The sequence below is a fragment of the Papilio machaon genome, chromosome 12, assembly GCF_912999745.1.
Source record: "Papilio machaon chromosome 12, ilPapMach1.1, whole genome shotgun sequence".
NCBI classification, from domain to species: domain Eukaryota; kingdom Metazoa; phylum Arthropoda; class Insecta; order Lepidoptera; family Papilionidae; genus Papilio; species Papilio machaon.
The window spans coordinates 7,161,557-7,437,189 of NC_059997.1; the positions used below are offsets into that span (position 1 = coordinate 7,161,557).

The 275,633-nt window shown below is 34.4% G+C and overlaps 10 protein-coding genes, 1 long non-coding RNA gene and 1 other non-coding gene across 15 annotated transcripts; 6 read left to right on the forward strand and 6 right to left on the reverse strand.

The window, feature by feature from the left end:
* Positions 1 to 9,819: 9,819 nt before the first annotated feature.
* On the forward strand, positions 9,820 to 10,222 carry LOC123721495. The gene is made up of 2 exons (XR_006756253.1): positions 9,820 to 9,853; positions 10,144 to 10,222. It is a non-coding gene; the product is annotated as an uncharacterized LOC123721495 (long non-coding RNA).
* Positions 10,223 to 10,241: 19 nt separating this feature from the next.
* LOC123721527 lies at positions 10,242 to 11,253 on the forward strand. Its single transcript, XM_045680356.1, has 4 exons — positions 10,242 to 10,336; positions 10,522 to 10,702; positions 10,842 to 10,895; positions 11,147 to 11,253. The coding sequence occupies exons 1-4, from the start codon at positions 10,313 to 10,315 to the stop codon at positions 11,251 to 11,253; spliced, it is 366 nt and encodes a 121-aa protein (XP_045536312.1). The 5' UTR covers positions 10,242 to 10,312.
* Positions 11,254 to 19,383: 8,130 nt separating this feature from the next.
* On the forward strand, positions 19,384 to 28,673 carry LOC106710455. The gene is made up of 5 exons (XM_014502514.2): positions 19,384 to 19,621; positions 22,454 to 22,599; positions 27,030 to 27,123; positions 27,231 to 27,385; positions 28,125 to 28,673. Exons 1-5 carry the CDS (start codon positions 19,469 to 19,471, stop codon positions 28,414 to 28,416), a joined length of 840 nt encoding a protein of 279 aa, XP_014358000.1. The 5' UTR covers positions 19,384 to 19,468; the 3' UTR covers positions 28,417 to 28,673.
* Positions 28,674 to 29,467: 794 nt separating this feature from the next.
* Trnal-caa lies at positions 29,468 to 29,581 on the reverse strand. Its single transcript has 2 exons — positions 29,544 to 29,581; positions 29,468 to 29,512 (listed from the first exon to the last, which is right to left on the reverse strand). It is a non-coding gene; the product is annotated as a tRNA-Leu (tRNA).
* A 2,802-nt stretch (positions 29,582 to 32,383) lies between these two features.
* LOC106710437 (DNA topoisomerase 2) lies at positions 32,384 to 45,747 on the reverse strand. Its single transcript, XM_045680390.1, has 19 exons — positions 45,552 to 45,747; positions 44,847 to 45,081; positions 42,761 to 44,660; positions 42,442 to 42,581; positions 41,744 to 41,946; positions 40,868 to 41,016; positions 40,004 to 40,241; positions 39,429 to 39,586; positions 38,656 to 38,864; positions 38,285 to 38,422; positions 37,883 to 38,021; positions 37,239 to 37,362; positions 36,694 to 36,849; positions 36,464 to 36,610; positions 35,660 to 35,773; positions 34,707 to 34,878; positions 33,972 to 34,228; positions 33,264 to 33,421; positions 32,384 to 32,702 (listed from the first exon to the last, which is right to left on the reverse strand). Exons 1-18 carry the CDS (start codon positions 45,564 to 45,566, stop codon positions 33,275 to 33,277), a joined length of 4,641 nt encoding a protein of 1,546 aa, XP_045536346.1. The 5' UTR covers positions 45,567 to 45,747; the 3' UTR covers positions 32,384 to 32,702; positions 33,264 to 33,274.
* Positions 45,748 to 46,068: 321 nt separating this feature from the next.
* On the forward strand, positions 46,069 to 47,027 carry LOC106710448 (transmembrane protein 223). Its single transcript, XM_014502505.2, has 2 exons — positions 46,069 to 46,512; positions 46,707 to 47,027. Exons 1-2 carry the CDS (start codon positions 46,128 to 46,130, stop codon positions 46,997 to 46,999), a joined length of 678 nt encoding a protein of 225 aa, XP_014357991.2. The 5' UTR covers positions 46,069 to 46,127; the 3' UTR covers positions 47,000 to 47,027.
* A 2,578-nt stretch (positions 47,028 to 49,605) lies between these two features.
* LOC106710435 lies at positions 49,606 to 142,345 on the reverse strand. Its single transcript, XM_045680319.1, has 11 exons — positions 141,870 to 142,345; positions 120,243 to 121,014; positions 106,888 to 107,038; positions 102,828 to 102,972; positions 101,741 to 101,870; positions 74,889 to 75,051; positions 63,602 to 63,732; positions 53,427 to 53,621; positions 50,823 to 50,912; positions 50,430 to 50,524; positions 49,606 to 49,943 (listed from the first exon to the last, which is right to left on the reverse strand). The coding sequence occupies exons 2-11, from the start codon at positions 120,972 to 120,974 to the stop codon at positions 49,826 to 49,828; spliced, it is 1,950 nt and encodes a 649-aa protein (XP_045536275.1). The 5' UTR covers positions 120,975 to 121,014; positions 141,870 to 142,345; the 3' UTR covers positions 49,606 to 49,825.
* Positions 125,184 to 126,247, forward strand: LOC123721502. Its single transcript, XM_045680318.1, has one exon. It carries the CDS (start codon positions 125,186 to 125,188, stop codon positions 126,143 to 126,145), a length of 960 nt encoding a protein of 319 aa, XP_045536274.1. The 5' UTR covers positions 125,184 to 125,185; the 3' UTR covers positions 126,146 to 126,247.
* LOC123721500 (uncharacterized protein K02A2.6-like) lies at positions 131,230 to 135,486 on the reverse strand. The gene has a single exon (XM_045680316.1). It carries the CDS (start codon positions 135,484 to 135,486, stop codon positions 131,425 to 131,427), a length of 4,062 nt encoding a protein of 1,353 aa, XP_045536272.1. The 3' UTR covers positions 131,230 to 131,424.
* Positions 142,346 to 143,362: 1,017 nt separating the features above from the next.
* On the reverse strand, positions 143,363 to 150,666 carry LOC106710452 (activating transcription factor 7-interacting protein 1). 2 transcript variants are annotated; one of them, XM_014502509.2, is made up of 4 exons: positions 150,450 to 150,666; positions 145,363 to 146,730; positions 144,220 to 145,158; positions 143,363 to 144,134 (listed from the first exon to the last, which is right to left on the reverse strand). In XM_014502509.2, exons 1-4 carry the CDS (start codon positions 150,577 to 150,579, stop codon positions 143,665 to 143,667), a joined length of 2,907 nt encoding a protein of 968 aa, XP_014357995.2. In that variant the 5' UTR covers positions 150,580 to 150,666; the 3' UTR covers positions 143,363 to 143,664. The 2 variants fall into 2 exon arrangements, with proteins under 2 accessions (XP_014357995.2, XP_014357996.2); XM_014502510.2 differs by lacking the exon at positions 150,450 to 150,666 and adding an exon at positions 148,252 to 148,345.
* Positions 148,622 to 158,525, forward strand: LOC106710453 (transcription elongation factor, mitochondrial). 2 transcript variants are annotated; one of them, XM_014502511.2, is made up of 7 exons: positions 155,556 to 155,637; positions 155,715 to 155,854; positions 155,947 to 156,160; positions 157,006 to 157,158; positions 157,396 to 157,580; positions 158,025 to 158,093; positions 158,257 to 158,525. In XM_014502511.2, the coding sequence occupies exons 1-7, from the start codon at positions 155,605 to 155,607 to the stop codon at positions 158,516 to 158,518; spliced, it is 1,056 nt and encodes a 351-aa protein (XP_014357997.2). In that variant the 5' UTR covers positions 155,556 to 155,604; the 3' UTR covers positions 158,519 to 158,525. The 2 variants fall into 2 exon arrangements, with proteins under 2 accessions (XP_014357998.2, XP_014357997.2); XM_014502512.2 differs by lacking the exons at positions 155,556 to 155,637; positions 155,715 to 155,854 and adding an exon at positions 148,622 to 148,675.
* Positions 158,526 to 166,587: 8,062 nt separating this feature from the next.
* On the reverse strand, positions 166,588 to 209,722 carry LOC106710442 (zinc finger protein 774). 2 transcript variants are annotated; one of them, XM_014502496.2, is made up of 3 exons: positions 209,185 to 209,722; positions 167,907 to 168,758; positions 166,588 to 167,497 (listed from the first exon to the last, which is right to left on the reverse strand). In XM_014502496.2, exons 1-3 carry the CDS (start codon positions 209,267 to 209,269, stop codon positions 166,590 to 166,592), a joined length of 1,845 nt encoding a protein of 614 aa, XP_014357982.1. In that variant the 5' UTR covers positions 209,270 to 209,722; the 3' UTR covers positions 166,588 to 166,589. The 2 variants fall into 2 exon arrangements, with proteins under 2 accessions (XP_014357982.1, XP_014357981.1); XM_014502495.2 differs by having other exon boundaries at positions 167,823 to 168,758.
* Positions 209,723 to 275,633: the final 65,911 nt, after the last annotated feature.

Here is a 275,633-nt window from a genome sequence, read left to right on the forward strand (position 1 = left end):
CTTCTAAAAATATCCATCCATCCATCTACTGAAACATTCGCATTTATAATATTAGTAATTTATTCATGTTGTTCATATTAATAAAAACAAAAGTAACAAGGCCTGTGTTGTGACTATAACAAAGTATTTATTTGCCTCGTATAGTCAAACATGTCACTATGAGAGGCGCTGCTATCGCGGTTAAATTTGTCAGTAAATATGAAAAATCTTCATTGTCGTCTGTCGTCTTGTCTGACGTCGACGTCGTCTGTCGTCTGACTGACTGTCATTGTCAAAAGACGAAATCAATGTTCAATTTGTTCATAGTTTTTTACTGCATACTGCTGATATTATCATCGTAATATGAATAAAATACGTTAATTACTTCCGTATTTTATAGTTTGTGAAGTCAATAAATTATTGCAAAGATATATCGACTATGTTTTGTTTATTAAATATGTTTATTTTGAAAATACATATAGATAAAATCATGATTTTTTTTTAAAGAATTGAATCTACACAGTTGAGATTTTACTTATTGATATTTAACTTGTTTTTTGCATTTGTTGCATTCAAGATCTATACCTTTTAATCATATAATTTAGAAATGTATCCTTAAGGAAATAACGCCGTACTCTAGAATTTCTATTATTAAAAACACTTGTATAAAACATATTACGTCCCACTCATTTTCCAAAAAAAAAGTAGAGATAAGAATACATTTTTTTATGTGTTTTGCAGCAATGGAAACCCACGACTATAGTCACGATTTAATTCACTAGCTTCATTTAAAACACACCAATTTCAATGATTAGTTGCGGCAATAAAACCTGCCACAGCAATGTTGATTGGGACGTCGTTTGTTTTACAATTTTATCAGAAACAAAATTTGTATCCGCCATCTTGTTCGAATTATTCTTAATTTAAAATTCGTAACGTATCATCATTTCCTTAATAAAGAATATAAACAAATTACTTTATTAATTTATCATTTATTTAAAAAGTTACATGCAAATGGCAGCATTGATGGGTCTTAGAAAATACCTTTGTATGTTTAAAGACAGTCAACAATAAACTTTATGACTGAGATTATACGAACGTATTTACCTCTTTAAGTAAATTATAAAGAGTAAAGATTTATAAGAATGCAGCATGTTTAATATTTTTTTCAAGGATTATTGTAAAATTTTAATTTCCTTCTTCATATTACGACTAGCTCAGTATACCGCCGATGAGTTATATCTAATTTTATCAAAATATAATTTACTGTGAATTTCCACTGCCGCAGCGCATTTATAAAAGTACTGTATTCCCTTATGTCTTCTTTGAAATAACAGTAGTGAATACGCACGTTTATTTCATACCAAAGACTTGTAAACATCGTTGTCCGAAATGATTGGTAGCGGGTTTGTTTCCGACCCAATTCCGTGGCGTTGCGGACCGCGATCCGCGGGCGGTTTATCACAGCACCGTTATATCGTCTACAGTAACAGCTACAGAGTACGCTCCGTTTAACTCCGTTGTCTTCGCAGGTGGTTAAGCCCTTGCGATTTGAGGGCATTGCCCCAAAATACCTCGATTGGAGTTAGCGCAGAAATGGATAAGATTTATAGATAGTTTTCTTTCTATGAAACTAAAGTTTAAGAATATAACACTCGCTCACACATACAAACCATACATATTTATACCATGAGTATTGTTCTGTGTTTTTAATTATTATATTACCTACTACTATGTAATAAACAATGTGACGCAATTTGCTATGTTTGCATCTTAAATCTCTCTTCTCGTCTTTTAAGACAGAATTTTTTTAACTTAATAATTTGAACCAGGTTATCATTTGTTTTTTTTAACTCAACAATAAATCGATTGTTTATTTCTAGAACAATGTATACTCTTACATTAGTGATATGAAAATGTAGACTATTAGCAATTTCCCTGTACCATGAAAACGTTGACATCTACCAGGCAGCGACACGGTGCGATACATGGCTACCAATTAAACTGAGACACACCCGTACTACTAATGACATATTAGGACCCAAGGTATTCTGATACACGGCGAAGACTGGAGACATTGAATCGATTAATTAGAATAGCATCACACCAAAGTCCTTTCCTGTCCTTTCACTGTATGGCGAAAGATTTTGCTGGTAAAATATAACATTATTTTTCAGATAAGCCTTGATTTCAAAAAGATACATCAAAAGTACATTTTTAATAATAGGGGACAAATTAGCACACACGATTTACACATTTTTTAAAATTATATTTATATTATTTCGTACCGATTTCTCAGATTGAATGAAAGATCAAGTCTGTAACATAGAACAATTTGACCGGCTTTAAACATCATTAGATCATCCGCAACAACTCATTTCTCAAGTTGCAAGCAGTTACTTTATAAACATTGATCCAACAGTAATCGAATCTAGGAGCTGTAACTAACTTAGCTATCTGGAACACCCACCGCTGAGTCACGAGGGATCTGTTAGATCACTCGAAGTGGCCACCTGCGATGAACATCTCTACTCAGACAAATAAATTAAATTCATTTGTTACTTTAGTGATGTCAAATTTAATATCGATATATTAAATTATATAAATTATACACATACTGTGAATACATAACTAGACTTACTTGTAATATTTTGTATTTTACATTAAATATTCTAGGCTTTTTTGCTATCGCGGCGGAAATCTTCGAAAGATACCCTGCCTTCTGGAGAGAAGACAGGGTTATGTGAGGTTTCCGCAAGGTTCCGGGATCACCGAGGAACGAACTGGACACCTCAGCACTTAACTACACTAGACATTACTCTGCTAGTATAATAAGCTTAATAATTCAAATTGTTCTCAGTAAGAAAATCCATTAAAAAACAACCTTTTGTTGTCAATTTAAGTATCATATATGTTTAAATCATATTATACCCCTAAATAAACTCATGATATTTTAACAGAATTACTAATTGAACAAACTTTTATTGTTAAGATTAACTCTAGCACATTTTAGCTGATCCACATGATCCATTTTCAAATAGAGCCCAACTCAAACCTATTCGTGTACTGTCAATAAAACAGCACATAAACCTTTCAACAACTTGATATATAACATCTATCTGGTCTTATTAACAGCATTGCATTCGATAAATTCTAACAGACATCACTACAACTGTAACAGTTAATCCGGAAGATAACTTAACATCGACAATCTAAACTATCGATATGCTTTTATCTAGAACAATATCTCCCCTAAAGCCGTCTACAAAATATCTATCGTGGGTGTGTAATGATGAGAAATGATTAAGAGTTCACAAGTCAAAGAAGTAAAGTAGTAGGGTTCATCGAAGCCTGTAAAATCTTGTAAGAAGTCCAAATAAAAAACAATTTTTGGTTTCTTCAATCTAGAGCATATCGATAAATCTTGACAGCACTACGATTAAAAACAAAGAGTAGGTACCGTTGCTCCTGGCCATCATAAAACAACCCTCCGACTGTGTTGCCAGTCGATAATTATATTTCGTGCCATTACTAACGATGGGCTACTATCGATTTAAGATTACTGCCTCCAATACAAAGAAATAGCATTAAACTTTCAGTTTATATCGAAACAAATAGATAAATTGTTTAAATGTGCGAGAGAAAATATTTTGAGTCGTACAATATGAAAGTTAAACTAATAAATTTTATGAAAAATTATGAAATTAAAAATATTACCGTTGTTAATCTCATGGTTCATTTAAAAGTCGTGCTTGAAGAATAACATAAACTTTTCCTAATAATGAGTTCCGTAACTTGGTGTTCTAAGTAAACCTTAAACGCCTCTACGCTTTCATCTTATTCTATTAAAGTTGTTGAAGGTAATGACAAGTATAATGTAAGTTAAATATCGTTTAGTCCACTTTTAAGTTTCACGTGTAACATGTAAGTATTTCTTTACAGATAAACACTGCAGAACGGAAGATCCTAGTTCAGTTCGACAACTTAGGTACACTGCGCTGAAAATTAGGTAAGTAACTTTATTAATTAAAATTGGCTTTATATAAAAGTTTGTAAATAAGTAAATAATATATTAGCATTGTAGAATCTGAAGAAAAGAGAAGATCGGTATTTTGTTGTTAATTTAATTAAAAAAAGAGGTAATTTTAATACCAATGGGGCGCAACAAGTTTCTCCCTTTCGAGCTTCTTAAAACCCTCGTGGTTATATTAGTAACTTTTTAAGGTTAACAGTCATTACTTTATATTGACTAAAAATAGAGGAAAAACGTTCACTGTGCATGGTACCTTAAGTTAGACGGAATCGAGTGTCGATAAGTATCGTACAATCATCACTAAGTGCGGAGCACACCTGCTCCGAGCTACAGTTAGTCTTGCAAAGCTCTAACGCTTGCACTACTTCTCAACTGTGGGTCTATCACGAATTTTGTGGGACAGTTAGATGAACGTATTCATAACTTAATTGATAAAGTTTTTGAATGTGGTTTTTAGTGTACTCTACGCCCGGTAGGGGGCGCTGCACAAATTGTAATACAAATTTTCTCACGAATATTCGTGATAAGCCCTCTGTTATGCTGTATTCTCATTTTAAGTTTATTTTCACTCGTTTCAGTTTCTGCGAGCTAAAATCATTCATAAACATTAAAAAAATAAAAAATTTCGCCATATACATAATGTTATCAAAATTACATGGTTTTTAATATGTCTATATTAGTTTATTTCAATGTTTCTGTTATGGCATTATCAATAAATATAACACTATTAATTTTCTTGCGCTATAACAATTCGTGTAACTAAAACTAATTATTACTTAGCTCTCATTTATACGGATTCCATTCGCTGTTCAAATCGAAGTATAAATAGATAATTATAACTGCGAAGATCGCAGCAAAATATCGATAGATTTAATGGTTGTTGGGAAGTAATAGCATCAGTTCGGGCAGAGGGCAATGTCGATAAATCTGCGCGTTGCCGGCACATGCCTAGATCGCCGATAGTGCTAACAGGTACGATCGCATGCCTGTGCCATTGCACGCTCGTTAGCCGGCCTGTAAGGTCGCACGGCCACTTTGTCGTACGGCCTTCGCATATAAATTACTATTATGTGATAAATACGCAAACATAAATTATAAAAATACTAATAATTTTTTTTTTGGTAAAAAAAAGCGTCAAAAAATAGGTTCGTCTGACTTTCACTGATCATCATCAGCTCTGAGGTGCTCGGAGCCTACCCTAAGTTAGGGGTCAATAGGCCATAATCAACCACGCTGGCCCAGTGCGAGTTGATCGACTTCACACATATCATTGAACTTCTTCTCAGATATGTGCAGATTGCATCGCGATGTTTTCCTTCACCGTAAGAACGTCGGATAAATGTAAATATGTAAATCGAAAATATAAAAACACATTGGTACATGGCAGGATTCGAACCCAGGACCTGCAGATTGTAAGTCAAGTGCTTAACCCCTGAACCACCGACGCTCGTTTTCATTGATATTTAGAGTAATATCGAAACCGAATGCGTAAATTACAAAAATATTATTAGAGCTTATTCTAGCGTATTGTTTATTAATTACAAGAACAAGAAAAAGATCCATTGATCAAGAAGATTGAATACGATTTATAGATGGATAGTCACATAAAATCAATTTAAAATCTCAAGATGGTTACAAGTGCAACTGCAAAAGCATTTGAAACAGTTTTGATAAAAGACCATTATCCGGGTTTAAAGGCGTGCCGTTCGCAAAGTTTTACGGCATTGTAAATTGTTTGATATTGCTGCCATTGTCCGACGCGAGGGCGCCTTAACTTGTCACTTTTGACATTTATAGGCTTAGATAAGCTTACCAGTGTCCGCTCCAGTCGGAATTCAAAAAGCCAGATGCTAAGTATTAATGCAGCCGACGTCACAATTGTATTTAAGAGTTAAAACGGCTATTTTATTTGAAAAAGATCATATTAATGTCGGACTAACAATAAACTTGAACTGTGTTAGAGTTCACTGTAACATTTTTCGCAGTGGCTTGATTCTTTACGACGACCGCACAGAAGTGGCGTGAAGTATTTCCGTTGTCCGTAAAGCGTAGTGACAGAAGTAGAAAAAAAAACGACCAAGTAATAAAACATCGTATCAAGATATAATCGCTGACAATAAAATATTTGGCAACAGTAGCTTTAGTGCTATTTTTATAAAGATAATTGCAAACTCCTAGAACACTTTATAGTTCTTATGTTCTTGAACCGCCACAGTATATCCTCGCTAAAGGTCAGGTGGCGTATAAAAATGGAATTCTTTGAACTAGTTCATATTAAAGCTAAGCGTCCACAGTTCGGTATCTTAATGTACTTGGTATAGAATACAAAATAATATGTATTAAATGAAAGAGCTTGACTAGTAAAGTACATAGAACTATGAATAAAAAGGCATTAATTCTGTCTCCGTGTTACTTCAACCATAACGAGATAAAAACTGATAAATCTACACGTTTGGAGGAATAAGAGACTTCAGTTTTAACTGTACAGTTCAGTTAAAACAGTACTTGTACAGCTTACTTTAAGATTATATCATGTGGCTTGTCAATGTAGAAGCCTTTTAGAATATTCAAATAGTAAATACAATTGAATACGTGCAGACAGATACAGAAATTAGATTACGAAAAAGCCACCATAGAACTGACAAGGCGCGGCCACGGCTTCGCAATTACAAAATGGTCATGAACTTTATGTTTCATGAATTCCTGGTACATTGCTGCACTAGTTGTATAATAATTTACAATAATCCTTAGACATACAAGGATAAAACATATTTTTGTAGCAGTTTTTTTCGTAGAGAATGGTTGTATGGCAATATGTTACTATACAGGTATTTCTGCAGTGGAAACCCGATTGTAAAAACGTAATACAAAAACTACCTAGTTACTGAAATACTATGCCTTGATTTACTTCAGTAGTTAAAAGAGATAATGATTTTTAGAAGTGTCTTATTTACCTTATTGTCTTGTCTTATTTAACTTTCTCCTAACACATAGCCAGTAGCTGTAATCATAATAAACAGCCGGTAGTCCTCCTCGTGATAGCCTGGGGAAGTTTAACATTGTCAATACGTAACACGCATCGACAATTACTTTGTATTGCATCGTTTTCTATTCCTAATAATATACAACAAACAAATGAAAAAAAAACTGATAAACAAATTGGTTCAAATTTTGCTTGTGCTTTTGTAACGGCGGTACAGAACTTTAATTTCCTAACCAATTTAGTACAACCTTTTTTAAGACATTTCATATCTTTAGTACATTAACTGTTTCAAGAAAACTAAGTAATAATACATAGAAAATAGGCGGGGAAAATTCAATTACCTTTTAGTTTCACGGTAAAACATTGTAATTGTTATTTCTTAACAATAGTACATGCAATACTTCCCAACAATTATCAGTTCACGTATTGAAATCATTTACAATTTTGATAATATTCATACGCATCGATAACCAGAATATAATAGACCGTGTGTCTTTTGAATACTCATATCATCATCGTTCTACCTTCTTTGGTTTTGTAACAATTTTTTAAATGCTGTTGTTGTTAATGTTGCTTTGGATTTTGAACTTTATAATTATGAGGCTAGGGTTGTGTTTTGTTTTATTACTTGGCCTTTTAGAATTTGAACTCTATGTTCTTTTGTCATAGAGTCGTGTTTTGTTATATTTGTTAGTAAAATGATTGTGGTTTGTAAAAGAATGTGCAGCCAAGGTCGAAGAATCCGCAGATAGTCGTAACGTGCGCAACAAATCGGGCGTTGTCTATGTCACAACTAATTGTTTTGTTGTAACAACTTTAAATGTTTTTGTTTGTTGTTGCATACGTTTTAGTTCACGTTTTAGTTTCACGCTTTTTACCTACACTGGGGTATATCGAGATTTCAAGAAATTAACCTTTGGTCTCGACAGTCCAACTTTACGGAGGCATACCAATGCTGTGACCTTAGTTTACATTTTTACTATGTTTAGAAAATGTTCTATGTAAAAAAAAATGATAGGGCTTGTATTAACAATATCGAGTGGTCTTATGTATATAAGGGCCAAAGTAACAAGTAGATGGTTTTACTTTTTTGTTTTAAAAGCTACTTTAGTTTAGTTAACAACATGCACCAAACAAAATACACATTTACAGATGTAAATGTTATTTTTTGCTAAAGTAAAAGGCCTATACGGTCTATTTTCATATATGGTTGAAACTTTGAGAGCCTCTCCTGAAAAATTGTCAATTTGCTCATTGGACCTTATACGTAGGAGTCATCGATGTCTGTTATATAAAGCTCTTCGTTAAGAGATGGAAGGCACGTGTTTATGCGGCAATATAATCATATGGCATTGAGTTAACCGTTGCATCACTAGTGTTCTCCACCGGCCTTCCGCGTCAAATAACCACCCGCCAGGATTTAATGTCTACCTACTATCTGTTTCTCTCGTGCACGCAAACTACACTTACATACCAATTACAAGTTGCCTGAGGAAAGACGGAAAGAATGAAACATATCCAAAGACTTCTATCGTATCAATTTATTTATTAACCTTAATTATCTCCACGGTATTCAATAGACTTTAGTCAGATTCTAATTGGTATCCCTTAGTGTAAGGATAAGGTTCACCCTAAGTGACCGAGTGATCCGACATAAACTGTTATATTAAATGGCTTGTTTGAAACTTGCCTTTAAAGTTAAAAAGTATTAAAATTTTAATTAACTATAACAATGTAGAGTAAGCATATATCATTAATTCTGGTTAGCTCTATAGCTGTAGGCAATTACAAAATATCGATTTATCGACCTCCCAACTAGATTCCCGTTCGGCATAAAAGTCAGAAAGATGACATAATGTTGTCTGAAACATGTTGACTTTTAGAGCTCAGCAAAATGTTGTCTTTTCGATAACTTTTTGTCGATGTCATTTTAAAGCAATCTCAATGATAACTAAATGATGACTTTTCGAGGACATATTTTTTTAGCCGACTTCAAAAAGAAGGAGGTTATCAATTCGACTGAATTTTTTTTTTTTTATGTGTGTTACCGCGAATCTCCGCCCCTGGTGGTCCGATTTTGATAAAAATTATTTTAATCGAAAGGAAGTGCTTGCAGGTGGGTCCCATTTTTTTGTTTTTTTTTTTTTAAATAACTAGAAGACTAGTAGATTTTGAATAAGCTTCAAAATTTGTTGCGAAAATTAGGGACATTTTTGCTTTCAGCGTTTACGTAGGCTAAACTATAAGACCTACATCAAAATGACGTATGGCGAATTGTAGCTCTTTAAATGTGCTAAATAAAAGTCCGCGATAGCATATATCTATCTTTTATAGTTTTCTCACAATAACCATTTTTTTCTTTATGAAACATTAATTAAATTCTTGCCCTATTTCCGACGCTATTATTCAAGTTCAGTATTAACCCTTATGTAAATAAATATGTTCATTATCAAGAGAATTTAATGTAGATTATATTTGCCCTTGAAACTATATCATTCTGTCTAATAGTTTAGGAGATATCGTAAGAATAAAATTACGCGGAAACGAAAAATGCTACATCGCGTTACAATGAATAGCACAAATTTGCTTTCTGGGCTTATTGTTAATAAAACTTTTAAAAACCAACAGCGGCCATTTTGTTCTATACGGACCTCTCACTCATCCATTAAAGAGTGATTGTTGACAAGCGTGAATTGCATCGTAATTCGTTCGGCATTGCTAAGTGTTTTTATTCAATTATTACAACATAAACGTAATATTTTTGACTTAACATACTGGTTGAAAATATAATTAATAGTATTTGTGATTCTTATTATTCAGTTAGTTATCAAGAATTTAATTGCCGAACAAATAAACTTGTAAGTATGAATATAGGTTATAAACACATTTTTTCATATTTTATAACTAATTAAATTATTTAAAATTGTTGTAAGACGATGCTCGTCGCTATTTTAATTAAATGCAGTTTAAATATTTTACTTTTTAAAATATTTCTAACTTTAAACATTTGTATACAATTTTGTTCATTTAATTCATACATAATAAAAAAAAACTTATCAGCATCGTCTTTGTAAAAGTGTCTGATAAAATTTAGAATGCCCTAAAATTTAATGAATATTTTCAATTTCTGATTTGATATTTTTTTTAGGATTCAACACAAGATGTATTTCGTAGTTTTTTGGGATAAAACGTCTGCAATCGTACCTGCATCATGGGTAGATTCAGAATTCGAACTTTCAAGTGGCCGAAAACAAAAAATCCTACCTTACTAATTATTCGAGCTGATAACCCTAAAGATAATTGGATCACTTATAATTATGTTCAACTCTGCGGTCCATTTGGTAAAATTATTTATACTATACAGTAAAATATGTAGTTCGTTGATCAGGAATAATTGGTTATAATCTCTTCATGTATTTCTGTACTTTAACTTTCAAATATGGATATGCAAATATTTGCAGTATCTCACCCTTATATCAATAGTGAGATAATAATTAATTAAACTATCATTATTTTTTTATAACAGGCATATGACGAAGCGCGTGAATTCGAATTAGATGCCCTAAATCTGTCTACAAATGATGATGAAGGTTTTGCTGCTATTAAAACAAATAAAAAATTAGAAATGGTAGATAAAGGAAAAAGAAACTGCAATAAACCTTTACGCTCTTGTGATACAGAAGATGAATCGACGCCTATACAAAAAAGTAAGGATCATTAGTTTGAATTTAATTGTAAAATTTAAAATTGCATGAAAATTAAAAAGAAAAATGAATAGTATTTGTTTTACCTTTACCTAAAATTTTTTATATAATAATTCTAATATTAATTTTATTTCTTTTATAGAAACTAAAAGTAGAAAGAAGATAATATCATCGTCAAGTTCTTCTGATAATGAGGGTATGTAACAAATAAAGTTGTTCAATTATATATAACTAGCTTTTACCCGCGACTCCGTCCGCGCGTAATAAAAAATAGAAAATGGGGTAAAAATTATCCTATGTCCGTTTCCTGGTTCTAAGCTACCTGCCCACCAATTTTCAGTCAAATCGATTCAGCCGTTCTTGAGTTATAAATAGTATAACTAACACGTCTTTCTTTTATATATATAGATTATTTTGTTCCTTATTAATGAAACACTTTATTTTCAGATAGCGGAATAAATAGTATACCAATGCCACCTGCCACGTACGTGAGCCAAAAGGATCAGCAACTACCACCAACATTTAAAACTCCTATATCATTACTTGTGCCGTAAAAGTATTTGTAATTTTAATAATAAGATTATTTATATTGGTATGTAATATCGTTACTATTCATTGTGTTATCAAATAAACAATAATTAAACCTATTTTCTATGTCAATTTTAATTTTACACTAGCCTCTTAATTTTAACATAAAAACGTTAACTTTATGATCTCTAGAAAATGTTATCTTTCTGATATCTTTTTAATGATATCTAAAAGATGGCACTAGATGGCTCATAAGAGAGCTTTATGTTAACTTTATTTTAACTTTATGTTGACTTTTTGGTTATCATTTCTGATATCAGATCTTGAATAATGTTAACATTAAGAGAACTTTATGCTATCTTCTTGCCGAACGGGTTTCGATTATGTTAATCGATATTTAAATTTAATCGATTATGCGGCTTCTTAATTTTGTATTTCTTCAATTAAAGATAAATAATTTACTCTTTATACGCCTTTTAACCTTCCTTTTATGAATTATGAAAGAGCAATGCAACAAAAAGTTTTGAACCCAATCAGAAAGCAATATTATGATATTGTAACGAAGTATGTTTGTAAATGTCAAAGGCATAAGCTCTTAGACTTCCAAAAACTAGATACAACGCGACTTTTTAATTAAACACGTAAAATACTGTTTTAAATAAACATTTTATTTTAATTACTTTACCAAATCAGTTTGATTCGAGATGTTTAAAAGATAGTTCTTTCAAAACTGTTAAGTCCATTTAAAAATTCGAAGAACTGACTACTCACTACCGCTTTGAAAATTAAACATAAAAAAAAAACTTCTGGCTGGGAATCCAAGACCAGCGGCATTACAAAATCTAACAACGTTAACATAATAATGTATCATAACACGTTCGGGAACAAGAAAAAAGTGCATTAATTCGTTGTAAAGTAACACGATGATTAGAGGTCGGTGAGATCATGATGGATACAGTTAATTATAGATTGACGGCTCTTTGATTGCCTCTCACGGACGCTGCACGAAATGGGCTACCGAATTCATGAGGAACTGTATAATGTTAATGCTTCTGGATACGTAAAATTCCAATGTTAGACACGTCAGTAAACTCTAAATAGCTCAACGATCTTTTTAATATTTTACTCATAGGTTTATCTGGTAGTTGTAGAAATTTGGGGTAAACAAACACACGACAAGAAAATGCGCGGATCTTCGTTCTTCGACACGTAGGATAATGTTCTAAAGATACAGACCAGTACAAAAGGCAGTACTAAAATTAACATTATTAATCAAATTTCCCGTTTAATTCACGATTAACAATGGAAGCAGGAGGGTAATCGGCAGGAAGATTTTACCGTTAGTACAAATCAAGTGAAACCAAGCAGGAGTTTATGCAAGTTTAATACAAGCCACTATACGTCGGTGTTTCTAAAGGCCATTGTGGTGCATGCAACTAATTCATATTGAATCCAACTCCTTTGCAAAGTTACTCGAAATGTACCGTGCTTTTCCCATATATCTATACGTATAAAAGAAAGTCGTGTTAGTTACACTATTTATAACTCAAGATCGGTCGAACTGATTTAGCTGAGAATTCATGGGGAGGTAGCTTTTTATTCTGCGCGGACGGAGTCTCGGGTAAAAGCTAGTAACAGATATTTGAATACAGGGAATATTTTATTTAAACATCTGAGGCCATATTGAAATAGATTGGTGGCATTTTATGAATCTATATTTTAATGAAGTTACTAATTTTAACACACTAAATCTATTTTCGAATATAAGGTCCGTTCCGAGTTTTTTAGACATAATTAAGTATGTGGATCTCAAAAGTGTCTGACTGATCGTCATCACGTTTAATACTTTACACATAAAAAGTTGCACGCACAGATAATATTTAAATTAATATAAGTACCTTTAATTTCGAATAATCTCTTCACGCGTTTCAAAATCTAAATTAGATGGTGCGTTACAAAAAAGCTAAAACTTTAACGACGTAACAATGTTGTATGACTTCTGATCATGTTACAAATGCAATAAACAAATGTATTCTAACATCTTAATCTATTTTAGATTGATGTATGATATTTTGAGTTTTTTTTTTAATATTTTAAGGTGGCAAATGAGCTTACGGACACCTGAATTCGACCAACTAGCGAGTCAGCCACTGCCTATAGCAATCTGCAATTGCAGATTCCTTGTCTGCCTTTAACCAACGATGGAACACACAGAAATAGGATATTACACCTTCTTATGCGTTCCCTTTTCCACTAAATCCACTCCCCCTTCCCTTCCTAATAAGAAAAGGATGAGAAGGGAAATCGGACTAAAATTACGCCTACGATACGCAAGAGAGTAGCTTGACTCTTCGTAGAATTTGTTTTTAAAGACATGTTTTACAAGCGTTACACCAGTGGAAATCTACGTTAATGTATTTATAAACAGAAGTTTGTTGATAAATTGATATCATTTTGAAAATTATTTTCCGACAAATCTTACGGTACATTCTTTATTAACTAGATATAATATTTTTATAAATATTTTGTGAGTTAAACTAAAAAAATAAATTACATGAACTATGTTACAATATAATGTTTAAATACTAAATCACAAAATACGGTATTAAAGGAAGACAATGGATGGATAACAAAAACCTATTTAACCAGCTCGGAGGAAACCGCAGAGAAATCGTTAATTATATCAAGTTAACAAAAGCAATTGTTCATTAATATCACAATAGCACGATAGAAATCGATTAAATACCAAAGAATAATATAACAAACATAAATTTATAGATTTTATTGTTTAACTAATTAAAAAAACAATAAAGATATTCTCCCGTTTGGATTTAATATAACTTTTCGTTTTCATTAATAATACATGTACAAAAACATATTTTCCTCTGTCTAATTTCGTTGGAGAAAACAAAGTCGACGATTTCTTATACTTTTTTATACATGTTAGTAGGGTTGAAGGTCGCCAAACCTACTAGCCGGACAGCCCAGCCAGTTTGGACGGACATTTGGGTAGAAAGGTCGGACACCCTATATTATTTAGGATTTTGTCTCAGTTTTAATAGGTACACTCTCGTTTGGGAAATGTAAAAAGCCTAACAAAAGCCGGACAACCGTTTATTTTGGCCAGACACGCAATCAAAAAGCCTACCTATGTCCGGCTTTATCCGGACGCCTGGCAACACTACATGTAAGTAACGGTAACCTCTTAATACACGCAACCGATTGCATTGATGAACTTGTCAACAAAATAATTCGAACCCACGACCACATAATCTGATGTCTGTACTAACACTTTAGATGCTCTGATCTTATATCTACAATAAGAAAATCGCAATTTAATTCAATATAAAATCGTGAGGTAGAAACAATAGATGGTATTTGTAAAATACCATGAATGGTGAGTGGAGGTTGTGACCTAGGCTTTGGACCATAAAGCCTTACCACTTCGACGACAACAGAATGCTTATTCCTAAAATGGGAAACGAAGCTAAGACTATATCGAGGCGATAGTGTTTCGTTCAGAATAACTCATATAAAAAAATCTAATATTTGTATCCATCTTAAAAACATCCAAAATTGAATCGTACTGTAACATCCAGAATAAATAGTTAATATAAAAAACATACTATATTTGTTAATATGAAGATATTTAGGCAGGTTGGAATAACGTTTCTAAAGTTTTATAATTTTATATTAATAAAAAAAATACGGATTTAATAAGTATCATTAAAACGTGTTTAAACGAGTACAAAAACACTAAACAACAGCTTTACAGCAACATCAACAATGAGAATACGACTCTGGTGTTTACACTGAACTTGTTAACACAAATATGCAATTAAAATGGAAAGTCGTAAAACAAACGGCACAAAGAATGTAAAATGGCCCGGAGAATAGGAATAGTTTCACTATAACAGACTAATATAGACTTTAATACTTCGTGCTTAAAGTCGAAAATACCAAAGATTAGTGCAAATGTAATATCGGGCACTAAAGTGCTAAAATATTCAAGAGTTGAACAATCAATTGCAAAATAGAATTAGGCAAAACTGTCGAACAAGAGGCGATAAGCATGTTAATAAATTTATGGCTCCATACATGAAAACACGGTAAATATCTCATAGGGTCATTTTGGATCACACAGAAAATAATACAAAGAGCTTACAGCTAGGACGTGTGCCGAAATACATATATGACTCTGCCGTTAAAAATGAAGGACTTTCATTTGTTCCAAAAAAAGGATTTTGTTCAACATTATGAAACAAAGATAAAAATTATTTACTATTTATATTAGGTCCTTACATATGAAATTGGTGTTTTGTATGGGAGGAACAAAAAGTCGAATATTTTTTAATATAATATATTTAATTAATCAAAGTATGAACCATTATTTTCTATGTACTTTTGCCATCTCATAGGTAGTTCATTGATCCCTTTACTAAAAAAACCAGTCGGACGGGAATCAATAAAATCTTTGAAGGCGATTTTTACTGCCCCATCGGAGTTGAATTTTTTCCCTTGCAAGAAGTTATCCAAATTTCGAAAAAAATGGTAATCAGTTGGAGCAAGGGCTGGGGAGTACGGAGGATGTCTTAGACTTTCCAATTGAAGCTCTTCTAATTTAGTAGCCGTCTGTTGCGCAGTGTGTAGTCTAGCGTTGTCGTGAAGCAGCAGTGGCGTGGAGCGATTGACCAGCCTAGGTTGTTTAGCCGCTAGCTTTTCCATCATGGTTTGCAATTGCTGACAATAGACATCAGCCGTAATAGTCTGGCCAGATTTGAGAAAACTGTAATGAACAATACCGGCACTAGTCCACCAAACGCTTACAAGTAACTTTTTTGGGGTTAATTTTCGCTTGGGGCAGGATTTGGCTGGCTGGCCAGGATCCAACCAGTGCGCTGAGCGCTTCCGATTATCGTAAAGAACCCATTTTTCATCACAGGTAATGATTCGGTTTAAAATACCTTCATTATTGTGCCGGTTTAGTAATGTAACGCAACAGTCGATGCGCGTTTGCCGGTTTGCTTCAGTCAATTCGTGAGGTACCCACCTTTCAAGCTTTTTAATCTTCCCAATTTGCTTCAAGTGAATTAAAACAGTTTTATCACTAACATCGCAGCCTGCAGCTAAATCGGACGTGGTTTGCGATGGATCCGCTTCCACAATAGCCTTCAACTCTTCATTATCAACTTGAGTCTCAGGCCGTCCACGGGGCTTGTTCTGCAGATCGATATTTCCAGAACGAAAACGTTGGAACCAAAAACGAACTGTGTTTTCTTTTGCAACACGACCGCCATACACATCATTCACCCTTCGAGTCGTTTCCGCAGCACTAGTGCCACGGCGGAACTCGTACTCGTAAATAATGCGATATTTTAAGTTTTCCATTTTGTAAAATGAGTGACGCAAACAGAAAAAAACAGAAGAAAAAAAACAAATGAATGACGGTCATCGAACCACAAATACATGAGTCTATAGCTGTACAAATTTGAATTTGGAATTCCTTACCAAAGAGGAGAAATTCGTGATTAAAGTGGCCAGTACGAAAAACGCCAATTTCATATGTAAGGACCTAATATTACTAAGAACTGGAGATAATTTGTTGTTATTGTGGAAAGATGTAACATCAAAGAAATATTTACATATCTCTCGGGACTCTAACATACGGTTAACATAGTAAATTTAATTGTTCTTTGCTTTAACTAACTTAACTTTAAGTTTGCTAACTAATTTTCCATCATATAATTAAACACAAGAGATGTGCGCAATCACAAAAATCTATTTGTAAACTTACTAAGATTCATTTATTAAAACTAATTGACCCCCATCATCCTCTGGTGATATGTGATGACGTTTTAGACTACCCCTCTTCCCCTACATCTAAAACCATTTTTTTTTTTCAGAATATTAAAATAAATACCTCCCCTTCCCCAGTCGAGCCTCAATTAATGGACGATCGATAACAATAAGACCTTGAAATAAGATCTATCGGAATCATTACCTTACTATTACAAGTAATCGAATTATATTCGATACAATATCGATATACCTTGCGTCACTAATCGACGTTGGCAATCGACATGCTATTGTTTAATGAGTAACGCATTTTTAGCTTGTAATATAGTTCTGAAGTAAAAAGGAACTTATTGTAAAAGTCATAAGTACCAATATCATTTGTACAAAGTTCAAGGTGTTTTTATACTAGTCTTGTTATAAGTTATAAAAGTAATGTTCACAAATTTTGTATAATCGATTAAAATTTAACATTGATAAATATTTAAATTAACACATTCGAATGGCATGATAAAGATTTTTACTAATGGCACACTTTATTCCACAATATCTAAATAAATAAATAACTGCTTTATTGTCACACTTATATACACAAATATGTATATGCCTTGGTTCCTGAACTAGAGCAAAGCCATGTGATTCAGGAGCCAATACCTTCCCCCTAGAAAGAATTAGAATGTAAGAAAATATCTATGGTATTTTCTTCCATTCTAAAAGATATAAAGACGTGGGAACTTAAATTATTTACCCTCTACAACTCTACACAAAAGGTGATTGGACCTGTGCAAATCACAGTTACACAGAAGCCAGTCAAATAGAATAATTGTTATTCCATTAACGTTTGTGCTCACAATGCGCGAAAGTGCATCTTCATACATGACTTGTAAATTCCTTTTGTAAATAATATTCTTTTACTGTACCTTAATCGTATACAAATAAGGACTATTTTACCTTAATCGTTTATTCTCAATAATTCCTGTAACAACCCGGAAGGACTTTCGCTGACACTTGTGTTTGTTTTTGTGTTGAACAAGTACCGCTTTCTGTTATTTGAAACAATTTACAAAGAGTGAGCTATTCTCAACTTGTACTTGAAAAATAAAAAATGCATGTCTAACCGTAAAAAATCATATCTGTATAAAACATATCTTTATCCCTCTCATTATCGTTGCCAATATAGAGATAACAATATGTTTTAAACGGAGATTTTGGTCTCAAAAATCCACGACAAAACACTTCACTTTAAATTCAATGCTTCAACATTTCATTCGAACGTAATCCTTTTAAACATTCACTAATAAAAATCAAAATTCGTAGTAAGTGGATTGTCTAGCTGTAATATGCATAGGTTATTTATTTTTTACTGAGAGTTGATACTAAAAATTCTGAAAACATTAATCAACAACAGACTCTGATTTCAAATCCAAATGATACTTTCTTTATATTTAATAAAACATCTTATAAAACTAAGCTCTAAGAATTTTATCAGATCGACTTAAACAAATAGAATCGATCAAATCGAGTACTCGTTTAAAAATCAATCAAAAGCCATAGATAAAAAAAATCAATTAGCCGTTAACATTGTTGTTGCCGACTGTACCACTTCACATAAAATCGACAATGCGAGTTCTCACTATTGTTAAAAATAAAAGAAAACCCTGATGTGCCAGTCAAAGTTTTTATTCGATTCAATCACCTTCTGACCCGAATCGATTTAATTAAGGAATCGCAATCGATACTATTCGATTCAATTGGAATCGATAGTAAAATCTCTCGTGAAAATGGACCAGTGAAAGTACGCTTGTGAGATCACGATCAAGGATGATTCGAGTGAAAATCACAAATTACTTTGACGGATTCTGGGTCAGTAATGACTGACCATTGTAGGGGATAATTTTATTTGCAATGATACTTTGAAATGAAAAATACGACGCCTTCTTTACCGTAAACAGTTCAACAGTCTTTCGTATATTACAGTAAATAAAATATAAATTTCTAGACGAACTTTTTAACAATTTAATTACGATGTTAAACCAAAGTAAAAAGACTATTTTCAACTAGAGTTCAGATGTGTGATTTTACATAACAAAACATTCTTAAAATTTGAATAACCTATAAACTCTTCTTTACTATATCCATCTAATATAATCTAATTTTAGTGACTATTTATAACAATCAATAGTCAATTAGTTATTTTGCTCCACCTTCTTCAACAGAGATCACAGTATTGTACAATATTATCAACTGTAATTTGTGTACGCCGCTATCTGACCACATTACGACAAGGTAATTCGAAAAGGTTAAACGTTCTTAAATTCTTTGTTACAGATTTTATGCTGATACAAACAATATAATAAAGAAAATATGAAAACAAATAATATTATAATATAAAAAAATGCGACGCTAATATGAAAATATTCGTGAATATGGTTCAGTGATAAATCCAAGATGGCGCATAAAGTGAAGAGCAATCATTACGTGGCTACGCACAGGTCCGGAATGGACTCGCCCTCATCTGGCGGATACCTGCACAGGGGTTCGTCGAGGGATGAAAACGACAGCCATCGGGCACCCTCCGAGAGGACATTATCTGAATATACGGTAAGATTTTTTTTAATAAATAGTTCTTAAAATTTTCAGAAGTACCATTAAGTTATACATTTAATTTTTACATAATATACGAGTATCACTGGACGATAAGATTGATCTATTTTACTAGTTATTTTAACTCCAAGAAAGTATAAAAAACTTGAGAGGTGTCAAGGGACACCCGGATGGAACGAAGTTCCTTTCAATTAGTTAGTGAAGGAACCAATGTTTATTCTATGCATAAAAAAAACAAGTCTTCACAAGAATGAATTTTCGTTATATATTGTCACGTCGTTGCCATGGTGATATAGCAAAAAGTATCGTAACAACTTTTCGTAAGATTTTTTTCCATCTAGCCCCCTTTCACAACGCGCGATAAGGTACTTCGTTCCAAAATTAATTTCCAATTTCTATTCCGTTACTTAGCAATTTTTCCAACTAAATCCGTTCACAAAAGAAACATTATCACTATTTCTATATTTACAATGTAATTTTGTTACAATCTATTCCTATTTGTTGTACAAATAAAGTGAAACTTTTTATCCAAAACATCAAACGCCCAAGTAATTATATGTAAATAATACAGAGTACAATCTGAACAATACACCGCATTGTGCGTGTTAACAAGATTGGATATGCTCTGATTTGTAGCAACGTACGAATACTGACATGCGATGTTAAAAGTAGACATCTCATGCTAGTACGAAAATTATTCAAAACCGTCAGATGCTACAGTTTCCCATTAGAGTTATGGCATATTAACAAGAAAAGCGAGTCTTTTCAAACATAGTCAATTTAAATTTCAAAATTTTGTGATATTTTTTTAATTAAAAAATTGTTTTTGGAACGAAGTGCCTTATCGCGCGTTATGAAAGGGGGCTAGACGGAAAAAATTCTTACGAAAAGTTGTCACGACACTTTTTTAAGTATGTTAACGACGAATGAGCGCTACTTCACCATGGCAACGACGTGACAATATATAACGAAAATTCATAGAAATAAAATGTACTTCTTGTGAAGACTTAAGTTTTTGATTCATAGAATAAACATTGGTTCCTTCACTAATTAATCGAAAGGAACTTCGTTCCATCTGGGTGTCCCTTGACACCTCTCAAGTTTTTTTTGGATCAGATTGTGGTTCTTAGGTTTTACCTAAAGAATTTAAATCATGCTTGCAAAAGAAGAAAATATCGTATACTGAGAAACACCTCTGTATTTTTATGATTTTTTTTTAGAAATCTTAATATCGTATTACTTAACTAGATGACCTACCGTCAGGTCTCTGCTTCATCTATGTAATGTTTGCAAATCCGCTAACGCTTATGTCTTGTATCCGCTGTATATCGACGCCGGTGCTATCGACAAGGTTGACTTGTGACATTACAGTGCGCTCTGCAATTGTTCTTTTGTATAACATGATATTGTTAATTATAACAATGGAATGATTTATTGTTTTAGTGCATTTTAATATTAAAATAGACTAATCTAGACTTTGTAAGTTCATTCATTTGTTAATTCATAAGACTTAAGATGATATACTAATATCTTTAACCTTGTTATTTATACATTCTCTATTAAGCATGAATGGAATAGTAATCTTACTAATATTATAAATGTGAATGTTTGGATGGATGGATATTTGTTTGTTTGAAGGTATCTCCAGGACGGCTCAAAGGATCTTGATGAAATTTGGCATTGATGTAGATCATAGTCTGGAAGAACACGTAGGCTATATTATGTTTTTTAATTTAATTACGCGCGGACGGAGTCGCGGGCTACAGTTAGTGTAATATAAAAATAGCTATGGATTCTTTTTGTATTATTACACATTTTGTTTTCCTTTGTACATACCTTATTATTTCATACTTCATAATGTAGTGAACCTTTTAAATAATAATCTAATACAAGCAAGATCATTTCGACATAAATCAATATGCAAAATGTACGCAATAGGTTTTATTTCTGACACACCAACATGAGTTTGTAAGCTCATAGTTCATTTGTAGAAAATATAACATTCCATTTGATATTGATTGACGCCTGACTTTTATTACGGAGTTAACTGACAAGCTTATAGCGGATATCAATTTATATTATCTGTTACAGAGAAATTGTACTATTTAAATTCAAGAGCTAAATTATCTAGGGATAAATTAAAACATGTACATGGAGTTGTGTATGTATGTAGTTGGATAAAAACTCTTTCTTGTTTTTTTTCCTACAATTCTTAGGTGTCATCTTTTAGTTATATGCACTTTATGAAAAAAACGAAATATAGTATTTGGTAACCAGTTCGATGACGCTATTTTACCGCTGTCTCCTATATTTTGTTAGCAAAAATGTATGTTCTAAATACGATTAGTAATAACATTTATTTTATTCCATTCAAAAAATAATTTTAATATTAGTAACACGCTTTCTCTTGTAATATGCACCCTCGTACATTTCTCATATCAATCCTAAACAGATAAATCGAGTCTAATCTAATTATACGAGTACTATATTCGCATCGAATCATCATTTGGCAATCGAATCTTTTCTGTTTATTCGATTACAGTAATCAATTACGTGGTATTGAATTTCTCCTTTTTTTACTGATGCTTCACTTGTATTCGTATTTAGCCTTCTATTAGTTTAGTTGTGTAATACTTGCAGTTATATTCTTATATAAACGTATCTTTGATCGGAATTCTATTTAACATATCAACAATCATTATTTTTATTTGTTTGAAAATGAACCTTTATTGATCCTAATATCATAGATAGACAAAAATATATAGTATTAATTATTGTGTAATGATTCAATAAAATAATTGTCGTGAAAACTTTTTATTTATCTTCCAGACGATAGACGAGCGGACACGATCTCCCTCTGGCGGTGGTTCGGGAGAACATCGCAATGGCAGACGACACCAGACGGGCGGGTCTCCTCGTGCAGACTCCGATGTATATGTCACCAGCGCCGCCTATCGCCCGCCTTCTGAAATTAGGTAAAAGCAAAGCGAAATAAGTGCTCATTTCAACAAGAAAACGGATTAATTTTCTAATGCAATAGAAACTTAATTTATGTTTTAATTTATGTTTAAACGTCATAGTATCGGCAACCAAAACCTGTGATCCAAGAACATAATATGAACTGCTTTGTAAACAATGCAATCTTCGGCAAGGCATCTGCTGTTCCTTTAGTATTACGGATGTCCATTGACGATGGCGTTGATCACCTCGATGTTACAGCCACTCGATTGCCCCTCACTTATTAAAAAATAATTATAACAGATTTTATCTTCATCTTGTAATAGGTACTGAACGTCTGATCTGAAACATAGATCAATACGAGAAAATCCAAGACTTGTAGATGTTCTCCCGATTGAAATTCGCAAACATCGATTAAATATCTTAAAATAAACGTATCCGTCTACATCTGGCGTTTTCAATCGTCTAATTATTTCTTACATTATAACATTTCATTTATTCATTGCCATTCTCTAATATTTATTACATCCGACAGAACAGTATCGTAAAATAATTCGCGGAAGTCGTCAAATGTTTTTAATGTATACAAAAAAGAATATACACATAGATATGTTTTTTTAAAAGAAAAGCTACGTTTGAAATGTACTAAAGTTCTAACTGTCTATTATAAATTTATTTTTAGGCAGATATATTATATGTTACTTGTGTATTTGCTAGCTTATGTTTGCAGCAATGGCCATTAGAAATTCATAAACATATTACAAACGAAATAAATAGAACTTAACTGTGTTTACTTACTCGATGAGGTAAATTTTCTTTTCCTTTATATTATCATCATCATCAGCTCACTATATCTCCCCACTGAGGGGGGCTCCGAGGCTGCCCCAAGTTAGGGGTGACTAGGCCAAAGTTAACCACGCTGGTCAAGTGCGGGTTGACTTCACACATATCATTGAATTTCTTCGCAGGTTGCATCACGATGTTTTCCTTCACCGTAAGAACGTCGGATAAATGTACATATGTAAATCGAAAATCGAAAAACACATTTGGGGTACATAGCGGGATTCAAACCCAGAGCGATTGCAAGTCAAGTGCTTAACCCCTGAGCCACCGACATTATATATTTAGACCAAATATAAATACGAGGAACTACGAAAATATCAACTCGATAAATTTTTTATCCAATACCAACTTTACAATTCAGTTAAAAACGGTACCTAAAGTGAAATGTTTCTTCAAATGTTTTCCTTTTTTTTTACAATACATAAGTTGAAATTATAGTACGTTTAGATGTTCACGGTATTTAGTACAGTCGATTCATAAAGTAGTTCATGGTACATTGTACGGTACGGTACAGTTAGCGACAATAATCATAAAACCGAATGTGACTCCGCACCGCGCCGCAAGATGTCGCGGCACGGTATGTGAATACTGTCAATGATTGTTCCCACGCACAACGAGAAATATTGTGAAAATGTCACACTTTCGAACTCACAAACTGGCACAGAACTTAGATATAATCAAATAGATACGTAAATATATTTACCACCTTATTACTTTCACATTTAGTACCTAAATTAAATTAATCTTATATATATAATTCTCGTGTCACAGTTTTCGTTCCCGTACTCCTCCGAAACGGCTTGACCGAATCTCATGAAATTTTGTGAGCATATTCAGTAGGTCTGAGAATCGACCAACATCTATTTTTCATACCCCTTTTAAGATTTTTTTAACTGCGCGCGGACGGAGTCGCTGGCGACAGCTAGTTATTTCATAATAATAATTCAAGATTCAAAAATAATAAATTATTTCCTTGCATTACATTACATTGCAATACGACATCTCACCACTATTGCTTTATTCTTACTAGTCATACTAATATTATAAATGCGAATGTTTAGATGGATGTTTGTTTGAAGGTATCTACGGAACGGCTCAACGGATCTTGATGAAATATAGTCTGGAAGAACACAGGCTACTTATCAAGTTTTTTTAATTCCGTGCGGAGAGAGTCGCAGGCGACAGCTAGTGATTACATATCTTGTACTTATACTCTTATAGTACTTAATAATAGTAAAATCAAGTCTAGAAATTTATCAGGTCCGCATTCCGAAGAGGTTCGCGATGTAGGTGAACCGGTACAACCCTACCCCATTGTTCCCGTCCGAGATGCACCCAGTATAGTATATGCATATGCATATAGACATCGCAATTATTTCAGAAATGTATTTACAGTACATATTAAAACAAATAATAAATAAATGAGTAATGTTTTTCTTGCCCTTAAAAATTAAAGAGCAATTTAAACAGCAATTGCTTTAAATAACATTAGAATAATGTAATGATGTTTAATTAATAAAAATATCTTATTGCAAGAAAGAAATATATTTATTCCATATTTTAAAGCAAAAACATTCTCTAAAGACTACGAATATACAAAAATATTGATTGTTAAACTTGCTTCTTGTAAATTCATATAATGTTTACTCAGAACATGTTAAAAATCGTCTTATAAACAGTCGATATTAAATGGAACATCACTATTATAATGTCAATACAAAGTTAATTCGTTATGTAATGACAAAAAGTAGTGAAGTGACACTCGATTATCGATTGTTCTACCTAATGATGTAATTAGTTGGCAGATTTTTATTTCACAAAAACATTTTTACGTAAAAACATTAATAAATGTAAAAGTTGATTACTTGAGACGCCATTTCTTTAATAAAAATACAGTATGTTTTACTTTCCGCGATGGATAGATAAAAAAAAATTGTTCTTATTCTTGGAATTTTTATGATGTAAAAAATTTAGGTTCTAGGTTCTTTTTATACTTTATCTTTTTATACAAACTTAAACTATAGAGACGTGTGTAAATCAGTTCTGAATCGATTCAAAAGTTCAGGTCATAGACTTGAATCGCTGAGCTGCGGTTCAACATCTAAATTTGCAGCTCACAGCTCATCACGATATCCTATACCTATAACTATGTGAGGTGACAAGTGGCGAGCTGCCTGGTAACTTGTAATTCGTATAAATAACTATGTAGGTACAAATTGAACTGAGCTGCGAGTCGGTTCACTGATCTGCGTCACATAAGTGAACCGTGAGCTGATCTGCAGATCATCAATTTTACTTGACTTACCCATACCTACAAATTCATTGTAAAATGTTACCAACTTATCTTTTAATAGTTCACATTAAAATTGATCTGAACTACCGAAATGAATTTCATGCAAGAACTTTCTATTCAAGCGTCCTTGCCACCGTGACCATATTGCGTTCTGTTCGTTTCCATCACCGAAACATTTTTATAAACACATATCGTTATCCCTTTCATTCACTTAGAAGAAAATGAGATAACAGTATGCCTTGCTATGGTTGTTGCAGTAGAAATCCAATATTAGATGGAATTTGTTTCCCGATATTCCCATGCGTTTTTATAACTCGGATTTCATAATGCACCTTTGTTGATGCCGGCTGGAGCGAGTAATCTTGAATTATTAAGTTAAAGATTGTCTGGGATCTTAAGAAAGATTATGTTCACATTTATATTTTTTAACTGTAATTATTGCCCATAGCAGATAGAAGGAGGAGCTCGTAGTTCATAGCGCCTATGCGCTAATGGTCAATAACAATTATGTTAATCGAATCTAGTGTTGAGTCAAATAACCTAACGTCTACGCTCTCAAAACTATATTCTAACAATAAAACTTCGAGGAATAACTGAAACATCTTAATGTTAATGTCAATAGTTGTAAATTGTTCAAGGTTTTTATTTAATCTTTCTAGCTTTTACCCGTGACTTCAACCGCGCTAAATAAAAAATTAATTAAAAAATATTACTAAGTAGCCTATATGTTCTTCCGGACTATGTTCTTCATCTGTGCCAAATTTCATCGAGCCCTCAGCACCGCTTCGAACCGATTCACATCTATCTAAATTTTTAGGTTAAGAACTCGGATTTACTATTATCACTCGAAATTGTCCTTTCGAATTTGTTTATCATACACATAGTAAGGGACCTAAATTGTTCATTGGATCAAAATTTTATTCACCCTTTCACTAAACTATACAACTTATTTAAAACGTCTGTCACATGACTAAGCGATACGTGCCTCGTTAGGGTTTGTTTTTTATTGGACAAAAACTCTTCACGTCTATAATGACAGGTCCTTTAAGAGACTTTCTTTTCTTTTCTTTTCATGATTGAGATGATCAACCTTTAAATAGACAACTAATTTAAGTGCTGTCCTGTTGACGAGGCTTTTGTATATTTTTATCAACAATAAAAACTTTGACGGTTGTTTTATATAGGAGTAAGTGCTGTGAGAATTTAATTCTTATACCAGTAGTAGTTTTAAACAACATTTTTTTAAACAAGTTAATTATAAACGATTATAATCTATGAATTAAAAATATTCTGTATTTCTGCTTTCTCCAGTCGTCAGTCGCGTGCGCCTCGCAGCGTGTACTCGTACAGAAGCGCTGTGGCGCCATCTGTAGCATCCACACATCGCTCCAAAGTCTCCAGAAAGGTAAATAAAATATTTATTTATGTACATAACTGTTTTTATTGGATACAATCTTATAGACAATCGCTGTTATCTTACTACAAGATGATGCTGATTATAAATACTTGTAGGCGGGCGTGAAAGTGGAGACGATGGCAGCACCGAACCCGTTCTGTCCGAACGTGAAGGGCATGTGCTGCCTGATGCTTCTCCTCAATCTGGGTCTCATACTCGTCACCCTCGGCTTCGTCATCGTGCTGCAGTTCTTCGAACCGCTCTTTGTATGGTAAGTACTATATAAGTAAATTAAGAACAACGCCATCTATTTACATTACAAGGGTTTGTTTTGTTTGCTATAATAAATCACAAAGGCAAACGATGCAAAAAAAAATTAAAATTACTTGAAATTTTTGTTGCTATTTTATTATTGTAATAATTTCTTTTTAATTACTATCGCAATAGTAATTCGTGGGAACCGATTATGAGGATGTGGACTGCGCTTAATAACCTTTAACTGAGTAAACCGGGCCATCTGAGTATAGTAAAAAGCTAAACGATTCCGAAAATTGAGCAATCGCATCAGAACTAGAACGAAACGCGACTTTATCCGTTCTTTATCCGGCGTCACCGCGGAGCGTGAACGATTGTTCTCGGCCGTACATTAAAAATCAATTTGAATTTACAAAAAAATACATCTCGGCGACTCTACAACGGTACACGCAATTTGGTTGACAATGTGACATTCATGAACCATCGTTGGTTTTTCACAACTCCCGCCATTACAATTTTTTGGCGGTAATCAATTTTTTATTCAGTTTCCCGCCCACTTGACCTATCGTTTATCTCGTTAAAGGCCAGAGAACATTGTTATGTTCCATTTAAATTTATTAATAATCTTAAACGCGTAAACTGTATTTTACAGACGAATGTTACGTTTATGATGTGCGCAGCGTTTCGTGCTAAATTGATAACTCATAAAAAATTAAAAGGGCGTTGTTGTAATTATTTTAAATTTTGTTTTTCAGGATTCTTGGCATAGTGTTCTTGATATTCGGGTTCATCACCCTCGTCGGCAGTCTCATATACTGCGTGGTGCTCTGCAGAGAAAACCCATACCCAAGGTACCCTGACGACTTCTACTGGACCCACCACTGGTCCAAGACGATTGGACCTTCAGAAATACACTACAGCGCAAGTGAAAAGCCCTACAGGCAGAACGGACACAGCGACAGATATAATAAATACAACGGCAAATATTCCGATAAAGAAAGTGCTAAAGGTTATTCTGACAGAGAAAGCAAGTTAAGTAGGTACTGAATGCTTAACTTAGGTTATAAATACTGAGGTACTGTGCCGCATTTAAATCGCAATGTCGTCACAAATACCATTTAAATATGAATGTAAGTGAAAGAAGTTTTTAGGTTAGAATTCTTCAATGCATTTTTATTGTTTGGGAAATCTTTTTTTATTGAATTGAACGCCATCTTTCTTTTTATATGAAACAAAAGGGAAACTATTTCAAATACGTAGTTGTTAAGAGAAATTCACTTGGTAACTGATTTAACAACGATTTAATTCAATTTAAAAGTACAATGTAAATATTTGAAAAAATAATAAAAAATACATAACGTATTGTTGTAAAATATTAATTGTGTGACATGATGGATATAGCTTTACTAATACTAATAATGTTTGTTGTATTTACAAAGTAAATAGAATGAAATAAATTCAGAATTTACTGCGATTCAATAGCAATTATTGTTTATTTATATAATATTGATATTGTGGTTGCGCAACATCAGAGAGTGGACAGGAATTTCGAGTGCCGCCCAACTGTTTCGCTTCGAAAGAGATAAACAAAAATTTGGAAAACTGACCGCCAACCTTCGCTAGTCGGAGAGGCACATCAAGAAGATGTAATTTTAATGCAAGTTATAAAATATACATACTATGTTTCCGAAAATATTTATTTTCTCCTTCAATAAGTATTGTAAATAATGTTTTATAAATTCTTTACAAATAATCTTAATCTAGTTACAAGGAACGATTGCCATATTAAATTTATTTTTCTTTATTTAATTTGCTAGTAATGTTTAAATATTGTAGACGACTTCGACGCATTAATATCGGGAATAACATATTTAAATAACTATGTAAAATAATCTAGAACTTAAATTGAAGATAATCAATATTTTAATAAATAATTTTGTGTATTTTTGGTATTTTATTTTTGATTAATTTATTATTACTACATTTTGGGTTTTAGCAGAAACAAAACACATTAAAACAATTCCCATCCCTAAGATTCTGTTTGCAAAATCATAGACACCTCTTTTTTTCTTTTGTGTGATATAATGAGCAAAAAGTATGTCAGAAGTGGGATTCGAACCCACGCCCTCAGAGAGGACCAGAACGCCCAAACACCCGCTAAGCGGGCAAGTTGCCTTGAGTCTGGCGCCTTAGACCGCTCGGCCATCCTGACGATATTACATGTAGCTGAATTACTCTATCAATTATTAAATATACTTACACTCTCAGAAAAGTATGTTAAATTTAATAAAAAATAAATAAATAATACTTTATACATATCAAGATCTCTCTTTCACTTGCTTTTTACGTTTATTCTGAGCTATATATGTACGCAGCCGCAGTTTCTCGTAGAAATAGCAAATTGTGATCCATGTATGCCTAAGGACGCAGTTTAAATAGCCGTTAGGGCGATTTACTCCCAAGTAGGTAAAAACTAAAAGCCAAAACTTTAAGGCTTTATAACCTTGTGTGCCAACCACGTGAGTGAGAAAAGGCCAGGGAGATGATGTAGGGTGATTTAAAGTGCGCCCTAACTGATTTACGTTTTTTACGCGCATTTTCCTTGTAAACTGAGTACGACGCTTGCTATCAACAGATCATTTTCAAATCGTGAGCTCTAATACAAAGACCGTATGTTATATAACGACCAAGTTACTGACTAGTGAAACTGCACCTTAATACTTATAGTTTGTCTTGCTTACTTTAATAATTATATTGCTAAACACAAAATACAAATAGAAAATGTAGTGAGATAATGAAAGGAAGGTAAATAAAATGCATTATAATATCAAAATTTATATTAATATCAATTTATATACAAAATTCTTAACACATTGAACAATGTAATGTCGTTTCTTGTCTAATACTAATTGACACAAGTTGGTATAATTTCCAACTGCTTATAAAAAAATCAATGCAACTTTATGCATATAGATTATTTTCAAATCTCTAAAATTGTACTAAAATTTAATTTAATTTTGTTGTGGCAAATTCTAATAATTTCATGCGAAATTTAACTGAACATATCTTAAAATTTTGAGCTTTATTATTGATATACATAAAAATTAGTCTTTGCCACACAATTAACTATAATGGAATAATAGAAAATAAATTAAAAAGATATAAAAATACTGTTAGGAGATAGAAATAAAAAAACAAAGATAGGAAGAATACAAAAATGGATAGAAATATTTACCTTTTTGATAAAACACTCGATAGAAATTTTATTTTTAAATTTTAATAAGATCGTTCAAAAATATAGTGACATTTAAAATCAAGGCGGTCAAAATTCACAAGTTTAAATATAACGTAAACACAAACATTATTGTTTCTGTCTATCCAGAGAAAACACAGACACATCATTGTCTTCTATCCAGAGAGAGTTAGAGAGACGACATGTATTCGTACAAGTATTTCAACAGTGAAAACGCACAGTTACTTTAATAACTTCTATAACAAAATTATATTATTTCATTTCCGTAAGAAATTCCATTCTTTTTGTTGTACAGAAAAACTTTGCTCTAATATTTACTTTGCGTAAAACTTTCAAAAGACAAAATTCAAATGCTAAAATGATGAAGGCCTTTACAATTAGATGACAGTTAACGTTACCATGGCAACCATCAATCTTTGCTTTTATTGGCTTGTAATTTATGTCACTTTCTCGCATAACTATTTCAATTTACTACCACCACATCAAATGGAAGTAATTCCGTCTACAGTCTGATGAGTGTGGTACCGGAGGCTTAATTTTAGACCTCTTTCCCTTTCCATTATTTTCTTATTAGGAAAAGATGAGAAGAAGAAGTGGATTGGGCGGAAGATGGGACGCATTGGAAAGAGAAATATTCTCTTTCTGTGCGTCCCCTTCTCCGTTGATTAAAGGTAGGCAGCGTATCTGCATTTGCGATGTCCATGGGCAACGATCGCCTCGCTATTTCAGCGAATTCAGGTGGCCGTTTGCTCGTTTTTGCACACAAATTTATATATTGTTAAGTGAAAAAAAAAATCATGGTTAAAATTTATCAATATCTAAAGAATTTTTAACCGACTTCAAAAATGAAGAGTTTCTGAATTTGTCTGTTATTTTTTTTATAAAACAATCATAACAAAAAAAAATTTGAAAATCTTGTTTTATATGAAAATGTAGACAGATTAAGACAGAAAAAAAAAGGAAAAATTATTTAGAGAAAACATTAAGAAAATTGATACGAAAACAGAGATCTTTTATAATGTAGAAGTCAATTAAAATATATATAAATATATGTTTTGATAGTTCTAGAGATTATTGCATATTGCAAACTCTTCAACTTATTTATATAATAATGTTGAAGAGTTTGTTTGTACGCAATTTCAGCAACTACAAGTATTAAAAAATACTTTATTTTGCATTAAAAACACAATTACAGTCAAAATCTGTTATAACGACATCGAAGGGACTACTCATATTGAGTCGTAAAAACCGATAGTTGTAACTACCGGTGACAGGTATTAATAGGAAAGATATGTAATAACATTCAGCCAGGACCTTTGATTTTGGCCAATTTAACCGGTATGTTGTTCTAAACGATGTCGCCATAAACGGTTTTGACTGTATTAATAAAGGTTATAAACTATGCAAAAATTACTTTTTTATATATACTACAAAGTAACAAACGAGCAAGCGGCTAAATGAATTCGCCGAAATGGCGAAGCGACATCTGTCCATATACATTCGCAATTGCAGATGCATTCCCTACCCTCAATCTACGAAGGAGGAGACGCACAAAAAGAGAATATTTAACCTTCCTATGCATCTCCTCCATCAAATCCACCTCCACTTCCCATCCTTTCCTTATAGGAAAAGGGTGGGAAGGGAAAGAGAACTAAGATTAGTCCTCCAACACCACACTCATCAGACTGTAGGCGGAATTACTTCTACTTGACGCCTGTCTTCTGTGAGGTTGTGGTATTTCACCAGTCGAGCCGGCCTCATCAAATTCACCTCTCCTTCCCATTTATATGAATGTAATCACATAAAACAAATGTATGAAAATGTATGTTAATGTTACATGAATCCTATCCACCTTGAATTCGACTTAAGAAAAATTACATACTAAATAAATTAAAAATAATTAAAAATAACACAAATTGTCGCGTTATAATAATTAAAAACGAGATTACACTTCTCAACTATTCCATTGTAAAGTGACATTTAAAAAACTTCAATCATACAAAAATAAATTTAAAACATTAAGTTTCAATTCGTAATTATTTCTCGCCGCAAACATTTCCTCACTTATTAAAGTCATAATCTGCGAAATAAAAAAAAAACATCTTAATTATATAAATAATACCCATATTTTCATCTAAATATATCTAAATTTATATTGCAAAGATATTTTTATTCACATACTAGTTGTAGCCCGCGATTGCGTCCGCGAGGAATTAAAAAAAAACCTTAATTAGTAATCTATGTATTAGTAGGCTATATTAAAAAATATTTTTTTTTATTTTGCGCGTACAAATCTATATATATAAAAGAAAGTCGTGTTAGTTACACTATATATAACTCAAGAACGGCTGAATCGATTTGACTGAAAATTGGTGGGCAGGTAGCTTAGAACCAGGAAACGGACATACGATAATTTTTACCCCGTTTTCTATTTTTTATTCCGCGCGGACGGAGTCGCGGGTAGAAGCTAGTAATAGATAAATCACGAATTTATTTATTCTCAAAGTATGAAAAATCTACTTTAAAAGAACTGTACTGAATTACAGTTTAATTAGGAATCTTATAAACTATGAATCAATTACTTAGAAATCTACACTAAGGAGTTCATTAAGTATCAATTAAAGGTCTCTGTGTCAATTACCTGTATGTAATCTATTCGCTGTCATCACTAAAGTTGTATTTAGCTTGAGGTCTGGAGCGCGCTTTGCCTCGCGGCGCTGGACTGCTGGAGATATCCTCGTCTTCTGAATCACTATCAGCTTTCTTCTTTGCTTTCTTCTTAGGATTCGCCTTCTTATCCTGGAATTATTATAATATATATAAATCTACACATAATAAATAAATTGAAGTATCTGTATGTAATAACGAAAGTACGTAGCTGATAAGAAAAAACTATTTTTTTTTTAATTTTTGTCAAAACTAAAAAACTCAAAAAGATTTATATTTTTGTATGTATTGAATAAACTGAAAAATTACTGGCCTGATCTCAAAAAGATTTTTATTTAACGAAAAAACTAAAAAACTACTGGCCCGATCTCAAAAAGACTTGTATTTAACGAATAAACTAAAAAAACTACTGGCCCGATCTAAAAAAGAATTGTATTTTTTTATGTAACAGATAAACTAAAAAACTACTGGCTCGATGTCAAAAATTCTTTTGCCATTAGAAAGCTACAATATCAATCAGTAACATAGCATTTTACATAGTATTTTAAATGCTAATGGTTAAAGTAACACTTAAATGTAGATTAATTAATAACATTTACACTAAGCAACCATTAAACGACCATTTAATTTTTTTTCTGTTACGATAACTGTATTTTCCCTGACCATAAACAAGAAGAATTACCTTTTTAGTATCAAATATGCTATCATCATCACTATCCGCACTCAGCAGGACTTTGGCAGGTCTCTTCTTGGGCTTGTCTTCTTTCTTGTCCTTGCTGTTGGTGTTGAGCAACTTCCTCTTAGGTGCTGGCTTCTTCTTAGGAGGGGAGAGTGGAGCCTCCTCTTCCTCACTGGATAATATGGTGGTGGGCTCCGAGTGATGGTTGTTTGTTGGTTGATCTTTCTTTGTATCTTCTATTAATGAATCGAACAGACAATCTGGAAATTCATTTGATAATTTTACATTCCACTATCCATCAAGCATCTTTAGATTAATATAATACGAAATGTAAAAAAAAAAAATATTGTCATCCTTTGTCTATTGGCTTATACAAAACTAGCTATGACCTGCGAGTTTGTCCGCGAGAAATTAAAAAAAAAATCTAGTAATAAATATAGACTATAAGTGATAGTGTAGCTTTCCAACAGTACTAGTCTAGGTTTCACAGACTGATGACTTTTCAAATAGCTAGAATGTTATAAACATACTAGTTGCATCCTGCGACTCCGTCTGCACGGAATTAAAAGAATACTTATACCCTATGTGTTTTTCTAGACTATGTTATACATCTGTGCTAAATTTCATTGAGAACTGTTAAGTCATTCTGCAGATACCTTTTAACAAACATCCATCCATCCATTTAAACGTTCGCATTCATAACATAAGTAAGAAATAAGTTAAATAATGTATTTCTACCTGAATCCATTTCAGCAGGTTTCTTGTTAGCATTCTTCTTAACATTGAAGTCATCATCATCACTGAGAGACAGCGCGCGCGGCCTCTCCCCCTCAGAGTCCACCTTGTTGTCATGAAGTTCTAACTCCTCGTTAGACTCTGACTCCTCTGAACCGTCTTTGTATTTCTGAACCTGGAATAAAACGAAAGTATATTATATGAGTGGTCATTTCCTTATTATTATTGGTCAATAGTCAACTAAAACTAGAAAACTAAAAAAAGAAAGAAGTTATAAATCAACTAACTAAACAATATAAAATAATACAAAGTATGATTTACTGTGAAATTATGTAATATCCTTTTTATATCAATACCTTTTACCTTTTTATATATGACATTTTGTACAATTTTAATTGGAATCATTTCATATTTTCTACCAATTTTCGGTAGAACAATATAAAAATGACTGCTCTGTATTTTTATTGTGTTTACAAAGATTATCGGTTTATTAAAAGATCGACGCATCTGTAAATGCATATCAAGTATACGAAGAAGAAGAATCATAAAGATAACATAATGATTTGGAATAGCATAAACCAGAGCAATATGTATTAAATCTTAATATATATAAATCTCGTGTCACAATGTTTGTCCTCAATGGACTCCTAAACCACTTAATCGATTATAATAAAATTCGCACACCATGTGCAGTTCGATCCAACTTGAGAGATAGGATAGTTTAAATCTCATATTATAGTCGCAATTTTAATTTATTGCTAATTATTTGTCTGTTATTATTTGACAGTTACAATTATCTGTTAACTCCAAATGATTCTAACAGATGTCGATACCTTTCGACTGGGTTGAGTAAGTAATCAATAGATGGCGCTGCTATGGTAAATCTACGAACGTGTCATATAAGCTTATTAACTGCGCGCGGACGGAGTCGCGGGCGACAGCTAGTTTATGTATACCTTTGTGGCAGCTCTCCTGGCGCTGGCTCTCTCCCGTGGCGCAGGTTGCTCCACCATCTCCACATCTGACTCCGACATCTCGCCAGAACTGCTGCCGCTGAATGTCATCTTTTTCTATAAAATAAAACTAAATTTACTGAAGGGAAAATTTATTTAGCTATAGTAAAGCAAATTTTGTTAAGGTTACTCGGTTTAAGTCTGCTGGAATTGACTGTGGGAGTAAGAGGGAATTGACTGTGGGAGTAAGAGGGAATTGACTGTGGGAGTAAGAGGGAATTGACTGTAGGAGTAAGAGGGAATTGACTGTGGGAGTAAGAGGGAATTGACTGTGGGAGTAAGAGGGAATTGACTGTGGGAGTAAGAGGGAATTGACTGTGGGAGTAAGAGGGAATTGACTGTGGGAGTAAGAGGGAATTGACTGTGGGAGTAAGAGGGAATTGACTGTGGGAGTAAGAGTCAACTAAGAGTAAGAGATATATAGTAAAGGTGCCACCTACAAATCATACTAATTATACCAATGCGAATGTTTTCAATGAATGGATGGTTGGATGGTTGGATGGATGGATGGATGGATGGATGTTAGAAGGTATATCCGGAACGGTTAAATGGCTATTGATGAAATTTGTCACAAATGTAGGACATATTCTGAAAGAACACATAGGCTACTTATTAAGTTTTTTTCTTTTAATTCCACGCGGACGGAGTCACGGACGACAGCTAGTTTATTATAAACATTAAAAAAGTGCTGTCAAGCTACCTTATTTAATATGTTATTAATTTCGTTTAATTCAAGTTTCAACTAACCTTCTTAGGTTCCTTCTTGAATGTAAGTTTCGTCTGTTTTAGCCCATCCGTCTTCTCCGCCTTCTCCTTTTCTGGTTTCTCTTTCTTTACTCTTCCCTTTGGCTTCTTCTCTCCACTAGTGGGCGGGGTCACTCCCGTGGGATCGTCCTGGGAATTACATTAAAGAATATGTACAGATATTTCATATCCACACAAAGTCGCATGCAACTGCTAGTTTGTAATAAACTTACAGGATCATATTCCTTCTTGATTTCTTTCCTGGTCTTGGCCTTCTCCGCAGCCTGTATCCTCTTGATGAGGTCCTCTGATATCTTGGGCTCGATCCTCCTGCCGTTCTCTGATGGGATGATGTCGAACAGAGACTTCCTGTTCTTCTTGTTTGCAGCCTGGATATTTATGTATAATTAATAGTATATCGATAAATATATTGATAAGGTTCTTTTTGTTTTTTACTACAACTATATTAGTTTAATATTTAAACAAAAGGTTATATGTTTGCTGAAACGACTTTACTCATAAAGAGTATGTAAATTTACCAATTTTAAGACTTTCTAAGTTATATTATAATAGTTACCTTCTTTCTTTCCATCTGTACGATTGCAAAATAAAACACAAAGGTATTTAAAAAAAATCCTTCAAAAAAAATAATATATACTAAAATTGTCAATTTACACAACAGATTAAAAAAAATCCATAACAATTATACTTTTATTTCAAGATTTTTTTTATTTTCCTATTAAATTTCAAAACACAAAAAAATAATGTCAGAACTCACCATTGCCTTGGAGCTCTTCTTGTTTACGGTATTCTCTTCGTTCCTCTCTTTCTCCTCCACCTCCTCTAAACGTACGAGGAAAGCATCCAGATCCTCGCGCCACAACATCGCTGGAGTTTTAGCTCTAAAAAGTTAGATATTTATGAATAAAATATATTACACACAAAAAATAAACGTAAACTCGTATTATTTGATTAGGATTAAAGATTTACTCTCAAAAAAACAAACAAAACCCCACTTTACATGAAAACAATATCGCACACTATACATAATACAATATGGTCGCCGTTTTTGTTGTCAATTTACTTTTTACAACAATCTAAAATGTATAGAGCTAGTTAACTTGCAAAAGACTAATTAAAAAAGTCAGAGTAGTGAGACATATCATATTAATATTATAAATGTTTGGATGGATGGATTTTTGGATGTATATTTGCTACTAGGTATCTCCATAACAGCTTTATGGATCTCGATGAAATTTGGTATAAATGTAAAACACAATCTGGACGAACACATAGGCTACTTATGACCCTGGAAATGTGTACGGTTCCCATCGGATAAGTTTAACTTATATTTATTCGGTATGATTCAATACATGTTATTAATTTACACAAAGCTGGGGTATGTTGCTAGTGTATACTTACTTGAGGATCTCCAACTCGGAGAGTTTCTGGTCTCTTTGCTTCAGCAGATCATCTTTCTTCTCCTTGGTCAGCATCCACATCGACATACCCAGCAGGTAATTGAACTTTTTCACTTCTTTTAGTTGCTGGAATGCTTTTTCTGTCAAATTAAATAATTATTTGAAAACTAGCTTTTACCCGCGACTTCGTCCGCGCGGAATAAAAAAAATGCACACAAGATAAAAAAAGTTTCTATGTCCGTCTCCTAGTTCTAAGCTACCTCCCCATTTATTTTCAGCTAAATCAGTTCGACCGATCTTGAGTTATAAATAGTGCAACTAACACGACTTTCTTTTATATATATAGATGATGTCCAATATGGATGGAAGGCAAGGAGGTACTTAGGTAGGTAAGAACATTAACCTGGATCCACAGGCTTGCCCTTGTTATCCTCAGGTTCCACCTCCTCCTCAGACTCCTGCTCCTCCTCCTCCACAGTGTCCAACCCTTGCATCTTGCTGGCGCGCTTCTTCCAATCGGCAATCGGATCCGGTGCGTAGCCTTAAAATATAGAAAAATATGTAAGTAACTTTTTTCATCCTAAATTTCAGTCAAAATATTTGCTAAGATGCAGATTTATATGACGAGTTAGTAACCATGGGTTTGTGGGACCAAATTCCTCGTTTAAAACATTTTTATCCGTTTAATACAGAGATTTTGTTCTGAGAAACCAACAGTAAGTCAGTGACACAAAAAAATATCCATTATAAAAAAAACATATATAATAATCTCACCTCTTTTAATAAGTTCTTCAACCATAGCTTTTCTCTTTTTATTTTCAATAACGAGTCCTTTGTCACATTTCTCTAATATGAATCTCGCCTGGTTTGTAAGTTTGTCTGCTTCAGCCTGCAGCTGACCTTCCAGGAAGTCTTTACGTCTTGAATAATATCTTAGACGGAGATCGTAAAACTCGCGTAAAACTTCTTCTACTTTATCGTATCTATAAATTATAATTAAAATATTATATATAACTAATAAAGGAATTAAAAATAATTTCTATTTTAATTTTAACAAATTCTAAAACAATATTAATTTTTATTAATAAAAATTATTTAAAACTAAAACAGAAAAACTTTTCCCCCTTACCTTTATATAATTTATAGACAACTAGCTTTTACCCGCGACTCCGTCCGCGCGGAATAAAAAAAAAAAGAAAAGAAAACGGGGTAAAAATTATCCTATATCCGTTTCCTGGTTCTAAGCTACCTGCCCACCAATTTTCAGTCAAATCGATTGAGCCGTTCTTGAGTTATAAATAGTGTAACTAACACGACTTTCTTTTATATATAGACAATGTACGAAATTGTTTCTATTCTTTCGGAAACTTTTGTCTCCAACATCAAGAATTTCTTAGGAACAAATCCACATATTACTATCACAAACCATCTCCACACTCATCAGACGAAGTAATTATTTCCACTTCACGTCTGTCTTCTGTGTGTTCATGTTACTTATAAACAGTTATATCAACAGACTTTTACACACAATACATAAATATACTTACTTTTTTAAACAATTATTATGATCAAAGGCATTCATACAGGTCATAGAGATAGTGGTCTGAAGTTTGAATACTTTGTGAATGCCTTCCGCTTCCACCTCAGCCAGCTTGCCCGGTAACAAGGATACCACAAAACGCACCGTAGTATCTGTATTATATTCCTGTAATAGCAGAATACCACTGTTTAATAAAGATGGATTCTCTATTCTGTTATTTAGTAGAATACAGTACAATATTAGTACTACATTCCACTAAAATACGAAACAAAAATATATATCTAGAGAAACTTTTCATTAAAATAAAGCCATTTGAGTTTTCTTTTTTTTTTTGTTATAATATGCTTACAGATTGGAAGAATTTGTCAATAAAGGTGAGAATGCGTGAGAATTAAAATAATTCTAAATTAATAATATCTTTAGCATAGACGCATTAAATGGAAATAAGAAAATTAAAAATTAAACAGATCCATCACTGAAATTATTTCACCTTAAAAATGACATTATAAATATATTTTATCAAACAATTTTAGGTAAGAAGCAAACAATTTTATTTAATCAAATAAAAATTTCACAACTTACTCTGTACTCAGAGATGAGTGGTTTAACTTTCTCATTTCCCAGCATAGGTTCTAGTACATTCTCCTTGTAGTTCTGTGTCCAGGTGCCAACGGGTAATTCGGTGATCTCAATCTTCTCTCCGGGCAACACAGCCGCTTCACCAGAGATCACATACTTGTCACCGAAACTCTCGATTGTACCGCGGAAGTTTTTATACCAAGGATGCATCGTCGTCGGTTCCTCGCCGTCTAACATTCGCCTGGAAACATTTTAGACTAATTTAATAACGACTTCAATATATTTCAGTATAGTATTTAACAGTGGTAGATTCCGTAACAACAATATTTGTTGGATGCAGGAATGTACCAGCTCGACTGGTGAAATACCACAACCACACAGAAGACAGACGTCAAGTGGAAGTAATTCCAAGTACAGTCTGATGAGTGTGGTCTTGGAGGCTTAATTTTAGTGCTCTTTCGCGTCACACCCTATTCCTATTAGGAAAGGAGGGGAAGGGGAAGTGGATTTGGCAGAAGAGGGTAGGCATAGGAAGGGGAAATATCCTTTTACTGTGCGTCCCCTTCTCCATTAAAACTAATAATTAAAATGGTTAAATAAAGTAGCCAATAATACTCCAGCTTACATAAACTATCTCCAAGTTAAATTCTCGTCAAAAAAGATTGAAGTGCTTCGGACATTTTATATTTATCAATGGAACTAACTTAAACAAGGAAAACGCCAATAGCCTAATAGATAAGAGTATTGGCATGCAATCACATGGTCAATGGTTCAAATCCAATCATACGACTATTAGTTTAAAAAAATCCTCTACTATAAAAAAAAAAAACTAGCATTTAAAAATATAGAAATACATTCAAACAGTACCGTATATTAGCGACGATGTCCCTTGGATTGTAATTGGGTATCTTGGTAGACCAGCCTGTACCGATACCCTCAGCACCGTTCACCAGCACCATGGGAAGTATAGGCACATAGTGCACCGGCTCTATCTTCTGGTTATCTTCAAACTCGTGCTGGATACATAGAGATTTATTATTGAAATACATGAAATTAGTACAGTGAGCTTTAATAAGTGATATATATAAAAATGAATCCCTATATCCCTTGGTCACACCATCACATGGGTACGGCTGGACCCATTTCATTTTTTTTGCTGTGTTTGTTATTGTCAGAAGGTTCTCATGACAGAAAAAGTTTAAAAAATTTAGATGGATGGATGGATAATAATGTTTGTATGAAGTTATCTTCGGTAAGGCTTAATGGATCTTAATGAAATTTGGTATAGATATAAAACATAGTCTGTATAGGCTACATATTAAATTTTTTTTTAAATTCCTCGCAGACGAAGTCGCGGGCGACAGCTAGTAAGTGATAAAAATGGCACCGAACACGGTTTTTTTGTTAAATAAATAAGTTAACTTGAAACAATCCTTTAAGAGTCAACCTATTTGATGGTTTTGCGTTTGACCTAATGATTATGTTTTCTCATAGTCAATTTTTTACTTTACTAGCTTTTACCTGCGACTCCGTCCGCGCGGAATAAAAAACAGAAAACGGGGTAAAAATTATCCTATGTCCCTTTCCTGGTTCTAAGCTACCTGCCCACCAATTTTCAGTCAAATCGATTCAGCCGTTCTTGAGTTATAAATAGTGTAACTAACGCGACTTTCTTTTATATATATAAGATAGATTTTCAACTATAATTTGAATTTTTATGTATATTTACTAAGTTATACTCACAATAAGTAATGGATCATCATGCGGATGGAAGACGAGCCTGGTGAGGGGTGACATGAGAGTGAATATGTAACGGGGGCTGGCAGAGTCCTTGCCACCACAAAGTCGTGTACCAAACTGACCGCGCGGCTCCAGCAGGTTGATATTGTTGGAGCCGACGTAATTCTGCGCCAGGTTCACTATTGTCATAGCCAGCGACTGCTCACCTGAAAAATAAAAGTATTTTCAGTAAGAAACATAAAATCCTTGATGTTTCAAATGGAGGGGGGGGGGGAATTCTGTTTTTTTAACTACTACAATGAGGAAAGCAAAGTAAAGTTGCTTAAGTACACATTGGCTCTGTTCCGATGCATTCTTTTGGAGATCCAAGTACTCTCACCAGTTGCATGAGGATGGCCACCGAATGGGTTTTTGTGAGTCAATTCTCACATAATCCTGTCTTTCCCCCAGTAGGCAGGGTATTTTTGAAGATTACATCTCAAATATAAATAAATAAAAAACTACACATTGGGTCTATCTACCTTCATATTCGTATCTAAGATTTATACTATTTTTATCCGGCTCGAAGGACCAACTTTTTATTTTATTATTTAAATCACATTCAATACTACATAATGTTATTTTTACACTGGAACATAGTTATTATGTGTCACAGACAGGTGTCAACATATGTTGTGTCAACATTATGTGATATAACATACCATGATGGTAAGCAGAGTGCTCAGCGACGGAACCCGCCAGCTGCGCGACCTTGACCTCGCGTTTGTCGTTACGCTTTATGCACGTGAAGATCACCTTACGCTGGCCAGGCTTCAGCCCGTCCACCATGGACGGAATCGATCTGTAATTATTGAGTTTTTAATAATTACCGCACAGAATTATCATTCTATGCCTAAATTAGAGATAAATGACCCATTTTATTTTTATTTTTCTATAGTCTTTATAACTTAAGAAACTATTAATAGTCAAATGTGTCTTGTAAAATAAGGGTACTTTAATTTTAATATGTTAATAACTTACCTAACATTATCACCATTAGAAAAGAGAACCAGCTCTAAATTAATGAAGTCAGAATATGTTACAGCTTTTGTTTCTTTAGTGTACAAATATCTTTCCGATAAACCAATTTCCCTCCTCCTCTTAACTTCATCCATATGGTTTGTCAACCATTCCTTACGTTGATCTGCACCTTTCTTTGAGAACGCCAGCTCAATGTGGTGATCGTCAGTGGGTCCGCTATATCTAAACTTAATCCTATGCCTTTCCATATTCTGGAAATATTCTTTAGCCTCCTTGGATGTGGAGGTACCCAAACCTTTGTAGTATTTGATGTTGAACGTATGATGGTTCTCCGTTTCCCTTTTCCATTCTTCAAATTCTGGTAACGAATAGAAGGATATTTCTTTGTCCTTCTTTGTAGCTTTAACAATAGGAGTAATAAATTCCTCTAAGAACGGTAGTTTTAATAATTCAGGCCAATTATGATGAATGAAGTTGATTATAAGACCTTTGATATGTGATCCGTCTTGATCCTGATCGGCCATTATCATCACTTTACCGTACCTCAATGTTTTTAAATCATCAAGTGTGTTGTATTTCTTTTTGTACTGTAGACCGAGAATTTTGATCAGGTTGTTAATTTCAACGTTTTCCAAAACTTGTTTGTGTGATGCATCACGGACGTTCAACGGTTTACCCTTTAATGGGAAGACACCGTAATGATCTCTGCCAACTACACTGAGTCCCGATACAGCTAATGTTTTAGCTGAGTCTCCCTCGGTAAGAATTAGGGTACAAAGGTGAGAATTTTTGGTACCAGCGTCATTAGCATCTTCTAACTTCGGTATACCTTTCAATTTACTCTGCTTCTTACCTGACGCCTTCACTAGTTCCGTTTGTGCTTTGAATTTGGCCCACGTCAATACAGATTCAACCAAACCGGATTTGGTAACTGCATTAATAAATTTCTCAGAGAAATTACATTTCGAACCAAAGCTTTTCGCCTGGAGTGTCATGTTCTCCTTTGTTTGTGAATCAAAGGTTGGGTTAACAATAAGACAATTTATAAATACCCACATGTGATTTTTGACTTGGAAAGGCTTTATGTTCACACCCCCCTTATTTTTCTTTTTCAAAACTTCTAGAACATTTTTGACAACGCTATCGGCTACCGTGTCAACATGTTTACCTCCTTTCGTCGTTGCTATTGAGTTCACAAATGAAACTTGTTGGAAGCCCCTGTCGGAAAGTGTGAGTGCAACTTCCCAACGATCATTTACTTTTTCGTAAACTACTTTCAGTGGTTGCCCATTCTCGTCCTCTTTACCTTTAATATATAAATCTACATAATCCTTAAACTTATTTATTTTAAGTCTTTCTCCATTCAAATATACCTTTACTCCCTGCGATGAGGCAGCCACGTCATAAGCACGTCGCGACATCAACGCAACAATATCGTCCTCGAGTTTATCCATTTTAAACTTAGCTAAATCAGGGCTAAAAGTTACTTTAGTAAAATCATCATCTTTGCCAGCTTCCTTAACCTTTGGTTCGGAAGCCTTTGTCATATTACAACCCCAAGTTTGTTTAAAATGTTTCTTATATTGTCTAGATGCAGTTTCTACTGTAAACTTTGTTGAGAATATGTTACAAAGTTTTGCACCGTACCCATTCCTACCACCTGTTACTTTCTCTTCTTCATCATTGTAATTTGAAGATGTCAAAAGATGGCCAAAAATCATAGTTGGAACATACATTTTTTCATCTTTATGCATAACAACTGGAATACCACAACCATTGTTGTAAACTGATATAGTATTTTGCTCTTGGTTTATGTCAATTCTAATTACATCCATTTTTGAATCTCTCTGCTTATTGTCAGCAGCGTTCACCAAAATTTCATCATAAATTTTGTACAGACCTGTAAAATGCAATATCAAAAATTACCACAATTTTTTTTTTTCTTAAACTTCTTTTTCTTTATTCAGAAGCATGAATACTTTCAAACATTTTTTTTTTCATTATTTACACAACTGGCACAAAAGTAAAGAATACAGAACAGGTAGTAAAGAATTATCTATCACAAGATCTTACAATAGATACATACCTGGTACAAAAGTCAGTTCTTTCTGCACCATACATTCTTTTTCCTTGTCAAATACCCACATGGTCTCAGTTGCTCGTTCTACTGACCCAATGTATGTGTCAGGTCTAAGTAAGATATGTTCCAACTGAGATTTCTTTTGATATATCTTTTCTATTGTGCCTTTTTGACCCTTGGCCGGAGGCGCAGCCTCTGATGTGCCATTCTGGGTTGCACTTTGCATTTTGTTTATCATTGTCTACAAAAACAAATATAATTTTTAACAAACTTACTTATTTAAAATTTATTTAACTTCAACTAGTAAACTAACTTCAACTATGTCAACTTCAATTATTCTCGGATTCTAACTAATAAGTAAAATTAATTTCCTTATAAGGTATATGACCTTAAGTAGAATGTTAAGGACAACAAGCATTTCTAAAGAATTAAGTTTAGGATTATTATTTTGAATTATAATAATTCTGATGGAAATTTTTTATACAAATTTCAAATAAGTTAAAATCAAATTGTCACCTAATTATTCAATTACAGAGCAAAACGATCGTGCTAACCTATTTGACTATTTAAAAACTATACTATAAAGAATCTATAAGACATTTCTTAACGTGTATGCAAATAATAAGTATGAAATAAAAATTAATAGCATAACATAAAAAATAAACAATCAAAATGACCGTTGGCGACCAAAATGCCGCCAAGATATCTCACCCTTATATCAGCCATCTTGTGTTTTGTACATTTAACGCTTATACGATTAACGCTGCGCAAACTTTTTCCTAAAGTTATGATATTGCTAAAAACAATAATCCTGGCTTTTGCAAAACAACATTTTCGTTTTGGTAAGTATAAATTATCAACCGCAACGATTTAACGAATCTGATTGACAAAGACGCCGTGAATGGGTATAGACTCTATAGAGTTCGCCTGTTTTTCTCATAGAGTAAAGAAAACAAACAAGCTTCGATTTTTAAGATTGAAAAAACAAAAAAAATATAATCAATATTATGGTCTGTAAAGAGTGGTAGAATTCCTCAGAAATCTTATAATACATTTATAGTCATACAACAATCGCTCTTAAGAGCACTGATTCACATTGTATACTTTTCATTTGTTGCCAAAAACTACAGATGTCTAATCAGAGGCCACCATTAAGCACTCTTTGGTGTTCTCGTTACGTCATTATTAAACGTCAAATCATTGTTGTTAATTGTCAATGTCGCATTTTGAGGTTATGAATATAGAAAATAAAAAGTTTACATTAAGCTTAAGTGTTATAAAATAAGAATGTCGTTAATATCATTTGCTAGTACAATTTTAAAACGAAGCATTACTTTCCGCTCATTTCCTAGATGTAACAATTTAAGTCATGTAACACGGAATTCGTCTTATAGTTCAGTAACAACAAAAACTATTCATGATGTGAATACCAAAGTTGCAAGGGACGTTATATTATTTAAATATGAGAATCCGAAGTTTTTTAAATATATGAACGTGTTTGCTATCGTTCAGTATATGTTTTGGACATATCTTGGTATATTTGCGTTTAAATCTTTGAGGGATGCACCGGTTGACAAGTCAATGATTACAGACGAAACTCCTTGGTTTAGAAGAATAAACCTCGGTGAAAATAAGTACAGAAATACTTTAGGAGCTGTTGCTTTACTTATTGGTAATTATATTCAATATTTTCTCGTGTACTTTGTAATATCCAAAACATTTCTTCAGAAGTCGACAAGCAGGTGATAGTGATATTAGATAAAAAATGCACACTACACGATATATATATATTGTGGTCAAAATAATTTATATACTTCAAAATATTAAAAAAAAAAACAGAGATTAACTGGAACATAAAATTTTCAGGTACTGGATCATTGGGTATGGTTTGGATGTACACTTTGAAGTCAGTCAGATATTTGATACTAAACAAAGGTGGCCAGCATTTAACCTTTGTAACGTACGGTCCATTTGGTAAGAACCGCATGATGAAGGTACCCATAGAAAATGTCTGTTGCAAAGAGAACAGGACAATGGCCAAAGTTCAACTTCCGATTAAAGTGAAGAACACTATGATGCATTATATGTTGGACATGCGTGGAGAGTTTAAAAATCCCCTCTTGTTTGATAGCACTGCGGGATTGTCTAGGAAATGGTGATGAAGCAAATATACTATGAGTCTAAGCAATTGAAGAAAATTATGTCATATAAATCTGCATTATATGTGAATTATGTCCTAGATATTGTAAATAAATAGTAAGTTATTGATTTTAGTCCTTTTTTTTACAAATCATAATCAAGAACTTAATATTTTTTATAAAATATTGTGTAGCTTCCGTATGATTTTGGAGGTTAAATAAAAAGACAGTTCTGAGATTTATCCAAAAAAAAACTTTATTTATCTTTCATAATTATAGCAACGGATAATTATTTCATTTAAACACAAAATAAACAAGAACTGTAATCGATAACAAAAAAATAAATTTTATTTTCCTATATACAAGATCAACTTTGTTAGACACAAGCTCAAAATATTCAGATATTTAAAAAAAATCTTAATTAAATTTTCCCAACAAAACAAAGTGGTCAATATTTTTGAATTTATTTTGAACATTGAGATTCTACGTCAAATTATGTAGTAAACAATTTCATGTTGAATTATATTATTAAAGAGTTCATGTCTAACAAAAACGTAAAAGATCCAAAATCAATCACATGACATTAAGACGCTGTGTGAATTCAACATTACAGCGGACTTCCACTGCTGACATTTAAACAAAAACATACTGTGCTCATCATCTATGAAAAACCAGAGACAATACTGTTTTTGTATAAACATCTCCCTAGTTACCAAATGTTAGACAACTTAATAACGACATATTAACTTACATACTATGTTGCTACTAACAATTTTTTTTATTTAAGTCTACAAATGCTTTTAACTAGCTTGCTAAAACAAGCTAAGAAGGATCAACAGTGCATTTTGAACTCGGAACTGTACAAGTAAAATTTCAATGAAAATTTTCAGATATTAGCTTAAATCTAATTATCTCAAGAATTAAATGGAAATTTCAATTCAATTGTGATTTTAATTTTAAATAAAGTTAGCATTTTTAATCAAATCTTTTGAAACATTCACCGTTGGATTTCTGAAACCAAAATTCCTGTATAAAACATATTATTATCTATGTTTTGTCAAAGATTATGACGACGATATGTTTTATACAAAGATTATGGTCTCAGAAATCAAAGGTAAATCGAAAAATAGTTGAATTGTGGCAAATGTGAATAACGGCAGTTACAAGTTATAAAATTAAGTCAATGTATCAAGTTTTTCATATACTTTACATTGTCGTTATTTGCATTATCTAAACGGCCATTAACAGCAATGTCAATGGTATATATTATTCTCAATTATTAATAATCGATTCATGTTATTCCAAATAATCGATTAATTAAGAAAAATCGAGATATCGAGAATTTGCGTAAGAAAAAATTATGATTAAATAGAATTAGAATGGACTAAATTGAGATCATTTAGGTTATTTGTTTTTAGTGTTGTCAGCAACAAATTGCAATAATGTTGCCAGTTAAAAAAAATATTCAAAATAAAACTGGTGCACCATCAATCCCTATTATAATTAAGTACAGTATTAACCCTTATTTACAATAAATCATAAATATTAATGCACTAATAATAAATTACATCCTTAAAGCGCTGTGTTCACAGCACATGCTGATGAATTAACTTCCTAACAATAATCCAGCCATCACAGGTGAATGAAAAATAACATAAATATATCCGTCTCGCTCACACTGCATTGCAGTTACTTTACTTCGTATATATTTTCTTCTCTATATTATAATTTAAACAGTGACAGCAAAGTTTTAAAAGATACTGATTCCATATTTTATTTTTTCACACTCGCGTACTACGTATTTTTTTTAATAATCTATATTTAAAATAAAGGAATTAAATTATTTATAAACTTTTCAATCACTGTCCGAATTAAAAATTTATATGTTAAACTAAAAATATATTTAATCTGTATTCCTCGCGGTTTTTTTTTTTACAAAAATATACGATTATCAGAACCAATCCTCTTTACAAAATATATGACTAATATGAAGTACTTATTTAAGTTATTTAGAAGCTTTTTTTTTAAATCGTTAGTTTAAGAGTAACTAAACTTTCCTATTCAAAATTAAATAACTCATTCATTCATTAAAAATAAAAAGCTTTCTTGGCACTCGCCGCTCACTCTTCAGTCTCAAGTCTTGCCGTGAGTTTGTCGAAACAGGAGACAAAAACATAAGGTTATCCCTTTCTATCTCTTTAAAATGAAAAAGATAGCAATATATTTGTGCTCTATCTGCGATGCAAACACACAATTACGGAAAAAATCAGTCAACCATCTTTTAATTTCGCGATTATTTTTTTTATAATCTATGTAATATTTTTACTCTGTGATGTTTACTTGATTAGCGTCGTTTGTTTTAATGTCAAATTTACGATCATCCGGTAGTCTGGTATAGAGCGAAATTTTATTTTGTCTTTGATTGTAATATTTGTAAAGAATATTTTATTTAAAAAGGTCCATTTTATTTAAATTTAATCATTATTATACTTGTTTTAAGATAGTTCGATTAATTTTCATATATTTTGTTTTTGAACAGTTACATTCGAAAATCTGTTTTACCAAAACTGTTTTAAGTTGTTTTACCTTCATTTTTTTAAACAGCATTTCGAAGATGGTTTAAATCTAAACAGTAGTACAAACTTATGGCAACTGTTGAAAATCAACCGTAAACTTTAACAGACACATAAATTAAAATTAGACCTTATTATTAAACACACTGCATCCGTTTTCCTTTGACACATATATCGCGATGGCAATTTCACAAATAGGCTGAAAGCTGCACAAGTTTACTGAAGTGTTTCGATCAAATGTTAGTCTTTTGGACATTTAATATGTATTCGTACGTCAGTCGGAGATGTAGCGTGTAGCACGCGTTATCTCCTCGTCATCGTCGTCGCGCGCCGGACTGATGCTCTCTATTTCCTCAACTTCTTCCAGATTCTTCGTATTTGGATTGCACAGTCTAAAATTGAAATGCATTTATTCTTTTAGCTATTACACATTTTATATTGATTTGTTCTTTACCAGTCGTACATTGAAGTTTGTCTTAAAGTGGGTTTCTACTGAAGTAAAACTGCCATTCTTTTTATTAACTTTTGCAAAACAAAAGTACAGTTGAACTTGAATAAGCAATAAGAGACACTAAGGGATTGCGATATTTTTCTCACTTTAAGAGGTTTCTTTCTACCCGACTTTCTCGCTCACGGAGGTCGTCCTTCGAGAAAAAACAATACCTCTCGCTTAATAAGGTTTCAAGCTTATTCAGGTTTGACTGTATGTTACTAAAGTGTCACTGCTGAGTTCCAATAGAGTCACGAGTTCTATTTCCACTGGCGCGACCGCAACTGCTATAGAACGTTGCTTGTCGCTAAGTGGAAATAGACAGTAGTGTGTTTTTTTGAAAATTGGTGTAGCAATGTGTGGGGTGGTAATATGTGGTGGTCATCACCTGCACTTGCAGCAGACGATGCAGGGCGCAGCGAGCAGCAGTAGAGGGCTGGCCACCAGCAACAGCAGCCCGAAGCCCGCGAAAATCCCCACCACCTGCAAACACATTATTTATTAGTAACATTCAATGGTCTTTCCACTTTATATCGAAAATTGCGGCGGAAAATGTCTTCGTGCCTCATAATATGGAAAGAGAAAAAGAAATCTGCAAACAATACAAAACTCCACCTTATAAGTCTGCTCTCAAAAGTTGTAAAGTCCTAATTCTTAAGAATAATCCTGAATACGCACCTGATTTCAACAATGTTGGTGTATTGGGGCGTAACAGGATGCAGGGGAAAGTTGAGCAGTGCACTGATGGCCTTGAGACGCTAAGATATTGGAAAATGCTTACCTGAGCGCGATGCCAGAGCACGGAGGCGCGCGAGTGTCCCAGCTTGTTCTTGCAGGGGCCTTTGTCATAGTGACGCAGGAGGAAGTCGTCCTGCAACATCAGAACATTGCTAAATTAACATCTTACAGAAAATAACATAATTGACATAACATGCTTTTTTTATAAATCTATATTTTTATCTCTTGGCATTTGCCGCGATTTCGTGCGAAATTTGGCATAGATATTGAACATAATCTGGAAGAACACATAGGCTACTAAGTTTTTAGATCCACGCAGACGAAGTCGCGGGTGACAGCTAGTTTAGTGAAAAATATAGCTATGTCACTCGGGAATTGTGTCGCTTTCCTACAGAAATATTTTTTTCAAATCGGCTCATTAGTTTCGGAGCCTATTCAATTAAAACAAACAATCAAATATGTCTGGAAGATTATAAAATGGAATGCATTTAAAATGATTTTACATCGATTCGAAATTTATTTTTTACCGCGTATTAAAAAAATTATTGAAAGTATCCAAGGTTTTTTCCATGTACACTCAACATCACCCTGTAAAGTTATCAACAAGTTAAAAGGGAAATTTATTTATCATTCTGTCCCTAACAGTTTATAAAGTTTATATTGATCGCTTACGCAAGTGAATATGAAGGCACTTGAAAACACATAAACGAGAACATTACAGAGAACGCAAAGCGAAAAGCGACTGCATTCAGCATCGTTAAATCAAAGGCGCATTTGAACTCAAATGCGTGTCAAGGGAACTCGGGACTTTTTCATCGTCTAATTATAAACGCTAACATTGAATAGGATTTACGTCTTTTATTTTTTTTAATTGGATTTTATTTTGTGTAAATATTACTCGACCATCGATTTGTATTTATCTTCTAAGTGTTATAGAGGGGTACAGTCTCAGTGTCTGGTCTAGGTTGATAAGTAACAAATAGTGTTTTTCATATATCTATAAAAAAAAAACTTGTTACAATGACATCCAAATGACCGGCAATATTTAGTCGTCTTTATCAGCATTAGTATTTTATTTGCAACTAGCTAAAAAAAATGTCCTATGTACCCGTCGCCTAGTTTTTTTTTTTATATCATTAGAGCTCGTCTTCGCCAATTTTCAGCCAAATAGGATCAGTAGTTCTTGAGTTATAAATAATGTAACTAACACGACTTTCTTTTAAATATATAAATGATGGTCACCGTAGCGATGACCCGTCCCTGCGCCGGATTTAAAGAAAATACAAACAACAAAAAAAAAAACGGTTTTATTTGCGTTGCCGTACCGCGACCTCTTCAGACGCTCTTACGGCTTACACTCGCGTGCTACCTTACATGGATAAAGTTGTAGCATGTTTGCGAATCTATTAATAAAATACAATAAAGGCTGGAAAAGTACATCGTCGCGTTTTAAAATCGTACTTGTAATAACAGCAAGGTACTTTGCCCAAATAGTAATCAACAGTAATCAACTTTATATAATGCGAATGGTTGGATGGATGGATGTTTGTTAGAAGGTATTTCCTGAACGAATGCATAGGATCTTGATGAAGTTAGAAATAGAAGTAGAATTCAGTATAAAAGAGCACAAAGGCTCCTCATGATGCCGGAAATATGTGGAACTTGATAACTCCTCAATGGTTCAACACATCTTACTGAAATTTGGCACAGGTATACCACATAGTCTCCATTAACACATGAAAACTTTTCACTTTTTTTAGCTGCGAAGACAAAGTCGCGGGTAAAAACTATATTTTAGTATAAAGGTGAGAGGTGTAATAATTTCAGTTTTCACTCAAAGCTGGTCCCCAATCTCTCAAAGCCTATTTGACCTTATTCTATTTTTGATTTTGCCTTCTATGAAAATATCGACTTTTATCTGGCAATGTGCCAGGCTATCAATAAGCACTCTATAGGTTCTAATATATTTTATATCTAAATCGAAGTTTCGTCTATAATTTAGTGTGTAGTTGCTCGTAATATTAAACGGACATCACATTATTTACTTAGATTTTATGTTCAATGCTGAACAAACGAAAATAAATGTTACATAAATGATTTTATCTAATATTATAAATGCGAATGTTTAGATGGATGGATGGATATTTGTTTGACGATATCTCCAGAATGGCTCAACGGATCTTGATGTTTGGCACAGATGTAGATCATAGACTGGAAGAACACATAGGCTACTTATTATATTTTTTTTTATTCCGCACGGATGAAGTTGCGGGCGACAGCTGGTATTTAATAAATGTAAACTTAAATGATAATATTATAGACATTAGTGTACTAATTAATAATATTTACATTAAGATTCAAAGTTGAGATAACTATTAGAACAACAGTGGAATATCGTTGGAATTTTGGCGTCCCTATTTCCACGAGCAGGTTTACTGAGGGTATTATCTCGCGCTACCAGGCACGTTTACTTTGTCGGGTTAATCCGCCTATGACAGCGGAGACATTCAACCTAGAATGTAAAATAGACAGGGCCACATGAGTTAAACCGTAAACCTACATTTATGATAATAGTATAAGTAGGAAAATGTACCTCTCTATAAATCATTTAATTCTCTTTCAACAATAACATGTATGATATACTTACGTCGAGGGAAGCCAGACAGTACCAGCAGAAGACGTGCTTGCACCGTTTGCACATCATTTGGGCGCAACCCTCGTCCTTCTCAATGGGCACGCGACACATCGGGCACAGCTTGATGAGTTCCGACTCAGCTAGTAGCGGTGCGCCCGCGCCCGATGACGAAGCCGCCGCCGCCTCGCACGATAGTTCACCGTGCCACTGAAACAATAAAGACATCGAGTTATAGACATATAAATAAAACAACACGTTCAGTGATAATTGTTTTGTTAAAATCAACTAATGTGTTATATTAGGCTAGCTATAAACCAGTTTAACATTACACGTATGATACTGTTTGGAAGACTATAAAACGAATGACATCTCACAGTACAAAATTGATTAATCCGTTGAGGTTATCCAAATGTCTCCGCTCGAAAACTATTACATACTCTCTTATTAAGTGGAATACAACTGAACTGACAAGACAAGTCCGAATGAGAACAGATTTATCGACCTTGAATGGTTAAGTTTAAAGTCATCATCATCAGCTTACTATACGTCCCCACTGAGTGGCTCGGATCCTGCCACAAGTTAGGGGTGACTAGGCCATAGTCAACCACTCTGGCCAAGTGAGGGTTGGTTGACTATGGCCAATGTTTTCACGATGTTTTTGAACGATGTTTTCCTTCATCGTAAGAACGTCAGAAGTTTTAAGTAAAGTACCTTATTATATAAAATAAATCTATATAAAATAGAGCTAAACCACGAGCATTACAAAGCTATAATTAAGGTTAAAAGTTAATTGTTTTACAATAAAGATAATGTCAGCAATGATTATTATCATAATAAATCGGTACAAGTTATTACGCTAATATGCGTGAATGCTGATAGAGGTTGAACTATCATGATGACCTAACACTAAGATCTAGAAATAAATACCTATATATTCAAACTATAGATACAACAAAAATAACGTCATTTAATCGGTCTATCGTTAAACAAATGTTTTTAATCTATGTAGAAATGGAACAGTACCGATTCGGTCTCAGCATCGGAAGCATAATTTTAGTCCTCTTTCCCTTCCCACTTTTTTCGTATAAAGAAAGGATGGGAAGGGGAAATATTCTCTTTCTGTGCGATTAGAGATAGGCAACGCATCTGAAATTGTGCATATCTATGGGCAGCGGTCGCTTCGCTATTTAGGCGAATTCATGTAACCACTCGCTCGTTTACCACTTTACGATATAAAAAAAGAACAACGATATTTGTGTAGCCTGACCAAAAAACATTCTGCTACTAGATAATCTATCTATATATATAAAAGAAAGTCGTGTTAGTTACACTATTTATAACTCAAGAACGGCTGAATCGATTTGACTGAAAATTGGTGGGCAGGTAGCTTAGAACCAGGAAACGGACATAGGATATTTACCCCGTTTTCTATGTTTTTATTCCGCGTGGACGGAGTCACGGGTAAAAGCTTGTTTCGTATAAATAATCCTAATACATCTATGTTTCATTTCAGAACGAAATTGATCCATTATTTTCAAAAAAATTTACAATAAAACACATGTCATCAGAGTAATCATATTCATCTACTACATAGCAACAGACATGTTAACTTCTAGATTACACAAAAACAACTAAAAAGCCGTTCTTCTTATATCTAAAGAAACTATAATTCCATTGTAAATAAGTATCAAAGTTGTCTGTAAATACACGGAACTTGTGTATCTGTGGAGTCGAGCAGTGGATTGGAGCGTGTTGTTTGTAGATTGGGGAGACATCGCCGGAGGCCGCGGGCAAACATTACACTTGAATAAATATAAAATCGATGACAAACAAGTTATAATTTAAAGTAACTCATTTAAATATTACGAAAAAAAAATATCGTTTCTTTGTTCCGAAAAAAGTCAAAGCAAGTATATCTATCATCTATCTATCTCAAAGGCCGGCAACGCATCTGCGATTCCTCTGGTATTGCAAATTTCTATGGGCGTCGATGAACACCTTCGTGTTACCGCTGCTAATTTGCCCCCTTATAAAAAAAAACTATCATCTATCTATTGTTTATTAATTTTGGCAGAATGTTCAGATTTGGTTTGTAAGTGATCAGGATTTTATTTTTTATAGTATAAGGTAAGAAGCAAGCAGGTACCTTAATTCACAAAAATATCAAAGTAACCTCTGTCCATAGACATTCGCATTTATAGATTTGCCCACGTCGTTAATCGACAAAGGAAGGGCCGCGCTGAGAGGATATTTACCCTTTCTATGCATTCTCCTCCGCCAAATCCACCTCCTCTTAAATCCTCCTTGTAAGAAATAAGCGGGAAGGGGAAGGAGACCATCATTAGCCTCCTCGTCTTAATCAGACAAAACACGGAACTGGTTTCAAATCATGCCTGTCAACTATTAAATTAAAAACGATTTGTTTCCACTTTATTATTTTTATGTCATTATGACTTTTGATGTCATTTTGACTTTATCATTGTAAAATATTACCGGTTCATCTAGTTTATAACTTAATTCAGTCTATTATACTCGCTCGTTAGTTTCGTACAAACATCCTTGAAAACTATTGTTTAAATGGAGAGTTAGGAAAGTGCGACTAGCGACCGTAAATAACTTGCATTGTTTTAACTAATTGAATAGCGGTTACTAAAGTTATTGTTAACAACAAACAAGAACTCTCTTTACCGCAAACTTTACCTTCCATTATTCTGCGTGTCGCCGGCAAATCGCGTACACAGCCCATTTGTAATATGCCCCAAGATATCATCCAAAATTGAATAAAACGATGAGTTACATTTCGGTTACATTACGTCAATTTCTAAAGGTGATATTTCATTAGTACTTTCACGATCGATTGGTACTTGTCAATCAGCGACTATAACTTCACAGAAAATAACAGCGTCCAAATTGCCGAAACACAACACGTCACTATGTGAATTAACCGTGGGCAAATTTCAAACAGACGACATACACGATTTGTCGACAACACATACACGACGACTTACATTTCATGAAATTATAGTAATAACGATTATTGTAACTTAATTTTTTGACTTAACAACATAAATAATTCGCATGTATAATTTCATTTCACATATCATACACAATAAAATCTAAATTATGTACATATTTATAGAACCTAGATTTTTATAAATTAACTATGTAATATGTATTAAATGACGTAGATATTTACATAAATAAATTCATTTACGCTTCGATGCAAATTATGCGTATTCAATTTATGTTTCAAGGCAACACGCCTTGCGGATATTTAGCACGTCTAGATATAAAGCCAAAGCAAATACTATTGCAGACATTATTTTTAAGCATAGATATCAACCTAAGACAAAGTAAAAAAAAAATTTTGAGCAAATACCAAAATTGTGAGTTACGATTGTTTACGTAGGAAGTTAACGTTTCATTACATTGCATTAGGTTACATTTCGTATGCGCATTATATAAAAATGTTACAAACCATTGTAACATGATATAATCCAATGCAAAATTTCCTTCTTCCGCTTGCTTATTTGCCACTTTCTCTAATATCTGCAACTCAATTTGTATCAATCTAAAACTCAATTTGCCTTGTAGTACACACAGAAGGAATGTGGAAGTGAAATAGTATCCAAATAGGCTAGAGCGAGACGGATTTACGCATAAATGTTTCAGTATAATTCGAACTATCACCCGAAAGCACGCCTCCACCTCCAGAAGTGGAATACTTCCGCATAAAATCGTACCTCAGCATCCACATTCGTCTCCGTATTTATTTTTGCGAAGTTGCAACTGAGGTTTATTCACGTCGACTCACAATGCCGGAGATCGGTTCGTTATGACTCTGTTACATAAATACCTTTACTCTATACTTTTTTAGTAATTTTTTTTTAACATCCGCCTCCGCCTCACTTAACCTTCGCATAGTCGTGACACTGAACCTCCTTATCCACCTCCGGCAATAACACTAACGCTAATTATTTTAAGGGTCTATATCTAATTAGAAAGTCTAGATCCCTAAGTCTGCTATAAGTACTGATAGAAAATAACAATTCATCGCGGCTTTAGATAAGGTCGCTATCAGCCGTGACAAAGAATCACAGTTATCTTGATAAAAGATAAAAAATGTCACGTTTCTACTAAATATTAAATACTTTATTACTTATTAAGTTTTACAGTGCAATTTTAAAAGGAAATTTATCGCTTTAATTGTCGTACCCGTCTTGTTGTAGTACATAGCTAGATGGTTCTGTAGATAAATGCTATTCAGGTGACCGCTTGCTTTTTTGCCATCTTATGATATAAAAAAAATATATATAACATTGAATGAAATTACAATTAATTTTTTCATCGTATTTGTTTCCTTTATAAGGCCTGCTATAGACGTTGGCCGAGGCTTGTCAAGTGAAGACGAATACCAACGTAGGTATAGACAAAATATATTTTCATTGCTTGCTTTCACTCGGCGTCGCCCGCGCCAACATGTGCGCCAACTTCCCTGAGTGCCAACGTATATAAAGTTCATTTGACGTAGCTTATTTAGGTAACTTCGGAGCGGTGTCGGTTTTTCTGTACAAATAAAAGGTATTCGCGCAAACTTAGCCAGTGATGTCTACACGTTCTGCCGTGTACCAGTAGAAATTAATCACATGTCTAAATTGGTCACTTGCATTGGTGTTTGATAGACTTGAAAAACCTATAGATAGTAGCACTTGTCTTGTATTATTTGCCTTCACTCGGCAAGCTTCGGCCAACTTGTATGCATAAGTGGGCAAAATAGTAGGCAAGACAAAAATATATATCAATGAAAATAGATGGCTTGATAATAAAGAAATTTTAAGAGAACGTTCAAAATGTACTCGGTCTTATAAAGTAAATTTGAAAATCTGTCTCTATTTTGATGTAGAAAAAAGCATTTTTCCATGTGTGATAACACTTGGCAATCGTCATTATTATCGTTGTAGGATCTTGAACTTGTTTGCGCAGTTTAATTGTGTTTACTCAGCTCGTTACCACGCAAACACGATTCTAATGCCTCAATTTCATTCCGGTAATATTCGAGGTTGTATGAAGGATAAAACGAACATTATGTCATGTTTAAAAATGTATTATGCTATTCAAACTTTAAGACGAATCGTAATATCGCAACCGAGTCACTTATACAACTGTAAGTATCGGCTAGACCTAAGACCACCTGGTATGACACCATCTTTAGAAGAAATGGGCACGTATTATAGAGTCTCAATAAAGTTTGAATATTATAATACTAGTAGGTACATAAAAGTTCAGTAAATCCGGAATAAACGTAAAGTATTTGTCGTCTACTTAAACGTAGGTATATAATTTGATGTTCTTCTGTTATTCTGTTTCGGTCATGGATTGAAATCTAGTTTTCTTACTTGTTTCACTGTCAAGTTATGAGATCAAATAATAAAAAAAAATTATTAGTAAAAAAAAATAGTTAATTGTTCGCTCCATTATAGGTAACATATAAAAGTGTAATTACTTTTTGTAACGTGCTACCATTACAGCTCAGGTACCGCACGAATTCAATTTAAACAATTCGATAAGGTAAATGTGAATAAGTAATTATAATTACAATTGTGACCAACCGTGGGTTTCTGAGAACTAAATCTCCGTTTAAAACGTATTGTTGTCTCGGTTTTTTAAAAGATAATTACAGGGATGACGATATGTTTTATACAGAGATTATGTTCTTAGATTCCCATTATTTCTGCTAACGGCTTAGAAACCACGGACTTCCATTTGCTGATATTTAACTTTGATGTTACACTGCTTAGTTATATTAAAGTTTCTTAGCTGTGTAATGTTATCCTAATATTTCCGGCACTTGAACAAACAGTTCAGTAACGAACATACATTGTGTACGTGTGTACATGTGTACAGTTCACGTGTTTACATATGTACTTGTGTACAGTGTGTATGTAGGACGTCGGGCCGGGAGGCATTTGCGCGAGTGTCACTCGAATTCAGGAGCCCTGCGCGGCCATTGTTCCGCCTCGACCCAGTTGCACCGGCACAGTTCACCAAAGCTCAATAGGGTTGACACGCTGGATAAAAAATCAAAACAAGGACATTGAAAAATCCTATAACACTATTGAAAAACAAAAATCCTACTGACTGTCCCCATATGATACTGAGGGAAAGAATAAAAATCCAAAGACACCACTAATCAAAATTGGTTCAGAAGTTTAGGCTCACAATTAGATTAAAAACCCACATAAGAATGAAGTCGAATAAAAATGAAATGTATTGGACAACCAACTTGAAACTAGTATATCCTTGATGGAAGAGGTTCTTAAGATATTAAGTATTCTATTTTAATATTAATCCTTCATTTTAAAATAACTTAATAAACAAAGTAAAGTCATTACCTCTTTACAAGTTTTAAATCAATATTTATCATGTGCTTCGCGCAATAACGTAATTTTCCATTGCCTAGATAAATAGCAAAAAAAAACTATCAAGGTTAAAAAATAAAAATAAACGTTCAATTAAATGAGAATACTTCCTTAGCAACAAGAACACAAATTAACCAGAAGAACTGAAGAATTGAAAAAAACACAGATGTCAGACATTACAGTAAAAGTTGGCAGCCCTAATTTCAAGGCCTACGTTGTTTGTGCTATCCGAATAGAGTGCACTTTTCATATACAAACTACAGAGAGAACACAAAAGAGCACAGAGTAGCTACAGATAAGACAGATGTAGATAGATTTCTTTTCTTTGTGCTGTGCCGGTCCGGCGACCTTTGCTTACTTTGCTGTTTGCACAATCACAATAGGGGAGTATGGGGAAACTTGTTCATATAATTTTTTACTATTTGTACAATATAGTTTCAGTTTCCACTGTGTGTTCCACATGGCCTAGTTATGTTTGTTTTTCAACGATGAGAGAAATCTTACATTGTAAACTAACTAAATATTTTGACAACTTCACTGGAGAGGCTCTCAAAATTTCAACCATATAGGAAAAAATGCCGCATAGGCCCTTTTACTTTAGACAAAAAAACACGTTTACATTTGTAAATGTGTATTTATGTTTAGTGCATGTTGTTAACTAGACTAAGACGCAGCTTTTAACATAAAAATCAAAAATCATCAATTTGTTACTTTGGCTCTTATAAATACATAGGACCCATCGATTTACATTTGCGAAAGTAATTTTGAGCACTACCAAGTAATTAACATTGCTTTGGGAGTAAAAGGGATTTTAAGCGAGTCGATGTTTAACACAAACACAATAAATTAGGGTCAGAGACGGGCTATTTCGGGAATACAGTATTGTGACCTTTACGTTTACAGAGATTTATTTGTTTTCTTTTACGAAAATGGTATCATAAACTAAATGTTAACTATAAAATAGGATGTTTGTCACAAAAAATTGTTAAGAAAATTGGTATTGCTAGTTTTAACTTCACAACCTGATTGTTGTTTACATTTCCGGTAAAACATCGCAGTATTAATGATACAACATTAACATTTAAAATAATTACATTGTGCTGTAAACAAAATGAAACAAAATAAACATGTAAGCAAACAAAACAACTTGAATAAAATATTTTAATTTCATAATTTCATTAACGATATTATTAAATCAGTAAAGACAATGTAATTCATTTAAAGGGTGAAACACCCTATATACGCTTAAAAAAGCAATGTTTATAGTCTTGTTACACCAATACAAAAAAGTGCAAGACGTTATTAAATAGTTTGTCACTGTTGATTTGGTAATCTCAGAATATACCTATACATACTCCTTTGATAATTCTGACCTACTTGGCTTTTTATGTAGTATGTTTTAATTATTTTAAATAAGGAATGTCAGTATTATTTTCTTAAGATTGACGTATGTTATAATAAATTAATTCCGTTTATATTCTCAAATAAGTAAGATGTCTACTAATCAAAAATAACTGTTTAACTTTTATATACATATTTAATAATAATCTTGTATCAACTAAATTATATCCAATATGTTTGAGTTAGAATAAATATTTTCCGAATCAGTCTATAAGTGTATAATTGGTTTGAGAGTGATCCCATCATCAACATCCACCATTTCAAGAGGTTATGGGCCCAGAACGCTTCCACATCCACCGTTTCAAGAGGTTTTGGACCCAGCAATGCTGATATTTATATTTTTTGGAGCATTTTTCCTGTTTGGAGAGCAAGAATTACAGTTGCAAACAAATTTTTCAAGATGGAGGAAGAGTGACAGTTGCAAACAAATTAGTCAAAGATCCATCTACCATTTATTGACGGTGTTGAAAATGATGAATGCAGAGGCGGATGAAGTGATTTTTGAAGAAACGGTTGAAGAAGTGAAGAAGAGGTGACCATCGACGGTGTTGAAAAAGATGAGTGCAGCGGCGGATGACGTGTTTTGTGAAAAAATGGTTGAAGAAATGAAGATAGAATAGAGAGGGTTGCTGTTGATGTTGTTGAGTTGGTGTTGTTGAGCTGGTGTTGTTTAGTTGGTGTTGTTGAGCTGGTGTTGTTTAGTTGGTGTTGTTGAGCTGGTGTTGGTGAGTTGGTGTTGTTGAGTTGGTGTTGGTGAGTTGGTGTTGTTGAGTTGGTGTTGTTGAGTTGGTGTTGTTGAGTTGGTGTTGTTGAGTTGGTGTTGTTGAGTTGGTGTTGTTGAGTTGGTGTTGTTGAGTTGGTGTTGTTGAGTTGGTGTTGTTGAGTTGGTGTTGTTGAGTTGGTGTTGTTGAATTGGTGTTGTTGAGTTGGTGTTGTTGAGTTGTTGATGTTGTTGAGTTGTTGATGTTGGAGTTGTTGTTGATGTTGTTGTTGATGTTGTAGTTGTTGTTGATGTTGTAGTTGTTGTTGATGTTGTAGTTGTTGTTGATGTTGTAGTTGTTGTTGATGTTGTAGTTGTTGTTGATGTTGTAGTTGTTGTTGAGTTGTAGTTGTTGTTGAGTTGTAGTTGTTGTTGAGTTGTAGTTGTTGTTGAGTTGTAGTTGTTGTAGAGTTGTTGTTGTTGTTGTTGTTGGAGTTGTTGTTGTTGGAGTTGTTGTTGTTGTTGTTGGAGTTGTAGTTGTTGTTGTTGTTGGAGTTGTAGTTATTGTTGTTGTTGGAGTTGTAGTTGTTGTAGTTGTTGGAGTTGTAGTTGTTGTTGTTGTTGGAGTTGTAGTTGTTGTTGTTGTTGGAGTTGTAGTTGTTGGAGTTGTTGTTGTTGGAGTTGTTGTTGTTGGAGTTGTTGTTGTTGGTGTTGTTGTTGTTGTTGTTGGAGTTGTTGTTGGTAGTTTTTGTTGTTGTTGTTGGTTTTGTTGTTGGAGTTGTTGTTGTTGTTGGTGTTGTTGTTGTGTTGTTGTTGTTGTTGTTGTTGTTGTGTTGTTGTTGTTGTTGTTGCAGAAAGTGTTAGTGTAAGGGTTGTTGATGTTGATAATTTGGTGGAGTTAATAGATTCGGGCAGTGGAAGCGTGGGTGTGAATTGATTGAATTAATGTTATTGGAGGAAATTTCTATTCTGAATTTTTCATTTTTCTTTTGCTCAGTTTTGGACTTGTGGTTTGACTTTTAATACAAGGTCAAATATTTTATAGTCCAATATATATTTTAACGGAATTCAAATGAAATTTTTAAGAGAAACTTTTACAGAATTTTTAATATCTCCATCCTTTATAATTTATTGTGATTTTCTTGTGGTTTTAGAGTTTAAGAGTTTGTGGTTTTGTTGAGAGAATGTATTATTGTTTTTTATTATTGGTGTTTTGTTGATAACTTTAAATATTTGGGTTTTCTGTACTTGTCTGTTGTTATGATGTATATTCTGAGATTAAGGGGGTGTGTTGATTTGGTAATCTCAGAATATACCTATACATACTCCTTTGATAATTCTGACCTACTTGGCTTTTTATGTAGTATGTTTTAATTATTTTAAATAAGGAATGTCAGTATTATTTTCTTAAGATTGACGTATGTTATAATAAATTAATTCCGTTTATATTCTCAAATAAGTAAGATGTCTACTAATCAAAAATAACTGTTTAACTTTTATATACATATTTAATAATAATCTTGTATCAACTAAATTATATCCAATATGTTTGAGTTAGAATAAATATTTTCCGAATCAGTCTATAAGTGTATAATTGGTTTGAGAGTGATCCCATCATCAACATCCACCATTTCAAGAGTCACCCCTGCCTATAGTTTATCGCTTACCTCCTGGTTGCACTGCGAGCAGAATTCGTGCCGGCAGGTGGGACAGTGCGCGGGGCTGGCGGCCCGCACCGTCACCACAGTGTCACAGCCGGCGCGCGGGCAGAACGCGCGGCTAACGTCCATTGACACCTCTGCAACAAATACCAAAATTATCAACAATTTTATCGACACAAATTTTAGATGATCACCTAATTTATCAGTGGTAGATCCCGCAACAACAATATTTGTTGGATGCACGAATGGTCCGGCTAGACTGGTGCAATACCATGACCACACAGAAGACAGGCGTCAAGCGGAAGCATTGCCGTGTTTCGTCCGATGAATGTGATGCCAGAGGCCTAATTTTAGTCCACGTCCCCTTCCCGCCCTTTTAAGTTAAGGATGAGTAAGGGAAGTAGATTTGACGGAGGAGACGCATAGGAAGAAGATATATCCTCTTTCTATGCGTTCCCTACTCTGTCGATTGAAGGTAAGCAACGCATCTGCTATTGCGAATTTCTATGAGCAGCAGTCGCTTCGCTTTTTAGGCGTATTCAGATAACCGCTTGCTCGTTTGCCACCTTATGATATATAAAAAAAAGATGACCATGACGATTGTAAGTAATAATAAATATTTAAAATTTGTTTCAGTATTCGACCGTAAGATGCATGTAGTCAAAAGACGAAATAAGAAACACGTTGTTAATGGAAGTGCAATAGAGGACGAAGTCACGGCCGAGCGTTGCCTCAACTGCGTTGTCATCCGGTGGTTATCTAGTCTACAAGACATGTCTATGATTAACCGTACATTTATTGTCCACACTATTGAGTATCCATTTATTAGATGACAATAAAAATAACATTAGTTTATTTTTTATAATAATAAAGTATCAAGCTTAAGCTGAACGTCGTAAAAGTAAACATATTTACACTCTTCTAAAACTCATCTAATTTTCTAATTTCCAAATAGGAATTATTCCGTGAGCATAATTTAGCTGCAGTATCAAAATACTGCATCCCATTAACCCAATTGTACTCAATGCAGATTTCAGTTTTAGCATTAATCTCTCACATTGGGACTGCACCAATTTGGAGGATATTTGTTTTTTCATACATATTTCATAACAATTAAAATGTAACACAAGTAAAGACGGAACGAAAATGAAATTATGTTTTGTTTTAACATCGAATAACATAACAGTGGATTTTCACAGCGAAAATCCAGGATTTTCTAAAACAATGTGATGTACGATAATATGTTTTTATACAATTTAAGACAATGGAAACTTGAGGTAATAGATAACTTAAGTGGGTATCAAATAACTCACTGAACTTTGAACACTTTCGTTTACTGCGTGGGATAAACAATAATGTCGTCATCACTATAGACAATGGATTCTTCAACTTCTGTTTTAAAATGAAAATTTCCAACAATAACATTTAACATGGACGTCGTTAGCCGATGATATAGACTAGGTCTAGTTGGGGACAGCTAGCACTAATATTGACTTATTGGAAGTTTTTCATTTTAATTTATTCTACATTTTTCAAATGCCCCTCCCACACCCCATGGAAACGACAAAGATACGTACAGTTTAGACTTAATCTAGTATATTATTGGCACATACATTTAACTAAGACATTAGATTAGGCTGGTAAATAAGGTTTAAAGTTAAAAAGAGCTATTTATACCATTCGTAAGTTGTAAAAACAAAATACAAAGACGTAGTCATTACAATTTTCTTTAACTTTACAAAAACAGATGTCTCCTTTTAATAATCCTTATTTACATAAGATTCGTTTATATAAGAACGTGTAAATGTTTTTTCAATACTATTGCATGCTAATTGTACGTGATATAGCCGGTAAAGAGGTGGATGACCTTTAATGTAAATGCCTCCAAAGGAGATAACATGTAAAAAATTTAAACGTACAAAATAACTACATTAATTAATATATATTCATATCCGTACCTGTTATTCAAGTAACCCCAAACCAGTACGTAAAATTAATCATTAAAAATAATAAATCAGGAAACTTCACATTACTATCTTACGTGATAAAAAAAAAATGCAGAAAAATGTCTCGGTAATCAGGAAACGGAAGAACGTAGTCAAGATTTATAAGGCAAGTGTCCCATTATGAGGTCAACGTTGTATCGTTGTAATATTTTAACTTTTTCACTCTTGTTCTCACAAAATATGAGTGACAGTAGATAGGTCAATTGTCAAAGCGAAACGGAACCAAAGCGTAAATAGAAAGACATAATTACAAAGTGAAAATAGAGCTTGCTTGTTCATTTTCGCAATTACCAGCAGCTAAATGGTACGTTGAAACAAATCAAATTTACACCTTCATATCAAAATTGTTTTTTTTACAGAGTATGCTAAAGGTCTTTAAATTTAACTGAACATCTATGAAGTTAAAAGCTCTAAATAAATTCCATTTACTCCACTTTACTATGCTAGTGTACGTATATTTTTATTACAACAGCAGCTGATATATAGACCGTACAATTACTTTGATTTAACACTCTAATAAACAGCAAAGCGACGTGTCACCCTTCACGTAACTAGGTGACTCCCGTGCGGTTCACAGGGTTAATTACAACTATATGAATTCATACCTATAATATCCAAGTACTTAGAGTCAAATTTTGATCACTAATTGCCACGCTCCGGTTACCACGATATCGTGAGACTGACACAGGGAGTTGACATTCCCATAATTAAAAGTAATCTAATTAAACTCCTAATTAGTAATCATCTTGGTTTAAATTCGTTTGAATACTGAATTTCGTTTTTGGAAACTATCATTGTGCGAGGAAAGTACTCGAATTTAGTTTTTTACCATCCCATGTATTTACAGTCCACCTCCAGCTTATCAGAAAGGGGTAAGCAGTGGTCCTTAACCGCCATCTTAGAATGTCAATTTTAACAACTTTTTCCTCTTCTTCTTAGCTTAATAGTTGGCATTATGCGGAAGAAAATGAAAAATTAAACATTATTTTTTTACAGAACAACTTTGAATAAAAAAAACATAAACTTGGAAGAGTAAAAACGTCGCAATAAACGTTTTCACTAAAAAATTCTCTTTGTATATAAAGTGACGTCAACTTTGATACAATACGTCGGTCGTAAAGTATTTCACAAGTCGGAAATAGCGCGACGCTTTTATTTCTTTGAGTTGGGCATTTCCACTGCGTCAACTTTTTTTTCAAACATCACATAATGTTGATGAATTTATAATTATATCTCATAACTGGATGGAGTCAAAACAAAAATTATCATTCGAGTTTTACTTAGGGCGGTATTAAATGCACCGAAATCAACTTGTATGTGTGTAGATTAAACCTCGCCAATTTGAAGTCTATTGTCTCTGTCTACCCCACTGTGTTACGGACGTTAGTTTTGCTGTTGTTTTCTTTCTCTATGTAAATTAATTGACCGATATATTTTAACCAAACAATAAAAATCGCCACTAAAATTCATCTTACTAACCGTTGGTTTCTAAGACCAATCATATCTGTATAAAAGATATCGTCATCCCTGTCATTATCTCTGTCAAAACAGAGATAACAATATGTTTTAAACGGGGATTTTGATAAATTATTATGGCGATTTATCTTGGATATAAAATGTGTATAATCGATCTTGAATTATAATTTGTTATAATGGTATTCCACTGGCAGAACAACCGTACAGAAAAAGTTATCTCTACCATTTTCTTTGAGAAAGTAGAGACAATAATATGTTTTTGGACTGAAGTTTTGGCGATGGAAACGCACGGTTAGGTTACTAAACTGAACAGAAAAAGTGATTCAAGTACTACTTTATTATTAAATACCATACCTTTTTTTTTTTTTTTTTTTTTATAGTCTGGAAATGCATTTACGCACCCCCTACGCCGGGCTGTGCAATGGCGTAGGGGAGTGTGGGACTCGCCGGCCGCAGAAGGCGACCGGAATACCCACTAAAACCAGACTGCCCTCTCACGCGTTACGGCGGGGCCACGGGAACGCGTTAGCTTACTTCCGTGACCCCGCCTGCGTTTGGCCTCTACGGCCCTCAAAGTTTAAGTCGTGGGGAGAAGGGCAGCAGCGAATTGCCGCCTCCTTCTCCCCACTCTTCTCTGCCGGAGCGGGGGCGCTAGGGGATCCCCTTCGCGCTCCCGCTCCCTCTCCTCCTTCTGCAACATGACTGTTTCGCAGAAGGAGGAGACCGCGTTCCATGACCTCTCACTTCCCAACATGGCGCGTACAACGCCGGGAAGTGAGAGGTCGCCGCCAATCGCCGCCACTAGGGTGCGGCGCTCTTCTCTCCAGGCGCAGCACACTTCGAGTGTGTGCTGCGCCGTGTCCTCGTCGGCGCCGCACCCGTGGCAGCGCATCCTCTCCTCCCTTCCGATCCGACACAGGTACCGTCCAAAACAACCATGTCCGGACAGCACCTGTGTCAGTCGGAAGGTGAGGGAGCCGTGGCTCCTCCCACACCATTCCGGGAGCAGTGGGCGTATGGCCTCTATAGTGCGCACGCCGTATTTGGCGTGCGCTAGGCCTCTCGCCCACAGCTCCACGGTCGTCATTCTCCTCGCCTCCCGGGCGCGGGAGATCTCCTCTGGGGCCGGGGCTTCGCCCCGGGCTCTTTGTGTGGCCCGCGCCCAGTAGGCTTCAGCCAGCACTCCCGCCTCGATTTCCCACGGAGGGGTGCCGGCCAAAACGCAGGCCGCCGCGTGGCCTACCGTTCGGTAGGCCCGGCACGCACGCGCCGCAACAATGCGTTGCGGCCTGCGGAGGAGGGCCCTGTTCGGTGCATTGAGGGCGCGAGCCCATATCGGTGCACCGTACAGGGCCATACTTTTGACGACCGTGGTGTACAGCATCCTCGCATGTACACCCGGACCGCTGAGGTTAGGGAGGAGCCTCGCCAGGGCTGAGGCCGCGCCCACAAGCCGGGGGGTCAGCGCTCGGAAGTGGTCACCGAAGCGCCAACCCCCGTCGAGGACAAGACCCAAATATTTTATCCGGGCCTTGACCCCGACTTCCTCTCCGTTGACCCGGAGGGTGGCCCCCGCAGGAACCCTCCACCGAGGCCCTTTAAAACAGAGGGCCTCGGTTTTGCTGAGGGCCACTCGGAGGCTTAGTGCCTCGATCCTCCGGGTCAATAATGTGGCTCCGGCCTCAGCCCTTCTCACCAATCTACTCCACGTGGTGTCCCGGACGGCAACCAGCGTGTCATCTGCATAGCAGATGACCGCCATCCGAGACAGCACCTCTCCGCGGATGGCCCAGTCATATCCGATGTTCCACAGGAGGGGCCCTAGCACGGACCCCTGTGGAACACCGGTGGCCATCCGCCTCTCCTCTCGACCGGTTCTCCCCATGTAGGACACTACCCGCCCTTGCAGGTAGTGTCCCACGACTCTCCGCAGGTAGAGGGGCACTCCGTGATACCGGAGCGCCTCCTCTATTACCGCAAAGGGGAGGGAGCCGAAGGCATTGGCGATGTCCAGTGACACCGCCATGGCTCCCTGCCCCTTTTGGGCCGCTTCGTCGGTGAACTTCTTCAGGGCGGCCAGGGCGTCCAAGGTGGATCGTCCTGACCGGAACCCGAATTGGTTCACCGAAAGCTGCGGCCCATCCCTCGCTAGATGCTGGATGATCCGGGCAGCTATAACTCGCTCCAACAGCTTCCCGGCCTCATCCAGCATCACCAGCGGGCGGTATCCCGACGGAGAGTCCGCGGGGCGGCCTTCTTTCCTTATAAGGACCAGCCGCCCCTCCTTCCACACCTCAGGGAAGTGCCCCGCTGCCAGACAGTCGTCGAAGAGGCAGCGGAGGCGGTCCCCGAGGTGCTTTAACGCGATGGGGAGAACCTTCCCCGGAACCCCATCCGGTCCCGGGGCCTTCCGCGGGCCTTGGAGCCGGCGGGCCGCCCCTAGCATTTCGTCCTCTGTTATCAGAGGAGGATTAGGGGCGGCGTCGTCCTCGTCGTTGGCCCTCTGCTGCGTCATGCGCGGTGGCTCAAATGGGGGGCTGTCTGGGAATAGCCCCTCTACCACCGCGCTGAGGACGGCCGGCTCCATGGTCTCCGTGGGGGGCGCCGTTTTGAATTTGGCCCGTACCATTCGGTACGGGCGCCCCCACGGGTCCGCGTCCAGGGCCGCCAAGAACTCCGAGTATGCAGCGTCCTTGGCGGCCCCTATGGCGGCTTGGAGCGCCTTCTTGGCCGAACGCATTTCGGCCTGGAGGCGCTCCAGCTCGCCCGGCTCCCGGTGCCGACGTCTTCGGCACCGGGATAGAGCACGGCGAGCGGCGTTGCTGGTGGCACGCAGGGCCGCGAGGTCCCGCGACCACCAGTATACCCCCTCTCGGGGCACGAGGCGTCGAGCCCTAGGCATTGCTGCGTCGCAAATAGTCGTCAAGTCCCGACGGAACCTGGCAGCCCTTTCTCCGACCCCCAAGGATTGAGGGGGGTCGGAGGCCCACGCGGATACGATTGCAGCCTCCTCTGCCAGGTCTCCGTCGAGACGTGACAGCTGCCACCTAGGGAAGACGCCTCTGCCGCCCGCCGTGCGAGTTTGACGCCCAGGGGGCGCTGTGGAGACCCTAAACCTGATGTACAAGTGATCTGACAGGGTCTCCACATCCTCCAGGACGCGCCAACACGAGATGTGCGCGCCGATATTGGGGGTGGCGAACGTCACGTCAACGACCGAGCCACCCCGCGCGCGCACGCATGTGAAGGCGCTGCCCCGGTTCTCCGGGACCAGGCCGATAGTAAGAGCCCAGTCCCGAAGATGCGCCCCCTTGACGTCGGTGATGGGGGATCCCCAAGCCGCGCACTTAGCATTGAGGTCCCCCATCACAATGACCTGGGCTGGCAATGCCCTCCGCACAACCAGCTCCAGGCCATCCAGGAACCTCTCGAACTGTGAGAGGCTCCTGTTCGGGGAGAAGTAGACTCCGATGAGCACTACTTCTCCCCAGTTTGCCGCTACGTAACCCGCGCCCCTCTCCCTGAGAGAGAGGTGTTGCAGGCCCGTTGGCGGCACCACCATTCCGACCGAGCCCTCCGTGTCCCCGACCCAGTGTGGTTGGGAGGGGATGTGGTAGGGCTCGGCCACGACAGCAACGGCAATTCTCCACTCCGCCAGGGCCTGCATGAGCAGGTCCTGTGCGCGGGCGGAGTGGTTGGCGTTCGTCTGTAGGAACTCTGCATGCAGGTGTCTGGGCATTATGACACCTGCATGCGTTCCTCTTCAGGCTGCGGCTGCAGCCTGGGCGGCGATTGCGCTTGTGGCGCAGGGGGAGGGCCGATGATGCGGGCCTTCCCCCTCACAGTGGGGGGGGTGCATTTTGCTCCCCCCATTATATGTGCGTGCGGGCAGCCTGTCCTATTGCACACGGCGCAGTTGACAGGCGCCTCGCACGCAGCCCTCTTATGGCCCTCCTGGCCGCATCGGAAGCAGAGGCGACCATCCTCTGCCTCCGATGGGCATAGGGCCCGGGTGTGGCCCAGCTGCATACATTTGAAGCAGCGTAGCGGCCGGGCCCTCACCGCGGTGACGGTGGCCATGCACCATCCAATGGCCACCTTCCCTATCTGTGCGAGGGCCTTCGCCGCCGCTGCCGGACACCGCACCAGAGTGGAACCCCCACCCCAGAAGCTGGGCCTGATTAGGCCCACTTTGACCATATCGGGGTGGCAGCCGCCGGTTGACGCCAGTTTGGCTGCCACCTCTTCGCGCGTCGTCGTCTCGTCCAAACCGGAGACCCGGAGGTCTGCGAGTTTGGACGGACGCGCGATGTCCGCCCAGCCGCCGATGACTTTGACCAATTCGGCAGCCAGGCGGTCGGCCGTCTCTTCTGGGGTGGTCCCCCCTACCTCCATTAGCTTGGAGCCGGTCATACTAGTTCTGACTTTCACCGTCTCCAAGCCTAGGTCTCTGAGGCAGATCGCTGCCTTGGCCTTGGCCAAGACGTCGACGTATTTGGCCTCAGAGACCTGTCCTGCTTCGTTTGTGATCGTGACCCCCGGTTTGAGAGTGACGGTTATGGCCGCCGTTTTGGGGGCCACGATCTTTACAGTCTTGGGAGGGGGGGGAACCCGCTGCACTCTACCAGGGTGAACTGGTGCAGCGGGTGGGGTCCCGGCCGGAGCCTTCTTCTTCTTTTTCCGGGCCTTCCGGCCGACCACTTGGGACCACGGTATCTCATCGCCCCCGGTTTGAGGGGCGGGATTGGCGGTTCCGGCTTTGGCCTTTGCAGCCTTCCCTGCGCTCCCCTCTCCGCCAGCAGGTGGAGGGGGGGGAGGGGCGGCCGGTCTGGCTTTAGAGGCGATCTTCTTCTTGGGGACCGGTCTGGCTTTGGCCGCAGGGGCCTGGGCCGGTCGTGTCTCCACAATTTTTGAGGCACTGGTCGCCAGGTTGGGCCTGGTTACAGGGCGCGGCGGCGGCGGATGATGATTGTCCGCTTGGAGCGGTGGTCTGACCACCGGCTCAGGGGGGAGGCGCGTCTCCAAGTCTTGCAGGCGGGCGTTCACCATCCCGCCTACTGACTCTAAGAGTTCGCGCCTCATCTCTTCGAGAGCGCCCCTGAGAATTGTCTCCACCCCCTCCTGGGCTTGAGGAGCCTCCCTCGGAGTCGCTTCTGACCGCTTTTGCGACTCCGCGTATGCTTCTTTGAAAGCACGCAGCTCCGCGCGGATCAGCTCCAGCTCTCTAGCTAGTCTGGCATTCTCCGCGCGGAGCCGGCGTTGCTCCTCCTCGGGGGTGATCGCTCGCAGCTCCTCCACCGCTTCAATCACCTGTTGGGTGGCCCTGTTAATCTGGCCTCGCACTGTTCCCTTTATGTTTCCGCTCTTCTTAACCTCCCCCTGAATTGCGGAAACATTCAGGAGGGCTTTCGCAGCCAGTGCCTCTATGGTGGCAGCCTCCGGTTGCGCAGCCCTGGGCTCCGACAAGTCCCTGGGCAGGCATGGAGGCCGGTAGGGGAGGTCCGAGTCAACTGCTCCACTCTCCTCCCCCTCCGCTAAATAGGCTTTCGCCTCTTGCAGAAAACTGCTTTGGGCCCCCGGTCGTCTGGTACGGCCTCTTGTCGCTGTCGACACTTTTATGACCGGGCCCGCTACTTCCGCTTCTTTTAGCGCCCTCTTCTTCCCCTTGCTCTCTGTCCCAATTGGGGACTTGAGAGCAATTTTAGGGGCCGCGGAACTGCTGTTTTTCTTCCGCGCCGTGCTCGTGCTCGCCTTCCTTCCGTCAGGGAAGCCCTCCAGTGTGCTGTCCGAGTCAGAGGTTTCCGACATTGAGACTAGCTCCAAGTCGCTCTCCCTGTCATCCCCTACTCTTCCAGCCGTCGAATCCATATCACTTGCATCATTGTCCATTGTTAGCGCCGAGGTCATTGGTTGGCAGTCTTTGGCCCCCCCAGAATACGAGGGCCGGCCAGAGGTCAGAGTGACCTCTGGGAGGGATTCTCCGCTGGTGTAACCAGCGGTACCCTCCTGGGGTAATATCTTTTTAGAGCTTGCCATTGTCCATTGTGACCGGTGTTGTCGGACACCGGAAACCGCCTTTGTAATGCAGGGTGAGGTCCCCTAGCCATGAAGCGCGGCCTTGAAGGCCGCCATACTCCGACCGAAGTCCACTGCCTTTTAACGTGTTGCCGCACGCCCTCGCCGATGTTCCGCAGGCCTGCCCGGTATGATTAAATACCATACCTACAGATATAAGACCAATTAACATGGAGTATTGAATTTTCTTCTACAACATGCAAAGGCTTCTGTAACCTTATCTAAACTGAACGAAGGAAATCCCACAAACGTGAGCTCGAACGTAATTGATTAAAAATAAACAAACAGTTCAAAGAAAAAATACAGTTCGTATAAAAACAGATACGGAATTTCAATCGCAAAAATTGATATTTTAATTAAGTAAAAAAATATTCCGAGTTGAAAATATCTTTTAAATTATGAGACTGAACTTTATGACGAATCTTTAATTGCTAATCCACTTCGGAAATTCCTATCAGTTATTTTCTGAAATACTAAAAGTCAGATGATGGGAATTCCTTAACGATGAAAAATAAGAGCACCTAAAAAATTAAAAAATAAATTGTACTTTTTTTACATCATAAGATGGCAAACGAGCGAGCGGCCACCTAAATTCGACGAAGTAGCGAAGCAACCGCTGCCCATAGGCAACTGCAGATGCGCACACAATGAGAAAATTTCCCATTCCTATGCATCGCCTTCTCTGTCAAATCCACATTCCCTTCCCATCTTTTCCTTATAATAGGGTGGGAAGGGAAAGAGGACTAAAATTAGGCCTTCGGTGCCACACTTATCAGACGAAACGCGGCATTGCTTTCACTTGACTTCTGTGTGGTCGTGGTATTTCACCGACCAAGCCGGCCAATTCATGTTGTTGACGTCTACCACTGTTACACACTGTTACTGTAAATAAAACAACAAATATTGTTTAAAATAGTTGCATCATTTGACGTACTCTCTAGGTTTACCACAGGTGAGCCTTACAGTTAGTATCAACTGCCGAATGTATGTACAAGAATATTTTGCCTGGCATTCTCTTTGAAATAACAGAACCAATAATATGTTTCTACACAGGTATTATGTTGGAAAAACACAGTAAGACTGTCCATTGTTCTAAGATAAACATTTTTTTTAAATAGTGCAAAATATTTGTTATTTGAAGTTGGCACATGTTTGCAATAGCGCGGCGTGTGAACTGCTCAATTGCAACTGTTTCAAGTCGCAATTGTTCGCCGTTGCGAGAGGGAATCGTTCCTTTGTGGTTTCCATTTTATGTATTCGCTTTTATGAGTTTGTTTATTTTTGTAAGCAAATGTATAATTTCAAAGGAAAACAAAACTAAATGCTTGCAACATGCATATTGTTGCAACTTAAAGAAACAGTGATGATTTATTTACACTAGTATTTTAAATTAAATTTTTAATGGAATGTTGTAAAACAAACTTGGTATACCACGTTAAATGACCAATGGAGCACATTTAAAAAAGTAATGAGATTGAATATAGATGGCTACAAAGGTAGAAGAAGACCAACGAATGTATGGATGGACTGTGTAAGGGAGTGAATTCAGATATGACGGCTGGTAGAAATATATAGAAGAGTAGAGATATAGTACATACATACTGTGCCGACCCTTCGTAGGGATAAGGGCGAGTTAATGATGATGACCAAGGGAGCCCATTTAATGTTGATGAAACGGTATGATTAACGTAGAAAATAAATATATATTAATATAATAGTGTATTTAGCTAACTAACCATGGTTGAGTCGGAACCTGAGATGTTTCTGGACCAAGGAGTAGTCGAGGAGGGCGGAGATCTCGTCGATGAAGAGCGCTGCCCCCACGCGGCAGGATGCGTCTGGGCACGACACCTCGTACGCACCATTACACACCTCAAACTCCACGTACGCTTTCATACACTGAAACAAAAAAGAACTGGAATTATTTTCTCAGACAATAGGAAAAATGCAATCCCAAATATCGTCAAATGTTTTTCTATTACAAGATTATATTTAGAAATTTTACACGCCTAAATAATAACATAACTTTCTCTTTAAATTATTAAGTATTAAATTATTAAGACATTCCCTTGTAATGTAACTTTTATTGCCTTTCATTCTAATAGATTGTGTTAAGTAGATTTGTATGTTTCCAAAATGGAAATAAAACTACGTCAGATAAGACAAAATATAGCTGTTTATTGTCTTTAAATTTATGTGAACTTTCAACTAAAATTACAGTCTTAAAAAAGTGATAAAACTAACATTCAAAAACTTACATTATATGAGTTTGATTGTTTGTTCAGATATTATTTTATTACAAAACAAATGAAACAATTCTTTCAAAACGAAACCGGTTAAAACTTTCCATAACTTTCATACGGTTTAATTGTAAGTTACCGTAGGTTAAAGCTGAAAATGTCGGTATATATAAATGTATACTTAGGGTAGTTATAAGTAAAGTGAAAATAAATCAGTCTGGATCTGAAGGTCTTGGTTTTATTACGTGTTCCCTTGTTGACATGGCGCAGCCAGTAGGATACGAACCCACGCTCCCAAAGGGAATCTGATTTCTAGTCAGAAACCTTATAAAAACATGTCATCTTAGACATTTTCTTCGAGAAAAAGACATAGATATACAGTACTATATATTTCAAATACGAACCTTTAAATGAAATTATATCTAATCAAACTTAAGACCGAAGAGCAATATAATTTTCATCTCTATATAGGACTGAATCGAGTTTATTTCTCATCAACTCGGTAAAGTTTCATTTAAAAGAAATAGATGATAAATTAAAGGTGTAGTTTGCACCCTCAACTTTTCAAAGGGGGCGCAAACTACTCCTTTAATTAAAAACTAACAACCGTCTGCAAATACCGTATAAAATGTAATTAAATTTTACTGTAATAAAATCAACAAATGTTCACTGTATAAGCATGAAAGTTATAATATAGTTATAACTTTTATTTATCTTACTAAATATTATAAATGCGAATGTTTTGATGTTTGCTACAAAGTATCTCCAGAATGGCTGCATAAATCTCGATGAAATTTGGATAGATGTAGATCACAGTCTGGAAGAACACATAGGCTACTAAATAAGTTTTTTTTTTAATTCCGCGCGTACAGAGTCGCCGGCGACAGCTAGTTATTTAATAATACAAAAATGGAACTAAAAATATGAGTCAAATAATTGTTTTAATAAAGGAACTTTAGCATTTTACTATTACTATATTATTCAGTTTAACGTTGAGGTCTAGCGAGTAGTTTGTCTGGCCATGTGGCCAAAAATTAAAAGTCATCTTGTCATGTCTCATGTGTTGTTTTATATTTAGGTATATTTTCTAAAAGTACCAAAGCCTCTCGTCGGGCCAGATAAATTGCTGCTGTGAGAGCACAACTATTTAGTGTACATTTTGCATACTGAATCTACACTAAGGGCCTCCCTTAGTAAATAATTTAAAACTCAGAATATAGCGAGCGGTCTTTAGACAAAAAATCAAATTCTAGAAATTTAAAATTAATCTACATTTGCCTACATTGTCACGTTTACTATACGAACGAGAACTTGAACGTCACAATTTAATTAATTCTTGGCATAAAATATACTAAAGTGTCACAAGAGCGAAGGTCAAGTATTGGCCTAGAACTTTGATTACGTGCGTACAATTTTTAATATAATTCAATCGATTATTCAACAAAAGACGACCGAACCGGTCAAACGACCCTTTAAAAATGCTAAAGTATATTTTTTATATGAGAGAAGGGGTTAACAAGCGGCTGGAACACCGAGGTGATCAACGACGCCCATGGACATCCGCAACACTAGAGGAACTTCAGATGCGTTGCCGGTCTATAAGGAGACGGCAAGCTCGCTTCTTAAAAGACCTTAACCTACCTACCTATAACAGTGGTTGATCCCGCAACAACAATATTTGTTGGCGAACACAAAGAACAAAGGAATGAAGTGGAAGTAATTCCGCGATTCCGCCCGAGTGTGCGTGTCGGAGGCCTAATTTTAGTCCACGTTCTCTACCCACTATGATGTCTATGGGCAGCGATCGCTTTAGGCGTATTTAGGTAGCCGTTTACTCGTTTGCCACCTTATGATATAAAAAACCCTAAATCAGATTTGTGTTTGTATTGAAAGATATATCTGATGTCCTAAGATAAGATAAGATGTCCTAACAGTATATTATTTATTAACTTCTAAATTATAAAAAATATTCAGTATTTTTGGAAACAGAGTCAAAGAAATAACATCTCTTAGTTTATTCGCCTCGTCAAATAAAGTTATTGCATATTCTGGAAGCAATCTCGCGGAATAAAGAAGTAGCTATACATCATTCTGAAATATTAAGAACATGACTAAAGGCTCTGCTGTATTATAACAGATTGGAAATTCAAGTTTAATGTAAAGTCAGAATAAGGATAATAGACATGATTTATAGCAAGATAGTGTAATTTAACTAAAAATATTATACACTAGAGGTCGCCCGCGACTTTATCCAGAATCTATATATGTAAAAGAAAGTCGTGTTAGTTACACTATTTATAACTCAAGATCGGTCGAACTGATTTAGCTGAAAATTGATGGGGAGGTAGCCTAGAACTATGAGACGGACATAGGAACTTTTTTTTATCTTGTGTGCATTTTTTTTATTCCGCGCGGACGGAGTCGCGGGTAAAAGCTAGTTTAAAATAAAAGCAAATAGTTTTCAGTGAAAATCCTGTCAAAACAAAATCGACAGAGCCGTTCCGGAGATTACTAAGCACAAACGCGCCTTGCGCACTGACAGACAGACGTACAAACACACAAAAATTAAAAAAAATAATTTTTCGTTATAGATAAAGTAAATACGTTATTGATTCACGTATACGAAATATTATTTTTTTATTTCGATATTGCATACAGACACACCAATTTTATATGTGTATAGATTTATATAGGTATAGATTTTATCACGTTTAGTATGTCTAGTATCAGCACCGACTACTTTCTTGAAATATTTTCTCCAATTAAGAAACTAGTTGGTACCGATACTGGATTAACTTATCGTGAGTTAAGCCGTTTATAATTAGTTTACGAGAACCATTTCTTAGTACCAGAAATATATGTTAAAAATTGACAAATTAGTCAACTAAAAAGTAACCTAAGTTATAATTCATTGCTCTTTTTAGCGGAGCAAAGCTTGATTAAGTTGCTAGTATATCATTAAATGACAACTGCATTTATTTAATATAATCCACATATGAATATGTATTTTTTACATAATATATTTTGCGAGGTGACTATATACTAAGTTATATGATTGCCAATGTCTCGTTCACCTTGACTCTTGCAAATTATTGTTTACGTTTGAGTAATTAATAAATTGTCTATTATTAATTTTTAATTAATATTTACATAGACAATGTAATAATGATATGGAAATTAAAAATTAAAAAAGAAAATATATTCATTCATTTGCATTGATGTGATACTTATTCAACTTGCTTAAATTTATTTTAAACTAGCTGTAGTCCGCGACTACGTCCGCGCAAAATTAAAAAAAAAATATGTGTTCTTCCAGACTGTTCTACATCAGCGCCAAATATCATCAAGATCCGTTAACACGTTTCGGAGATACCTTCAAACAAACATCCATCCATCTAAACATTCGCATTTATAATATTAGTAAGATTAGAATTATTTACCGTGGATTTCTGAGACAAAAATTTCTGTATAAAAACATATCGTCATCGCTGTCATATATTTACGAAAAAACAGAGATAGCAATATGTTTTAACCGGAGATTTTGGCCTCAAAAACCCACAGTTATTTACAGTCTGACCTTAATCACAGTGAGGTATTTATATTTTGTTCTTATTAATTAGACATAATTACCAGAATATTCAAAAGTAAGAAATGGCAGTTTAAATATTTTGTTAACAATTTTTGAAGTACAGCCGATCATGGATAAGCTCTATAAGCGAGAGTCATTGTTTCGATGGACGACCTCAATAAGCGAGAAATTAGGATTACAGAGAAACTCTGTAAGGACTCTCTTGGACTCTTGCTTATTCAGGTTAAACTGTATTTCCAGACTTTCTATTTTCTTTTTTGCATAAATTTCCTTTTCTTGTCGATCTTTTTCCTCGCCCCTCAATTGTAATAGCATTTGTTACAAAATCATATCGGGCTTAGTACATCTTTGTAAACTCAAACATTTATCAGTTTTGCGATCGCAATAAATATTTCATTCCAATATTTATGTATATCATGATCAGAAATAGACTTACATTACGGAGATGTGTGCACTTGACATTTGTCTAAAGAAAGAAACGCGGTCTTGAGGAAAAAAAAAAACGAGTCGCGAGTCGATCTCGGAAATAGCTATTTTACGGCCAGTGTCACGGCGCTACGTACTGATTTAGAACGACGCTGTATAATTAGCGAACGCTTCGAAAGTGCGAGAAAAACGAAAAAAATATTGTCGTTTAACGGAATTAAGAATTCACAAATAAAACATTTGTTTTGATTCAAGTTTATTCATGTACATGTTCTAAAGAAGCTCATATACTAACCCAACACCATAACGTTGATACAAGAGTGACATACTTTTTTATACTTCAAGCATAAGTCAAAGTGACACTAAAATCAACCAGATCTTGGAGTAGGTCTAGCCTGCCCATATTAGACCACTTTAATTTTATTTTTGTAATTCTTTTCACTACTTTATCTGTCATCTTTTTTGTCGCATTTTAATCTTCATGATGTTTCAAAAACATTTTTTTATTATTCGATTCTTCGCTCCTTTTCGAATCCTTTTTACAGACAAAGTACCAGGACAACATGAACATAGAGAAGTATTGTTGATACCGGTTAGCAGGCGACAGGCGTGCGAATGCGAATGAACCGGTCCACGTAAAAGGCAAGCGAAAACTTGTACATTCAAAGGTGTGTGAAGTATAGGAACATATATTCGCATTAGTATGCTTTGCTAAAACCGCTCCAATGTTATGATCGCCTGGTACTTTGTGATGAAAATAACAGTTTAATAAGGCACCCAATAAAACGAATTTTTTATTTATATTATATTAACTTATACTTTAATATATTATACTAGCTGTCGCCCGCGACTCCGTACGCGCGCAGTTAAAAAAAAAATGAAAAATAGATGTTGGCCGATTCTCAGACCTACTGAATATGCTCACAAAATTTCATGAGAATCGGTCAAGCCGTTTCGGAGGAGTACGGGAACGAAAACTGTGACACGAGAATTTTATATATTAGATTAAAATGAAATTAAAAAGATGTGGTGACTAAAAATAATGATGTGTAAAACAAGTTTAATAAGTATGAAAGAGTCAGTATTTTTTCTGTACTTTGCATTTGAACAAAGTTAAGCAAAAAAAAAAAAATTTGAAAATAATCTTATATCATGTTTTTTTTTGCAAATTTAAGGATCGCCATTTCCATGGCGTTGTATAAAATTTCCATAATTCACGCAAATACGACACGACGACCATAAAGATGGTACTCTGCAAATAATCTACATGATTAGGTAACGATAGAGTGCATATGTGTGTAGCATAATTACGGACAGTCCGATATTAAATAACTTTAATAAACTAACTTATGACTACAACATTACCTACATATAGAAAATTAACCGTAATTTTCCTCGTGTATTAAGGCAATTCTATTTTTTGACTTTTTCCATAGAAGCAACCAGTTCCATTATTGGCTGGGATCCAAGAGGAAAATAGGCTTATTTTGTTATGTATGACCTGAATGTTAATTTCTCTGTTGTATAATAAGACGAACTCAATAATTTTATCTAGACAATAACTAAGAAGTACACAAGTAACATCTTACTAATATTATAAACTAGCTTTTACCCGCGACTCCGTCCGCGCGGAATAAAAAATAGAAAACGGGGTAAAAATTATCCTATGTCCGTTTCCTGGTTCTAAGCTACAATTTTCAGTCAAATCGATTCAGCCGTTCTTGAGTTATAAATAGTGTAACTAACACGACTTTCTTTTATATATATAGAAATAGATGCGAATGTTTAGATAGATGGATAGATGGATGGATTTTTGTTTGAAGGTATCTCCAGAACGGCTCAACGGAACTTGATTAAATTTGGTATGATTGTAAAACATAATCTGGAAGAAAACATAGGCTACTTATAAAGTTTTCTTAATGCCGCGCGGACAGAATTACGGGCGACAGCTAGTATATTCATGAAGATAATACACATTCTAGCAATGACTCGGCAAGTCTCTAATCGTAATAAAGTCCTATGTTTTATAAATTAATGGCCAACCTAAGTTTCACCAACAATTACGATACGGTAGCGTGATTTGTGTAGCTGTTACTTGATGACGTCAGTAATAGCGCATTGATTGTTTGGAATTATCTCAAAGCGATAGAAATTACTGTCGTTTTATTTATTACAAAAAAATGGTGCGCTTTCACAATAGATTTACACAATTATGCTAGTGGGAAATACTTTAAGAATTTAAAAATTTGCATCCAGTCAAAGGTGTCTATGTGTAATAATGAATACTGTCCTAATCTAATATATAAAATTCTCGTGTCACAGTTTTCGTTGCCATACTCCTCCGAAACGGCTTGATCGATTCTCATGAAATTTTGTGAGCATATTCATAGGTCTGAGAATCGGCCAACATCTATTTTTCATACCCCCCCCCATTATTTAACTGCGCGCGGACGGAGTCGCGGGCGACAGCTAGTAATATATAAATAATTTACTATCGACTTTTATAGAGAACTATGTAATTAAATGTCTGTGAGTATATGCTATATGGCATGCACGGCTATGCATTTGTCAAGTATGGCCAATTTTCTTCGTAATGTCCACTCATGATGAGTATCCACTTACTGCATTATCCACCTCATTATCAAATCAAACGATTGTGTCTTATTTAATAGCTAATACATACTTAGTATATTCTAGACAAAAATATTTAATTTAATACTAGCTACAGAACGGACATTACGAATTATTTCCCACAAATACTTTAACTGTGTTCTGCTACGAAACGGATTAAAAATTTTTAGACCAAAATCAGCTAGAAATATACAACTAACGTAAGTCATTGACCTGTTTGCATGTAAATGAAGCCAATATAAAATTGATCAGAATAAACTTAGAGAATAGATATAAGCAAGAAATAAAATTGGATTCTACATTTATGATCATAAATATATTTAAATTTAATAGAACATTCATCACAAACTTTATGATAAATCTGGGGGAAAGAAACTTTAAATCTTATAGTTTTACCTTCGCTTTTAAAAAAATAAATTCATACATTGGTTGGTATAAACGACTCACCGTTGGTTTCCGAAACTAAAATCTCTGTATAAAACATATCGTCATCCCTATTATTTACTTTGAAAAAACAGAAATAACAAATGATGTCTTAGAAACCCATGGTCAGAGTAACTACATCAAAATTTGTTTACCTCACGCAATGTTACGTTTCTTATTGAAGCATAATTTGGTAATGGCTAAAGGCCTATTGTCACGACAATTCAGCATTGAATTTTTAATATTTATGAAGCATACACGGCACCAACCTTGCATTATGTTTAAATATACATCTTACTAATATTATAACTGCGAATGTTAGAAGGTAACCGCAAAACAGCTCAACGGATCTCGATGAAATTTGGCATAGATGTAGATGATAGTCTAGAAGAAGACCTAGGTTGCTAATAAAGTTTTTTTTAATCCCCCACGGACGGAATCGCGGTAGACAGCTAAAGGGTCTTTCAACAAGGACGGGTCGATGTTAATAATCTGTGGCGGCCATTTTGTTTTGGCGGCATCTGTCAAATCTGTTTTTTCTTATTCAGTCACTGATGCCAAATCACCATGGTAAGTTACACGGTTGAGCAGCATGTGCAAATGATAAAACTTTATTATCATAATGAGTGTTCGTTAGTGCAAACGTTGCGCGCATTGCGCCCATTTTACGGCAGACGCGGTGGCCCTTCAAAGTCTACTCTCCAACGATTGGTGACCAAATTTGAGACGACCGGTTCGGTAAACAACCAACACCTTTACGTCAAAGGAACGCCAGATCGGCCGAGAACATCGCCGCTGTACGTGAGAGTGTTAGTATATTTATACTTACATCTCACAAATAAAGTCAAATTTTAAAATGTTGATATTTTAGATAATAACCATATGAAAGCTTATTGCCACGAATGCTTTAAAGGAGGTTATAATATGTATGTATGTAAATATCGTATATTTCCTTCAACAACTACCAATGATTGTAAAAAAAAGTACTGGCCTACAAATTGCTTCATTAAAAACAAATTCTACACTGTTATCACACACAGCAAACATTTTGATTCTTTATAAAACGTTCGTCTTATCAAATCACTAAGTGTCAGAATAACGAATCTCTTTAAATAATAAAGACCTCCAATGTAATGAGCAAGGTATATTTACAAAGGTATAGAGTCAATGTCAATGTACAAATATTTATAATGATTGTTTTTGAAGTATACAATTAAAATTATTGTAATAATTTTCCTGTTTATTGCGTACTTGTTTTTACAATGTTTCGTCGAATGCTTCGTTCAAAAACACATAAAGCACGTACTTCGAATTATAATGGCCTATTTTAAAAGTCCAATAGTCTGTTCGTATAGTAATGAGGGACTGGCAGGCACAAGACTTATAAACAACCTATTGTAATATTTATACAAGTCCCCATGTAAATGTATTCATTTTGCGTATAAACTATTACTATTACTGGGCGTTTTCATTGTTGAAACACTTGCATGAAACATGTTATCACCCCTCTCATTTTATTTGAAATTTTGTGAAAATCCTGATGTACTTTTTTTTTTGTAACTCCATGATAGTGCACAATAAAGTATATTTGTTTTATCACAAATGACTTTACTTCCAAACGAGTTCAGTATTTTATACAATAGACAACCGACATAAGTTTATGGCCTAAGATTTAACCTTTATAAAAAAACAATAACATAGTGTAAAAAAAAAAAACAAACAACTCATGGCAGTGATATCATTTAATACCGTAAAGAAACACATAATTAAAGTTTAATCTTATTAATGCTCGTTAGTAATTTTTTTTTTTCGTTTCTAGTTTATCATACCATCTTAGTAATTTAAACTTGTTCATATTTGTTAAGGCTAAACCTGTTTTTTATATAAATATTTAAATAAGGATAATTACGTGATTATTATACTCTTATAGATTCGAATATTTTATTTTGGGAAATTAATTATCAATTTTATTTGATACGATAATATTTTATCCCAAATCGTATAATCAACATGCTAAATAATTTGTAAAAGACTGATTATTTTTGACGATGATATGGTCAAGGCTGCGGGAGTATACTGAGGGATACCGAAGACCGATTATCCTGGCGATCTTTGAGGTAGACCTACGCTTAGGCAGGCGGCATGTGACATAATGATGATGATGTTATTTTAGTGATTTTTAAGATTTTTTTTAACCTTTGCATTACCGTCAATGAATTAGGGAATAGGGTGCACGTATATCTCATACTTTTTGCATTACATAAACCAAATAAAGTTCAATTTATCATTACTACTCAATCCGATATACCAGGGTAACATGAAAGCGCATAGGTGCCAGGTGGGCGGCCCTCTGCGGTGGTACCGGCGGAGAAAAGAGCGCGCAAGTGTCTCGATACGTCTTAGACACTTGTATATTCATATTTTCGTCTTTATTCTTTTCAAAGTTAATGAGAAGGATATGTTAATACACTAGTCACGACGGTAAAACCCTACTGTTAAATTGCAAGCCGTCATGAAGTTTGCATACCACTGTACGAATGTAATGACATCACATCACGACCGACAGTCGAGAGCGTTCAGTTAAAGATTGTACGCTTCAGATGCTAATCACTTGCGAATATTCGCGACAAATTGATAAGTGGTGTGGTTGTTTATCCACCGCAACTAAGAAAAACAAATTGTTATTTACTTGTGTGCACATTTGTGTGATGTAATAATTATTGAATTTATATCTATACGATAGCTAAGATCATTAAAATAAACGAGAAATGTCAGACAAAAAACAACGCAACGGTAAAAAAATTAGGAAAGAATAAGTATAGTCGAATAAACATATCTGGCGTGAGGCGCTACTGTCGCGGTTACTTCTGTCGGATCGTCCGATGTCGGCACCGACTAGTTTCGAACCCGTCGGAGGCCCATCTTCAGGGCGAATGTTTACTTGAAAACTTCGCGGTCGCGTGTCTCCCAGTGCGGTCGCATTTAAAACATTCTATAAAATCCTATAATAATCTAAATGACATATAAAAGAAGAAAAAGCAAAATCAATTAATCTATAAAAGAAATGTTTAGAAGAATACTAGCTGTCGCCCGCGACTCCGTCCGCGCGCATTTAAAAAATGGGGGGGGGGGGGTTATGAAAAATAGATGTTGGCCGATTCTCAGACCTACTGAATATGCTCACAAAATTTCATGAGAATCGGTCAAGCCGTTTCGGAGGAGTACGGGAACGAAAACTGTGACACGAGAATTTTTAATAGATCTTAAATCCACATTTACATTCACACATACATCAAAAGAAAAAAGGACTATCGTAGAACGTTGTTTATTTATAGCTATCCTGACACTATCAAAGAAAGCTCATGTATGAAGTAATTCCCGTGCGCAAGTTGTTTGGAGCCTTCATTTTTCGTATTCACATGTACAAGTCAAAACAATTTGTATTCTATACTTAAGTATAATTCACATATATATAAATTGTTACTTGTTACTAAATAAGGAAATCGAATGAAGCAGACGTGACAGGAATTCGAGCTGTTATATCAGACTCAGTCTATTAATCGACCTAAAAACTTCCTAAATAAGGATATTATCATTCAAATCACATCATTAAAACGTGATAGATACGATAAAAAAAAATATTTTTACTATACGGTAAGTTTCCACTGTCGAAAGACATGTGCAAAAACATATCATCCCTCTAACAATGTTGCCATCAAATTTTATGTACTGTAGTTGTTTTGAAATACTTAATTCTTTTTCTGGACATAAGTTACGATATACTCTTATAAACCTCTACCTTTAATAAACTCTTATCCCAAAGAGTTTTTTTCCATTACATTCAACAAAAAATCTAGTTCTTTTTGGGATACATTGTTTAAAAATTAATGTATCCATTCTCGTGCAAAAAGTAAAGAACAAGTAAATAAAATATGAAGCAACCCAACGGATATTCAAGCGTTTGGAAAGATATTGATAACACTTTTTTATTAATGTTATTCTAAAAGTAACCCAAGGGGACAATTTTATGCGAATAATAAAGTAAATCCTATGTTTTTGTTTTTATTTACTGACGTAGACGTGTTAAGGAAAGAATTTAAAAATACATAAGTTTCGATTGCTCAACTTTTGATAACAAAATATACAGACTATTTGACTTGCTTATCACGTCTGTTTAGCATTGAATACATTTGTCTGGACGTCACCAGAACACCTGGTATTTTAATATTAAAAAATATACAATGTTTAAATAATAGTGCTCTCTTTATTTCGATTAAAATTACTGGCATTACAATTTTTTATTTATGAGTAGGTCTCAGAGTCGTTAAGGTTCTCGTAGATTTGGTATTAAAAATCTAGATTTAGGGACTTTCTGCGAACAATTAATTACATTGCATGTGGGATTTAATACATTAAATTCCACATTTAAAAACCAGTTTTATTAACTGACATCATAATACGTAATAAGAGGCATCCAATAGGCTAAATTATTCTAGTGGCTGACTTATTCGCTTCCTGTTTATGTCAGTCATCTTAGGGTCAATAACACTGAGTAACGGATCTAGGGTCTATTCTATAAACTGCCCTTTGAAGAGATCAAAGTGAGGGCTGTTAGTGGCTTTTTGTTTATACTTACTAGTCTTACTAATATTATAAATGCGAATGTCTAGATGGATGTTGGTTTGAAGGTAGAACATAGTCTGGAAGAACACATAGGCTTATTATGTTTTTTTTAATTCCGCGCGAACAGAGTCGCGAGCAACAGCTAGTTGTTAATAAATGGATTCGACTTTAATTTCAAACTTCCTGTTCTTTTTAATTACCTATTCCAATTAATTAACACTCCCAGTTAACTAATCTCTTAAAATATAATTTCGGTGTTCGGGCCCTGACAAGCCATGACTTTAATGAAATAATTAAATTAGAGCTTATGAGTTAAGCGAGTCACGCCACTCACAAACTGTCGCTAAGCACAATACACGTGTACATTCTAATTAGATAACAAATATAATGAATAAACTGAACTGAATAAAAAAAAAAACTTATCATGGTCTAGTCTAGTATGATACACTATAGATAGTACAACTAAAATTGGCACGTTACTGGGACGACACCGACAGATATAACATGCAACAACTTTCTGAACTTATGGTTGATAAGTGACACGTGGATAATCGGAAAGACTAATTTTGACAAAATCATTTGATACTGTGTCCACGGTAGGTATATCTTGCAGGTTCACCCGTCAAAATCCCGCACCATGGAAATGCATACATAGTTAACACGTGAAAATTTCCATTGAACTAACTTTACAAAGACTTTTAATTATCAATATAGGTAAGCACTATCTATCCGACATTATAAAGTTACATCATTTAAATGTGTAATAGACTCAATGTGTCAGAGCGCGCGATAATCGTTACATGTGGCACAAGCCGAGATAATTGCGGTCTCAATTAACACCGACGACTCGAGCCGACGGAAAAACAACCGGGCCAATAACATTAATATTAATACAAGACATGTTCACACAAAAGAGGCACAAAAAAACTATACATTATGCTGGGCCTACTAAACCAATTGTCCGATTTTGAGATGTGAGGTGTCCTTCTGTTAATATAATCGTCATGATGACAGATGAGAAATGTATATATGATTCATTTAAATACCGATTTAAAGTATTTTTTGTAATAGTTAAAAACAGAATTAGACATATAGAAAAATTATTTAGATTAAAAAATACGTAGAAGTGTGGATCGATCGCAATTTTGCTGATCAACAATTCCTTGAATTCCAGCGAATGTCTAGACTTCTTTATCAATTACGTAGAAATTGTTATCCCACGTCTACATTCCAGACAAGGTTCTTAATGTAGGCGATAACACCCTGTCGTGGGCGTTCAAGATCTTCAGGCATTACAATAGCGTAGACTTGTCGTAGACAAATTATAATTAGATAGTCTGAAGAAATATAATTTAATTAAGTAAAACAATTGGGTCTGAATATAATTATTTCTATTGCTGTTTTTATTCCGCAACAGTTCACTATTTTTATTCATATAAACAAAATTAAAAAAGACAATCTAAAGATTCGAGATTTCAGCATAAGCTTTAGGAAACATTGATATGTTATTAAAAATACAATATGTGAACGATTTTATTGTGTTTAATACGATAGATGTAGTAGAAAAACTAAGAGACTAGAAAAAAATAAAACAAGAGCAAATATAAAACAATAGAATTTCTCACACAATAGTATCAAGGAATAGAAACCGTTCAAGATCGACATATGAGAGATTTATAATACACATAATTCATTGCTCTTAATAATAGAGTTAATAATATCCAATTGTTTTGTGAAACTATAAACACAGGCAATGTAGTACGAGCTATTGATTAACTCGACAACATAATTGTTTGCAACAATGAACACAAACAATTATTCTATTCAGGTCAATTCGCTGGGCGCCTTGGGAAATTGCACTGGAATACAATTTGTTAAAGAAAAGTAAAACTTTTATAAAATTGTAGCGTAGTGGTTATAATTGGCTACTGGAAAATAATAATTGATCCTTTCTCAATTCTTTTATAGCACTGTACTTTATTGGAACGAAGTTCCTTATCGCGCGTTGTGAAAGGGGGCTAGACGGAAAAAATTCTTACGAAAAGTTGTCACGACACTTTTCGCTACTTCACCATGGCAACGACGTGACAATATATAACGAAAATTCATAGAAATAAAATGTACTTCTTGTGAAGACTTAAGTTTTTTATTCATAGAATAAACATTGGTTCCTTCACTAATAATTAATAGAAAGGAACTTCGTTCCATCCGGGTGTCCTTTGACACCTCTCAAGTTTTATATATAACTAGCTTTAACCCGCGACTCCGTGCTCCGTGCGTCCGTGCGCAATAAAAAATAGAAAACGGGGTAAAAATTATCCTATGTCCTATCCCTGGTTCTAAGCTACCTGCCCACCAATTTTCAGTCAAATCGATTCAGCCGTTCTTGAGTTATAAATGGTGTAACTAACACGACTTTCTTTTATATATATAGATATATAGATTAATAAAATTGAAGTGTTCGTTTATAATACAGAAATAAAAAAATCGCGAAAAATATAAATTTTAATATTTTTGTCTGGCTATTTGAATATTTTGAAAATTTTACCGTACACTAGGGACACCTGTGATTTCAGGTATGAGGAGAAGGGTTGTCTTAAACAAATTATCATCAAGGGCGAGGGGGTTAAAGAAGTTGTTTAAAAATATCACGTGACAAATGGCCGACCCTAAAGTTTTAAAGTTTTAATCTTTTAAAAGTCAAATCAGATTGTAAAAAAACCTATTTAATAATATTTTTTCGAGGAAAATTAAAGACCTTTTTGGATTTTTTACTCTACGACCCTTAGGAGCCGAGGAGAACGTGAGGTCAGACCAGAATTATCATAGTAAAGATGCTTAAAAATCAACTTTTTTTACGATTTCTTCCCGATAACTTAAATGCCAAATTTCTGAAGAAGTAAAGTGTTAATTAAATTATCACAAAACCCGCAGTCTGTGAGAACCATTGTTAACAATACAATTAAATTAACAAAGTTATTGATACGTGAATTGTATTAAACTTGACCATTGTTAAATGTCCGATTAATTAAGACATCGTAGCAATTATATTTACTGAGCAATTACTTTTTTTTTTTTGCGTAAAGAGGCACTTACAATGTTCTATGTATCTCTTGTAATTTAATGCATTAATGATTTAGCAATTGCTTTAATTAAATTAAAAGCGTGCGATTTTTTTTTATTTAAAGAAAAATTTCAAATATTCTCATGTAGAAATCTCATATAAAAAGGTTGCAGCCTTGTATTTTGTATCAGAATATTCTATCTGCAATACCGAAGCATTCTCTTTGGCCGTATTTAAAGCTGTGTGAATAATTAATTTTATTTAACAAACAAGCAAAGCGTGTCTCAAATATGCAAAAACGTCATAACTGCGAGAAAAAGTAAAACTCACTTATTACTATTATAAATACGAATGTTTAGATGGATGGATGGATGGATGGATGTTTGTTTGAAGGTATCTCCAGAACGGCCTTGGTGAAATTTAGCACAAATGTAGAACATAGTCTGGAAGAAGACATAGGCTACTTATAAAGTTATTGTTTTAATTCCGCGCGGACGGAGTCGCGGGCAACTGCTAGTATAGTACATATTCTTAGTTTCAATCTTATAGACCTAAAATATAATATTTACACAAATAATTTTCTTGAAATCTGTACTTTTTTGAGCTATTAAAACTTATAAACCATTTAAGATACATTTAATATTTAATTAGTTTGGTTTAGATAAAACATCTCGGAACACCACCAAACAGTCGGCCAGCCAGATACAGCTGGCGAGACACCGTAGTGCAAGACCTGCGTGAGTTAGAAGCGATCGACTAGCAAGAGACGGCGCAGGACAAGCGTTGTTGGTGATCTTTCATGTCGGAGGCCGAGACCCACTTAGGGTCGCCAGCGTATTAATACACTATAGTATTTAATTATACTTATTTAACTTTAATAAATCTTCAAGCACACATTAAATTAACATTTATTAAGTCCCTGAACATAGAGGCAACTTTTTATTGATAAATTCAATTAACTTAATAACTATAACAAGTCGTTCTCAAATTATAAAAAAAAAAACACAGTCAGAAATCATGAGCCGACTACACCAATTAAACCCTCAATATAAATATCAGTTTAAATTAAAGTAGCAAAAACTTAACTGGTTTAAATGAGTATATAATTATGAGTACAAATTAAGTATCACCATATTTAATTTTGTTAAAATAAAAAATAAAAATTCTTTTTTATCCACCGCATAACTACTAACTAACTACTCGTGAGAAAGATATTTTTTTTTATTGCTAAAGGTGGCAAACGAGCAAGCGTTAACTTGAATTTGCTAAAATGAAGTGACCGTTGCCCACAGACATTCGCATTTGCTGATGTGTTGCTTACGTTTAAGCGACTGGGAAACACAAAATTAGAATATTTCCCCTTCCCGTGCGTCCACACCTCTGTCAAATACACCTCTCCTTTCTATTCCATCCTGATAAGAAAAGAATGGGAAGGAGATGAGGATTAAAATTAGATTTCCGGTACACGAACTCATCAAGCGAAACGCGGAATTATTTCCACTTCACGAATGTCTTCTGTGTCGTGGTATTACACCCAGCCCATTCTTACTTAAGATATTGCGGGCTCTACAACTGTTAAAATTGAAAATTTTGGTCAAAATTTTAAAATAGAATTTGGTTTAGAATTGATAATATAAGTGTAATACGATCATGCGAATTATGTTGCGGGCGACAACTAGTCCGTAATAACATTTGATCCATTAAAAGTATATTGCTGCAGGTGTTAGATTGAGCTGAGATGGTGCAGGACCGAAAGGAGGTCAATATTATTGAAGGCTAATCCCCAATTTCGGTCGAAACGCCACTCTAGCATCGAATAATATTTTATGTCAAGCTGGAATTTCTAAAGAAATAAAATAAATTCGAATAATCCGATTAAATTGAAGAAATGATCAAGTAATTTTAAGAGCTCTACACTAACGCCACCTAGTGTAATGATATAGGAAAGTATATTAACAAATAACATAGTTCTATCTTATCGTGACTTGCCAACTTTCGCGGTAGCTTATCACATAGAAGGATTTCACTTGGTGCTATTCCCTCAATTGCCATTACCTATATATGTATTAGTAAATTAACATTCCATGTCGCTTCAAGTGATATACCCGTAATTACATCCTTTTTATACAATAAGGGGGAAACGAACAGCCTGATTCTTAATGTTGAATGATTACCGGAGCCCATAGTCATCCGTAACACGAAAGCACCGTTTGGCCACTTTTCAGTCGGTACTAAGAAATGAAATTTTTATTTTTATTTTTTGTTAATCAACATTATAAATAAACTAGCTGTCGCCCGCGACACCGTCTGCGCGGAATTAAATAAGTAGCTTTTGTGTTCTTCCAGATTATGTTCTACATCTGTGCCAAATTTCAACAAGATCCGTTAAGCCTTTTCAGAGATACATTCAAACAAACATCCATCCATCCATTCATCTAAACATTAGCATTTATATTAGTCAGATATAGTAAGTATCACGTAAAATAAATGCGATATAGAGAGCTACAAGAAGGAAAGGTCAAACAAAACATCCATCCATTCATCTAAACATTTGCATTTATATTAGTCAGATATAGTAAGTATCACGTAAAATAAATGCGATATAGAGAGCTACAAGAAGGAAAGGTAACTCGTAAACAACACGGGTACACGTCGATGCTGACACAGTTTCAGTGCGATGCACCGCTGAAACGACCTGACCCTTTGCAAGCCCCTGGCGGCGATGGAGCTACACCTACAACTGGGATATGCCGGGACCTAGGCTACATTCGCATTTTTTATTGAACCTCATGTTTGTGATAAAAATATACAATAAGATAAAATTGTTCATTATTTTTGTATTTAGACACAACTTTGTAATACATAATGAAAGAAACAGGGTAAATCTAAAGGTTAAGTACAAAGTCTGCTTTATGCGGTCCGTTTCAACTTTTTTTTAAAATAAAATATTAATAGAGTATTATTAATTTTTTAACATTTCTTGTAACAATCCCAACAAAACTCTAGTTAAAGCTAGGATAAGGTTCACAACAATTGCTTGGCTTAAATTGAACTCCCGTCCACGAAGTCGAAGGCAGAATACGAGAAGAAGAAACAACATAGAAGCACGCAAACATTGGACAACACCGGACGAAAAAAACATAGGAAAAAAACTTCCAGTCGTACAAATAAATCAGGGCCAACGACATGATATAAGGCTGTTTGATTCCTCCATAAGCAAAGTGTTGTTAAAAACAAACGTAAATGCAGGAACTATAAATAGACCATAAACAATTCATGATCTATTCACTACTTATGTATGGATGTAGGACAATACGATGTTTTATCTGCATATTCTACTAAATTCTATGAAAAGCATGGACCTACTTTTCTTTTGTTACTAACATTAGTTACCTAAGAATTTAATGTTATAAAAACTCTGTATAGAATATATCGTCATCCATGTCATTAACTTCAACATTTTAAACAGTGATTTTGGTCTCAGAACCCAACGATAACTCACTCAAATAAATGATTGCGAATTTACCTGAAAGTCAAGGGTAAAATGATAAATGTAAATTCTTACTCAAAACACCAGTACAGAAACATATAGTTATCTCTGTTCTTTCAAATACAATGAAAGAGATGGGAATATTTTTGTAAATGTCTTATGTTTCAAATATTTACAACTTCGCTGCTAATCTGCACTAAAAATAAATGAAAACCTAAACCATATTATATATTTTTTAAGATCCTAATACCGGTTATAATAAACGGAGCTTAAATAAAAATAAAATTTATTGGTGTACATGCAACTAACAATCGTTTGCGTTAAATAAATAAAATTGCAGATGTCCATGGGCGTCGATGAACACCTTGGTGTTCCCGCTGCTCGTTTGCCCCCTACTCTTATAAAAAAAAAAAAAATAACAAAAATGTTTTTCTTTTTCTTTTTTGTGTTGTATATCCAGTATAATTAGTGTCCTTAATTTTTAATTATAGTACTGAAGTTTAAAGTTTAGTATGTATTTATTTTGTGTGTTAATTGTATTGTAAGTATTATAATGTCGTTGAATGGATTAAATGTCTCATTATTAAGTGGTTTTAAAAATTTATACAACAAAAAAAAATATTATTGTTATTATTAAATAAAAACAGAGTTACTTCCTTAATGTATACGGACTTAAGGTAGAAAGATAAATGGCAAGGTACACAAATGCGCGCTCACGGCCGGGTCGAGTAAGATCCCTTTTCCGCTAACCAATTTGCCTTGCTACTGATTTTTCTAAGAATCAGCCAGTGAAGTCTCCGCCAGTCCACAAGCAGGTTCTCAGATAAATTGCGCATGGTTGTAGTAGCACAGCTAGTCGCGTTAGTGGATAAGGGTTCTTAGTATGTTCGGGTCATGTAGCCATGGCTCGACCTACATACAGACCAATGCACCCGGCGCTACTCTATGACCTGCCACGCCTCAACCACCGAGAGCTTCCATTTCAAATTTTATAATGACTTTAAAGTGTAGGAACAAGTGTGCTGGAAATAAACGGCGCTTTAATTTAATTGTAGACGGTTAAAAGTTTTAAACTTTCATTTTTAAGCATGCTACGTAGATATAAAACTACTAGTAGACGTCCGCGACTGCGTTTGCGCGGAAATAAAAAAAAACTTAATAAGTAGCCAATGTGTTCTTCCAGACTATGTTCTGTGCCAAATTTTATCAATATCCGTTGAGACGGTCCGGAGTTATCTTCTATCAAACATCCATCTATCTAAATATTCGCATTTATAATATTAGTAATTAGTAGTTAGTGAGATGGAAAGATTAATCGACCCTACCAACAAAAAAAGCTGTTTATTTTCATTATAGCTAATTGTTTAAAAATATCTATTTATTTAGCCTCGGTCGAAATTACGACTGATCCACGTTGAGTCGCAAAAAATAAAAGAACGAATGTTTATAAATTTTCAAATGCAAAAAATTCTAAATAACAACTTAGTATTTACAAATAATTTTACGTGACGATACAACAATTTATATTCAAGCTTTATTGTTAAAAATCTACTAGTATTCTAGTTATTTAAAAAAAAAAATGGGACGCATCTGCAAGCACTTCCTTTCGATTAAAATATTTTTTATCAAAATCGGACCACCAGGGGCGAAGCATCGCGGTAACACACATAAAAAATACAGTCGAATTGATAACCTCCTTCTTTTTGAAGTCGGCCAAAAAGTGCTAAAGAGGTATATATTTTTTTACTTTACGACGCATTTGTACACAATACATCAATGTAGACCGACTTTAATCCTCTTAAACATGTCCAATATAGGCTTTCCCGAGTTATACGTTTGCCGTTTGACTATAAGCCTGATATATTTTAAAATTGCAACACTTACTAATAGGGGCTGCCAGTAATCGGAATGTAAATAATGTCTTAGTACCTGTAACAATATTAAAAATTATTAATTACAAATATTAAAAAAAAAACACTTCTCATGTAAAAATAATGCGTGTACATTCTAATAAATCATACCTACTACAATATTATAAATTCGAATGTTCTTTTGAAGGTATCTCCAGAACGGCTTAACGGATGTCGATGTAATTTGACATAGATGCAGATCATAAGTTTGGAAGAATACACTTAATTCCACGCAGACAGAGGTGCGGGCGACAGCTAGTATGCTTATAAATAGGGATGTTTTAATAGATCTCTGAAAAAAAAACAACAGAAAATGACATAAAATAATCAGACACGACACGACCGTGAACATAAAATTTTACTGTCAGAAAAGTGTCTCGTCTCGAATATATATATTTTTTTTCGATATTACATACAAACATTCCAATTTTATTAATGTGTACAGATATATAGACTACATAATTACGTTTGAAGTTGTTTAAACTGTTATTTCCATTCAAATAAATATTAAGACTAGCGATTGCGCACGATTTCGTCAATGCAAATTAAAAAAAAAAAAAGAAAATATAGGTAAGTCCACACCGCACACATCAGCTATCTTACAGTAAAAGTCCCATCAAAATCGGTTAATCCGTTTCGGAGATCATCCGGAACAAACGCGGATTTGCGTACGGACAGACAGACATAAATAAAAAAAATTGTGTATTCATTATAAACAACGCAAATACAGTATGTTCGGGTTACATACAGACACTCTTATTTTATTAATAGTTTAGATATAGATTATATAACGTACAAATGACTATATAAAGGAATAAGGTTTCAATTAGTGGGACATGACCGATAAAAACCGATGGGAAACTTAACTAAAAGCTGATTTTCAAAAGAATATTTTAAATTGAAGTTCACGTGTTAATCAACACAAAAAACATCGTACGAGGAAATGCACTTTAAACAACAAAGCAACGAATTATATTCTTCCTTTAAATGGAATGATGCAAAAACATTGAAATTGGCCACCGCCATGGTTTTGTGCTTAACCTTAACGCCATATAAGTCCGTAATTGCGACTAATTTCCGTAATTACTGAGTTATTCACGAGAAAAGTGTCAGGATAGTTGTAAAGTAGTCTTAATTTCTCAAGAAATACGTAATTTTTATATCTACCTAACATAGCTAGGGAAAGAAGGAAAAGTGATGGGTTTGGTTGAATGTCCCCTACATTTGGCAAAGGGTAAAGTTCTTTTCTGTACATCCCGTCCACTGTCCATTAAAAGGTACACAACATATCTGCAAGCTTTGCACCTGCATGTCTATACGCAGCGGTCTCTTCGCTCTTTTAGCCAAAGACAGTGACCGCTTGCTTATTTTCTACCTTCTTAATTTAAAAGTGTTTAAAGTAAGGTAGCGGAGCGTTGCTCAGGGGTTAAGCACTTGACTTGCAGGTCCTGGGTTCAATGTGTTTTTCGTTTTACATATGCGCATCCGCATATATGTGTGGATTCCCGGGTGAAAAAGATGACGACGCGACTCGCCACCACTTCCATTTCGCATATACAGTTGAAGCATAAGCGAGAAACCTCTATAAGCAAGAGTCATTGTCCGATCTCGACAGACGACTTCCATAAGCAACAAACTAGGGTAAAAGACCTTATATAAAATAATAATTTAACAAAATAATTCAATGACATTGGCCTCTATTGGAAATTTATTCACGAAGACCAGGCGAGGGTCTGTTTAATTCCACTGTACATATTCATGGACATTTAAATATTATGATAATGGAAAACATAACCTTGGTAAGTTTTAATAAATTCAAAAGTAACGAATATTTCAAATGTAAATAGTAATTAATAATTTAAAAATAATAAGACAGTTCATACAAATTTGCATTTGAAAGTTTCAAAGGTAAGGTTATTAAGATTTGTAATTACTGTTTATTTGCTAAATTAGGCATAGATTGCAAAGAAAGCAATGTGATTAATATTATAAATGCAAATGTTTAGATGGATGTTTCTTTAAAGGTATCTCCGGAACAGCTCAACGGATCTTGATGAAATTTGGCACAGATGTAGAACATAGTCTGGAAGAACACATAGGATACTTATATTTTTTTAATTACGCGCTGACGAAGTCGCGGGCGACAGCTAGTTTAAATATAAAGTATAAATTACTGTATAGAGTCATAAATTAATGTATATGTAAAAATCAGGTAGAATTCAGATCACACATTAGAGATAAGACAAAAAACTCCATGGTCACTTATATTAGTATTTAATTAAATTACGAAATACATTCAAACATAATAAAAGAAGAATGGAGATTTTAATGACCCAGTCCTGGCCAGTCATAAAAACATTATTACTAAAGTTTTTTAAATGAAAAAAACAACCACAATATCACATAGTGCTTATATATAATTAAAGTATATTTAAGAATCATGGCCGTTCAAAGAAATCGTTATTTGAAATAGGCCGTAGTAAAACAGCGTAGGTTACAAAAACTTTCTAAACAAACGTAAATGCATATTTCTAATCATCGATAAATCATATTTACTTATCTATCTGACTAACATTTAGCGGCTGATAGCTGAGGTGTTATTTATGTTGTAAAGGTCGCGATGTCAAATCCAGGGAAGTTGATACGTTGAGAAAGTTTTACAATTTGTCTATAGATCATATTGATGCCTAATAAATATGAAAAATGACGAAAATAAAACAAACCTTTTCATTCTAACACCGACTTAATTTAAAAAGGGAAGGAAATTAAACCGATTTTCGTTACAAAATTTTTAAAAAGTATTATTAAAAATGTAAACGGTCGAATTTGAATAAGCGAGAATATAAAGGACCACCGTATTTGTCTCACTTATAGAGGTTGTTTAATAAATATTAAACACTAGCTTTTACCCGCGACTCCGTCCGCGCGGAATAAAAAATAGAAAACGGGGTAAAAATTATCCTATGTCCTTTTCCTGGTTCTAAGCTACCTGCCCACCAATTTTCAGTCAAATCGATTCAGCCGTTCTTGAGTTATAAATGGTGTAACTAACACAACTTTCTTTTATATATATAGATTTAAATATTAAAATGGCAACTTAGCTAGGAGCTATTTTTATTTATTTATTTTTTTGTTATTGCAACACTTGCCTTATAAAATTTAATTTTCATGCATGTCATTTTTTTGTTCTATCTTAAAATAAATATTAATTAATATGTCATTTTTATTGTACAGAGGTAATCCGAATTTCTCGCTTATGGAGGTAGTCTCTCATGACTCTCGCTAATAGAGGTTTCTCGCTTATATCGACGGTATAACAGTTTTGTGGCTGTAAGGAATTAAACAACATACGTTAACATGAAAAACAAAACTAAATATGATAAAAGATATCTTTTCATATAGTAAAGCAATAAATCTCACCACATCTATAGAGCGTACTTGAAATACAACGGCCTCGAATAAAACGCATTTAGATTAGTCTTATTGGGGTGAAGTAATAACGATACTCACAACAACTCTGAGTCATTGAATTGCCTATCAGATGGACAGGCATCGACAATACTAATGCGAAGAATAACATAGCATGAAAATGTACCTTTACAATTCTTAGTTTATATATGACTTTTTTAATGTTTCAGCAATGGAAATCAATTGCAAACACAAATTGGTTTTATAAATGTCTCTGCTGGAAATTTTACTGTCTAAGAAAGTAATAATCTAGATAAACCCAGGACTACTATCAAAGCCTAAACGTACACAAGCTTAATATTTTATTCACTGGATAGCTTAGGCGGTGAACGACCTCTAGACGTTACTCCCACAAGATGGAGTCCAGACTCCTGTAGAACTGCCGTCGGCAATGCATTTTAATGCCTCATTGTTATTTGCGAAATTCTGTCCAAACTTTTGTTTCATTGTACCGTTGTTATTTTTTTTATTTATTCGTTCACGCAACCCATTTGACAAATGCGGGTATTGTTAGCAAAAAGCATTTTGCTTACAAACACTTGGTAAAAGCAATGTAAAGTAGACGTGTTTTCAATTTTAACAACAGAAACGACCAATTGCTGACTGAGCCGCTAAATTAAATTTTCAATAACAATAAAAAAGCAATACGAAAGGATTCTTGAGATAATAGGCAAAACGAGATTAACAATATATCTCGAAAATACTGGCTAATGCAAAGAAATAAAATAAAAATGAAAAAAAAAAGTTCTCCTTTGGGATATGTTGAACTTTTAAATAGTCGATTTACCTCGCAATTATTGTCTAGTCTTAAAATATTTTATAATTATATTGACATATGAATAGCGACAGTGAAAAATATCGTTGATCTTGAATAATAAACCATTAAATACGAAACACGCTCCGCAAGACGTGAAATTAATTAAACAGGTTTAAACACGGCCGAATGGTAATAAAATTATTGGCGGTAGGATCTTGTTAAATTGTAATTTATAAGTAAATTATTATTTTTAATAATTTAAAAAAAGAATGTTTCGAATCCCTTTCAATCTTAAATTAACCTTGATCTTATAATTACAAGGTCTAATTTACTTTTAATTTCATCGATCGCGTTATCTTGAATGCACAATCACGTTTTACATAGCAGTGGGCCTAGCACGAATATTAGTGACATCGTCAACGACAAAATTTGTATTGAAATTTGTGAATCACCGTAAAATACAACAAAAATCTCATAATAATTGTGACATAATTGACGATGACGATACGAAGACGATTGTCACATATATTCGTGCTAGACCCACTGATGCTCGCACATTAATAATCGAAAATAACTCGTTTTAAAGAATCAAGATCTATAGATATATTTATTATCGATACCATGACGTCTATCGACTAGTTTACCAAATATTAAAAAAAAAATACAAAATTATTATAGACTAGTTGGTCGCCCGCGACTCCGTCCGCGCGGAATTAAAAAAAAATACGTAGCCTATGTGTTCTTCCAGACTATGATCTACATCTATGCCAAATACCATCGAGATCCGTTGAGTCGTTCCGGAGATAACTTCAAACAAACATCAATCCATCCAAACATTCGCATTTATATATATAAAAGAAAGTTGTGTTAGTTACACCATTTATAACTCAAGAACGGCTGAATCGATTTGACTGAAAATTGGTGGGCAGGTAGCTTAGAACCAGGAAACGGACATAGGATAATTTTTGCCGCGTTTTCTATTTTTTATTCCGCGCGGACGGAGTCGCGGGTAAAAGCTAGTTTATAATATTAGTAAGATTGTCAAAAATTTTGGCGGGATTTATCTTTATCCTTGTAAAGCGTAATTTAAAAATGATTAATTAATTAGACCGTTCTTATTGCAGTACAAATTAATGACATAAACGTAATTTGAAAATCCTATTCTTAAGTTTATAACATTTACATTTATTAACTACGTTATCTATAATCGTATGGGGAGTGGAGGAAGAAGAAGGTTGTTTTTTAAAAGTTTAATTAAAGTCAATGTGTGTCGGTGTCAACATCCATTAATTAACCTTTGTGCCGTGCGACTGAGCACTTGTCTGTCTACTCGCTGCCTCCACCCGCGCTTCTGTCAAATTGAACGTAATTGGGATAACGTTGATTTAACAAACGTGTAAGATTACATTAATTACTGCCTTTGTTAAGTATTTGAATGATTACACATTTTGAGTCCAAAGTTAAATGCCGATCGATATTAGTGAAAGATTTAAACGCTCTTCCTTTCCCTCTCGTTCCTACATTCTTCGTTACCTACGTACGTACATTCATGATATGAACTGTCTTTCGTTACAGACAAAGCAAGGCACTTACTGGCTTCCTGCTTGTTCAAACTTTACCCCCTATTAGGTTAATTACATCTCACTAATATTATAAATGCGAAAGATGGATGTATGGATGTTTGTTAGAAAGTATATTCAAAAGGGTTCAACGGATCTAGATTAAATTAGACACAGACGTAGTACATAGTCTGGAAGAATACGCGGGGCTACTCACTAAGAGGTTTAAATTCCGCGCGGACAAAGTCGAGGGTAAAAGATAGTTTATTACACTATGAAAAGTTTTGAACACACTCTGTGTTTATTGTCAAAATACTCTAACAAAGAACATATTATAATCATCAATTAGAGATAATGTCATCGTACTTCAGCGGTAACATTTAAACATAGACTTTAATGAGACGTTACCTTTGTGCAGAAGGAGCACCCGCAGCCCTGGATGACGGTGACCTTGTCCGGTGGCGTGTCCTCCAGGCACAGCTTGCAGTTGACGGGCGCGGCCGGCACGAACCCGCCCCCGGCGCCGTCCAGAGAGTACCTTCAATAAGTTAACGATTAATTCATGGAAACTTTCACATATAGTGGGAAAAGGAGAGTGATTATTGACCGGAATTGAATATAGTGTGGACCGACAGATAAGCTGACATAAAACTTTAATTTTACATATGTATTTTTACGAGATTAAAGCTCATAGCTTAACTTAGATAGCCGGGGAATTCCGCGTGTAGGTGCTAGTACAGAAGCTACAGACGTTTTGTAATTGCGGTCATTGGGGTTAACCGCTAACGCAATGTCTATTCAGTTTATGAACCTGGCTGCAGATTGCAGATAGCAATAAAAAAAGAAATTACGAGCTAATATGTGATAAGGTTTGTTGGTAAACTTTACAACTAATTTGTCGAAAGAAACGGTCCTTCTTTCAAGGATGTTATTCTAATCTAGCCTACCTAGACTATATAGATAATGGGAGGAGTGTCGCAGACATCACTTCCTAGTTCAAAAACCAAGTTTTTTTTTATATTACAAGGTGACAAACGAGTAAGCGACTACATGAATTCGCCAAAATGGCGAAGCGACCGCTGACAATAGACATTCGCAATTGCAGATGCGTCTCCTACCCCCAATCGAAGAAGGGGGAGACGCACAAAAAGAGAATATTTAACCTTCCTATGCATCTTCTCCTCCATCAAATCCACCTCCCCTTCCCATCTTTTCCTTATAGAAAAGAGTGGGAAGGGAAACAGGACTAAGATTAGGCCTCCGGCACCACACTCGTCAGACGAAACGCGGAATTACTTCCATTTCACGCCTGTCTTCTAAGTGGTCGTGGTATTTCACCGGGCGAGCCGGCCAATTCGTGCAACAGATGTTGTTGTTACTGGCGTCTAAGTTTGTCACAATGTTGTAGAAATTACAGTAACAATTATGCGCGGCCAGTGTCATGGCTTAGTGGAAAAGAGTTTTTACATATGTACTGCTATCTTGTTCACAATACCTGGATCCTCCAGCGCCGGCGAGCGATAACAGCGAGGAGCATCGGGAGCAGACGGAGGGCGCTCGCAAGCGGTTATGCGCGCGCATCGGCTCGCCGACCCGCTCGCGCTCGCTCAATGCAAGAACAGTCGAACATTTACGAAGACCTGCAACAAAAGACCAATACATGTAATTGGTAACCTATTTCTCCAATGACATTTCACGAACAATGTCTGAATTGCCATTTACACGGCCGCAACTCCTCAATGAATAAGTCGTGAGTTCGAAAGTGTCCGAAAGGAGTCCAAGTGTGATGTTGGTCCGGTCACTCATTTATAGAAAAGCTATTTCTAAAGCTAACATTTCTTTCTTTAAATCGATGAGTAATTTATAACGATGATTAGATCTTTCAAACAATATAAGAATACATATACAGAATACAATATAAGGTACATCTATAACAAGATAAGAAACAATTTCTTATCTTGTTATAGATGTACCTAATTAAAATGTGGTTAAAAATTCTCTTGAACCCTGACTTACGTAATAAGGATATTTTTACTCTCTGTTTACACTAGAAATGGGAAACTTCTCCAACGTACTCTAGCCGGTATGTCAGTAATAAATCCACAGCAATTTAGTATGCAAACAACATTGCCTATTCAAACGCATTACGCGTGCAATAACACTAGGAGAATTTCAATTACAATAAGTATGCGATAAACTGCTATGATAACAACGGTGCCAGGATGTCTACGTAAATTTCCAATAGTTTCTTATTTACCGCAGGTTTCTGAGACAGTTTCGTTATCCCTGTAGTTAATAAAACAGAGGTAGCAATATCTTTAAAAGGGATTTTTCGTCTCAGGAACCACGATTAGAAGTTTTTGTACGTATTTTGTGATAGGACAATGTTTTAGAATGCTGTAAAAGTTTTAAAACTGTTAAAAGTAATTAAAGATAAATTAATCAAAATTGCGCAAAACAATTGAAATACAAATCACCTGCCAAAGTAAACGACCATTGTAGAGGTCGATTCAGACAAAATAATAAATGATACGTATTAATTTTTTTTATTACAAGAATAGATGTACCAATAAAAATAAAATTTCCACATAAACTTTTCAAAGACACAATAAATCAATACTGAAAGATGTAACGTTGAACTGAGCAATAATATTGTATGTCCGAGTGAGGACAGAGGCGCCGAGGTAAATCACCACCTTGGCCCGATTCAGGCACATTAATAACACTGATAAAACAATAGCCAATATATTTAAATGCTATCATTAATTGACGCGCAATTTACGAAATTCCTGGGACAAGTTTATTGAATTACAACCAATGACAATAAAGTTCACAAACTCTGAGATAAAAAGCTAAAAACCCAGTCAGAACACGTTTGAAAAAAATGTTTAGAGCAGCGCAATATTTTTTAAGAGTTGACACTATCTTAAAGCACAATGTTACTGTGACATTAAAGTTAATATAGAAAATCAAACTTACGTAAATTCCTTAATGTGAAAAATTTCAGCACAAATTCATTTTTAGCCGACTTCAAAAAGAAGGAGGTTATCAATTCGACTGTATTTTTTTTTTTTTTTTTTTTTTTTATGTGTGTTACCGCGAAACTCGGCCCCTGGTGGTCCGATTTTGATAAAAATTATTTTAATCGAAAGGAAGTGCTTGCAGGTGGGTCCCATTTTTTTGTTTTTTTTTTTAAATAACAAGAAGACTAGTAGATTTTGAATATAGCTTCAAAATTTGTTGCGGAAATTAGGGACATTTTTGCTTTCAGCGCTTACGTAGGCTAAACTATAGGACCTACATAAAAATGATGCATGGCGAATTGTAGCTCTTTAAATGTGCTAAATAAAAGTCAGCGATAGCATATATCTATCTTTTATAGTTTTCTCACAATAACCATTTTTTTCTTTAGAAACATTAATTAAATTCATGCCCTATTTCCGACGCTATTATTCAAGTTCAGTATTAACCCTTATGTAAATAAATATGTTCATTATCAAGAGAATTAAATGTAGATTATATTTGCAATTGAAACTATATCATTCTGTCTAATAGTTTAGGAGATATCGTAAGAATAAAATTACGCGGAAACGAAAAATGCTACATCGCGTTACAATGAATAGCACAAATTTGCTTTCTGGGCTTACGTAGGTCAAACTATATGACCTACATTAAAATGATGTATCGAGTAATTATAGATCCTTAAATTTGCTAAATAAAAGTCTCAGGTGGCATATATCTATCATCTATGGATGTCTCACAAAAACCATGTTATTATGAACAAACTTCGATTAAATTGCACACGAAAAACAGCGTCGTAAGCTTACGGCGCTATTATATTATATTCGATATGAATCCTTATCCAAATAAATATGTTTGATGGCTAGAGTATTAAATGCAGATTACATTAGCCTTTAAACTATGTAATTCTGATCAATGGTTTGGAAGATATTAAATTATTAAAAACTACGCGCATTCGAAAAATGCTACTGCGGCGCGCGGCTGGACAAAATTAAAGGCACGCTACGATGTATTAGTTCGTTAATTTTCAATTTGTATACCGATTTTGATAATTATTTCATTGTTTAAAGGATAAGTGGTTATCTGGTGTATTCTAAATTAGTTTTTGAATTGAAGTACACACATATTAAATAGGAAAGTCCTTTTCTTTATTTGTCTTATTTATGTCCTTATACGTATTAAGGAAATTTGTAATTAAACTTCAAATTCACTAAAAATTGAGAAATAAAACAAACATTTTAAGAAAAAAAAATAGCCGACTTCAAAACAAAAAAAACTATCTCAAACAAAATGCGCTCAAAAGTAACTTAAAAAAAACAATTTCAAACAAAATGCACTCAAAAGTAACGTAAAAAAACAATTTCAAACAAAATTCACTCAAAAGTAACATAAAATAACAATTTCAAACAAAATGCATTCAAAAGTACCATAAAAAACAATCTCAAACAAAATACACTAAAAAGAAACAAAATAATGTCATGAAAACCTCTTTCTTTCTTTCTTCTCTCTTTCAAAAACCCTCTAAACTCTAAAGAAAGTTCTCTTCTTTCTTGTAACATGTCTATATTGTATAATTATTGTTATTTTGGAGTCGGTTTCGGCCTAAGTAGGGACATAAACGTAAGTATGTCTAATACATCTCAAATATAAAATGTCACCTATTTACTTCGGCCGACACCGACTGCGAAATAACAATAATTATACAATATAGACATGTTACAAGAAAGAAGAGAACTTTCTTTAGAGTTTAGAGGGTTTTTGAAAGAGAGAAGAAAGAAAGAAAGAGGTTTTCATGACATTATTTTGTTTCTTTTTAGTGTATTTTGTTTGAGATTGTTTTTTATGGTACTTTTGAATGCATTTTGTTTGAAATTGTTATTTTATGTTACTTTTTGACAAAAGCATTCCACAGCATTGAAAAATACTAGAAAATTCTGTCATTCATTTTATTCTAACTGCATAAACAGGACAACAATGTTTAACACTTTTTTAAACATATTAAAAAAATGTCTTCGTATATCAAAACACAGATATCGATCACCTAATAGGAAGCAACAATGCTACATTCGCAATTGTATCCAGACTATAATTAGCATATCTGTACATGCGAATCTTGGTCGTGGCATCGCCTTTGTCGTTGAAGTTAATAATAGACCATAACAATTGAAGATGAATGGAGATCGGGTCAACGAGATAGATACACGTGTACTCGCGCTTTAAAAATAAACCAAGATTAAGATAGACTTCGTGATATTTACATTTGAAACGTTTATTTCTAGAAGTTTGTGGTATATCTATATCTATGGCAAACTTGACCAAGATGGCAGGCATTGAAATTGCAAGTCACTCAGATGAACAAGAGCAACCTTCAACCGCAAACAAATAAAGATATTACGCAAGCCAACTTAAAAAAAATCTATTTTCTACACAAAAATGCTTTTGTTTTTTATTATTAGCTTGAAAATAAAAGCCTTATGGTCGCTATGCTTTAAGTCCCTTCAAAAAAAGTATAATAAAAAAGCTCATGGTATTACCTTCAAGCAGTGGCTGGGGTTGTGAGAGCACGGAGTCGCGTGAGGCGGCACGGCGCACCGGCCTGGCTGGCCGAGCAAGGGACTTGAGTCCACTGCTCAATAGCAACTCGAGCGCGCGTCGTCCGCCCGGGCCCGTCGCGCCTGCTCCCATCTGTATAACAATAAACTGATTATTACTTATATCCTTGTAAACGACTAAAATTATGCGTAGGTATGTATGTTAGTAGAACAAGAGGCAGAAGTAGACAAAAGAGTGATGATGTTGACATATAGAAATCCGTTATCTATGTCCGAGTTTGTAAAGTATGACGGGCTTGAAGGGAGAAATATACAATAAGGCATAAATTAGATATATTTAGCAAAAGATATTCCGTACGAATATTTCACCCATTCCTTCAAAAAAATTATAGTACCTACCTACAAACCAATAATCGATGTGCTTTTTTAAAATGGTAGCTCACTGGAACTATAAATACGGCATCATAAATAATAAGATATTATAAAATACTAGCCGTCCCCCGCGACTCCGTCCGCGCGCAGTTAAAAAAAACTAAATGGGGGGGGGGGGGTTATGAAAAATAAATGTTGGCCGATTCTCAGACCTACTGAATATGCTCACAAAATTTCATGAGAATCGGTCAAACCGTTTCGGAGGAGTACGGGAACGAAAACTGTGACACGAGAATTTTATATATTAGATATTACATAACTTGCAAACGTCAGAAAAAACAATCAAACAATAACCAAGTAATAGACATATCACATCATTACACATCTTTAACATAATCCAATTACTTCACTATAAAGGTATTAATAACCAATCAACGTAATTGTGGTTAATTAATATCAAACAACGATTATTTCAGACATTTTTTTTAAATAGGTTCAATATTGAATTACCATTTATAGTGAGATATCGTATTAGTAAATACTGCACTATATAATTACGCATATACCATACCTATATCATCGTTATTGTCACCTTGACAACATATCAAATAATTAATTGTATCTCTTTAGATCAGTCGTTTTCCAAACGTCTTAAACATTTCTAACAGAAACGAAAAGACACTAACTGCAGTCCAAAAATACTATTACACAATGTTTAGTTAGTGTTTTCACTCTTTCACCAATGATTGATATTACTGATGTCAACGGTTATATATCTCATCATAAATATGTATCACTATTATGCTTTTGGTATAAGTACTTCATTATTTATTGGAAAAGATCACATTTCGCAAGCCTGCGCATAATAATGTTTCAATAACCATGATTTGTCAAAAATTCCCGCCGCTAGAGTCACGGTTTGAGGTGTGCTTCAGCTAAAATGTATTTGAACTGTCTAAGTGTTTTATGATAAGGCCCTTAGCTTTTCTAAATCCAGAACAAATGGCCTTTATATAAACATACCAGCTGACATTGTACACTGACAATGTTGTAAAAAACTTAATCCGAATTTATCAACTACTAGCTTTTAACCGCGACTCCGTCCGCGCGGAATAAAAAAAAAAAAAAGAAAACGGGGAAAAAATTATCCTATGTCCGTTTCCTGGTTCTAAGCTACCTGCCCACCAATTTTCAGTCAAATCGATTCAGCCGTTCTTGAGTTATAAATGGTGTAACTAACACAACTTTCTTTTATATATATAGATTTCGACTAACGAAATTAATAATCGAAACGTAAAATAAATCCATAAATTATTTTAATTATTTACGAAACGGACAGTACTAATTACGTACAATTAAAAAACCGTGAATTAGCAAAAATATTTCAAGATCGAATATTGAATTCGGGTATAAAGATACGCTCACTCTGTTACACAATCATCCGCAGTACAAAACATCTCAAATGTTTATTGTGTAATCGTAACAAGGTCAAGACATTCAAAGCCAACAAAAATAATATTTCTTTCAAAAGATTAGAGGCAGCGATCTATCAAATATATTTACAATCAGATAAAGAAAACATAAACATTATTTTGACTCATTAGAAGTCATCCCAATGAAGCATTTAAAACTAGACAGTGTTTCAATTACATTTTAGTTTAAACATATGTAAACATTTTCACCAGAAATCATGATTATGTGCAGGCTTTCAAAATTTGACCTTGATAAATAAATAACAAAGTACATACTCATACTGATAATGGCAGCAATTTTAGCGAAACATATTTAAGAGTAAAACATAATTTATAAACACTTCGACGTCCATTTAATCACAGGCGGTCAAATATTTTAAATACGTTTTTAATTAAATAGTGTCTAACTAAATTTTTTTTAAGTAATAGAGTAATTTGAACGCATATATAACGTTGTATAACAAACCGTCAACATATCCAATATCTTCAATGTGGGCTTTCATTGCCGAAACACTTAGTTACAATTCGATTGTTTAAGACAATGTAACAAGATAATAATTGAAATCAAAAGTATAACCAAATTATAACTTACATTCACAAAAATATGATCACTTCCTTGTACGCAAAACATACTTATTTATAAAGCAGTGAAAGAACAAAAACAGTACCCAATAAGAATGTATTCAGGCTACATAGGACACGCTAAACGCAAATTCTAACAAAGTATACTTATTTTAACAGCAACTAGTTAGTATCCCACTCGAGAAGCGACTGCCTTGTACGAACACTTTGTATGGAGAATGACGTAAATACAATAAACATTTTAGTGATGTGTAAGTCATACAAAATTGATTGTAACGTTAGGAATCTTACTAATAAAATGTAACAAACAATCGTTTGTTCCTCTAAAGAACAATCCCGTTTGTTATTTCGAATCAGAAATTCTACAACGATAATAATTGGTTAAGAATGTATAGAATTGAATGTATTAATATGTATTAGACATTCTACTGTTTAAAAGCAGACGCACACTAAACAGACGTTTGCCTAAACTGTGGTAACAAAAATAATCATAATCGTAAAAACCTTCCAATCCAAAAATTTTGCTACAGCTACGACATCTTTATCTAATACTAGCTGTCGCCCGCGAATTATAGGTATCCTAATAAGTAGCCTATGTGTTCTTCCAGTCTATGATCTATATCTATGCCAAATTTTATGGAGATCCGTTGAGCCATTCTGGAGATACCTTCAAACAAACAAACATCCATCCATCCAATCATTCGCATTTATAATATTAGTAAGAGGAAAGATTTTTCTCATTAAACATTAAAAATAAATATTACTTACAACAGAGATAATATTAAACCTCGTGTTTAAATACAGTAGAACCTGCTTAATACGATTTTACGCATAACACGTCATTTTACATGAGTTACTCTAACTTGAGACAAGTTTTCATATATTTACAACAACAATAATAAAAACAGAACTCACGCCTCTAACCCAGAGTAATAGACAGAGGCCACGGACCTCCATTTGGCACACAGATCGGTATTTCATCGATCTGGCTGATAAAAGTCCGCCTGGGATGGCACCGACGCACACTACCTCTCACATTAGCGCCATAAATTACCTTAGTTTTCATAAATTTCTTAACGCTTAATATGACTCATCATCATCATCTCCCTGGCCTTTTCTCACTCACGTCGGTTCGGCGCACAAGGTTTTATAAAACTTAGAGTTTTAGCTTAAGTTTTTACGGCCGGACGCCTGCCTTAGCCCTACATGAAAGGAATTTCTTAAAATTAAATATAATATAAACTAAATAATTAGCTTAATACGATTCATCATACCGTTTAATACGACAATAGGCGAAACTAGTATTAACTCTTGTGGCAGTTTTGGAACTGATCATAGTCTATCCATAATGCAAGGAATCACGTAAAATTACTCAAAGCTTACAAATCACTGATTTCAACGTTTCATATGGGCATATAGATCGTTTTTAATCGCCACAGCATTGTCATTCTGTTGACAAGAGTAATGTACAATCAACAATGCCTCAAACCAATTTCGTAATACGTTTGTACAGTTTTTTTTCATACAATTTAATTTTACTGTGAGCGTGCACGTTGTTCGTCGTTCCCAGGCAGGTCTGAATACGAATTCATTGGCAATAACGTGACCATGTTATGCAAACAGTACTCCACAACCGATAGCGTCTTGCGCAACAAGAGAACGACATTGAATGAGTACCAATTAATTGGATTTAGAATCCTTACGTGGAGATTTTGTTATACAATAGTTAAACTATAAACTTTGATAGTTCGAACTTAATTTTAGTTATTAAATTCATTGCGCGACCACGACTGCCATTGAAATAACTCACGCGGCTAGTCGCTTAGTGGAAAAGAGTTTTTATTCTTAGACTACAAAAGTCGTTCAAGGATTTATCTCAAAGATCCTTTAGAAGAAGGATTTATATAAAAGTTTCCACTCGGTCCCGATATATACCAGTTATGTAGTAAACAGCATTTAAATCAAAATAAAATCATTAAGCTGGCAAAAAAGCAAACAGCCACTTGAATGTGCCTAATTGACGAAACGACCCCTGCCCATAGACATCCGCAATAGCAGGTGCGTTGCCTACCTTTAATAGACAGAAGAAGTGACGCACAGAAAGAAGAATATCCACTTTCTATGCTTCCCCTCCTAAGAAAAATCTACTCCACCTTCAAATCCCATCCTTATGAGAAAAGGGGAAGGGAAAGGGTACTAAAATTAGGCCTACGTCACGCTAACTCATCAGACGAAACGCGAAATTGCTTCCACTTAATGCCTGTCTCCTGTGTGGTCGGTCGGTTAGTCGGCCGGTCAATTCGTGCAACTTATGTTGTTGTTGCCGGCGTCTACCACTGTTATATTATTTTAAAACGTTTTAAGAAACGAGACAATTGAGAACAGTGTAAAGTATAAATTATCCTTCTTCAAATATATTCACATTTTAAATTCACACCAGACACCCATCGAGATTTCCATTTTACAAGGATGTGGCAGGAAAACGTGACAACTCTTAACATTCATAAATGCAATCTTACATTTCCATACTTTTCGTGTCATTTAGATCACCTTCTGGAACGAAACGTCAATCATTTACATATAACACGTAGGTATTCGATTTGAATACGACGTTATATACAATAACAAGCTATTGTTCGCGACTCTGTCTGCGCGGAGTTAAAAAAAAGCTGAAATATGTAGCCTATGTGTTCTTCCAGACTATATTCTACATCTGTGCCAAATTTCACCTAGATCCATTGAGCTGTTCCAGAGATACCTTCAAACATCCATCCATTCATCTAAACTTTCGCATTTATAATATTAGTAAGATAGGTAAGAAGATATCAGTTGTTTGTTTGCCATCTTCTATAAAAAAGGAACCAAAACAAAACAAGAATAATGGATGCATTTAATTATCCGCATAATAAATTGTGTGTCGAAATAACGCAGCGTTATGGCGCGGACACGTGAGGCACGTGCGCAGACGTCACGCGGCACAACGTGAAGGCGGTTGGGCACTACCACTCGTGTTACTTGTTTTGCCATCAATATGTCAGCGGCAAAAATTTAAGATGACTTCGATCTTTCCACCGAATTTCCTGATAAAGCGTATTTTTCATGTAATGTTTCTAAATCATTTTGTAATAGGATTGCTGAAGCCTATCTAAGAAAGGCTATAAAAATTGTTAGAACTTAAACGAGGGTTATTAGCTCAATTAATTTTCAAAAACAATTATCACCAATAGAGAGTAACTAACATAAATAAGATACCAAAGTAGGGTTGCCTATCTTTACCACGGAAGTGTCAGGGTTGCCAGTCACATAAAAATCTTACAGGCTCTAAATAATCCTATAATGTTAATTTTACATTAGAGGTTTAGTTAGTACCGATGTACATATAAGTGATGGACGTGTCAACGGCCAATTTCGATTTCGTTTACTCGACCTAAACTCTTAGGTCATTGAACCGAACAGATAAATTTTCTTTACACAAATGTTCTATACTAGAATTATATGGAAGACAAATTTGATCGTTTGTTTGCATTGAATAGGCTCCGAAAGTACTGAACCGATTTGAAAAATGTTTGTATTGTTGGGTTGCTAAATATCCGGGTGGCATAGGCTATATTTATTACTAGATTTTTTTTAATTCCACGCAGACGAAGTTGCGGACAACTGCTAGCAGTTAATAGGCGAGATCCGTTGTAAATATCTTGAAAGAAGTTACTCAACTAATCTAAAACAGTCCTGTTGTGTTATTTTCCTGAATACGTCATTTTATAATTTTTGTATTAAGTAAATTACTTATTAAGAGATGATTATTGATATTTTGTTTTGTTAATATGTTTGACGATTTAAATGAACAAAAAACTGATCATTTCCTTATCCTAAATTATTAGTAATATTTTTTTTTTCTTTACACGATAAGTTTTCTATCAATTCAAAGTCAGTTAAATAATCAACCTGTGATAATTTAACATGTTTTAATATCTTTTAATTAGCCTTAATACAACTAAGGCCCTTCGTACACAAAGCAATGCGTCGCCGATATTTCTATTTGTCATCGCCAAAGACAGTTGTTCGCAACTCGTTTGTCTAGATCGTCGTGAGAAAATTCGCTGAAATTTTCAAGATGGCGGTGCAAATACAGTTGACATGTAGTCGCTATGCCTGTACTGACCGAATAGGCAACTCGCGTTGTCGATTCAACGTTGTGTACGGAGCGATACTGGCGACGCAACCATACAACATTAATTTCGACGATTTTCATTGCCTTATGTACGAAGGGTCTAAGAGTAATTTATTAAAAGTTTTAAAAATAACACTATTACTAATGACTTCCCAGTGCCATTCTTTGGGTTATAATAAAATGTTGACATTTAGATATTCTTTTAACAAAAGACCAAATGGTTACCGGTCTTATGATCTCAGTTGTAGGTTTGTTTATTCGATTGTAACAAGTTTTTATATTTACATCCTAATGATCACAACCAAGGGATCACAGTTTTAAGATTTGTTCTATTTATGTTGATTGTTATTTATTTTTGGTCTTATTTACAGTGATAGGAGAGTATTTTTAGTATTCTTTTAGTGTTTTATATACTACTAGCTGTCGCCCGCGACACCGTCCACGCATAATTAAAAAAAAATTATTAGTAGCCCATGTGTTCTTCCAGACTATGTTCTACATCTGTGCCAAATTTCATCAAGATCCGTTCAGACGTTTCAGAGATACCTTCAAACATCCATCCATCCATCGCATTTATAATACTAGGATACTATAATTATCTTTTAATTTATTTAACATCAAGTAGGGCTGGCGAGTGGCAGGCGGTCGTAAAAATTAAGCCAACCCAGGTTTATAAAAATTGTTGCATCGACCACACTTGAGTGGGTTAAGGATTGGATTATGATGCTGTAACCCCTGTCATTCTACTAAAAATAGCTGAAATCCATGTTTATCGAAAGTTGACAGCCCTAATTGATATCCCGTTTTAATCTAGTTGTGACGTCACGGGCGGTTGCTACGCGGAATGTGATTTAGATATCCATACTGAAGGCAAAAACTCAAGATCAAAGTCTAATTCTGGTCTCGTCAATTTTAAATTTTACAACAGTGAATATTGAAGTTTTGTGAAGAATGCTACTACGACGGATTTCCCTACCGTTAGTCGGGCAAAAAGTGATACTCGATTTAACGAGCAAAAACGTTAGAATTATAAGTAAAACATTGTACAATATTTCCACTATTACGTCACAGTCGCGTGGTCAAAGTATGTTGGGATCGTCGGTCATATCGGAAGGTCACAGTGCCAATAAGAAACTAAATTCTACTCTATGGCTACTAGTAAGTGATACTCGAAGTAAATAATGTTTATTTTAATACTACTAGTCTGAAGGACCACTTAGACTATTAATTAAGTTTTTTTATATTTCCGCGCCGAGGACTCCCGGGCGACATAAATGTTGACATGTTGTTGATGTTAAATCTTATGTAGTTTTATTCCTTAATATTGAAATTAACTCTGTCTCTTACTAAAAAAGGCAAGTTATTAAATAAATATATTCTGTACTTATATTACTATACTAGCACAACGTTGTCTGTACTTTAATTGGTACATTTGCATCTCATTTCAAAACTGTTCAGTGCGGAATTAATAATTCTGCCAAAGAAGTGGCATACTACGACCAAGACCTTTGCCTTTTTTGTTAAGTAAAAATATAGATGAGAAAAGAGAAAATCGCGCGGGAAGAGTTAACATTGTGACGTAATAATTATAAGTTGTATGGCATTTTTATGAAAATACTAGCTGTCGCCCGCAACTCCGTCCGCGCGCAGTAAAAAAAATGAAAAATAGATGTTGGCCGATTTTCAGACCTACTGAATATGCTCACAACATTTCATGAGAATCAGTCAAGCCGTTTCGGAGGAGTACGGTGACGAAAACTGTGACACGAGAATTTTATATATTAGAAGATGTCTATAGTTTAATGTTAGTATTTAACAACGAATAAAAATCATTGTTGGCTGGTGTGCTGTTGTTTTCAATTTATACAAATACAATGTGAACTTTGTACTTGGATTGACTTTGTAAACATGTAATAATATTGCAAAAGTCCGATACAAAACACTCATACGATACACTATTGACCTCTTTATTAACTTATACGATATGTGACTGAAGCCGTTTAACATTTTTATACAGGTACCCACACTTTACATTTAAATTTACCAATCTCACTGACCTATATAAATGGACTGGGGCTATAAAATGTAGTATTTTGTGCCTATTTGATTTGCAAAATTTTGGCGCTAAACTGATAATGAATAGATATAGAATAGATAGAATGAACTGTCACGGAATATCAACAGGCGGGTTTAAATCTGAACGAAGCGAAAGCTGTCATTTCTAAGCATTTGCCTATCTATTTATAGAGATCAGTGATCAATCTCCACAATAAACATTACGAGATCTCTGAAAAATGTATACGTCGATAAGGTTATCAAAAACAATAGACAAAAAACCTAAATTATGGTAAACAACAAAATTACATTTACATAAATTTAAATATACATTTCCAGAATTCGTTCCTTTAGTAATAATAAAACTAATAACCAGAGTGAATAATGTAAATCAAATTGATTTAGAAACAAAAATGATTGAAGAAAAAATAATTTCGAGATCAGTAGTCCATCGTTTCTGGGATCTGGCATCTGGGATTTTTATCACCAGAACAAATTTATGTCACAAACATTTCTGTTTTTAATTTAAACGATTCTTAGTATCCTGTCATCTGTCACTAACGAAATTAGTATTTAAAATGCGTTATTTATCTGTACACTAAAACCTATCGAACAACAACAACCGTTTGAACCAATGGGTATTTGGTATTAAGCGATAAGATTGTAAGTCCTTACCCTTGTGCGTCGAACTTCATTCGGCATAATTGAAACAATGTCTATTGATAATAATCCGAACTTGCGTCACACTGCACTATCTGATAACACGGGTCACACGCGCTTGATGTCATAGCAAACACGTCCATTCCCGTCGGACACGCAGCGACTAATGACGAAAATGCACAAAACAACAATGCTTGGGTAGTGGGGAACACGAAAGTATTCCCGGCGTAACACAAAAACTGGTGGAGTATCACGGCCGAGTGGCGATATGGCGATTCCGTGTCCGTCTTCCGTGCCAATATCGGTACAAGCGGCGATTCACCGAACGATATGCTCCAATGAACGCCACTTTAGCGCCGTATTTCCTTACATTTGCGAACGTACAATGAACAGGAGTGCACTAGCTAAATTATTTCCGCACTTAAGTTTATATGAGTTATAATTCCAGTGAACAACATATGTACCAACATAAATCGTTATCTCCGTTTTTTAAAGAGAACAACAAGGATGGCAATATAACAATAAAACATACGAATGATTGGTAGTTGAAACACACGTCAACCAAAATTAACAATGATTCATTTTTAACTATCAACGGGCAACTTCAGTGACAAAATTAAAAATTATAATTTAAATAGAATCTTAAGAGCGAAGAAACTAATACAGACCTATCGACCGTTAATGTGTTGATTGTACAAAACGAACGAGTTAATTAAAATTTAATATCTCAGTCGATAACAAAGGAGAATTTCATTATCTATATTTGTCTGTCGCAATTACATCCTGTTTACAATTGATTGATTTTCATTGGTAAGGTCGCCGGAGATAGCACCCAAGGTTACGTTTAATTAAAAAGCTACAACGCATAAGGGATATTAAAAAACAAACAAAAAAAACAATTTGTTAATTGTCATGGATCGCATTTTTTATTAATATAATACTAGAATCTATTCTAAACTAGCTTTTTCCCGCGACTCCGTCCGCGCGGAATAAAAAAAAATAGAAAACGGGGTAAAAAATATCCTATGTCCGTTTCCTGGTTCTAAGCTACCTGCCTACCAATTTTCAGTCAAATCGATTCAGTCGTTCTTGAGTTATAAATGGTGTAACTAACACAACTTTCTTTTATATATATAGATAGATAAAGATAAAAAAAAAACCTGATCAAATGATTTATCAAAGGATTCCTGAAATTCCAGTGCACTGTAACTATGCATGCTGCAAAAGTTTTTGTAAATATTCAAGTAAAAGAAAATATCAACGACTAACTATCACGACTCCATTCGCACGGAATTAAAAAAAAACCTTAATAAGTAGCCTGTACGTTCTTCCACACTATGTTCTACATCTATGCCAAATTTCATCAAAATCCGTTGAGCTGTTCCGGAGATACATTCTTACATCTATCCATCCATCTAAACTTTCGCATTTACATTATTAGTAAAAGTAAGATTAAAATATAGAATAAAGAGCAATGTGACAAACAACAGTTAAGTTTCCTTTGTTTTACTGCTTTCGCATTGTTAAGAGAAAAAAAAAACAATTAGTCACTGCGACCCTCGAATACATTATGACCTCTTACAAGTTACTGAACTCTACGCCTTGTACACACGCACAGTAACATTATAATTGTATGTGATTTCACTACAATTGGTAATTGTTAAAATAAAAATAAAATCACAATTTCTGTAAGGTTCTGGCTCATGAACTAGTTAGTAACTTTGTTTCAAAAAAGAGACCTCTTGCTTATTAATTTATGGTCCTATAATCTATATATATATAAAAGAAGGTCGTGTTAGTTACACTATTTATAACTCAAAATCGGTCGAACTGATTTAGCTGAAAATTAATTGGGAGGTAGCTTAGAACTAGGAGACAGACATAGGAACTTTTTTATCTTGTGTGCATTTTTTTTATTCCGCGCGGACGGAGTCGCGGGTAAAAGCTAGTTTGTTATATATTTGAAAAAATACAATTTAAATTAAAAAAATACCTAATAACAAAATAACAATTTTTACTTTGTATCGACATTTAAGAGCTGGTTGAAATATTATAACAATGTTTTTTATTTTTAAAATTCTATAAAGTGCTTTAACATCAAGCTACAGCTAATAAAAAAAGCCTAACTACTCTTTGTCAATACGACAAAGATTAAAAATGGTGTATCACCTTTTAAAGTCGGTCAAGGCAAATCATAATCAAAGACAGACAAAATTGATGTGAGAATATTAAGTAATTATACTCTTCGTGAGGTAACACTATGATAGTAATTATTCATGGGTAAAAAATTTGTACAAAAATAAAACCTTAGTTTGGATTATCCAAGATACCAAAATGAACGATGATCAATATTTAATCGAGAACTTTCCTTATAAACAAGAAATACAAGGCAACTACAACAAAAGGATAACAGAGACGATTATGTTTAGAATATTTTACCTAACACATCTTACTTCTTACTAATCTTACTTAATATTATAAATGCGAATGTTAAGATGGACGGATGGATGTTTGTTTGAAGGTATCTCCGGAACTACTCAACAGATCTTGATGAAATTTGGCATAGATGTAGAACAAAATCTGGAAGAAAACATAAGTTACTAGTAAAGTTTTTTTTTATTCCGCACAATTTTTTTTTCTTGTTTTAATATAGAATCTATCTGAATAGACTACGTCCAGATGATGCAAAGATGCTATCTAATGCCATTAAGATGTTTTTACTACGTAACTTTTTAAGCGTTATTAATTACTAAGGGATAAAAACACTAACAAACAATAACAAAAGATTCTTACCTCAAAATATAAACATCACTGTCGTTAACAAGTACGAAAATCAAATATGAGGCATATCCATAAATATAGACCATCAATTAATAATTCAGTCTCTTTGTCAAGGACGTTGAATTGAAAATCCTACGACTTAGAAGCCGTAAATGGCCTTTACCTTGACCATGAGTACTTATTATGAACTATGTTTTACGCGTTCCATATTTCTATTATAGTTTATATATGTTGACGACTATCTTACTGATATTATAAATGCGGAAGTTTGGATGGATGGATGGATGGATATTTTTAGAAGGTATCTCCGAAATGACTTAACGGTTCTTGATGAAATATAAGCACAGATGTAGAACATAACTTGGAAAAAGTTTATTTATTAAGATTTTTCAGCTACTATCATAAAAATATAATTATTCCATTCGCATTAAGCAATACTTCCTAGATTCTACATGGATATTTCTATTTGTGGTAGAAGTACAAGATTGAACACAACCTTCCCCCTTTATGTTCAACTACCACGCTTGATACCAAAATCCCCGCTTCACCTCCCCTACTAATAAAAGCCCTAGTTAATGCGGCCGGGACCTTATACAATAAAACTAAATTAAATAAAATAAAACAGGTTTTAATTACCATTTACGCCCATATCACATAAAATGACGTCATGGAAATATAAAGACTTGTCAACAGCTCATAAAACCAGATAAAAACATATAATTATCTGAACAAAAGCGACAATGTTCAGGTTTCCTTACTTCAAAGGTGACAATACCAAATATGGCTAAGAAGCTGCAGTCTTGATCATTGACTTTAAAACATCGATTTTTCACAGTAGTCGTAATTTTTTTTATACCGAACGATGCATATTTTTATTTTGTTTACTTTAGTACGATTACTACGACTATGGACTATGACGTCATATTTAAATCTAGATCGTTTTTTTTTAATTTATCTGGTTTCTGGTTTTGATAACAACTCTAACGATATCTAGAAGTTTTTGATCAACGTTAATGACGTCAAGTATTATAGAAAAGTAAGATGAAATTCGAGGCAACAATAGTGGTATTTCATGATGGATCGGTGTGTATGATGGATCGAATACAGCACAATATCTGTAAAATTTACTAACCATAGTAAATGAGGTCAAGATTATATCCTCAGAAATAGTTTTTCCCCGCTGTCAATAAATTGTATTATCTGAAAAAGAGGAAATTGACATATCTTATATCTAGGACCCTTACCTTATCGCCATCTGTCGGCAGAGTCCCGTATCCATACCAGCTCCTGGCCGGCCTCAGTCTGGGCTCCTCTTTCGGCGACAACAATCCACTACCCCACTTAACAACGCCTTCCGCAACGGCCGCCACTCCAGGAGTCTTCGGACTCCCATTAGGGGATTTCTGAGAGGGCACGCTCTTCTCCGCGACTGGTGGTAAAGTTGGTCGAGCACATCCCGACCTTCTCTCGTATATTCTTTTACATGAATCATCAGAATCTGTCTCCAACAGACCTTTCTTATCGCTACCTCGCTTAACTTCTGCTGTCCTTTTTAAGTCTTCTTGCCGCTGGGTCCATTTTGGATCGGATTCTTTTCGTTTCGCACTATCGTTCGACTCCTGTCTACTGAGCAACGCTTTCTTTAGACTCTCGCTGGAGTCTTGTTTGGTGACAGACTTTTTGTCGGCCTCCTTTGCTGCTTTCTTGTCATCTTTCGTAAGCAGAGCACGTTTTAAGCTATCAGTGGAATCTTGCTTGTGGATGATTTTTCGAGGGCATTCTGTGTTTAGGGAGTCGGTTGTTTTAGATATGAGCAGCTTTGGGTAGTCGTATGGGGCGTGTTCATTGGGCGGATTGAGCTCTAGCGAGCGCCTGTTCTTCCGCTTATCGGCGGGGGCGATTTGTGCCTTAACGGGAAGCAGGCGACGCGGCAGCAGGCTGCGATGGTCAGCGAGCGGCGACTCCGGTCGCAGCATGATGAGCGGCGATCACGAACTGCCGCAGTATTAAACACTCCTGAAACAATATTAGACTTAGGTTAGACTCATTGCATAGTAAATACGAAAATAAACAAAAAGGAGAAAACCGTCATAATAACATAACGTCAATAAACATGACTATGCTGAATAATATAGAAAATGCGGTCTACATTTTTAAGTACATCGTTTGATAATGAAATTAATTTGACGAATCTCGTAACAGGATAATGATGCTGTGTCTTTTAAATTAGTTTAAACTAAAAGAGCGATGCTTTTTTTTAACAAAATAAGCGAAAATAATAAAAAAATATTTTATCAAATACATCTGCCATAATATACCATTGTTGACTTTGGCATTGAAAGATAACAATTATTGACAATCAGATGATATTTGCTTTTGCATATGATGTGCAGATTATTAGATTTCATAGAAAAATGGTTAATTTTCCCTTACTGGGCTAGGTAATAACTGTTTATATGAAAGTAATAAATTAATTATTAACGGTTTAAATTATGTATGATCATCCAGTGACGGCACCGACTAGTTTCGGACTCTTTAAACACTCGCCTGAAGATTGACTCTTGTCGGCTCCGATACTAGTCGGTGCCGTCACCGGACAAATATACGTGAGTTTAGCCGTTAATAATTAATTTATTACAATGTTTCACGAAAGTTTAAACAACACATAACAACGTTAATTCAAATTTTAAAAAGCGATAAAAGATTTCCATTCATATTGAAAACGATGAGTCATTGTCTAATGAATGGCTAAATGCTTATGTATGCTCAATTGAACGCGGCCAGGTCTTACAATTACGGCGTTGTGTTTATGCATTGCCGAAGAAATGCTAAGCCGAAAATAATCGAGCAAGTAAATCAACACCGCCCACTCTCGGTCTGCGCTTTCATACACAATTTAATGCCCTAGGGCTGTCAACATTACTATATCATGTAATTTTTTTTTTTTCATTAAGTTGTTAGTATTTTTTTTGGTATAAATATTGAGCCAGATAAATGTAAAACAGATATATATACATATACAAATATATAGTTATCCCTTTTATTCGTTTGATGAAACATATACATAGTAATATGTTTTGGTACACGTGTTGCGGCAATGAAAACTCACGATTGGTTAATCACAGGATACAAATTAAATAAAAATAGTAGAATATAAAAAGTACGATTAACAATTATTATTTGTTTTTATTTTTTAGTTTCTTGTTCATCAACCCTATTAATCTTTACCTGTACGGTATGAATGGAGTAACATTACGCCTCCTACGGGATCTAATGACGTCAAAGTTATTCCTGTTTGACATATACATGGGGGCTTTAGACGAAGATCCTTATCCATTGAGTCAAGTACAAGTAAATGCCAAATGTGAAACTACGCTATTTGATGACGCTTGGTAAAATGAACTTTATTGAAAGACAAAATTTAAAATTTTGCACCATTTTCTTCCCGAGGACGGGACGCATAGGAAGGGGAAATTTATTCGTTCAAAGCAAAGTGTGACAGCAACCTAATACCACATTGTCAATGCGAAAAAAGGATCACAAGATTGTTGCACTGTAGCTGGTTTGATTTTTTTTCTTTTGTGGCATATTTTTTGACAGTACTAACCGTAATAGCAAAGCCTCTGTCACCAGCCAGATATTCTTGTTTGACTATAAGTTAATTTAGGTCATTGATCTCAGGATTCCAAATGCAAATTACAAATACAAATTGCGACTTACCACAAAGGTTAATACTCTGTCGCCACAACACTTAAATATTACTTATAATTCATTTAGGACTCATGTTTCCAAGAAAAAAAAAAACAAAGTTGTTTGAATTACAAATGCATATTTGTTCACACAACCCAAAATGGGCAAATGCATATAAGTCAATGAGCATTACGTGCAAATTATACTAAAAATATTGTTGTGACTATTTTAACAAGTTTCTGATAAATCATTCCATTATAGCAGATCCGATAATGACGTCCAATTACATATATTTATACTATATACTATATATTATATACTAAATGCTATTTTTATTATTCTGATCAAGTTAGCGAGTTGCGACTCGTTTTTATACAATAAGCAGGTAAACGCTCAAGCGATCTTAAAATAAATTTTAACAAACCTTTTCATGCACATATTAAATTTATTAACAAGAAAAGATAAGAACGATAGAATGTTTTATACAAATTTTCATTGCTCTTTTGTTATCAAAATACGAAATAGAAAACAACTTTGTGGAATTTAATTTCCCAGAAAATCAAAACAACATTTGCAAAAATTTCAATTACATTGAAGCCCTCAAAGAATCACCAAACATTTCATCTGCCTCCTTTCTTATTATGCTTCAATATCCTTGAGAAGGTTGTGCGTAGGGTAGCCATGATTTTTCTGCATAAATCAGGACACCTGATTCTAATTCAATCAACATTTGTAATTAAATCTTATAGATGTGTGACGCGAAGTCTTATTTTTTCCGAATCACGTTTACTAGTTTATAGACCAACAAAAACATATTGCAGTTTTTGACATTGAAAAAAGCACCTACAAGTTTTGGGGGTTACCAACCAATAAGCAAGAATTTCCTAATTTCTTCCTATAATTGTTCACATTGTAACTCCAAGCAAGTGATTTGCAACTAATGTTTGCTAGAAGGTCCGGAATGTCTCAACAGGTCTTGATGAAATTTTGCATAGATGTAGAACATGGTCTAGGAACACAGCTACTTATTAACTTTTTTTTTAAATTCCGCTCGGATGATAGGATATTAGGGCTTCACAAGAACACTAGACCTAGTAACGCATACTAATCAATCTTATTGTACATTCAATCAACATATACAGTCTACATGTCACATATCAAGTTATATCGAGATATATAATTAAAATTCTTTACTTGCCGCTACAATAACAATCTGTGAGTCATTCGAGATAATGTTCTAAGTAAGTATACAACTCTATCCATTGTACAACATAGGTTAAATACATATATCAAAATATACATTTTGCTTTTGAGAAATATTTAACATTTCAGTTTACATAACTGTTCATTTCTATGTTGTAAAAGTATTCACAGAATATTTCAATGTTTTACTCTCGATATCCGCTACTCTGTCTCCGCGGAATAAAAAAAATGAGCCTATGTGTTCTTCCAGAATTTGTTCGGTTTCAGCTCTAAACTTTCGCATTTATAATATTAGTATTATAAGAGGAAAGATTGTTAACATTTATCTCGAAGCTGTGACACTGTTTACTTAGGTCGAAGTTTTGGATTTGAGTGTACAATAAGAACAGGTTATGCAACATAGCACAATGATTGAATGACCCATGACTTCGATGTTGTAATGTCACATGGTAACAACTGACAACTTTCACATGAAGCACAATACAATGTACCTTAGCTAATTATAATACGCAATATTGTATTGCTTTTCAGTCAACAGAAGTTAGGCAAGATTAACACGTTAAATACCATGCTGTTTAATTCCTTCATGCTTTTTAGTTCCTACGAATAAGGGCCAATGTGCAAATTGACAACTTTACAGGAGAGGCTCTCAAAGTTTAAACCATATAGGAAAATAGGCCGCATAGGCTGTTTTACTTTAGCAAAAAAAACATGTTTACACATGTAAATGTGTATATTGTTTAGTGCATATTATTAACTAAACTAAGAGGTAGCTTTTAAAATAAAAAAGTAAAAATAATCAATTTGTTACTTTGGCCCTTACTCACACAATAAGGACCCATCGATATCTTTAATTTAATTTATGAATCATTGATAAATAATAAAGCATATTTTTTAAATAGAGAGAGACTACCGTCCGACCGTCAGTGACAGCGGTTTACCGGAAAATATTTTGCGTAAAAAAAATAGTAAACAAGTGTTTTTCATTGTAAATTATACCGAGAAGTGAAGTTTAGTGTGATATCGATAATTGTTATTGTTATCCAAAAACTATACGCTCGATTTAACCACTTAAGTGCTTGTTATACGTGCGGGAACATTTCTTAGTCTACCGTACCTCTCCGATATAATTTTAATTTCTGATTAAGTGCAATTAAACCGTAGTGGCTACGTAATATTTTTGTAAAATAGTTATTAGTGGTCAAAGAATAAAAGTGTCCGCCTAAATTTCTAAAGAAATAAAACATTTTATTATTATATACGAAATATAAAGTAGCGCCATCTCTTGTCTGCAATGCCGAAGTGCCGTGCGTGTGGTAAATATACGGCTAACGCTGATTGTATACGATGTGCCAAGTGTACAAATGTGTATCACCGCGGCTGCAGCGGCGTACCCGCCGGGTCTACTACCCTAGGGTTCGCTTGCCCGAGCTGTAAGGCTAAACCCACGGATGATATCTCAGCGGAAAGCTCCAGCCCCGGTGAAGAGGTAATAGTCCCCGGAAAGGGCAAGGCTGATCATACCCGTATGCTTTTCGAACTCATCCAAGAGGTGAAGGGTCTTAGAACCGACCTGAAAGATACAAGAAATGAGATAAAACAGTTCAAGGAGGATCTACAAGCGTGCTGCAGTCGAATAAGTTCAATCGAGGAAAAGGTTCACGAGGTTGAAAAAAAACTCGAGACAAAAACATTCGCCAATGATCACCTCGAGAGTACGGTAGCCGACCTGAGGTTGCAATTGAATGAACGTGACCAAGAGTTGCTGTTAAACGATATCGAAATAGCTGGACTGCCAGAGGAGAGGAGCGAGAACGCCCTTCATCTCGCCAGCGTTGTCGCTGTAAAGCTTGGGCTAACACTGGAGGAGCGCGACATCGTGCACGCGGAACGGCGGGGAGCCGTGCGGCGCAACCGTGGCGAGGGCGAGGGCGCGTCGCAGCAGCCGCGACCGCTGGTCGTACGGCTGGCACGCCGCGCGCAGCGCGACGCCATGCTGCGCGCCGCACGTGTCCGCCGCGGCCTCTCCACTGCTGACATGAACCTCGCTGGAACGGTCAGGAAAGTTTACGTCAACGAACACCTCACGCGCAACAAACGGCAACTGTTCGGTAAGACCCGCGAGGCTGCTTCCCGTGCACAATGGAGGTACGTGTGGACAAAAGGTGGACAGGTATTTACAAGGAAGGATGATGGTAAGGTCGTAGAACGCATTCGCACCGAAGGAGATATAAACAAAATTTTTGGTCAATAATTAGTTTGGCTATAAGCAACGCTATAATAAATTATAATATCACAACACGTATCTCTTATAAATTATCAGGCATTTATTACATTTATTTTATACATTTATTCAAAACTAGTAGTTATTACTCATTATTCAGATACGTAGATTATATTAGGCTTACAATAAATTTATTTTTTCTTATATACTATTTCAATTTTCTTTTTAATTATCATTTTTTTAAACTGATTAGTCTGCGTGCCGCCGATTTAATCATAATTAATTTTTGCCTATTCCTTGCTAAATTTTTCACCAAGTATACATTGGTCTTACATTTTACTAATAAGTTATATTTTATTTTACTTTTGTTTCACAACTCTTTACTACGGTGCAATATTATAATAGTAATATTAAACAACGTAAGCGCCGACGATCCATATGTAATTATTCATGCATCTATACGTTTTAATTTGCAAAGGCCATATATTGATTGTTATTGTTGCATTGTGGAGAAATGTTATACTAACCACCACAAAGTTAACCTAACTAATCTATGTGAAGACGATTTATTCAAAATCAAATTTCTTTCATATAATGTGTATATTGCTAATGTTGTCTTTATTTTGGTCTCGCTGTTATGTTATAGTTTGTGTTATTGTGGCAATGCAGTCCGGTGGGGTCTTTGTTGTGTTTTCATTGTTCATTTGAAGTACTATCTATATAAGTACTTAAATAAATATGTAAGTGAGCGAACAACTTTATTATTTTATGATACTAGTCTAATTGGAATTATGAACGATATTTTTTTTTAAATTATTTTTAGGTATAGTTTTATTGTTTTTCTCGTTTATCTTTTACCATTTTACATTAAATTTGAGCAAATGTATCAGCCGGCCTTAAGTCATCTTTAAAGCTCGGTTTTCTCAACGTCGGCTCACTGAACACCTACTGTGAAGATTTTGTTGCGGTCGTGGAGCGCCATGCTATAGATGTTATGGCAGTGGGCGAGACGTGGCTACGTGCGGGCGAGGAGGGCAGCGCCCCGCGCCCCGCCGGCTACCGGTTGCTGCACGCGTCGCGCCCGCGCGCTGTGCGCGGAGGCCGGGGTGGGGGGGTTGGTTTTTACATAAAGCGCGGTATCAACGCTCACGTCTTTGCTCACCCCGTCGAACCATCGCTCATTTTCGTAGAACAAATGTGGCTAACGCTTAAGATGAACAACAAGATGCTTGCTATCGGTACCGCATACCGCCCACCGTGGCTTGACGTCGATTCATTTTTTGACGCAGTCACCATTTCGATAAACTCACTAGCGTTTTGTGACAGTATCATATTGCTTGGAGATTTTAACATTGATATGCTCCGTCCTAATGATGCGAAAGTTAACAAATTCAATACATTTTTAAACTGTTTGGACTTAGTGCAATTGGTAGCGTCCCCGACACACTTCACGGATCATAGCCAAACTCTTATAGATGTTATCTGTACTAATATCAGAGTAAGGCATATTGAGATAGAACCGGTCGCCCCCCTGAGCAATCACGCCTTGTTAACTTGCGAACTACTAAGCGAAAAGTCGAAAATACATGCGAAAAAAATTAATTACAGACCTCTTAAAGACATACCCTTGCAAGAACTTGATTTATTTTTAGATTCTGTAAATTGGGAAAAAATAGTCCTTACTCCGGACGTAGATCATAAGGTATGTCTCTTCAATTCCTACGTCACGTCTGTTTTTGATATATTCGCCCCAACGAAGACTTGTGTGTTTAGAGAACAAAACCAGCCGTGGATAACCAATACAATTAAAATAATGATGAGACTTCGGAATGCGGCCCATAAACGTTATTTGAAAACAAAGTTAGAATCACATAAAACATATTATAAAACCTTGAAAACCTTAGTTACCCACTCCATACACAATGAAAAAACGGCATATTTCAATCACAACGTTAATAATAATATTAAAAGACCAAAATTATTATGGCACAATTTAAAGTCGACTGTGCTGCCACCGAGGCAAGATACTTATTTACCTTCGCATTTGACAGACCCCGATAAAATTAATAAACATTTTTTAAACTTGCCTGGGCATCCATGTATTGATCAATCGTACCTGAACTATTTCGACGCAAATCGCTACGCTATTGGTGCATCCTTTTCCCTTCAACCTGTCAATGAGCTGATGATTTCCAAAATTATCACTAACCTTAAGTCGAATGCACTTGGCATTGACGGTATTTCACTTAAAATGTTACTTATGACATTGCCACACTCCCTTAAAGCAATAGTTTCCATCGTTAATTGTTCAATAACAACATCCACCTTTCCAAAACTCTGGAAAACCGCCCTAATCCGACCTTTACCCAAAAAACCCAACCCGCAAGAATTTAAAGATCTTCGTCCAATTAGTGTACTGCCGTGTATATCAAAAATTGTAGAAAAAGTAGTTTGGTTTCAACTTACAGAATATCTAGAAAATAACAATATACTACCTGAACTCCAATCTGGGTTTAGGAAAGGCCATAGTACAACCACGGCTCTCTTGGATGTTAGTGACAACATTATCACTGCTCAGGATAACGGAATGTGTACAATCTTGGTGCTTCTAGATTTTTCAAGGGCCTTTGATTGTATAGACTTATCCCTGCTTCTATCTAAAATGGCCTTTTATGGATTCGATCCAGATACGGTCAGTTGGTTCCAAAGCTTCCTCACTGGCCGTAGTCAGTGCGTCGAAATAGTGCAGGAAGAGGGTCGGACGCAGCGTTCTGCTTATAGTACCCTTGAAAGAGGTGCACCTCAGGGAACAATCCTCTCTCCTCTTCTTTTTACTTTATATACAACAGACATAGTTAAGTGCATACGAAATTGTAAATATCACCTATACGCTGACGATCTACAAATTTATATTTCATTTAAAGCCACCGAATGGGCCTCCACCATACGATCACTTAACGAAGACCTTGAGAGAATACAGAACTGGTCCCAAAACAACTGCCTCGTCCTCAATCCCGCTAAGACTAAATATATCGTTTTTGGATCTAAGTATCAGTTAAATAGTGTACCTACAGACTGTCAGGTTAAGTTAGGGTCCGAGAGCATCGAGCGTGTTTACGAAGCCAGAAGCTTAGGATTGTACCTTGATCCAAACCTGCGCTATGAAAAGTATATTTCCGGAGTCATTAGGAGCTGCTTCTATAGGTTAAAAGTGCTGTACAAAGTTCGGAAATACCTCAATGAACAACTTCGCATACAACTGGTTGAATCGCTGGTACTGTCTAAACTGAATTATGCTGATACAGTGTACGGCCCTTGTTTATACGCTAAGACCGGAAAGTTAATTCAGAGGGTACAAAATGCATGCGCCCGGTTTTGTTTTTCTATACCGCCTAGAAGTCACGTTACGCCCTTTTTAAATGAGCACAATATTCTAAAAATCGAATATCGCAGAAAACTACACTTGGCGTGTCTACTTTTTCAGGTTATAAAGTCGCAGGCCCCTAAATATCTGTTCTCTAAACTAAAGTGGTCAAAAGGTAGATGCGCTGAGCGAAAGCAGCGGTTCCTGCAGCTCAGCACGCAGCGACACAAATCTACGGCGTTCCGAGGTAGTTTCCGCTACGCTGCTACCCGGTGCTGGAATAACATTCCGCCGCCAGTCAAGAGCGCGCAAACAAAATTAACTTTTAAAAATAAATTTAAATGCTTTCTCATGGAGATACAAAAAAGTAAATAACAATAACTTATTCATTAAAATGCGGATAACTAAATTACGAGTACTTATTGTAGAACCTCCATCGAATCTCTTTTTTTATTTTTTTTTTGCTTCCAATTTTTATTATGATAAATGGAAATACATTTTTTTTTATTTACGTTACTATATTATTATTATTATTTTTTTATTATTATTATTTTATTTAGCAGTATTAGCAGATGTACATACTATCATGATTATAGGTTGGTCTCGGAATTTATCCTAAAAACATTAGACTGCTCTTTAAATTGTAAAGGAATATTTATACTTCACTTATTTTATCACCTGCTGTAACTGACGTGCTGCGGAGTTCAAGGCTTTTGCAGAATATCAGTGTTTCTGCCCCCATGGCAAAGAAACATACAGCTGAGCAAAGGCCCTATCTGTTCTGCATTGCAACGCTTAGTTATAATTTGTTTATTATTATTTTTAGTTTTTTTTTATGTACATTACTTTTCGTGTCCTTAGTTTTAATTATATTAGTGATCTTTAGGTTTTATTTTCTTTTAATGTTTAATTGTATTATAAGTGTTGTAATGTCTTTGAACGGATTAAATGTCTTATTATTATTATTATTATTATTAAATCATATTCATCACGTTCTTATGATTACCGTAATTACTAAATAATGCAAAATAGAAATAATAAAATTTAAATTCTTAACCGTTCAGTGATGAAATTTAACATACATTTTTTCACTTTTCGCTGAACAAAAGTTATTAGCATAATGCAAATATTTAAAGATATGTATTATTACCGTTTTACAACGGTAAATTAACGGTAAAATTTTTAAAACCATGCATATTTGACTTCAAAGTATTTTGCGCGCGACTTTTACTTATTTGTATGACCATGTACTTAACTTCCTGGCAATAAATAACACATACTGGATAACAGTCAATACAAAACATATTTTTTATTAATTCTTACAACATTGTATTAAAAATTAGAAAACTTTCACAACTCTAATACTGTTTATTGTACGCAATTTTCCGCTCTATTTTTCAATTCTTATTGTTAGTTGCTCATCGACTTTATTTCTTTATATTTAAAATATATATTGTACAAAAATTGTAACCATATTTAGACCTATTTCCCGAAGCGAATTTTTACATACATTTAAGCACAAACCGAAAAATGGGCATCAAATGAAGAGGCTTGACGAGCAGATTATGATACATAATGAAAAATCCGAAATGGCCAAGTCACAAAATGGCGGAAAACATTTTTTTATGTAGGTACAACAGCCACATCGTGAGTATTAAAAGAAAAGATTTGACTATTAGAATAGCATTTTAATAGAAAAATGGTCTATGGGTGTTACGTATTGGGAGTAATGAAACGATTGCTTGCTTAGCGCAGACTGTTTATTCAAATCGCTGTCACATTAGCGGCGGGCGCAGCCGCCAGTTCGGAAACACGCGCAGGGCAAGCGCATACACAACATCCCTCCCCCTTTAGATGTGACATAACATTTAACCCTAAACTCTGAGAAAGACAATACAATTATACAACTTTTATATACAGTAGCTTATTACTAACACAATTATATTCATTGACTATCCAACTCTAAACAATCGGACGGCGCAGGGCGCCTTACCCCTCGAGTTACAGTCACATTGGGATGGTTGATAGGAGGTGTGACCGGAAGCGAGCATGCTTCCTCACCTCCCCCCTCAGATAGGCCCCTATCACTATCCTGTGCGACTCCTGGCATTCCTGAGGATGTTAACGATATTGGCATACTATCAACAACCTCATCAAAATCATCAACATCCCACGTGTTTAAGTTCTTATTAGTATAGTCGGCTTTGCATAACCATAATTGATTTTTGTGTTTTTTTAGTGTAGCTAAAGTTTCATTATCTTGTATTACGTACAATACTTTGCCCAGTCGCCGTAACACAATACCCTTATGCCAGGTGAACTTATTTTTACCACTAAATTTTTTGTATAGCACATGTTCACCAGGGGAAAAGGAAGATTTATTTTTCCCACCATGGGCTGTGATTTGCGACTGCTGCCTAACCTCAACAAAATCGGCAAGGGCGCCGAACGAGGGCGACGGCTCTCTGGGATTAATTAAATCCAACCGCGATTTAAGTTTACGCCCGTACACCAGTTCTGCTGGGGATAGACCTGTGGTGGAGTGAATTGAATTTCGATAGTCAAACAGAAACTTGAGGAGACGTAACTTACATTCCTTCACTGTACGACTAGACATAACGCTACTTTTGATGCCTTTTTTCACAACCTTTACCATACTTTCCGCTTGACCATTGCTGGCTGGATGGTATGCCGGTGTAGTCAAGTGCTTGATTCCATTTCCTAAGCAGAACCTTGAGAACTCTTGCGAGGCAAAGGAGGGTCCGTTGTCGCTCACAATCGTGTTCGGTATCCCATAACGCGCAATGTATTCGTAAAACCGTTCGATTACTGCATTCGACGTTGTGTTTGCGTTCATGTCGTATACCTCAACCCATTTGGTATACGAGTCTACGACGACCAAATACGACCGACCGTTTAACGGCCCTAAGAAGTCGATGTGCACCCTGTGAAACGGCTGAGGAGGAAACTTCCACGGCGCAAGCTTAGCACGCGGCGGTGACGGCCTCAGCCGGGTGCACACCTCACAGGACCCGATTAAATTTTCAATAGCGTCGTCAACGCCCGGAAACCAAAATCTGGATCTCGCTTCAGCCTTGGTTTTAACTATCCCTAAATGGGACGTATGCAATTCGTTCATTACCTTTTTACGTAATGAACTTGGAATGATTACTTTATGGCCCCTCATTAAGCATCCATTTTCTACCGATAGCTGATTTCGACATAAAAAGTACGGCTTCAACTTTAAATCTGCTACTTTATGTGGCCAGCCGTTTAGAACATAATTCACAACGCGGGATAATATTACGTCTTTGGATGTTTCATGACGTAATTCGCTTACGGTAATAGGCAACGTTCCGTCCACCACGAAGCAAACATATGCGGCCCTATCGCACAGCGCCGCGGCGGCGTCTGCGCACGACGCGCGCCCCGCCTTCGTGGTCACCGCGCCGCGCTCCCCCGCCCCCGCCAAGCTCGCGCGGGAAAGATAGTCCGCGCTGTTATCGGCGCTGCGAACATATTCTATAACGTAATTATACGCGCTTAAAAACATCGCGTAACGTTGCAGCCTATTTGCTGACACTTCTGGAATACCCTTATGTGGACCGAAGATGGAGATCAAAGGCTTGTGATCGGTTCGTAAGACGAAAGGGTCCGATCGACCGTATAAGTACTGGTGAAACCGACGCACACCGAATATAATCGCAGTCGCTTCCTTTTGTATTTGCGAGTATCTATGCTCGGCGGGCGTGAGTGTGCGCGACGCGTACGCAACCGGCCGCTCCGTGCCGTCTTTCCCCACTTGTGACAAAATCGCCCCGAGACCGGTGGGGGATGCGTCGACCGTTAGAATAAGTTTGGCGCTTTGATCAAAATGTGCCAAAACCGAATCCGACGCTAGACACTTTTTTATAGATGAGAAAGCGTCCGAGTGAATTTTTGTCCACTTCCAGTTACTATTCTTTTTTAACAATTCGTACAATGGACTTAACATCATTGATGCACCGGGTACAAAATTTCTATAATAGTTTGCTAGCCCTAAAAACGATTGCAACTGACTCACATTACTTGGCCTAGGTGCGTTTAGTATGGCTTTAACTTTTTCCGGCGATTTTTTAAGACCATTTTTGTTAATTACATAACCTAAATAACTGATCTCGTCTTTAAAAAATTCGCACTTTTCCTTTTGAAGTGTTAACCCCGCGTCTTCGAGCCTCTGCAATACGGAACTTAGTCGCGTCAAGTGCTCCTCCCTATTACGACCTGTAATCAAAATATCGTCGAGGAGACACAATACCCCGTCTAAGCCCGACAACACGGTCTCCATGGCGCGCTGAAAAATCGCCGGAGCTGAGGACAGACCGAATACGAGCCGTGTGTACTGATAAAGTCCACGGTGCGTGTTGATGCACGTCAGCTTCTGTGAGTCCTCGTCGAGACACAGCTGATTGTACGCGCTGGACAAGTCTAGCTTCGTAAACTGTTCGCCGCCGTGCAGCTTCGAGAACAACTCATTGACAGTCGGCAAGGGAAACTGCTCGACGACTAGCTGCTTGTTAATACTAACCGAGTAGTCGGCGCATATTCTTACGGAGCCGTTCCTTTTTAGGACTGGCACGATGGGGGACGCATATTCGGAATGGTCAACAGGTTTCAGGACACCTAGGTCGACTAGCCTATTTAACTCGTCTGTAACCTTTTCCCTGAGAGCGAAAGCAATGGGTCGCGCTTTAAAGAACGTCGGCTTCGAATTTTCTTTCAAAAATAATTTTATTTTATACTTTTTAAAACAACCCAAATTGTCGGAAAATGTTTTATAAAAACGAGTCTGAAGCTGTTCTATCGAGAGCGGTGACCCACAATATTTTACTGGAGCTAGTTCTAAGTGGAACTTCGAGATAAAATCCCTGCCGAGAAGTGCCGGGCCCCCGCCACGTACCACGTATACGTCTATAGCGCGAGTGACCCCACCGAACGACATTTGTGACTCACGCATAACACCTAAACAGTGTATTCTTTGGCCCGTGTAACTCATTAACTTTTTATTCGAAGGCGACAATGACACATGAAAATGCCGTTTAAAAGTAATCTCGGAAATAACCGTTACAGCGGACCCGCTGTCAATTTCAAATTTTAAAGTGACCCCATTTAAATTAACAGACTCCACCATAGGTTCACCCCTGAAAGATCGGATATTATACAACTCACCGCCGTCGTCGTTCTCGCCCTTCCCGCTCGTCACAGCTGACGTCAGATTCACCTTCTTGCACATGCGTCGGAGGTGACCCTTTTGATTACATTTTTTGCACGTATTATTAATGAAACGACACTCTGGCGACCTGTGGTTAAAATAACCACACACGGAACACTGCACTTTTCCCGACTTTCTCTCACTCACTTCTTGTTCACATTTGTTCGACTGTCCGATTTTACATAGCACTTCTGTATGCGCGGTAACGACACCGCTCGAGACTGCTCCCGTCCGCGCGCATCTGATGTTCTCGGCCTGCTCCACCGCCCTTGCCAGGGTCAGGCTACTCAGATCCTCGGCGAAGATCGCTTCTTTTTCGAGTCCCGGTAGCATCCCCACTATGAACCGGTCGCGGAGTACTTCTTCTAGGCTGCTAAAGTTGCAATTAGCCGTGAGTCCCCGTAGTCGAGCCGCCCATTGCGTAAATGACTCCGCGGGTTGCTGCACTGCTGCGTAAAATTTGTGCCGTTCGCCGAAACCGACGCGTTTCGGCGTGAAATGAGCATCCAGGAGATCTAGAATATCTTCGTAGGGCACCTCATGGAGTTCCTTGGGCAGCGCTAGATCTGCTGCCAACTTGTATGTGCCCTCAGTGAGCGCACTAAGCAGTATAGCTCGTCGTTTAACTCCCGTCGCATCGGTTATATGGTTTACGTCGTTCGCGATAAACCACTGCGTTATGCGACTTCTATACGTTTTCCACGTTTGTTCACTGTGATTAAAACACGATAAAACACCAAAATGCATTGCAGACATTTTGGGTTTCATTTATTCAAAAGTGGGTATTTCACGCACTCGTCGCCACTGTTACGTATTGGGAGTAATGAAACGATTGCTTGCTTAGCGCAGACTGTTTATTCAAATCGCTGTCACATTAGCGGCGGGCGCAGCCGCCAGTTCGGAAACACGCGCAGGGCAAGCGCATACACAACAATGGGCTTAAAAAATATTTTAATATTACTTCTTCGGAATTTAATAACAAAATATGTACAAAAATAACCGTGAGTTCGCACTGCCGAAAGATTCGTTTAAAAATGTTACTGCGTTTCAAGAAGAATGGAAGGGATGACATTTCGTGCTAGTGTTTCTGCAGTCGAAGTCCGCTATATAATATTAATAGCTCTTGCTCGCGACTTCTTCTGCGCGAAATTAAATAAAACTTAATAAGTAGCCTATATGTTCTTCCAGACAATGTTCTACTACTAATATGCCAAATTTCATCAAGATACGTTGAGCCTTTCCAGATATACCTTCAGACAAATATCCATCCATACATCTAAACTTTCGTATTTATAATATTAGTAAGATAGAAGAGAATATATATGTTTTTTATAACCGATTGTCATAATCGCAATCATATCTTGATAAGATTAATTACCAAGAGACAAAGACTTATTCAATTGAAAAAAGATTTTATCTCAAGGGCATTTAGTGGTAACAAATTTATATTAAATAACTTTGGATTTCATCAAAAAACATGCAGAAAAAAAGTTATAAATATTCAACTGTTGGTACCGAAATTACCAAGTCGTACAATTAAAAAAAAACTTTTAAATAATTTAAAATACCCATCATTAACTTCGGATCTTACCATTATGAAGTTAAAATGTTGTGATCGTCTCCTTTACCCGCCTGCAAATAAAAAGGTTTACCTTAATGTGGCTCTAAATTTATTAAATCCATTAGCATTTTAACAATCAGGTTTTCTTATGACGAGGGCTGACAGAGACTGATCAGATATATTTGAATAAATTTCTGTTTTTACGTAGCCGACTACTGCGAAAGGATTATTGTAAATTAATCGCTAAACTAGCTGTCGCCTACTCTGTCCACGCGGCATTAAAAAAACTTTATAAGTAACCTAATGTTCTTCCAGACAATGTTCTACAACTGTACCAAATTTCATCAAGATCCGTTGAGCCGTTCTGGAGATACCCTCAAACAAACATCCATCCATCCATTTAAACATTCGCATTAATAATAGAAAATGAAAGTATAAATGGAGAACTACATTTTATTTGGCAGAATTACTTGAAAATTAAGATAATATTGTTACAACAAATAATGTTAATGACTCTCTTGTAATTTTTCAATTAGAGTCTAATAGTGATTTTTGAGACTGTTGCATGCGAAGTTACGGGTAACAGCTAGTGTAAAATAAAACATGAATATTTCTTAAAGCGAACGCAAAGACGCGAAATTGCTGTGAAACTTTAATACGATCCGAGTGCTGGAAAGACTTTCGTCGGAATTTTATTTTTCTCCCGAGGTTAACCTCATTTCTGCAAAAAGCTGGATGGCAGACAGCTGCCACGTTTATAACCTTTCTTATTTATGTTTTTTTTTATCGGGCATAAGTTAAATCACGTATATATCCGCATACTTTTATAAGTGCTTCAAATTGCAAAATTTTCCTGAAAATGAAATTTTTTGAACCTCTTATACCAAGCATTTTAAGATTTCTGCATTTATTATTATCACAGTAGTGAGACATTTTTAAATATGACATGATACTAAAACATTATATTTCAAGTGAGTATAAACGTGGGTTTCCACTGCATACACACACATAACATATTCGCACACCTTTCATTTTTTAATAAACCGAGATAACTACGTATACATTTATATACAGTTTCGGCAGTGAAAACCAACGATAAAAACCACTGTATACATTACTGGCACACTATCCAATTTGCGTTCTAAATAGCGGTTCCCACTAACGAAAACGATGTGAAATAAAAATCGCAGACAGCACCATTAGTCGATTGGTCTCATGGCGAGCGTTGACCGATTCCATACTATACTTAACATTTTCACCCACATTCGAATCTGTACAACTACATTAAATTTATGAGTTCGTTGTTACTGTTTCCCCTCATTTGGATTTCAATTATTTTTATTATGTTGTACTAGCTGACGCCCGCAACTGCGTCCGCGCGCAATTAAAAAAATACTAAATATTGTATACAATAAAAAACACATATTTTTTACATTGATAAATTATAAAATTAGAATAAATCAGCAAGGAGAGAATGTGTTTACTCTTAGATGTTATAGAACACTTATATTTTAAGATATTGCATACTAAATAAACGATCGATCGAAGTTTCGCCCAATTCGGAAAACCCGGTTCGATACCCGGGCGGGGATATACATTGTTGCATAACGTGGCGTAATATTTATTTAATTCAATTATCAATTATATTTATTTATTATTATTTAATATTTGTTTAATAATTTAATAATCAAATTGCTTTCGAATCACACTTTATCAAGACATCAAGAAAAAAATAGCAATTGCCTCTTTGTTTCTAATTGCTTTATCAGTGATCTACTTGTATTTTTCAATTATAAACGTATAAAAAAATAAATACAATACAAGTATAGTCCATCCACGATAACTCAGCATGAGTTATTAAATAGCAACCCTAACACATAAATGGATCGTAACACCCTTATTTAAAAAACGTTAACGTCATTTTTAACTCTCACGTCTAAATGCGTCTAATAAATAATTAAACACGTTTGAGAACTTAGAGCAAGCTATTCGCCGCATATTTAAAAAATTAATTTGTAATCTTACTAATATTATAAATGCGAATGTTTAGATGGATTGATGTTTATTAGAAGGTATCTCCAGAACGGTTGAACGGATCTCGCAGACATTTGGCACAGGTATAGACTATGGAGTCTGGAAGAGCACATAAGCTACTGTTTAAGTTTATTCTTTAATTCCGCGCGGACGGAGCCTCGGGCGTCTGCTAGTATTTGACAAATTATTTTACAGTGTGGTTTGGCGTTGATTTTAAGTATTGTCGTGTGAAAGTTTTACAATTTCTTACTGTTCAAAAATTGCAGTTATCGTGGTTTGACTGTATCGCTGGCGATTTGCAATCAACATACCTGTTTATGAATACATGTCATAAATCACATATCACTCGTAATTAAATCTATTTACATATTTATATATCTGCATTTTTTATCTTTATATTCACTTAAATTATGAAATTGATTTTATGTTTATTTTTTCCTTACACACATTAAATACATAGTATTTTTTTGCTAAAATTTCTACTTATTTTATAACTTTGTTTTCTATTTACGAAGGGTAGACAAAAGCACAAATTAATTTGATAGTAATTTGAGTTCTCCCTCTTGGGAATTATACTATATCCTTTAATTATAGTCTTAACACATTCTAGCAAAGGAAAAAACTGCATTTACCTATGAACCTAACCTTTACTTACTATATTAAATAATTAAATATATAACATTAACTTATATACACAATCTTATTTTAGAGGACGTTTTGGCGAGGAAACAAATCGTGCATTGTCATCAGTTAGTCGACACGGTGCCTCAGTTGGCGAGCGTCTGCAAAGATAAAGGTCGACCGTAGTTAAATATAAAATGAATAACGCAATGTTTGTTGTTCTCTACCTGTCATAATAATGCAGAAAAGGTTCGGTTAATATCGACATTTTAAACCAATTTCGACCGATCCCTTAAACAACCCAACTGATTAGATCTTAAAATGTTAAGTCATTTTCTTACTGGGTACGAAAAAGTATACATTTAAAAAGCTATAAATTTAAGTTATAATTTTATTAATAATAACAAAGTATCACAGCATTTGAAGTCGTAAACTTAATCTTAGGTTGGGCGAAAGTGGTCAGGAGTTGGCGCTATCGGAGTGAAAGTGAGCATCGGAAAGTCGCGGCCCCTCTCCACTGGCTAGCTTTACGTGTCCTTAGCGCTTCCTCTTGGACCAGTTGTGCTTTGTCCCCCTTTAACATCATACATGTAAGTGAGATGTAGAACAATAACATCCAAACATATTTATTTTCTCGTAAATGGAAAATTTTCACAAAAACTTCGGTGTAAATAGAATCAGCCTTGACCTATTTAAAAATCTATCAAAACGGAACTCTTGAAACGTCAATTAAGTTATCTTAAACACGACTGCCGATGGATGGCAAATAAATCAATAGGAAAAAACAAATTAATTAAATCTGGTGTGCTTGCATACAAAAAACGGCCAAGTGCGAGTCGGACTAGCGCATCGAGTGTTCCGTACAAACTTGGAAATATATAAGTAAAATGTACGGTATTCGCAATTTTTCCTTTATCTGTACTATAAGACGTTGATTCGTACCAAATTTCAAGATTCTGAGTTCACGGAAAGTACTCTGTAGGTTCTGATTCACTTGCGTGTGCCGAAAATCTGCGGAAATATGCGGCATATATGGCTGTATCTTTTCACTGAGTCGGCTTAAAAGTTTGATTTTTTTTCACAACTGTAAGAGACAGTAGACATGAGTATTTGATATAAATTCCAGCTTAATACCTCCACGCGTTCTGGAGAAATACGGTTTTGACAGACAGAAGGACGGACGAGAAAGTGATATGCTATAAGGGTTCCAATATTTCCTCTTGATGTATGGAACCCTAAAAATATCTAGAATATATTATTCAATTACAAAGAGTGGTTCTCTACAACTTCTTGTATCAAGGTAAACGGAATGAAATTAGGAAAAACTGGGGAACCTAACAAAATTTTGGCTATTCCTAAAAATTAATAAATTATAGTCTTTATTATTACTTTTGTTTGAGGATGAGATTATGTCTACTGAAAACAACCTTTTTAAAAAGTAACAAAGCAATGCTCATTCCAGTTGTAAGCACTACACCAAAAATATATTTGGGTACACACAAATTAATTAGAAATGAGAAATTATATTTACACACATTAATGGCTGATAATTTCATTTATTGTCTATTGATTTATTCTGAAATGTTTCAAGGTTAGAATTCAAGATACAAACATATATATTTTTAAAAAGTCTGTGATTAAAGCCTTGTAAAGGTAAAATTATTTAGATAAGTTTGTTACAATTTGTTATTTACATTAATTTCTAGTACATGTGTGTGGTATTAGGTATACATTTTTATGTATTTTTCTAGTCCAAGATTTTAGTTTTTTCACTGTGCATTACTTTCTCATGGTTGATATTTCCGAAATAAATGCAAGTCAACATTTTCATTTATCATTTTACTAGCTATTGCAACTCTATCCGCGCGGAATTAAAAAATCGTGTGTATTCGTCCAGACTATGCATGTGTGCCATATTTCAAGATCCCTCGAGCCATTTCGGAGATACCTTCAAACAAACATCCATCCATCCATCTAACATTAGCATTTATAATATTAGTAAGATAAAAATATAGAAAAACTCTGAGAAATAGAAGACTGGAGGCCGCTGCAAGATGTTTGTTGCAAATTTATCATTTATAAATATAATTAAATAACACAATTGACACCCAACAAGGCTAGTTTATCTATATATAACAATAAATATCAAAGTGTCAGCTATTTGTTTTACTATTAGAGATAATGACATACATAATTACTGATAACTGGTTTAAGTGAATGCAGATAACATTTTTGTTTGTCAATGTTATTAACAATTAATGTCATCACATTTTAAATAATTGACTTGTGTGCAATATATGTAATAGAAGCTTTTGCCTGCGACACTGTCCATGCGGAATAAAAAAACTCAATAAGTAGTCTATGTGTACCGTTGAGCTATACCAGAGATACCTACAAACAAACATCCATTCATCTTGAAGCTTACATCATCATCATCATCATCTGAGGCGCTACAGCCTCGGTTGGGCCTGGGCCTGGTCAAGTAAATTCCAAGCTTACATAGTTAATTAAAATGAAGAGTTACAAAAGAGTAGCATCTATATGAGATGTCAGCAACATCAGATAAACCAGTTTCAAATAAATAAAAAATGTATAAAGATGGACAATAGGAGTAGTAATTGTGGTCCTTGCATATTCTATTTATGTAAATTATTTATCAATGTAAGATGTTATTACATTTATGATTTTCGTTGTAGTCAACAGTCATTTAAGAATAAAAATTTATGTACTGAGGTTAATAGAGTTGAATCTAAAGATTTCAAATACATTAAATTTGCTATTATGGACAATTTTTTTTTTACAAATTGTATAGAAAAGTATATATGTCATTTTTACTAATTCATTAATCACAAATTGTTTTACTAGTATTTTTAAGACAGAAATTCTAAAGAAAAAAGTTGTTCGTAATCCGATTAACACTCACCAGCCGAAAGACAGCTCCGGAGAAACACGTATAAAGCATCAGCATGGCTCGAAATCGAAACACAAAACGACAGCGATATCACAATTTACATTCACATACAATCGAGTCGATACCAATGACCACGTTCACAAAACACGTAATATTATCACACCGTAAATAGATTACCCAAATATGGCAGTAAACAATGACCAGCCAACAACAGAATACAATAAAGCAAACGTTTTTCACCAATAGTACACAAATAAGACACCGTGGTAACTACTTGCGAAACGATAATGTTGTCAATCTACGTCAAATTAAAGATATTGTTTTGCTATAAAACAAATTTCGTTTCAATATAATACCAGTAGGTTAGATTATCAAACATTTTTATTACGAAAAAGAGTATTCACTACAATATTAAGTTGTGCCCTAAAAGAGCAATTCGCAATATGACGAACTAAACACGATCCATCTTAACACGAATCAACAGAAAACTGGAACTGGATCTGGAATCTAGACGGAGTTGCCAACAAAAAAATACTGCATTAAAATGACATAACGATTGACAGCTCAAGTGATACCAATTAAAAATTTCCCAGAGCTATATTTAAATTTTTTATCATCATTTCTTTCTTTCTTAAAATTGGTATAAACAAATAACAGCTTGTATAACGCGACAAGGCAACAAATTACATTCCGATACGGACTCATGGCAATGTTTTGACATTGACAGGTCGCTGACAAGTTTCAAGGGTTACCAGTGAACAAAAATTTTATAAGTTCTTTCACAAGTCATCGATGCTGCAACTCCAAGCAATTTAAATTGATACATTCAAACACATTAGCAAATTAAGCTACATGTCGGCACGACACGATTATGCGTGATATTTAATTAAATTTCGAAATTATGAAAACGGCACCTTAAACCGTAAACCGCTGTCAAGATGATATTGTTAGAGGGTCGGGGGGGTATAGGTCACATGTTTTCGAACAATATACTTTGTATTTATATTCTTATTCCGTAGACGTCACGGATTCAGCGTAGACTAGGAATAACTATATTTCAGCCTTTTTGGACTAGAATGAATCAAACTTTTCATTCCACGTAGGAAATTATACTGCATCAATGCACATTGCTCTGTCATTGTAGAAAAATATACACAGAGGCGATTACTGCAGGTGTTTTTTTCGAACCACGTTTTTGTGACATAAGTATAATTTATTTTTAAACGCAAACTAGAAGGTAACATATACTAGTTCAGGGACAAGGTCAACAAAAAATATTACATACACATTTTTGGAAAAGTAATATTTTTTAGTCTTTATCTCTGTAAAAATGTGGAGTAAAAAATTACAACAATATATAATTATTCATTTCATGTATATTTTTTTAGATCCAATAAAAGGTTAAAAAAAGAACTAAGGAACATCAAATTATGCTAAGATTTAAGACTAATTGATGAACATGCTAAAATCAAATATTAAATTTACAATAACAACACTGAGTACGTACTTAATATTATATTTACAAGCAAATGATGTGTCTATGACCTTCGCTTTTTAAAAATTAAAACAATCATCAGCAAAAGATTATTTCATCCAAATAATTGTTTTTAGATGCGATAAGTTAAAATTTTTCGCAAATGGTGTGACCATCATAGCTGTCGTTAGAAGTATCCTTGCCATTGCAAAAAATACTGTCAATAAATAACTTTACAAACTACTGTAAATTGCTGATGCGATACATATTTCTATTATTCTGTCCGAGTAGATATTGTGCTTCTATTAAAAGCAATTCTCAAATTAATCAGTCTCACATTTTGTTAAGGAGAAGTATACTAGCCGGCAAACTGAATGGCCCAAATCGGGATTTTATATCAATAGCTCTAACAGCAAAATAATATTTAAACCCTGCCAAGAATTGGGTTAGTGTACAAGCCATAGGCAAGGGAAGAGCTTTAACGTCGCCGATTTTCTTCCATAACGCCGTACTTGGGGGGCAATTCGTCTCCTGATAAGCAAATAGTTGATAGCTAGTAATTTCTTCATAACTATCTTCTTGATATCCATCAATTTTCCATGAGATCACAATTCCATTTTCAACCTTTGATAGTTTTAAGTCCGGTGCCGGTGGCAATGCTTTCCAACTCGTAGGTTGATATTGTTTGACAACGTCAGGTAATGGTGCAGGATGTCTACCTGCGGACACTGGTCGGTTCATTCTTATGGTATTTGGTTGCACTTTATTTACATTATTGTTTGCTGGCATTCTCGGCCTTAGTCCTGGAAAAAATAAATAAATTTTATAGAATTGAATTTTTTTTTTATTTAAGACATGCAAAAAAAAATCAATTTTAGTATAACTAACCTGGACTTGGTGGAACCGTTTTTAACACAACAGCCTGCCCCGGTCTAACATTCTGTGATTGTGGACCACTTATTGGAATGTACACTTTCCTGGGACTAGTCATTGCTGGTGTAAATTGAGGTCTCTGAGGTGGTAATAAATTCTGTGCCGGTACCAATCTCACACCTGGGGCGGGTGAAATCTTTGCAGTTAACTTCAGGGGAGGCTCATCATCTGTCAAGTCTACTGTTACTGATTGCACTCTAGATCTTTTTTCCGGCTTTAGTACAGGAGGTGAATTTCTTACACCATTTACTAAAGGTGGAACCTGTGGAGACTTTCCAGGATCGGCGATGTTGGAAATTGCAGCGGGGCTAGTTTTGTTATTAGCATTAGCGGCAGGGACTAGTCTTGGGACTGGAATAGGCTGATTTTTAGTCTTGTGTAATTTTTGAATACTAGAGTTACGGTTTGTTTTATCTACATGCGAAGGTTCAGTTGGTAATACACTTGAATTATTCATTTGTAGATTTTTCCTTTTTGCATTGGATTTGTCTGTCATCAGTACTTGCATACCTACTGAGCGAGTTATTTTCAAAGGAGTTACTGCAGTACCTGAGGACTTTTTTTGTTCTTCTTGTACTGATTTCAATACTACTTGTAGATCTCTATTTTGTTTAGATAACAAATTAGTCTTCTTTTTAAATTCCTCAATAGTAGCCGCCATTGTTTTAAGCTGAACTTTTAAATCTCCTAAATTACTCCTATCCAGAACGCTTTCCAAAATTTTCATACTACAAAAATCTTCCAAGTCTTCTCGTGTCATATCTGATAACGTTTTCTTGCAACTGTTTAGGAAGTTTAACGACAACAAAGGTTTTGAGGAATTGATTTCTTTTACGTTATTCGTTTGGCTGTCTAATTTGTTATTATCTAAATTGTACACAACTTCTTCAGAACCTGAAACGAAAAAAAAGGATCTCTATTACTTATTATATGACGTAAAACAAAACAATGCGAAAAATAAGTATTTTTCAAAATATATTGCACATAGCAAAATGTGAAATATAAAAGAGCAACACCAATTCAAACATATTTTTTTTCTAGGTTAAAAGAAAATCCTCATATGTGAATCGGATAACAAGAAGAATGTACAAAACCAACCTGTTTCTTGTTTTTCATCTATTACTTCATCTTTTTTTACTTGGCTTAGAGCAGCGTTCTCATCACACGTTTCCGGAATTACTTCGTCTGTCTGAATACTAGTAGTTTTTGCATCTTCTTTAACACTCGTCTCCTCATCTATTAACATAACATCATCATCATCTACAAGACTAATACATTGTTTGTCAACTTTAGATGTTTCATTAGTAGAAGTGTCCCCGTGACGCTCTTCTTCATCATCAGAGAGTAAATCTAAAATATTTGTTAATTTAGATATCAGTGATGATTCTTTTTTTTCTTCAATTAATTTGCCCTCTACCTCTTCGTTATTATCCTTGCCATTGTGCGTCTTAGTTTCATTTATTTTTTCAACTTCTTTTTCAATTTTTCTACTTTTAGTGTCAGTTTCAGCTGAGGCTACACTTTCTGGCGTTATTTCACTTTCTTTTGTACTATTGTCCGGCTTAGGACTCTTTTGTAAAGTAGAATCAGTTACACTTTCTGATTCTATAACTTTACAATCATCGTTGTCTATTTTTGGTGAGATTAGGGAATAAGTATTTTCTGATTTAGATACAGTTACGTCTTCAAGGGATTGCTCCTTTTTTTCATCGCCTTTATTAGGAACTTGATCAATAACACTGTCAGGAATTGAACTTTCACTATCCATGTTTTTTATATCATTATTTGTTTGCTCGCCCTCATTTTGTTCACTAATCTCATTTCCCTTTAGTGTAATCTTATTGTGTATTTTACTATCATTAGTTGTGTTTTCGTGATCTTGAGTGTTTATATTTTCATCACCGTTTATTTGATTTATCATTCCAGGTTTTGGAATAACGTTTGATTGTTGTTCACTTTCAACGTTGTCTAACTTTTCAGTTACATCAGTTTCCATTACATTTTCTTCCTCATCTGAATTATGATTACTTAATTCATATTGCGACTCTGATTCTTGATGTTGAGATATTGGGTTATCATTATTAACAATATCCTCAGGTTTACTATGTTCATTTGTACTATTTTTAGGGCTATAACTTTTCTCAAAATCATCAATCGAAGTTTCCTCAGATGTGGTTTTTCCAATTTCTTCACTTTCTACAGAACTTGCTGTGTCGTCTTTATGTGCAATTTTGTCATTACATTGTAAATTTTGTAACTTATGATTGTTTTCTGCGGTATCACTTGTATTGTCTTTTACAATATCGCTGCTATTTTTGATATCGTCAGAAAAAGTTTCATTCCCATTGCTAATGATCACTTCTTTAATTGATGACATTTTAAATTCTATGTCTATAGGAGCTCCAGTATCAACAGTTAATTGCATTGTATGATATTTTGTAATCACATCTCTAATATTTGATTTATCTGAAATTAACAAAAAACATTGATTAAAGTGCAAGTCGGCGATTTTCAAAAGCTAAAACCAGTTTCAAAAACCCTGGTTGCAATATCCTTAAAGCGTTGATAATATGAATTTTATTGTAAACATTGTAAATGTAAAGCATCTCTTAAAACCACACAAGTAGACAAGTAAAATCATCAACACACTTTTCCGTGCATTTTGATCCTAGCAGCTTCTAGCTATTTACACGTATATTATGTATAGATCCAATTTATTGCAATTATGGTAACATGTGTCAAATTTCTTAGTGTCAAAAGATAATATTACCATGGCAACCGGTTTTATAAGGTTATATTATAACCTAGATTTTTGAGTCCCTGAGAAACAATTTATTTTTAGGTCAATATATAGCCCAAACACTTTTCTGAACTCGGACCTCAAACAATGTGAATGGTAAAAATTTCATGATAATTGGCTAACAATTTATAATTTGCATTAAAAATTAAGTTAAAAAAAATCATAGGTGCCAAAATATTTAAGATTTAAATTAACGTCCGGGTTATCAACATTTTATTTTTTCAAAATGCTTGGTTGTTGTGGAAATTAGAAAAATTAGATATTCTTTTATCTGAACTCAGTAATTCGAAACCGACGCTTATCATAATTAAACCTCCGTTGATTCATATTTTTGAACATGGCAATCGTAATAACTCAAAAACACAACGCTCAAAAATTCTGCAATTTCATAAGAAATTTACTAAAGACAAATCTTGAAATAAATCATAAATTAAAAAAACTGCGAATTATCCGTAGTCACAACAAATAAATAACAAAAATAAAGCGAATTGTCACAAGTTAAATTAGTGAGAAATATAAAGAAAGCAAATACAAATGTCAAGTAACAGCGGCTAAAACAAAATGGCCGCCGGAACGGTTATAGAGTTGAATGCCGGAATAAATTTTCATCGGCGTACAGCTGTACCGCTGGACGGTGAAGAGAACGCGGTGACTCCGCGGCGGAATGGACTACTAAATTCGCATCGTGTCGGACGCGGGGCTGTTAGCGGGAGAGCGAAAGAGATAGACACATGTGCAGAGTATTACGTCTTCAACAGAGGTGAAGGTGGAAACCAGTGCAAAGCGTTATCGAACGACAGTAATAAAGAACAGACCAAAAGACAAACAAGTACGGTTATGATGAAGACCATTGGCAACATATTGCACATTTTCAATTGTTTTTTTCAAGATTCCATGAATCTCAACCATGAAATCGGCGTAGGGATATAACAAAAAATAATAATAGGTAAGTACAAGTCATGTACTTAAAATTGACATGACATAAATGTTGTTATATGTCATAATAAACCAAAAAGAAATGCGATGTCTAATTTACCCCTAAAAAATGTACATGTAAACATTCTAACACAAAAGGACAAAATTCATAAAAGTATCATAAAAAACCCAAAAAAAAAACAATTGCCAAATTATAGCTAAAAAACAATTCACTATTTTTACACGAAAGCTACTTATTTCAAAATACCTACCTATTAATTATTGAAAAGAGAATCCAGAAGTAAAAGAGTGATTAAGAAGTTACAACTTCTCACGGTACAAGCGGTCAGAGTCACGGTTGTAACAGCACTGACATAAGCAGAACGAGTGAGAAGAAAATGGCGGACGAGTGAACGTGACGAAACGAGCCATGTTGGAATAGAGTAACTAAAATTGAGAGAGTTCATTGGCGAACACGTTGTCGTGCGTATTTAGGAGAGAACAAGACCGGTTATGTCAACGGCGGTGTGTGAGAAAGGGATGGAGCTTACGTAAAATATGTTTTGTTGCGTCGGGTCTGATACGTTCATTGCTCTGCGCATAATACGAACTAAAGTACATCATGTAGCATCAGATTACGGCAGCAGTCTCATTCTCCTGCGTTCTACTCTTGTAATAGTTTTTAATGAAAGCAAGGTATGGCAAATTAACTTATAATTTATTAACGTCTTAACTACTCTTCTGTATTATGAGAATTGATAATTTAAATGAAGTAATAAAAATATTGACTTTTGTTATTAAAAAATCGAAAGCATCTTCACAACATAAGAAGTTTTTAGATAGAAAATTAGATTTGATTTTTATATGTCGGTTATGGAATTTTTGCGACGTTGCCAGTTCTACGCGAGTCGCCTTTTGAGTCGAGTAGGCCGCTGACACTGACATGTTGCCGACTTTACCCGAACTCAGCCGACCACGGTCGGAAAGCCGAGCAAAGCGGACGTGTTACTGGCTATTCTACGTCATGATGATGTCGAAAATAGACTGATGTATGATATTAGGATCTATCAAAGACCTGGCAGACCTGTGAACACATTGACTTTAATCTAGAAAATGTGGTAACGTCATTCCACATCGATCCAATTCTATAATATGGAAACAGAACAAAAATAGAATGGAAAATAAAAGAAAAGCCTATAAGACATCACATCGAAAAAATATTCATGGATGTGAAAAGTATTAGAGATGACAAAAATTTACCATCTCCACTCTCCACTCAACAGCAAAAAATTTGAAACTGGAGTTGTAACCTTTCCACGAATTTAACGTTTGAGTTTGACTAGTTTTTCGGACAAAAATAAAATTAGTTCCAAAATTTTATCGATCAAATTTAGATCCTTGATAAAAATAAACTATGAGATATTTTATAAAGTATTCATTTAATCATAGAAACAGAGAAAAAAGTCACAATGTGACCGAATGACGTAAATGTCCAACGAAACAATATGGCGCCCGGACAATATGAATATGAGAATTTTATCACAGAATTAAAAAGACAGCGAGATCTTCTTTCCGAATTCGGTTTAGATTCTAAATGAAGGCGTTAATTCGATACTATTTAGATCCTTCTTTCTATCCTTAATACTATTATCACGTTGTATATAATTATTAATTCATTAATATGTAGGTAGTTAACATGGAATTATTTGTAGGCGTATAAGCAGATTTAGTAAGCGCATTATGTACGTTGTAAAAACTAAAATACTTCTCATTTCGGTGATGAACATAGGTAACTCAATGGGAGAAGTTTAGTAGTGCGGCTCAATACTGCAACAGTGTTTGATAAAACTAACCTATAGACGCGCGTACACACACAAGCTCGTATGCAATAAACACAAGGCCACACATAGCTCAAGTGTATTTAATGCTATGCGACAAACACACTGACTCCTTTTTATTTGTTAGTTCGATGTCAAAAGTGCTTCAGAATTTAATTTAACTGATAAATTGCAATATTTGTACCAATTAGCGTGTTTTAAGCTATAAAATTAATTCATAATAATAATAATAACAGCAATGCCGCTTTACTATCAAAATGCGACGTTGCCATACTGATGCGCTGTATGAGGAGCAACCCACACATATACAAAGCACATTTACATACATACATTTGAAAGTTGATTATTTGAGATATCTTTTCAAAGTCTAAATTATCTCCTATGACTATGTAAATTACAACTATGACAAATTGTTTGAAATTACAATCACATATCTAGTTTTTTCCGAGTGAGACAGTAAAATCAATCAGATAAGGTCCACTGACGAAGATGTTATCAATGATGATGAATATAACTATCAACGATGATGAAGGAAACATAGTTAATGTGTAGGTTGTTGGTGTGGGTAGGATGAAAATAATAAATATAAAAGAAACGAAAGGATACATTAAGATAAATTAATCAAATCTTACCAATATGGCGACACTGGAGTTCTGGAAGTGAATTATGATTTTGCAGCGTAGACCGCAAAGAAGCTGCTCTAACTGGAGTGAATAATCGAATGTAGTCGACGCAAAACCTGGTCGTATCGTGCAGCGCCATTTTGTCGTAGCTTCTTCCACGAGTTGAAGCGAGATGGCGATATTACTCTTCCCACTAGCAGCGTCAGACTAACTGCCGCGGTTCTTTCTTAACTTCCTCTGTACTCTTCTTTCGTACTGATTAATAAGTTGTTGAATTACCTACTGGTAATTTTAATACAACTGCGCAAAAGCATAATAGCAATTATTATAAATGAGCAGTATTACTAAAATATATTTTGATGTGACCTGATTTAACGGTTTATTCGATGTTTAAGTATTTTAATTAGGAATTAATTCTGACGAAGGGCTTGTTCTATTTTTTCTCGGAATGTTTCGACAGTGGACTCCTGTTGAGAATTGCATGAAACAAAAACAGCTGTCGCTTCATTGGGGCCGCTTCAACAATCTCAAGAGGAAATGGAAGTCAACTGGTGACTTAGTTTTGCGTTATATTATATCAGAGGTCTTGATTACTTTTTTGCTTATCTACGACTTCCATCAAACAAGCTGACAAAATTTATGAGGGATCTAACTCTCCCACACAAATTTTATTGTGAAATTATGGTGTTCATATCTTATAACCTAAAATTTCTACCTGTATAATGTATATGGGTCATTCCAAGTCAAATCGACAAATTTTTTACCTGACCCCCTTTGATTTCGCTGAAAATTTTCTATCTTTTTCTACCCCCCGAAAGTTATTTTTCAGAATTTTTTCAATTTTTTTCCCCGACAAAAAGTTATGAATTTTTGAAAAAAACCGCTCTTATTTTTAAATTGCCAGAACTTTTTCAAAAATTGACCGTTTGGGAACTTTTTTTTTTTTTCAAAATTTTTGTTTTTAAATGTAGTTTCCGAATAAAAATGAAAATTTTCAAAATATCAGATTTTTGAAATATTATAGTTTTTTGGAAAAACCGTAATTTTCTCAAACTCCGACCGCTTTTTTTTGCTCTAAAAATACGTCAACTAAATCTGCAATGATCCCCGTTAATCAAAAGATGTGACGACAATCGCTTCTATTTTTTTTCTTGATTATAAAAAAAAAATTGTTGAATTTTTGCTGATTTTATATAACTTTGTTATGAATTTTTTTTTTATTTCCTCGTGAAACCTCAAAAGTTGAAAAATAAAATTTTATTGGAGAATTTCAAGTGATTATCGTCCAAGAAATTGTTATTTTTTTCAAAAAAGTAAATAAAAGGACTTTTCATACTCTTAAATAAATTCACCGTCTCTTAACATCATCAAATAAATTAAAAACCTTTTTTTGTATGTGTTCAAATTATATTATCTTTTATTTAACATAATACTTGATGTTTTGAGGTTTCACGAGGAAATAAAAAAAAATCATAACAAAGTTATATAAAATCAGCAAAAATTCAACAAAGTTTTTTTTATAATCAAGGAAAAAAAATAGAAGCGATTGCCGTCACATCTTTTGATTAACGGAGCTCATTGCAAAATTAGTTGAAGTATTTTTAGAGCAAAAAAAAAACGGTCGGACTTTGAGAAAATTACGGTTTTTTCAAAAAAACTAAAATATTTCATATATCTGGGATTCTGAATTTTTCATATTTTTTTTCGAAAACTACATTTAAAAACAAAAATTTTGAAAAAAAAAATTTCCCGAACGGTCAATTTTTGAAAAAGTTCTGGCAATTTAAAAATAAAAGAGCGGTTTTTTTCAAAAATTCATAACTTTTTTTGAGTTGGAAAAAAATTTGAAAAAATTTTGAAAAATAACTTTCGGGGGGTAGAAAAAGATAGAAAATTTTCAGCGAAATCAAAGGGGGTCAGGTAAAAAATTTGTCGATTTGACATGGAATGACCCATATTGTATGTACATGTATACTTACTATACTCTTGATATGATCGTATGTTAGTTTCGCTTCTTTTAAAGTGTTTCTTAAACTAACCGCGCGATGGCAGTGTTTCTAAATGTCAGATACCAATTACTATTTTTACTTGATGTTTTCTCTCAAAAAAGTTTTTTTTTTCCTTTTCCATCAGCGCAAACACTAGACATTTCATAACCAAAACTTATTTCTACTAGTCATGGAATGTACGTAAACATTTTAATTTCACAAAAAAATGTAAAGTTTTTGTTTTACATTTTAGTTCTAAATACATACCTTAAAGTCTTTTTTGAAAAGTGTGATGGAAGCATGCAAGAGGTTGACCTAATGTACCAACTACCATACCCATATTTAAATAGGAACATGTTATCTGTACAATTCATAAAATGGAATGTCTATAAGTAATATAAAAAAAAATAGATATTTCGCGATCATTACAAAATGATTTTACCAGTGGAACAGTGGAAACCCCATGCTTTTTTCTTCCGCTGTATGTTAATTTATCAATCTTGTAATTGATAATTACTCAGACTTTGCCTATATGTGTTTATATTTATATAGAATGGTTTACATAAAAAACCGTGAACTTGCTAGATGAAAATTACTTATATCAATGTTTTGCGAAAACAATGGTTTAATCCTCCCATTCTCTACGCTCCAGTTAGGGATGTTAACATTGAGTAAAAAAATCGATTTTTCGAAAATCGGTGTTTTACAGTTAGTGATAGAAATCGATTAGTCGATTAATCGATTTTCAAAGAAAAAATAATCGATTTTAATAGATTTTTTTTAAAGATCTTTAAAATTATAGGGAAACATAAAAACACAATAGATATTTCCTAAATACTTTTTGCCATAAAACATTTTATAGAATAAAATGAAATTCAGTAAATGTATTAAATCAAAACAACAAACTTATGGTTTTAAAAACGAAAATATTAGGTCCTTACATATGAAATTGGCGTTTTTCGTACTGGCTACTTTAATCACGAATTTCTCCTCTTTGGTAAGGAATTCCAAATTCAAATTTGTACAGCTATAGACTCATGTATTTGTGGTTCGATGACCGTCATTCATTTGTTTTTTTTCTTCTGTTTTTTTCTGTTTGCGTCACTCATTTTACAAAATGGAAAACTTAAAATATCGCATTATTTACGAGTACGAGTTCCGCCGTGGCACTAGTGCTGCGGAAACGACTCGAAGGGTGAATGATGTGTATGGCGGTCGTGTTGCAAAAGAAAACACAGTTCGTTTTTGGTTCCAACGTTTTCGTTCTGGAAATTTCGATCTGCAGAACAAGCTCCGTGGACGGACTGAGACTCAAGTTGATAATGAAGAGTTGAAAGCTATTGTGGAAGCGGATCCATCGCAAACCACGTCCGAGTTAGCTGCAGGCTGCGATGTTAGTGATAAAACTGTTTTAATTCACTTGAAGCAAATTGGGAAGATTAAAAAGCTTAAAAGGTGGGTACCTCACGAATTGACTGAAGGAAACCGGCAAACGCGCGTCGACTGTTGCGTTACATTACTAAACCGGCACAATAATGAAGGTATTTTAAACCGAATCATTACCTGTGATGAAAAATGGGTTCTTTACGATAATCGGAAGCGCACAGCGCAATGGTTGGATCCTGGCCAGCCAGCCAAATCCTGCCCCAAGCGAAAATTAACCTCAAAAAAGTTACTTGTAAGCGTTTGGTGGACTAGTGCCGGTATTGTTCATTACAGTTTTCTCAAATCTGGCCAGACTATTACGGCTGATGTCTATTGTCAGCAATTGCAAACCATGATGGAAAAGCTAGCGGCTAAACAACCTAGGCTGGACAATCGCTCCACGCCACTGCTGCTTCACGACAACGCTAGACCACACACTGCGCAACAGACGGCTACTAAATTAGAAGAGCTTCAATTGGAAAGTCTAAGACATCCTCCGTACTCCCCGGACCTTGCTCCAACAGATTACCATTTTTTTCGAAATTTGGATAACTTCTTGCAAGGGAAAAAATTCAACTCCGATGGGGCAGTCCAAATCGCCTTCAAAGATTTTATTGATTCCCGTCCGACTGGTTTTTTTAGTAAAGGGATCAATGAACTACCTATGAGATGGCAAAAGTGCATAGAAAATAATGGTTCATACTTTGATTAATTAAATAAATTATATTAAAAAATATTCGACTTTTTGTTCCTCCCATACAAAACGCCAATTTCATATGTAAGGACCTAATATAAAACAAATAATTTTCAAACATTCATTTAAACACAAAATAAAAATATCTATAGTCACAAATGTCATAAACTAGCTGTGATCGTGACTTCGTCCGCGTGAAACACTGTATTTCGGGTAGCATTTCATTTCAAAATTTCATCTCCTATTCCCTATTGTTATTTTGCTCCCTAGAGGGTAAAACTTTTATGAATTTTAAATGTCATATTTATTTATATCAAATTAACACACTAATAACCTACTTCTTTTTGAAGTCGGCTAAAAATAAGTTTCAAGCTTCTAACTATAAAATTCAAGATACTTCCATATAGTTTCTCATGCCATCTTTTAAACACTTGCAAACCCTTTTTTATTTAATTCAATTCTATTCTATTTCTATTTAAAAAGTAGCCTATGTCCTTTCTTCAGGCACTAGATCTAGACTATCTTTGTACCAAATTTAATTTAAATCGGTTCAGTAGTTTTAGCGTGAAAGCGAGACAGAGTTGTGTTCTCATTTAATTTAATATTAGAAAAAATAAGAATTAGATTATAAGTTATAACATATATTAAACTGACTCGTTTATCGTTCATTTACAACAATTTTTAATGAACTTGTTTATCGTATTATATGTCGCAGGGCGTGAAATATTTCATCGATAGCGCTTTTTGAAAAATCGAATAAATTGTATAATCGATTTTTAAAAAATCGATTTTTGTAAAAAATAATCGTTCCATAAATATAACAGTAAAAATAGTAAAAAACCGTAAAAAAATTATCGATTTTGAAAAAATCGAATACTTTTTCATCCCTAGCTCCAGACATTTGTCGTTGTCAGTTTGAAATTGTCAGATTGTCAGTGTAATAAATAAAGTGAAACTTTAATGTTGTTTAATTTAGGATTTATTTAATAGTAATAAAAAGCTATGTATATAAAAATTAAAATTACCTTCTGCTTAATGTAATAAAACTAAATGTGCCATGATGTTAAGCACAGTGAATAGGAAGTTTTTGGTTAGTTTTTAATTTCAATATATCGGTTTTGCATTATTAGTACTAAATGGATTGTAAAAGGAATCTGATTTTTTTAGATTTCGTGCTGTAAAACATATCGGAGTGTGTCCTCAACAAAATGTTTCTTGAGCCTAGAAACAAAAAACAAATATTCTGATAGTGAAAAATTGAAAATTCTACACACTGTTAACAATAGTGATTCAGAAAGTTTATCTAGGTACTAAAAAATTTAAATCAAATCGCTTTATGGAACTATTAGGTTTTGATTTCGGTTGTGTACAAAATTAAAGCTAATTTATTACATTGTAGGTATGATGTCGCTAAATCTAGGATAAGAAAACTATCTGAATGGATGAAAAAATATGGAAAACTAACTGACATATCTGAATTAGAGAATGTTGATGGTTTTACAGAAAAAACTGTAGAGAAATTCTACAAAAGTATTTTGGATGGACCAAAGAATGTAGTGAATAAAATAAAAGGCCAAATTTTACATCCAACTTTATCAGAAAGTGTTAGACAGGTAACTTGTTTACTCAAAATATTAATATATTAGCACCTTTACATACTGCTTATATTTTTTAATCTTACTAATATTATAAATATAACTGTTTGGATAATATCATGTAGATGAATGGATGTTTGTTAGAAGGTATCTCCAGAATGGCTGCATGGATCTTGCTGAAATTTGGTGTACATGTAGAACATAGCCTGAAAAAAAAATAGGGTTACTGATTAAGTTTTTTTTAATTCCGCACAAACAGAGTTGCATGCAGCCACTAATTATTGTTTTTGAGTGTAATTTTTTTTATACTATATTGCTCCACTAATATTACATCTCATAAAGAAATATGTATAACAATTTAAAATTTCAAAGATTTGTTAGAATTTTTTTTATCATAAGTATGCAATAACCATAGGTAGTATTCTGTTATAATACATGTGTTTTTTACAGTTAAATAATTTTAAATGTGGTTATTTATAAATTTTTAACTAATAATTCATAACAATAAGTATGTTCTTATTAATTGAAAATATTAGAAATAAAAAAAGAAAAAAAAAATTGTCAAGTAATTCAAAGAAGCTTAGATTCAATAAGTTTGTGTCGTTTCATTACAAAGCTTTTATGTCCACCTTCCAACTTAATCAGGTCAGCACCATATAATACATTGTCAGGGGATTTACACATGTATGCAACATTTCAGCTCAAGCAGTAATCAGGAAGTGTTTTAAATTTATTTTTTACAATAAGATGGTAGACATAAGGACAGGCGAAACTAATAAAAGCTTATAAGATTGCCTATACTTGATACTGTTTAGGGAAAAAATGTTTAAATATGTTCCATTCATCGTAGATATTGTTTTAAGAACTGCAGATCGGTGTTGTCAGTGTATGTGACTGTAAATTCAGTTTGTTGGACTCTAATTGACAAAGCAAATTATGAACTTCTCGAGTGGAAGTACCATGGCATTGTATATCCTGAGGGAAAGAGGCTACAGATCAACGAAATATTGGATATTGTAAGTTTAAAATTTGAAATTTGACCGAAAAATTTTCATCAAATATATGTTTTTTTTAAATTTGTGTCAAAATTAAATTCTATATTCTATGGAGTCTAGAAAACTTTTTTGTTGGTTCTAGTCTAGTCTATTTCTTTTGTCTAAGCTTTCATTTAAATAGAAGAAAGTGTTCATATACTTTTGTGATATATTGGAATTCTTATAAATGAATGAATGAATGAAGATATGTCATTTTAGGCATGGCAAATAACCACAAAGTTACCGGAAGCTGACATTTACGTAATGAAAGCAGAGTCAACTAGTCTCCGTGCTGCGGGCAGTGATCCTAACAATCCAAAAGTTCTTACTGTCAACTTGCAGAAGGCTCAAATGATTGCCATGATGATTGCTTTGATTAATACCAGGAATATTAATGTAAATAGGTAAGGTTGTTATACATCTATCTATATATATAAAAGAAAGTTGTGTTAGTTACACTATTTATAACTCAAGAACGGTTGAACTGATTTAGCTGAAAATTGATGGGCAGGTAGCTTAGAACTAGGAGACGGACATAGGAACTTTTTTTATCTTGTGTGCATTTTTTTTATTCCGCGCGGACGAAGTCGCGGGTAAAAGCTAGTATATGATAATTTTTATGTAATTTTAATGACATGTTTGCGAAATTTCTCTTCCAAGGAGCAAAAAATTATTGCTGTCATAATTACTGTGGGATATTTTAGCAATTGAAATCTTTCACTCTGTTTTAATTAAATAATTTTCTATTAGTAACTTAAACTGAAAAATATTTTAAATTTCAAGGAATAAGTAATAAGCAAATAAAAAAACCTTCGTGGCTAGAATCCTCAGAATCTGAATTCTTTCAGGGCTAATGGAGAGAATACGGATAAATTAAATCAGAAAATATATTTTCTGAGGTCAACATTGCCTTACAGGTAAATATTTTGAATATACTGCCATCTATTGGTATTTCTGTTAATTTAATAGAAATGATCATAGATGGCGCTTTGACATATAACAAATAGCTCGTTGTAGTTTCGCTTCAAAACCACAGATGTCGCTGTAACTAAAAGACGTAATGATTATTTTTTGTTAAAGATTGTATGGAACATTGGTGGGTAATGAAAGAGTGTCAACAGATCAAACAGTAGAAATGCTTTTGGAAGATGCGAAGAAAATTTGTCCCAACAATTCACACGTATACGTCGATGATAGTTTAATTTCGATGTTTCGTTCACAAAAAGAGTTACAAAAGGACATGTTGGGACATTCTTTATTATTAGCTTTGACATTTATGGACATATGTATTTATATGAACCAGAAGAGTATCGCTAAATTGTCAAAAAACGGAGAAAAATGATGGAAAAAATGTTCATTTAGAAATAGAAACTATAGATAAATAAAATTATTTTATTTCTTAGTTTTTTTTTTCATGAATCAACCTTTTAATGCAGGCATTAACACAATACTCCAACAAATATCTACCTTAAAAAGTCTAGTCAAAGTACATCCGTTTCCTAGATTACTTGAAATAAACGCGGACAACCGTACAAACAGATAGACAAAAATTTTAATCCTTGGTTTTTTTCGTTAAAAGAAACATAAATACAACATATGTACGGAGTTTGATTTCTTTTACGATAAATACAGACGCTCTTATTTTATCAATTGTACATATTACTGGTTCTTTAGTACTTCTAGTTCTACTTCATTAGCGCAGAAAAGAAGTAGCTCGTAATGATCCCGCGTCAGCTACTTTCCCTTCAAAGTCCTGTCAAAATCGGTCCTTTCGTTCCGGAGATGACCCGGAACAAGTTTGAATTTTCTTTCGATAAAACATACAGACACAGCAATTTTGTAAGATTAGATGATTTGTTAGGTTAATAGGCAGAATGGAGTGATGATCTGGTCAAGGTTGCGGGAGTATCCTGGATGCGGGTTGCACAGAACCGATCATCGTGACGATCTTTGGGGGAGGCCTATGCCCAGCAGTGGGTGTTAGGTGGCTGAGAAGAGAAAGAAGTAGATGATTCAGCTATTTGAAAATATACAATTTGCCGATTTCATGAGTTTATTTTTCGTATGAGAATTATAAATACATGGAAGAAAGTACAAGTGTTGAAATAAAACTGCTTTGTATTGCTTCAGTTGGACTAAAAAGTGTTTATTTGATAAAATACAACGAGCTTACTTTTTACAACATTTTAATTCTATTAATGACAAAAAAACAAACAAAACCCTTAATACAATAATAATAATATACATAAATACGATGGTATCAACTTCAAACGTATTATACGTAACTAATATAAATGCAAATCTAGGCAAGATCGTTACAATTCAAGAAAAAAAATATTTTTAAAGCAAAATAATAATAAAAAATTAAACATAATTATTTTTAAAAAGTTACAAGAAAAATCTAATGCAAAAATTCCCTAAAGATCACGCATACATTTTTGACCTAACCAAAGTCGAATTTTGTATTTAATACTGATATAATCATTTTGGAAGAACTAGAAAATATATTTACAATTTCTTTTTTTTTAATTTTTATTTATAAATGCCAACGATACAATTTTTCGCCTGGATCTGTGACCATTTCGCAACCAACTGCTTTTTTTCCCATTAAAAAATAAACATAACTCTATGGAAAACTGAAACGAAATCTGTTTTGAACTGTTGTGTGTAAAAAGTTCGATCTTGTATTCTGGGATTGTCTAAAATCAATTTTATATAGTCTATTTCGGTGTCTCTGCTTGTAAGAAAATATACTCTATTGTAACATGTGGACAGGAGCTGCCGAGAATCACTTCCAACAACTACAATTAGTCGAAAATAAAATTTTGCTGAGAAGTGGTTAAACACAACTAAATTTTACATAACCCGCTAATTTGATATTCGGGCTATCACCAAAATAGTAATAGGACCACATTTATTGCACGTGTTATAGTTAATAAGTTATAAAAGTTACTAACTTCAAAACAAATTTGTGCAAATCATCTAATGTTTGAATTTAAAATAATTGCTCACTTCTTAAAAACGGTACGACAAGCAATTGTTTCGGAGATCCATCTTTCGATAGTAAGACACATTTAAAATTTGTCTAATTTGTGTCTACTCCATCAAAATAAGAATGTTTTCAATGAAAACGAGTAATTCATTTGAAAAACGTGTTGTTAATTATGTATCTAAGTTACAGCAAATGGTCTCTCATGGAAGTATTCTCCGCAGCCCCGGTGAATAACTTTGTAGAAACCTAACAACATTGTAAAATTACCAGTCTATTGTCGTATATTACAATAAATATGTACAATTAATAATATAACAGCACCATTCCACTAAAACAAATGTCGGGGCGCAGCTACGTCGCCCACAAGGCTTCGTTGTAAAACAAAAATATCTTATATCACCGCTCTATTGTATAAAAATGTATTGTATATCTTGTAAAATGTGTATAACTATTGTACTATCCGGTATAAGTAAACTTTATCTGTCTCAAATAAGTATTGTAGCAAAAATAAGCTGAGCGGGCGACGCAACTGCACGCAACTGCAAACTGAAACGATGCCTTCAATAAAATCTGTAAAAAACTCAATCCAGACTACAAGATCATAAATCTAATATGTTTTATCATTTATAAAAAATTCAACAACTCTTATTTTATGTGGAACTGTTTCAACAAGTCTCTATTGTGATAAAAATTAATTCTTTTATCTCTGATACACATGACAGCGGTTGGCGAGCGTGGCAGTGTGTACATATTGCAGGTTATGTCTACTTTAAAAACAAAATAGGCCATATCTGTTGGCTACCAATTATTGAATTCACTAACACTATCACCTTAAAGAAAAATAAAATATATTACACAAAAATTGACGTCGAAATGACGCCTCGAGACGTGTATTGCACTCAGACTGCAGCATCTGCAGATTGTTAGATATTGCTTTTTAAAACATATATTTTATACACGGGTAAGATATGAAAAAACAAATAACTGAATATGGTATACAGATTATATATCATGCATAGATTATAAAACTACTGCAAAAATGGAAGACTTCAAAATAATTCGTAGCCAACGATCTAAAAAAAACTTAATCGTTTACTCTAAGCTCCATTATTTATGCATGGGTGAGTATTCACTCAAAATACATTACATACATACTTATCTTTATATAATTTGGAACCGTGAATCTTTCTGTCATATTCGGATATGTTATAACCAGAAATACTACGGTATTGTATACATACATAGGTTTGCTAAAGAGTTGAAAAAATGTATTATTAAAAAACGTTCGAAATAAATAATTCGACAATCGAGAGTGCGAGAAAAATTACATTTTGTTACAGTGCGGGTTACAACAGTTCGATTTAACCATGGGTTTCCACGGCTAAAACACTTAGCATTCAGAATTACGTGGTTACATACATTTTTCTACATTATAAATGTAGGTGCATCGACATTTTTGGTGTATTCGCATAAGTTCGCGTAACGCCTCCCTCTAGTAGTCACCTAACACGGTGACCAGGTATCTGCAAGCCGAGTACCATCAAGGTTACTTATATTCATGTTAATTTAGTTTCGTATTTTTTACATTCATCACATCTAAGAGGGCTGCTACACCCATTTAATACTGCCCATAGATAACATTATATTTTTGGACTTGTGTTTCAATTGTGAAAACCCATGGTAAACACATTTAATTAACAATACAAAAAGTTTAACGCCAAAATTCTACACACGCTTAATTTCTTATTAAATAATAAATTACCAGAAATGTTACTAATTTACAAAAAGATCGTATACCAAATTGAAATTTTATAATACATTCTATAGAGACAAACTGTTTAATATTACTTTTTATTTTTAATAATTTGATTTGCGAAGGTAACGAAAAAGTTAAAGTGACGAAAAAGAGAGTTTAACTTTGTCGCACACACCCTTACATATAAATTTATTAAAATAGTACATGGCGTCATTTCAGTACAAATATTCTTAATTTGCGGTATACATATGTAAATGATAAAACATTAATGATGTATAAAATTAGGGCTGCCACTATAATCCAATAAAATATCCTTTTTATTTATTTATTGCATCTTAAAATTGCAATTATCAATTATAATGGACTTTAATTCGAATAACGTATCGGTGTGTGATTATAAAATAATCATACTTAAATACAAATCATTTTATGAATGAAATATAAAGAATATTGAAAGACAGCCCTAAACAGTATTTCAATGTTGCCAGATTATGCCGCTAAGTAAAAATTGGAAAGTAAACTCATCTTAAACAAAAGAAGACCACGAATCAACTGATCAGTATATATTTCGAATGCCTTGAGATCATTAATAAATGCATATTTTTTAACATCCAAAAAGTAATTTGTATGATATCTTAACATTTCAAGTCATCAACTGTGAAAATAATTACAACAGCTTAACTAAAACATAAATTTCGCTACTAAACTTAGCAAAGATACGGAATAATTTTTTTTAAATTGTATTTTATACAATTGACATTCGATACAATTATTGTTATGCAAAGTATCTCACGATGCAATCTTATTCTCTCCTTTTTTATCGTAACAACTTAAAACAAAAATAAGTAGGTATATTAAATGTTTAGTGGTAATTAATAAAACGTTATGTAGCAATGCAAATGATATTATGTAATATATAGAAACTAATTGTACAATGTAGTGAAAATTTGTAGTTGAATTACTTTGGAATTTGATTCCATATATCCTTGTAAGCTGTATCAAGGTGAATCTTCAAAACATTCCTTCCCCTCGCAACGGTAAATAAAAATGGAAACAGAAATTGTGTGTAATTTTGTGATTGTTACGAGCCTATTGAAAGTGTTTGTTATAATTTAAAAGAAAACATGTGTAACACTGGGCCTTCTAACAAAAAAAAAAGTCTGGACGGCATGTTATAATTAATATATCTTGTTTCAATCTGATTGCAACGGGAAGCGGAAGAAATATGGTTACTTTTTTCACTACATAAAACTGTCTCCGAGAGTATTTCTACGATACTTAACGAGTAATGTTTAAAGAAAAGCAAAACCGTGCTCTCTAAATGTATTGTACAAAGAAACCTCATAAAATATGACGTATTAAACTAACACGAATAAAAGATAAAAAAAGGTTACAGTACACAAATAATTGAGCAAAACTTAACGAAACAATGAGCAAGGCAAGAACAGCCTGGGAAGATTAATTTTTATCAACCTAAAACACTTATTCCGATCAATGTGTTACGTTTATATTTGAAAGCAGAATAAGTACGCGCATTTTGATATTGCAACACTGCCTGTTTAATCTCTGATATGTACACTAACTCGCGGCGATTATGTCAGCGCATGTAATGCACCTCGAATAATTCGTACGCCTTGGGCCGTGTAAACTGACCCTCTCTCTCTACATGTCAAGTTTACACTCGCTGCTAACTTATAAAAAACCTGCTTTATAAGATTCAAGATAAGGTACCTAGCACGTTGCAGTACGATACTAAAATTTAAGACTAATTCACATTTATTTTTAATAATATTGTTTGTAATAAATGTATAAAATATCATCTGTAATCTCTGTATACTTAATCACCTTTGTTTATATTTAAAAATTAAATCCATTTGTATCGGTATAAAAATCTAATAAGTATAAATCTGAGGTTATTCGACGGCTATGGCACTGTATTGTATTTGTATTCAAACTTTCTTACAGGGGACACGCGCGCCGCTGCGGACTTTTTGTAAAACTATTTCATAAATTGTATAAAAATACTTATAACTATTATTGTTTAAGGCTGCTGTGTTGTGACTTATAAATAGGCAGGATACAATTTTATTTACTACTCGCATTTTATTCACTAGCTTCGTTTACATTAAAAGTATTTGTTTTATGGTCATAGATTAAACAAGACTTTGTGTAAGCGAGAGCAGTAATAAACTTGGCCCCTGATAGAAACAGAAATTTATTCTATTGTCTGTGGTATTCGTAGCGGCGCGCGCTCCCGCAGGAGGATCACATATAAGTGCTGTGGAGAATTCTAATCACGGAAGATAACATTCAATTTCCTTCGATAATGGTGTTTTTTTTGTTTGTAAACCTCCAAAAGTTTGATAGGAAACTTAATCGGAAAATAAACATGTTTACGGAGCTTGTCAGTTGTGATTCCAACGTGATCTTGCTGTACATACTCTATGGCGCCAATACAAACGTTGAGGTCGCTGTTTCCCGCCAAAAACAGATTACATTGTCAATCATAACTGATTCGCTATAATTTCTCATAACTGTCCAAAGAGTGATAATTTTCATTAAAAATAACAAATGGAACCTAATAAACATAATATTGCGTTATTCACTTTAAAAAGTGATAAATCATAAACATACTGGTATCCAACTGTGATGTGACTCCGCGTACTCCCACAACTTGCACACTATTACCTCTAATAGTTAATACGTAACAGTCCTTATGCGGTAGGAAAACGAAACCATCACAATAATATAATAAAATAAGCTTTATAAGTTGTCTATACATACAAACAGAGATGATAAAACGTTAAAAAGGTCCGCTGGAGCATCCCGATATTGTTTGTTGCAGTTTATAGTCCGAGCGACTCGCCGTAACTGATTCAACATACGAAACAAAGCTGATATATTTAATATATCTCCCTGTAAAAATTAAACCTGATATTTTGTAGTATGGCAACACCTATCTATCGAAAAATGCATGCGGTTGTAGACTTAACACCGTGGTACGTAAGGACTACAATTGAATGCAATTTTTAAAGATAGTACTCAGTGTTGTTATCCGTAAACATAGAAATTAACCCGATATCTAAATCTACCTGTATCTATTGTGGACGCGAATTGACCGAGGATGCCTCGTACAATATCGGAATACTCCAACAATGCGACAAATTCATATATATTTTTATTCTCCCTAAAGCTAATTTTATTTCGCGATGAATGATCGAATTGCTTGGTAATTCGAGATTTGATAATCTAAGCTAAAATTAAGCAAAAAGATTATTCTGACGCATCTCGGAAAAGCACGAGCGGTTAGCCGCCAGCCCCGCTCGCGTCACACGCGTACCCTTATTTTAGAATTCACTAATCTCACTCGTCATAATTATTTTACCAATCAGTCAAAAGAGCAAAGGCGACGGACTCAGTCAGCCTTACAAATAAATGCAAAATTTCGATTAATTTAGGAACGTTTTTTTTTTAATATGTTTGGCAATTTCGAGTCGACCTAATCATAATAAAAGAGAAACTTTATAAACTACGATGAAACAATTTCAATACATTCACACGACTCCAAAAGGATGCCCCAATCACATTTCGCCACGAAACACGAATTTTAACGCTAAATGAGCGACGCCTAACCTATCTAGCTATCACAGTCCTTTCTCAGTCTGACCCTTTCCAAGTAAATGCATTCCAAATTGTCGTATCGTCGGAAGAATGGTAACAACCTCATCTCGGTATACTCGGTACGAAGTGATAAACAAATGAAAAGTTACTACATTATTTGGCACCTACAGTGTTACAAATATATCTCAAAATAATCTCATATATTTCATTAAATGTAATTAAAATGTAACAGAACCTTTCATAAGTACTACAAAAAAATTGTCTTGATGGCAAAAGGTAACCTACGTTTTTGGTTTGCTTTTTTCTTCGACTGTTATCATCTTTCCTCACTTTCTTGATGTAATCGTCGGCCTAATTATGCATAAATTCATTTTATATTTTATCTTTACTTTTACGATATTTTGAGCATAATAAATTCAATCATCGCAACCCATGTTTGCCAGATTACATCTCTTAAAACACTTAAATAAAAATTAACTTAATACGTCTACAAAATATATGTATATATTTATTACAAATAGGCACAACGATGTACCGGAAACATTCATCGCGAAATACTGTTAAGTGGTAAAAGAGCAATTCTTACGTCTTTAGATTTCAACGAAGAGCTTTAAATTCTAATCTCTGGTTCGATCCGTCGCTGGATCCGCCGGCGACTCTCGCCCAGACACTAATTCTTACTTGGTAACTTAACATTACGGGGCGCAGTAACGAAGTCTTCACCAGTACACGCTGCGACGACGGTAACACTATTACATGACTCTCTCTACAGTCGCGACAGACTTGTTACAATCATTTATTTACAGACCGAAGCATTGTACAGCGATCCGATATTAATTTTTAGTTAATCTCGATAGTATCTATAAGCTCGCGTCGGCGAGTCGTATACTTTTATAAAGCCGTAATCGACGTTTTTGGGACGTTAGAGGCGCTAAAAGGTCCTACACTCTAGTTATAGAGGCGGTCGACGTAGAGGTCGTGGTGCGCGGGCGCGTGCGAGGGCGCGTGCGGGGCCGCGGGGTGCCAGCGCGGCGGGGGCGCGGGTCACTGCGCCGGCAAGCAGGCTCCCGGCGCGCCTGGCCCAAGCGTCGGCTTGAACTCTCCGCCCGTCGGGAACTGCTGGAAGGGCGGCGCGTAGCACTGCGGGAAGTACAGCTCCGGCTTCACCACAGCCGCCGCGGGGGGCAGCGGCCGCGGGGTCTTCGCGTCCGCACGCCTCGCCTTAGCGGCGTGCGGGTTCATGTGGTTGTCAATGTGCTTCTTGACTTCGGGCTCTGTTGCGAAACGCCGCCGGCAGTTGGGCATGGGACAGCAGAAGGGCCGGTCGCCCTGGTGCGTGCGCGTGTGCTGATCAAGGATCGCTTTCTGCCTAAAGTCTTTGCCGCACTGGGTACACTTGTACGGCTTCTCTCCCGTGTGGATACGTAAATGCTGGTTCAGTATCGTCCGTTGTCGGAAAAAGCGCGGGCAGTAGACGCAGCCGTACGGTTTCTCGTTGGTGTGGATGCGCAGATGTTGCGTTAGATGCGATTGCTGCCGGAAGCGCTTGCCGCATTCCGGGCAAGGATACGGCCTAGACTCTATGTGAATGCACCCGTGTTGCAACAACGTCGACTTCTGCTTGAATTCCTTTTGGCAGATAGGGCAGCGAACATACAATGGCATCGCACGACCTCCTAAAACGTCAGGCAACTTACCCCCCTTCAGGTATTGCAACGACAGACCCGAGCCGAATACGGCGTGATTGAGACCTTTTGTATCTTTGAAGTATGCCGGATATTGCGCCGTATCGCCCGGCGAGAAGCACGACCCGCGTTGCTCTCCGTTCTGGCCATCAGCATCGCCAAAAGTCGACTGAATCTCTTCCTTATTCTCATCCGGTGGATACGGAACGTCCTGCGGCCACAGAGTCGGTGTTGTTCCGTTCTTGAATATAAGGTGCGGAGAGACGTCTGCAAAAAATTTTATACATCGGTTAATGATATATATCCCGATAACAGTTTAGGCTAGACGACGAGTGGGTTAATCGAACTGGGGACGGTTACGGGAGCGTCCGGCGATCGGTTCCGCGTCTCGCGAGCGCTCCGCAGCGCGGGCGACATGGGACCGAGAATTTGATAGATAGACTGATAGGAAGGCCAATGGATGCGAGACCGAATCGAACGAGGTGAGGGCGGTAGGATCGCGCGCCCCGCTTGCAGCCCGGCGGCGAGCGGCAGGCTGCGAACGACGCGCGCGGGGAGCGGACCGGGGCATATATGTGTGAATATCGCTCGCCTTGGTGTGTGCGGACGTGCTGGTTCAGGATGGCCTTCTGGCGGAAATGTTTGCCGCACTCGCCGCACGTATAGGGCTTCTCACCGGAATGGATGCGCAGGTGCTGGTTGAGGATGGCGCGCTGCCGGAAGGAGCGCGGGCAGTACACGCACGCGTACGGCTTCTCGTTCGCGTGGATGCGGAGATGCTGCGTGAGGTGCGACTGCTGACGGAACCGCTTGCCGCACTCTGGACACCCGTACGGCCGAGAGTCCGTGTGGATGCGCTCGTGCTGCAGAAGCGTCGACTTCTGCTTGAAGTCCTTGCCGCACGTCAGGCATTTAAACAGGCGAAGTTCTGAGTTGGGATTATGTTTCCTCGGTTTCGGTTGCTCCGGCTGGACGATATCCGGCAGGTGGCGCAGCTCTGGCGCACCGTACTGATCGAGAGGGCTTTCCAAAGACAATACGCCACCATTTTGTTTGAGATAGTGTAGCGGAAAACCACCGGTGCCCAGCATGTGGCTCGTCGGTCTAGCTTCCTTGAAATACGGAGTGTATTGCTGCTGTAGGTCGGGTTGCACGAAGCACGGCCCGCGGTCTAGATGGTCCTGGTTCTGGGCCTGTGCTTGGTTCTGGAGTTGCTGGTCGACCTGCATGTGATCCGGCGAGGTCTGTTGTTGCTGCGCCTGTTGCTGGGCCTGCTGCTGCGCCTGCTGCTGTGCAAGCTGCTGCGCAGCGTCCTCGGCAGCGGCCGTGGGATCGGGGGGCGGTGGCGCCGGCGGGTAGGGCGATGGCGCGGGCGAAGCGAGCTGCGGTTCGGGCTGAGGCGAAGGCCCTCCGGGGCTCTGGTGCTGCATTGTCTGGTAGCCACCGTCGAGAACGCCTCCGCCCCACTGCGTGCCCGGTGGTGCACGTTCCACGCCATCTTTGTACAGCACGTATGGCGCTGTCGTATCTGGAAAGATGAGAAAAATACTTTTAAATTGGAATACAAGCCAAACATTAGGCATGATTGATAGACACGTAAGTCAGGTTACGTTATGTATTACACAAACTATGTCTGCGAACTGTACATTAAACGAAATTAAGTTTGGATACGCATCGACTGCTTAGTGGCATACGGCCTGTGGTTTGCGGGACGCGTTCCTCGGCGGTGGAACATGCAAGATAGAATCACGTAAACAATCACAAGGTCTCGCGATTAAACTCTCTGTAGAAGGAACTCGCAAAATGAGCGCAGTTTCTAATGATTCACTTTCCCGACGGTGTAGATAAATGATACCGGATAAAAACGCGGGAACATCAATTTTCTTCTCCCGCCCAAAGCGAAAATGCAAATGGCGGATGCAATATTGTCATTAAAGTTGTTAAGGCGAAATTGACAAAAACAAAATGAAGATGTAAAATCATTTTCAGACACCATTAAACACTAGAATTTTAGGCCAAATCGACGAGTGGTGAATAACATTTAAAAACTTTTTTATTTGATGCAATGCCTTATAACATGATGTTTTTAACGTTGCCATTTATTTACTATATGTGCATTTATTCCTCTTCAGTATTAACAAGAAAAATTACTTTTTCTGTTTGTTAGTATCCTCGTATTTTTTTTACGAGCCGAAACTACCGTTATATTTTTTCGGTTTGAAAAGCATGGTAACACTGAAAATGTTGTTAAACGTTTTATAATTTTGGCAGGAAAAGGCCGGTCACAGATAAAAAACGCATGTCGCTCAAAGACAGATGAGTAATGGAGGTGCGCCCTTGTTAACTCAACTCTTGTCAATGCTTCTGACAGCAATCGTGAACGGATAACGAGGCTGGCTATAAGGTGCGTTCATTTTTCGTTACAGACGACTTACGAAGTATAAGTTAATTAATAATAAAAACTAAAAAAGCATTATCGTTATTTAACCTTTGGCGTCAAAGAAAAACAATCTCAAATCAGTTGGTGTTAAATACAATTTGCGTATATTTAATTTAGAATTTTAGATCTCTTTACTGTATTGGTGGACCACTTTATCATGTAAACAAAACCTATTAAACGATATCCTTAGTTTTAAATTTAAATTTGGAACCGTTTTAACTTTTTTATTTAAAATACCATTGTTCATTGATACGGCTTTGTGGGTTCGTTAAAAAAAACTAGCTCCATTTATCTTGGTGGGGCGGGCATCATCGTTAATAACTTCCCAGAGATGTACTAAACCTCGATAAAATCGTGCTACTACACATTTATCTCGGCCACAATCGACTTGTCGATATCTTGATTCTTCATCGCGACTACACTATCTTTGGGTAGCCATATTTATTTAATAAAAATCCCCTTATTAAATTCTGTTATTTAGTAAAAATCTTATCTTACGATTGGAAATTCGTTGTTTTTTAAATTTTATAAGCCGAAGTCTTTAAGTCCTAAAAATAATAAATAATTAACCGTAACTGATTGTTGTTACAAAATAGCTTTTGTATAAGTATAAATCATCTTAATTTATTAGTCATTTTTAATAAAGCCAGACATTTATTTCTAGATTTAAACATGTTTTTTTTACATGTGGGCGGTGTTGGTGAGGTTCAAGTTTGGTCTGGTCTAAGCATTCTGGCTGAATACCTAAATACCGGTATTTTAATGTCAATTTATCTTTAATATGCAGTTATGATTGACGTGGGTTGTGTTGATATGTAAAAAAATGCCGTTCTGTTCATTTATATAATGAATTGTAAAATTAATTACTTGGATGTTTTAATTTGTGTTGGATAAGAAAAATTAATTCTATATTTTAATTGCAAATACAAGGAGTTGGCGCGAAAGTACATTGCGCGGGAAACATGAGTAAATGCGACTTTACATGAGACAAAGATTTATGTTCGAATAACATCTGTTTATAATCGTGCCTCCGGATAAATAATGCGGGAGGAAACACGTCCAAATGATTTCTTCTTGACGTCGAGGTTTTAATGACGTATACAGCGGGCTTAAATCTCGTATCGTCGGCCGGATGACTTCACATGTGCGGTGTCATTTCGAATTAACTTTTTTTTTGTCTTAACCCTTTTTAAATTATAGCGTTCGGATGACGTACGAAGCTATGGGAATGCGTTATCCCTTTTTCAAGTTCTTGGTCTAATACGTTACAGTTTCTTTTACCTCGCGTTTTGTTAGGACTACCAACGTTAACGCATGACGTTTCACATGGAGTAAGTTATGTTAAATAACAAGGAAATGCACATGCGCTTGATGTGAAAGTATTAAATTTTGTGACGGATTAATGAGTTTTATTTCTGGATAACAGATGGCGGTAAATTTGGTGAGAGAGCAATAAGTTCAACGTTCGAATGTAAAAGAAAAAAGTGTTGCATAAATCCTTACTAATATTATAAATGCGAAAGTAACTCTGTCTGTCTGTCTGTCTGTCTGTCTGTCTCGCTTTCACGCCAAAACTACTGAACCGATTTAAATGAAATTTGGTACACAGATAGTCTAGAGCCTGAGGATGGACATAGGCTATATTTTAACGCGAAAAAGGGGTTGTAAGGGGTTGAAAGTGGGGGTGAAAGTTTGTATGGAAGTGTCGCCTACTATTGTTTACTGAACCGATTTAAATGAAATTTGGTACACAGATATTCTAGAGCCTCGGAAAGAACATAGGCTACTTTTTAACGCGAAAACAGGGTTGTAAGGGGTTGAAAGTGGGGGTGGTAATTTGTATGGAAGTATTGTCATTTTAACAGTTAGAAGCTTGAAATTTCTTCCTAAGGCTGCTAATTTGATAGAAATAAATATGAAATTAAATTTTTGTAAAAATGTTACCCTCAAGGGTGCTAAATAACTATAGGGGATGAAATTTTGTTTGGCAATATATTCGGTTTTGGTGAATGTTTTGTTTAATATGCTTTGCTGTAACCCTTACCAATATTTAGTCTAGAGGCTGAGGAAAGACGTAGGCTACATTTTAACGCGAAAAAGGGGTTTGAAGGGGTTGAAAGTGGGGGTGAAAGTTTGTATGGAATTATCGTCATTTTTACAGGTAGAAGATTGAAACTTATTTTCAAGGCTGCTAATTTGATAAAGATAAATATAAAATTAAATTTTTGTAAAAATTTTACCCCAAAGGGTGCTAAATAACAATAGGGGATGAAATTTCGTTTGGCAATATGTGAGGTTTTGTTGAATGTTTTCTTTAATATGTTTTGCTATTACCCTTACCAATATTTAGTCTAGAGCCTGAGGAAGAACATAGGGCACATTTTAACGCGAAAAAGGGTTTGCAAGGGGTTGAACGTGGGGGTGTAAGTTTGTATGGAATTATCGTCATTTTTACAGTTGGAAGCTTGAAACTTATTTTTGAGGTTGCTAATTCTATGTATATATAAATATGAAATTAAATTTTTGTAAAATATTTACGCCCAAGGGTGCTAAATAACAATAGGGGATGAAATTTTGATTGGCAATATGCTCGGTTTTGGTGAATGTTTTGTTTAATATGTTTTGCTGTTATCCTTGCCAATATTTAGTCTAGAGCCTGAGGAAAGACGTAGGCTACATTTTAACGCGAAAAGGGGGTTGTAAGGGGTTGAAAGAGGGGGTGGAATATTGTATGGAAGTATCGACTTTTTTTACAGTTAGAAGCTTGAAACTTATTTTTGAGTCTGCTAATTTGATATAAAGAAATTAATATTCAATATTTGAAAAAAGTTTACTCTTAAGGGTGCTAAATAACAATTAGGGATGAAATTTTGTTTGGGAATATTTTAGATTTGTTTGGGAATATTTTAGATTTTGTTGAATGTTTTGTTCAATATGTTTTGCTGTTACCGTTATAAATATTTAGTTTAGAGCCCGAGAAAGGATAAAGACTACTTTACAATGCGAAAAAGGGTTTGTAAGGGGTTGAAAGTTAGGGTGGAAATTTGTATGAAAGTATCGTCATTTTTACAGTTAGAAGCTTGAAACTTATTTTTGAGGTTACTAATTCTATATAAATAAATAGGAAATTAAATTTTTGTAAAAATTTTGCCCCCAAGAGTGTTAAATAACAATAGGGGATGAAATTTTGTTAGGCAATATGTAAGGTTTTGGTGAATGTTTTGTTTAATATGTTTTGAACAAAGCCTACTTTTTAACGCGAAAAAAGGGTTATAAGAGGCTGAAAGTGAGGGTGGAAATTTGTATGGAAGTATCGTCATTTTTACAGTTAGAAGCTTTAAACTTATTTTTTAGGCTGCTGATTTGATATAAATAAATATGACATTTTAAATTTGTAAAACTTTTACCTTCAAGGTTGCAATGTAACAAAACGGAATAGGGGATGAATGTTTGTATGGGAAGAGGTTTTGTGAGTATTTTGTAAGTGTCATATTTTTTGGCATTTTTTTATAAGTTTAAGGAAAAACCACAACAACAACATAATTCACGACCCGTAACCCAGAGGGGTAGGCAGAGACCCAGGACCTACATTTGGCGCGGTCCGGGCACACCTCTTTCTATGTTCTTCTACATACATCAAAGCATAGCACGTTGGTTAAATAAAATAATTAGCCCAAAAAAAAATGCTACCCAAAATAGTATTTCACGCAGACGAAGTCGCGGGCACAGCTAGTAATTATTATAAAACATGAAGTAACTAAAATAAGAAAAAATCAATTTATTAGTCGAATAATGTTCTGTTACCCCAATTACTTCTGTTAACCATGATTTTCAAAAATACATAAGATAGTTATCTATATTATAAAGAGGAAATTTTTTATTGTTTGTTTGCATTGAATAGACTCCGAAACTACTCAATCGATTTGAAAAATTCTTTTACTGTTGTGAAGCTACACTATCCCCGGGTGATATAGGCTATATTTATTAGTAGATTTATTTTTTAAATTCCGCGAGGACGAAGTTTTGGGCTAATTCTTAAATAAATCTGATCTTCCTGTAGCTTCACAACTTTTACAATTATCAAAATATAGATTAATGAAGTTCGCGATTTTAAGAAAAACATTTGTATTAATTTACTTTGAAATCTAGGGTTTAGAAAGGACACTTAATTCATCATCATCATCATCAGCTCACTATACGTTTCCACCGAGGGGCTCGGAGCCTACCCATTGTTAGGGGTGACTAGGTCAACAGTGGTTAACTTCACAAATATCATCGAATTTCTCATCGAGTTATGTGCAGGTTGCACCACTATGTTTTCCTTCACCGTAAGACGTCGGAAATGTACATAATTAAATCGAAAACCACATTGGCACATGGCGGAATTCGAACCCAGAACCTGCAGATTGCAAGTCAAGTGCTTAACCCCTGAGCCACCGACGCTCTTACTTAATTAATTGCTTAGAATTGGGTTTTAAGGAACTTGTATAATTCATGAAACATCTAGGTATATATGAATATGATACTCTTGCATTATCTGTGGTAAATGGTATGTGTTTTTATGAATTTTTATTCATGATAATTATTAACTAGAAATAGAAAGGAAGAAGGAGGCTTGACTTCATTTAAAGCACGCTACGAGTTTACTAAATGTAAGGCAGTGAGACGAGGCGAGGGTTAATCGAGTAGTGGCTGGTTCGGCGTGCGCAGACGCAGCGCAAACTGGTCCTTCGAGTACGCCCCTTCCTGCAGGTACAGTCATGTTTCACTTGCCTATTTTACAATTTAAACATTTCCATATTGTTTTATCCGATTCGAAGCTCTTTCTAATAAATTTCAAAATAATTAAGTACCATACTCGTACATTAGAGAGTGGCTTTAATTTTTTTTTTTCTATTGTGAAGCTATTAATTTTAATTGTGTGTAAGAATTTGTCCCATTCGGTGTCGAGACCCTTGGTCCGTGGGGTCCTAGCGCTAGAAGGCTTTTTAAGGAAACAGCAAAAAGGTTAGTCGACATCACAGGAGACCGAAGAGCTGGCAGCTACTTCGGACAAAGAATTAGTCTAGCCATTCAAAGGGGGAACGCTACCAGTATCTTCGGAACTTTGCCTAAAGGGACACCTTTTAATGACATATTTTAGATTTTATGTATTATACTAGCTGTGCCCGCGACTTCGTCTGCGTGAAATACTATTTTGGGTAGCATTTTTTTTTGGGCTAATTATTTTATTTAACCAACGTGCTATGCTTTGATGTATGTAGAAGAACATAGAAAGAGGTGTGCCCGGACCGCGCCAAATGTAGGTCCTGGGTCTCTGCCTACCCCTCTGGGTTACGGGTCGTGAATTATGTTGTTGTTGTGGTTTTTCCTTAAACTTATAAAAAAATGCCAAAAAATATGACACTTACAAAATACTCACAAAACCTCTTCCCATACAAACATTCATCCCCTATTCCGTTTTGTTACATTGCAACCTTGAAGGTAAAAGTTTTACAAATTTAAAATGTCATATTTATTTATATCAAATCAGCAGCCTAAAAAATAAGTTTAAAGCTTCTAACTGTAAAAATGACGATACTTCCATACAAATTTCCACCCTCACTTTCAGCCTCTTATAACCCTTTTTTCGCGTTAAAAAGTAGGCTTTGTTCAAAACATATTAAACAAAACATTCACCAAAACCTTACATATTGCCTAACAAAATTTCATCCCCTATTGTTATTTAACACTCTTGGGGGCAAAATTTTTACAAAAATTTAATTTCCTATTTATTTATATAGAATTAGTAACCTCAAAAATAAGTTTCAAGCTTCTAACTGTAAAAATGACGATACTTTCATACAAATTTCCACCCTAACTTTCAACCCCTTACAAACCCTTTTTCGCATTGTAAAGTAGTCTTTATCCTTTCTCGGGCTCTAAACTAAATATTTATAACGGTAACAGCAAAACATATTGAACAAAACATTCAACAAAATCTAAAATATTCCCAAACAAATCTAAAATATTCCCAAACAAAATTTCATCCCTAATTGTTATTTAGCACCCTTAAGAGTAAACTTTTTTCAAATATTGAATATTAATTTCTTTATATCAAATTAGCAGACTCAAAAATAAGTTTCAAGCTTCTAACTGTAAAAAAAGTCGATACTTCCATACAATATTCCACCCCCTCTTTCAACCCCTTACAACCCCCTTTTCGCGTTAAAATGTAGCCTACGTCTTTCCTCAGGCTCTAGACTAAATATTGGCAAGGATAACAGCAAAACATATTAAACAAAACATTCACCAAAACCGAGCATATTGCCAATCAAAATTTCATCCCCTATTGTTATTTAGCACCCTTGGGCGTAAATATTTTACAAAAATTTAATTTCATATTTATATATACATAGAATTAGCAACCTCAAAAATAAGTTTCAAGCTTCCAACTGTAAAAATGACGATAATTCCATACAAACTTACACCCCCACGTTCAACCCCTTGCAAACCCTTTTTCGCGTTAAAATGTGCCCTATGTTCTTCCTCAGGCTCTAGACTAAATATTGGTAAGGGTAATAGCAAAACATATTAAAGAAAACATTCAACAAAACCTCACATATTGCCAAACGAAATTTCATCCCCTATTGTTATTTAGCACCCTTTGGGGTAAAATTTTTACAAAAATTTAATTTTATATTTATCTTTATCAAATTAGCAGCCTTGAAAATAAGTTTCAATCTTCTACCTGTAAAAATGACGATAATTCCATACAAACTTTCACCCCCACTTTCAACCCCTTCAAACCCCTTTTTCGCGTTAAAATGTAGCCTACGTCTTTCCTCAGCCTCTAGACTAAATATTGGTAAGGGTTACAGCAAAGCATATTAAACAAAACATTCACCAAAACCGAATATATTGCCAAACAAAATTTCATCCCCTATAGTTATTTAGCACCCTTGAGGGTAACATTTTTACAAAAATTTAATTTCATATTTATTTCTATCAAATTAGCAGCCTTAGGAAGAAATTTCAAGCTTCTAACTGTTAAAATGACAATACTTCCATACAAATTACCACCCCCACTTTCAACCCCTTACAACCCTGTTTTCGCGTTAAAAAGTAGCCTATGTTCTTTCCGAGGCTCTAGAATATCTGTGTACCAAATTTCATTTAAATCGGTTCAGTAAACAATAGTAGGCGACACTTCCATACAAACTTTCACCCCCACTTTCAACCCCTTACAACCCCTTTTTCGCGTTAAAATATAGCCTATGTCCATCCTCAGGCTCTAGACTATCTGTGTACCAAATTTCATTTAAATCGGTTCAGTAGTTTTGGCGTGAAAGCGAGACAGACAGACAGACAGACAGACAGACAGAGTTACTTTCGCATTTATAATATTAGTAAGGATTTAATCTAATATTTTAATTTTCTATATAATTCTAGAAGCTTGTAGAAGTCTACAAAATATTTAAAATGTTTTCATAGCATTAAAGATATTTGAACTGTAATGATAAATTAAACAATGTCTTATGTTGCGTACTGTACATTTTCACAGATGACCGAAGCCGTCATCGGGCTCACCGGATTACATCCCAACAAAGCCAAGGTTAAGCATAAAAAATGCACGATCGTATTTATAATGGATTTTAGGGTGTACGCAGTAGGATTCAAAATTTATTGATAAGGTTCACGAGTCTTTTGTAATCTAGATCGAGGATCGAATGAGTATATAACATAATCGACACTAGCGCCAGTTGGTCGGTGGATTTTTTCGGCAATTATTTTTGATTACTGCGCACGTACGATTTGACGAGGGACTCTTGATTAAATGATGATAACTCTTCATACACTTCATACACACATGTTGAGAAATTAAAAAATATTGTTACTTACAAAAAATAAGTTAAGAAACCGTGCCTAGGCGTGAGAACGAGAGGACGACCCAAAGCCCGATGGTCAGACGACATAATAAAAGTAGCAGGAAAATCCTGGTGGAAAACGGCAACAGATAGGGAAAAATGGAGAAAAATGGAGGAGGCCTATACCCAACAGGGGTCATGACTGTTTCTTTAATTTAACTTGTTAATTTTAATTTAAACAAATAATGTATGAAACTATCATGAAATAAAGGCTTATTATTATATTATTATTATTATTATTATTATTATAATGTCAACTTCAAATCATTCAAACACAGATACGTTTAAGGGACAATCTTTTTCCAGGTGTTTTGAGATGAAAGACTTACTGCACTCAAAGCCTTTAAGAGCTTACTTAAACAGCCCTTAAGTGTATTATAGATCTTGACAAAGAAACTCCCATAGTGCGGTAGTTAACCTTAAATACCAAGAAGTCAGAAATCTTTACTTTAGCTTTTAAAGTAATGCGATTTGTTATTGCTAACTGACAACTGGTTATTTTAGAGTGTGGTGATTCATGAAACTCGTTAAGTCCGTTGTCCGATCGACAATGAGAACAGGATGGGTGGCTGCTTGTCGGGAGACGTGTTGACTCATAGTCACCGTCTTTGTAACAGTAAACAATTTGGCTTTAGTTCTTCGCTTCATTAGCTACGAGTTCCTCTGTTTGTTAACTATGAAATTGTATAAAATAAATGATGGGTGTAGAGGTTATTTAGATATTGTGTGCTTTAGGATTTTTGTATTTAATTAATGAAATTACGAATGTTTATATCCAAGAGGGGAATAAAACATGTGGTTAAAAAGATCGCTCATATATTGTTAAACACAAAGAAAGACAAAAGCACATCACATAAATCTCACTTAATTTGTAAATATATAATGTAAACTAATTACTAGTATTAAATAAATAAAATAGAAAATTCGACATAAATTGAATCTTTGAATCACTTTTTATAAAATTGAACGAGACTAAAAGGCGGTTCGTTGGAAATTTTCAGCCAGCAATATTCAAGTTAAAAATAAAACAATGAATTTAAATTATATTTTTATTGCACCATATTTTCCAGACAGTGTCAAAACAATTTTTTTACACGGAAACGTAACATCTTACATGTGTCAAAACAGATAAAAAAAGGTTTTATATTCAATTACGGCAACGGTCAGCATTGAATACATTGACATGGTAATGCAAATATGTTTACTTGAGTACTACGTACGCGAGACGCGATGAATGAAGACGTTTCGCAAAAAGCCGAGCGCCTGCAGACGCATAAAAAGTGGACGACACATAAACGACAATCGTAAAGTTATTCCAATGTCGAGATTTAAAGGATGCGTACACATTGGTGTTGTAGAAATGTAAATATGTTGTAGTTATACGCGTTTGTGTAAAAATACTTCAATTAGGATGAATTTAAAACTTGTTCCAGAAATTAAGAATCCGTGACCTACCTTAACAAAACGTTCTACGTTATAATTAGTTTTATAACTAAATTAAGATTAAAATATATTTTCGCGTGACATGTCATTTAAGATTATAAAATAATTGTCATTACGGTCATGATTGAGAGTTTTTTTTAACAAGTGGCAACCCTATTTTAATCTCCACAACATCGTTACCGATTGTACGCACCACGCACGCTTCACCATGCACGCTGCACGACACTCGTCGCGACAATTTATTTTGGTACGGGGCAATGCACTGCACAGCCCTGAGAACATCGCGCCTTCGACCAATAAACGAAAAAAAAACAAAACCAACCCTGCAGAAATCGAGTACCCAAGTCGGAGAAGGGCCACTTCTCTTCTGCACATCTTGAATAGATTCGACCTTTCACGAGCTAAATTTTAAGAGAACTGCTTGAACTAGATAGCGGAAATTGTAATTAGTATTACTAGTATAAGAATCCACTCATAACTTGAGGTTAGGTTTTTAAAAAGCTTAAATATAATATCTAGGTCGACAAGCCATAGATCAATTGACCTTAAAAATATTGCACCGGACAGAATTAATTAAAATAAAACAATAGCTTTATAATGTTTACGTTTTAAGGAATGGCGTTGTAAATCTTTTTAACGGTTTCAACTGTAATTAATGGCATGTTTGTACGCTCGCGACAACCGAAGAATGGTACCCAATGCAATAAAACATTAAAACAGTCCATGTAACATGGTTGCACTTTGTTATTCCTGAAATAAATACTGCGGACCGCGAGCGACCAAGTCACGAGCGACACGAAAAGGCTATTTCGACACTTAATTAAAAACAATTCGTTGTTTAAGAATTTTTAATTTTTAAACTATACTTACTTTATTTGAAACAATAAAAATGCACTTGCATGTATGTGGCTGTATGGGTGATGCCTTTGCCTTCTAGGTGATCTGTCAAACGGGATATTCCGCGCTAAAAGGTTATGATCAACAAATCATCAAAATGGCGGTTGGCAGTAATTAAAGCGAAAGGTTTGCAATAACAGGCCATAAAGCAAACGACGCGCATTGGTGACGCGCCGCCCGCGCTATTTCCGTCCTCGACGCCCCTCGACAAATGCTAATGTCCTCTAGGACACTCCAGCGCGGGACACTCGCGTTTATGTTGCCATTGCTGTTTTAATAGTAATTATTTTTTTGACGACGCACACCAAACATTAAATTAAGACGTGAAAGATAACAAACTAATATAGAGCTTTCATAATGATGGAAAATTTACGTATGTGAGCGTAATATTGACGCCATTCTAAGATTGTAGACGACTGATAATAAAAATTAAATGCACCTAACTTTAAGGTAAATAATAATTCTCCAGTAGCAAGCACATAAACATTTGGAATTTCAAGTCTTAATTTTTTGTCCTTATTTAAATAAGTAACAAATTACACCTTGGAAAATTTTAAATTCGGATTATCAACACGAACAATGAATGAAACAAAAAATCGTGAATTTATCATTTAGCAATACTAAGCTTGAGGAAACTTTAAACAGACGAAAGGTCTATTACTTTATTAAAATTTTGATCATACTATAAGCAATACGATACGATACGATCATACTATTTATAATTATAATACAGTGTTTGAAGCATGCGTTGTTAACGGGAGTGCAGCGATGAGTGGTCACCATGATATCCGTCTCGCAGGCGTCTATAATAAGCCTGGAGTTTGAGATGTGGACGCATCGGACGCATTAAACGCATAAGACGCACTTGACAAATACATTTTTATTGTGCTAAAAGTTACAAGTTTTGTTATGTATCGTAGTTTATGTTTGAGTAAATCGTCGTTTATAATTGCGAAGTATTTTTCGATCGATTGGTGTACAGTGTACGACGCAGTCTTAATTGTGTTTTAAGATTTTTTTTTTAATTTTAGTAACTATTTACATGGTTTATTGATGGGACTAGCTAGGTTTTATGGTTGTGGAGATTGAATATTTCTAAAAGTTATATCTTTTAAAAAATTAAATAGTATGATTGTAGACGTAACGTTAAGACAACAAAAGTGGAAGAATTGAAGAAAATGACCCGCAAAATGGCGAAGGACTTGTATTGCAAGATTTCACATCAACAATCTAAGAATGTATTTCGGATAGGCGACAAATATATTAATACATTTTGTCATCCCTTTTCTACTCTTCGACAAAACAGAGACAACAATATGTATTAAAAAATAAGAGTGTCACGACAACCAAAACCTACTGTAGCGATCGAATTTTGAGTGGTTGACAATAACATTGAATCGCGGCAATGTCGCGACCGCGGGGTGCGCGACGTGAGGCGAGGTGCGCAGGGGGCGCGGTAGGTCACCTACCTGCGACTAGTTCTGACTCACAGCGCACGCGGTCAATTCTCAGAAGGATAATTTTGCTATAAAATCTTATTATAATTTTGTCTGAATAAAATGCAAGTATTAATTATATTAATCTTACACTTCATATATTACGACTACTTTTGAAGCATCTGGAATCAATTAAATCAGCAAATCATCTCATTAGCCAAGCCTAGAAAAGCTGCAATAATACGGTTCGGTACTTTGATTTAAGTAATCTCGACTAGGTTACCTCCCAGTTTAGAAAGGGTGAAATTGGAATAATTAGACCAAAAAAAATTACCCTTTCACAATATAGCCAGCCAATTTGATCAACATAACAGCAATCTAGTACTCGTAAAAAATGTGGCAAAGGAATTTCATCTCCAGCGATCTTATTAGAAGGCCTACATTTCGCAATGCCATTCATAAAATCATTCGTTTAACAGACACATCAATTACAACCGGTTTACATTGGTTAGTAACGATTGAGATATTTTTATTGCTTAGAAATATCTAGGTTTTAAGAGATCGGATCCTAACTTGTACAAAAGAAGCACTCGTATTCAAATAGTCTGCAGTTAATACAATCGTAATCATGTATTGTAAATAGTTCCGTCATTATCGACCCGGATAAATCAATATTATTTGACGATATGCTTATGTTGTGTTCTTTTTACTGTTGTACTTCTACTATTTAAAAACTGAATGAATCCTAGTTTTTTTTTAACGTCATTGGTGCGTTATTTAGAAACACAACTGTTTTCTTATTAAATAACCTTTTTATTTTTGTATTTCAATATAGCATAAAATATGATTTATAATTCGGTGTAAACTAAATTCGTTTTTTAAATGTTGGTACATTAATTAGTGGTGATTATGTGCGAGAGGATAAGCGGGATGTAAATATCGTGGGGCGGAGAGGGACGGGTTTATTTCCAGCTAATGATGAACTGGCGCGGCGGACGCAGGATCTAGAAATATATCACCACATCGGTGGATGTGTTTGATTATTTATAATCTGTGTACGAAGATACTGCTACACTTTATAATCTGTAATAACACTATTGCACAAAAAGACCCCTATTACGCCTGTTACCTTTTCTTATTGAATTTAAACTATTCACTAGTATCTGTGGCTTGTCATTTAATGGCGGGAAATTTGACAGCAAATATTTTTGTCATTAATATTAAGTGGTAATGAAATAGTAAAACGTCTGAGGGTTTATAACCCTAGTTTTTTTATTTTTTTATAAATATCAGTAAGTGATAGCACTTCATTATATTCGCTGTCAGTGTTCCGCATAATAAAGCATCATCGAGACAGAAATAAAAAGACAGCGTTGCATCGTAGACGACCCTCGAGCGGAGACAAGGGTCACTATTTTTACCAGATTATGCACGTAGCATCGCTGACGGGGCTCCAAGCACGGTCACAATGCCTCTACAGTGTCCGCGCGTGTTGTTTTAACAACGTCACGTGTTAAGAGATAATATTTATGTTACTATGTGGATGGGAATAGGAAGGGGAAATTTTCTCTTTCTCTGCCTCTCGTCTTCCGTCGATTAAAGGTAGACAACGAATCTACAACTGTGGATGTAGACTGGCATTTCGTGATACTACTTACTTTGGTAAGATAAAGCGACTGTCAAAGACGATTTAACTTTAAAAAAATTAATTTTTGTATTCCTTTACCATGTTTTGATTATTTACCTAATCATTATCACTCAATAAATCAAGTTTTCAGTTCTATTTATCTAACAAACTTATCTGCATTGCAGTGCCAACACGCTATTTCGCTAAACATCCGTGAATATCTTGCATTAGACAAAGTTGCGGTCCGAAGTTTTTGTAGAAAAAGGTTTACTCCTTTTCCTTCATAATACAGTTTAAAGACTTTGTTTAGTGAAATAGGAAAGAATTTTGTTCACTATTCAAATGTTAGTCAAGTACTTGCGTTTCATTTCATTAACAGAGATTCAGTAAGAAGCTACATTATACCACAGCGAATGCCTATTCATAACATTCTTAAGATGCTTTTAAATTGTTAAGAAATTTTATTATTATCAATTTACTAACCGTGTGTTTTTCAAACCAAAAACTCTGTATCCCACTCATTATTTTTAACAAAATATAGATAACGCTATGTTTTAAACGGAAATTTTGGCATCAGAAACCCACGGTAAGAAAAAAATTACCAGAAAAAATTGACCAACAGAAAACAGAAAAATATTTAGTATATAACAGAAATGTTAACAGTAATAAGTATGGATGAATTATGTGAAAAAGGATATGTATATAATTGGGCAGATATAGTTGTATGGAAGAGAAGTAAATGTACGGAAGCTCGACAGGGAAAAATTGCAGAAAAATGATATGTAAACAGGATTGGACTCTTTGAACTGATACATAAATTTGTTTTCATATAAATAAATTTGGTATGCTTATATTTATTACCTAAATGCAAAATATCTAATTTAAACATCATTACACGCAAGGTTAAGTAATAAATTATAAAAGTAAAAGTAATAAATAAAAAGGGATCAATGCACTTTGATCCTTACAGTTTGCAAGACACGCAAAGCTCGGATACGATATCGATTATGTGATTTCAATTAAAAATATACGCTTTAACGTGGGCGGCCATATTGTAAATTTTGACAGATCTGATTCATATCGATTGCAATATTTGATGTAGATTATAAAACTAACTGTCACATTACTGTTTGCTTGTTTCAGATAATAAAATTAAATGACAAATGACTTTTTAATTTTCTTCAGGAAATTGAAAGAAAGAAGAAAAAAAAGAAGAAGAAAAAGTAATCACTGGCCTAACATTTATTTTAGAATTTTAACGAAGGATTGAAAAAGTTTATACTTTGTTTTTGTTTTTTAATGTATTATTATGATAAAAGTAATATAATTACAAGGGTGACTATAACTTTTTCTATAATATTTTATTTATTAAACATAAGCTATCTCAAAATAACTACCGTATACTACCTTTTAATATGATGTTGTCAAAAAACTATTTTTAGTTGGTTTTCTTTTAAACAAAACATTCAATTGTTACCATTATTTTCTTTGTCTCGAATATAAAATTCAGTGTTACCAAAAGGAATCCATCATAAGAAAAGCTAAGCTTGACGTTTCAGTATTTTTAACGATGTGAAATGCACCTTAGTCTTATAAAAATAAAAGTTGCACCAACTTCACAAGGTCGGTTGCTGGACCAACATTGAAGGATTGCAGGTGCAAGTTATAATAAACTTTAAAAGTATAGACATAAAGGTTTCGATGAGTGTACAGGTGTTTGTAAGACGTTAAACGGGCGTCGTCTGGAAAGGTGAATGAACCCTGAAAGCCCGCGTTTCAGAAGTTTGGGACACGCCATCACTTCCTGTAGTCGAGTGTTGGCGCTTTGTGTACTTTGCTACTAAAGTTTTGGGTGTTTTGTATGCTTAAATATTAAGACTTGAAGCAAATGATCGCGATGATGATAAAGTTTTATATAGTTTTAAATGTTCGACTGAAGGCAAGAAATCTAGTAATAAATATAATCTATGTCACCCGGGGATAGTAGAGCTTCCCAACAGTAAAAGAATTTTTCAAATCGGTTTAGTAGTTTCGGAGCTCATTCCATTCAAACAAATAATCAAATCGTTCCACTTCATAATATTAATACAGATAGTTTATAATAATGAAACATAGATAATTTTAAACTTTACATAATATTTTTGGATAGAAATAGTATACGCGAATTTTCTGCATTTAATTATTTGTGTACATTACTCAAAATTTAGATAACAAAAAATCCTTATTTCCACTCTAATTAATTTGTAAAGTACAATAAAAAAACAACAAGGACTAAATCATAGAGAATGAAAGTTCGAACTGTCACTTTTGCCGCCAAAACGGAGTCAACTGACGCACACATAAGCGGGCCCCACTAGTTCAACTGAATAACTTTCTCCGTCGGGATGCAAAGCGTTCCCGACAACTTTGCAGTGTTGCCGGCATTGGGTCAAATTAACTATTTATGACACCACGTGGCTGCTAGACAAGTTACTTTATATTACGCAAATGAACAAATCACTAGAGACTAGATCAGGGGTTGCGAACCTTTACGTATCTACGTGCTACTTTTCTAGAGAAATGTTTGATGTGTGTGATGATAACATTCAATATAACAAGTATTACGACAGTGAAATTACGGTAATTCTATTTTGAATATTGTTGAATCACAAGGCCTAATACATAGTGAGGTTTTATCAAAACATTATTACTTAATATAAAACTATAAAAGTACAGATTATCTAAACCTTTGTTTATTATTTAATCCGCCTTATCTGGTCGTTAATATACGACTTAATCTGTCAAATTTTACAGTTTTGACAGCAAACGTCATCTTTACTTTTCACTAATGCAATATAATTTATGAAATACTTTAAAAGTAAAATATAACGTACATATATTTGAATTTTGCTGACTTTTTAAAGAATTTTAAACAATCACCTAATTTCTTTCTCCACGTCTTTGTTCTAAAATAGGACAACTTTTATAAGTTATGGTTTTCAGTTTTCAAGCTATAAGGTAATATTAAAAGTTTTTTATGTACAGGCACGTTTTCGCTCAGTACCTTGGTACTCGACGCGACAAATTTAAAATGTTCCAATATCCATATTCATATTGCGGTGCGTTGATGGCGGCGGGAACGCGAATTATTTGCTTTGTGTCCGATCATACGCGTCCATTAGCTGGCTCGGCCATTTTTCAATTATGCCAAATGTGTGTGTTTGTGTTGGTTATAAATCATATAGTATATATTTGAATTTATAAGGGCTAGGGAGGGCAATGTACGAACGGGGTGTGTTTAATTTGTAAACGGGCAACGTATCGAAATATATAGGATATAAAGCTTATCCAATATCGGTCTGGACAGGGGTGTAGGCCAGGCGCAGTGCTGCTAAAAAAAACCAAATGAACGCTGAAGAGATTTTTATGCGTCCCGAATATTTTTATGGTCGTTGTTTTATGGAGAATACAGGGCTGGCGGGGAAAAGTTTTATGACTTTGTACGTTATTTGCCAGCTTTTAATTTTTTTCTGAAGTTACAAGGTATGTTTATTAAAGTATGTAGTTGAATGCACTCATATTTGCGATTTTTAACTTTTTCCTAAATTTTTTATACTTGTAAATGGCTTGGTTATATATATCGATATTTTTATTTAGGACATATAGGTTTGTGAAGTACATTATGTAAATCTTACTAATATTATAAATGCGAAAATTTAGATGGATGGATAGATTTTTAGCAGGTATCTCCAAAACGACTAAAAGTCTCTGGAGGAAATTTGGTATAAATATCGTATTCTGGAAGAAAGCATAGGCGTATATAGAAGTCTCAGCCAAAAACTCATTCTTGACGATTCATCACAAAATTCCTCATGGTTTTACACCAACATGACTTATAATAAGAAAAGACCTATCTAAATTCAAATACGTTTTTAAATCAGCGCTTGAAAGAATGAGTATTAGATAGCGCACAATAACTCATCGGAATAATGGCGACAAATTTAAATTTCGAACAGTGTTACCAGCCAGCATTTATTTTCCATAGACACACAGCTTTTGTTTTCTTTTTCTTCCCGCCCCGATGCTAAGCAACGTCATCCGAAATTCAAATTGGACGAGCTTCCTAGGTGGCCAGCGGCGCACGTTAATTCCATCGATCATTACTCCCGTTGCAATCCGCCAATCGCGAAAAATAAAAACACTCTCCCCCCCTCCCCACGCACCCCTACCACTCGCCTCCACCCGTCTGCGTCCAGGGGAGAGCTAGCTTTTTTTGCAAACATCATTCCCGATCGGTATGAGTCCTTACTTAGTGTTTATGCAATGTTTAGACTACGTTTTATATCTAGACTTACATCAAAGGGAATAAAAATTTAAATATTTAAAATGTCATTGTCTAAAATAAAACAATGAAAATGTATAATATTATGTTCAAATCTTTAGGACAACTGTTTTCAACATTGCAATTTCATATTTTTGGTTCCAAAATCTTTGAAACGAGCCTAATCAGTCGTATAATGTTAAATGATCCGACGACCATAGACGTCTATACAAACTCTACGCAACACTAGAGCCGGCCGAATCCAACCACGAAGTATTCAACTTAAATTATATTGCTTAATATAAATAGACTTAAATGAGACAATAATTTTAAATAAGTTGATCTCATAAATGGACGAATTTTCATTCCCAATGGCGACTCCACAGTTTTTTCTTTGTTTATAGGTAGAGACAATTAGAAGTGTTGCTGAGTATATGTGTACCTATGTGTCTGTGTGCAGCCGAGCTCGCGCACGAGCCGATCGCGTGCACAGTCCGTGCACAAATATGTATTATAAACAAAACACCAGTCCAAATGACCTATCACCGCCCCCTCAGTGGGAAAACAAAAAGATGAGAGAGGGGGTGTGCGGGTTTTCGGCGCGGTTCATGTTATCCTGGTCGTGTGCTATGGGGTAGCAACGGATAGTATGCGGGCCCCCTCACGCCTGTCATGTATCCAGTTTCGAAATTCGAACTTGAGTCCGTTCGGTTTTGGAGTTTTTTTTTAAATTTTTTAGGCTTACATCACCTGTTCTTATTGGAATCTAATAGAAAAATAATTTATTAATTTTTTAATTCTTATTACTCGTTTATATGAATAGTGTGGAATAAGTCTTCTGAAGCCTTTTTTAAAATGGCCAGCAACAAAAAAAAAATAGAAATTCAACGTCCAGTATTTTTAAAAGTTGTTATGCACATTATAGTATTACCCAATAAAACTTGTCCAACTTGTTGTCTTTATAAATACCTTTATATCTAGATGTAATTAATTTAATCACTGTATTTTGTTGCTGTGACTTTATTAAGTAAAGATATAACCTATTTGTATTTAGTCATCAATTTTGAGTACCCACTTGTATTGAGATATTATTTTTATATCTTTTTAAAGAATCTACAAATTGCTGCTTCGGTTTGGTTTAGTCAATATTCTCTTTTTAGACGCCACTTATTTAGATTTTCATTTTAATTAAAAAATATTTTCGAGTATTCTATCAGTAAAATTTCGTTCGCTACTCGAGGTGTATCGAAGTTTTTGTTACAGCAAAAAGTTTGCTCGTTCTAAAATAGCTTTTTGGATGTTTTTTTTTTAGCAATCGGCCTAGAATCTAAACTTGCTGCGTAATATTTTTTATACTTGTAAGCGCTGCAGTGAGTCTATCGCATAACGAAACCTCTGAAATAGAACACGGTTGTGCTCAGAATTTATTTTTTTGTATACATAGTTGATTTTTTTTATATCAAGGGACTCTAACTCGAGCTACAAACATTTTAAAGTCTAAAATGCCTCCCGAAAATATTCGAATTAATGAGTAAAATTATGAAAGTATTACTGAAACGCCTCTTCGAGGACCCTGTGGCGTTTTCAAAGTCAATTAAGAAACGTATTTTTAACCATCCGTTTACATTTTTTTTTAGAAAAAAGTCGCCTTTCAGTGCGCTCTTTACTTTACCCGGCAAAGTATAGAGTTTAACGAAGTCATAATTATAATACTCAAAAGAATTTCTCCTTTTTTAGAGGGAATTTAATGAAATGCCGGCATTTCTCGTTCCAAATAGGAATGGGTACGTACGAGGTTTTTTTATTTTATTGTAATAAACGTCATTTACATCAAGTGTTCAATGTTGAAATATTGCAATTTAAATGGCTCTTTGCTTATTTGTATTGTACGATTTGAAAACATTTCGGTATTGCTGTTCTTTTAACACGTTCACTGCGGATCAGGCCTAGATCGACCTGCCGCGGAATTTCAGCTGGTGCGGACGAAGAAAACTATGTCCCTCTCACTGGTGCGGAACGATTTTCTCATAAAAAATCACGGCAGGCCTTTATCGGCCTACCACGCACTGACGGTGAAAAATATCAACTCGGTGCGGCAGGGGTCTATCGCGGCCCGCCGTCCCAACAGGCGGTTGGCGACCCGATACCGCACGGAGCGCCCCGCTTCGCTAGTTAGTGTTGAGCCATCTCACTGAACTGTACGTCGCGTTTTTTCTTTTCGTAAAATTAACGACGCACGATGGCAGGAAACAAAAGAAAAATACAAATTTTGGAAAATAAACTAATTCGCGAGGCAGATAAAAGTGATAGTGACAGCAGTGAGGAAATATTTTCCTTCAAGAAAAAAAAATAGATATTTTCCTTCAAGAAAAAAATAGATATTTTCCTTCAAGAAAAAAAAAATAGGATGTGCACACAAAATCTTTGTGCGAAATGTTTTAAAGACAAGCATAAATAAATAATTAAATAAACTATTTTTCATTTCTTTTCTACAATTCTATTTTATTTTCGATATCTCCTTATTTTTGTCTTTCCATCACTACTAAAAATACTTTCTAGTGCGGTGCTGGTCGATATCGACCCGCCACTTTCCCTGGTTCATTTCTCATTTCCTGTTTGGCAGATCCCGGGGCGAATCAACTCTAAAGAAGGTGGGTTCAAGGTTTTTCTAACAGTCCAAAAAGTACACACCTATATTATGTTTTCGCAAAGTTATAGCGATTTAATCTAACCTTATGCTGGTGGGTCGAGAAACGCCTGCCACGCACTGGCGGAAAAATCATTGGGGGCACACTTTGGCCCGCCGCCGCACCAGACGAAGGTTTAAGATTTTACTTGCCGCAGCTAAGGTGTTAATTTAATTTTCCGAGTACCTTTTTACCTTTATTTTTAGTTAGTTTGGTTAATTGGTTGGCCACTTGAATGTTATTTCTTTGAATATTTTCAATTTGATTTACGTTCCAAGTTAAATAGTTTATCATTTTAAAATTATATTATGTATCTTTTCATCTCACTTTGCAGAAGCAGTTGATGATTATTTTTCGTAGTCATAATGTTTTTCGTATACATGTACGGAAATGAATAACAAATGAAAAATAATCATTTAAACATAATTATTTTTAATTTGAACAATGACATTAATCTCTATCCTCAAAAAATTATCTTGATTATTCTTGTTAGAACTACAGCGATTATAAAAATATAAAGCATATTACCTTGACTTCTAGTTAAATGTGTCCATTTTCCAAATATGGACTCTATAAGTCGATCAAAATAACGTTGAGAACAAATTGTTTTAGTTAACATGTTACTTAAACAGAACTCGTCCAGATTTCTCGTTTCAAATCTACACTCAGGGAATCTCTTAGTGATCAATTAAAAATTAAAAATAAAAAGGAACATAACCAAATTGATATTTAAGAAACAATGTGCTTTACTTATTTAGCAATGCTAGTGAAGTTTGCAGTTGAAGAAGCGATGAAAAAGGAAGGCAAAAGTCGCTGAGAAAGTGTGTTAGGAGGTAAGGATCCCGGCCACGGCGATCCTAATAAAACGATACTATGTAAGGTCGCCGGCACACGGCAACTTTTTATGGGAACTTTTTTTTTTTATTCAAACGGCAAAGGGGGAGAAAGAAATAAATCTCGGACATTGTGCACTGTGTCGAACTTTTCTTGCTTTGATTTGACCCACCCATACTTTCGATGTTGATTTACTTTTAATATTTAATTCAAACATCGTACTACTTATTAAACGGAACGTAAATTTTAATAAAAAGTTTAGAAATAACTGTGGTGATAAGTCAACAGTAAAATCCTTAATAAAACTAAAAAATAATATGATACGTCGTCTTATGCTATTCATAAAAAGAAACAGACTTGTGCTAAAACATATTCAAATGAATTGCATAGTTATTCATAATTTTTATATTTCCATTTATGTAAATTTATTTATAAAAATAATAACTAGTACATAAAACATTTTAAATGTAGGAACGGCATTGGTTGACAGATTAATGAATGTTGCAAGTTTCATTATAGAGGGCGCAAGGCGTAGTGTTGCCAGCAATGCGATGCTTTCAGTGGACCTGGCACGAATATTTAACACAATCACCTTCGTATCATCGATAAAATTTTGTGGGCATAATTTCGATCTCTAAGTAAAAATCTCATAATAATTTTGACATACAGTGTAAACTCTTTATAACGAAACTCAAGGGACTGAGCATTTTTGTCGTTATAGAGAGTTATCGTTATATGGAGTGAACAAAAACAACCAAATTAACAAGATACAATATCTTCTATCGTCTACAAGTATGAACACATTTCTTCGTAATAGAGAATGGCGTATCGCTATAAAGAGTGTTTCAATATGTGGGTTTTAACGCAAAACAACCAAGTTGGGCTCACTTCAACGTTACAGGGAGTTTATTGTTATAAAGGATAACGTTATAAAGAGTTTACACTGTAATTGGCAATGAAGATACGAAGGCAATTGTCTTAAGTATTCGTGCTAGGCCCACAGTTTAATGTTTAATGTTACAGTAGTGGAAACCCAGAGTAACAATCAACACAAGACGCTAGGATATTTAAAATACGATACCTGAAGCATGAAGTTCTATAAAAATGAATAATGCAAGATCTGAAGCGCAATGAGCAAAACCGTGAGTACAAAATGAAATATAAAACCTTCATCTCTGCTTCTTGTAATCGTAAAAAACAAGTGTTTGTTAATTCCAATGGAATATTTTTAACTGCTAATTATGTTCGTTAACGCTATTAAACGTTTATAACTCTATTTAGCGGGTTATTCTCATCACTGACCTAACATAACGTTAGCAGTTTTTTGTTGTACAACACATCACTAGAACTTGACATGTGTTGAAAAATAATGTAAAAAAATCATAATAACTTTATAAGTCTGTGTAGAAGCAACTAGTTTAATTAGCTATGGATTTCTGTTACCAAAATCTTTGTATAAAACATGTCATCCTTGTCATTAACTTTGACAAAAGAGAAATAACAATATGTTTTAAAAGAACATAGTCTGGAAGCATAGGTTACTTATGAAGTTGTCAAATTCAAACCGCTAATAATTTATAAATAAAATAAATTTTTCTCAGCTTTATTTTGTAAGTTGAAAATAATAATTGTCGGAGAAATAATAATTGAACGACAATCTTTAAAATAAATAAGATATGAAATAATGTTGCCAGTAACGAAAACAAATCTCTAATTACTGTAGCGGTATCAAGACAGGTAATTAATCAAAAAAAGAACGTACACTTTAAAATACAGCTGTATCATCAGTTTTGTTTTCTTTTTAAATATAACACATTTGTTTGTACAAAGAAAATGGCCAGGTGTTAGATTTTGTATTTATCCAATTGATTTTATGATTTAAACATGTGTTTTACCATTAAAAAGCTACATTTTCAATGAGTAACATAGGTTATATTTATTACTAGACTAGCTGTCGCCCGCGACTCTGTCCGCGCGGAATTAGAAACAGATGTAATAAGTAGCCTATTTGTTCTTCCAGACTATGATCTACATCTATGCCAAATTTCATCAAGATCCGTTGACACGCTTCGGAGATAACTTCCAACAAACATCCATCTAAACATTCGCATTTATAATATTAGTAAGATAAAGTTATTTTTTTAATCCCGCGCGGACGAAGTCGTGGTCAAAACCTAGTCTCCTATAAGATTAACACACTTATTTTTGACTGTCACATTCAGAGTTTAATAATTAAATGTCTCCTTCAGTGACCACTTAGCATCTATATGGCAGACAGTTTCAGTATTACTTGAATTGTGGTTAATTAGTCTGTAGTCAATCAAAGGTGACTAACATCGTCTACAAATACGTCTAGAATATATTGCTAGATATTTGATTGAGTTATTTTCAAATTACACTTGCTCGGACCACTTGTTATGTTACGATTAACAGAGCGATAATAGACGGGTGAAAGGTGCAGAGAAAGGTGTGCAGTTTTTTATTCTATGCACAAGTAGTGTTGGATTTTTGACTTCTGTCCTTGTAAGTGCACTTTCTATACTTCGTCTGTATAGTTTTGATATAATTTTGTCTTCGATTAATAACTACCATTTAGTTATAAGTTGTGTTATGATTTTAATTAGGCCAATTATTTAGTAAATAGCTGTCGTCCGCGAATTTGTATGCACGATATTAAAAGAAAATGTGTTCTTCCAGATTATGTTCTACATTCATGAAAATTTATACCGAGATCCGTTAAGCTGTTATGGAGATACATTCTAACAAACATCCATCCATATATCTAAGCTTTCGCAATTAAAATATTAGTAAGATTTGATTGTTTTGATCAAGAACTTTTAAATATAGTTATTCATAGTAATGTGTTACTTAAACGTTTTAATAATAATTATTATTCGTATGCATTACCTAGTCGGTAGCTACACTTTAGCAAACTGGAATATCTCCACAGTATTGACTTATGATCGGACAAAGCCCTAAAACAAGCATTATCGCGCGACCCACACTACTGCAACCGCGTAAACACTAGGGGGGTGGCCACCGCCCGATTCGGCGTTTTTATATTTTTGCACACTCAAAAAAAAAAGACGCGGCAGACAAAGATGGACTGATGACGAGATCCGCGCCGGTGTGCGGCGGAACAATGGGGCGCAAGCGGGACGGAACCACTTCTGTCACGAGCGTCGCTAAATAAAAATGTGCAAAGAGTTTTCTTTTTTAGATGTGATGCTTTTTTACGTTACGTTAGTCTGCGTTCGCAATTAGTGATGTGCGGATGCCACGATGCGATCTATGGAAATGCGCGGAGCCCGCCGGGATTCCTACGAGCTTTTGTTACTTAGAATACAAACTTCCTAAGACTTAGCACTTGAAGTATCACGGAAGCCTTTCCAATGTGTACCAAGGTCGCAAGCACTTTGGCAGTAGACATAAGAGCGGTCAAACCGAGACTAGTTACCAGACCAGTACAGGTTGCTACTACCTTTCAATTTGCTTCTCACTTCACTGACAATTCTTTGCAGAACTAGTTATTGAGATTTAAGAGTGTACAAACAACCTTGAAGACAACCAGTTATGTTCCTATTTTCCTTTAGGAAGCAGATTAAGCAGCAAGGAAAAAATTTAAAAAGTCAATCATTCAATAAATTAAACTTGAGTAATATTGTTTGCTAATTATCTATGAGTCAAATAAGCGATTTTTTCTGAAGTCTGGCGGCGAACCTCGTCGATAAAGTTCCACTCATCCAAACAAATCAGCATAACAATAAGCTCATATTGCGTAAGCCGTTCAGGTGCATTCTCCTAATCAAAGGCACGTAAAGTCGGGGGAGCGCGCTGCGAGCAAATTTTAATACCAAAGGAAAAAACAGTGACAGCCCAATGCAGCGCGCGCACGTGTGCGTCGACACACACACAGACAGGCCGCTCGTGTCGGTGCATGCTTTACGCGCGGAAAAAAGTGCTGCGTTATTGATTTTTCTGTACAGCCAGTGGGGGGTTAGGGGGCGCCAGGGGGGCACGCCCGCGGCCTGAAAAAGCGTCTGCTGAAAAAACCGAGACGAAAAAGCACCCCTCCCTTTTTAATTGGTAACGTAGTGTCAATAGGGCTAATCCCGGGACCGTAATAGCCCGCTTTTGTCTTTCGAATGCATTTTTCAGTGTTGCCAGGCGACAGCTTGAATAGTCGTCGAGCCTTACTTTTTGTCGGAGGCTCGCGCTGCGTCGAGGTGGCCCCTTACGACAATACCGGTCGGAGCTCAGCCGCGCTCCTTTTGTTAGTTTTGTAATTTCATTAATAAACGGTATTAAGGGTTTGCTAGAATATCACTCGAGGAAGTCTACGGATTCAGCTCGAATGGTTATTTAGTGAAAAAGAAGGTGCTAGGGTTAAATGTCGGGAAGTTTTTTTAGTTGCAATTAAAACCCGGTGAGGGAGTTTAACGATTACCTTTTGTATATACACGTCATAGTTGGATTGTGAGTGAATAAATTCGCGCTTTTTCCCGCTCATCTTAATTGAGGAGGGCTTCCTATTGAGTTGCAGACTCAATTATAAGAGGAAGTGCGTGCGTGACGTCACATCCGCGCGGTCAATTGAGCCACTTGCGAACGCCGCCGCGCGCCGTGCCGCCCCGACAGCCGGCCGAGGTCAGGGTTTCGCGACGCGGATCATCGCCCATTCAAATTATTTCTCCTACAATGGACCTCACCGGATCTGTATCCTGTTCACGTTCTAAGCTTGAAATAGATGTGGAACAAACAAAAAATAAGCGTGCTATTAGTACGAAATCGATCTTTTTTTAATTCTCTATGGTAAAAATATCTTAATAAGAGTACACAATGGAAATATATTGTACAAGTCTTAAGAAACGTTCTATATAGATTTATTTATTACTTAACAAGAGACCAATATTCCTAGAAATCTGATGAATGACAGAAGCTTTTGGATGTTAAAAGCTTTTTATTTATTATTTTTAGTTACGTAACATGCTGTAACTAGTTGCTTAGTAATAAAAGGTGGTTTTAATAATTTTATGTGCAATTTACATGTTAATCTAAATCTTTAAACAATGACACATGTTTTAGGCAATTGATAAAGATTGTTAGAAATTCGCAAATATGCTTTAATCCAGTAATTTGTTGAGATAATTAACATTGTGAGAGCGTGTCGAGAGAAAGTATTGCGAATGTACAAATATACATTTCTTTAAGTTAAGATAACCTTGTTGAATTAGACTGTCAGTTTCGAATAATTTTTTTTTATGAGATGGGCAAAGCAATCTAGCTGCGGGAGCAACGACACCCATGGATATAGGCAACGCTATAAGGGCTGCAGATGCGTTGCATAGATTATAAAACGCTGTAAAAGACAGAATGTTTATATGGATGGATGGATGTTTGTTTGAAGGTACCTCAAGGCTCAACTTATCTCGATGAAATTTGTCATAAATTTAGAGCATAGTCTAGAAGAATACATAGGCTACTATTTAAGTTACTAAAGAATCGCGGGTAATAGCTAGTGCGTTATATTTGTATGGTACCTTTTTATAAAATGAACGTTGTGTTAAAGAGTACTCCAATGTAATGTGTAACGAAATATTAATGATTGTAATCAAACTTTATAGTATATTCTGCTGATTACAAAATCGATATTACTGATATCGATATCGATATTAATATATCGATATACATTTGAGAATCGTAAAATGGTACGATTATATCTCCCCAATAATTAAAAATCAAGATATCAGTTACGTATCCAGCTTGAGATTTGGCTTGTGTTATTCAATTAAGGATTATTAAATGGTTTATTTAATGAAATTGTCACATAAAAAGATAAAATTTTAATGGATGTCAATATCGTTCGTTCGAATTCTGTTCGTTGAGATTTTAATAAACATGTTTTAACGAAACGAAAAGGTCACTGACTTATTACGAGTAGTTATCGTTAATTAATCGATCATTGTTTGTCATTTGTTTTTATCTTTCTTTAAGATTTTGTTATCTTTTAAATTGAAGACGGTGTTTTGCACATATTATATTCATACTTCTATACTTCAAAGTAACTAGTGGCAGAATAGAAACAGATCTTTGTGCTTCTTTACCAGTTTGACAGATTAAAAAAAAAACGTTTTTTTCGAATTTGGAATTAACAAACCCATTCTTGGTGACCTTATGAAAACGTCTTAAAAGATTTTTTATGTAAAGTACTCGTACGTACGTAGTCTTTAGTCTTTTCTTTTATCAAAACATTATGTCGTTTATAACGTAGTAAGGAGTAAATATTTTAGCGTAGTGAACGAATGCAAATGGGTGCAGTGAACGCGAGGCCGGCATTGACCGTGCCCCGTGCGTTACGCAATTGCTACTTGACATCAATAAGCAGACGGACAGACAGACGAGTGCTCGGGACAAGTTCAATGCATCCACTTACATGTGGTACATTAAGTTTGTTTTTTGTACATTATTGCGCGAAGTCTGTAGACAACGTTTTGTAACACAAAATTATTATACAATTGGGATACTGTTCTAGTATCCTGTGATCCGATACTAATCTTATTAATATTATAAATGCGAAAGTATCGATGGATATATATTAGAATGTGTCTTCAGAACAATTCAATGAATCTCGATGTTATTTGATACAGATGTAAAAATAATCCGGAAGAACACATAGGCTACTTACTAAGTTGTTTTTTAATACCGAGCTTGAAGGAGTCGCGGGCGACAGCTAGTTAATAATAACATGAAGAAGTAGAAACCACGCAGAAATTTCGTTCATGGTTCTATAGTGACATCAACTTAAGAAAAAATTATTTAAATAATATCAACTATATTAGTTATTATGTAAATTACTTATTTAGTAAATAATAGTATTGTTATTATAATAGCCTTTGTCACTTTTCTTCTAGACAAGAAAGATACATTTTTGTATCTTTTCTTAGTTACCAGTTCGCGGTATGAATAACGGAGTGCTGAAGAAAGAAAAGGTCATGAAAAACTGTCGTCTGGGCGAGCTTTTGTTTGTGGATAAAGAACAAACTGTGCCGACAAGTTTGGCGGCGTTTTAAAAGGATTAATTTTAACCGATTAATAAATGTAACGTGTTTAATTGTAAAGGAGAATGTATAGTTTTTAAATATCTATGCATATTATATAAAATTGGAGTTTCTGTAATATGGAGAAGAAAATATCATATTTCTTAGGTATACATGATGTATTTGAATAGCTGAGAACCAAAAATATCTCTGTATGTCAGTCCATAAAGCCAGGGTATGTTCACGGCTGGATCGATTTGTACAGGACTTTGTTGGAAAGGTAGCTGATGCACGCTGGCATATTATAGGTTACTTTTTAAATTCCGCGCTGTCGAAGTCGCGGGCTACTGCTAGTATATAAATGCAGTCGTAAATAACACAAGAAATTAATAATAATTTTTTGTATAAGCATTATTTTATTACAAATTTATTTACTTTGTATTTAAATATTTATTTACAAACTGTTTACATATTTTTGTTTACATAATTTAAATTACGCATAACTTTTTTCTAGAGACCTTAAAGTAGTGTCTGCTACGCAGTAAGTGACCTTGTACGCATATTTCTCGTATTTGTAGCAACAAGCTTAAAGGTTTTAAAGGAAGTAAACAAATAATATTTACATACATTTATACTTAACACATAAGTAATACAACTTTTTAACTTCAAATTCATGCTTTGAAAAAACAATTTCAACACAACCATACAAGTTTTTTTTTAGATACTAACTAGATGGCGTTGATTTTAGTATCAAATAAATTCAATTATGAATTTCAGTAGATTTTTTTAACTTTTTTTTTCACTTAACGAAACATGTATTACCACAAAAATATTCGAAAAATTGTCTTATCTACTTAGAATAGAGTTTTAAAAGGCTTGCACCATAATATTGTAGTCAAAAGTCATAAATAAGTCGTCTAGTACATGCCATAAAGCTGCCGATATCAAATCACAAAACTTCGGGTACGCTATATCGAATAGAACTTGAAGACGAAAGGTGGAGTGCCACTATAAGCGATTGTGTTGGCATTATTAAATAACATAATTTTTTGATCTAAACACAAAACTAGTATAGATACAACATTGATACGTGATTGGAAAGCAAACGCATCAATAAAACTTTTAAAAACACTATTTTGTGTAATTGCTGAGGATCATAAATATATTCTTTGCTTTTAAATGTGTATCCAATTTAAAGACTGCATACTTAACCTTAGCTAACATTGTTACTTTAACTCCAAAAATTAAAATATCAAGAATTGAAAATAAGAAACTGTTGATTTCCATTAGAACACAGGAAACACTTATGCAAAAATATCTTTATCTTAGTTTTTTCCAAAGAGTGGGACGAAAATATGTTTTGTTTTAGCAGAGGAACAATCGTAGCTTCCACCAAGAGTTATTTTAAATAAGAAATAGTTACATATAAATGATAAACAAACCAAACAATATATATTTTTGCACTTCAGCTAGCGTGTAGCACGCTTGCAGTGTGACCGTACCCTCGCGTGCTCCGATCTTCACGCGACGTGCCGTGCCGCACATAAAACTGAACCCTACACAAAAATACACCGTCTTGTCTACGGTTTATAACTTATTTGTTTTGTTATACTTTATATCGTCACGTAGATTTTGCATTGCGGTAGTTGATTTCAGTATGTATATAAACTTCGAATTAGTATTCTTTAATGATATTAGTTTAAGTACATAATAATGTATATTTTAAGCTATAATAGGGAATCTTAAGTGATATTTTAGATAAAGTCATGGTTAGCTAGTTATTCCTAATGTTAAACTCGCACGGAATCAAAAGTGGATTCGGAGGTTCATTTAGCTTCACTAAATGGAGGTCTATGATCTCTGCCTACCCCTCTTGGTTACACGAGTGAATTGTGTTGTATTAAACTTATACGGATTCAGTAAGCATTTTTATTATCCACTCTCCACTTTTTGTTATAGTTCTTCCTTATTCGTTGTTTAATTTCTAATAGTATAAATTAATAACTTAATCAAGTCCATTAATCCATTATTTAACAATTTAAGGTTAACGTGCATTTATCGACTCGTTAAATTACACTCCACTTGCTCGAGTTTCAAGTGTCAACCGTAAAACTATCAAAATTCCGTCACAAAACAAAACACAATTGCCTATTATAGTAATAGAATAAAGTCAACAAGCGTCGAATTATCTTTGCTGTCAGTTCAACAAGGCGGAAAGGATCGTCCCTGACATATGTTACTATAACAAGCTCAGTAGTGAATAGACACCCTCCTAGAAATAGTTACCCTCTGTTATAACAATGTCACAATATTGCCAACGCGAATTAGTCGCATTATATGAATAGAATTAATGGGTTTGTATGGAATTATTTTCAACTAACTTTTACCCGCGACTCCGTCCGCGCGGACTAAAAAAAACCACACAAGATAAAAAAGTTCCTATGTCCGTCTCCTAGTTCTATCAATTTTCCGCTAAATTAATTAATTAGACCGATCTTGAGTTATAAGTAGTGTAACTAACACGACTTTCTTTTATATATATATATATAGATTTTGAATGTCTTATGATAAAGGCTGGAAATTCTTTATAATAAAATTATTACGTTTGAAGGTGTTTAAAGATACATTTATTCCAGAGCAGTTGAACCCTATATTATGATTCGAAATTTAACAGTTGAAAATGTGGATAATGTTTTCTAAGATATTTTCAAATTAAAATGAAGAATAAAATAATTTTAATGTAAATTAAACTTTCTTTAAGTTCTCTTTTAAAGTAATATAACAGAAAAAAACTTTCAAATAATTAAGTTTATCAACAATACAATTTATTACGGTCAATAGATACGAGATATTCTGGTATGATATCTTTACACCAATCTCATTACAAAGCTTGCTATTGTTCTATTATAATTTTAAAATCACGTTCTCCTAAACGTAGCTCTGATTTGGGATGACTTTATTATAAAGTATTGATCTGTCACAGTTAATATTTCAATATTGATTATTAAATTGAACTTTTAAAGAGTGCTTTTGAAAAGCCGACAAACAATACTTGATTCTAGACTTCGTTAATCAACACAGATAAAAAAAAAATATTTTTAAATGCCACGAATTTATTATACATCCAGTTCGAGACTATACTATATCCTTCTGTAATTAGGAGGTGTAGAGTTTAGAAAAACAATTTTTATCTTGTACTAGCTGTCGCCCGCGACTCCGTCTGCGCGCTGTTAAAAAAAAACTTAATAGGGTTATGAAAAATAGATGTTGGCCGATTCTCAGACCTACTGAATATGCTCACAAAATTTCATGAGAATCGGTCAAGCCATTTCGGAGGAGTTAAACCACAAACACCGCGACTCGAATTTTATATATAAGATAAGTATTAAATTACTTTAGTTAGCTATAATCTTATTCGTCAATTTCTAGCAATTATATAAACAAATGAAACAAAAACTGGTAATAAATATAGCCTATATCATACGGGGCTAGTGTAGCTATCCAACTTTGAAAGGATTTTTCCGATCGGTTAAGTAGTTTTGGATCCTATTCAATGCAATCAAATCTTTCTTTATAACTAGCTGTCGCCCGGGACTCCGTCCGCGAGAAATTAAAAAAAAAACTAGTAGCCCATGTGTTCTTTCAGACTATGTTCTACTTCTGTGTCAAATTTCATCAAGATCAGTTGAACCGTTCCGGTATGTACTTTCTAACAAACATTCATTCATCTAAACATTCGCAGTTATAATATTAGTAAGATATAGATTAAATTTAAAGTTTAATAATTTTTTTTACATTGATGTATAAAATTAAAACAAAATAGCGAAAATATACATAAAACATTCACCATTAGTAAAAATAGTAATGCCTTTATCAAATCTCAATGATGTCCCCATCCGTAATAAATAAAGAGGGTTACACATCGGCTTGGAATAATAATATTGGTGTGTATTGACCCGAGTTGGGGCCACTCGCTCAAGTTCAAGGGCGGGGGTGAAACGAACCCTTACGCAACCCGCGTGTACAGGTGGGACTTACGCGTCTAAAAACATTACCAACAAAGTTTACTGTTTACTTTTTTATTTGTCTTGGTGTCTTAATTTGTTATATTTTCCATTTAATTCAAGTAGTTTGTTGTCTTGTTGTTAATGTTGAAAAATAATAACTTATTTTTGTAATTATAAAATAGATAGGATTTGGCAAATCTAAGCAAACTGTATTAATTAATTATTAAAACTAGGAAGTAATTCATAATTTACTTGATGTTGCGTCTATAAATATGAATTTAAATAATTTACTTTATTTATATAAATTTACTAGTATATAAATTCCAAAAAAAAAAACAATTTATTTTTAGACTTTTATATACTAGTAACTCTTGGTAAACATAATCAAAAACCCTGAATATAATCGGATCTAATTGCGTTAGTGCATTGCGAAATTTAAGTGTAAGTGCTGCCATCTATAGGTTAATAATTACGAATCGATTACTGGCTAAAAAGTATATAAACTTTTTTTTTAATGGCAACAAAAACGTGTTGTAAATGGCGGCAATTCTTATCACATTCAAAGCACGTTTTATCAGGCACGCGAGGGCTCACGTTCCGCGCAGTGCGTTTGTTTGTAAACATAACGTGCCCGTTATGCTCTCTTCTCCCCAACCTCCCCTGATACCAACCTTAGAGGACATTGGGAATAAGTACAAGCGATAATACACTTTACGTGACAGGAATATGACATAGTTTTGATCTAATTTTATAGCTTGTATAATTGCTAAGCTCTTTTGATATTTCTATAGTTCAGAAGCCCTTGAGGAAGTTTGCATTCACCTTTGGATTTACGTATCTGTTATGATTTTTGCATCTTAATTTTATTTATAATAGAACGTAAATCAACATATCACGCACAAAAGCTATCAACCCAAAACAATTAAAAATTTTCTAGAATGTACTAGTTATCAGTAAAGTTTTATTTGTCGCTATGAAAATAAATAAACTTTGCAAAACTTAATTCTGACCGAGTTATATTCATCTTTAGCTAAGTTTCATTTAATTAAAGTAAAGATCCCTTATTTATTTGGAACAAGATAAAAAAGTTCCTATGTCCGTCTCCTAGTTCTAAGCTACCTCCCCATAAATTTTCAGCTAAATCAGTACGACCAATTTTGAGTTATAAATAGTGTAACTAACACGACTTTCTTTTATGTATATAGATTAGCTTTATGTTTAGGTTTTGAAATTTTTAATTGTAGAAAAGTGTTGTTAAACAGTGAGTGTGGTGGCTGAGGCTCATTATCGTACTTCCGTTGCCACTAATCAGCTGTTTGTAAACTCTACCGATGTGGTGCGACACGTGACTTGCTCCTCAATCACGACTTCATTCACTAACAATTGCAACAGCATTACCCACTTTACTCTGACTACTTACTGATTAGACGCAAAGGTTCTTTATATTAGAGAATATGAAACGTTTTTCACGGAGTCCTCTTTCAAAAACTGTTGTCGTTCAACAAAATGCTGGTACATTTTTTTTCAATTATTGAACTATTAACATTATTTCTTCCATCTTATGCCGCTTTAAAGTCTTGTTTGGACTCCATCAAGTTTATTTGGTCCATTTTGGTAGTCACTTTGGATACAAACGGCTCACAAAATACGCCATAGCAACACCTGTTATTGTTAGACATAAGTTTTTGATATAAAGAACCACAAAATTGCATTTAAATTAGGACAAAAAGCGCAATTACACGATGCTACCGTTACAAAGTTTTTGTCGTCGACCGTCGCGTCTGACCGCGGACACCTGAACGAACTCTTTGTATGATCTAATCTAAACGAGGTGGGGCGCCACTGACAGCGGAACGGATTGAATTATTTTCATGTGTTTAAATGAGCTATTAAAAAAAGTTCTGCGTTTAAGAAAGATGCTGAGACAAAACAGTAAAGTTATGATTGGAAATGTGGTGTAAACAATAGCAGTATTGCACTGGGGACTAGCAGCTTTCGCCCTGGTGTGAAACATACACTAAACTGGCGCTAGGCTAGGCACTATGCAAGATCACTTCTCAATTCGTTAAAATAATAAGAATTTAAATATTTTACTTGTGTAAAAATATACCAGAAATATATCAAAACAAAAACATCTTTTTATAACATTAATTATAATATATTATTATATATTTGAATTAAAATTAGAAGATTCAACGATAGTGCAATTTATCGTATTTTGTACACATTATAAGCAGTATTTTCCTTATTCAAGAAATCTAAAGTTAATTTAATAAAATGTTAATTACAACCCATATCATTGGGAAGTCCTTTAAAAGTCCTTACCAAATGTAGACAACAAAATGGTGCATTTAAAGTGTATGCATAATAATTTTGCATTGATATCACCTTTTCTACCTGTGAGAAATATATTGCAGAGACGGAAAAGTACTAAGATTTTTCAATCTTGAACAAAATGGATTTAAAAAGTAATTTAACAAACTGTGGACTTCCAATACCGAAACCTACATATGTACAAATAACTCTTCTCGCTCTTTAAAAAAAATTAAATCAATATATTTTATACATGCGTCAAGGTATTTTAAATTCAGTCAAAGATTTCGTCTTCATTACTTTATGGAATCTGTGACGAAATTCATTTACGACAAAACACTTTGACTGATATAAAAAAAAAATGTAATTGATAAGATTATATTGGACGTTACGGAATTACAACATTTATACCAGGGCGACAGAACCGAGCAGGAGGAAGACGTGATAATATCACCACCTGATTACCGAAGTAGCGTGAAGCGGAACATTGCTTCACTGACTTTCTTGATCGCCGCGGACAAATTACCGCTCACCTATAAGGGCTAATCGGATTGTTGTACAGTCGGTAACAAAAGTGTTAATGAAAAATTTAGATTTTTTTAATGGATTTTAAATGTTCTAAGTGAGATTATTTAAAGTAATTATATTTGTAAGTTTATATTAAGTTTCTTGTTTACACACAACTGACCAGAACAGAAAAACTTCTAAAACGTGTAAAAAAAAACTCAATATTAATAGCAATTTAAATTGAGACAAAACAAATATAAAAAAGATGACAAAGAATTGATTTAAAAATGTAAATGTGCAATTTACTAAAATTCATTGTAATAATACGATTAAAACATTTTATTTAACCTTCAAACCAACGCCAAATAAACATTTTTAATAATTATATCTGTTTTAATACTGCTTAGTTTTTATAAACTCTATAAATAACAGCAAAAGTGTGTTTTATTCCCGATATACTTCGTAGCCGGTTTGTAGTATACAAGTTTTTCTGAAGCCTTCTGAAGTCTCGTTACCTGCATATTATGCAGACTTGTCTAACTTGTAACACCGTACTTATAGTGTCGTATGAAAATAACTTGTTTTATTAAAAAAAAAAAAAGAAGTAGGCAATACGGATGCGCATTTAACTTAATACTGTCACAATTCTTTTGCTACTTTTAAATTTAAACAATAGCAAAAATGCTTGTCGATAAATTAATTTGAAATTAAAATAATTTTAATAGGAGTCAGTCAAAAAATGTCTTGTCCTTTAATTCTTAGATATTTTCATAATTAACTAAAGACAACTGTCACTTTCGAGTTCCTTCGTTCACAAGATAGTACAGATATACACAAAAGTGTCCACGTCACGTCTAGCGCGGCTCGACCTTGACCTTTGGTGCGGGAGATGCACTGCATTTGCATATAAACGCAAGCCCACGCTGATGCGATTATCGCGAACTGGTTTCTATAGACTACGCCGGATCGCGACTGGTTCCGACGACGTACGGTTGCGTTCGAAAGTCGTTTTGTTACAATGTATCTCTTTTTAAAGTGACTATTTTGTAATTTTGAAGTATAAAGTGACCTGGTGTATTACTTAATATGTTTTCTTTGAAGAATTTACTTTTTTAATTGGATTATTCGTGGAATAAAGGAGTATTTAGTTTGAAATTTATACTTCTGATAAAACACAAATGGATGTAGATACTTCAGTATTCATATTTAGCAAATATTCCTTTATTTTATATGTAACTTGTTCCATTAAGTTTGAAATTTTAAAAGAACCTGTTACTAAATCCCAGAGCTTTGCCTGTTCTATTTATATGAGCCATCAACTTTTTATTTTTGTACTCAAATATTTAATTTTAACTCTTAATTGAAGGAATAAGTTATAAAAAATTCATTATTTTTGATGCACTAAAATTAGTATATCAACAGACATAAATATTGAAGTCAATATTGTTATTCGATCATTATGGGATGACAAAATAAATCGTATAAATTGAATCATTAATTAAATGTAAATAAGTTTTTGTTTTTTAAAACATATTTAATGTAATAAAAGTGTCATAGAATATTAATTTTATACGTGTCGTGCGTGAGTGTACTCGTTTCGCGGTAAAGGGCGATTGGTGTTTGGTGGTCAATAAAAATATTTGTTATATATTTGTTAATAATAATTAAACATCGTTTTATGTCTCGCTCGTGTTAGTGTCTATTCGACGGTTTTTTATTAGCCCAACCGCGCTAACAAGATAAAAAAATACCTTAGTGTTTTTTTCCTACAAAACACTCACGTCCATAACTTAGAGGTGTTGGCAGAATTTTGCATACATATGCTTGTCTGTCTTACTAATATTATAAATGCGAATGTTTGAATGGATGGATGGATAGATGTTTGTTACAAGGTATCTATCTCCAGAATGATTCGACGGATCTAGATGAAATTTGGCATGGATATAGAACATAGCCTGCTAGGCTATGCTAAGCTAGGCTAACACATAGGCTACTAATTACGTTTTTTTTAAATTCCGAGCGCAAGGAATCGCGGGCGACAGCTAGTAATAGTAATAAACAAAATATTACTTGTATTTGCTTTTTAAAGCAAGTGTTATGAATCATTTAGGAAGATAAAGCTTTTATCTTAAGCTCTGAACGTATAAACTTCTTATTAGTTTTTTAAATTAATATTTTCTGTTATGCTCTATCCTCACTAAATCGCAGTGTATCAATTGTTAAGGTACGGACAACTGATCGACTATTTTCTTGAATCAAATCTTAGCACGAGTTTCACCTTATCTTACTAATATTATAAATGCGAATGTTTAGATGGATGGATAGATGTTTATTTGAATGTATCTCCGGAACGGCTGAACGGATCTTGATGAAATTTGGCACAGATGACACATAGTCTAGAAGAACACAGGCTACTTATTAAGTTTTCTTTTTTAATTCCGCGCGGACTGAGTCGCGGTCGACAGCTAGTTTAAGATAAGTACAATAATTTTTAGTATATTTCAATAATATGCTAATAATAATGTTTTTGCCGACGGAGCGCTTGAATATTTTTTTTTATTTGTACTAAAAAAAGACAATTCCTTGTCATAGATTATTCTACGTATATTAATTGTATAAAAACAAGATTCCTCGTGATTTTAAATTGTATTTATAAATAAATTTAGCATAAATAATTAGATAATATATTCATAGATATAATGAATTGCAATCGAATCACAATAAATGCTCTCAATAAAAATCAATTGATTTGTCCTGAACTTGTTAATGTGACACTCCAATCAAATATATTTGAATTGTTGTATTTTTTTATAATACGAAAACATTTAAATATTTATTTGTTTAAATAATAGTTGATTTAATGTGTATTTATAATTCAAGAATTTGAAAATTAAGTTTAATTTAATTTTATAGCACTAGCTGTCGCCCGAGATTCCGTCCGCGCGGAATTAAAAAAACGTAATAAGTAGCCTATGTGTTCTTCCAGACTATGTTCTACATTTCTGACAAATTTCATCAAGATTTGTTGAGCTGTTCCGGAGATACCTCCAAACAAACATCCATCTAAACATTCGCATTATAATATTAGTAAAGTAATTAGATCCACAATAATTATTTGTCGTAAATAATATGTGTTAAGTTTTGTTAAGTTAAATTAGATTAACTAAGTTAAATCAAGCCTTCTTCTGTTCTGTAAAAAATCAATGTGACTTAATGCTTACGAAATTGCATTGTATAAGTAAATTAAATATATATTTTTTTTCTTCCAAATTTTTAGTTGAATCCTTTTCGAATCAACTTCAATTTATCCTTTTTTAACTTTAGTTACAAGTTCGTTAATTTTCGTAAAGGAATTGAAAATTTTCTGCAATTGCGCGATTGCGTATTTGAAGTTTTCTTGCAAACAACATTACTTATTTTTCTTTTGCTTCGCGAATGGAATGAACTATTTGTAAAGTGAGAAATGATTTAGATATTTCATTTTTTTTATAACAATAATAAGGAAATTAAATAATATTGTGAAAAAATAATTAACTTTGGAATAATACGAAAAAAATCGCGTTTAAATAAAAATAATTTCTTTCTAATTGCATTAGAAAACATTTAATGAAAATAACATAAATTCCTAATTAATTTCTTGACTAAGGTCATAAAATTTAAAGAACGGTAAATTGTTTTTTTTTTCGGAATTTGTTAAATAAATGAATGTTTTAAATAAAAATATTTTTCTAATTTAATATTAAATGAAACGGTGTAATTTTTTGTGTTTACTTATTTATTAAAAGCGCTTCATGATAGATTTATTTCATGATTCATAAAAAAATCTTAATTAATAATCTTAATGTATTGCCAATTATTCTTTTAATTATTCCTATTTAAATAGTGTTATTTTGTTTTATAATTTAAGTTTACTTTCAAATTGGACATCGTGAATCAAATTTCCGCAAACGCCGACGGCGCGGTGGGTGCATTCATTTTTAACCGCTAAAAATTTCATTTTGAAATTTTGCCTTTAAACATTGTTTTAATTTTATTTGCTTAAAGTTCATCTGATTATTTCAATTACTTTAAATATTATAAATAATTTAGTTAATATTATAATTAAAATAAATTATGGAAATTGATAATAATTCAATTAATTAAATGATATAGTTATTACGCTTATTAAAGTTATCTCAAAAAGGTTTTTTTATAATATTTATTATTAAGTTAAGCTTCGTATATCTTGTTATTAGTTTGACATGAAACTGCGCCCGCCAAATGTTATTTAATATAATTGTTATAAATTCAAATTAATTTTTATATTAATTTTATAATTATTCTTAATTTAATTAACAATTAAATTGTTTCCTTTTTATTTATTTAATAAAATTTAATGAAACAATAAAGCTTTCTTTCTTCTTAAATTATGTATTACTTCGTTTTGTTATTTAAAAACCGGTATTTTTAAATATTAATTGGTGATTATTTTTTGTCTAAATATACATAAATACTACTTGCAATATTAAGATGTACTAACCTGTGTGACAGTAGTCTTCGAGATAGTGCCTCGCCGCGCGCTGCACGATCGAGTAATAAAGGCTGACAGAAGATGCGAGCGCCATCCTTACTTTTCTTCACTTCTTTATCCCCCTTTTATATTCTAATGTCCCAAGTCCGTCAGTCTGTGTATACTTTGTACGCCTCTACAGTTGGTTACGGTTTCAATCAAAACAAATCAACGAGAACAACTTATAATTTAAGAACTGCTTTAGTTTGTGACGAAATTATAACAATGCGAAATAATAAAAATTATATATGTGTATAAAACTGAATATAATAATGCTATTTTGAACTGCGTTTAGTTGCGGTTTTAAAGAAAATTTTGCCGAACGGAATTTATTTTTCTTGACGAAATACCACGGTGTTTTTGCATTTTTTGATTGTTTTTTTTTGTATAGTCCAAAGTCACAATTTGTCGTACACTAGGTGCCGCATCTTTACCGCCGTCCAAAACTCTACGCGAAATCAAACACGTAAGTCAAAATAATATAAACGTGTGGAGGCAAGCGGCCCACGCCGCGTCTACAGCGACACTGGCGCTCGACGGACGTTTTTTTTGCTTCCCCTTCTAGCGGGAGGACTGAAACGTACGGACGGATAAAACCTAACGTTTTCATGTATTGAATTTAATTTTTTAACTATTTAATTTTTCATTATTTTCCAATTGTAATTTTTTTTAAATATTTCATATTCTATTAAGAATAAATTCTTATTGAAAACTTTTTCAAGAATCTAATCGAAATTTGTTACAATTTCTATAAATTAGAATCAAAAATCAAATATATAGCAATGTTTGTGATTAATTATCTTAAATGCTCATTTAATAGTCAAATTATTAATTACCTAATAGTTTTTATAATCATTCTTATTAGATTCAGATTAGCGAAACAGTTTAGGAAATGGCGGCGGAGAGGAAAGGCGGGAAAATAAGTTTCCCGCCAAACAGCCCCGAGACATGCGTACGGAAACTGATGTTGATGTTTGCATTTGTTTTTTTTTTCGCTTAGGGCCCGTATTTAATGACTGCCAGTATTAAACATTGATCTTTTTTTTCGCAATTCGTACGAAACAAATGACACTTGTATTTAATTACTGTGGCCATAGATTTTTTATTGAATTTTACTTTTTGAGATTTTTAATCTAATTAAATTATTTTAATTGTAGTTAATGAAAAATTTAGTCTATTTATTAAATTGAATATATCACAGAAAGATTAAAGAGATTATAATGATAATATCGCACATTGTTTAAATTAACAAATAAAGTGTACTTTATTCGATGTTCGATTGAAGAGCTTTCCTGATTAATACAGTGAACAGAGTGAGATGTACAAGCTTATCGGTCGTGCGGACGTAATCATTGGCGGCGTCGCAATTATGATGAAACCCTTTAAAAACGATTCGCGTAAAATAATGGAAAAAATAAAAATGAGAAAAATGTTCATCAACGCGACACGACACTCCCCCCGGGCCCCTTCCCGCTGTGCCCCGGGCGGCGGGGGGTACGAGAGAGACGGCGCTATACATGTACAAGCTTGTCTGTCGTTGCATCTCGCGCCACCGAGCTTCATACGAAAACTACCCGCGCTGCGCACCTTTGTTTCCGAACCGTAACGGCGTCTGCGATTCACAATACAAACAATAATACACCTAAATATGTATTGTTAGAGCTCAAATTTGTCGATCGATCGAAGGGCATGTTCCGTGTTTCTGAGCCCTGCTGAAGTTTCGGAGTCTTGCAACTGTGGGCAGAAATATACATCACACGCTAAGTTTAGCCCGCGTAGCGATGCGATGCACTCACCCACACGTAGGCATCTTCCTTGTGATTTGTATACGTGTGCGTGGGCTTCACTCTGTGTGCTTACAAAAGTTCGTATTGAAGTTTTCGGTAGACTTTCTTTGTGTCGGTGATTTTTTTCGCGGTATTGCATATGTGTGCGCGGGTCAGTCGGATTTTTTTCAAGTTTTTCTGTACGCACACAAGTGTGTTTTGTTTGTACAAGGCGTTACATTTGTGTGGGTGGGAAGTTCTTTGTGCCCAGGGATTGTAAAAAATGTCGTATTGGATTCGAGCTGCGCTAATGAATGATAGATAGAGATTGGTACTTGCATGATCTAAAATCTGATGTGGGATTTTGTTGGATCCTTTTTTTACACTTTTCTCTCTTTACTGTACGTAGAAATCGCATTTGAAAGGGAATACGTGATTTGCATATGTATAAGTGCTGCAGAATTATGCTCAACGCTCGCAATTGTGAACTATTTTTTTTTAAACAAAACGACATCACCTCGTTTGTTTATCGGATGACCTAGATATTGTAACAAACATATTTTATCTATTCTTATTTTGACTTTAATTTTTAGTTTTGCAAAATTTTATTTATACAAATATGCATTGAATACCCTATTTTGAAATTTAGTATCCAACATGTCAAAGGAATTTATACGAAGCGTAAACGTTTTATTGGTCGGTACAAATATAATTCTTATTGTTATAAGTTTAAGGTTCAAAACTTAAAAGGATAAACTTTCATATCATTAACACATATTTTTTATGTATTTGATACAAACGTTAAATTAAAAATTACTTGCATTTGTTTAATAAGTAACTTGTTTGAGACTACAGACGTAGGCTTTAGGAGTGTACCCTATTTAAGGTAAAAAGGACTCTGATTAATTGACTTAAGGTGTAAATTACATCGTAATTGTTCTAGACGTGTGAATGCAAGCTCTTTTTACAAGCGAGACTAATCTTCGCATAGTGACCTGGCCACGACTACTAAACTTGTACATACAGTCGAACCTGGATAAGGGACAACTGGAGAAGCGAGAAACTTCTATAAGTGAGAGTTATCTCTTTATAAACAAGAAACTATAGTAAAAGAGAATGCTTTATAAGATTCTAAGTGATCTAGGTTCGACTATATAAATAATGCTGTATTTTAAAGTTCATATTTCATTCCAATCCAAACATGAATAATTATTTACACTAAAGGCCACAGACAATTTATAAATTTTTCTATAAAACTCATAAATTCCAATATATTTCTGATAAACAATTTTTTTTAATATTAGTCACCCTACCCAGGGCTGGTGAACCTTTATCAACGTGCTATTTTTCTAAAGAAATGTTTAATTAGGTCATAGATGTGCCATCAAATTATTTTGACTTTTTCATTATGTGGAACATAGCGTTTTCAGTTGGGATTACATGTGTCCGCCCGTAATATAACATCTACTCCACATTTTTTCTTAGAGTAACTGTAAAATTCTGCGTTCGATAAAAAAATAAAATTCGCTATAACAAAGCTGTTTTTCTTAAATAAATGCATTAAGTTATTAAACATGTTAAAAATATAGATAGTACATAAAAGTACTTCCTGATACCTTTCACCTTTTAGCTAAAAACGTAATAATGCATATGCGTATGCATTATGTAAAGTTGCCGCAAAACAAATCCGGAGATTTAGAGCTCTACAATTTAAAAGAATGTACTTTTCACTTTTATGACCAGCTTAAGTTGACCTATGGAATTAAACTTTTTTGGATCTTAGTCTATGTTAAGAGTAATATATTTTTTCTAATTAGAATACCTTGGTAAATTTAATTTAATTAATTAAGCATCAGATTTGCTGCTTCAGGTTTTAAGCTTTCAGGTTAACCATTGATAAGATAACGAGAATAGTTTTTTACACATTTCTAAATTGTCAATTTGTCTATAGGTATGTTTTTTTTAAATTTTAAAGTCAAACACTTGAATATGCTATCAATTATGTATTTAGTGTGAATGTTGCAAATGAACTAGCTGTCAGAATCTGTCAGCCCGACATTTTTTTTTTTTTTTATATCATAAGGTGGCAAACGAGCAAACGGCCACCTGGTTTCGCCGCAATAGCGAGGCGACCGTTGCCCATAGACATCTGCAAATGCAGATGCGCTGCCTACCTTTAATCAACGGAGAAGAGGATGCACAGAAAGAGGATATTTCTCTCTCCTATGCGTCCCCTCCTCCGCCAAATCCACTTCCCCATCCCATCCTTTCCTAATAAGAAAAGGGTGGGAAGGGAAAGAGGACTAAAATTAGGCCTCCGGTACCACACTCATCAGACGAAACGCGGAATTGCTTCCACTTCACGCCTGTCTTCTGTGTGGTCGTGGTATTGCACCGGTCGACCCGGCCAATTCGTGCACCCAACAAATGTTGTTGCGGGATCTACCACTGTACCATTTAAAAAGCTTAATAAATATCCTATGTGTTCTTCCACATTATGTTCTACATCTGTGCCAAATTTCATCAAGATCCGTTGAGCCGTTCTGGAGATACCTTGAAACAAACATCCATCCATCTAAACATTCGCATTTATAATATAATATTTAGTAAGATTATTGAAATTGGCAGAAAATAGCAAAAGCCTTTGCCTATCAGTCACGGTTTGAAATATATTTCTATATTCCTAATGACAGTTCACAGTTATCTGGTCAGTTCCGACTTGAGTGCGTTTAAGAAAAGCCACTCAATTTAATGATATGCATTAGATCGCGTTATTAATCTTCCAAATACTACGTTATTAGTGAGAGAGGGATAAAAAATGTCTGTGGAGAAAAAAAAAATAGAGGAAAAGAGGTCAATAACTGGACCGAGAGCACGGTAGTCGGTAGTCGCAGTTTAGTTGAGTGCACAGGCAGAGGTAAGCTTGGAACAAGCATTAGAAAATATTAGATTTTTCAAAATAGTTGACTTCATCTACTATGTCCAGCAGTGGGCAGATAAAGGCTGTTAATGATGATGATAATGACTACTGTGAGTTATAATTTTTATATGGATTGGATAGTATTGTTGCTGACTGAATGTCTTTGTTTTTTATCTATATATATATAAAAGAAAGTCGTGTTAGTTACACTATTTATAACTCAAGAACGGCTGAATCGATTTGACTGAAAATTGGTGGACAGGTAGCTTAGAACCAGGAAACGGACATAGGATAATTTTTACCCCGTTTTCTTTTTTTTTTATTCCGCGCGAAAAGCTAGTTTAATATAATAAGAGGGCAGCGATATTCATGTAATATAGGTGACATAACAGAATAGTCATTAGAAAGAGGATCCAAAAAAAAAGTAGGATAGATAGGACTGGATCGATGTGGTTAAAAATATACATAATTGAGTAACTACTTCAAACTAAAAAAAATCTAATAGATATAAGTGTATAAAATACAGTAATATAATAATATAAAATGCAGTCTACCTTAAGGTAATAAATTATTTTAATTTCTCTAGTTCCATTATCTCTACCGCCTGTACCCGGTGTACTACGCGTATGTAAACACTCCGAGATCAAGACGTGGACAATACGTTGTTATTGGCTAAGTATGGACCTTCCATGTTTAAATTGTTTTTTTTATTAATCTAGTTCGAATTAATCGAGACGCGGAAAAATGATGGCAAAGTTAATTGGAAGACAGGAGATAGACAGAAATGGAAAAAGTTGCTGGACCATGCTACGGTCTACAAAGGTCTGTACAGCTAGAAGAAGTTCCAATTATGAATGTTATCCTAATGGTATCATGAAAAAAACGTTTTAAATTGACTTCAATTGAGAATTCAATTATATTATTATTAACACATTTTAATGCTTTAGGAAGATTAATAAGCTATTTTAAAGAATGGATTAAATTTTCAATTCAACTAGAAATTACCATATATTATAACTCGTCTAACAGAAGCCAAGGTTAGCTCAAATGATTTATAAATGTTATTGAAATGTCCACATTATTCTTTCGTTAAGCATTGAGTGTAAGATGTAATTACGTCGTCAGCGGTTTCCAAAAGCCTCAGCGAATGACTCTTAGCTCAATTAGCTGAGCACAACTCGACGCAGCTATGCACAGCTCAGCTGTCCAGCTCACCGCTCATTTGCAAACTCATTTGCATCGTTCGAGACACATCACTATGTGTTACAATTTTTGCTGCTCTTTGGATTTCGTAGTAAAAAGGAGTAACAAAGATAGTAAAGAGATTTACGGTGGACCCCGATATCTAATATATAAAATTCTCGTGTCACAGTTTTCGTTCCCGTACTCCTCCGAAACGGCTTGACCGATTCTCATGAAATTTTGTGAGCATATTCAGTAGGTCTGAGAATCGGCCAACATCTATTTTTCATTTTTTTTTTAACTGCGCGCGGTCGGAGTCGCGGGCGACAGCTAGTCGATCTATAAAATTGATAAAGATTATTTAAAATTTTCAGTATGAGTAATTAATCGATGAACCTATGTTCGATATCTACATAGTCAATTTAAAAATCAAGCTTTCATATTTCAACCACATGATGTACACGTTAATCAAGCTTTTAAGAATAACTTTTAATAATTAAATAATAAATTCTTCATACGACAGAGCTCATGTCAATGCAGTTATCCTTTAAAACCAGTCATCAATACCATTTTAGTTGAGCTACAAAAATAACTGACAGAAGAACAAACATGTTAACTTGTTAATTGATTTAAAATGGAAATTTTAACGCATGCTTACACGTTTAGCAAAATGATTAAATCATACTAATATTATAAATACGAAAATCTGGATAAATGTTTTTTATCTTTTTAAATTTGGCACAGGTATAGAAAATATTGTGGAAGAACACATAGACTAATTTAAAAAAAATGCGTTGACTTATATTTATTTATATAAAAAAATACTTATTACTAAAGGTTGAGGCTAACCAAAAAATTATAATATTCTTTTGAGGGCACAAATCAATATTACTATTCCGATCTGATGGAGTTAGACGAATTATGCGAGAACTAAGTAAAGGACTAGTATTTAGAACATAATTAACCTATACATAAACGAATCGTAGTGATAAGATGCTTTAAAGTGTCTTTAACAACCGGATAATCTTATAATCGTAGCCAAACAAGGTGGTAGTATCCAACAGGCTCTAGCGATAGGCTCCGGCGGCCGTAGAAACTGAAAGTGGGCCCCGCAAGGACGCCCGGTCCACACACAGGCACAGCGCAAGGAAGCGAACCGATTTAAAAAAAAAACTTTAGAACAAAGCATATTATAATTCATCTTATAGCAATTTAAAAAAAGATTTTTCTTATTTTATGCTGTTATTAAAGTATGCAAAATAGTTTTTACCAAATTATAAATTGAAATTAAAAAGTTAAAATGAAAATTATATTGACATTTTATTTATGAAATATAAACGCTAAACCTATTTTTAAGGAATAACACGTACTAATATTAAAAAGGTTGGATAACTAAATAAAAAGAAAAAAAAATTATAAATTGTTAAACTAGATGTCGCTAGTATAAAAAACAAGTAAGAAAGCGTAATTTACATACAACCATGCGTCTTTACCAATTTACAATTATAGGGCTGCTCGGACTTTTATGACTAAAGTTATAATTTAAGCATCTATATATTCCAATATACATAATTACAGTAGTACACTGCAGAATTACGGTGGTAAAATAAATCAAGTAAGGTACAGTCGAGTCGGAAATAAAATATTTAAATAAAATTTTTTGCAAAATTAATAATTACTAACGTAATAAATAAACAACTCATGAATCATATCAGATATTAATAGTCACAAGTTTATAAAAAATAGATTTAGTGTTCGTAGAATTATAAAGGTTTAATATTGAAAATTATAAAAATAAAGAAATAACAAACTGGGAATAGTTAACATATTTTGTGTAGCTGTTTCGTAGCAATGACTGCAATACTAAAATGCTAAGCTAATGATTCTAAATTCAATACCAGGAGAGGAAAACTTTTTAGTACAGTCAAACAAAGTATAGATAATTAATTCTATTGTAAAACTGTGACAAACATTTTTGTACGTGACTGTACACATATCACGCAGTCGCTAAACGCAGTATGGTATTTGCACGGGTTTAGCAAGTCGCACGGGAAGCCGCGACATTTCGACCTACACCGCGAAATGTACGCCACAAAGTGGTGCTACGACCTAGGTTTACCTGAACATGGTAATCAATCTCTATATATGAATAAAATAAGAGTGTCTGTATGAATATTCACTTTAAACCTATAAATTTTGATATTTTAAACATATATGCGTATCTTATAAACCAATTTTTAAATATTTGACTGTCTGTCATTCTGTACTTATGCCTGTCCGCAAGGCCGCGTTTGTTCCGGATGATCACTGGAACGATTGGACTCGACTGGAAGGTAGCTGATACACGCGAGAATATCATAGGACAGACACTCCAATTTTAAATTTATTTAATTGTATATACAACTGGCAGACATATACAAGTTTATGTGACGTGTTATGAAAAAAAAAACTGACATTTTTTCTTTACGTTAATCAGGAACAAACGAACAATAAAAGCTTTGGTCGAAAAAAAAATTGTGTACTTAAAGGTATAATTTATTCACAATTTTAAAGACGAAGTATTGAGTTTTCGATGTCTGCTGATTTTTTTTAAATAAAAAGATATAATAGCATTGATGCAACTCTCATTTACTTCTAAGCAGAAGAACCATCCGTCTTCGTCACCAGACAGGCACCAAGCATTAGCCAGACGCTCAAACACGAGACCTACACAAATATATACACCTCTTTCTATCCCAACAGAAAGTGATTTATTAAATTCATTCTCTCTTTCTATCATTATAATAAGTTGAACAAGTGTTTTAAAGGATTCATTTCGAGCATTTTGATGAATGAACATTGAACAGTATCTGAAATAGGACGTACTTTGTAGTGTAGGTAGTCTGAGACAGAATTGATTTTACAATGGTCGCATTCCTCGTCCATAATACGTGATTTTTTTCACATTTTTTTGTATATTACTACGTGGATTACTTCGAATGTATTTTAAGTTTATAAAAGAACTTATCGGTAGGTATTTTTCTTATTCGATCAATAAAGCAAACTCATAAACAATAATTTGGCAAATTCTGTATTACTTCAAAGTCAAAGGTATTTATTTACAGGCAGAGAGAGAATGATATCAAACCGATTAAAAGGCATGTTACTAAAAGTATTTTATTGTCCTTCAGGAGTACACTACAAGTTACATTTGATGATACGTACTCACAAAAGTTTGAATATATGTTTACTTCTTAATACGTAATTACAGAATAACTGTACGGATCTGGATAAAATTAGGAACAAATATAGATTAGAGACTGGAATAATGCATAGACTATCTACTTTATTTTTAATTCCAGATGAACCAAGTCACAGGTTAGTGTTATTTATAAATCTTGATACGACCGATAATAATTAGAATAATTCAAAGTGGGAGAGAGGGCGCCGTGACCGCGGCACTGGGATCATATGTTACGTAGCGTCCGCGGACGCCGGCTATGCAGGGTGTGGCTCCACTGCTAGCGGGCGGAATAAACGATTACATTAAATACAACATTGTGTTGAAAGGTACATTCACAACAGTTGACTGATTTTGGTTGAATATTATGATATTCTCTTCATTATTAAATTGATTACGTATTTTATTTTATAGTTAAACATAACCAACAGGAGGCGCTCATGTGTGGACATTAAGTGGGAATAGAATACTTTAGATACCAACAGCGCTTAAAGGTTTAATATTATATATTATGCATTGATTTCAAAAATAATTAAATATTATTTAATAAAAGTTAACGACACGAACAACTGATATTAACATTATTTACTACTACAAATAGTTTTCAGTAGATTTTTATTGGCACCTTAGAATTCGTATTGAAATCTTATTAATATTAATAAACATGAATAACTAAATTTACTTCTACTAATCGCTATCGCTTGTAGTTTACACCGTAGCATACTCCCCTTGTACCCCCCCCCCCCCCCTCCGCGCCTGAAGGAGATGGATTACAGTCGTCGCGGGGAGTCACTTGCACTGCACACTTGCAACTCTGCCTTGCCTCCTCAGCTTACTTTTTATTATAACTATTTTTATTTCGAATGCGTAAGAATGTTTAGTACATTGATTTTGAATTATGTTTTTAAAATAATGTCTTATTAATATTATAAATGCAATAGTTTGGATGGATGTATGGATGTTTGTTAGAAGGTATCTCCAGACCGACTGAACGGACCTCGATGAAATTTGGCATGGATGTAGAACACTGTGTCTGTAGTGTCTGGAAGAACACATAGGCTACTAAATAAGTTTTTTTTAATTATGCGCGAACGGAGTCACAAGCGATAGCTAGTGTTTTATAACTTTTAGTAAAATAATTAGCCCAAATAATGCTAGTCGAAGACTGTTTCACGCGGACGAAGTCGCGGGAACAGATATTTATAATAAAATATAAATCTAAATAGAAATAAAATGTTTTGAACATAATTAACAGATCAGTAATCAATTGCTGTTAGTTAAAATACATAATAAATAATTAACATTATTAAAGATATTTAAATAACTATAAAATAATGTAAAGTCCTGAATCATTGAGTAAAATATGTATTTTTATAGCATTTTAAGTAATATAAATGTGCATTGATAGTGGAGACAGCCGGCCGACCTCTTCGTGTCCTAACCTCACCGGACTTTCGTAGGTTCTAATGAATATGTAACAGTTGCCAGTGTCAAAACATTCAATGTAAATTTCATTTAAGACTTAATCTTATATATAAAATTCTCGTATCACAATGTTAGTTATATATATAATCCTAGGAAACAGATTGAAAGATTTTTATGAAATTTTATACGCATATTCAGTAGGTCTGAGAATCGGCTACTATCTATTTTTTATACCGCTATTAAGATTTTTTTTTACAGTGGGCGGATGGAGTCGCGTGTGTTAGCTAGTGTAATATAAAATAATACAGTCAAATAATTAAATTTGATTCCCATTTAGTATTGAATATCGAATAATAAACTGTCACAAGTTTTTGAACGTATGCCCGAGAAGAAATGTTAGAAAATGGATTAAATATTTTGTTATAGTCCCAACAAAGCAGGTGTCACTTTAGGCTGAATTTATCTCATAGATTCATATGGTTTCTATAAGTTTACAATCCCTCATTTACCTTTTAAAAGGAAATTCATTATATCTGATTCTGTTTCATAAACGTAAAATATATAAAAAAATATATTTGATTAAATTTGTCCGAGGTCCAAAGTTTCTCTAGTCAATTTTATTAACATATGTCTCGGTGACTTCACCGAATGCAACCAAATACACAAAAATTACATCACTGTTTAATATAATCAAATTATGTATTGTTTATCGCGTATTTCCCATAAAACATGTTTTTGATAAATCATTTTACAATAAATGTAGGTAGCGGTTATATTTAAATAAATATAAAATACAATCTCTTAAAATTTAACAAATCTAATGGAAACATATTGTCAAATAACTAATCAATTTATATTAGAGAAAAGAGAGGTTTGTGTTTTATACAAGACTTTCGCCAGTGCAAAGTCACTCTAACTCAATGACTCGGTTTTTTTTAAATGATAATGGGCCTGTGGCGAAAAGCCACAGAGAAAAAAATCTAGAGGGCGCGAACAGGAGCGTTGACAGGTGTCACAAGTTAAGAAAAAGGTGGAAGAGTTTATTTTAAGATTGATTGTAAAATTAAATATGGGACTGTTCAAATGCACAAGTAATTATATTCAATTCAAGTAATAGTGTGTATTCTTTGACCACTAAAACCCATATTGGTGACCCCGACGCGATGTGACGTTCTTCTAACCTATAGGTCTTTTGTACACAAGGCTACGTTAATCTTAGAAACTTGGCGATTTTAATCGTTACGCGACTAATGTAATACCATGTCGTAGGAGTTCGTACACAGGCACGCATGGCATACATTTTGTTGTTTCGAAAAAGTCGCCGCAATTTTCAAGATGGCGGAGCAAATCATTTGACATTGCGTACTGATTGAATAGATGATTCGTGTCGAAAACTCAATGTTGTGTGTACGGAGAGCGTGCGTGAAAATCTAAAAAAAACCTTCATTTCTTTAAAAAAAAAAAACAGGATTCAAAATTTCTGTCACATTTATAACAATTCTATGATAGGCTTCTATAAGCCTATTAGAGCATTTTAATTGTTAAACAAATGTATAGCTTCCCGATACATTGGTATAGTTTCAGTAGAGCGTAGCACAGCATCCGGAGTTGTATACTGGAGAGGGAATACGGATCCTGAATTCCCATTTAATTATCTGGACAAATTGAGCTCCACTCAAATTGACAATTATTTTTAAGTAGTCGAATTTGTTTGCAGATGAAAATTGCACTTCAATTTATATTTTACATGTCAATTGGAACTATATTTGCACATCAGACGTTACTTGTCGTTTATACATCAATTTTGATTTCAACAGCATTTTTTATGTGGATACATTTATTTCTCCTAACTTACTGTACTGATATTTAATTATTTACTCAAATAATTAAAATGATGTAGTTTACATGTGTATACAGACGAATAAAATTGATTGAACACTTTTTGAGTAAAGAATTATGGGTTGGCTTGTCCGGTGAAATACCACGACCACACAAAAGACAGGCTTGAAGTGGAATCTATTCCGCGTTTCGCTGGAGGTCTAATATTAGTTTTCTTTTTCTCCCTATTCTTTTAAGGAATGAATGGGAAGGGGCAGTGGATTTGACAGAGGATTCACGTATAGGAAAGGGAGATATTCCCTTTCTGTGTGTCCCTTCCTCCGTCGATTAAAGGTAGGCAACGCATCTGCAATTACTTGGATGTTTAGAGGCAGCGATCGCTTCGCTAGTTCGGCTGTTGGCCACGTTATCGTTTACTACCTTATAATGTAAAAAAACCCTCGAACATTACTCATTGTAGTTGACTTTTGATCTAGATAACGTGGGTTTCTATTTACATGTTATTTCTAAACATCCTGTATAGTAAGGATTTTCAATAAAATATAAATCAAAGTAGACCAATCGCCATCAAACTGCTGGACAGTTTGGCGACTTTTATGAAATTTGTGTCGTGCATAGTTTTTTGGTGAATAAAAATAAAAGATAATGTTTCTAAAGAAAAAAGGTTATTGTAAAAAAACTATAAAAGATAGATATATGCTATCGCGGACTTTTATTTAGCACATTTAGAGAGCTACAATTCGTCCATACATCATTTTTATGTAGGTCCTATAGTTTAGCCTACGTAAGCGCCTAAAGCAAAAATGTCCCTAATTTTCGCAACAAATTTTGAAGCTATATTCAAAATCTACTAGTCTTCTAGTTATTTAAAAAATATTTTTTTATCAAAATCAGGCCACCAGGGGTGGAGATTCGCAGTAACACACATAAAAAAAATACAGTCGAATTGATAACCTCCTTCTTTTTGAAGTCGGCTAATAAAATTTAAAAAAATACATGTTTACATAAGTACTCATTTATATAATTTGTTTATGACACACAGGACAGACACAAAGAAAATATCAAACTTTTGCACCTATTATGATACAAAGTTAATTTAAAATAATAAAATAAAATACTACATTATGTTTTATATGAATATAATTAATTCGTTGTGTCGTACAAACAAACGGAATACACCTACGTGATTATATACATGTCGGTGTGTTTGAATTGATCAGTGTTCGTGTTGATTTTTCCGATTAAGCGAAATGCGCGATCCGCCCTCTTTATATTTTACAGGGCTCTGTATGTTTTATATACGTAGGTAAATACATTATTAATTTGTACGTAACGTAATACTCTTTGAGGTAACTTGCTACATCGTAAATACATAAGAAAAAATTGAATTCTTTAAAAGTAATCCTTCTTGTTTTACTAAAGTATGTATAGGTTTTAATTATATAGTAATTATTGTGGACTATAAGAGAGTTATTAAATAAAAAATATACAAAAAGTAAATAATTTATTAAGTTAAGGCTCAGGACAGGCGACTTTGCAGGCAGGCTCTTCTGTCGGAACCCAAGACGTGCGTCAGCAGAGTAAGTAGTAAGTACGTAATAAATATAAAGTAATATATGTAAGTAAATAAGTAAATTTACATTTATTGCTAAGACATTGAATTTTCTAATACTAATACTTATAATATAACTAAGTTAATAATTAATATCTTATAATTAATGTGTTAAATATAAACGCTTTAAATTAAGCGTGGAACCCAATTCGTAGACTGCATTTTCAGCGGGGCAATTTTTTTCGGCAATTGATTGGCTCTCGCAAATAAAGCAAATGAAGCCGAATTGAATTTCTGATGAGCTTCCACCAATTTATTCTCTGTCCTGCAGTACAGCGCCATCTCTCGGTCGGAATGAAACGCTCGATAAATATAAAAGACTGCCTATCAATAGAGTTGGCTTACAATGTAAAACTCCTTTGTTATGTTCCATTGAATTGCATTGCCGCCTTTTGAGGGCTTCTTTTTTCTTAAAATGACTGTAACTTTTAAAATGAAAATGTTGTAAGTAACGACGGAAAATTTATATTTGAAGATTCAGTCATCTCTTGTTGCGTACTGTAATACCAAATTTTCAATCGAATGATTATAAAAATACTAATAAGTAGCCTATGTGCTCTATCAGATTATGTTCTACGTCTGTGTCAAATTTCATTAAGATCCGTTGAGCCGTTCTGGAGCTTCTAACAAACATCCGTAGATTCATCCATCCAACCATACATAGTCAGTACATAACATACAACATAACAGTCGCATTTATAATATTAGTAAGATTCTTGATTGTCTAACGAAATAGGTTTGTCTATTTCAATAAGTCTTTAAGATGAGTTCAGCCCACTCTAAAATTAACTGTTGGCGTTTAAAGAATCAATGTTTTGTAGTGCAAACAGAAGTTAAAAAGAATTTTTGCTATCGTCCCCGTGGTCGCGTTGCGGCTGCACTTTTTCTAAGGACTCGCCAACTTGCGTCATTTGTCTTCGAACGATGCATGGGAAAAGTTACTGACAGATCGGTATACTAAAAGACAAATTTATTGTTGCAATTTTTTTATTTTGAAAAATTACATTATACATGGATACTTCTTTTGTAAATATTCTAAATTCGATGACTTGAAAATAATGTTGGATTGAGAAGGACCATAAAATGATTAATTTCTATTTTGTTGTATTTTTGAATACTTATGATAATAATATCATGTTCTAAACTGAAAGAAATATTGTGCCTTCTTTATAAAAAGCCAAACAAAATTCTATTTAAATTAAAAAAAAAACGACCTAATTACACAACATTTTATATACATAACGTAAACATAAAGCCGTAAAAGTGGAAACATTATTATTACGATATATTTAAAAAAAAACTTAATAAGCATTGTCAAATTAATTTCTTAATAAACTCGGCGTAAAACTGGTAAGTATATCCAAACCACTTGGAGAATAAAATATAAATTAGCTAGTCTGTTTTTCATGTCCTCAAGTGTATAGGTAGCTACGTAACGCAACCGACGGCTGCTAATTTATGGAAAACCTCTGGAAAGTCACTCCCGCCCCAGAGCCGAGGCATCTCACCTAACTTTTAACTTAACTCAACGCCACCTCCATTTTATCATCATGCTTAAACTTGCTGATATATGAACTAATAGTGTACAAAACATTACTTAACAGCAAAGATAAGTTCGAAGAGCGTCGGTGGCTCAGGGGTTAAGCACTTGACTTGCAATCTGCAGGTTCTGGGTTCGAATCCCGCCATGTACCAATGTGTTTTTCGATTTTCGATTTACATATGTACAATTTATCCGACGTTCTTACGGTGAAGGAAAACATCTGAGAAGAAATTCAATGATATGTGTGAAATCAACCCGCACTTGGCCAGCGTGGTTGACTATGGCCTAGTCACCCCTAACTCGGGGTAGGCTCCGAGCCCCTCAGTGGGGACGTACAGTGAGCTGATGATGATGATGATGAAAGATAAGTTTGGAAATCATTAATGTCAAACTTAAATAGCACTTAGTAAAGTTTCGTCTTTTGGTTATTCGGATTTTTTTATCATGCATTGGTTATGATAATTTGTAAATTATATTCTTCGCATTTAATTTCAAACATTACAAAAATGAGTACGCTTTAAATTTACTACAAAAATGGTAAATAAGAAATTTTCTAGTCTGACCAATGAAGGCGATGTCGTTTTCTGTTAAAAGGTAACTTGAAAGGAACAAGGAAACAGTTAATCGAATACTTGTAATATGTTATATACTTAATATTGAAAGGAGTTCTTAATTAGTTTATTGATAATTTGCTTTACGTCAAGTAGAGTTTATATGGAATTATTTGATTTTTTATCTTATTGCCTTAGGCCCTTCGTACACAAGCCAACGTAAATCGTCGAAGCTAATATAGTATGGTTGCGTCGCCAGTATCACGTTGCGTGTGCTCCGTACACAACGTTGAATCGACAATGCGAGTATTCGGCCAGTACATGCATAGCGACTACATGTTAATTGTATAGATTTGCTCTGCCATCTTGAAAATTGCAGCGACTTCTCTCTTCATAAACATGTTGCGTGCGACTGTCTTTGACGATGACATTTAGAAATATCGGCGACGCGCGCTGTTTTCATACCTCTATGACACTTTTTGGAAGATTTACATTGCCTTGTGTACGAAGAGCCTTAATCATTAACAACGAAGTGTGAATGTATTATATTTTTATTTAAATGTTTATAAAGTATGTGATATCTTTCATTGTTACATTTCCGTATTACATGCCTTAATTTATAATCCAGTTATTGACGCTACTAAAATGGCCAGTTTGATCACATGCGTTTACATTTTTTAAAATATGATATACGACCCTCGATCGATGCACCTTAAAATTTTATATTTTACTAGCTGTTGCTGGCAACTTCGTTAGCATGGAATAAAAAAAAACATGCCTTTGTTACTGTTAAGATTCCTCGAAGTCGGATCAGCCGTTTCGGAGATTACTCGGATTTGTAGACAGAACGAAAAATAGAAAAATATTAAATAAACTTTTAACTTAAAATTAATATTGATAAAGCTGTGTTAATTTATTATTCATTATTTATTGTTTCTAAAGTTTAGAAATTTAAGTTAATTTGTTCAGCGATAAAATGGTGAAAATGAAATAGGCACAAAATATCACGGCCAATAGCCTGACCATACATAGAGTAGTTAATGATAAAATATTAAAAAATATTAAAATGTGTATTTATTATGTTTAATTATTTACAATTAAATAAAATTGTTAACTTAAAAAATAAATTTAAAATTAATAGTTATATTTATTCTCAATTATTAAATAATAATTTCTTTGTTTTCGTACATAAAATACAAGAAATAATATAAGTGCAAATCGTGATAACATTATGATTTATCAAGGATCAAATCTGCAATATTTAAATTGTAGTAATTTTAATTAAATTCAACCTTATTGCAATGCAAATAAAGTTGTAAACAACTGAAAATATACATTTGATCAATTTGCATAGATATATCCTTCAAAAGGTCGAAAAAACTACATCCTAATAAGTCGATTTATAATTTGTTATTCAAAAAAAACTTGTTTTTATTTAATCATTTGTTACGGTGTTTAGAAATTTATGAACAAAGGGTTTAAAAGGTTTGAATAATTTTTCATACTCCGTACTTAACCCCCCAAAAACGTAATTTGTAATAAGTAGGTAAAATTTTGTTTTTAAATATATATGTCACTTAATATTAAGACACAAAAATAAGTATTTATAAAATTGCTGTCTAATTTGAAAGAAACAAAAATCGATTACGTATCGATTTTAATTTTTTTTTTTACATCATAAGGTGGCAAATGAGCAAGCGGTCATCTGAATACGCCTAAATATTGAAGCGACCGCTGCCCATAGACATTCGCAATTGCAGATGCATTGCCTGCCTTTAATCGACAGAGTAGGGAACGCACAGAAAGAGGATATATCCTCTTCCTACGCGTCTCCTCCTCCGTCAAATCCACTTCCTTGGAACACGGACCAAAATTAATCGTTAATATCTTTATAGTCAATTCTTTATAAATTTCAAATTATTAATTTATTAATTTCAAATTATGTTTTAAGCGATGGATGTAAAAAATAACGTCTAATTGTGGACAAAAATAGTAATCTCCACAATGTCTTAATTTTGCAATTTATTAAACACAATAAGACGTAGTAATAATATATTCAGTGAATTGTCGGAGAATGGTGTCGGGTTGTGCAATTTGTGAAGTCTTCGACCTTCACAAGTTCAATAGCAAGGCTTCGCAAGTGAACGCACCGCTCAGAGCCGATCTAGACTGAACACAAGACCTGTTACACGATAAATGTTATACGTTCACATTGACGAAACATGTTGTAGTTACATTTTTCTATCAATAACGAGACATGAAATATTAAATAGAGAGATAAAGAAATTTTCATTTGATTCTTTAAAAACATAAATATAATAAAGCGTAAACTTACACTTCTTTGTAACGCAGGCTCTTGGCAATCACAGGATATTTTAGAAAATAATTAATTTTGTAATAAAAAACCTTATACTTACGACACGCTTTAGGCTATATATATTCACGCTATTACACACATTAGGGGGTGAGTAAATTGAAAAAAAAAATTATGCGAGAAAGGGATAGAAATTGACATTTCCAATTGAAAGCAGCTAAAAACAATCTAGTTTATAAATTCAAACATTGATTAAAAACTTACATCACAACTTGGTTGATGTGATTGTAGGTACTTCTTTGTTGCTGCAGTATCTTCAGATTGGTTGCGGTTTTCATGTATTAGTGAAGTGAGTGAACCACTTTATATCATAAGTTGGCAAACTTGCGGCCACCAGTATTCGCTGAATAGCAACCTCTGCCTATAGATGTATACAATTTCAGATGTGTTGCCTACCTCTGATCGTCGGAGTATTCCCCTTTCCATGTATTCAATCCAGGTTACTTCCTATCAGGTGTTCGCTTGCTTCTTTGCCACCTTATGATGTAAAAAGAAATATGATGACATCAATTTTATCCGTATTAAATGTTTGAATTTGTACTTACCATATTTGCTTTAATATCAAAGGTATATCAGCTGCAGTATATTATGTCTACGTATGTCTTATGATCGGAATCTAGTATTAGTTTGCGACGTTGAGGTAGGTCATGGACAAGGTGAGCGGGACTCATACATATTAATGTTATTTGTCAACCTTTTTACTTACTTTAGTAAAATTAAACGATACGGATCCAACCTTCAAATTAATTTTGATAATGAAATACGAAACCGAATAGTTTAAGCGTTGGACAGTCGATTTACAATTGATAAATTATAATTTTCTGATATGCTATCTTTCTTAAAACATTGACATTTAAGTGATCAAGAATACTTTGTTTTCAAATAAATGTTAATGTTGCAAGTTAAACTATAACTATTTGATTTAAATTGAGGGACGAGACTTGTAACAGATTTAGCTCTATTACAACCCTGGATGAGATTTCTACGTAGCCCTTTTTATCCATTCCTGAGGGGGGTAACAGAGTTATGTGAGATTGTAATTTTTTGGTGCCCCTTTTCTTTCCAGTGCCCTGGGCAAACACCCAACCGCACCATACCCTAACGCCGGCCCTGGCCATGACGCAATAATGTACGGGTCGTCTTGTCCTTTCGTTTTATTGTGATCTCCAAAAATTTGATAGACTTTGAAGAAGGCAGTCAAAGGGTTAAAACGAATTCATTGGGCATAATAACCATATTTGTTTATGTAAAAGGTCGACTCAACAATTTAAAATGTAAAACCAGTTTTTGTTTTATAATTTACGTAAATTGTACGTTATTAATCTAACACTTTGAAAGTTATAAATCACGAAAAGACATCCTTTTTTTTTAAAATAAAACATTAGTATAGCGTATATTTGATGATGTGATTTTTTCCTCTCATGTGATTTTAGATTTTCATATGTACATTTATCACATATTCCTACGATGAAGGAAAACATCGTGATGCAACCTGCACAAATCTGATAAGAAATTCAATGATATGTGTGAAGTCAACCAATACGTACTGGACCAGCGTAGTTGACTATGGCCTAGTCACTTTAAACTTAGGGCTCCGTGCCCCTCGGTGAGGACGTATAGTGAGCTGATGATGATGATATCGTATAATAACTACGCTGGATCATGATTAGATGATATTATATTATTAATAGGTGAAAAGAAAGTTTTGTACGCATTTTTTTTTTTTTTTTTATAAGAGAAGGGGGCAAACGAGCAGCGGGAACACCAAGGTGTTCATCGACGCCCATGGACATCTGCAATACCAGAGGAATCGCAAATGCGTTGCCGGCCTTTGAGAAGATGATGATATATTTGATATTTTTAAGGAAATTTTACACATATGATGCGGAGAAGTATATAAAGCATCCTAATATTATAAATGCGAATGTTTTGATGGATGGATGGATGTTTGTTTCAAAGTATCTCCAGAACGGCTCAACGGATCTCTATGAAATTTGGCTTACATGTAGAATATGGCTAGGCAAGGCATAGGCTACACATAGGCTACTTAATAGGTTTTTTTAATTCCATGCGGTCAGAGCCGCGGGTATCAGCTAGTTTATAAAGAAAAAAGAATATGAACAGTTGAAATTTGAACCTTGGGCGAGCACTAGTACTTATAAAAATGCCTATCAATTTTAAAGTTACGACAATATCTCGGTATTCCAGTTTCACTCGTGATTAACAATTTGACGCAATCAAAAGGATAAAACCCAATGAGTAAAACAAAATTTCCAGAAGTTTTTTTTTTAAGTAGCTACGTGACAGTCTGATATTTAGAAACAGGTTGAATATAAATGGAATTGTTGTGGTGTGGAAAAACAATTACTTGTGGAAAATTAATATTTTTTTTAATATATAATACGGTGACAAACGAGTAAGCGGTCACCTGATTCGCCGAAATAGCGAAGCGACCGCTGATCATAGACATCCGCAATAGCAGATCATTAATCGACAGAGGAAGGGACTCACAGAAGGGGAATATTTTCCTTTCATTTGTGTCTCGTCCGCTGTCAAATCCACTGCCCTTTCCCACGTGCCATTTCCTTATAAGAAAAGGGTGGGAAGGGAAAGAGAACTAAAATGAAGACTCCGTCACCACACTCATCATACGAAATTGTTTCCACTTGACGTCTGTCTTCTGTGCGGTCGTGGTATTTTACCGGGCGAGAAGGCCCATTTGTTCAACCGATGTTGTTGCTGGCGTCTACCACTGTTATAGTGCGTATTACAGTGCGACAAACATTTCTGACCCGATGGGCCGAAGTAAGGTATAGTCATCTTGTCTTGTCTTGTCAATGCCTAAGTAATTTTTTCTGACAGAAACGTGATACTGATACATGGCTGATATCGCTACGTTAACTATCCCTTCACTTATAGTCAAAATTCAATACATATGGAGAAATTATAAAAAAAAAACTATTTAAACGATTTCATCTTTATAATTCTGTAATGACAGACTTATTTAAAACAATAAAACTATCCTAAATAAATTCATAGACAATAAATGATATTGTCAGCCAGCGAAATGTGTAATTTTATTTACACATTTCTCTTTCCTTTTCATCTTGTATTTTCCTCTGTCTATGGGTTTTCATCGCCGAAAAACTTGTACAATTATCTTATGTAATAGACATGCATATAATTGAATTCTAAATGAATAGCAAATCGTATTAATCTTGACATAGATTTTATATTATATACTAACATTTAACGATTATGTTTACAAAACATGAGTCAATGCATAAAGCCGTGACCGATGCATTCGGGGTCAACAAATGTCAGTTGTAGATGCAGTCAGTTCATTACCAAGGTGCTTTCAAATTGCAATCGACTACGAAACAAGTTGCTCACACTCAACCGTCTTGCGGCGGTCAGTGTCAAGGCCGGACAGATTTAAACAAGTTTATAACTAGCTAAACGTGGGTTTTCATTTCTGAAATGTTATATATAAATATATAACAGCATTCCTCTTATTCTATATGAAGAAAAATGCGATATTTTTTATGTATATTTGATAAAAATCAATGGGAAAAATTAATAAATTTAAATACAAAATTATTATGCGATTATTTAGGTATTCTTTAATAAGGTTATATGAATCTTGAAAAATAAAGCTTTGATGTCTTTGAGCATAAATAAAAACCTATTTCTTAACTTTTTATTGTTAACTAACTGTCACCCGCGACTCCGTCCACGCGTAGTTAAAAAAAACTTTAATTAGTAGCCTATGTGTTCTTACTGGCTTTATTCTACATCTATGCCAAATTTCGGCGAGACAGTTGCAGCCGTTCTGGAGATACACTGTAACAAATCCATCCATCTATCTAAACATTCAAATTTATAATATTAGTAAAATGACTCCATCTTTAATTCTTTCAAAAAGAAATTCAATAAAAAAATGATTCGTATTTAAAATAACGTAGGGCGTTTGATAAAATAATAAATTATGTAGAAAACGATCGAATTTTAGATTTTAAAAAAGAAAAATATTTATTGCATCATGAAAACTACTTTAGTACAAACTTAAGACCTTTGTAGTTTTAAAGATTATAAAAAAAAATACGTAGTAACATTTCTAAGTGTTCTTATTAGCAATAATAAAACATTTAAATATTTTTTTAAACCTTTACTTCAAGTGTTACCGTTTGACAGATCGTGTTGACCATATTCTTTTTGTGGTTCAGTCCTTCCCTGCCGCGTGTTCGTCGAGAACCATCCTGTGGACCTCGTACTACGAACAATCAATCTTATAAAAAAAATATGAATATATTATTAGGGCATTTGATGGCTGCAGCCGAATGAGTCTCGGATCGGTCGCGAACCGACCGCGGCAACCGGTCCGACGGCTTTTTGTCGGATTCCACCCTCATCGTACAACCAGGCTACCTCAGCATAACATCACAATGGTAATTAGACCCTATTTATATCTAGTTATGGCTTAAATTACATCATAGTCCTCTCAATTGACAGTCACGACCTGCAAAGAAGGATAATGTTGGGATCAATATGACATATAGGATTTTAAACTTCATTGCAAAAGCATTAGAGTTCATTTTATAACGTAGTGTATTGTTATGAATAACTCTTTTGATTTTTATCGTACACTTGACCCGTCAAGTCGAATGTCCTGGGAATGTTCGGAAGGCGATTAAATAGTTATTTGCCGAGATCGTTACAATTTGAATCGATGTTACGTTTTATTAAACGAGTATCGATTTTTAAAACACTAAAAGTAACACTTCTGAGTACTTTTAAAGAGCATTAGATAGATCCATTGTTATATTTTACACTGAATTAGAGCTAGCAATAATTTGACAGGAACATTTTTTGACACTTATTTGTATATTTAAATAATTTATTATTATCTATTAAATTAGATATTATTATCTACGATTATTATATTTATAGAAGTCATATTTTCGATCAAGAACTATACATATAAGTAAGTATCAATATTAAACTAGTTATTCTTTGCGTTAGTTGTATAAGTAACTCGGAATAAAGCATGTATATTTATGAAACAGGAAAATATGTCCTGAAACACAAAATCTTATAAATAAAAGTAGCTGTCGCCCGCGACTCCGTCCGCGCGCAGTTAAAAAATGGGGGGGGGTATGAAAAATAGATGTTGGCCGATTCTCAGACCTACTGAATATGCTCACAAAATTTCATGAGAATCGGTCAAGCCGTTTCGGAGGAGTACGGGAACGAAAACTGTGACACGTGAATTTTATATACATAGATTAGATTTCCATGTCACAATGTTAGTTACCGTACTCCTCCGAAACGACTTGACCGATTGTTATGAAATTTTATATTCATATTCAGTAGGTCTGAGAATCGGCTACTATCTATTTTTCATACCTCTATTAAGTTATTTTTAACTGCGCGCGGACGGAGTCGCGGGCGACAGCTAGTATCTTTATAATATTCTCCTAATGATACTCAAAAAACCTAAGGGTGAAAGATAAGGGTGAGTGACCTGTTTTAAACGTGAGACATTTATCTGACTTGTTAATTAGATGATTGACATTTTAAAATTCACATGTGTGTTGTTTCACAAAAACAATTTTTTTCATATCGTTTTGGAAATACCATAATTTTAGTATGGTAACATAGTTTTAGATGTATAGATGTATGTTAGAATGCGGAATGAATCTCGGTGATATTAGACCTAGATGTAGAACATAGTCTGGAAGAACACATAGGTTATTTTACATGTTTTTTGGATCCGCGGATGGTGACGCGGGCGACATCTGTTGTTCTGTATCAGTTGTTTTTTTAAGTTTTTAAATACATTATAGTTATTGTAAATTAAACTTTAATTAAAGCAAATTATTTACTAATATTTAATGCAATTATTATACTTTTACTAATAAAAATATAGTTACTAAATATTATATTCGAATATCAATACTTATTAAAGAAAGTAAAGTTAGTTCAATTTAAGTATCTTTAGTCGTTTCGAGAAACGATATTATGTCTAGAGGCTCGATTGTGCCCTCATAGAGTGTGATATATTCTAGATATAGTGTTAAATGTTACAAATTATAAAGCGTGACAAGCTGCATGTAGGTACAAAAGCTGATGGTCAGTATCTGGCAGTTTGCCAGGGCCGGCGTTATGGACGATTCAATAAATTTATTATTTCAGTAATAAAACACATTGTATCATGTCAAATATTTTATATCCGTTGTGCAAATTACAACGAAAAAATTCATTGTTGTAAATTAATCTGTTAATATTAAGTACATTATTGTAAAAAAATGAAATTGATAAGTTATTTTTGTATTGATTTATACAGTAATAACTTAAGAGATGTTATGAACAAGTTCCCTAATAGTTCCCTAATAGTTCCATAGTTAGTTTCATACAGTACAAGCATTATACTGTTAAAACTAACGAATTTGTAATTTGACAATAATTTGTATTCTGTCTATTTATAAAAAAAAAAATTAGGCGTACTTAATGAGACAAGGTAATTGAATTGATTGAACACAATGCGTTCTAGGAAAGATGTTAACTCTTGAATGTTTTGAGGAGGAATGGAAGCATTATCCCGATACATCTATGGCTCGGGAGCATAATGGCCGGCTGGGTGATCCATCACGTGCCCCCTCCCCCCGCGCACCGCGCCCCCGCCCCTCTCACTACCCCCTCGCCCCGCTCACATCAATCTTATGCAATGCAGCGATGCTCATGCTGTCCTGGTACTATTTTATGGTATACACAATACTGGAATGCAAACGCATTTTGAATTATACTACAATATTACTAATATTATAAATGCCAATGTTTAGATGGATGGATGGATGGATGGATTTTTGTTTAAAGGTATCTCCGGAACGGATCTTGATGAAATTTGGTACAGATGTAGAACATAGTCTGGAAGAACATATTGGCTACTTATTAAGTTTTTTTTTAATTCCGCGCGAACGGAGTCGCGGGCGACAACTAGTTATATATAGAAAAGCTTATTATTTATTATCTGTCACTTTGTGACCATATGTGAGTTTTAAATATAATTGTAATTAATCTATTAATTTGGACATGGTCATAACTTTTTTTTTATTTTAACGTTCTTGGTCTGTCCTTCTGTCTTGCTAATGCGACGTAATTGTACACTTACTGTCTAAACTGTCACTTAAAGCAACTTTCAGAGTTTTTGATATCCTTATTCCAGGTAAGATTTTCCAAGTACGGTGACTGTATAGTACGAATCAACCTTCTTCTTTCACTCATGTACCATCTTGTCCTAATCACGTGTAACTATAAAAATGGAGGAAAAAATGAAATCTTTTTGGTAATACAACTCTTTTTTCCCCTGTGTACATTCACAAATGGTTTTAGATTGTTTTCCCGTCATTTTATAAATGGATACATTCACAAAACAACAATAAAGACTTTATTAAAGCTCAAAGTTTCCACGTCGCGTGAAAAATAGCAAAATCGCTGCACGTGCGTCGGTTATTACAATATAACGTACGGAACACGAGTGCTTTGGACGGAGCGTAAAAAATATACGCGAAAATCAACGTCCGACGAAAAAACTTTTTCCTGTCAAAAAATAGTAACAGGAATAATTATCGCGAACATTGCATTAATCAAATTCCGTGCGCGGTGCTATCGGGGGCTGGGGCTGCGGGGTTGGGGCCATGAGGCGGGGGCGCAGCGGCAGGGATAGGGGTGGATGCACGAGAAAAACGAGTGCTGCGGCCTCGCTGCGAAAAAACGCTGAAAATGACCAACTTAGGTGAGGATAATGCTTTAGGATTTATCTCGAGATATCAAAAATGTCTTAAAATCTTTTTTTACTAATTTACTTTACTAAACTTCGTTATTATGGTCATATTTTAAAATTACGTATTACAAAGGTTCTATTGAAGTTTCGTTATAACAACCTATTTGACAGTATGACATTTTTTCTGGTAAACCATGAAAATCGAAATCCTTTTTTTTGGAATACACACTCAACTTTGCCGTTAAGTACCTAATAAATAAGTTAAAAATTAATTAACTTGTTTATAGGATAAAAGAAATACTAATATCTTTAGACGTATTCTGTAATCCTTACGATCGTTTCAGATGTGATAGTCCAGTGCAGGCTACCTATGTAGCAACAAAAAACACACGCGCCCCCCTAGCGGGGGGTGGCCGCCCTACCGCCCTCCAGCCCTGGCGCATTCATTAATTGCTAATTTACAGATCGCGGCCCAGATGCACGATGTCACTTTACGTCGAAATGTTGCCATTTGCATACATGCTTTTGTTATATATCGATCGATCATTTTATTAGGCGTTTCAACCTAAAAAAACAAAAAAGAACATCCTATATCAATCATGAGATGAGAATTAATTGTATGAGTCTTAACTTATATTATAAAAAGTATTGACTAACTACAAAGGAAAAAAAGCACTTCGATTCTGAATTTTTAAAAGCAAACTGTTTTGTATGATGTTTGTTCATGAACTGAGCGTCTTGACAAGATTACCGAAGGGCTGAAAGATGGAGATATCAAGGAATAGACCTGGGCAATTCTAAAGGTAGGCTTACACTGGGGGACTTCCGATATTTGTATCAATAATAATTAAGGGAAAATAACCATTTATTTTCCCTTAATTATTATTGATACAAGTTCCATAACTTGAATAAGCGAATATCTAACACATATAACATAACGCTTACAAACACTGGAGGAACGTATTAAGAATCAATTTCTAGATTCAAAGAGGATTATGGAATAATCCTACGCTCGGCGTGACTGTGGCGTGTAATTAGTTACAGTACGATGGGCAGTGGACGGCGAAAGTGACGGTGTACGATCTTACTAGCAGCTTACTTGTCTTTCTTAACACTAAGATTAAAGATTTGTAACTATAACAAAGTTCTGAGAGATAAAGAAGTAATTGAGATAATTTATATAATGAAAATTAGAAATGAAAAAGAAATATTTTGCAATTTAAAAGTACATAATTAGGTTAACCCGTGCCTGGAAGTTTTTTAGGAAATTAAGAAAATAATATTGACTTTATTAATAACAAGCTGTCGTCCGCGACTCTGTCCTCGTGGAATTAAAAATAAACTTAATAAGTAGCCTATGCGTTCTTCCAGACTATGTTCTACATCTGTGCGAAATGTCATCAAGATCGATTGTGCCGTTTCGGAGATACCTTCTACCAAACATTCATTCATCCATTCATCTAAACATTCGCATTTATAATACTAATAAGAGGTAATTTTTCCTGGCGTCGGTACGGCGAAGGAAATATCTGCGAAGAAATTTAAAGATATATATGAAGTCAACCAACCCGTACTAGGCACTAGGCCAGCGTGGTTGACTAAGGCTTAGTCACCCCTAACTTGGGTAGGCTTCGAGCTCCTCGGTGGCCAAGTATGTCGATACATTAGTAGCAAAAGTACAAGTTGATATTCGTTTGCAATTGAGTATTGGATTAACGTATTTACAATTATGATTATACAGGGATGCTGATGGACGGAAGTTGGAGGCAGATCGATCGAGCGGCGCGCGTTTGGGCGCATGTGTGCAACCAAATAAACGAAACACAAGCCCCGGACAAAAAATCGACACGTCAAAATGGACGCGAGTATAGTACGCTTGACAACTATTGGCCTATCGAGATATTTTATGCTACCCATAAAATTAATATTAAGTTCAAGGAGTATTTAGATCTGTAGAATAAAATATTTTAATTTGTTTTATTAGCCGTATTAAATCGGATTTTGGTCTGTAATTATAATTTATTTGATCATTATAAACTATATTATTTTATTTTATAGTATCTCAAGTAAGTCTTTTCAAGTTAAAGTAACGATTAATAAAAATGTAAGTTAAAAAATATAATTTATTGCCATACAGAAACAACAATAAATAAAAGACATATTTGTAGTTTAAACTATCTTTCATTACTATTTAAAATTAAAATAACATTGACTATTTAAAAATATCCAAAGGCCAATTCAGTGTAGCGATAGTATAGAGGTGCAAGCGTCACCAAACAGTCTGGGTGGAGACCCCCTAAAAAAAATTGCAGCAGCGGGTCTGCGCGGGGGTCGCGGGGTTGCTGGGGGTTACCGGGTCGGGGGGTTTCAACTCTGACGCGGCAATTCGGGGACCTCGCCATGTTTACTGTTAATTGATGCGTTGCCGGCCTATTAGTATATTTATTGCATTCATTTAATTCCTATCATGTTTTTTTTGCTATAATATCAAGTTTCCGGTTTTTCGACTTGGGCTTTTTCTAAAAAAATTATGAATTTATTTAAGCATGGCAACATTATTTATTCTTTAAACGTATCTCTAACTGTTCTATATTGCGTATTTGTTACAATAAAATTATATATAAAACAACTTAATTATTTCCTTCGTTGCAATTCCAGACTATTTTAGATCTATTTGTAATCCTAATATGGTGGTGTTGAAATAACTTACACTTACTAATTCTACGAATGCATTCGCATACTCTGTGTAGTGAGGTTTGTGACTGAGGGGTATTGTTAAATCAAAGACAGGCCGGTAGGAGGCGCTAAGAGCGCGCTGGCGACAGTCCAGCTGCTGACGGATTTATAACTCGCGTGTGCTGCCATTTAATTTAACTCACATTACCTAGATATATAAAATATTAATTAATTTAAATACATAAAAGACTGACTGAAAATATTAGAATTTAAGTATTATAATACTAGTGAAATAATTACCCTATCTGTTGGCAAAATTAATTTTTAAGGTTACATTGAATACTGACTTTCTACTAGTTTTGAGTATATTACGATTTGAAATTTAATTTAAAAGAAGAGATTTAGATGAATATGTGTGTACATACTGTGATAGAGTTTTGTTTGGTGACTATTATAAGATTTCTTAAATATTTTGTGCGTATATAAAAATCGATTAGTAGATTATTACTTTATATTTATATATATTATAAATCGATTTTCAACAAATTGTTGATTGGATCTTATCTGTTTGTCAGTGTCCAATTAATATTAGGTTTATCTGTACTTATACATTTAGAATCAAGTTTAAATATTTTTAGAAATCAAGCAATGTTATTGTCGACTTCACTTCATATTTGATGGCTTTACATTGACAATGAGTTAACTTAGAAACATATTGTGTACAAAATAATTCCTATTAATCTAAGATATTCGATAAGATATTGGTTTGAACTTCCTGTAAGAATGAAAAACCTAATTCCAGTCAAATAAGAATTCTACATTTCTGTCATTATTTATCAAAGAATATTTTAAAATGACAAAGTATCTTTTCACCCCGAGCTCCGCCAAAACAAGACGCGATGAATAACAAAGAAATCTTCAAAGTGTTGTTGCAGCAATGGGTACGTTATGACCTATTTTCTTTGTATTATCATTTTACTTGTGTTGTTTGCACTTTTGTAGTATATTTATGAGGAAATATCACCTACGGAAGGGGAATATTGTTGCAATACGTCAGATCAAAATTGATAAAAACACTTACGCCACACGGACTGTGACGACTCCGCACCACAAACGCTTTGATCGTGTTGCATCTCTCTTATGTTTTCAATTCATTGTCGACGTTCACAAAAAAGCTTTTAAATTATTATAAATCCGTTATTAAGTCCTACTATCAGTTGACTATTTATTTATCCAAATAATTCTGGCAAGTTTAAATGCAGTACAATCTTGTCAATTTTTTTTTTGCTAAATTCAGGGATTCTGAATGTGTGAATGAAGTGAGTGCACTCGACTGGCGGTGAAGCTGTGCATCAAACACGGTTTTCACTTTATTTGCGAGTAGACACCGCGACGCATCTGCTTGCGAAGTGTTTCCCGCGCCCTCGAACGACACAAACCGGAAACTGTATAACTTATAGTAATTTAAAAAACATTTCGATAGTGAGGCTAAAAAATTCAATTTTAAAATTATTAACATTTTTAATATATCAATTAAAAATGGCTTAAAACTTAAAATAATTCCAAAACCCAATTTTCATTTCTATAAAACATAATTGCTAATCTTACTAATATTATAAATACGAAAGTTTAGATGGATGGATGTATGGAGGGATGTTTGTTAGAAGGTATCTGCGGAATGCTTCAACGGATCTTGATGAAATTCGACACAGACATAGATCATAATTTGGAAAAACACATAAACTACTAATTAAGTATTTTTTTTTATTCCGCGCGGACGTACTCGCGGGCGACAGCTAGTCTTCCACAAATTTCAGATAAGATTTTAATCAAGAACAAATCTTCACAAGGATTTAGTATATTCTGTAAGACCAGACATAAGGACGTACGCACATAAATCCATCAGTTCGGCTACTGGCGGCTGGCCAGGAGATCGCGCCAATAAAAAATACTAACCAACCCATAGTACAACGCATACCATTTCCGAGGAAACTGAGAAATGTTGAAAGAAAACTGAGAAACTAAGACAGTTACGTTATCGTTAAAAAATACAGTTTTTATTTATTTATATCCCTTTTGAAGTGCTAGGAAGAATTTATCCTATGACTTAATTTCAATATCGCGTAATATAATTTTATTAAGTTAGTCAACTATAAAATTATACATTTCAAGTGAACAAACTACAAACAATAATAAACTATTAAAAAATATGTACGTATAATACAAACGTTTAAGTCGTGAATAGTTAAAAAAAAAGAAAATAGACAGCGAACCATCGAAAAATAAAGAGTTTCCGAGGCGAGAATGTACTACACGTCAAATTTTTAAAGTAAGAACGTGTTTAAAAGAAAGCGTTCCAAAAGTTTTTTTTTTTATTTTATTTAAAAATAGAATTGTAGCAGAACGAATCTTTAAATGAGGAACGTCTAAAAAGTCGCTTGCGACTAGGTTAACCACACGATTTGTCATTTAATGGACTTTATGTTTAGAAATACCGTTAATAAATTTGGTTACGGACAAAAGCAATTTAAAAACAGTGACTTAACTACTTCAAGAATTATTAAATTTGCTCGAGTTTGTAAGTGAGTCTCTCAGTATTAAGGAAAAATACGAAAAATAAAGACGTTCCATAATTTTTGAGGTCCAAATTACTTATATCATATTAAATGAATTAATAAAGATTATTTTGATACGTTAAACATCTAGTAAAAGTTCGGGAAAATAAATAATTTTTTGTAATAATTCCTAAAAAATCCTATCACGTGTGGTCAACGTATAACTAACGGTCAGTTTTGATGGACGGTAGCAATGAGTAGTTTTTTTATAACAAGCATACTATTTATGTGGTGTATATAATTTATTGTATAGAGTATAAAGTGGTACAATACATTAGCGCTACTTAGCAATCTTCAGTGCATATATTATTTTGAAACGAGTGTCATTCAACAAATGTGACGAAAATATGTGCTGTGTAACAACATGTTTCACCGCCAAAACGGATTGCAAAGGTTTGACACTGTAATATTATAAATGCGCATGTTTAGGTTATTAGATGCATGGATGTTTGTTTGAAGGTAACTCCGGAAAAACTCAACAGATCTTGATTCAATTTGGCACAAATATAGAACATTATCTGGAAGAACACATAGGCTACTTATTAAGTTTTTATTTAATTCCGCGCGAACGGAGTCGCGGGCGATAAATAGTGTTTCAATAAAGGTGTTTGGTGGAATTTACATTTTTTCACACGACACGACAGAAGTATTGATTCGTCTTGATTGAACACAACAATGTAAAAAATACTGGCCATATCGTTGTTCTTTGATCTATTCTCGTTTTTATTGAATTTTGTTTTAAAAATGTCAAATTAATTAAAATAAATGTAATTTAATTTATTATATTGATTTATAATTTAAAAAAGGAACGTTGGCAACGCATACGACGTGTCAAATGAATTATTAGAAGCGAGGAATTTGATCCGGCGCGGATAGTGCCAAGTGTTTAAAAGCTTTCGAAATAGCCGAATTATTGAAATATAATAGTGAATTAGTAGAATTCCGTATGCATTTTTACGTATTATTTATTATTAGCTGTCGTCCGCGCAGAATTAAAAAAAAACGTAATAAGTAGCCTGCCTATATATTCTCCAGATTATGTTTTACATCTGAGACAAATTTCATCAAGATTCGTTGTGCCATTCCGGAACAAATATCAATCCATCTAAATTTCCTCATTTACAATATTAGTAAAATAATAATGTGTCAGTTAGTTTTATATTATACTAGCTGTCGCCCGCGACTCCGTCCGCGCGCAGTTAAAAAAAAAATGAAAAATAGATGTTGGCCGATTCTCAGACCTACTGAATATGCTCACAAAATTTCATGAGAATCGGTCAAGCCGTTTCGGAGGAGTACGGTGACGAAAACTGTAACACGAGAATTTTATATATTAGATTACATTATTAGCCGTATAATTATAATCGATCAGAAGTGTACTTTACTTTTTTTGGATGAGAGGGACAAAACAATTGAATCGAAAGTCGTTAAACATTGATGGTTCATATTTTTCGATTGACTGTTCTACTCTTTTCCGTTGTATTAAAAAGATTAAATCATAACAGAAGCGTTACTTTTCTCTATAATTTTACGGCAAAAAAATAAGTACACATTGAAATCTTTACAATTAAAATTTGTAATTTTCCACAAGATACATCATTTAAATAAAAGGTTATCTACCCAGCTATAAACATACAGGGAGCTCTTAGTACGATCAAAAGCGTGCAGCCTAGACTATGTAATGCTAGTTTCACACGAGAGAAGAAACTGTGAGACAGTGCAGCAAGACAATGCAGTACTGCAACAGTTTGTCAGAGCATTAAATTCTCAAAAATAACACTCTATTACGTGTTTGTATTCAAACTATCGCGTTACTGTTCTGTCTTACTACTCTATAGCAATGTGCTGCCCTCGTGAAAACATAGCATAACAGTACAGCGAGTGTTCGTAATCGCGAATTAATGACTGGATTTACCAGACGCAAAAAAACCCTCTACTTTGCTCGACAATTTCGGATGAAACTCCACGTGTCAGTAACCCAGTAACTAAGAGTGTTGGTTTATTAAATTATACTTGAAGACACTAACGCTCTAACTTAAAGGGATAGACAGAGTTAACGGATTTCCATTTGTTCATCTATCGCTTCACTTTCTTTTTAAAATGGATTTAAGATTGTATAACAGCTAGTTAATTTCTTATTTTACTTATAGCAAATTATTTAAAAGTACCCGCGTACGCCGGCGTTGAACCGAGAACCGCGGGATCGGAAGCTTTCTTTGGCATTTGGCAAGTCCCCTACTCTGGTTGTCTTGCCAAGCGCCCGCCACCCTTCCAGCCAAGTCCTGCCAAGTTCTGCCAACTCTAGATTTATTATGATATCTCCAATAGCACCCCGCTGTTAGAGAGCATGGTGGAATTATAAGTTATACTACACAAAATGAGATATTGCTTTTTACCTTGATTTGTTTCCTTGCACAATGGTTTGCTTGGCTTGTGAAAGTTTTGTCAACAAGTATTTGAATGATATAAGATTTATATAAACATATATATGAAAATTATCTAATTTATTACAGTAAAAGTGTATAGAATATATATATATATATAGAAGATTATAGGAAATAATGACAATTGGATGAGTTTCTGCATTATGCTACTTTCAAAGGCAACTCTTTATAATCTTTTCGTAAATTTCAACAAATTCGCCACAGTTTTAGTCCATCTGCGTCCACTCTAAAGACTCAGTTACATCGCAATTAAATCTTTACTTAATACGTGTAAGTGCTAACCTCAAAAGTGCATAATGACAGAGGCTTTGGTGGTTTGCAGGCGCGAAGAGATTGCTACATTTCTATCTCTACCAGGCCCCTATCGCCATCATCTATAACAGTACCGCTGTAATTATTATATGCTCTTTGATGGAAGAGATTCGCCAAATATAGTACAACGATTACGATGGTAGCGTCTGCAAAATAGTAACTAGTTCTTAAATTATATTGAAATACTTCTCAATTCAGTGGGAAGATAACAATTTTCTCTCAAATTACTATACTATAGTAACTTTTTAATGAACTTTTTAATAATGTTCCCAATTATTTGACCGAAGTCTCTTAAAAATTGCCAGTTATTCCTACCTCTCATATTTTGTGCTATTCAATTCTTTTAACTTCAACATTCTTTGGGAATATCTAACCTTATTGGCATTGTCGAAACATTTCTTGATATTGCTATTTTACTTATTTTCTCTAAAAAAAAAACTGAGATAAAGGTAGTGCAGCGTAAATCTTTAAAATATTAAATAGTTTGTTTTAATCTAATTTCTTCTGATGACAGTACTGTTGTCAGCCGACGGGCGCACTCGCGCACGTAAGATCGGCATGACATGCACAAACTCCACCGCGGCGCCGGACCTGACATTTCTTCATTAAAATTCTATTAACGGAAGCATTCTCTCCTCTTAAATACCTTATACCACTCACCAATGTATCCACCATTCGAAAATATATCATATCGCTGTACAAATTAAATTCCAATTCGGTCAATCAATCGTTTATTTGATACTTTATTAGTTTAAATAAAAATACGATACATTTTGTTACTTATTATAAAACAATAAAGTTGAAATTTGTTTGAATTAATAAAGAAAACATTAATGAAAGATGGCCATCGGCTTTTCTCGAGTATATGCGAATCGGAAGTCAATCACTATTTAAAAAAAACCGTTTAAGTGGAGGGGGGGAAAGGTTTTTGATTGGTTGTTTATTTGCCGGAGTAACATGTAAACAAATAGTGATTAGAGCTTTCCAAGTAAAAAAAAACAAATTGCTCATGAACAGATTGCATTGAGAAGTTTTAATGGGAATACTGTTTGGGTAATGGATGTATAATAAAAAAAAAGAATCGAGCACTCATTACAGTCACGGTATATCGTATTCATTTAAAATAATAATTAGAGGCCCTTGATTTCTAATTTTACATAAAGAAATTAGATTATTCAAAGCAAAATCAGCAATGTAAAATATGTTTTTACATTTATTATCTTATTTATATATTTATAATACACGTTGTTAGCTTTGGAATTAGAACAAAGTCCCACAAAACTGTATAAATTTTGACTGTAGGATCAAAAATGAATTATAAATTAAAATTAAAATAAAAGAAAGTCAATTTAATTAAAGTTAAGTTAAATTAAATAAGAATAGAGAATAAAAGTATTATGGTAAAGAATTTAGAAAATATTTTATAAGATTTTTTTTAAATTGTCATTTGATAGTTTCATCCATCATTGCTGATTTTACTTTACCCAGATTTTGACATTTCACTTTTGTTATAAAATCTAAAATTCCTTTTAAGGAAAGACTAATTGTTTCTTTGTTTATTTTGATTATTCTAGTATAAGATATTTGATGCAAAAGTATTTTAAAAGAATTAAAGTAACAGCGAAATAATGAATTTGACTCTACTTCATAATAATCCTCGCTGTAGTATAAACTCAAACCGAACGTAAATAAACAAAAATGTCAGACGTTCCGCAATGACGGATGGAAAGAGACTGCCTCGAGCAGCAGCGCATGCTTCCTTATAAAACCTTTTGTGTGGCTACCCTCAACAGTCCTAACACTAGTTTATTAATCTCAATATAAAACATATCGATACCCTTATCATCTTCGACAAAACAGAGATAACAAAATGTTTTAAACGGAGATTTTTGTTTCAGAAACCCACAGTAAATATTACATACCATAAGTTAATCGTTTAACACTTTGACATTAAAATTGCATATAAAATGTTTGATGTGATGAAAGTTTAGACAAATGCTATCAGTCAATCAAACCGCATGGCACCGTTGTATCAAAATTGTTGACGACCCAAAAGCGAGAACAAACGCACTCTTATTTAGGGCTGATACATGGTTTAAAAATAATAATATTTCTTTTTTTTAATTGAAGATATAATTCAAATAGAAAAACAAAAACAATATATAAAGGCTATTACTATTCTTTTAATATTAATTTAAATAATCTGTAAGAAATAAAATAAACATTATTGCCATAAGTCAAAAGAAACCCAATGAGGTATTTCTTGCCAAACAGAGTTGTTGTGGGATGGAACAAACTCCAAGATAATGTAGTAATGGCTCCATCAATATACTCTTTCAAAAACAAACTTGATAAACAAGACATCTCCAAACTATTCGACAAACGCATCAGCTAGTTAGCTGCCACTGTGTAAATAAATAATAATAATAAATAAGGATATTAAAATTACCATTACTTAATCCCCTAAAAATAAATCTTTAATTATATCAACCATAAAATAAAATCCCGTATTAATTTATTTCTTTATAATAATATTTTAAAACTAGTTGACAACCCTAATCGGGGTAAACCCTACGCAGACGGCAGCAGTTGCGGTGAGACGAAGCATCAGACGAACCATAATTATCCCATTTGTTTGCAACCGCGACACAGATCTGTGAACACTTTGCCTAGGACGTATTCACACACCAAATAGAAAAGTTTACCATAGGAAAATCGTTCATTTGATTAAGTACATCCCAACATATTTAATTAAAAAAAATGGCAAATAAAAATTAAAGTAAACGATAAGTGATTCAAGCTATTTGTTAGACACGTTTATATGTAAAAATATACGTTTAGCTAAGGTTGAGTTAAAAAATAATAAGTTAAAGCGTTCTACCAAAGAATAGCTATATTAATAATATAAAAAAATAATTTCACATATTTTTTGTTTTGATACATAGATGATAGCAAGCTTATGAAAATAATTTAATTTTTTAATGTGTAAACCAAAGTGTTTTTCAATTTTAGAATTTAACAATTACATTCATACGGTGAAGGAAAAGGTCGTGATGCAACCAGCACAAACGAGTATCTGGAGAGGTATGTGTGAAGTCAACTAGGACTGCGCCAGCGTGTTTGACTAGCCTAGTCACCCTATCTTAGGTAGGACCTTCTCGTTGGGAATATACTGATGACACCAATGTGTACACAGCCTTATAAATTCTTAGTACACATGAGACAAAAACAGCCGGGTGCTAGAAGGTAAGTGTGGACAAAATTATTAAGCAAGTTTGCTTTGTGCATTGTCGAGTCCGTCAGCAGTTGCTATACGATCAAGGCGAGTGTATACGTTGCCTACAAACATGTAATACTTTGTAAGACAGTGGCAGCCGTTTTACGACGATGTACCACTATTAACATATTAATTGTTTTATGTAACAGACTTCATGCGACCACAGGAGCTTTATAATCTATATCTATCTATATATATAAAAGAAAGTCGTGTTAGTTACACTATTTATAACTCAAAAACGGCTGAATCGATTTGACTGAAAATTGGTGGGCAGGTAGCTTAGAACCAGGAAACGGACATAGGATAATTTTTACCACGTTTTCTATTTTTTATTCCGCGCGGACGGAGTCGCGGGAAAAAGCTAGTACCAATATATAAAAGAAAGTCGTGTTAGTTACACTATTTATAACTCAAGAACGGCTGAATCGATTTGACTGAAAATTGGTGGGCAGGTAGCTTAGAACCAGGAATCGGACATAGGATAATTTTTACCCCGTTTTCTATTTTTTATTCCGCGCAGACGGAGTCGCGGGTAAAAGCTAGTAACTTAATAATTCGCGTGGAATATATTTAGTGTGCTTTAAAAATCATGACTTTAATATTGATAAACAACTTACCATAAGTTGTAACATCGACTCTCCTGTCTTTCACTCGATTAATTCGTGTTCTGTAATCGATTTTACTTGTCGAGTTGTCAAAAATCGATTAGTTATTTAGTACGATGGTAGCCCGCATTAAATGATCACGAACTAATAAAGTGAGGCTTGTCAAATTTTATAATAAATAGCATTATTTATCTATAGCATCGCTTTATTAGTGGCACAATCTTTAACAGATGTTTTACTATTATATTTTTAAAGGAAATTAATAGATAACTTTAATTCTTAGAATATATTAAGAAGCTCTCCATAAATAGTTTAGGATATAAGGGCCCCATATAAAAGGTAGTTATTTTAGAAACCGCGCGCATTGTGAAGAGGGTCCTGTCTCTGCAGTCCTGACCACTGGTTGCTTCAGTCATCGGTTTCCGCAGCCGTTGGTGTACTATTTTTTATACAATATGTTAAGTTATTATCATACTAATAATATAATAAACATTCTCAATGCTTGGATGGATGTTTGTTTGAAGGTATATCCGGAAAGGCTGAACGGATCTTGATGAAATTTGGCACAGATGTAGAACATAATCTGTAAGAACGCATAGTCTAACTATTAAGTTTTTTAATTCCGCGGGGATGGAGTCGCGGGCGACAGCTAGTATTAAAATAAATTTATATACAAATAACGAGATTACCCAGAACAAACGCGGACTTGCGGACAGACATGCACACAGACAGAATATGATGTACACTAAAATCTAATATATAAAATTCTCGTGTCACGGAGTTCGAACTTGAACTCCTCCGAAACGGCTTGACCGATTCTCATGAAATTTTGTGAGCATATTCAGTAGGTCTGAGAATCGGCCAACATCTATTTTTCATAAACCCCCCCCCCCCCATTTAGTTTTTTTTAACTGCGCGCGGACGGAGTTGCGGGCGACAGCTAGTTTTAGTATACATTTCTGTGTCGTTGAATACAGCTATGACTTTATTTACATTAAATATCATGCTATATTAGTATATTTTATTGCTATTATACGTTTAGATTATTATAGCTTTCACTAGTGAACATTCTTTATAGAATCACGCACGGCAAGTCGGAAGTCAAGCGTTGTCGACGGCAGCGCTAAGTGCCTTCAATCAGTTATACGAGTAGCGGTAGCACCTTCACGTTTCTAACTCAGTTGGTAATGTTTTACTTTAGATTTAGAAATTAGTTTTAAATATTATTAACTATTCATTTTAACAATTGAAAAACTTTACCCTAACAAATTAATAATCCACCAAGTCACAAACGGTTAGATATACACACAAATTTTCATACATACTTATATACTTACGTGTAACCTCAAAAGTTAATACATTCTTCTAAGACTGGGAAAATTATTTGTTCGTGACTATATTTTTTGAACATAATTTATAGTTACAGTCAAAACCGTTTATGGCGACATCGTTTAGAACAACATACCGGTTAAATTGACCAAAATCAAAGGTCCTGGCTGAATGTTTTATACATATCTTTCCTATTAATACCTGTCACCGGTTGTTACAACTATCGGTTTTTACGACTAAATATGAGTAGTCCCTTCGATGTCGTTATAACAGATTTTGACTGTATTTTTGTTTTAGTTAGAGCAACTGGGAATCATATCTTTCATGATTCTTTGCCACAAACAAGTTACCGTTCCTATCACAGTGATGACAGTGTCGCAAAAACCATAAAAACCATCGAACAACGGTCGACGACACCCTTGACGAAAGCATTGCCAAAAATTTAAAGAAAAACCGGTAAATTGATGCGTTTTTTCTTGGCGAGTTTTTTTGCTTGCAAAAAATATAAATCAGCCTTTGGCGTTACACCTGTCGGCCAATTGTTGGGCGTAGTGGGATAAGTATTGGTCAAATGTTCGCAAATGCTTGGCCGCTTGTTAGCGACACGCGAACAGTAAAGAGGAGCACGACATGCGATTGATTCTGGCTTCTGTGCAGTCACGTGATGTCAATTTGTTGAAATTTTCGGCCATTTGATATTTAAATGAGAAATGCAAGCGAATTAAAGGCGTGCTCCATTCTACGCGCAGTTTAAATATATTTATATTGATTAAATACTTATATTGGAGTTTGAATTTTGCATGTTTTCGTTCTAGCTGATAAAACATTCGAAACAGACAAAACAAAACATTTTTAATCCGAAACAACGCGATCCTCTGGCAGCCATTCATAAAAAATACCGAGGAAATTGGCCCGAGACAAAGTAAAAGGCGAATCGAAAACCGAACACTTGGAAAAAAGAACAAAAATTGAGAATCGAGAGAAAAACATCGATGTTGGAAGTGGACTGGCGCGAGGCGCGAGGCGTGCGTGACAAGTTACGCGTTTTAATCGATCCGGGGCGCTACGCGATGCAAAAATCGATTAGCAACTCTCTTATTCAACTTAAACTGTTAAGTTCTGTGATTTCTCTGTCAAACTTTCTGTAAATGTTTAAAGGTATTATAAACGCTTTAGCAAGTGTCTTTCAAAGTACGTTTACAAAGTTGAGTTAACCAGGAAAGGCTCTTAGCCTAAACCTCTAAGAATAAATTAGCTCTTCGACTCATAGAAAGCTTCCCTTAAGTTTCATTGTTGTAGACTTAGTTGGAGTCTTAGCGTTAAAGCATAGTAACCAAAATAGTTTACATTATATTAAATTATATTTTATATATTAGTAATACCTAAAATCTTGGCCTAAAATCCTAACATTCAATTAGACACATATACGTCTAAAAAGATTTTCTCAGACAATACACTCGTATTCACTATGAAATAAAAACAAGAACCCGCTTTCATTCCGTGATGTAATAAAGTACGCTTCTATTCTACCTCTGTAAGATTACAAAGATAATAGCTTTATAAATGAGAACGATCCACGTCGCGAAATAAAAACACAGCCCAAAATCTCCCGCTCTGTTATCTTAGGGCCTCCGAAAATATTGAGCCCGCTAAGCGAAGAATAACAATAGCGTCTGCGCAGGGGGATGTCTACCCCCCAACCTTATCATTTTAGGACTCCGCTGAAAAAATACTAGACTACATTTGTTCAGAAAATTTAGGTCGACTGAAAAAATGAAAATCTTTGTTTATAATACGAGTATGTAAATCTGAATTTTAAAATATACTATTACACTGAACATCCATTAACTAAAATAATGTTCTTTTAAACACACTTTTTGACGCAGTGAAAACCTACGCTAAATATTATGAATACTTACTACTTAATATCACCTAAATATTTTACATAGAAGACATTTAACCCTGTTATAATCCTAATTCTTAGTTATACCTTCATTTAAAGAGTTCCAAGTAACATAATAAGTAAAAAATCAACATCAAAAGCGTCACTACATAAAATATGGTCCAGTTTTCCGTCTTATAATGTTCATATAAAGAAGAGTATGTAAAGAGCATGCTTGAGTTCTTCATGAAAGGGACAGGGGCGTTATTTTTGGCAGACGCCCCTCTTGAGGCGTCAGCTAATTGCAACCGCTTCAGTCTTCTATGTCAAGTGCTGCAGCGATGCATTTTTAAGATTCCCTCATCCGTCGAAATTTTATATTATGGTTATGAACGACATCTAACGGTGCATAAAATAAAACAATATCATATGGAAGTTTTATATTAAAACTAGCTGTCGCCCGAGACTCCGTCCTTTTGGAATTAAAACTATAATTAGTAACCAATAAAAGCCAATGTGTTCTTCCAAACTATGTTCTAAATCTGTGCGAAATTTCATCTCTTGATGGATCTTTCCATTGAGCTGTTCCGGAGACCTCCTAACAAACATCCATCTATCGTACATCTTAACTTTCGCATTTATAATATTAATAAGATAAAACAAGATGTTTTAACTGACTGAGCTATAGCCATATATTTTTTCTATCTATATAGGTAGATAGAAAAAATATATGCAATACTTAATACTTAAAATAATATGCAAATACTTAAAGTAGATTAGATAGACTTATATTTTATATAGTTTTTTTATATTGACATCAGCTTAAGTTGAAACACGTTGGTTATATAAAGTTGAATTCACGTATATTTAGTTCTTAAACTATCTTTCGTTCCGATAAACATTTGCCCTGAATTTTATCGATAGAAATAATGATGTATATAAATATTTTTTTATACAATGAAAGGTTTTGTGTTACAAAATTACGTCAATTACGTCAACATTATTTCAAAGATGTAATAGAAATTTTATGACTAACCGTAGATTTCTGAGACTAAAATCTCCGTTTAAAACATATTTTTTCTGTTTTGTCAAAGACGATGATCGAGGTGACAATATGTTTTATACTGAGATTTTGGTCTCGGATATTTAATTTTCATTAATCTTATTCATTTTTTTTTTGTAATTGCGAATGTTTGGATGGCTGAATGGATGGATGGATGGATGTTTATTTAAAGGTATGTCCAGAACGCTTCAACGGATCTGGATGAAATTTTGCATAGATATAGAACATAGTCTGGAAGGTTATAGATTACTAATTAAGTTTAGTTTTTAATTCTGCACGGACGGAGTCGCGGGCGACGGCTACTTTATTACAACTGTTTAATAAATGTAATTTTATTATCTGAATTTATTAATACTGTAACCTCATTTAGTAAGAGTACTCTCGTCTATCGTATCTACATTACGTAGTCTGTAGGCTGCACAGGGTTGTCAATGATCCGGTTAATCAATCTATTGTAAAAAGAAGTGTATAAATATAAATAAAATTAACTCGATACGACCTAGTTTGTTTTTTTATTAATATAACTCCAGTTTTAGCAACAAGTACAGTTGATCTCACACGTATATTTGTAACAATCGCCAACGTATAATCATCGACAAAAGTAAGTCAAATTTGTGCAGCGTGTCTCGGGTGTAAAGTAGGTACACTGCAAATCTCATACTAATTTTGACATAGTTGACGATGACTTGTATATTGAAATATAGGGAGATAAATAATAAATAGTATTAGTATTTTTAAATATCTAGGCAGCTCAAGGTCATCGGAGTACTGCGCAGTACCCTCCCCCCGCATCCCGCTACGCATCGCAACACTTGTAATTGTGTTTTGCGCAGTGACTCGAAGCTAAGAGCTAAGAGCTGGCAATTTTTTTGAAACAACATGTATTTTAATCTTGAATAAATTATACAGTAGTAAGTAGCCATTTCAACAGTGAGTGCCGATTTTTAGAACACAGAGACAAATTCTCGTACAAAATATATCGTCATCTCTGTCACTCATCTTGAAAAGAACTGAAACAACGTTTTCATAAAGATTTTTCGGCAGAGAAAAATCATGGTTAAGAATACATTTTGTCAAAAAATAATATTTAGTCTATGAATTATTTTGACAGCCCTACACAGTCCGGGGCAGGCGGGTGCTATTTTTTCATTTACGAATATTTTCCTTGGCGTACGATATTTTTTCAACGTGTTTTCCCAGTTGTAAGATAAACTACACTCCATCAAATGTTAGCTATATTTTTTCCATTCGACGCGCCTTCACTGTTTTTTTTTAATTATACCTACAAAGAAAAAACATACTTTTTTTTTGCTAATATTAGCATATAAATGTTTACTGGTTATGTAGAGAAATGAAAATAATAAACATCTTAAATGAAAAATTTAAATTAGGTTACACAAAGGTAAGGACTTCATAAAAAGCATAACAATAAAATTACTTTTTTATCTTCAGAAGAGTTAACAGTTAACAGAAATAGAGTCCTCCGTCTACGAAATTAGACTAAGATAATAGAAAACTCAAATTTACCATACATTCTTTACATCTCTACTACGTAGCCGTACCTATTCCTAATCGAATATGTATTTTTCTACAGACCCTACTAGTCAATTTTCTTTTAAAAGCGCGTAAGTCACCCTAAAATGCAACGTCACGGCTCCCCAGAATCATTAATCTGTATCGTTTGATAATTACCGGTGTGAGCTTGTCGAATGCGCCCGCGCAGCCACTCGCCCGTGACGTCACGCCGTGGCACCATTGTCTCCAACCAGCAGCGGCCGAGCAAGACTAAGTAACGGGCCTGGTGGTTACGATACTTTGTGGTCGCACCTACTATGCAGTTATAATCAGAAAGCTTTACTTTTTAATACAAAGTGAAAGAAGTTTTATAATCATTCAGCCAAGAAGTATGGTGTTGAAGATAATGGTTTGATTCGGGAAGTGTAAATTATATATCCAAGTATAGACACTTATAGTTCTCTCTGTTGTTGGTAGAGTTAGCTGTTCTTGTTCGTTTCTTCTACTTCGCTCTGTCTTCGCCAGAGCCGAGATGGGAAAATTCTTAGTTATTTGAATAAATAAAGTAAGTATTAATTCATAGTTCCTGTGGACAGATGACGCTAGTCATTTACTTTTTATTTTACTCAAAAAACAACATGCAATTGAATTTTTTTATCTAATCTTACTGCGAGTACTGAATTGGCAATCTTAATATATTTAATTAAATTGGCTGTCGTTAACGATTACATTATCTTTATGTTTGGACCACCCTGTTAATATTTCTTATTCAACTTCAACTTATTCTTCTTCAACTTTTTATATCATAAGGTGCCAAGCGATCAAACGGCCACCTGGATTCGCCGCAATAGCGAGGCGACCGTTGCCCATAGACATCCGCAAATGCAGATGCGTTGCCTACCTTTAATCAACGGAGAAGGAGACGCACAGAAAGAGGATATTTCTCTTTCCTATGCGTCCCCTCTTCCACCAAATCCAATTTCCCTTCCCATCCTTTTCTAATAAGAAAAGGGTGGGAAGGGAAAGAGTATTAAAATTAAGCCTCCGGTACCACACTCATCAGACGAAACGCGGTATTGCTTCCACTTCTCGATTGTTTTCTGTGTGGTCGTGGTATTGCGCCGGTCGACCCGGCCAATTCGTGCACCCAACAAATATTGTTGTTGCGGGATCTACCACTGTTAAATACTCAAATGGTCTAATTGGGTACGGAAAAGAGTCGAATCATATATGTTAGTACTCGTATATATGTTCAGTCCATCCATATTGCTATCTCTTTCCTTTTCAAATAGAATGAAAGGGATAATTCTCATAGTGTTTTGACTATGGAAACCGAGAGTTATATGTACAAAACTCTTAGATTTAGATAACAAATTTTCACTGGACTAAGTATATGATTATAATTATAACTTTAGCACAATTTAAATAAGAATTTTAATATGTCTAGAGTTAATACATAAGCTTAATATGTTTTATGTTACACATGGACAGACACAAAAGCAGCCTCTGACATTCTTTATTAACCCTTCTCCAACCGCGGATCCAGGTGATTTGTGTAACGCGCCTTATACCATTTGATAATTTTAAATTAAATTTTTTTATTAAACTACATGTACATACATAGTAATTTTAATCCTATCATTTATAAAAGTAAAATAAAAAAAATATATAACTGCTCGAAAATAATAAAAAAACTAAAAGTTTGACAGCATTTAAAATATTTAACAATTTAACTTGTGTAGTTTATAGAAAGTTTTAGGATTATTGCAATCAATGTAACTACAACGTACATTTTGTCTTGCAGATTATATAATAATGTACTTTGATTTCATATCGAACCTAACCAAATATAAAAGTAAAGTATTAAAATTGGTCAGTTTTCCAAGCGTCCGGCAATCACAAGATGGATAGAGCACCTGTTCGCGCCACAGGCGTTCGTTACTGCCAGGCAAAACCCGCCCTAATTCACATCAACCCCAAGAAATATAAAATCAAATTCCTTTGTATTTTACCCGTTTTATACTTAAGACATACTATCACTTATTTCCATACAAATACTAAGTAACTCCGCACATCCTGGTTTGCGATAAAGTTCAAATTGGAACTTAATTTTGGACTGAATTTAAATAAAATATGTTGAGTTATTCTTTGATATTCCAGTAGGACAAATCAATCTGACCCGGTGAGAGATTTTAGGTTATCTGAGTTAGTTAAAAGTATGTAAAACTTACCTAATCATCTAAAATGACAACCACGTTAATGACCTACATATTGTAAAACTAGCTGTCACCTGCGACTCCGTCGGCGCGGTATAAAAAAAATCTTCATTATGCATATGCATTGCATGCATATGCATTCTTCCAGACTAAGTTCTACATCTTTGGCATCTAACAAACATCCATCCAAACTTACACATTTATAATACCGACCGAATATATAACTCGCGTTGTCGATTCAACGTTTAGGAAGGGCCTTAGTTTCACTTATGTCCATCGGGTCAGATTAGTTTATGTAACTATACCACTGGAATTTTGTTATGGTTGTCAAATTATGCCATTTCATTGCAGCCTCTTTCTGGTTGTTACGTTTGACGAAAAGTTAAGCCCCGTGTGTTGGCATCCCTGGTTATTGCTATCACGTTTCTGTCGACAAATTAAATTAAAAATAATATATATTTACAAAATCAAAATTGTTCTTTAAGAGATTTAATATTTTTAATAACTTTACTAAACGAAATGTAAACAAAGACATTTCTGTGGAAAGTTTATTATGGTCAAATTAAGTACTAATAAGATTTGGAACTATTGAACATTTTTGTATGCTTTAGTTTTTAAAGAATGGAACATAATAATTACGATCAACGTTACGTCGCTTTTGTATGTATGTTTTAAATTGGGTACTCAAGATTGTGCACGTAAATGAGGTGAAGACGAGTGTTTTCAGCTTCCAATGCAGCATATATTTTAAAAAACAATAAGATACGTTCTATTAATATATCGTGAGTTTTTATTGTATATCTTTTTCCTCAATTCTCATTATAGCAGACTAGCTGTCGCCCGCGATTCCGTCCGCGCTAAATAAAAAAAAAACACTATTAGAAGTCTATGTGTTCTTCCAGATTATGTTCTACATTTATGCCAAATTTCATCGAGATTTGTTGAGCCTTTCCGGAGATACCTGCAAACAAACATCCATCCATCCAAACATTCGCATTTATAATATTAGTAAGTTGGAAGCCAAAGATTACTACATCATTATACTTGGTTAGTTAGCACAGTTATGCACACATAGTACAAGGAAACAATACGTTATCACAGAATTTAAAGATAAATCAAAGACAATTAAATCTATCTCCTGTCTAAGTTATCCATTCTTCTGTCTGCCGCATAATAAAATATCTGCATTCGAAAATAAAATGGGACACCCGAGGAATGTCTGACCGTTGTAGCGTTGACACCAGAAATATATGTCAACTTTATACATGCTGTTACAATTTATAAAACAAAAGACTAAAAAAATCTAAGTATTACTTAAGATTTTTGGAACGAAGTTCCTTATCGCGCGTTGTGAAAGGGGGCTAGACGGAAAAAATTCTTACGAAAAGTTGTCACGACACTTTTTGCTATAGTAACCATGGCAACGACGTGACAATATATAACGAAAATTCATAGAAATAAAATGTACTTCTTCTGAAGACTTAAGTTTTTTATTCATAGAATAAACATTGGTTCCTTCACTAATTAATCGAAAGGAACTTCGTTCCATCCGGATGTCCCAACACACCTCTCAAGTTTTTATTTTGAGTTTCCTCAGCAGTAAATTTACATACATACATACATAGTTATAGATGTATTTAGCAAATATTTTGTATTGTTATTGTAATATTCCACATATTTACGATATGCGATATCGAAAGCCAAAAAAGCGGAAGTTTTGACCAACTGCGAAAATAAACCAAACCGCCTTGTATTTTATTTATATAACATCTGAACAAAATTTTAAGGTCAAATAATTGTCTACATTGAGGTGGAATTGCATTTTTACATCACACATTTAAAAATAACTAGAAGGTTTATTAAGTATGTAATTGCAACTTCTGATACAAGCGTCGTGAAATGCACGACATTTAAACTTAAATTGTTTGTAATGTTTCATTACACAACAAGTTTAAATCTGTCTTTTTCAATTAATAAATTATTAAATTATTAAATTTTTTAATAATTAAAAAAAAATATGTAGTTATTAATTAAATAATTGAATATTGGAACACGCTGTACTCAAGTAACCCTTTCCTTTGATTCCTTTTTTATTATTTCTTCTTTTTAAAATCAATCCTTTTTCTTTTTCCTGGCCATTAGGTTTTTTATTCGTGCAGCGATCGTCGTTTTTTGTGGGGATCCCAAATTAATATAAAGTTTTTTTTTTGTTGGATGCTATCTGAACAGGTTTACAGATTCGACTTTTGGTGGGAAAGGTGTAACGAAAGTGTTTTTTGAGGCACCATAGTTACGTGTATATGACCGTACTTTCAATTTCATTAGAATTTTTCAAGTTTCCATACAATCTGTCTTCCGCCATATTGGATTCTGTTTTTACTTTCCTTTCCTTGTGAACGTCACTTGAGTCTAACTTTACTAATTCTATACGCTGTATTTTAATTAAAACTTATTTATAATTTGCTTATACGGTTAAGTCTTCTTTGATAAAAGTAGTTTTTTTATACGTAACCAAGAATTACGTATTTAGAATTACATGTGAATACATATGACTCAGCCCACAATACTTTTTTACTGAGGGTCGGCTTAGTGCCTATCCTAAGTTAGGGGTTACTAGGCCATAGTCAGCCACGTTGGCCCAGTGCGGGTTGAATAACATATCCTTGAATTTCTTTGCAGATATGTGTGTATAAATCGTAAATCGAAAAACACATTGGTACACTGCGGGATTTGAACCCAGGACCTGCAGATTACAACTGAATTTCTTAACCCCTGTGCCGCCGATGCTCTGATACAGTAGTAAACGTTCAGTAGAACATTTACTAAAAATATCTTATTGTTTATTACCACTAAATCCAAAACTTCCTTGAATAACTTAGTCTATAACCTATATTATGCCTTACTTAGTACTTTGGAAAATCAGAAGTATCGAAAAATCAAATCTCTAAACGTTAATACCTTTCAAAATACGAAACTAACATCTGTTACCAAGTCGTATATATCTTTGTTGTTTTAATGTTAACGTACGTATATAAAAAAAATGTCCGTTTGTCCACCTGTCCGCTCAGTAGGGTACAGAATCTTATTAATTAAGGGGTAGCGGGATCTCAGTGACAGGTTATTTGGTATGCCGTCTGTCATGTTTGTAAAATAGTTTGGTACATTGTTGGTTTTATTTTTTAAAAGTTTTGCAGCTATAAGTAATCACGTGCACTTTTATTCAGCACATCTGATTGGCTGGTTTAAGTTTCTTTATTAAATTTACATTCGCGCTCTTTTATTTTGGCTTTTGTTCCTTTTGGATTTTTGTAACATTCATTTATTTATCGTCGATTATCTTCAAGAATTACACATTTTTAATCTTAGATAACTAACCTATAGGTGTAGTGTTTCATACAAATTTGATATCTAATAGAGAATCGATTTTAAAAAAGTTATTTTGTATTAAGAGCATCGGTGGCGCAATTCTTAAGCTCCAAGTTCGATCCCAGACATGTACCAAAGTGTTTTTCAATTTTCTACTTTTATATTTACATTTATCAAGAAGTAAGACGGAAAAAGGAAGAAAGTATATAACTAGTAAATATCTAAATCTAAATTTAAAATAAAACGTAGCTATTTATACATGTAAATATAATTCCACGAAATTAAACTTTAGCAACAACTGACTTTTAAACTTTTCTCGGAAGCGACAGATAAATCTTTCGATAGTCCAAATAGGCGGACCACAGCGTCTGAAAACCAATGGCCGAGTACAAACGCATTTCGCCTTTTAAATCCAAGATGATCCTTTATCCTCGAATCTCGCCAAAACTCCAGACACAAAGCATAAATCCTTATTTAAATATACCCACCACATTTTATTACAGAATGTTACAAACAATCACCAAATGGCAACCAACATAACACCCTAAATGTTGTGAGTTAAAATCTAATTCGCGCGAATTTAGTTCCTATCATTTCCATAACATACAGACGTATTCGTCTAAAAAATTAAGCAATAATCAACTGTACGTAAGTTGAATAAAGTGCAAATTTATTTGTATTTGTGCGAAAGGTTTTTTGTAGTAATAAATAAAGGAATATCGAAGTTGGCTGTGTCAACAACGCATTGCATTCTTGTGCAGTGTGTACACACGACACGCACACATGCACGGATACGAGATGAGCGCTCGCATGTGTGCGTGGACGCAAATACTTATTGGTAAATGTTGACTCTGGGACAAAGGCACGATGCACCGTGGAGCCACACATAATAATACTAAAGAATATAATTAAATTACTAATTTTATTAAGGACAATGCAATATAGACAATTACATAATTCATATTTAAAAAAGTATTATGAAAATGAAAACCCTTATACATATTTTCTTACTTGCAAAAAACATTAACGTGCTGTCTTTTCTTTCTGCCACTAAGCAACGTTATATCATTCTGAATCCGTAAAATAACTATCTAATCTTTATTTAGCAAAGGCACTTCAATACAACTTCGTTTGGAAGATTTTATTTAAAAACTTGCGACCTCCCGCGACCTAGTCAGCGCAAAATTTAAAAAATAGCATATAATATTCCAGTGTGCATTACCTACCTCTCCGTTAAAGTCTTGAGAAAACACGCAACAACCGTGGCATTGCCGAAATTCAGCCAAAAAAATTTAAAGTGGTTTTTCATTATTAGCAACGTGACTACTTATATAATTTTATTAATATTTATAAATGTATCTTTATGGTTTACGGGGTCCAGCCAAGACACGAAACTTATGCCCAAAAAAATTTAAAACAACATCGATTCTATGTCTTCGCTGTTCATCTTCTCCTGACCTTGAGCCGAGTTGACCCGTTCCCGCGAATCAGCCGCTCGCTATGTTAGTAGCGGGAGGGGGAAGGACTGCCGCGGGGCGCGGGAAGGGGTCAGTCGCTGGGTAAACTCCGCGAAGGATTTTTCTGGTTACTACGTGACATTGTACTATTCAATCACATTCGACAAATTGAGAAATGGTATTTAAAATTCTTCCTTCTGCATTTATTCCTTATCACTAAGGGTTACTTAGTGTAAAATTTTTATACTAAAAGACCCTGAGTAAGGCCCTTATTTTCCAATGATTTTTTCTATATCTAGTGTCTATTTTAAGGCATTATAATATAATAAGTTGTCTATTTGTAGCTTCATATAGTTGCAGTCTCAAGACAAACTGGTTCCTTCAACAATAGGTCAGACTCGGCGGGGAAGCCTTCAAGTAGAGACAATATTTTCATACTGCAGCGAGCTTTATCATAAAATTAAAAACAAGTATGAACTAATATTAACATTGATAATACAGGCTTTAATTAAGCACATTCTTTTAACACGTAATTAGTATTAAATTAAGTTTAAGAGAGGGAGAGAATAAAGAAAGAAAATAACTATTGCATTCCAGTAACGAAGCACAATCCAAAATTTAGATTAAATAGAAATTGTAGTAATAGAAACTGACATTCAAATATTATAATACTTTAAAGTAAGGTAAGCTTAAACTAGCTATTGCCCGCGACTCCGTCCGCGCGGAATTAAAAAGAACATAGTGAGTAGCCTCTGTGTTCTTCCAGGCTATGACCTGCACCTATTCCAAATTTTATCGAGATCCGTTGAGTTGTTCAGGAGATACCTTCAAACAAACAGCCATCCAAAGATTTGAATTTATAATATTAGTTAGACGTAAATTTATTCATTTGTTTCTCAAAAGACGCATATTTTTTTAGTTGCAAAATTATATTTTTAAGCAAATACAGTTGCAGTATAACTTTACAGTTCACGATGTGTTAAAAAAAATTATATTAATATATAAAATATTTTGTTCTTTGTTCGTTGTTCAAATGTCGTAATTCAATCTAAATCGATGTATATAATCGTAAAAAAAAAATCAAGCCCACGGCCTGTACGCAGCTTCAGCGTGGACCGCGATCTCGAGCCCTTCAAAAATCAACCGGTTCCCATCTGTCCACTCCTTTTTTCTTATTCCAAATGTATATTTGCATCTCGTTCCGCCCTTCGGACATTTTTTTATCTCACTCTCGCCAGTGCTCTAACTACCACTTTCCCTTTTCAAAGGACGAAGACACCAAGACGTCTATCCTCTCACGCATTTAGGCATTTGTATCTTGCTATCCTTTTCTGTCAGAAGTCAGGATTTGGCCTTGAGACCGAGATGCAGAGTCTGGTCAGAGTTATTTTTACTTTTTACTGGGAACGATGACTAAATGCGTTGAGAAGGCAAAGGCAGCGGCGACTCCTCGGCCAGTTTTATGCCATGTATCGACTTGTGCCTGTGTGCGTATCCGAACTTCTATACCTAAGTTTTAACGGCCATTACCAAGCAGTGTAATGCCAGTCATAATCTATATATATAAAAGAAAGTTGTGTTAGTTACACTATTTATAACTCAAGAACGGCTGAATCGATTTGACTGAAAATTGGTGGGCAGGTAGCTTAGAACCAGGAATAGGACATAGGATAATTTTTACCCCGTTTTCTTTTTTTTTTTTTATTCCGCGCGGACGGAGTCGCGGGTAAAAGCTAGTTTTAAATAAAAACTTTTTATTATTTATTTATACTTAGTTAACTATCGAAATTCTTTACTCCGCAACCATCTGGTCACCAAAGAATTTACCTAAACCTTTTATATAAAAAGGATTGTCCATCTTACGGTCTAATCCTATTGGGTCCACTTTTAAACCTTTTCTCTCTCATTTTCCTTATGCACTCACTCCATTTAAATAAGCTGCATTTCACATATCTATTGATTGGCAAAATCAATATGATAAACCGGTCCATGTCTACATAACCATGGGGTTCCACTGCCAAAACAACCGCTAGGAACATGTTAGTTCTGTATCTATCTTTTTTTTTTACAAAAGAATGAGAGAGAATATATAGTATGTTTTAAACGTAGAAACAGCTAAGTGTAACATTTTAATATAAGGATTACATGCATAGGTTCTTTTTCATATTTTTTTATAAGACAAGTGGGCAATCAAGTGGTGGAAACACCGAGGTGATCAATAAATTCATAGAAATATTTGCCCTTCAATAGTCCTTTACAGTCTTTCGCTAAGCAACAATTATCATGTACAATTTACGTAGAACAAAACACTTTATTTTTTAACTTACAATACTTGAAATAACATTAATAGTATGTGATATTATAAAGTGAAGGGTTTACACCGAACTTGTTTTTGATTTCCGCAATTCATCAACTTTATCATTGAATTGTTAATTAAAGCTTTGAAGTAAAGGATTTTTTATAGTCAACATATGGTATTAAATAATAAAGACTTACGCAAATTAGATCACAACTAAGATTATTCAGTTTTGAAGGAAATATGACTCTAATGTTCTTCTGGTGTTACAGATGGACGTTGTTGATCACCTCGGTAACGCTGTTAACTTTTCTCTTGTCTTTTTTTTTAATAGGAGAAGGGGGCAAACGAGCAGCGGGAACACCAAGGTGTTCATCGACGCCCATGGACATGTCTAATGAAAAAAAAACATATTTAAAAAACTAGATATATTGTACTATATTGGTTAATATAATTATTGTTATTAGTACAATATTAATCCGTACTAATAATATAAAGAAAGATTTGATCGTTTGTTTGTTTGCATTGAATAGGCACCGTAAATACTGAACCTATTTGAAAAATTATTCCACTGTTGAGAACTTACACTATTCCTGAGAAATATACGCTGTAATAATTACTAGATTTTTTTAATTCCTCGCGAAAGAAAACGTGTCCAGCAGTCTTACTAATATTATAAATGCGAATGTTTAGATGTATGGATATTTGTTTGAAGGTACGTCTTAACGGATCTGGATAAAATTTAGCACGGATATTGGACATAATCTCGAAGAACACATAGGCTACTAAACGAGTTTTTTTTAAATTCCGCGCGGACGGTGCCGCGGGCGGACAGCTAGTTATAAATAAAATAAAGGAAAGATAACTAACTCCTCTCTTGGTTTACAATTCCTGATTGAACTTACCTTAAGCGGTAATAACAATAACAAATTAAACGTATTCAATACTTTAATTTTTCCTCGTGGCAACACTGCTTTTATACCAAATATCGATGACTTATTTTCAAAATGTTTTTAAATTTAACCTAAAATTCTTTTTTAAAGAATGTTAAAATACAGGTTACAAGTTTTCTGAGACAAAGTATTTCATTAAATGTATTTTTAACTTCCATTGTTATTTCTTAAAAACATTAATATTATCCAACAATAATATTACACATTTTGATTGTCTTACTAAAATTATAAATGTGAATGTTTGGGTGGATGGATGTTTTTTGAAGGTTCTCGTAGATACGAGTACCTTCGGTGGAACAGCTCAACGGATCTTGATGAAATTTGCCATAGATATCGATCATAGCCTGAAAGAACACATAGGTTACTAATTAAGTTTTTTTAATTCCTCGCGGACGGTGTCGCGGGCGACAGCTAGTTTATTCACATACTTGCTTTTGTTAACCTTTGGTGAATTAATAAAATAAATCTGTTGCATACATTGTCTACATTAGTATATATATATTTATAGCCATCGACTCCGTTTGCGCAGAATTAAAAAAAAATTAATCAGTAGCCTGTGTATTCTTCCAGACTATGTTATAGGTCTGTGCCAAATTTATCCATGCAGCCGTTATGTAGATGCAATCTAACAAACATCCATCCATCCATACATCTAAATATTCGCATTTATAATATTAGTAAGAACCAAGATTGAATTTCTGAAATTTTAAATGGTTACTATTTTTTAATTAAAGCAAATGATATCGCGTCACATTTATGTATATATGTATTACATTTACCTTGGTATATATTTAAACAAGACACAGGAAAAAGAATAAATAACAGTGTTAAAAGCAAAAAAAGTTTACGCCAACTTCAGATGAAAAGCTTTCACAGATAATCGAAAAAAAAAGCTTTTTGTACAACTTTGACAACGTTACAAAGTGCATGTTGATTTTTTAAAAATATGAATCTTTAAATATGCAAACATAACCTTACTTCTTACTTATTGTCAGGAAGATCATTTACATCTAATATTAATACCACACTGTAAGTACATAAAAAAATACACAAAAGTGCAATCACCAGTAAAAGCTGTTGTATTTTTAAAATAGTTTTTTAAATAAAAATAAATTTTTTAATTTCAAAAATATAAACCTTTACTTGATAAAGATATTTACATTTTTAAATTGAAATTTAATATTTTGCTAGTAATCATAATTTTTGCTTTGTAACTTTGTTTTTTTACACAAAAATAACTTGTTCTATACTTTCTATTACATTCATTTTGACAATGTGTTTTTTTTTACATCCTATCATTGAAACAAGCAATGATTTAATCAAAACAACATATAATTCCAGAATGTGTAGATATTTTTTCCACGAATCCATGGCAAAAAATACGCACATAAAAATGGATATATTATTAAAGGTAAAATTTCAATAAACCTTAATTTAAATTTGAATTAAAATATCATTAAAAATATATAGTAATTGCAAATTTTTTGAGGACAAAAAACGTGTAATAATCAGTTCAGTGGCGCATGCTATTATTTATTCGCTAATATAAAACTCAACAAAAGCCACGCAACATAAAAGCTTTAATTACATGCCATTTTTTAAATATATCGAGGTCGATGCCTTTTAGGGTGACCATGTTAGGAAAATATTACGGACTCAGCCACGATTGCTTGAAGTGAGAAAAATCCTTTTATTTTTAGTGTAAAATTACTTGTACAAATTTTTCTATAATTAACTACTTAACTACTTACGTATTTCTTAAATTTTTATTTCTATTTTGTATCAAACCAAAACTTGTAAAGTGAATAAGCGATGTATAAATAAAACCTTCTGCGTCCTCAGAACATCTTCATCAAAGTTTTATCACATACTAGCTTTTACCCGCGACTTCGTCCGCGCGGAATAAAAAAATGCACGTAAGATAAAAAAGTTCCTATGTCCGTCTCCTAGTTCTAAGCTACCTCCCCATCAATTTTCAGGACAAACACAAACAAATGTTCTTTGATTTTTAATTGATTTCAATTCGCAATTGATTTTACATAGATTATTATAATAAAGTACTAATTCCATATAAAAGCTTGGTCACCCTAGCAAAGAAGATGATACATTGCGATTGATTGATGTAATTTATCAACATTAATTGTGAATTAAACATCATATTTGAGAAGTAGATATATTTTTTTATTATATGTATATAGCCAAGTAATTAGCACGTGCGAATTTGCTATATAAAAGATATACTTACATGCAACATAGACGCGAAATAAAATTAGTTCTAAAGCTCGCAACTCTCAGAGCTTGTATGATGCATATTTGGGATACGGGTTTGAAATTGATGTCTTCGGAGTTTCTGAGTTTTCGTTTGTTTTAACCAAGCGCTAAGAATCGATACTGGCTATGTTATTTTCTTACGCCGCAAGTGTTCGGAGAGCGTCGGTGGCTCAGAGGTTAAGCACTCGACTTGTTATCTGCGGGTCCTGAATTCGAATCTTTTTCTATTCTCGGTAAACATATGTACATTTATCCGCCGTTCTTACGATGAAAGAAAACATCCTGATGTCAACAGTCTGCACAGATCTGCGAAAAAATTCAAAGATATGTGTGAAGTCAACTAACCAGCCAGGGCCAGCGAAGTTGATTATGGTCTAGTCACCCCTAAATTGGGTAGACTCTGAACCTGATGATGATGATGATGAAGTGTTTGAACTTACTTTCATATAAAAATGGCAACTCTAGCAATGAAAAAATATAAACTTTGCTAATATCTTTCTACCTTTTCGTTTGGCATAAATGCTTCTTTTCTATCAATGTACGGTTTCATCAATACGTTCTTATTAAATATTTTATTTATTACGTGTCTAGCGATAAAAACTTCAAAAGAGTTCGAACTTGCAAAAAATGGCAACACCTTTTTACTAAATTAAGTTACAGTTAGCACGTAATCTCTACGCTTTTTTTATTTTTTGTTTTATGTAAGTTTGTTCTTAAGTATTTTTCAGTCGTTCATGTCTTGTATCAACTCGTGTAAAGTCGCACGGGCCGCTTCAGTCCGCACCATAAAACGACAACCGTTGCGACCTTGAGCTCAACACCAAAAAGATTACACGCCCCCAGCCTCCTGACCTACATACGACCACTCAACGCCTAAAAGGAACAAATAACACTAATAATAAGACTAAATAATAATAAAAATAAACGAAACGAAAAATAAAAACCGGGCAGATTACGGTGGCCGTAGCGGACGCGTTTTTCATTCACGCTCCGGTTCAGTTCAGTCTGGATTTCTGGAGTTCTCTTTTTAAACGAGACGCGGTACGTGCCGCGAACTCTTGTCTCGTTCCTTTTCTTTTATTTTTCCGCGTCTTTCTTTTTTAATCATTTCTCGAATATGGAGCGTCGTTTTTATCGTTTCCCCGGGCGTTGCCGTTCCATTCATGTTGGGTTCGAGCGCGCCTTTTTGTGTGTTTTGAAACAATTACGCGCGCCTCGTACGTCGCCCGTGCTGTGGTATGCTGTTTATATTTTTTGCCGTTGCGTAACCGCCGGCCGAGTTGCAAGGAATGAGGAGGTCGTTGCGATTGCTGGACGATTCACTTTTTGTCTCCGTCAATACGGTTACCTGCACAATCAATTTACAAGTGCAAATTTATTAAAAGAAAGTTTCACTACATAAACAACATGAAAATATGATAATAAGTGAATGACCATCAGACAGCTGTTCGAATATAGTTTGGGCATAATCTTTTGAAGGTTTTTTTTTTCGTTTTTCGCAACTGGACAATTTGTGTTCGAGAGCCAGACGCACAAACGAGAGGCCGAACGTGACAGAATCATAACCGTCGCTCGTTAACACCGGCCGCCGTCCGCGCGATGTGGCGGCAGCACTGCTGCAATTTTCGAACATGACTCTTGACGCAACAATTAGTCTAACGAAGGTGAAAAAATGTTTTGTGGAAATAAAAATTAATATAACTGTTAAAAGATAAATAAAAAGCAGCAAATGTCTGTTAAGTAGTTCTGGGCAACGATAATAAACACATAATTTTGTATATAAACCACTAAATTCTGTCGACAAAATAACATTTTTTATTTTAATTTTTATAAAAGAAGAGGGCAACATTAACATATTTACCAGTACTTAGATGATAACTATTAAAATGAGAGTCGGAATTAAATTGATATTATGTATTTAAATGTCACATAAACGATTTATAATCTTTGTGACAGTTTCCTTAAGATTGCTAAGGAAATTGCAACTTTCTATGTTGTTAAGTGAAACTACACTTTGTAAATCCATCATATTCCTGATTCCCGGTGTTTTTTTTAGATGAAGGCAAATGAGAAAGTTGTTCCATTAATACTCTTAAAGATGTTCTATCAGCTCATATCTGTTCTCACCAAGTGGCTGAGAGTGTACTTGAGTTAAGAATGACCAGGTCTTAGTAAACAACGCTGGCTCAATGTGGGTTAGTTGACATCACACAGATTTTTGAACTTCTTAGATATGTGCTGGTTGCATCACGAATTATTGCTTCACCGTAAGCACATAGAATAAATATACATATGCACAGAACATAGTAAATCATGGTTATTGATGTGCAATATGAAATTAATAAAATCTCGAAGGTTTTTGGACCGTTCGACCCACCGAACGATCGGTCCAATGGTCTACCCTACTCGAATGCGATTTTCTATTTTAATTGAATTCCTTTAATCTTATTGATGGGATTAAACATGACAGTGACATTTGCATTAATGCCATCCCTTTCATTTTCTCTAGGAAAATAGAGACAGCAATATTTTTTTTTAATATAAGTATCACTACAGTCGAACACAATAACAAGAACATTTTAATCATACTAATATTATAAATGCGATTGTTTGGATGGATCGATGGATGGATGTTTGAAGGTATCTCCGGTACGACTCAACGGATCTTGATGAAATTTGTCACAGATGTAGCCTGGAAGAACACATAGGCTACGTTAATAAGTTTTTTTTTAAATTCCGCGCGGACGAATTCGCGGGCGACTAGCTAGTATTATAATAAATGCGAAATGTTATATGGATGGATGATTGTTAGAAGGTATCTCAGAAACCGAAACGGCTCAACAGATCTTTATGAAATTAGACATGGATGTTGAACATAGTCTAGAGGAACAGATAGGCTATAAATTAAGTGTTTTTTTATTCCGCGCGGAAGGAGTCGCGAGCAAAAACTAGTATGTACACATTTCTCAAATGTCATTATCTTTGGCTATTTTTATAACAAAAGCTATACTTCAATTACAATTAATATCAAATCGATGTTACCCTATATATAAAAGAACCAGGAAAAAGTAAGTAAGGGTTACATGGAACAAATTAATGGTAACCAAGCAATTGGCAACAATTTGCATTGAGTTTCCGTCTGCAAACCGCAGATAGAAAGTACCCGCCCAATAATGACCACGGATTCTACTTTTTTTTATATCTTTCACTCCATGGTTTTTTTGCCTATCTTCATTCGCCACGGCCCTAGTTTAACACCTTGCAAGTGGCACTTTATTATAGTGGGATTGAAACACATTGACCAGTTGTTGGAATATTTAAAAAGGTTAAAAAAATTGATAATCGTCGAAACACTTTTGAAAGACAAAAAATGAAGCTGCAGTTTAGCTTTTCTTTTCATGAGAGAGGATACATATAGATTAATACATAATTTTGACGAATATTTTCTTAGGACTATCCGAAATTTAGGTGGACCTTCAAGACCTTACAAAAACAGCGTAACTAGTTACATTATAATTGCTCGCATAATCGTAAAACATTATATGTAGTATTAAAAATTAAGAAACCAAACAAATTCTACTCGGATCTATCTCAAATTCATGAATTAGTCAAAAAAGGTTATCTGGCGCAATGAGAATGACATAGAAAATGGTATAAAAAATAAAAAAAAACACGACATGACAGCTGCAGTACGAAAAAACGCTCTTTTTGACATTTAGTTTACCTTATGCCCACCGGGTCATATATTTTTCTCAGTCTATCTTCATGCCAATAATTGTCAACCGTACTATCACTGAAATGAAAACTTTTTACTTGTAGCACGAGTAATAAAAAACAGCCGTGTAATGACAATCAGATTCGTAGGTGACCGTTAGATATCGCTTGCCGCGCTCCATTGTGCGGGTTCGAGTCCCGGCTCAGATGCGCTCACAGATACGTGCCCAAATTAAACTTCAGATAGGTACTAAGCTTTCGTGTTACAGATTTAGGGAATAGATTAACTAGTGACGCTAAATGTAAATACGGTAAGATTTTTACTTATATTTTTATAAAAAAACTAGCTGTCGCCCGCGAATCCGTCCGCGTGCAGTTAAAAAAAAATGAAAAATAGATGTTGGCCGATTCTCAGACCTACTGAATATGCTCACAAAATTTCATGAGAATCGGTCAAGCCGTTTCGGAGGAGTACGGTGACGAAAACTGTGACACGAGAATTTTATATATTAGATAATAGTCACTACAAATAGTACTAAACTCCTATTTGAGAACCATCATCTCGCCCTTTTTTTCGTAGGTGTACTGCTCTTCCATACTTCAGCTGTCTTATCTGAATTCACTCCCTTACGAAAATCCTTTGTCACACAATCTTTCATCAATACTTGCTTCGATCCTCTTAGCGTATATGTCCATACCATGCTAAACTGTTTGACAATGTTCTGTTCTGAAATTATTAGAAAATATATTTTATTGTTAGGATCATCTTCTATATAATAAAATATATACAATTAAATAGATATCGAAAAAAAATCCAGGAACATTATGTATTTGCGATGCTTATAACGACAATCTAATTTTTAAAATTCTATCTGTCTGTCTACAAATCTGCGTTAATCTTATAAACGGCTTGACCGATTTTGACGGGACTTGGACTGGAAGGTCTTTTTTTTTATTCGCGATGAAGAAGTCACTAGTAACAAATAGGATTAAACGCTGGCAGACTTCTGTGTGCTTTGGCCCAACCATTGTCATGCAGCATGGTGTTAAAGACCTTATAAAATTGTAAATACTTTCTCTTGTTATCATTATTTGTTATTTTCTTGTACATGTATTTTTAATTATGTTGTAAGTTATTTTCTATAGCATTGACATGTTCATAAGAACAAAAGACCCTATTAAAATAAAGAGAAAAAAAAACAAGATTATTATTATTTGAATACGTAATTATCAACGCAACTTCGGATAAAACATATGTTTCATTTAAATAAGAAGTTAACTTATTTTTCCTCAGTTCAGTTATTTGTTAAGTTAACGGTTGGACACTAAGCATTGAATTCACTTAATTCGATTCACTTAAATAAAGGCCAAGTTATCTGCCGCCGCGCGTTAATTTGCTACTTAACATGTTGCTTGTTGCTTTTTTTGTGATGCTTCGTATTGATGAAAGTGGTATTAGAAAAAAAAAGGTAAAAAACTTCCAAACGTATCAAGTAATTATCGTTTGTTTACGAGAATCGTATTTATTCTAAGCTACTTAGAAATCCAATTTATAATCTCTGGCGACAAAATGTGTTGTACTTAATTAATAAAGAAAAAAATTCTAATAAATCTTACAAACTAATTAGGATGTTAGGACATATATCTAGAAGGGCTGTATGGATTTCCATGAAATTAAACATAAATCTAGAACATAGTCTGGAAGACCATATAGGCTACTAATTTTTTTTTACCGCGTGGACGGAGTCTCGGACGACTGGTAATTAAACCATAATAGACAGTTTTTCAAGGACGCGTTACAGTTCATTTCGTTACATGAAAGAGAAAGATGTCAAGCATAAAGGAGTAAGAGAGCTGTCAATATGTCCTATTGTTGTATATATATTATTTTAAATATTGTCAAAATACACTAGGTCGCCAAATTTTCATATATAACTAGCTGTCGCCCGCGACTCCGTCCGCGCGCAGTTAAAAAAAATGAAAAATAGATGTTGGCCGATTCTCAGACCTACTGAATATGCTCACAAAATTTCATGAGAATCGGTCAAGCCGTTTCGGAGGAGTACGGGAACGAAAACTGTGACACGAGAATTTTATATATTAAGAAGATTGAAATAAATACTAAAATCATTGTTATATCCGATTCCTTTTTATCGTGGATGTCCACTGCTGAAACAATGGTTTAAAAACAAATTATTATCGCTTTCATTCTTAAAAAATATATATGAAAAATTGATCTTGTGCATAAACTTTCGACAGTGGAAACCAATTGTTCTGCATATTTTATAATGAAACTGGTAAAAGTATAAATAAAAGTATAAATTAGAGCATTGCCTCGGCCACCAAGCAACCTGTTTGATCATGCGTGATCACACGCGATCACAAAATTTTACTCAGCTACCTACTACCGTGTAATTACTGTCAGGTTACAATTATTATGAATCTTACTAATATTATAAATACGAAAGTTTAAATGAATGGATGGATGGATATTTGTTTGTAGGTATCTCCGGAAGGGGTCAACGGATCTTGATGAAATTTGGCATACAAGTAGAACATAGTTTGGATGAACAAATTGTCTACTTACTAAGTTTTTTTTTTTAATTTCGAGCGGACGAATTACATGCAAAAGCTATTTTAAAATAAAGAAATAATTAATGTTATGGTGCCAGTAATTTTTTCAACGACTAACAGCTTGACAAGAAGTCCATCATCAATCAATACAGATAATAAACCTTAGCTTAAACGTTATTTAAAATTATTTAAATAACTTATAGAATTCGTAAGAACCTACCAGGTTCTCAGAAAGTCTGTAGGTCGTAAGCTTAGCTTGAGAGAGAACATAAAAAACATAAAGGTCACGCGGACCCTAACCTAAAGATTGCGTCACTCGAACAGACTCTGCCTTGTATTAATAAACCTCCATATATATTTGCATACCAACATATAAATAATTATACTAGCTATACCAAACAAGCGATGCAATGTACAAAATTTAAAAGGTGATAGAATATCAACAACATAGTGCAAGCCTTTATTAATGTTGTTTTTTCTTATTTCTTTACTTTATATAAATAGATTCTAAGATCCTTAAGAGTACCTTCGCTATTTTGGCGAATTCAGATGACCGCTTGACCATTTGCCGCCATTGTGATGTAAAATAAATCTTTTCAACATCAAAAAATAATATTTTCGAAGATCGAAAAGATTCAGGGGTCCATTATCAGATATTTAAATTATAATTTTCATTGCAATCGTCTCTTTTAGATAATACAAGATGTCGCCCGCGACTCGCAGTTAATAAAATCTTATTAGGGGTATGAAAAATAGATAGTAGCCAATTCTAAGATCTACTAAATGCGTATATAAAATTTCATACTATATAAATCGGTCAAGCTGTTTCCTAGGAGTATGGTAACAAACATGACACGAGGATTTTATATATTCTTATAAAAGTGGTTGATATAATTTATCCTAGATTCACTCTGACAGTTTTATCAGTTATATTAATTTGAGTATCACTAATATGTGAATAATAACAATCATAAAACCAATTAGTTATAAAAAATACGCAATAAATAATAAAATTATTTACGACTTTTAAATTAGAAATCATTATTCTAAATGAACTATAAAGGTCAGGCTGAACAATTACAAATCAATGTTATTAATTCTTTATCTTGATCTAATCTATCTATATATATAAAAGAAAGTCGTGTTAGTTACACTATTTATAACTCAAGATCGGTCGAGTTGATTTAGCTGAAAATTGATGGGGAGCTTAGAACTAGGAGACGGACATAGGAACTTTTTTATCTTGTGTGAATTTTTTTTATTCCGCGCGGACGAAGTCGCGGGTAAAAGCTAGTATTGTACTAAATAAACATCCATAATAACATTTTTTTCTTTCCTTCTTCCTTTCGTAATAAGTACTTATTTACAAATTAGAGGTGCATCGCCAACACGGATTGGTAGACCACACATATTTTGAATTCCTTCACCAGATACATGATATGTGCAGGTTGCATCACGATGTTTTCCTTCATCGTAAGAATTTAAAAATTGAAATACACAGCAGGAATATAATGTAAAACAAGTCCTTAAACACTGCGCCAGAAATTTACCGACAACGATCTAACTAAAGTGTATAAATAAAATTAAAAGTTTCCAATTAGCGTGTCTACTGAACAGAAAACCTCGAAAATTAGATTATAAATCTGTATATTTAAAGCAATGAATCATTCAAGTGCAGTATGATAGCTAGGAGGCTGGAGCACCTCATTAGTACTACTCAAAACCCTCCTATGAGGAGCAATTAAATCTGACGACTCTGGATAATTAGTGCTAGTCAGAATTGCAACTTTAAAAGAAGATTGAATGACTTCCCCTTCTTTTTATGATGCGCTTTAGTACCTTTTTTCATTGGAATACGTTTTAATGATAAGTATGCCTACGGTCGCGACTGTAGAGTGAACATTCTCTCAACATTCAACATCTATGGATGTATTAAACTCTTCGAAACATAATGATTATTTTGCTCGTAATAAAATTGTGTAAAACTCTTTAAGGTTTTAAATAACACTGAATATGAATACTTTACTATTAATTAATCTTAAGGAAGGTAGAGAAAAAACACGTTGGTAAAGTGGTCGTGAAATGTTACTTGGAGTTTTGAGATATTACGCTCATATTGTTATATTAATTTAGGTTTATCACATATTTGCACTGTATATATTGTTTTTCAAAGACAATAGGAGTATCAGTTATGTTTTTGTTTTGTAAATAATTACATACACAGTTTAGAAACCACTATTTTTCTTTGACAGGTCGAATTTATTAGCATTTCTCAGACGTAAAATAGAAATACCAAGGTATACAATAAATGTGTTAGGGACATGTTCAGCAAGCTATTTTAATTACATTTTGGGATTTTTTTTTTTTTGGGAATTAAAAATATGGAACTGGTTTCTGAACGAATTTTTTAATCACACATAAAATTTTAAGAAGTTTGATATCAAAATGTTAGTGTCTATGGTTCTTTAAAAGTGACCATAAATTTATATTGTATTTTTTACTTTTGTTTCTTATCAAAACATAGATGAGATTGTTATTCGTAAACAACAATATGCTTTCTAAAAAGCCAATTTTATATTGTCGCCACCGGCCGGGCCACGGAGACGTCCGAAATTTAATTTCTTACCAATGGTAGCAACAATTGTCCCGTTATCTAATTTCTGAACGCATTCAATCGACCATTTTGTGTGCTGCCGTGACCAATTTGTAGCTTTGGCGATACTTTCCAGTGGACTATTTTCGAGTACACTTTAAGCAAGTCAATGTATGCACAATTAAGAATTTCAGTTATTTGGTTAAAATTGCGATGTTACCAAGACGTCCTAGAAGATGACTATACCATACGTGTTCAGTAACTAAGAGTTTTCACCCAGAGCGTCCCTATATTCCTGCCTTCAAGAGTAGAGTGAATAGGCATCTACAAAGCTAGCGCGTACCATCTTTAGACCACATCATCACCATCGGGTGGGATCGTGGTCAAGCGCTAACTTTTTCAATATAAAAAAATAAAAAAATTAATTGTCGAACCCAACTCCGTCCGCGCGGGATGAAAAAATATATTAATTAATAGCTTATGTATTCTTACAGACTATGTTCTACATGTCGAGGGGTCCTACGTAATAATAAATTGATGATTTTTAATTTTTGTGTTAAAAGCTACGTCTTAGTTTAGTTAACACCATGCACTAAACAAAATACACATTTACAGGTGTAAACGTTATTTTTTTGTTCAAGTAAAAGGGCCTATGTAGCCTATTTTCCTATATGGTTGAAATTTTGAGAGCCTCTCCTGAAAAGTTGTCAATTTGCACATTGGACCTTATTCGTAGAAGCCATCGATGTATGCCAAATTTAATCAAGATCCGTTGTGCCGTTCTCTTGATACATACATCCATCTAAACATTCGAATTACTCGTAATAATATTAGTATGATATTTTGTAACCATTTGTCTTTATACAGTATGTTTGAGTACAACTATTACAGCAGTGGAACAAAGTAATAAATAGTCAAAAAAACATAATTGAATCTTGACCATTTAATTGTTTAGGTTTGTTAAAGGATTATAATGACTAAGCTACCGGCATTTTACAAATGGATATCAGACAGGGGATGCATATTGCGGGCGGGGGCGAGTGCGG

Coding starts and splice junctions, on each gene's coding strand:
- LOC123721527 (XM_045680356.1), top strand. CDS start 10,313: ATGTTCAACTCTGCGGTCCATTTG. Junction 10,337..10,521: donor TCAACTCTGCGGTCCATTTG/GTAAAATTATTT, acceptor TTTTTATAACAG/GCATATGACGAAGCGCGTGA. Junction 10,896..11,146: donor AAGTTCTTCTGATAATGAGG/GTATGTAACAAA, acceptor CTTTATTTTCAG/ATAGCGGAATAAATAGTATA.
- LOC106710455 (XM_014502514.2), top strand. CDS start 19,469: ATGGCGCATAAAGTGAAGAGCAATCATTACGTGGCTACGCACAGGTCC. Junction 19,622..22,453: donor GGACATTATCTGAATATACG/GTAAGATTTTTT, acceptor TTTATCTTCCAG/ACGATAGACGAGCGGACACG. Junction 22,600..27,029: donor CGCCCGCCTTCTGAAATTAG/GTAAAAGCAAAG, acceptor TGCTTTCTCCAG/TCGTCAGTCGCGTGCGCCTC.
- LOC106710437 (XM_045680390.1), bottom strand. Junction 42,582..42,760: donor TCTAATGGTGATAATGTTAG/GTAAGTTATTAA, acceptor CAATAATTACAG/ATCGATTCCGTCCATGGTGG. Junction 41,017..41,743: donor ATGATGATCCATTACTTATT/GTGAGTATAACT, acceptor CTATGTATCCAG/CACGAGTTTGAAGATAACCA.
- LOC106710448 (XM_014502505.2), top strand. CDS start 46,128: ATGTCGTTAATATCATTTGCTAGTACAATTTTAAAACGAAGCATTACT. Junction 46,513..46,706: donor AGCTGTTGCTTTACTTATTG/GTAATTATATTC, acceptor TAAAATTTTCAG/GTACTGGATCATTGGGTATG.
- LOC106710435 (XM_045680319.1), bottom strand. CDS start 120,974: ATGCTGCGACCGGAGTCGCCGCTCGCTGACCATCGCAGCCTGCTGCCG. Junction 63,733..74,888: donor CAGGTTCCGACTCAACCATG/GTTAGTTAGCTA, acceptor TATTTGTTGCAG/AGGTGTCAATGGACGTTAGC. Junction 50,913..53,426: donor ACTGTCTGGCTTCCCTCGAC/GTAAGTATATCA, acceptor CTGATGTTGCAG/GACGACTTCCTCCTGCGTCA.
- LOC123721502 (XM_045680318.1), top strand. CDS start 125,186: ATGCCGAAGTGCCGTGCGTGTGGTAAATATACGGCTAACGCTGATTGT.
- LOC123721500 (XM_045680316.1), bottom strand. CDS start 135,486: ATGTCTGCAATGCATTTTGGTGTTTTATCGTGTTTTAATCACAGTGAA.
- LOC106710452 (XM_014502509.2), bottom strand. CDS start 150,579: ATGGCGCTGCACGATACGACCAGGTTTTGCGTCGACTACATTCGATTA. Junction 146,731..150,449: donor ACTCCAGTGTCGCCATATTG/GTAAGATTTGAT, acceptor TGTTAATTTCAG/ATAAATCAAATATTAGAGAT. Junction 144,135..144,219: donor AACGGTTCCACCAAGTCCAG/GTTAGTTATACT, acceptor TATTTTTTCCAG/GACTAAGGCCGAGAATGCCA.
- LOC106710453 (XM_014502511.2), top strand. CDS start 155,605: ATGATGTTAAGCACAGTGAATAGGAAGTTTTTG. Junction 156,161..157,005: donor TATCAGAAAGTGTTAGACAG/GTAACTTGTTTA, acceptor TATTGTTTTAAG/AACTGCAGATCGGTGTTGTC. Junction 157,159..157,395: donor TCAACGAAATATTGGATATT/GTAAGTTTAAAA, acceptor ATGTCATTTTAG/GCATGGCAAATAACCACAAA.
- LOC106710442 (XM_014502495.2), bottom strand. CDS start 209,269: ATGGCGCTCGCATCTTCTGTCAGCCTTTATTACTCGATCGTGCAGCGC. Junction 168,759..209,184: donor CGAAGACTACTGTCACACAG/GTTAGTACATCT, acceptor TCATCTTTCCAG/ATACGACAGCGCCATACGTG. Junction 167,498..167,822: donor GCACGTCCGCACACACCAAG/GCGAGCGATATT, acceptor AATTTTTTGCAG/ACGTCTCTCCGCACCTTATA.